Here is a 228,889-nt window from a genome sequence, read left to right as displayed (position 1 = left end):
AGCTTTGTACCTGGCTTTCCATAAATTAAACCTGCTAGGTGGAAAAACCAAGACCACATTCAATTCCTAATATGTGGTTCCCTCTTATTTTTAAATATTTTTCATAAGTGCCTTGCACAAATGCATACAGTTTTGACATTTCAGGTGTTTTTACTCAGCAGAGTTTAAAAACAGATCACATTTGCTTTAGAAACATTAGTTCCATTAAATGTTTCTGTAAAATTAAAATAATTTCAAATTTGAAATGCAACGCTCACTCAATCTTTGCCCATAGAAAGTGTAGGTGCCATGACTAAATAGCAATAAAAATGCTGAGATGCACAAATCTAAAAAAAGCAGCTTTGAAGAAATCACATCAATTACAGCCTTAACAATGAACATATTACATTCCTAAATTACTGCAGATATTTTGCATATAATGCCACAAAGTTATATTATTGAAATCTCAAGGTTGAGTCTGCATAGTTTTTCATTGTATTGTTTTCACTCTGAAAGTACTTGTATGTTGTTCCTGTCCTTCTATCCAGAGCTTTCTAACTTGTCCCTGGATGTACATTTAGCCACAAAGTTCATATTTTGACAGTTTCATAGTAAAAAAATAAAAACACTTGACTTAGAGGTTTTTAAGGTGGAATTCATAGAAGCCAAAAGCTTGTTAAAGCCCACCTTAAAGTATGTTGACATGTCTAAGCTATATGGTTCCAGGATTTATGCAGTTGTTATAAAGCTGTATATTAAGTATTCTGAATTAATCTTATTTAAATTACATTTATTATTCAAGAAGCCGACTCAGTCCATCCTTTCCCCCTCCTTATTCTCCCCTGAAATGACAATAGGCATCTAAGGAATCTGGATGTCAGTGAGTCTCTGTCCAGCTAGAGGATTAGGACAATTTCTTCATCTTCTTTATTTCTGTAGAAAGTCTTAAGAAATTATTAGCATGAAATACTTTGGCTGGGGGTGGGGGTGAGATGGGGGGAAGAATACAGGTCATCTGACTTCTTTGTTATGAAAATGAACGTGATTTTGGTGTCCAGTTTGATAAACAAGCATAGTTCGAGCTAATCTGGAACTCAGATGAGGTCTGTTTCTTGCCAAATAAATTTAAACCTTTTTCAACTTTCAGGGATTTAGAGACCAAACTTAATTGGTTTCAAAACCCTAGAGGAGCTCAGCAAGTAAACAGGATCAGTTGCAGATATGAGCCCACTAAAATGGGACACAAGTCAGGACTCCAGCCTCCAGCTGTGCTCTGTAGAGGCAGGCACTGACGGTCTCACGGTTTCTGTGTGTGTAGCTGTAAAAGACATTTTACTGCTGAGGAAATCATTGAAACAGTAATTTCTTGCATGTCCAAAGGATTTCATTTCATGCGCTCATAAAGAGTATCTGAATTGACATATCCTTTTAAGGTATCAGATGATACTGTTATGATTATGATGTATTGGCACAATTTGGTAACTTAAAAATACTTTCATAAAATATATGCAATCGTATTTCAAACTGTTGTCCTGCCAGGAGACTCCTATAGATAGCTGTCCTTCGAGAAGTTGCTATTCTGACACCAAGTATGTACCATATTGAATTGTATACTAATGTCAGTACTTGCCAGCTGGAAATAATTCTAACTTCACTCCCTCTGATTTTTTTAGGATCCCATCTCCTTGGATCTGTGAGAAATTGTAGTAAAATCAACACAATTACAGTCTGAAGCAGCCCAAGTAACTGCTCCCCCAAGAGAAAGCAGGTAGGTCTTTGTCAGTATATTTAATCCATCCAGCTGCATTAATTTATTTAAAAAAATAAAAAAAAGCTCAAGGTGTTGGGGGCTCATTACAATTCATAACAATATTATGTGATACTCGGATATAAATTGTTTGTAGAGTTTCTGAAAATAGCAAGTTAAATGTAAATATCTTTAATAAATAACTTTGTTTCCTGCAATGTAAAAAATAAATGATACCTCCCTTTGGCAGTAATAGCTGATTTATATTTAGCCAGGAACTTCTGCTCATAAAACTAATATCATTGTGCTACTGGAAAAAACATATTATTTTATTGTTTCGTAAGACTTTTGTAATCCATGGTTAGATGGTTGACTTCACTTATGTCCCAGATAAGCGCCAAGGGTGATGCAAGCTCCCACCAGAGCCAGACTTAGGATAGTCTTCAAAGAGATCCAGGAGAAATCAAACAAAGGCCTCATGTTGCTGCCGTACAATTCCACAAAGGCATCCTGGGTTGGGAGGAAGGGAAATAGGTATATGAGATTCCATAGCAATATGATATGCAGACAGGAACAAAAGACATTTGTTCATTAAAGCTACATTAATAATGATAAACACAAAGTATTCAGAGAAACTAAGAAAAGCACAAGAGTGAGCTCTTTCATACATGCAGGTAACTCGGAACCATTTTAGCATACAAACTACTACTAAAATTTTAAGTTCTTTAGGTCAGGAATTGTCTTTTTGTACAGCACCTAACACAATGGGCTCCTGGTGCTACTATAATGCAAATAATAATAATTAATAATAAAATAAGTCTGCGCACCTTTAGCTCCTATTGATGTCACTGGTATTTGTGGGTGCTCAGAACTTCTGAAAATGAGGCCACTTTTGTTTAGTTTCCTAAATATGGATTTAGGAACCTAACTTTAGGCAGACAGGTTTCTTTTTAATGAAAAGATGGCTTTTGATGGCTTTTATTTTGTGACCATGCTGTGACCATTTTACATTTTCTTATCAGAGGGGTAGCCGTGTTAGTCTGGATCTGTAAAAAGCAACAGAGAGTCCTGTGGCACCTTTAAGACTAACAGATGTATTGGAGCATAAGCTTTCGTGGGTGAATACCCACTTCGTTTTGGTGGCAGGGTTTCAATTTGTTGTAGAAAATAAACATTCCTTTTTTTCAGTTGCACTTCCTGTAAAATGTCTTCAGGCATTTATAATGTTACATTTTATACAAGGCGAATAGCCTCCTAAAATACACGAGTAATTCATGAATTACAGCAACAGAGGGGGAAAAAGCCACAGTGTAAATTACATGAAATAACAATAAACCTTTCAACCATGCTGTGTGTTTTCCATAAGATATGGACATATTATAGTACTTTACGCTGTCCTTTGTCATCTGATATCACTAGCTATTGTAGGTCAGAATGGAAAGTTTAGTTTTTGCCACAAGAGGGCGTGTACGTTTTTTACATTTTGCTATTCAAATCCTGTTCAGTAGAAGTTCGACTCTGAGGGAGATGTACTTAAATGGAGAAATTGTGTCTACTTCCACAATTTCTCTTTATAATAAGTGATACTGGACCAAATCCAGCACCCCTTACTGAGGCAAAACTCCTGTTGATTTCAGTGGGTGTATTGCCTGAGTTAAGAGCTATGGGGGTTGGCCCATAGAATGACTGTGTGCAGAAAATGCATCTCTCTTCATATTGTTTTTTGACATTTTGCTCCTTTAGGCCAATATTTTCAAACTTGTGTTTCTGAAGTTAGGTACTTAAATCCATATATAGGCACCTAAATAAAAGTCTGATTTTCAATTATGCTTCCATGGAAGCTCTGAGGGCTGAGAAAATGGCGCCACTTTTATTTGAGTACCTAACTTCAGAAACACAAGGTTAATAATGCCGTTCTTAATGTTTTGTTGTGTTATGTTGGGTTGTAAAACACATTTGCTGTGCTGTTTTTCAAAAAGCACCTTTTACTCCACGTCCTTACGGCTATGAGACAACACAGACTGCAAGCAAATATTACAGACTGGGCTGAATCTTGCAATCCCCATTGCAGACTCTCACTGATTTCAGTGGGAATTTTGTCAGTGTCAGCAGTTAAAGATCAAGCCTTATAAAAATAGGACAAGGACAAAGTTCAATATACAACAATAAAACTATAGGAAAGAATAGAGGAAATTTGAAGAAAAAAAAGTATTGAGAAAATGCAAGTCACATGAAAAGTTTTTAATGTTAAACTTCAGTGACGCTCTTTCTACGGTCTTGATCCTACTTCCATTACACCAATGGAAGCAGAAACATATCCTGTATCAACCCACCCCCATCCCCCAGGTTTAGAGGATGCTCAGCCCAATTTATTACAAAAGCTATTGTTAGGAACCCAATAGAGAGAGCTCTTGGTGCCTGGCATGAAAGTAGATGAGAGGGATGCATTAACACAACGCAAAAGCCCTGACTAATGGTTCAAGAAAAGGAATGTCAGCACAAAACGTTCTGCATGAAATAGTTTTTGTTATTGAGACTATTATAATAACAAGATGAACCCAACCTTATGGTTTCTGTACTATATATTACAAGTAGCTACTTTATGGGTGCCTTTTTATTGCGCTTTTGCCTTCTCAAACATCCTGATTAGGCTTATTTCCGAAGCCTGTTTGAACAGCCTGTCACTATTTGTTTAAGTTTCAAACCTGTTTTAAATAAACACATGCCCATTTTATGTATTAAAACAACAGAAGAGGGGGGCCTACCCCCCCTCCCTAGTGAAAACTGCTTTTAATGCCAAGAGAACTCTAAACTGTATACAGAACGTTCCATAAGTTAGGTCTCTTCCAATGTATATGTACATTAGTACTTGTAATTGGATTTTTGTAATCTAAATTGATCTGAATAAAATAAGTGTCAGTATAAAAAACCCACACACACGACTTGACACAAACTGCCTGAAGCGTTTGAAGCCCTCTCAGAAATATTCTCCCTAGGTAAAAATGCTTTGCACCCACACAGAGGCTCAGAGCCTGGATCCTGTGTACAGCTTGATAGGCCTCTGCAAAGCTGCCCTGCTTACTGAAAAGGCTTGTAGAATTTGAGAGAATGGTAACTCTTGTAGGTTTTTATTTTCCATAGAACTTCACAGAAAGTTATGCCCCGGTATAGAATTCTCTAGGACAGTTCAAAAACCTTAGAGAGAGAATTTCCTTCTCTATGAAACTCTATAGGTTTTTGAAAGTAATTTCTATAGAACCCTACTACACTCCTATTATAACAAAACCCACCCTTTTACTTTAATCAGTTTAAATTATGTTGGACTTTTCCATAAGGGAAGGGGGTGGTGAGGGAGGGATGGAATCCTCATGTACCTGCTGCATTCTCTTCTACAGTAGGAAAAGGACTGGCTGGTGGATCTATGGAGCTGTGTATACATCACTACCAAACTGCCCAAGCTGCATGGAAGTCTTGGCCATGATGTTCTACATGGCCAGCCTGTGAGGGCTCCCCATGACAGTTCTGCTCCACCATACACACCCACAGGAGTTGGAGAGAGGATCTGCCCCCCCAATAACCAGCCACCTCCACTTCGCCACCCAATCATTATTGAAGGGTAATATCGCTGCAAATTTATAAAGGCTCGGTATCATTGCTACATAATCTGCCTCTCTCGTACAGTTCAGGCTGGGCCCAGCTTTTTTAGGCTGTGTAGAACTAAATATTTCCCATATGCTGAGCCCAGTGATGCATTAACAATGTGAGTTTTCTTCATTGAAAATATAAAGGGAAAAACCAGCTTAAGTGCCACACTCTGCATTTATTAGTAAGGGGGTGGTGGGCAGAGCAAACATGAGGAAGTAAAGACTTCCTTTTTCTACCTGAATCAAACAGCTGGTGAGGAAGTGACTTTATTTCCCTTGTTATCATTGGTTGACAGGATATCCTCTTGAGCCACATTGTATTGAATGAAGTGCCTATGAGACTTCCATTTCACTGAACGGGAATTGCCTTGTAGCTATTTTATGCTGCCCTCTCTGTGACTCCAAAATAAACAAACAAACAAACAACATTAATTCTAGGCTTTTGAAGAAACTTTCATGACACATCTTTACAGAGAATGACATAACTGCTGATGCCGAGAGTGAGTGGATGAATGACTCTTCACTTCTCCCTTGCCTTGATATGAAAAGCCTAAATTTTCATAAATCTCTAGCTTTAGGAGAAGGATTGAGAATTGTCTAAATCAGCCACTGTCTTATAAAATAAAACCTCATTCTGCAAGTAACAAGAATGCTCCTGGAACATGAAAAAATAGACAAATGTCTTGCTGTTTTTCTGAAGAGTTAATTGTTATTTTATGTAAATACAGACTGAGTACGTATGCAAATAAGAGCAGCTCTGATCTGCAGTACGTTGTGCCTGGTTTTGGTGTTTCATGGTCCTGACATTTACAGAGGCCAATAGCTTTACACTTGGAACGCTGAAATGTTAGCAGCCCAGCAGGGTGTGCTTTTCAAATCTTCCTGCAAAGGAGCAGAATTGTATTGCAATAAAATCTGTGGTGAGTACCAGCAGGGAAGCATCAGGGGCTGGACTTGGTTCATTATGTTAATCATTGTGATGATAGGGTTTTTATGCCCTACATTTCACATCTGGGCAACCCACTGTGCAATACATCAAAGCACTGCATTATTTTCCAATCTCCTATTTTCCAGTAGTGGAACTGGACTGGATTTGACTCTCTCTCACCTTTCCCAAAAGGTTAACCTGAGGCCCACCAGTGGTGTACTGTTTCCTCCAACGAACTGTAAGACTAACACTTTTCAACCCATTTGGACAAAGTATCTCTCACAATGGTGGCCTTGCTAAACTGTTCCTTATTTGTACTAGCTGTTAGTGCAAATATCTGCCTTAACAACCCCACAATCTCAGGGGCAAATCATACGGTTCTTATTCAGGCAACCCTTCCATTTAAGTCAATGGAAATATTGCCAGACTAAAGACTGCAAAATATGGCCCTCAGATTGCAAGATCTATGAAACAGTTTTGATTTGTGCATGCCAGCCCCTGTAAATTGCTGAATACACTTAAAGAGCTATATTAATAATAATTATAGTAAGTATTGTAATAAGTATGAGTGTTGTTGTTTTCTCTTCTGGAGGCTGAGCCTATCAGAAAAGGGATATTTCACCCACTATTCTGAGAGACCAGTAAATAAACCTTGGTTAGAGAGAGTGATTAATTCAGTCTGGTTAACCACATGATTGGTAAGGTAGTGTTAAGTCAACTTGCACAGAAATCTACACAATGTTCAGTCTAGGCTGCATGCTTGTTAAACCAAGTCAGCATGTGAAGTGTTTTCAGCTCATTAAGTTACGCATGGTTCTGCAATTCCCCCCCAAAAAACCCAGACCCAGTGGAGGCTGCCTTGTTTTGCTTTCATTCCTGGAAAATGAGATACTTCTGGAACCGGGATACCAGCTGGAATATCATTGCAACAGCATTACCCAATCAGTGGTATCTGATGATATGACACCTCTCTCAAGGAGCAGTATTAAATGATGAAAAAGATTACAATAATCACTGGATTTAGGGAGTATCCTGAGTAGGTAAAACCATAGACCTACAAACAATAGTGGTGCTGCTTGTGTCTACCCCCTAACTGTGAGATCTACAGTGCAGCTCATTTGGGGGAGTAGATTTATTGGAAAATGAGCAGAGTGTGGGGGGAGGGGCTGAGGGAGCAAGATCTGTATGTCCAAGCATTTCAATTCCACAAAGATTAATTCAGCTTTAGGCCCAGCTTCCTGTTCTAGCCAAACTAGGTTATAAAATTAGTTTTGAGGAATTTAAATTGGGTGTAGCATGATAGTCTAGGCAAATACATGTGTCAACATCTTCTATTGTTCCAGCTGCGAGGAGGGAATAAGCTCCATGTAACTGCTAACTGAAATTTCACATTACATAAATTAAGTAAAATCTTATATGGGTACCAGTACACTTTTTATGGTTAGAAGCTGGGTAAAATCTTGTTACGGGATGAATCAAACTGATGTGTGACTGTGCCTTCACTTATGATAGTTATAAGAAACACTTAAAGGGGCCCAACTCAAAACAAGACCTAACAGAATGTGTCCAGAAACTAGCACCAGGTGGGTGGGGGGGTTCCAAAGGGTAATGTGGCCAGCTGTGGGTGAGGGTGAGAGGGCAGAACACATAGAAACTCAGAACAGATAAGAACTGAGAGAGAGGCAAAGGCAAAAATTAATAAAGCCAAGCAGTAGCCTGTGAGCAGAGTGTGACCCCGGGAAAGGCTATATAGAGAGCTTTTGGGTTTATTGGCTTAAAGATGCTTGGGGCTGTAAAATAAGAAACCTCTCCTGCTTGTTGTTGGTTACTCCTGCGTTCGGCAAAGCAGGACTTTGTGTATATTCCTTGAAAGTAAACAAGAGTGCATCAAAGAGAATACCAGACTCCATCGATTTCTACTTCCAACCGGAACATCCCTAGGACCTTTAAATGTCAGGTTGAAAAGTGCCATACCCTTCAAAGTGGAGAAGTTAGATGCCTCATTGGTCATTACATTCTCAACTCTTTACAAATCACTTTACAAATAGAAATAAAAGTGACAAAATGAGTTTGAAAAAGTCAGCCTGGACCCATATTTCAAACTTGAGTACGTAAGGGTCCAAGCCTGCAGACACTTTACTACTGTGAGTGGTCCCATCAGAGTTTACCAGGTTGAGGCCTAAACGAGGCAGTGGTGCTGGAATGAGGGGTGCTGCTGCACCCCCGGCTCGAAGTAGTAATTACAAACACCAAATACATGGTTTCCATCATCAGTACCCGCTCCCCCCACTAGAAAAAAATTGTTCCAGCACCCCTGAAATTAGGGTGCTTAATTCTGTACTTAAGCACTGAAATGCTGTTCTCATGTTAGATGCCTGTCAGTTTGGAACTAGATCACGTAATTCAGGAGCCCGTGTTTGAAAACTGGGCTCCCCTTGAGCGCTGTAGTAATACACAAAAATATTAGCACCTGCCCCTTACATTCCCTGTGTGTGTTCCAGCTGCGAGTGCCTATTAAAAACTGCTGCAAAAGAGTTAATTCATGTAAGTGTGAGAAATGGGAACTGAAAGTAGCTGCTTGTTACATGTTCAAAGTAGCTTGGCCTTAACTATTGTCATCAACACACTGCATCCAAGGTGGAGGGCCTGGTGTTTTATTACAGCTGTTCAGTTAGACTGGATCATGGGTTTGATCCTTGCTTGTTTTAATCAGCAGGTGCTGACTGAGGTAAAAAAAAAAAAATACACACAAGGAACATTAGTTTCCTAAAAGGAACTTGATCAGAGTGCTCTCAGCACTAGCCAAGGAAGCACATCAGCATGAAGAGGGCGAAATGGAACTAGTTTGAGCAGGCTGCATCATCAGCTGAACACCACGAGGGTCCAGTCATGCATTCTCTCTAGCTTTTGCTTTTTAACACTTTAGGAAAATATGTGATCCTTCTCGTTTAAACTAGACATTAAGTTTTGATCCAAATGCCTTTGGCTTGACTGACCTGCCCTCCCCCTTGAGCAATAGCTATCCAGGACTGGATTTGAACGTACACGGTTCTAGTCCAGCGCCTATTGTATTCTCTGTGTTGTTGCAGCACATGATGTTAAAAGTTCACACAGTGCCACTGGCACCTTCAGAAATGCCACAAATTCTTCACATGGCCTACAGCAGACTTTCTTAAAAAAAATAATCTTGTGATTGTCAAGTGACTTACAGAAAGAACTCACATTTGTAATAAAAAGGCTGCAACAAGCGTAAGAATGCTTGAGCCAAATAAACAGCCCAGAAGACTTTATTGGACAAGTACGCTGCCTCCACCACCACCTTGGAAAAATGATATGAACTTGTGCATGTGTGTTCTTTGGCAACCACATTTTTACTGCTAACCCAAGGCGTTTTAGTTTACTTGGAAAGACTTGATATAAGGAAAAGGAGCGGCAGCAGGGCTTTAGGGAAGCATGGTAGAGTAATGTAAGCTCTCTTGTCATGACTACCCAGCGTGCAATAATGGGAAGAATGAAGGCATCAGTTTGCAAAGTCTCTTCTTCATTACAGCAGATTCTATGCAGGCCACTACAGTGAATAGCATAGAATCTGCTGTAATGAAGAAGAGACTTTGCAAACTGATGCCTTCATTCTTCCCATTATTGCACGCTGGGTAGTCATGACAAGAGAGCTTAAATTACTCTACCATGCTTCCCCAACATAATGTCAGCACTTCTTCATTTTCTGTATCTCCTGCCTTAACGTATGCTATATGAAGAGATTGACTTGTGAGGGGGCAGGGGAAAGGAACTGCCAAAAACCAAAGCCCTACTGCCACTCCTTTTCCTTATCTCAAGTCTTTCCAAGCCATAAGGGGAAATGAGATGGGGAGGTTTCCTCATCTGCAGCTGGTTGGAAGGTAGATTTTCTTTGTCCTAGTGCCTCCCCTCTGCTCCCAGCTCCTGTTCTTTTCATAATATAAATGACTCCCACAACTGGAGGAGCCAGGAGATAAACAAAGGGAGACTCAGCTGGCTCATGCACCTGCACAGCAGTGTGAAGAAAAATCACGAGTCCTGTGAAATTAGGCACCTGGGAGGGGAGTAGTTAAAACAGATTTAATGGGACAAATGGAAACTTCTTCCTGCCACAGTGAACCAAATTCTGCTCGTATTCACTTCATCCTAAAGTGTCCCCCAGATTCCATGCAGTGTCACACACCCACTCCACCCTACTGACTTCACTGGGGTTGCAGGAGGGTTAATAAGATAGACTTTGGCAGATACAACTACATTCCTTTTGTTCACTCAGTTAAGCCCTTGTTAAATCTTAGCAGGTAGGAGCTAGCAGGGACAATATGAAAATCCAGAGCAAGGTCAGTGTGTAAGAATATGATTAATATACAGATTGAGAGACTGCATTTTGTTATTCAAATCAGCTCCTTCAAAGTTCATTTGCATAGATAGTTGTAATCCATTAACTACGACAGTTAGGCTTGTTCAAGTACCACAGCACCGAAACTAAAAATGAAGACTTAAAAAAAACAAAACAAGAGGCACCAAAGTGAAAAATAGCTGAGCCTCCCTCAAAATAGACAGTTCCTGCTGGGATGTTTGAGAGAGTAACACTTTTCTTATCATGCATGTATTTTTATTTTTCTGTACAAAAATAGTCTGCTTGCGAAAGAAGCAAAGGCAGAAGGGTCCATGTTTTAAAAGGTATTCCTATACTGCAATTAAAAACCTGCCGGTGGCCTATGCCAGCTGACTCAGGCTCCAGGAGCTTGGGCTAAGGGGCTGTTTAACTGCAGTGTTGCCATTCGGGCTGGAGCCCAGGCTCTAGGACACTGCGACGTGGGATGGTCCCAGGATCCCGAACATCTACACAGCAATTAAACAGCCCGTTAGCCTGAGCCCTGTGAGCCTGAGTGACCTGGCATGGGCCAGCTGCAGGTTTTTATCTGCAGTGTTGATATACCTGTAGTCACAAAACTGAACTGATGTTAAAGGTGAATAAGAAAAAAAAATTAGTATCTTTATTTTCAAAATCAAACCATTTAACTAAATGTTAAGCACTTTGTTAGTCTGAGTATTAATTTATATCACACTCTTCCTAGCAGGCTAAATAATTCTCACTGCAAATGAAATGCACCTTGAGAACCAATACGTTTCCTAACACACTGACTATACCATAAACGTAGGATATGATTTTCTGGGTAGCTGAGCACCTGGAGCTCCTGCTAACATTGTGAATGCTCAATCTCTCTTGCAAATCACACCCCAGTACGAGTCCTGTAAGTTCCGACATTTTTCATGCAGTTCTACCAGTTTACCAGACATAAACATTGCTAGGGTGTACACAGCTGATCACGTGGTGAAGTGCTGCCTATTGCAATTTATCAATGGCTCATGCAGAGTGCACAGAATCTTTCTAGACTGAGCCATTAGGTAGAGTGGAAGCTTAGAGTGCAAGCCCTTTGTGGCAGGGACCATGTCTTTGTTCCTTAATCATATAGTACCTAGCACTATGGGGGTCTCGACCAGGGCTCCTAGGCACAATCACAATACAAATAACACTGGTCTACAATTTTTGAGAAGTCGTCTGCTTCAGAGATAAAATGTGCTATTTATTATGTATTTTGATGTGCTGAATTCAAATATGACAATTAAAACAACTGATTGGCTACTGTTTCTAAGATATTTAAGTTTTTACATTTTATGTCTATGTATATTGTGTAGATAGTAGAGTTTTAATCATAAATTGTAAACCTAGGTCTTTTCATGTGTTTATGGTTGCTTTACATGATAATATTTCACCTGTCTTGTTTATGTAACACTTTAAAAATCAGCAAAAGGGTTATATAAATAAAATTTATTATGAAACAAAAGGCAAAAAACTATTCTGTACATAGTTTAGTCCTATTCAGTGTCTACTCGGCGCTTCTTGGCTTGTCTCTTGGATTCATTAAATGGAGCATCTCTTGTCACTGTCCAGCAATAGCCTACAAGCATTGATGGGCTCCATTTGCCCTGATAGCATTTCTCCATTGTTGCAATGTCCTGGTGAAATCGCTCGCCGTGCTCGTCGCTCACTGCTCCGCAATTCGGTGGAAAAAAATCTAGATGAGAGTGCAAAAAATGTATCTTTAGTGACATGTTGCAACCAAGGCTTTTGTATGCCTTGAGGAGGTTTTCCACCAACAACCTGTAGTTGTCTGCCTTGTTGTTTCCGAGAAAATTTATTGCCACTAACTGGAAGGCTTTCCATGCCGTCTTTTCCTTGCCACGCAGTGCATGGTCAAATGCATCATCTCGAAGAAGTTCACGAATCTGAGGACCAACAAAGACCCCTTCCTTTATCTTAGCTTCACTTAACCTTGGAAATTTTCCACGGAGGTACTTGAAAGCTGCTTGTGTTTTGTCAATGGCCTTGACAAAGTTCTTCATCAGACCCAGCTTGATGTGTAAGGGTGGTAACAAAATCTTCCTTGATTCAACAAGTGGTGGATGCTGAACACTTTTCCTCCCAGGCTCCAATGACTGTCGGAGTGGCCAATCTTTCTTGATGTAGTGGGAATCTCTTGCACGACTATCCCATTCGCAGAGAAAACAGCAGTACTTTGTGTATCCAGTCTGCAGACCAAGCAAGAGAGCAACAACCTTCAAATCGCCACAAAGCTGCCACTGATGTTGGTCATAGTTTATGCACCTCAAAAGTTGTTTCATGTTGTCATAGGTTTCCTTCATATGGACTGCATGACCAACTGGAATTGATGGCAAAACATTGCCATTATGCAGTAAAACAGCTTTAAGACTCGTCTTCGATGAATCAATGAACAGTCTCCACTCATCTGGATCGTGAACGATGTTGAGGGCCGCCATCACACCGTCGATGTTGTTGCAGGCTACAAGATCACCTTCCATGAAGAAGAATGGGACAAGATCCTTTTGACGGTCACGGAACATGGAAACCCTAACATCACCTGCCAGGAGATTCCACTGCTGTAGTCTGGAGCCCAACAGCTCTGCCTTACTCTTGGGTAGTTCCAAATCCCTGACAAGGTCATTCAGTTCACCTTGTGTTATGAGGTGTGGTTCAGAGGAGGAGGATGGGAGAAAATGTGGATCCTGTGACATTGATGGTTCAGGACCAGAAGTTTCATCCTCTTCCTCTTCTGACTCAAGTGAGAATGATTCTGGTGCATCAGGAACCGGCAGTCCTTCTTCGTGGGGTACTGGGCGTATAGCTGATGGAATGTTTGGATAATGCACAGTCCACTTTTTCTTCTTTGACACACCTTTCCCAACTGGAGGCACCATGCAGAAGTAACAATTGCTGGTATGATCTATTGGCTCTCTCCAAATCATTGGCACTGCAAAAGGCATAGATTTCCTTTTCCTGTTCAACCACTGGCGAAGATTTGTTGCACAAGTGTTGCAGCATATGTGTGGGGCCCACCTCTTGTCCTGATCTCCAATTTTACAGCCAAAATAAAGGTGATAGGCTTTCTTAACCATAGTGGTTATACTGTGCTTTTGTGATGCAAAAGTCACTTCACCACAAACATAGCAGAAGTTATCTGCACTGTTCACACAAGTACGAGGCATCTCTGCTCACTTTGGCTAAACAGAAATGTGTCCCTTTGCAAAATCAAACACTGACAAATAAGACAGCACGACACTGTATGATTTCTAGAGCTGATATAGGGCAATTTGTTCAGCAGAGTGATGTAAGCTTCGTTATGACTGCATCATCCATGACTTCTAGGAATAACATGATCAATTCATATCATGTATGACGCAAGACCAGCTTCAGATTGCATCCTTCATTGTTTTGCCTAAAAAGCAAGTACTGTCCAAACCCAGTCATAGATTTATTCATAGATCCAGTCAAAGATGTATTTTAGTCATTTCTGGTTTAAATTGAGATCCCTTCCCTTTATAACTCACGTATCCTCCGCCATTCCCAAGTCAAGGGTCGTATATACTGACCCAATAGCATATCTTGAAAACTAGAGCCAATCAACAATTTTAAGCATCATTTTCGTTCTCAGTGACCCAGAATTAGTAAAGTTTGACTACATTTATTTCAGAAGCATTTTGGCTGTAGAGCAGTGTAATAAATAGTAATAATAATGAGTCCCAGTAACAAAGTACCGCTGAATCCTGAGGTACCGCTGTTGGCAGTGTACCAACACTGTATTGTGACTAACGATAGGAATTCAGGTCTTTGGGAACAGCTGAAGTAAAGCACAGCCACGGCACACTGAATTCCTATCGTTAGTCACAATAGAAACTAAAAGGAACATTGTTTAGTTAACCATTTTTTTTGTAATTTTGGACGCTCAGGCCTTAATAGGCCTGAGCTTCAAAAGGGCTGAGCAGCCGTATTTCCATTTGTCTTCCGTTGGAGTTGTGGTTGTCCAGCACCTCTCACAAACCAGGCCCTAGGTGTATAATTTCTCAGAATAACAAGTCAGATTCAAGTTCACGGAGTGCTTAAACCCGTCACAGTGATCTTGAGTTCACAGCACTAGGAAGGAGAGGGCCATGATCCCGACAGGAAAACACTTAATTTATTTACTTGTCTGGCTTTTACTACAATGAATAGGAAATTCACACAAAATTTCAGATAATCAAAAGGAGAGCAGGACACAAAAACAGGACCACCATCCAAGACAGCAATAAAAATTAAATACAATTCAATATACATCAAAATTGTGCTGGAAGGCGTTACTCTATTTCTGAAGTTAATATTACTTCAAAATGTGATAACTGTCAACCAAAATTGGCAGGAGGTAAGTGTATTGTAGAGCAAGTAAAGTGTACTGTAGCACAAGTAAAATCTTCTGTCTACCTAGGAAGCTAGGTCAGTGCTAACGGTTCCATCCAGAGTGAGGTTAAAAGAGGATGTGCTTTAGCTACAAGTGCTGCACAGAAGTTGATGAAATCATGGACTGATAAAAACATTATATTTGGTACCAAAGTGAAAGTGTATCAAACCAGCATACTACCAGCATTACGCCATGGTTTGGAAGCAGCTGCATTAAACGAAACAGACATCAACAGTCTGGAGGCAGTAGAGATGAGAGTTCCTTGGAAAAGGGGCAAGACAAAATGAAGAAGTTAGAAGGAGAGCAGGATGTGAAATCAGGGTACACCATTGGCTGCAATCAAAAAGATTACGATGATGGGGGACTGCAGAAGACAAACAGATGATAAAATAATGCAACCACAACTGAGGTCACTCAGACCGAGAGGCCCAACACCAACTAGGCAGCGAAACGTTGTGTGCCGGGGAACAACCAGGCTGGGCTTAATGGAGGAACAAGCCAAGGACAGGAATGAATGGCAATGCAGTAACTGCTCCCTCTGTAGGTAAAGATGCTCTGGGGTGAGAAGAAGAGAAGTGTACTGTGTGCTTCCTTACATCTATTCATGTAATTCTTATTAATTTTCATAAGTAAGTGTCCAAAAGTGATCACTGCAAATATTACAGATTCTTCTATATGGAGAGAACCCAAAATATCCTCTTCTCTGTATACATCCCACACAGTGAACTCTGCACTAGCAACCACCACTGGAAAGCAAATCCCTGTCTTAAGTGGCCACTTCAAGTATCTACAAGAATGTATACAAATGCTCTCCACATAAAGGATAGCTAGGCACAGAGGAAAATGAATACAGGACCCTTGGGATCCACATCTGCTATAAAGAGAGGACCCAGATGCAGCAATGAGGCACAACAGCTGGCCCTGGCACTGCACACAGGGTGACTCCTGCTGGCAGCCACCCTCTAGGGCTGCCTCAGTTGAGAAGATGATCAAGGTCTCAGTTCTCCCCTGCACTCAAACTCTGCCACATCCCCACTTTGCCCCATGCCCCCAAACCTCCCATCCCTAGTGTGCCTCTCCCCCCACCATCAGAGGTGGGCGGGCGCAGGAGCTGTCTCTGTTCGCGTTATGCCCTGGGGTAGTTCACCTCTGCAAAGAACATTGTCTGCTGGCTATTCACAGCTGCAACCCAACGAAAAAGTGACATAACCACCAATGATATGTCTAGGTTCTTATACCGCACACATTGCTGTGGAATCTGAGCATCTAGTGATGGATGCAATTTAGTTAGACCTTTTGCAAGCTGACAGTGGAAGTTGCAACCCAATATCCTGTTGCTCCTACATGCAGCCAGCTGTTTGCCAGAAACCAGCTCCAGTGAAGCTGCCTCAAAAGTTCTCAAACTTAGCAGGCGTTCTGCTCGGTTATGTTCCCAGATAACGCAAGAACACAGAATGGGAAACTTGCCAAGCATCATGCGGAACCAAAACAGAAATTCAAAGTGCTGCAGGTATGAGAGCCAATGGAACATACCAGCCTGCCAAAATGCTACTGTAGCATTCCCAACAAGGTTTTACTTTGAACTTGATTTTCTTTGTATCTGTCTGCATGGGGAATATGTCTACACATCAAGTAGAGTGTAGCCACGGCAGCCTGGTGGCAAAATGGGCTAGCCACCCTGAGTGCATACCCACTGGAGACATTAGGCATGTACGTGGGGTGGCTAACTCCTTTCACCACTCGTGCCACGTGGATATGTCTTCTCACGTGGGACTCTCACCCCCAACTGCAAGTGTAGACATACTGTAAGAGGCTCATCCATCAGAGGCCAGGAGCATCACTGCTTCTTTAATTCATAGTAAATAAAAAAGTCACAAACAATTACAAATCGTTCCTTAGTTTCAAAAGTTGGAATCGGCCTTCAGATTTTGTGAATACTTAAGGCTTGATCCTGCTCTGATTGTCAGTAGGAACAGGATCATTCCCTGAAAGAACAGTTTTAAATGCCCCTTCTTCTGATTATCATATGAGTAAAGACAAGAAGATAGAGAAGGACTGGAGGTTGGGGGAGATTAAATTGTACTAAATATTATTCAAAAATACTCTTTCTATATTAAATTGGAGGACTGATTTGTTTAAGGGAAGAGGAGACAAGAGAAGAGAAAAATGGAGGGCTTGTCTACACTAAAAATTTTGCTGCTTTAAATATCCCAGTATAGTTAAAGTGGCAACCCCTAGTGTGGGCCTGATTATACTGGTATATGAAGCAAAATAATCTATAGTGATATAAGGCATCTTTATACCGGTATAAGTGTGTACACACTGGGGCTATGTCTGCACTACGGACCTTACAGCGGCACAGCTGTATTGCTACAGTTGCGCTGTTGTAAGGTCTCCTGTGTAGCCGCTCTATGCTGGTGGGAGAGAGCTCTCCTTCCGGCATAATTAAATCACCCCCACCGAACAGCCATAACTATGTCGGCAGGAGAGCGTCTCCTGCTCACATAGTGCTGTCCACACTGGCGCTTTTGTCGGTGAAACTTATGTCGGTCGGGGAATGTTTTTTTCACATCCCTAAGCAACAAAAGTCTTACCAACAAAAGTGTTAGTGTAGACAAAGCCTAGGGCTTATACTAGTATAAATAATCTGTAAAAAAAAAAAAAAAAAAAAAAAAAATCACACCCCTAAATGACGTAGTTATACCAATATAACTTTTCTGGTGCAGACCTGGACGTAGTAAGCCAAGAGGAGGGGGCGAGGGAGCAAGGGTGGAGGAATTATTTGCAGGCTACTGATTTATTATAATTTGTTCTTTAAAAGATCTTACATGAAAGCAGATAAAACAAAAACAAAGACCCTTTTCCTTTCCCCTACTACTTAATCCCACAACATTAAAGTTAGATTTGTTGATTTGTTTCTGGAAAGCAAACTGAACCAAGTCCGTGACTGCAACACTAAGTTAATTTGGTTATTTGAGAAACACTTTATTTTAAATGTTCCCCACAGAGTCTTTAGTATTTTTTTATATTTTGTTTCCCGAGTCTGTTTGACCTGAAAGGAGAGCATTTTTTACAAGCCACAGGATTGAAGGATCAGAGTAGTTAAGAGATGGAACAGACCTATTGGAGCATTAACTTCATTCCTCTGAGAGTCCCCCACATATTGGGGAGATAATAAAGATAGTATCTGACTGGAAAAAAAACCCCTCTGCTGCACTGTTTCCATCTTGCCTAGCTCTTTTCTCCATACATTTTGGGACCATAATTTTATAATAAAAATGTGGGAGACTTTATTGTTCCCCCCGTGTCTGCCCTGCCTCTTTCCTATATTTTCTCATTTCATTTTAGGCTTTATTCTCTCACTCAAATTCTCATTGCTTGCACCCTACTTTCTTTTTTGTATACTTTGTCTATATTTTGTGGGTTTTGTTCTTAATTTTGTTCATGTACATTTCTTTCAGATCTTTAACCTCCATTTCCCCCCGCTTTTACCTTCTCCCTCCCAGTGCTACCCTAGGAAATTTCTGCAAGGCACTAGTTATGCCTTTCCTCTACTAATAAATTGGCTACTCCCAACCACAAATTGCAGTGAATGTAGAAAAGGACAAGGACATGTTTAGCATCATGTTCGCTAATCATTGTCAAACCCTAGACGCAGTAGGTTTCAACCATGACCAGCTGACACAATGCTGGACATAATGTATCTGTGCCAAATGCAAAGTTGTGAGTCGCATTGTGTTAATGAGACTCTTCAAGGTCAAGTTTTAACATAATATTTGATCATGAAGTCAAGCCCCACATGTGGCTCTGTGAAGAAAGTATAAACTGGTTTGTAAAATGTGTAATGCACACTCAAAATACAAAGTCAAGGTTATTGGAGAAGCCAGAAGCATGGGGGGAAACTTGTGTTATATGTGCTTTCCTGATATAGTTTACACCCCCCCATTGAAACTGCAATTGGGTTAAAACATTGATTTCAATACAGTTATATGAAATGCTGTGAAGCCAACACAAAACCATGACAGCAGAAATGGAAGGTATGGTCACCCTATCCATGTGGCTCAAATTTTAGCTAAGAGCATTTGTCTTGTTGCCTGAAGAGAGGTTTTTCCTTCCATTCTGCAGTCTCCTCAATGGTCAAAGAGATATTAGCAGCTGGGCTGCATGAGAAGTTCTCTGAAGGCTCTGAGACTGACATGGAGGAGATGCTCTTGAGCATATATTTGGCATCTTTATCCTCACCTGTGCATCTGGCTACCAGAAAATAAACTGTTCAACATTTTAAGAAGAGTGCAGTTATCTTTCCACTCACCCTTTACACAAGAAAAAAATCCCTCTCAAAAAAGTTTTGTTAAGCCTTTCCCACCAAACAGAAGCAGAAAGAATTCCCTGTTTGTAAAAAAAAAAAAAAAAAAAAAAAAAAAAAAAAAAAAAAATTAATACAGGACTGATCCTCTCTATTGAATTTCTTAGATGTGTGTCTTATCAATCTCTTTGGATACAAGTAAAATAATGTCACCTCATGTAGATAAAGAATCTAATATTTTGAACACAGGAACTGCCATACTGGATCAGATCCATGGTCTATCTAGTCATTATTACTCGGTGGCTCAGCTACTATCACTTCTTGAATTAACTTCTGTTTGTTAGTTAAGACAAACTCAAGAATAGCTGCCCTGTCCTCTTGTGTGCTCTAGAACTAGCTGTACCAAGATGCAATCATTTAAAGTGTCAAGAAATTGTTTAAACTTTGTCCTGTTGTGCCATTTAACCAGTTGATATGTGGGTCCTACATTATCATTTTGTTCGAGTTTGCTGCCTCTTTGATTTCTCTCAATGTTGTGCACTCAATTTCCTTTTCTTGATCTCGAGGTTGGTAGTATAGCTCTACTAATATATTTAGATTCTTATAGCTTGGGATTTGTATCTTTGTATTTGGCGATTCAATGATGTGGCCCTCTCCACTCAGAATTTTTTCTCTCACTAGAGTCTATCTCAGGGGTCGGCAACGTTTGGCACGCGGCTCGCCAGGGTAAGCACCCTGGCGGGCTGGGCCAGTTTATTTACCTGCTGACACGGCAGGTTCGGCCGATCGCGGCCCCCACTGGCCGCGGTTCGCCGTCCCGGGCCAATGGGGGCGGCGGGAAGCCACGGCCAGCACATCCCTCGCCCGTGCCGCGTCTTGCCGCCCCCATTGGCCCGGGACGGCAAACCGCGGCCAGTGGGGGCCGCGATCGGCCGAACCTGCCGTGTCAGCAGGTAAATAAACTGGCCCGGCCCGCCAGGGTGCTTACCCTGGCGAGCCGCGTGCCAAACGTTGCCGACCCCTGGTCTATCTAATCCTTTAGTTACAGTGGTGGTACTCTACCTTTTTGGACTAGTCTGTCTTTCTTGTATAGGTGTAATTAGGCACTGCAGTATCCCATTGTTTTTTGTCATTCTACCACGCTTCCATAATGTTTATTATATCAAGGTCCTCATCCATTGCAAGGCATTCAAATTTATAATTTTTTTTATTTTTAAACTTCTCACATATATGTATAGATATTAATAGATGTTTATTATTCTTTAGATATTAATAGATGTTTATTATGGTTTATTGTTGTCTAGGTACCTTTTTTTATTTAACTCTAATCTGACATGCTGCTGGTTTTATAGCATTTACCTGTGTTTTTATTCCTGTCCCTGTTCTAGTTCAGTTGTAATTTGCATCCTATCCTTGGTTGGATACACAGATATTGTTGTATTACCAACGTCTTTAACAGATGTTTCTATCTGACTATGTGCTTCTCATTCCTGTTGGCTCCTGTCCCACTCTTAAACACTCCTCTAAAACCGTATTTGTTTTACATGGCAGCTGTTGGTTTCATTTTGATCCCCTCTGTATAGGGTCCCCCTTCCTCAAAATGTTTCCTGATGCCTAATAAACCGACACCCATCTTTTTTGCAGTTTTCTCTACGAAGCATTGAGACCCCGAAGGTCCCTCTGTTCGCTGGACCTGCATGAGAGACTGGAAGTATTTCAGAGAAAGCTACCTCTGAGGCCTTGGACCTGTAAGCCTTCTACCTAGTAGTCTAAATTTAGCTTCCAGGATCTCTCTTCTAGATCTCTGGTACCAAGATGTAACATGACCACAGAGTCCTCTCTAGCTCTTTCAAAAAAGGACTTCATTGGGAGCAGCTGGGAAAATCAGACCACTTATTTAGGTGCCTATTTTTGCCATTAGGAGTGTTTGAAAATCTTGGGTGAAGTAATACGTTACAAAATTACAGTATGGATGAGGACAGGGGAACCTAACTTTACACTCCCATTTTTGAAAATTTTGGCCATATCACTTGGGCTAAAATTTGCTTGGTTTTTGCTTAAATGTGACTTGTTTGTAAATTCTGAAGAAATCTATTCACTTAGAGTTGAATTTTCTACTACACTGAAGAATTTGAGGGGGTTCAGAGAAAAGCAACAAGAATGACTCGGAGCGTGGCAAAAACAGTCTCATATGAACAGAAATGGAAAAGTCTGGGGCTGTTTATCTTAGAATGGAGCTGAATAAGAGGGGACATGACAACAAGTTGATAAAATAATGAATGATATTTAGGTTAAATAGGGAGAATTGAAGCTACCTGTCTCATAACACAAGAAAATGAAATCAAAAGGTGGCAAATTCAAAACTGATAAAAGGAAATATTTTTTCACACAACATATAATTAGGCTGTAGGATTCATTGACACGGGCTATTGAGGTCAAGAATTTTGCAAGACTCAAAGAGTAGATTGGATGGTTATAGGGAAAACAAGAATATCCAGAGTTATAACAATTAATTGGAAAAAATATTGGAAGGTATATTAAACCTAATACTTCAGGGATTAAGCCAATGTCTAACTAGTTAGAATTAGGAGGTGACTGTGGGTCCAGATTACCCGATATCTGCCTACTGTGCCTGTCTTGCACCTTCCTCTGAAGCATCTGGTGCTGGCCATTGTCAGAGACAGACAATGTAGGTGTGTGTGCTCACCACATGCACTGGTGCTGGAAGTTTTTCCTCGGTGGTATCCGTAGGGGACTGGCTCTGGAGTGGGGCACATATGCGCTGGTACAAGGAGCGCTGCAGCACTTCTGTCCCTCAGTTCCTTCTTGACAGAACTCTGATAGAGGGGTAGAAGGGTGGATCATGGAACGGACATGAGCAATACATCTTGAAGAACAACAGTTACGAAAGGTGAGTAACCATTTTTTCTTCTTTGAGTGCTTGTTCGTGTCCATTCCATTGTAGGTGACTGCCAAGCAGTACCTCCAGAGGCAGTTAGGAGTTCATGGACTGCCAAATCCAGCGACATCCCTGGCTTGCTGGGTGATGAATCCATGAAGGTGTGTATCGACGACCACATCACGGCTCTGCAGATGTCCTGGGTGGGGACATGAGCCAACGACACCTGAGCTCTCGTGGAGTGAGCAGTTACTATTGGTAGAGGCGTCACCCATGCCAGTTCGTAGCAGGTACAGATGCAGGTGGTGATCCAGGATGAAAACTTCTGGGACAACACTGGAGGCCCTTCATTCTGTCAGCCACCGCAATGAAGAGTTGACTCGATCTACGGAAAGGCTTAGTATGCTCCTGATAGAAAGCCAGGGCGCGCCTGACGTCTAGGGTGTGCAGATGCCTGTCCTTGTTAGCGTATGGCTTTGGACAGAACACTGGGAGGAAGATGTCCTGGTTGACATGGAAGTGCGACACCACCTTTGGCAGGAAGGGAGGATGGGGATGCAGCTGAACTTTATCCTTGTAGAACACCATGTACAGGGGCTCTGAAGTAAGAGCTTTAATCTCGGAGACTCGCCTCGCCGACATAATAGCTACAAGGAATGCTACAACAGGTGGGAGAGAGAGCAAGAGGCTAGAGGGTCGAAAGGAGGACTAATAAGCCTGGAAAGGACTAGATTGAGATCCCATTGGGGAACCGGATTCCGGACCAGGGGAAATAGCCTCTCGAGGCCTTTGATCATCTTATTTGAGAGTACTGACCTACCCTGGACGCAGGGATGGAATGCTTATATGGCCCCCAAATGCACCTTGAGCGATGAAAAGGCAAGGCCCTGGCACTTTAAATGCAGGAGATAGTACGGGATGGAGTGTAAGGAGGCACTGATAGGGGAGATATTCCGCTCCGAAGCCCAGCAGGAGAAGCGCTTCCACTTCACGAGGTAGATAGCTCTAGTGGAGGGCTTTCCAGAAGAACCTGCTGGATCTCAGTGGAGCAGACCTACTCCTCGGGGCTCAGACATGCAGCATCCATGCCGTGAGGTGGAGAGAGGCAAGGTTCAGGTGCAGCAACCATCAGTGATCCTGAGAAAGCAGGTCCAGACGGCCAGGGAGAGTCCACGAGTCTGCCTCTGCCACGTCCATGAGAGTGCCGAACCAATGCTGGTGAGACCAGGCCGGGACAATCATGACGACTCATGCCTTGTCCTTCTTGATCTTGAAAAGAACCCTGCTGATCAGCGGAAAGTCATACATGAGACCCTCTGACCATGACAGAAGGAAGGCATCCAATAGTGAGCCGCTGTCGAGGCCTTGTAGCGAGCAGAATTGGTGGCATTTTCTGTTTTGTCTGGTGGCGAACAGGTCCTCTTGGGGAGCTCCCCACCTTTGGAAGAGTATCCGGGCAACCTCTGAGTGGAGGGACCACTCATGGTGAGAGAAGAAGGACTTGCTGAGGTGATCTGCCAGTGTGTTCCGAACACCAGGGAGAGGGAGGCTTCTAGGTGGATAGCATGCTGGATGCAGAAGCCCCACAGGCAAAGGGTTTCCTGACATAGTACTGACGACCGGGCTCCCCTTGTCTGTTGACGTAGAACATGGAGGCCGTGTTGTCTGTCAGTACCTGCACCACTTAACCAGATAGAGGAGGAAGGAACACCTCGCACGCCAGGCAGATGGCCCTGAGGTCTCTGACGTTATTGTGAAGTGACAGTTCCTCCCGCGACCATAGTCTTTGAGTTTTGAGGGCACTGAGGTGTGCTCCCCAGCCGAGGTCGGACACAGCCAACACCAGGGATACGGTGGGCTGTGGAGCCACAAACAGAATCCCTTCCATCACTGGATTTGGATTGCACCACCATTGGAGGGAAGTGAAGTAACCGGGGTGGGATCACGAGGAGCCTGTCCAAGGGGCGTCGGGCTGCGGAATAGACTGATGACAACTACATTTGAAGGGGCCTCAGTCGCAGCCTAGGTGTACGCAGTCATGTGCCCTAGAAATCTAAGACAGACCTGGGCTGTGGTGAGCAGGTATGCGGTGACTTGGGCAATCAGATCTGACATTGCCTTGAACCTGGCTTGTGGTAAGAATGCTCTGGCTTGGGTAGAGTCGAGGACTGCTCCGATGAACTCTATCCTCTGAACAGGGGCCAATGTCGATTTTTGTTCATTTATCAACAGGACATGACAAGTGGCTCACAACACCTCGATACTGTGCTCCACCTGCCCTTTTGAGCAGCCCTTGATGAGCCAGTCGTCCAGACAGGGATAGATCTGCACTTCCCAATGCCTGAGCTAAGCTGCAACTACTGCCATGCCCGTTGTAAACACTCTTGGTGCTGTCGCTAGGCCGAATGGGAGCACTGCGAACTGGTAATGTGTCTGACCAACCAAAAACTGTAGAAATCTTCTGTGGCCGGGAAATATTGAGATGTGAAAGTAAGCATCTTTCAGGTCGAGGGCAACATACCAGTCTCCAGGATCCACGAAGGGGATGATGGAGGCCAGGGAGACCATGCGGAACTTCAACTTCTTGAGATATTTGTTGAGGTCTTGCACGTCTAGGATCAGGTGTAGGCCCCCTTTGGCCTTCAGAATGAGAAAGTACCAGGAGTAAAATCCTTTCCCTCTTCATTGTGTGTGAGCTTCCTCCACGGCCTCCAGCCACAGGAGGGCTTGCACCTCTTGGGCAAACAATTGCTCGTGAGAAGGGTCCCTGAAGAGGAATGGGAAAGAGGGGCGGGAAGGAGGAATAGAAAGAAATTGGAGGGTATACCCCGCGGCCACCATATTGAGGACCCAGCGGTCCATAGTTATGGCCGTCCAAGCGGGGAGGAAAGGTAACAAATGGTGGGAAAACAAAGGGCAAGACAGATCCTGGTTGCAGGCTGGGAGGTTGCCCTCGAGCATCCCCTCAAAATGATTGTCTGTTCTTGGGAGGGGTGCGGCTCAAGCCTGAATGAGCCCCAGCTGTAGGTTCTTGTGATTGCCTTACCCTTATCTAGTACGGCATTGAACTCCCGCTTAGCATCCTGTGGGAGAGAGTGAGCAAACTTGGCCGTGGACTGCCATATGTTAAAATGACACCTTCCGAGCAGGGCCTGGTGGTTTGCGATGCAAAGCTGAAGGCTGGCTGTAGAATAAATTTTCCTGCTGTACAGATCAAGTTGCTTCGCGTCTTTATTGTTGTGATTCGAGCTGGGTTGCCCCTGCCCGTCACGCTCGTTGGCAGCCACGACCACCAGTGACCCAGGGGAGGGGTGTGTATATAAGTACTCAAACCCCTTTGCAGGAACGTGCTGCCCTTAGAAATAGGGGGCTGGGGTGACGGGGTCTGCCACAGGGCTTTTACCATTTTGACTACCCCATCGCACACGTGTAGAGCCACCTTTGCCGAGGCCGCTGCTGCCAAGACGTCGAATAGGGAGTCCGCGGGTTCGGACATGACCTCTGCCTCCGATCCCAGGTTGGCTGCCACCCATTTAAGCAGCTCCTGATAGGCTTTGACATCATCATGAGGAACAGTCTGCGACAGGCCTGCTACTGCCTCATCAGGCAATGAGGAGGAGGGAGGTGAGCCCAGGATGAAGTGCGGGTTCCACATCCCTTGCCTGGGGAACCACATCCACCAGAGGAAGTGGCTGTTGGGCCCCTTGGACTGATGCGACATCTGAGCCCGGGGGCGGTCGAGACACTGAGGCTGAAGTATCAGAGGGATAGCTGTGTTAGTCTGTATCCACAAAAACAATGAGGAGTCCGGTGGCACCTTAAAGATTAAGGCTGAAGGTCTTTCTGAAGTCCCTGAGACTGAGCCTGAAGTCCTCCAGCCTGGGGAATTGCCCATGGGTTATAGATTTGCCAGGGCCCAAGCCATGACCCTCGGCCACATGCTTGCAGGTTGGCTCTGGGAAGAACCTGCTGGCTGTGCAGGTGACTGTTGGTCCCTGGGGGCCATCAACTCCTCGGTTTCAGAGCCCGAGGAGAAATGGTCTTTCTCTGGTGACCACGGCAGCGCCACCATAGGGTAGGCTTCCCCACTATGCCTGGCGGTCTTATGCCTGCCAATCAGGGAGCGGTATCAGGACCCCGCTGAGCCATGCCGTGTATCTGGCGACCGGCGGCAGTGCTCACAGGCACAGTAATAATCCAGAGAATGATGCCACCTGCTTTGGGAACAGTGTGCAGGCTCCGGTGGCTGGGAGCACAGGGATCGTCTAAGACGCTCCGGTGACCAACATCTAGGTTCCAGTAACCGGCGATGGTCCAGTGACCATCGTCAGGGCTGCCGTAATCTACATCGGGGCTCCGAGACCATCGTTGAAGAATGGTGCCGGGACTCTGGAGAGTGCTGAGGAGGCTCTGGTAAGAGGCGCCTAGGAACTGGGGAACGGCGCCTTTTGGATGACCACTGCCAGAGTTCCAGGGACTGGAGGCATGCCTCTGTGGCCTGGTGGCATGCCTCTGTGGCCTGGTACCGCAGATCTGGTGACTGATGTGTGGATCCTGGAGATCGGTGCCTGGAGTTCAGCAATCGGTGCTGGGAACCCACCGAGTGGCTGCAGGTCTGTGATTCGAGATGCGGCTCTGGAGATCATTGGCACGGTCCTGGTGAGTGGGCTGGAGTACGGTGCCATGGGGTTGACTTCTGCAGGGGTACCATTGAGGGCTTTTCCCTAGAAACGGATGGGCCGGAGGGGTCCTGAGGCCTCTCTTCCCAAGGAGTAGGCGGCACCGGGAGGGAGATGTCTTTTTCTGCTTGAAAGGCTTCAGGGGTGGATGGTACCGCGTACCTATACCGCTCCTTGGGGTAGGAGGCAGGTCGCAGGGCAGACTAGGCCCAATAGATGAGGCTGCCTTGTGGCTGCACTCCGGTCATGGCGAGATGGTCCAACTTGGTCTAGGCTCCTCTTCTCCCTTATGCTTACCCTTACAAGACCCCGGGGAGCGCCTTTTCCCGGCATGCTTTTTGTGCCTTTTGGCCGGTACCGGTGACAAGGATTGGCGTTGAGAGGCAGTCAGTGCTGGGGGCACACCTTTTGTCAATGCCGAAGTACTCGGCATTGAGTCTGTATGTGCCGGCTCTGAGGCCGATGCAAGAGCAGACTCCATGAGGAGCGCGTGGAGCCTAATGTCTCTCTCCTTTCTGGTCGGGGGCTTGAATCCCTTGCAAATACGGCATTTTTTGCAAATGTGGGACTCACCCAGGCACTTCAAACAACTAAAATGTGGATTGCTGATTGCCACGGGCTTCTTACAGCAATCACATGGCGTGAAGCCCGGGGAGCAGGACATGCCCCATCCCTGGGCTAAGTCCCTCGCGGGACCATGAATAACTAAAGTATATTAACACTCTCCTTATAGTGTGTATGGTAACACCCATTGTTTCATGTTCTCTGTGTGTATATATATATCTTCCTACTGTATTTTCCACTACATGCATCCGATGAAGTGGGCTGTAGCCCACGAAAGCTTATGCTCAAATAAATTTGTTAGTCTCTAAGGTGCCACAAGTACTCCTGTTCTTTTTGCGGATGCAGACTAACACGGCTGCTACTCTGAAAACTATTAGGAACTGTTAACTATCTCTAACTGCAACTATTTACACAAGAAAAGTTCAAAGAACCACTGAAAGAGAACCACTTGCTAGAACAAGGGGAACATTCCAGCACGGACACTGGCAGTGAAGGAACTGAGGGAGGGAAGGGGCCAGCCGTGCCCCTTATAGCGGCGCATACGTGCGCCACTCCATAGGGCACCAGAGCTGGTCCCATATGGATACCACTGAGGAAAAACTTCCGGCACCAGTGCACGTGGCGAGCGCACACACCTACAACTGAATGGACATGAGCAAGCACTCGAAGAAGTTGTATTTTTCAAGCTTTAAGGAAAAAGCTAAGATCAGGTTGCAGCTCAGGCTCTCAAGCCTCGGGGGGCGGGGGCGGGGGGAGGGTGTCAGGTTGGCTTGAGAGCCTGAGCTGCAGCCCCAGCTACAACATCCACACTGCTATTTTTAGCACGCTAGCTCGAGCCCTGCTGTGCAAGTCTATCTACTTCCCAGCTGCAGGGTAGCCATACCCTGTATTTCACTTCTCACCCCTCTTTTTTAAATATGTGCACACAGGTTGAAAATGGCATTTATGGAAGAGAAGAACATCCTGCACACAGAGGTGCCAGCTATAAATCTGCCACTGTTAATATCTCTCAATCTCTCCTTCATGATCAGTTCTGCCTCCCAATCAACCCTCTCCATCCATTCTATACTTTCACTCACTTCTCTCAGACCACTAACCCACCAGTCATTCACCTCTCACACCTTACCCACTACTTTCACTCTCAGTCACTTGCCCGCCAGTGTCACTTTATCAGCCTTGCTCTCATCAAACCATTTCTTTCAGACACCCACCCCTCTTATCCACCTCTCACACCCGATCCGGATAGGGACTTTAGTCAATGCTCAGTCTGAGATTCTCGGGTCAGAAGATGCAAAGAGAGCGATGACGGCAATGGATTGGAAATCCTATTGTCAGGAGATGTGGCATGTGTTCCTGGTGTTACATGTTTCCGAGTTCCTGTGTGAGTTTGTGTCAAGTCCTTAGGCCCAGATCCTCAAAGGTATTTAGAGACTTAATATTGCAGAGGATCTGGGCCTTACTTACAATAACCCTGGGGCTAGTCAAGTGGGATTTGTTAACCCTTCCCCCGCCCCCCCCCCCCTCGTGACATTCTGTACCCCAATGCAATACCCTGGGACCTTCATATTTACCATGGTGATATGATTATGATATGTTTTATACAAAGTATGTCATGTAAGGTATCAATGGAAAAGTTATGTCTTGCTGAATATGATTACCCCATTTGTATGTATGTATAATTTTTGTATCTAAAGTTATGAATATTGACTAGGTACCAGTATTTCAAATGCGTCTGTTCCTAGGTAACACCCACAAAGTAGTTTACATCCAGTCTAGCCAGCACATTGTGAATGAACCATTCAAGATAATGTCCCATTAAGAAACACAATAGGTCTTAGAAGAAGCTTATCCCCACCCAATGGACTTCCCCAGAATATAGGTAATGGCCCCTGCTATTATTCATTGAAGTATGCAAGGGCATGTGATCAGATCATGTGATACTGGTCTCCATCTTGTGCCTGTACTTTTCCACTGACGGTGCTGGAGTCTTTGCTTGGAACAATGAAGTTCCCTCCGCATGGAAGAAACTTAAAAGGGGGAAGTGACATCATCAATTGGCCTCACTCTCCCCATAACTCAACACCTGGAAACATCTCAGGAACAAAGACTGGACTGGGGAGGTGGTCCCAGGCTGAAGGGATTTCTAGCCTGTTTATGGAAGATTGGTGGACTGTACCATCAGGGTGAGACACTGCTTGATTCAAATCCTGTCTAGTGTATAGACCTGATTGCAATTTTGTTTTATTTCTTAGGTAACTAACTTTGATCTGTACGCTATTACTTATAACACTGGTCTACAATTTTTGAGAAGTTGTCTGCTTCAGAGATAAAATGTGCTATTTATTATGTATTTTGATGTACTGAATTCAAATATGACAATTAAAACAACTGATTGGCTACTGTTTCTAAGATATTTAAGTTTTTACATTTTATGTCTATGTATATTGTGTAGATAGTAGAGTTTTAATCATAAATTGTAAACCTAGGTCTTTTCATGTGTTTATGGTTGCTTTACATGATACATAAACAGGACAGGTGAAATATTAACACTTTAAAAATCAGCAAAAGGGTTATATAAATAAAATTTATTATGAAACAAAAGGCAAAAAACTATTCTGTACATAGTTTAGTCCTATTCAGTGTCTACTCGGCGCTTCTTGGCTTGTCTCTTGGATTCATTAAATGGAGCATCTCTTGTCACTGTCCAGCAATAGTCTGCAAGCATTGATGGGCTCCATTTGCCCTGATAGCGTTTCTCCATTGTTGCAATGTCCTGGTGAAATCGCTCGCCGTGCTCGTCGCTCACTGCTCCGCAGTTCGGTGGAAAAAAATCTAGATGAGAGTGCAAAAAATGTATCTTTAGTGACATGTTGCAACCAAGACTTTTGTATGCCTTGAGGAGGTTTTCCACCAACAACCTGTAGTTGTCTGCCTTGTTGTTTCCGAGAAAATTTATTGCCACTAACTGGAAGGCTTTCCATGCCATCTTTTCCTTGCCACGCAGTGCATGGTCAAATGCATCATCTCGAAGAAGTTCACGAATCTGAGGACCAACAAAGACCCCTTCCTTTATCTTAGCTTCACTTAACCTTGGAAATTTTCCACGGAGGTACTTGAAAGCTGCTTGTGTTTTGTCAATGGCCTTGACAAAGTTCTTCATCAGACCCAGCTTGATGTGTAAGGGTGGTAACAAAATCTTCCTTGATTCAACAAGTGGTGGATGCTGAACACTTTTCCTCCCAGGCTCCAATGACTGTCGGAGTGGCCAATCTTTCTTGATGTAGTGGGAATCTCTTGCATGACTATCCCATTCACAGAGAAAACAGCAGTACTTTGTGTATCCAGTCTGCAGACCAAGCAAGAGAGCAACAACCTTCAAATCGCCACAAAGCTGCCACTGATGTTGGTCATAGTTTATGCACCTCAAAAGTTGTTTCATGTTGTCATAGGTTTCCTTCATATGGACTGCATGACCAACTGGAATTGATGGCAAAACATTGCCATTATGCAGTAAAACAGCTTTAAGACTCGTCTTCGATGAATCAATGAACAGTCTCCACTCATCTGGATCGTGAACGATGTTGAGGGCTGCCATCACACCATCGATGTTGTTGCAGGCTACAAGATCACCTTCCATGAAGAAGAATGGGACAAGATCCTTTTGACGGTCACGGAACATGGAAACCCTAACATCACCTGCCAGGAGATTCCACTGCTGTAGTCTGGAGCTCAACAGCTCTGCCTTACTCTTGGGTAGTTCCAAATCCCTGACAAGGTCATTCAGTTCACCTTGTGTTATGAGGTGTGGTTCAGAGGAGGAGGATGGGAGAAAATGTGGGTCCTGTGACATTGATGGTTCAGGACCAGAAGTTTCATTCTTTTCTTCTTCCTCGTCTGACTCAAGTGAGAATGATTCTGGTGCATCAGGAACCGGCGGTCCTTCCCCGTGGGGTACTGGGCGTATAGCTGATGGAATGTTTGGATAATGCACAGTCCACTTTTTCTTCTTTGACACACCTTTCCCAACTGGAGGCACCATGCAGAAGTAACAATTGCTGGTATGATCTGTTGGCTCTCTCCAAATCATTGGCACTGCAAAAGGCATAGATTTCCTTTTCCTGTTCAACCACTGGCGAAGATGTGTTGCAGCATATGTGTGGGGCCCACCTCTTGTCCTCATCTCCAATTTTGCAGCCAAAATAAAGGTGATAGGCTTTCTTAACCATAGTGGTTATACTGCGCTTTTGTGATGCAAAAGTCACTTCACCACAAACATAGCAGAAGTTATCTGCACTGTTCACACAAGTACGAGGCATCTCTGCTCACTTTGGCTAAACAGAAATGTGTCCCTTTGCAAAATCAAACAGTGACAAATAAGAGAGCACAACACTGTATGATTTCGAGAGCTGATATAGCGCAATTTGTTCAGCAGAGTGATGTAAGCTTCGTTATGATTGCATCATCCATGACTTCTAGGAATAACATGATGCAATTCATATCATGTATGACGCAATACCAGCTTCAGATTGCATTCTTCATTGTTTTGCCTAAAAAGCAAGTACTGTCCAAACCCAGTCATAGATTTATTCATAGATCCAGTCAAAGATGTATTTTAGTCATTTCTGGTTTAAATTGAGATCCCTTCCCCTTTATAACTCACTTATCCTCCGCCATTCCCAAGTCAAGGGTCGTATATACTGACCCAATAGCATATCTTGAAAACTAGAGCCAATCAACAATTTTAAGCATCATTTTCGTTCTCAGTGACCCAGAATTAGTAAAGTTTGACTACATTTATTTCAGAAGCATTTTGGCTGTAGAGCAGTGTAATCACTTAAAATCTAGCTTTCTGTAGTTAATAAATCTGTTTTATATTTTTTACCTAAAACAGTGTTGTTTGAAGTGCAAAGGACAATCTGCTCAGGAACGGGGGCTGATGCATTGTCCTCTCCACACTAAGGGAGGGGCAAACTGGGTAATAAACTTACAGTGGTCAGGCTTTTGACCAGGGAAAGACAGTACAGCTCTGGGGTCCTAGGCTGGGGATCTGGGGGGGAACTGGCTGAAACCTCTCTTTTGTTGGTTCCTGGATGGCTGGCAAAAGCATTCATGGACCTCAGCTGGGTGTGTCCCTGCCTGTAAATGTTTGTGTGAGTGCAGAACTGGGAGAGGTCTGCAGCTTGTCACGGCATCACAGTGCCCCAGGCTAGTGAGACAGAGGGCTCAGCAGTACCCCAATTCCAGAATGCACCCTGGGGAAGTTCATCACACCCCCACACAAGCGGGTTGAGATCCATCCATGTTCAGATCTGGGGCAAGGATTCTTCCTTCCATAGTCACTACAGAAAGAGGTTGCTCACAGCAAATCAATTTTAGTTCGTCTTTTACTTTATCTAGCTTTATATTCCTGCACTTGGTTACTATAGAAAATAAAAGTCTGAGCCACATTTGTGTATCATCTTACTTCAGACTCTAAGAATACACAAAATAATGAGAAAAAATTGTCATTTTTCTCAAATATTCTTCAATCTCTTAGGTATCTGGTGAATTCACTGGAATGTTACAGGACTGTTCTTGTGGCCTAGTCCTAAATGACTTATTTTATCCTTTCAATCCATGTATGCACCATTTATTGACAGAACAATAGATGCCTGTCAACACCTGCCACCTTACAGAATGACTAGGGAGTGTTATAGTCTGATTTAGAATATAAATCAGCTTTTGTACAGTACCCAAAACAGTTTTTCTGTAAACAAAACCTCAGAGGCAAAACTAAAAAACACTAAATATTAGTGTAGTAGGAGGCAGTCCAGACATCAAGAACATTACAAAGAAATAAAATTCAGTTCCTAGTGACATTTTTTGGCAGTTGGTGACTATCCACTAGAAATTATTTAACTAATCAGCAGAGTCCACTGCTCACTAGCTGGACTTGTGCTATATCCATCCTGTACATTTGAGTCGATGGCCAGGGCCTTCATCAAGGGCCTGATCTACAGTCCATTGATGCCAGTGGAAGATTCCTATTGTCTCAGTAGGCTTTGGGACGGGCCCTTAAGGAGTCATGGCTGAAGAGGCCAGGCAGAGCATCCTCTCCAGCACAGCTCTGAATGGGGCTTGATAGGCACATGGGGCTAGATTTACAAAAGAAGTTAGGTGCCTAATTGCCACTTTAGATATCTGAATCCCATAATCAGGCCCCAGTGGGATTCACAAAACCTCTGCTCAGCTGCTCCTGAGTCCTGCAAGCGCCTAAACACACTCACGCCTTAGCTTTTGCAGTGAAAGTTCCCTATGTTTCTGCCTCCCAGCATGTGCACTGTATCCCACACCAGGCATCTGGACACCTGGGCCCCAGTGAGATACACAAGCCAGGGGAAGAGCAGGTGTTCCTCCACCTAATGTGCATGTGGGGCCCAGTCTGGTACTCATAGTTCACCTCCAAGATAGGGCCCCTCTAGGGACATGGGTTCAAGTCCCTCCTCCACCTGAGCAGGAGAAAGGATTTGACAGGGCTCTACCACCTCTCAGGTGAGTGCTCTAATCACTGGGCTATAGGATATTCTGAGGTGGGGCTCTCTCAGTTTTCAGTCTTTGAAGCTGTTCCACTGGCTTATTCAAAAAAAATCATTGGCACAGGGGGACTGGATCCTGGGACTCTCATCTCCTGTGTGCTCTACCCACCATGTTACAGCATCCTTCTCCTACTTGCGTTCATTCATTCTCTCTCTTTCCCCCTTCCTCCCCCCAACATTTTTTCCCTTATGTAGCCACAGTGGAACAGCTTCAACAGGAGAGAATGAACGGGCATCTCCCATTGGCTAGATTAGGTGAGGAACTGTCTCATGTGCTGGCCTTTTTGAATCCCATTCTGAGGTGACTATCTCCCCCCCATTCATTTTATAGGGAGCCTAGGCACCTAACTTAGGCTTTGTGAATCACAGTGCGTTTCTAGATGCCATCACCATGCCTAATTTCTTTGCGAATCCAGCCCATGGGCAGTGGGTGTGCGATTCTGAGGACCAGTTGGCCAATAACACATGGATAGCAGGCTGCAATGCTGACTCTGGAGGGGGCTTTGCAGGCATTCTGTATAGTTCCTGGAGGATTCCTACCTTTTCAAAGCTTGTACTGTTCCCATGCATAAAACCAGTTTACTTGCATTTTACATTGGACCCTGACTTGGCCCTAAACCATTAAAGAGCTGAGCTCATGTCTGGTAGAAGTTGCCCTTGTTAGATTATGCAATTCTTGTCTTTAATAAATACTTCCTAAAATCTTCAGTTTTTAATCAAATCACCCTACTGTATGGCAAAGAATGATCGACAACATTTTGTGTGTCCACACATTCCCTAGCCTGATAAAATGCTCACTGTATATTAAGAATCAATGTGGAGTCAGTACCCTCACAACATATATTAACTATACAATTCAATTAATGAACACAATTCATATTTCATTAGAACAAAAGCTATTTATGACCTCAAATGGACAACAATTTGATGGGGGCACTGCAGAATTTTAATTAGGGAAATAACAAAGAAAAACTGAACAGAGGGAGGGTGGAAGATCTGCCAGGCAGAATTGTTCCAAAGAATTTAAAACAAAAGATGTATTTGTTTTACTAAGTCTTTCTCCTCCTTCCCCATTAGCAATGGCGCAGAGAACAAAACATTGTTGGCTTTCTTTGACTACGATTAACCATTTACAAGGAAGGCTATTTCACCATTTATACTGTGTGCACCTGTAGGTACAGAGAGACTGATAAAATAAAACTCTGTGGGTACCCCTGTTACTTTTTGCACACACTAGTACAAATTAAGAGCAACTCCACTGAAGGCAGTGGAGTTATGTCAGTTTAAAACCTGAGTAACTCAAAGGATAATCAGGCCCTATAATTATCAATAAAGTGGGATAACAAAAAGACACTTAATTGTAATATATTTGATCAAATACAGAATGCCACATATCTGTACACAATCACTGACAGGGTTAAAGTAGAGATGAGCTGAGAGTGAACTACCAAACTTTTGTATGTTTGAATTTCCATCTAAAAAACACATGTATTTTTACAGGTATGTTAAAAATTGGGTGGGAATGGAGTGCGGGAGCATGTTGTTAATTCACTACCCAAACTACTGCTTGTTTCAGTTGCCATAGCTACAACATTTCTTTACGTGCTGCTTTGGGAAAAGGAGCAGTGGTGTAGTTACAATGGTGCAAGTGATGCAGTCATGCCAGGGTCCATGAGGTTACAGAGGCCCAATGAGATGGAGTGGTGCTCCGGCATTTCACTTGGTGCATGGGATCAAAATGCCACTCATCCCTCCCAAATCTGAGTGGAATTGAAACTTGTCACACAGGGATCGCCACTCAGGATTGGCCCGGCCACCCCCACCCCATGACAGAGGAGCAGGTGGGCCAAACCTGAGTGGAACTGTGACCCCATGCACCAGGTTGTAATGCCACTCCTCACACTGTGTGAAAGTGGGGAAAAAGCAGAACCACTGGGCAGCTGGGTTCAGGAGGAGCCACCATAGGCAGGATGGGAGTAGAGCGCTGAGCTGGAAGTGCTCCAGTGAGTGACCAGGAAGGACCCAGTGTGGTGGCTGAAGGGCTGGGGGAAAGTTGTTTGTGGGCTATGGGGTGAGGGGTTGGGGCAGAATTGGGAAGGAGACCCCAGCCCTTACATATTCTTGCACCAGGGTTCTCTGGGGTTTTGTTACACCAATGAAAAGGAGGAGACATAAGTAGTTTACATACCTCAATCTATCTAACACCCTTTGGCTAAGTGCCTATTTGCTAATTGGCTTTTTAATATCCATCGTTTCAACTGACCCAAAGGGCATTTCAATGGTTTGACTCAACTCTCATCAAAATCCTACAAAACTCACTATTGCTGATTATATAAGAAAATAACATCCTCTTGTCAGAAATTTGATTTTTTTATTATTTACTTCTATAACGCCAAAAGTGTTCCAGGCAAATCCTAGACATGTAAGAAGAGAGATTCTGTTCCAAAGAAATTACAATATAAACAGACAACATAAGAATGGGAAGCTTATACAATATTTTTTTCTTTATCCTTTTTTTCCTATTTACCATTATTTGTTGTTTCAAGCTTATTTTCTTTTTTAAGCTTTTTTTGTTTTGTTTTTAACCCTTGCTTTTTTCTTTTAATATAGCCCTTTTAAGCTTTAATACAAAATTAGTAACTAAAATCATGAAAAGCTTCCCAGATTTTGCATTATAAACAATGTATCGTATAGGAAGGAACTGGGTATGTAGCAAGATGCATCTGTTTAATCTGGATATTTGTTGATCTGGGTCAGTAACTGGGTGGGTGTTTGTCAGGGGCCAGCGGGTGGTAATGGCAGCAAATGGCTTATAATAGACATGGATTATTTTTAATTTTGGTAAACATATCCAGATGGATGTGATTTAAATTCATATATGGCAAGGCAATATATTTATTAAACAGATTTTAAAACTAGTTTCATAACATTGTTTAAAATAAAACATCTCACTATTATTACATAGTACTTTTAAGTAATATTTGAAACCAGGTTACCATATCTTAAAGAAAAAATATTTTACCTTTTACCATGCAAACATATCTGACATTGCTTATATATTAGATATAAAATGTATTTTTTCATAAGAGTGGGTCAAAAATACCAGTACTGTTTAATACTGACTCTCTCAAACTTACTGTAAGTGAAGCAAGTTTTACCAGAATAGACCAAGTTATTTTATTGTCAAATAACTTTTTTTTAACACAAACAGAAAAAGTACAGTTACTAAATATGAGAGACCGTACAAGGGGAATTTCCAGAAGTCACTGATATTAGCAATTCACCTCTACATTCCCTTCCCCTCTAGTTTCGAGATGGGATGATTATAAAAAGGCTGATTTGTCAGAAAAATGAAACTGTGCAAATTTGCAAACTGACACCAACCAACCTGGGGAATTCCCACGCCTGCACGTCTGACATGCATCCAAAGAAGCAACAAACCCGAGACAGAATGATTTTATTTGTGAAGCATAACTCTTTCCCCCATTCCCTATTTCTAAACCTCAGTATTAATGATGATTAAAGTTTTACTTTAACTTTTGTTTGGTCCAAACTATAATAGTCCTGTTTAGAGCAAAAGACAGTAGGTTTTATTCAGCCTTGCCTTTCCCCTTATGTATCCATTTACACCTGTTCAAGGTGAGTGTAAACACTACCTGGTCAGAATGGTAGCTTTTTGTACACCCACTTTGCACAGGTGACCATTTCTATGCCAGAGTGCAAAGCAGGGGAGAATCTTGCCCTGGGTATTCATTTTTAATAGTTCAACTAATGAGAACTTTTTATGAAGCTACATTGCATAATTTCCTTTAACTTTTTTTCCGTTTGTTTTGGCTTAACTGATAGGGGATGAGGAGGAAATGTCTGCCTAGAACAATCACCTACCTCATTATCATTAGAGGGCTGTCTCTGGTGAATCTTACGGTCTTATGGACACATAATTTGAGCTATCCTACAAGTTATGCTAGTGTTATCTGTATGAGTGTTATCCTCATCATAGTAGAATATAAGTGTAAGTTAATATGGTCCAGTCTTCTGCATTGTCTTTTATGCAACCGGTTGTACAAATCTGACACCAGACTATGCTCTGTTACAGTACTGTAAATCCATTGAAGTCAATAGAATTACTGTGGATTTAAGCGTGTGTAACTGAGAGCAAACTAGCTTTTAGATGGGGGAAGTTGAGGTTTAAGAGTAATACATACTTATCTTCTTGTATTCCTTTTGGAGACTATTTTTGGCACTCAGGAAGGATTCACAAAAACTGATAATACCTATTTTGGTCAATTTCACATAATTCTTACTTTTCAGTATTCCAGAGGTGTGCAACAGGCTTTAAAGAAATGAGAGCACACTACTGTCTCACCCTATGCTTATGTAAATAGAAGTACAGCATTCCTTCTATCTGATTGGGAGCTGTATGTTATAATAGATGAGAACTGTGTCTTAAAACAATATTTGAGACTATTCACTGGGATTGGGTCCAAATATTGTATTCTAAAATGAACACAAAAGTCTTTCTGATGATCATAACAATGTGGTTTTTCAAGTATCACTTTAAAAGGTCAGCTATACCACCCTTCTAAGAGCACAAAGTATAGCGGATATATTGAGTCACACATATTGTTCATTGTTCATTTGCATTTGGTGAAATCCCTGAGTTGGACCCAATTTAGTAAGCAAGCACAGCCTTGGACTCCCTTGGCAATACTTACCTTGTAAATATAGCCACTGTGTTTCTCTAAAGCAAAATATTATTCCATCCTGCACTGCTAAATCACTCATGGTTCCTTTGATCTATCGTTGTTGTTGTTCAAAACATGTGGGTTATGTCACATTGATGGAGAGAGAGACTGAGGGATTATGGGTATTTTGAGATTCACATCTTGGACACATTTTCTGCTTATTCTAAACAAAGTCATCAACTATATCAATATGCAGATAACTACTAGTACATGACAAGATGTTAATCTGATCTAATATTGCATGGGTGAAGAACTATTATATCCATTGAGCTTGATCCTGCAATCACTTACCACTGAGCTTAGTGCTAACTATCATGGATAAGTTTTCTTGTCTTCAGTAGGCTATCTGTGCAGCAGCACGTGTAATAAGTGTTAGCAAGATTGGGCCCCATGTTTCTGTCCTTGTTTTTGCATATTTCCTCTGATGTGGACTGTTGTGCTTTCCAGTTGTCATGTGGGCAACATTTGCAACCTGTACATCACATAAGTTGCCCTCCCCCTTCCGGGAGCTGCACTTAAAGTGTAAGCAAATTATGTGGGTATTTTCTAAGACTTCTATGTTGTATGAGCAATGTTAAAAAAATGACTCATTCTCAGCTCTGCTAGTGTTGTAGTTGGTACGTACTGGTGCGGAGTGATCATAACTCTAGATTTGTAAATAAAAACAGTTCTCACCGCACCGATTTTCCTGCCGTAATATTGTTGGTTAAATTTGACTTCACAATGAGAGGAGGAGGATATAGATTAGTGTAATGTAGATGGCCAGTTCTGCAGAATGTGTGTTTGGGGAGGAGGGGAGAAATCATCCAAGAAAACCATCCAACAATAGAGAAATAGAGGAGGAGGAAAAGAACAGCTGATAAACTTTAATATTAGTAATACGGATGTAACACATTTGAAACCATTGAATGAAGACCACAGAAAAACAATGTAATGTTGGCCAGCTCCAAAACTCATTGAAGTCAATGGAAGACTCCCACTAATTTCAATGCACTCTGGATCAGGCCCTGATTGAGGATTAATAAGAAACAACAACCGACTAACTTACAACTAAATGTCCTTGCTGCATTGAGAAGCATTTGAACACAATAGCGTGAAAGCACTTAGATACTGAAAGAATGGCATAAGAAAGAAACCACTCCAAAGTGGGTCTTAACTGTGTCCTTATAAATAATTTCCTAGCACCTTTTATCTAGGAATACTAATACACTTGGTAAAGATGAATTATTTAGTCTTCACAACACCTCAGGCAGTTACTGACAGGGAGACAGCGGCCCAAAGAGGTTGGTTAAGTGACTTGCCCAAGGTCACCCGGTAATTCAGTGGCAAAATTTGAAATAGAACCCTGCAGCCCTGACTCTCAGTCTCCTGTTTTAGCCAGCAGACAACATTACCATTTGCGATCATTACCATTTCCCTAGTTTTGATGGCTTGTGTCTGCCCAAGCATCTAAAGGCTTGTCTATACTACCACTTACTTCGGTATAACTTATGTTGCTCAGGGGTGTGAACAATCCACACCTCTGAGTGATGTAAGTTACACTGACCTAAGCGCCAGGGTAGACAGCGCTATGTCAGTGGGAGAGCTTCTCCCACCTACATAATTACTCTACTTCCGTGAGAAGCAGTAGCTAAGTCGACAGGAAAGCTCTCTCCTGTCAGTTTAGAACATCCTCACCAGATGCGCTATCGTGGCTCAGCTGCATTGATGCAGCTGTGCCGCTGTAGCACTTCTAGTGTAGACTAGCCCTTAGTGTGGCCAATCCTCATGCCTTACTTTCTGGTTCTGAGTCTTGTCTGCCTGTCACCATCACACTTCCACTTCATCTGGGAGCACTAAAGGTATGTGAGGTTAATGCCCTCTTTTTAGAGACCCATCGTGTCCCTTCCCCTGTCACCTGGTTAGGGTTGCTAATCTGACATCTTTCATGAGCACTGAATTTAAAAAACAAACAAACAATGAAAATCAATTAAGCTAGAAACAAACGCCATTGAACCTCCTGCAAGGCTTACATGTCATATAAGCAAGTAACAAACAATATTTATATTCACAATTGTTTGCTACTTATATAGCACATTGTGTTAAAAAAGGGGAAACCCACCCAGCAGGAATGAGGATGGGACAAGATTATATTGGACCCACATGCATTTTAGCTACTTAAAATGCTATACTATGTTGAGGGGAGGAAGTATCATTGTTAACAATATTAGAGCCACTCAGCTGGACTCAATTAAAAAAAAAAGTCTGCCCAACATTTTAGATTGTGGAAGGCTGTGTAACTTGCTCCAGAAGTTTTAATTGAATCCAGCCCTTAAACACAAAAAAGAATTCTTTCGAACTAGTTCATGATATAAAGTAGGATAAAAACATCATACTGATTCTCCAAAATGAGGCTTTTGCTGTACACCACAAGCTTAACGTGCACTCAGGTCTTCTCTGATCAATGTTTAGTACAGAGTAGTGTTTACAAAGATTAAATATTTCCAGTCGGCACATGCTGCCTAATGCATAAGTAAGTCTGTCCTAATTTTGGCTTGATTCAAAACAATGCCCCTGATTCTGATTTCACAACAGTGTAAATCAGAAGTAATTCCACTAAAATCAATGGTCCTAATCCTAAAATGAGGCAGAGGAGTGCATTGGGGGGTGGGGTGACAAAGATGGAATTAAAAAGAACTTTGCGCTCACTAGATCATGGGACCACCGTATGCTGGTGATCTCAGTGACTTAGGGGAGCCCGGGCCATGCTTTTTCCCAGCCACATCCCATATACCCACGACAGGGAGCATGTGGAAGGAAAAGGGACCACTATGCCAGTCGTATGCCACACAGTAATACTGCATGGCTGGATATGCTGATTTCAAGGCTGCTTTGCATCAGTCAGGCAGTGTTAACAGCAGAAGATCAGGGACAATCAGTTCTACCAGTGTAAAAATGGTGAAAATGTAGTAATTCTCAAATGCATTGTGTTATGCACGGAAAATAATATTTTAACTATAGGTTTCAGCCCATTATAAGACTCTACCAAGAGACACTAATTAAGGGTATTTTATCTTTGAAAATTTCTATGTTTATTTGGAAAAATTAGGTGATGGGAGAATCAAATCTGAGTTTCAGAACTGAAAGCATCTTCTGACTGTTTTAAGATTTCCCTTTTGTATCATAAATTTTCCAGTCTGCATTTTACTTGTGTGTGCACACACACAATGATCACAGCATACATTTATTATATTTATAGATTATGCTGCCCTACTGCATATAGATTACTTTTTTCATGTTCTGTCCATCACACTGATTTAATGGATTAAAAAGGCTGCTGATGTCAAACACATAGCTTTTTAACCTCTTAAAAGAGGATTCAATCAAGGTGTCATAAGGTTTTAAATGGCCCATTGATACAATTCATATTGTAGTATCCATTCAGCTACTGTACACTCATAGTGTGAATGAAACTGACTCATTGCTGAGCAAACAGATAAGAGTTTGGAGGAACTGATCAATATGTTTAGATAAGGTGTAATGAGAATACCTAGCAACCTGTGCCTTTGTCTGTACTTGGAAAATTAAAGATTTAAGGCAGAAAAAATATCCTCTATATTAGAGACTTCGGGCCAAATTATTCTCTCAGTTACACTTGTGTACATCTGGAGTAACTAGGCTGAATCTTCTCTTCAGTAAATGAACCCTTTGAACTTCAGTTTGCCCACACACACTCTTACTCACAGTGTGTTTACAGAGAAGTAGTCTGAAGTTTTAAAAATAACCCAATAAAACTGTCAAATTGGGAATGGCCAAATGCAGATAAAAAGCATAAAACTACAGGTTTGTTAGATACAAGAAAACATTAAAATTTATGCAAATACTCATGTATTACTACTAATAGTAAACTAATGTGTTGCTCCTTTGCCTGCTTCCCCTCCCACTCCAACCCTTATTAGCTGGAATTCCATTAACTGTGAATGGGATCTTTGTAGTAATTAGTACAGGAAAAACTAGGACAACATTTAGTATGAAACAGCCTTTGATACAAGAGCTAGTTCCATTACCAAGGCTGTGTTCAATTGCCTTCTCTGTTTTCTTTCAGACAGCAGCTGAGTAATTTTAAATAATGGAAAAAGAGAATCTGTTTTTAGTACAAACTGGAAATTAGACTCTACCTGAATATTCCATACAAGTTTGCTTCATTTGTCTGTTTTTCTTAGCAAAGCTAAAAGTACTTTCCCTCATCTATATTATATAATAATTTGGTGGAATACTGTACAAAAAACAAGCCTGGAGAAGAGTATTTTGAGATCTGTTCCATTGGGGGGTGGGGGTTTACTCACTGTAAATGGACATGAAAGAACTAAACTTATCTGTGCCTACTGAAAAAACCTGGTACACTTCTTTATACATGTTTGCATGGACATGTTTACTATGGGGCAACCACCAGATGCAAACTCCAAAAGAGCTGGTGCCCACCAAGTTGTACATAACATAAATTTGCTTAGAAAGAAATGACACTAACTTATGTCTCATGTACCTCAATACTACATGGTCTCCTTATATCCATGATCATTTACTGTTTAGAGTATACGCTGTATTATCCAACATTAAATACCTCTCACATTGTGCCCAAACCTTTTGAGAAATGCAGAGTGACCCCAAATCTGCCCCTCCATTGCTTTCAAAAATAATTTCAATTCAGTTTGTTGGAGAAATTGAATTCAGTGGGAGTTCTTCAGAGGTGCTTAGCCTCTTCCAGGTTCATGTCTTTTATTAGCTCACTCTCCTTGGTGCTAGTGAAATGTATACAAAGTACACAGGACATAATGCTCAAATGCAACCACTGATTGCTATGAGGCTACGTCTACCTCTCTGATGACTCCCACAGCAAGAGGTTATGAATTTAAACAATCTAAGGCCCCAATCCCCAATGCTTTCTGATCCATACCTGTGGGCTGCTGCACCTGTGATGAGCCCCACTGAACTCAGTTGGACTTCATTCAGGCACAGCAGTACACCTCAAAGATTACAAGGCAAGATCAGGGACTAAATTTCCACACAATAGAAATGGAAAGTTGTTCTTGGTTTATACCCTATCAAAAGAAATGTAATAAATAATATTTTTGCCCTCCGTATCAAACTTTTTCTTGCTAATTTCACAGGTATCAAAATTTCGGGCAAAACTGCATTGGATACACTAAGAATTACCTTAGTTAAGCCTATAAGTCTGATGAAACATAAAGGATCAGCATAATTTGATGACAATTCCAGCTTGTGTGTATATTAACTGTACTGATTGTTATTGTGTTATGGGCACACCCTATCACAAGCATTGTCCCTATGCCCATGAGAAAAAAATAATTTTAAAAGAGCCAGGGAAATGTTTGCAAAATTATTTTTTTTAAACTAAATCATTTTGATTTAATATAAACATAATGGGCTTTATTCTCTTCTTACTACCCGTCTTGCACTAACGCATCTCTAGTAACAAAAGTAGAGTTACTGCTGATCTATTTTTGTGTAAGTGAGAAGAGAATCAGGCCCAATAATCAGGCTGCACATTTCAGCTAGGATTATAAACTGTTAACTTCAGCCTCAGCTCATGGAGCTCAAACTTTGCTTCAGGCTAAGACTGTCAATCATCCTGATTTTAATAAGTCGGACCTACACACTGCTAACTAAGGGGCTGAACTCGGTAAGTGCTGAGAACTTGAAATTCCCATTTATGTCCCAGGGGAGTTGAGGCACCTAAATACCTTTAAGGATCTGGACCACAGTGCTGGTCAAGATTAGGCCTCTTGATTGCAGGAAATAGTATTGAAAGTAATTCAAATATCAACATTTGGATTCCATAAAAGGAAGAAGCATATAGCTGAAATCCTGACAGCCTGAAAAATCCCTCAAAAGCATGAGTGTCAGTACAAACACCTGAACTGAGAGAAGAATGCCCATGATCATCTTTGACTATATTTAGAGGCTGAGGGCCAGCCAAACATTTATTTTCTAGTCAATGTATTAGAGACTAGGGTATGGCTTCTTCAAAATAACAGTTAATATAGTTACTTCTTAGAGTATCCATGGTGTGCGTGTAACTCTCAATGAGACTGCATAAGCAGTCCGTGTTATTGCTTACAAAGTAAAGAACACTATGCTTACGTGTATTTAACTGCACATCCAGCATGCTCGACATTTGTTCAGCATGGATGGGCTCGGTGGTTCAATTAATGTAAGCTTAGGCTAGTCTGAACCAGTTAAGTGTTCAATTAAGTACGATCCACTGCATCTCCCCTCTTTATTTTATACATATCCAGATACGACGTTTTTTTCCGTGACACAAGTACCTCTCTAATCCTTTTGGAAAAAGGCTTTTGGCTGACGTGCCTTGCATGTATAAGACCGAGGATAGGAAATGTTTTTTATCTCAACATTGTGAAGGGGAAAAAAAAATCATTGAATGGTGACAGATTGGCACTGACTAAATGGAAGTTATTTTCCTGAGATATCACATTCTGCCTCCAAAATGAGGGATATAACACATCAGACAAAAGCACCAGCAGCAGCACCAAAATTCCATTTTAATTTTCATTTATAGCAAAATAAATGCCCATAAAGAAAAGGTTTAAAAGATCTTTCTGAGCAACATGAATCTCCGTAAACAACTGCATGTCACAGTGCAAAGCAATGATTATTACACAGGGTGGAAATTATTAATCTGCACTGTGATAACTCTTGAATGTATTTAAAATTAAATAACAGGCCAAACCCTCTACTGGTGTAAATCAGCACCACGTCAGCAGGGGCGGCTCCAGGCACCAGCGCACCAAGCGTGGGAAGCTGCAGGGGGTGGCCTGCTGGTCGTCGTTAGGGCGGCAGTCAGGCTGCCTTCGGCGGCATGCCTGCGGGAGGTCCGCCACCATGGTTTCGGCGGCAATTCGGCGGCAGATACGCCGAAGGCGTGGGACCGGCGGACCTCCCACAGGCATGCCGCCGAATCCGCGTTACCAGCAGACCGCCCACAGGTGCGCTGCCGAAAGCCGCCTGACTGCCGTGCTGGGGCGGCAAAATACATAGAGCTGCCCCTGCACTTTAGTGACTTCACTAGGATCTATGCCAATTTACACCAACTGAGGATCTGGCCAATTACATTCTGTGAAAATGCTTCGTTTGCTGTGAGCTGCTGCACGGGATAATCAAAATCTTTCATTTAAGCATTGCCATAAAGGACTCCCCTCAAAATAATTTAGCTTTTTCCCCTGTAGATATAAAAATGAAACAGTTCTCTGCTCATCTGGCAATGGCTGGCTGATAGGCCAAAATTAAAGTTCTGCTCAAATTTGGGAAAGAAAGGACCTTCTCCAGGCAAAAATAAGCCAATGTGGCAGATTGCCTATAGTAACTCTGCAGTGGTCCTGTGCTCTACAATGACAGAGACTAATGGAGATTCTCAAAGCCAGAGTGAGGGGAAATCCTTTGAGGGATGTAGCTGGGAATTTGAACATGCAGTATGATTAGACAGTCTGTAAACTTGCTCTGAAGGGCTCCCCATCATTGGCTTGGGCAAAACTTTCCAGAGACTGTCCCAGGTGTAGTCATGCTGGTAGATTTCATCTCTGGGGCAAGGGAGATCCCTTTAAAGGTCAACTTGAAGAAAGACGAGCAATTAAAAAAAAAATCCTTGCACAAAATGTTTCTCAAATTACCCAGCCACTCTTACTTGCCAGGGCTCCTAGAAACAGCTGTTCTACCATGCATATACCTCACTCAGCCTCTCTTGTTAAGAGCTGTCACTAAAGTCATACATAGCCTGTGAAGGCTGCCCTTTATACAGTTATGCTAGACTCGTGATTCCCTAGCCTTTAAAAGAATATACACTGCTTTTTTAATGATAAAAATAAAAAGAATGACTCCCCAAGCTGTAAGGCAGTGTGGATGATCAGATCTGTGCAGTCTAGAGCTGCAGTAGTATATGTAGGGTGACCATACATTCTGTTTTGGCCAGGACAGTCCCCTTTTTAAGCTCTGACCCAGAGGTCATGACTTTTTTGGGAAAACTGGACATTTGTCCCATTTGCTCTTGCCCTAGGGGGGTGCAAAGGAACGCTGGGCAAGAGAAAATGGGACAAATGCCCAGTTTTGCCCCAAAAGTTGTGACGTCCATGATGTCGGCTCGGGGCGGCTCTGTGTGGCAGGGGTTGGGCGAGTGGTGACACCAGGCGGCTCAGGCAAGCGGCGACACCATTTCCCAGTGTCCTGTTTTCACTTTAGGGAAATATGGTCACCCTAAGTATATGTTCACTGTACAAAGAAACCTCGTATCTGCACAGCTGGCAAACTATGATTTAAGATGGGCTGGGTTTTTTGCGAGGGCTCGGGGGGCTTTTATGGCAGGTTGAACATTTTGCAGAACAAGTCAACTTGCTGCAGATCTTGTGCTTTTGGGAATAGCATGTTCTAGCAGCTTGGGAATATATTTGGGTAAATTGAGGCGAGTACAAAACAAAGAGTAAAATTTAAATGATCTTAGTTTAACCACCCTGGGTGGAATGCCTGATCCACAGCAATAAACTAAGCAGAATTGGAGCTCTAAGGAGATATTTGGGGGGGGGGGGGAACACTCTATTAAAATAAATTAAGTAGCTTAATATATACAAAAGATATATGAAGACTGAACAAAAAAGAAGAGGAGAACACTGTCTGTCAAATGTTCACCATTCAAGCTCTTCCTATCACAGATGCCCTTATGAAGAATGCAGTTGTTTAGATGGAAGGGAATCTCTTGGGTTTATTTCATTTAGAATTGCTAAAACCTTGCCCCATGTTGTAGATTTGGTTGGAGAGATGAGAAACAGCAACAAGATTTGGCAATGGCTTATAATAATTACAAGATTTGGAGAATACTATTATTAATATATTTACAACATTAAAAAAAGGTAAAAGTGTAAAGTCATCATATATTTCATTTGACCATGCACTTTCTGCTAGTTGTATATGGTGTAACAACTGCTGTTCCTAATGTGCTAGTCTGGCATGATTTTCTATTCCTTTCCCTAAAATTTCCTTTTATGGCTGCCGTGCAGCAGATCTGTTATTTTTAAACTACTGAGATTTTTTTTCCTAACACTCATCTGACTGTTCAAAGCCCCACCATGGAGTCTCAAAACATACAGCTGCATTTTTCCACAGTTTCACACTGAGTTCATTTCAGATTTGGATCAGCACAGGATTTCAGTCTACGATTTTTTTTTAGATTTTTGTTGTTTGTTTGTTTAAACTTTTGATTGTTACAGGTGAAAACTGTTGCAAAACAATCGTTTTACTTCTTTGGCAGCAAAGCTGTATTATTATTTTGGCTTCCAGGGCCCTATGCATTTCAAAACCATCAGCAGTGTTGAACTGCTGACTATCATGATTACAGGGTATTTTATAGGTCAGCCCATACCCTCTTCCCTCCAGCCTGTAGCATGCAGTTCTGCTCCAAAAGTGACTGTAAGGAGAGCAAAATTTTTTTAGACATCTGCTATTCAGACCAGATTCTCAGCTGGCGTAAATTGGTTTAGCTCCATTGATTACCATTGGAGCTATGCCAATTTACATCCGTTGAGGATCTGGACCCTTGCATTTTCCAAGTTAGAGCTATTGAATTTAGTAACTAAAATCAATATTAACAGCTTCTTAATCCTATCAGCACTGCAAAGCAAGCATAGCAACGCAGAAAATTCTATTCCATTTTCTGTCTCACAACCATAACTGTTAACCAAGTTCCAATTAGTTATACCTGTGCAAACCCACTGAAGTCAATGCAGGAGTTCCACAGGTTTTACTGAAGGCAGAATTTGATGGCAATGGAGTTGGACAGGTATCTGCAGGACTAATTTGAAGACAATGGGGTTTCACAGGTACTGCTGAGGACCTAATTTGAAGAGGGAGCTAGGAAATATGCGCACACACCTGAAAGTGTGAATGAAACAGATATTAACAATACAGCACATTCAAATAGAGCTTGCTTTGTTTTTACAAGGTTCTGTGTGAAGATAAGTGAGCCCTCAAACAGACTTACTCACACAGTATGCTGTAGGGAAAGGAGAGTTTAGCCACTGGAGGTGGGATTCACAAGGGGGACATGGGCATTTAAATCTAAATTACAGATTCTCAAAAAACTTTTTCTCAACTCCCTACGCATCTGGGTTTCCACAGGCAGAGTACCCATGGCACCTGAATTTTTGCCACTGGGTACACACAGCTGTCTCAGTCCTGACATCTCTGAGCAGTTCAGCACCTATCTCATGCCTAACCCCTAGCAGGATTCACAAAATAGGTGTTCCTCGCCTACGTCACCTGTGGGACCTGATTGGGAAGATGTGCTCAGAGGCTGCCTTAGAGCACGTTTACCAGATCAGACCCCACACAAAACACAGCTGGAGGAGGAGGAGGAAGATGATGAGGTGCCCTTTTACCTAATAGTCCAGTAGCTAGAGCACTTACTAGGAGAAGTGTTTGTGAGGGAAGCACTTGGGTGCTAGTTACTATCAGAGTTTCCATAATTGGGATTGGGGCTGCTGTCACCAAGGAAAATATGAGCTAGGGAGAGTTTTGGCAACTAGAGACAAGAGCGGGGTTTCTGTATGTAGGCAGTGTTTGGCAGACACTGTGGGAGGAAGAAGCTGGGTTAATTTTCAGGGGGCAGGGAAAGTCATACGTTTTGGCAGTTGAGAGCTAGGGAAGTGAAGGGGGTTTTGTAACCGAGGTGAAGGTTTGGCAGCTGTGAAGATTGCGTGGGCTCTTCTGGGCCTGCTACTGTTCATTAATAACCTCATGCTGGTACCGGGATGGATTCCTAGAGCATGGATGTCTTTTAAGTTGGCAACTTCCTTGCATCTAGCCTAAATCCCTTCTCTGTACTCTTAAGAACAGGGTCCCACAGCAGAGACTTCTAGGCTTATTGCAATGAGAAGTTCTGGCCCTTTGTGGCATCCGACCTCTCAATCTCAAAATTTATAAGTAAAGATAAATGTGATAAAAACCATAACCCATTAGAAATCCTTTGGTGGTATATATAGTATATACACATGCCCATGTTGTTTTACACAGAGAAAACTACAGAACTTCAGTGCATTCAAATGCTGGCCAGACATAAAACTAGCTCAACTGACATTAAAAGTGTAAAAATCACCCTATTTATGTGTTGTCAGTCACAGAGCTCTGTTCTCACTGTTGCTTTACTCCTTTTTGTTTTTCCTCCTTATGCAAATAAATCTTATCCGAAGAACCTGCTATAATTTAAATTGGAGTTGTTAATATAAAGATATGTGCAGAATAGGCCCAAATAATTAAAAACGTTTTGTCTTCATCTCATTTCCATACCGTGAAAGTAGTCAAAAAGCTATAAAGGCCTTAAAAAGTCAATTTATCATATGCTTTTACAAATATGAAATATCTTGCATGCCTAAAGCTTGGTATAGACAAAATACATGGTCTTGGTCCTTAAACATGTGTGATAAATGACAAACATGGCAGAACTAAAATAAAAAATAGAAATAAGCTGAAAACTTGATGCAGAATTAATCTTTTAAACATGTTTCTCAGAACTCGTTTTTTTTTTTTCTTATAATCACAAACATATGTTATGAACCAATGGGTATGAATAGTTTTTTTAAAACTATTTATTAACTTATATCCAGAGCATTTTAATTTTCACGCTCCATACGTATTATTGCTTCATTTGGTTTAAAACTGGAACGACATGAACTTTGACTTAAAGATTGATTAGCTTTCCTAGACCATTGTCCTAGATGTGCTTAATACAATAATCCAGGTTATCCAATATCTAATTAAACACAGGTGGAACCTGAATTTGTTATGGGACAAGAGGGGTAACTGCTTTGGGTAGCTTGAAAAGGAAAGAGGTGCTTAGCAGAGAAGCATAAATAGAAGAGGCTATCCTAGTCAAAGCGCAAAGGGGCTGGTTCCGTTCCATCTGGAGTTAATAGGAACAATACTAACAACTTTGAAAGTTTTTAATACATTTAACCATTGTTTTCTACCAGTATATGCTTTCCCCAATACTAAAACTTTGCCTAGGACTTTCAAACTTAAAGAGTTTCCCAATGATTCCTGGCCTATTTTGATAGTAAGGTTTTGCTGGTGTCTAATTGCAGTGAGAGTTTCCCTGTGACTGGTCTTGTCTATGACCTGGAAACTCCCCTCCAGCCTCTCATTAGAAAAAAACAAACAAACTATTGGATCCTCTCGCTGTAGCTTACCGCAGTGTCAGTTCCTCCTGTATTATTATTACTTATTGTATAAATTAACTGAATCTCCCACCTTCTGCTGACTGCAACTTTGACTTCAACGAAGCACATTCTTTTTGTAAATAACACAATATATAAAACATGTACCATTCTTTTAGTTTCGCTTAAACATGCAACTACTTCTGACTGAGCAGAGCCTTGCTGACGTGAAATAGGTCTGTCTCAAGAGAACAGAAATTGCAATTCTAGTTCCCAATGAGCCACAACCTGAATAACCGTGACTTTGCTCCATAAAATTACAATCCAAACAAGCTTACAGGTTTAAAAGTGTGAATCACTGGCACCTATATCAGAAACTTGGATTAATATAATTACATCTTTAAGCCTTGATCCTGTCCTTCAACACTAGACGTTATATCTTTTTTAAAGTTAGCTATTGTAAACGTACATGGAATCGCAACAGTGAATTTTCCAAGATCTACATTGATAAATGCTGTGCTTCACAGAGCCAGACACAGCCCACAGAGTTTAATATCATACCGTAGAGCTCCTTGTAGTTCCACAGAGTACACACCAGTAAGGCTAAATGGTGATCTGGCCTTGAGTGAGTGCATAGGAGTGCACCCAAGGAGCACCCTTGTCACCAGCCTCCCGCTTACATGGACAACTATTGGTTTGTCTACACTACAATTAGACACCCACGGCTGGACCATGCCAGCTGACTTGGGCTTGCCCGGCTCAGACTAAGGGGACCCTCCCACTTCACAGGGTTCTAGATCCCAGGCTCCAGCCTGAGCCCGAATGTCTACACTGCAGTTAAACAGCCCCTAAGCCCAAGGCCCATGAGCCTGAGACAGCTGGCATGGGCGTCTAACTGCAGTGTAGACATACCTAAAGAGTCAGAGCACACTAACTCACAGAGCAGTTGTGAGGTTAGACTCCCCCCTCTGAGGAGCAGGGCACAGGTGAGAGGCAGAAGTGGCAGACAGGGTGAACTGGGTTATAGAGTCTTTGACATAAAGATCATCTGTTCAAATCTGGCCATGGTCAGTACTGACCTCATGCTTTTAACCATCTGATGACTGTCCTCTGTGAAATGAGCTAGGCAAGTTCAATCCAGTTCCTAGCTGCCAAATGTCTACATCATAACTAGTACCCTGCTCTAGCAGTTTCAGAAGAGGCCATGTCAGCCAATTAGACATACTGGGTGAACAGTGTTGGGTGGCCTGTCTTGCCCCCACTAATGCTGTACCTGTTTTTAGGACAACAGGATGTCAGTGCCCAGGGCTGTCTATCTAGGTCCCTAGATTAGCATTATATTCACTAAGGGAAAATACATGCTATGGAAAATATTGGCAACAATATTCAATACTTATACAGATGGAGTTTATTTAATTCTGGATTAACAGTCCTGGATTAACAGTCCTGGAGGGGCTGGATTAACAGTCCTGGAGATTTAAGTCTTTTATTCACCGATCAGGTCAAGCACCGACAGTCCCAGCTTCCCCCCACTGCCCTGCCAATGAGTCTCAACCCTTACGTAGAGGGACTATTTATAAGGAATGACAGGGGCAGGTCAGTCTTCATGCCCATTTGGTCCTTAGCCTCTGTGTTAAGAGAGTCACGAAGTATGCTGTGTAGGTCTCTGTGATATGGAAAGCCAGCCATATGGAACTTGACTAAGGCCATCAATTCAGTTCACAAGGACTCACTCAGATTGTAATCAGTTTAGATCACTAAGAACTGGGCTTGACACAAACCAGTGACTTAGATTTGAGAGGTTCTGCATCTTATTACCTGAGCCATCCTAGCTTCTTAAGTAATATTTTCAAAACATTACAGCAGAGAACACATCCTCTTTGTTTCTCTACATACTTCCTTCCCTCTGCCTCTTCTCTCCGAGAGGGTGCTACACTAAAATGAAGTCCAGTTTAATTACAGACCGGTTAAAAGATACACACATATGTAAGAACAGATTCAGTAAGAAGTTGTGTGTGCATGAACTGCTCCTTTTAAAATGCACATAAACATATAATGCAGAGCATGCAGACAATGCAGCCAAGAAGTAGGGAAAGGGAACTATTTGTAGAAAATGAATTCATGTTGGGTGGGAGTAAAACTGCCAACTTTTCACATCATATCTCAAACCAGATTGTAAACTCTTTGGGGCAGGGACCATATCCTTCTATATGCACTGTAAATCACCTAGCACACTCTGGTTACTGTAAAAGTAACACTAAATATGGGTCTGAAATCTTATTTCTCTTGTCTGTGCTCTCCTCCCTGCTACCCCTTTTAGAGGTATGCTGAATGGCATGTATTATTTTCTATAATAGAGAGCTGATTCTATAAGTAGGACCCCATTTTGGTCAATTTCACAGTCATAGGACTTTAAAAATCATAAATTTCACAATTTCAGATATTTAAATCTGAAATTTCACAGTACTGTAACTGTAAGGGTTCCAACCCAAAAGAGGTTGTGGGCAGGGGGTCCGCAAGACTATTGTAGGGGTGTCGTGGTATTGCTGCTGGCCGGGAGCCCAGCTCTGAAAGCAACACCGCCAGCGGTAGCAGCACAGAAGTAAGGGTGGTATGGTATGGTATTGTCACCCTTACTTCTGCGCTACTGCTGGTGGGGCACTGCCTTCAGAGCTGGGTGCCCAGCTAGCAGCCATTACTCTCCAGCCACCCAGCTCTGAAGGCAGTGCAGCAGTAAGGGGGTACCATGACCCCCTTACAATAACCTTGTAATCCTCCCCCCAATCCTCTTTTGGTTCTGGACCTCCAGTTTGAGAAACGTTGGTCTCCCCCATGAAATCTGGTCTTTTGTGTACTTTTACCCTGTACTATACAGATTTCATGGGGGGAGACCAGATTTCACTGTCTGTGACACATTTTTCATGGCTGTGAATTTATTAGGGCCCTATCTATGAGCAATGACACAAGGATCCAAGCTCCCTACACTAACTGCTTGGCTGTGCTATCAAGTTACAGTTTAGAAATGATGTCGTTGGTGAAACACGTGCAATTATTTCTGTATCAGACATTTTCCTTTTGCTGCAGGAAGCCTCTTAGATGTGACAGGATGATTTAATTCTGTACAAACCTCACCTCCCTGAATTCTTAGAATGTAGATATATACCACTACCGGTATTCTTAGAGTTAGGGCTCTACAACCTCACTGAGCAAATATAGTACAATGGAACTCACAGTTTCACTGGAATCCCTAACTTTTAGCTATTACGTACTTTTCTTAGAGAGAGACGGGAAACCAAATAGATCAGAGAGATCTATAGATATCTCTGCATTTGTCAATATAATGTTTTCATAGGTTAGCAACACACCCTGGAACCTGCTTGCAGTGCATTCAGTAAAGGTGAAACTCTGCTTTTAGTGTGGTGGAGTGAAAGTCCCAAGGTGCTTCAGTGTATTCAATGGACTATAAATATTATCTTCACTCCAGTTTGGTTCCACTGTGCTAATCCCTTTGGGGATATCCAGCACCAAGGTGTTAAACATTGGGCACACTCCCAGGAGATTACCATATGGAAGCTGCCGCTACCTTGTGTGGTGAAGAGTAAGGAGGAATTCCTGGTCCCGGACTTTGCTACAGCTGCTTGCAGTGTGCAGGGAAGAGGAGCCAGACTTACTATACCAGTAGCTATTTCCCATCAAAAGTGAAAATGGCAATTCCCAGAAATCCTAATGTAGCTGCCAGTCCCCAATGCAACGGCAGAAGGTGAAGTGAAGACAGGTTCCCATGGTGAAGCAGACGGGCTATTTTTCACTCTTGTTACAGTGAAACTTTATTTATAATGGAAAGATTTTTTTCTGGGTGTGAAGTAACAAGCTCTGCTGCAATTAAGACCTCTGGGGGAAGGCTGCTGGTGCCTGACCCCCATCCCATTTGGATATGCAGATTACATGGAGAGTGAGGGGGAAGGGCAGCTTGTAACCCATTCCACTGTCACATTTGTAAAGCAGCAATCTCTCAGGGAGGAGCAGCCTCTTCTCTTACATGTATCAAAAATAGGCAGAGTTCCCCATGGCGCTGTTGTGGTTTCTGGGTTTTTTTATATATAATTTTTTTCCTGCCCATCAGGTGTCAGAACCACCTTTTGAACTGAAATCATGTATTTAACAGTGCGAAGAGCACCCCCAACATTGGTGAATCACTCCAACTGCCATCATGTACTCATCCTAGCATGCACATATGTTTTATTTGGGTTGCCTGTCTAATCTTCCTCTCAAATAATAAGAATACCTAGCTCTTATATTGTGCTTTTTATCTGTAGCTCTCAAAGTGCTTTACAAAGGAGGCCAGTATCATTATCCATGATTTATAGATGGGGAAACTGAGGGACAGAGAAGTGAAGTGACTTACCCCAGGACACCCAGCAGGCCAGTGGCAAAGCTGGGAATAGAACCCAGGTCTCTCTTAGGTGTTTCTATGGGGCTGGACACACTAGAACCGAAGTGCCTGTTTTCACTATGAAATTCACAATTTTATAAACAGATAGGAGTGAAAAGATGAGAAAGCAAAGGAATGTTATTATCCTAGCAGGAAAGCACTGAGTATGTTCACAGTAGGTCTGATCTTGCACCACTAGAGTCAATGGAAGCAGGATTGGGCCCACAGCTCTTTAAGTGAGCAGCTTGGATGCACAGGACTGCAGGACTGGGTCCTAATGTTGTAATTCATCCCAGCCCAAGAGGCCAACCCAGGTCTGTGCACCACTTAAATTCTTCGTAAGTCCTCACAATATGAATTATGTGGACCTTAAGTGGTACATAGGTTTTGTATTGGTCTCCACACAGGGTTGAATTTCACCCAATGTGAACCAAGGCCATCCAGCACTTCACAGCACTGCTTAAAGGTGGCGGAGATAACAAATGGAGAACTTTCTCAGCCTAAGGGGGCATGGTGGAGCAGAGCTTTAGCATGCCAGATACTCAACGGGCACTGGAACCCTGGCAAACCTTATGCCAGTGGCAGACGTTAAGGCTACCCTGTGCAGCTCTGAATCAGTGAAGCACAACCAGCTCGCTCCAACTCCCCCAATCCTGTCTGAGCTTTGATTGGACAGGGTGGAAATGCAAGCCTGGAAGTTTATTCCAGTTTTACATCAGTGTAACTCCACTGATTTCAAAACAAGCAAGCACTTCACTATAAAAACTGTAAACAACAAAATGTATAAAAAGAATCATATATTGACAATCCCTTGTATGGATGGATTTCAATGGAATTGCAGCAGCTTAAAACTAGATCAACTCAATTGTGAAGCAGGTTTTAGACCTTTACTAAATGCATACAATGGATTGTCAACATATGATTTTTTCCCCCTCAGCATTAAAGATACCAAATGATATTATTTAGGTTTGGCAGTCATATGTATTTCTGCATTGCTGATGCGGTCATAACAAACTATGCTATAAACTCTTCAGCTACTCTACTAACACTGAAACCAAAATATTCTGGCAACCCAAACTTGTTTCTCTTAAATCATACGACATCATAGTGTAAACACCCTTTATTTCCTTAGTCTAGTCTAGACTTACCAAAAATCTATTTAATTACAAGAGCCACTGGTTTGCAATTTAAAAGAAAATGTGTCACCGTGTCTCTTAAGAAAATTTTACATTTTGAACATGAGTAAAAGGAAATTTTTTGGGAGGGAAGTTTTTAAAAGTTTAATTTATTCTGTGGTTTTGATCAGTCAGTTTATCTTAGGGTATGTTTTATTACAAAAACAGCATGCAAATAGTGCTGGAATTAAAATCCTTGTGCTCTTTCACTGCTTGGAAGAATAGCTGCACTCCTGATATGCACAGAACTCCAAACAACCCACATATTTGAAGCAGGGCATGTGAATAGCAGGTATATAGATTTGTGCTTACTCTATGCAGGCAGGGGGATTTTTATTTTCTTTTACCATAAACAGACTGTGTTCATGTTCTCAAATGAAAAGTGCGTCTGAGAACCTTATTTACAGACCCAAAAGTACAGGCTAATCCCTTGTCCTTGCAGCCAGTTTCAGCCACCTTTAGGTTTTTCTTGGCAAATGTTCAACTGTAATGCTGGTGTCATATGCTTAATACTGCTTTAGTCAATATGATTTCTGTTGAAGTCACCTGTCGTGTGAATTGGGCAAATGTTTAGCCTTATTACTACCAAATAGTTATTTTGAACTGTATCCTACACAGAAAAGGCCTTGGCTTAGATATGCACCAGGAAGAGACCATTTTCTTAGAAAAGCGTAGTTCTCAGTAAACCACAGAAGTACTGAGTTCAGACTGTTGTACACATTAAACCACAAAAAACTGTGTTTGTATATTTTTAAGGGTCTTCAACTCCCCAAAACTAAGGATTCTCAGATTGAAGTCTGTAACTCAATCTTTTAACTCACCCCACTGTGCCTCAGTGTCCCAGCCCTGCTCCCGTGGGATGTGAGTTCTTTCTCCATGTGTCTATTTAATTGAAGGAATCTGCAATGTCTCCACCATTTATTATTATTGAATTTGGGGTTAGAGTATTGTCTAGAGGCCCTATTGTACAAACTCAGTAATAAGGTAAGAGTCCTTGCCCCAAAGAGCTATAGTCTAAATAGACAAGACAGACAAAGGGTGAAAAAAAGGAAGTGTTGTGATAATTGGGCCTACAGATGTATCCTAATTGTGAGTTCAACTGTAAAAAGTGAGTATGTTCATAAGATGTCAATGGGAAACGGTACAACAGGGAGACAGAAAGACTACATTAGTCCAAACAAAAAGGTCTACTGGCATAACTCGAGGACTGTGTTACGATCATGCTTGGTAAACAAGAAAAGTGTGGACCCAAAAATCAGTAAACCAAAATTGGTGTGTTGGATACTAGGCCTAATTGGTGAACAAAATAATCAGAGGATGGGCTATTCCGCCTACCACTCCTTTTGTGGGTCCTTAAAGAGATTTTGGGGAGAAAAACTGGCTACTGGACAGAGCTTCACCATCATGGCTGCCACCCCCGTCCTCTCCTGGGACCCAGTGCCTTCACTGTCCTGATCCTGAGAGATGTCTGGACCATAACAGGCCAGAGAGAGGGACCCAGACACAGGGCCGGCTCCAGGCACCAGCTAAGGAAGCAGGTGCTTGGGGTGGCCAATACAAAGGGGCGGCACTCCGTCCGCTATTGGGGCGTATAGCTAGGCGGTGGGCTACCCCACAGCCCCGCTGAGGGCCAAACCTCCCCTAATACCAACGTGGGCGGAGCCACCGGGTCCGGCGCCCGCCCCTCAGAGGTCACGGCCCCGACCCGGAAGTATAAAAGCCCGCCTGCAGAGCTCAGTGGAGCCCAGGCCAGCGGAGAGAGCAGACGTCGGTGGCTGAGCTCCCGCTTGGGAGGCAGCCGCAGGCTGCGCCCAGCCTGCTGATTTACCAGGCCTGTCGAGCCTACCTCTCGCCCGGTACCCTGAGGAGGACTGGCCAAGCCTGCCCCGTGCCAGCTACCCCGAGGAGGAGCCGAGCTTGCCCCGTGCCAGCTACCCTGAGGAGGACTGGCCAAGCCTGCCCCGTGCCAGCTACCCCGAGGAGGAACCAAGCCTGCCCCGTGCCAGCTACCCTGAGGAGGAACCAAGCCTGCCCCGTGCCAGCTACCCCGAGGAGGAGCCGAACCTGCCTCGTGCCTGCTACCCTGAGGAAGAGCCGAGCCTGCCCTTCGCTACCTACCCAGAGGAGCCGATGCTGGTGGAGAGCACCGACGACACTAGGACGGCCCAGGTACCATCCGAGGGGGAGTGTGGAAGTAGCCCGGGGGCAGCCGACCCCAGTCTGGCTGCTGCACTGCCAGAGCCGATGTCAGTGTGTTGCGGCCAGGATCCCCACTGACAGCAGCGAGTTTCCGCCGCTGCTAGGGCCCCGGGCTGGGACCCAGTGGAGTGGGAGGGCCTGCGTCCCCCCCTGCCACCCACTCCTTGGGTGGCAGACTCCCCCTTTGTTCCCTGGCCTAGAGAGGCTGGGTTTCTGACTGACTATTTGTTTGCTGCCCCGCCCTGACCTAGGGCCTGGGCTGCTACAAACCCTGACCCAGCCCCTGCTTAAAGGCCTGGGTATTTTTCCTGACTATTTGATTACTGCCCGCCCTGACCTAGGGCCTGGGCTGCTATAGACATTGCCTCGGTCCTTGCTTAAGGGCCTGGGTTTCCGAGCTACTGACTCAGCCCCTGCTTGAGGGCTGGAGCTCCAGACTGTGTGATTACTGCCCCGCCCTGATTGAGGGCTCGGGGCTCTTTTCTAACTGTAGCGAGGCGGTGGGCTACCCCACAGCCCCGCTGAGGGCCGAACCTCGGCCAAGACTGCTACAGGGCGGTACGTCCGGGTCTTCAGCGGCGGGTCCCTTGGTCCCTCTCTTTCTCTTTGAGCTGCCACCGAAGAGGAAGAGAGGGAGTGAAGGACCCGCCGCCGAACTGCTGCCAAAGAATGGAGCGGCGCGATTGAGCTGCCGCCGAAGTACCGCCGATCAGTTTTTTTGTTTGTTTGTTTTTTCGCCGCTTGGGGCGCAGAAAACCTGGAGCCGGCCCTGCCCAGACAACACTGCCACCTCTATTGGCTAAAATATCTTCATTAACGACTTAGATATTGGCATAGAAAGTACGCTTATTAAGTTTGCGGATGATACCAAACTGGGAGGGATTGCAACTGCTTTGGAGGACAGGGTCATAATTCAAAATGATCTGGACAAATTGGAGAAATGGTCTGAGTTAAACAGGATGAAGTTTAACAAAGACAAATGCAAAGTGCTCCACTTAGGAAGAAAAAATCAGTTTCACACATACAGAATGGGAAGAGACTGTCTAGGAAGGAGTACGGCAGAAAGGGATCTAGGGGTTATAGTGGACCACAAGCTAAATATGAGTCAACAGTGTGATGCTGTTGCAAAAAAAGCAAACATGATTCTGGGATGTATTAACAGGTGTGTTGTGAGCAAGACACGAGAAGTCATTCTTCCGCTCTACTCTGCTCTGGTTAGGCCTCAGCTGGAGTGTCCAGTTCTGGGCACCGCATTTCAAGAAAGATGTGGAGAAATTGGAAAGGGTCCAGAGAAGAGCAACAAGAATGATTAAAGGTCTTGAGAACATGACCTATGAAGGAAGGCTGAAAGAATTGGGTTTGTTTAGTTTGGAAAAGAGAAGACTGAGAGGGGACATGATAGCAGTTTTCAGGTATCTAAAAGGGTGTCATAAGGAGGAGGGAGAAAACTTGTTCACCTTAGCCTCTGAGGATAGAACAAGAAGCAATGGGCTTAAACTGCAGCAAGGGAGGTCTAGGTTGGACATTAGGAAAAAGTTCCTAACTGTCAGGGTGGTTAAACACTGGAATAAATTGCCTAGGGAGGTTGTGGAATCTCCATCTCTGGAGATATTTAAGAGTAGGTTAGATAAATGTCTATCAGGGATGGTCTAGACAGTATTTGGTCCTGCCATGCGGGAAGGGGACTGGACTCGATGACCTCTCGAGGTCCCTTCCAGTCCTAGAATCTATGAATCTATGAATCCAGCTAAATCCGTAACATCGCCTGGGATGAAATGGGATTGGACTTTAACAATGACATCTCCAGCCCAATTCAACTAACTTCTCCAAAAAGGACAGTTATTACCAACTTTAATACCGTCTAAGAGACGGTCAAACAATGGGTTTTTGCTTGTAAACTCTCTCTCCAGATAAGGGGAAAGGGAACAAGGGATGTTGCTAAAATGAAAACCCGACTTAATACTTTACATTTCAAATTCTTTAACTGTTTATTCCTTCTTTTCTTTATCTTTAATAAAAGGTTAAAAAGATTTTTCACGGTGTGTTTGCCATAATACTATGCAGGCTGAGGTCTCTGTATACCTAACTCTGATCCTTTTTAACACTATTTACTGGTTACTAGTGACTGGGTTATGTTAACATCTTCAGCCCATTTATTCCATTTAAATTAATACAACAGTGTTACAATGACCCCCAATTTATAAAAGAGGAAATCAGTCACAGAGCCTACAGTGCAGGAAAGCCTCCCTATTGAGAAAAGCAACTTAAGCTCTAAGCATGGGCTTATTTCCCACTGAAGTTGTATAGTCCCATTGAACTCTGTGATTGGGCCAAATCTTAATTAGGTAGGAGCAGTAGCTGCTTCATTCTGTTCTGCTATTACAGACTCTAATCTGGTGAGGCTATCTCAGAATCTGCTAACGCCTTTTTCAGTGGAGAAACATGGATGAAGTAGGGTCTGAAATTGGGCCCAATTAGTCTGTGTTGTTTAGACATTTCACTAGCTGGGATATTCCACTGATATTGAGCTAGGGGCTTCTATAGCAGAGAATCTTGAATTAGTAGCTTCTAAAGCAGGGAAAAGGCAGAAATTTAGAGATTTCTTCTTATCCTTAACTGAATGAATTAATCTGAACTTTTATCCTTGTTTTTCTGGGTTGGAGTTAGACTCTTAACAATGCAGTATTAATGAACTGGAGTTATCCAGCCATCTGATTATATCCAATCTTCTTTATTTTTGACATAAAGAGGACAACAACAGGCAATTTTTAAGCACTGTGCTCTGAACTGGCGTAACTCAAACTCAGTCTAATCTCTAGTGACACAGAATTCCACAGCTGAGGGTCCTCAGTTAAGAATGCCCTGATTCCATCCCCTAAGAGATTCACCTGGGGCTCCATCAGCAATAATTTCCCTGTTGATTACAGCATTTTAATAGGGCCTGGTCTACACTAGGAAGTTAGGTCAGTATAACTTTGTCAGTCAAGGGGTGAAAAATCTATACCTCTGAGCAACGCAGTTAAACCGACCTAAACCCTGGCATAGACAGTGCTATGTTGATGGGCGAATTCTCCTGTCAACCTAGGTACTCCCTCTTGGGGAGGTCGATTACCTACGCTGACGGGAGAAACCCTCCTATCAGCATAGGCAGTGTCATCACTGAAGCGCTACAGCGGCACCGCTACAGCATTTTAAGTGTACACAAGCCCTAGGAGTGCAGTGAAATTGTCATGGAGATTAAACATATCTTGTATTGTGTGGGGGGCCAGTGTACGATGCAGAGCAACATTATGTTTTGCCTTTGGTGACTCTCTTTCTAAGAAACTAGGTTGCTGCCTGTTGTAATGGAAGAAACTTCTGAGTGGCCTTCCCAGTCAATCCAAGGTTGCAGCTAGCTCAGAGGTGACAAAGCCACAGACTAGCATGACAAGTCCACATCTAAAACAAAGGAGTCTAGTTGAAGGTGGAAGAAAGGTATTTCTGGTCTCTGCTGCTATTTAGCGGTCAGGATTTAGCAATGAGCCCAGCAGAATTGCATAGACTGCTCCCTACCTTGACAATAAAAAGATGCCTTTTACACAACCGGGTGGTAATCAATTCAGCCAAAAATGATGTCGCTGAGTTTATACATTTGGGAAATGTTTGCTTTAAAGACCCATGATCAAACACAGGAGAATTTAAAGTACAGCTATGGACAGAAAAGTGACCGTGTCAAAATGGCACTTTCTAACTCATTATATCTGCTCATGTGTTTGAGTTACATGAGCTTACTATATTGACAAAAATAAAAGTAAGCACTACCTACTCCACAAAGCTATGGAGGGGCAAGTTGGATTATACTCTGTTTCATATATCATCTACAAGAGTGACAGCTAAATTTTAATTATTAAGCATAAAATCCTGGCCCCAAGGAAGTCAATGGCAAAACTCCCATTGACTTCCAGGGGACAAGGATTTCACCCCAAATCTTTATGGCTGATGGTAATCTGAGAGTGAGGCAGAAAGAAGACAGTTTTAGTATTCAGACTCCAGGGCTGGCAGAAAGAAAAATCATCCTTTGACTCTTAAACTGAGCAAACCTGATATTTATTCTCTTAGCGAGTTCCATATCAGTTTGCTCAGTTTACAAGCTAACAGAAGATTTTTCTTCATGTCATCACTGCTAATTCAGTCTGGTATTAGCTTGGTATTCAAAGCCAGGACAAATACATCTGGAGTGGAGAAAAAGGATGGAATGGGAGGTTGAGAATGCTGATCAAGATCAAATAAGACATGGTTCCAAATATCAGAATGGCAAATTGCTGAGAAAAGGAGAGATTGTAGATAAAAAGTTTGTGTTCAAAGTTTTTAAAGCAGTAGCAAATTAAACTACTGTGGAAATTAAGGGTATAATAATTCTAGCACCTAGTTACCACTTGGGGGGAGGACACCACTAATCAGTTGGTGGGTGAAAAGCAATGCCAACATCATATAATTAAGAGACACAGAGAAACTAAGGGACCGTCTCAAGAAAGTAATGCTGTTCTTGCAGTACAAATACTGCATAAACAGGGCCTGCTGCATTTAAAGAGCATTTGGTAAATGTTTTAAATAAGAAGGAAACGGTGAGTGAAACAGTCTTTATGTATCAATGTTATGTGCTTTAAAGCTTCCTACTCCAGTCATTTGGCCAAAGTTTACCCCCTGCATGTTGCATGTTCAGCTTCCACTGAAGTCCAAAGAGAATTTTGGCCATAGTGTTTAAATATAATTACTAGGTATATAAATACACATATTTAGTAATTTGGTCACTGAAAAATCTACTAAGTAATCACTACAAGGCCTAAATATAAAAAAGGGGAACTTGGAGAACAAAGAGTAGAATCTTCAGGTTTAGACTAGCAGAACTGTGCTTACAGAAATAATAGTTTGCATGGAGGAAAAACAAAAGCAAGTACATCTATCTGTTGTTTATCTTGTTGTTTTTACTGGGAAAGCAGATAAATGAGAGAGACCATAGCCTCAGCTGGTATAGTTTGGCATAATGCCACTTAAATAAATTGAGCTACACTGATTTACACCAGCGGAGGGGCTAGCCTGCAATGTTTTAAAGTACTACTAAAAGGGTGGATGGATTTATAACTTACCAAATTTTAAGCGAAGTGTTCTAGTAATCCTAAAAAGTACTTCTCTTTGTGCTGAGTGTTTGTTTCTCTGAGGGAATCCACTGGCTCAGTTCATTCAGAATAAACAATTAAGGAAAAATGGGGGTGGGTGGGAGAACAAAATCTTGAGCGTAGAACTGAAAATGTGTTGAATAGTGCATGTTGGGGGAGTAAGGGTGGGTTCTGAGGCTACGTCTACACTACTCGCCGGATCGGCGGGTAGCGATCGATCTATCGGGGATCGATTTATCACGTGTAGTGTAGACGCGAAAAATTGATCTCCGATCGCTCTCCCGTCAGCTGCTGAACTCCAGTTCGGCGAGAGGTGGAAGCAAAGTCGACGGGGGAGCCGCGGCAATCGACCCTGCACCGTGAGGATGTGAGGTAAGTTGAACTAAGATACGTCGACTTCAGCTACGCTACTCTCGTAGCTGAAGTTGCGTATCTTAGGTCGATTCCCCCCCCCTCCCCGCCCAGTGTAGACCAGGCCTGAGAGCAGTCTCAGTTCTGGATTAACCAGTTGGTGCTTACCATTTTGACTCTCTGGCACCTTAGAGGAAAAGTTTAATTACTGCATCCAATGAGGACTTTTTTTTTTTTTGGTTGCAATCTTCAGAACCAATAATGATATTTTAATGGCATTTTTATGGACTACAAACGCACCCAAATATAGGTTTACACATTTTTAATCAAGCCAAATACATGAGCTTGTCTAAGCAACAACTGGAGGTGACTTAAATCTGTAAATACTTTTAAGTATAAATGCCAGAGGGAGAGGAATTACTAACCATAATAAAAGGGGGTATTAAATAGGAAATGTGGGATGAAATTAAAAAAGGAAAATATCAATGGAATATCATGAAAATTTTCCTGGAAAGTTCTAATAGCCAAAGAAAGAAGTTGAATCCCTGTCATTTAGCAAATCTAAAATATTACTGAACTGGTGTAGAGGTGGACTTAAGATGATCTAAAACAGCAACTCCCAACATTTCTTGTTGAATCCTCCTTGTAATAATTTGGTAGATGTAACGGAGTGGAGAATCAGGTCCAAACACTTTATACCAATGGAAAGCTAGGACTTAGGAAAACAGAGGACCATAAAACTGTCACAGGTCAAGAGCCTGAGTACAAGACCCAGATCTTAACATTCTGCACCTTTGCAATGAACTATATCATCAGTTTGGTTCCTAAATACTTTATCTCTTTTTCGGGTATCAGAAGAGGGGAGTATTGTGCTGGGAATTTTAGTGGCAGCATCAAATTCTCAGATAGTTAAAGAGGAGATGGTTTGGGAATTGGAATAGTGGGCTGAATCTATGTTGCTGGATGTTCTGCGAAAATTACATCTTGAAACTATTGCAATTGAAAATCCCTTATTTGGATTTTTTTTTTAAAAACTCCACTTTGCACAGAGAATACATGGCTTCAAGTGTGTACTGTTCATGAAGGGTTTTTTTTCTTTTTTCTCCTCCCCTGGCTTGAACAGTGAATGGCAGAGCTCCGAGTCTGAATAAACAGTGTGGGTGGTGACTGTTCTGTGAGGCCCATGTAAAGGATGCAGACATTTTCTTTCTCTGTTGAGCATTAAATCATGTGAAACTAGTTCAGTTACAACAAACAACATTTACTCCATAACAGTGTAACATACTGAGTATTCTTTCCTAATTTTGTACAGAAAATAATAATTAATTCTCCTAGCTTCAAGCATTTAGCTGTGTATAAAGTTTATTGACCTCACTGGTTGCTGTCAGATGATCTTGCTAAGGCCTGTGAAAAACATCCCAGGAATGCAGTGATGTGGGCAGAAACAAAGTGAGTTCATGCCACAAAACGCTTTAAATGGAACAAAATCAGCAACCATCCAGAGAGAATGCACTGAAAACAGAACTTTAGAATAATCACTGGTTTAACATCACCTAAGCACAGCTAGTCCTTCAAAATAACCAAAAGTGATTATTATTAAATCATACTTTTAAAAAAAAATTCTTAGGCATCTGTCATGTGACTATTTGAAGTAACTGTTTAGTGGTAATCTCTGCAGTTGAGTGAGAAGGAACATAATGGAATGACTGGAGGGGCTGAGATGGCTAGGACATAAGACTGGGAATCAGGAGACCTGGTTTCTGTTCCCAGATTACATGTCCCATCAATGTGAGATAAAACATCCCTTTTGGTAGGTCCTTTAACTGCTACGTGACTCAGTTTCCCCTTCTGAAAAAAGTGAATAATGACACACCTACATTTTTCAGTGCTTTGAGATCTTAGTAATGATCACATATTTTGCATATATGTGAGTTTTATCTGCAGCACTAAAATCAATGCTGTCTGAAACGTCATTTCTGCATTACGTTAACTGAAATCTCTTTCTGACTAGTAGCAAAGGAATACTTCAAGCTACTCATTTCAGATGCCACTGTTAAATTAATAAATTCAGCATGAATCGGCTGTTACATTTATTGTAAACTCATATAAAGAGAGCAGCTGATCTTTTAATATAAACCTATGTGATTCAAAAGGGATGTCACAGCCTATTTTTATTAAGCAGCATTGCATAAACTACTGTATAAACAGGTTTCACTAAATCTTTAGAGTAGGTAAAAGCTGAAAGCATATGCACCAATCTACATTAGATTACAAGGTCTTTAGGACAAGAACTGCACCTTTGTATGAGTTTGTACAGGACCTAGCACAATGGGGCCCTGATCCTGATTGGCTATTAAATAATTAAAGGCCTGGAAATAGTGTAGTCCATACTTTGGTGAGGCTGAAGCCTTAGTCACCTGAAGGTGATCTGTGTAATCAGGAGCGGCGCCAGGGTTTTTGGTGCCCTAGGCGGGGTTCCTTCCGCGCTCCCGGTCGTCGGCAGCAATTCTGCGGCGGGGGGGTCCTTCCGCACTTCCGGTCTTCGGGGCACTTCAGCGGTGGTTCCCGGAGCGAGTGAAGGACCCGCCGCAGAATTGCTGCTGAAGACCTGGAGCGCGGAAGGACCGCCCCCCCCCGCCGCCGAATTGCCGCCAACGACGGCAAAATGCTGCCCCCCCAAATCCTGGTGCCCTAGGCGACCACCTAGGTCGCCTATATGGAAGCGCCGGCCCTGTGTGTAATAGGACATAAGGTTCTGCAGTCTCTCCAATGGACTAGCTACAAAGTTTGCCTTGTTTGTTTCTTTCTTTCGTTTTCTTTTTTTTTTGTCTATGTCCCCTGTGGAGTCCCACAATACAGTTGGCAAAGCATGATGTGTTACTACTTGCCATGCCTCTTTCAGTGTACTTTTTCATAGCCATTGCTCCATGCTGATATGTGAGAGTAAACGAGTATGGTTTATAGACAATAAGAAGGTGATGCAAAAGCTAGTTTGATATTTATGACATAGGAAAATGGCCTGCATCACATTGCAGTCTACTTCCTCACCGCTACTCCTCAGCTTATTCTCTGTGTACTCCAGTCATGATTATCCAAATCCCTTTTAATATACTTCTGATATTTTGAATGTCTTATGACAACAACATCAGCTGTGTTCCTGAATAAATAACTCTGGTTAAACTATTTTCTATTCAGTTATTTGGTACATTTTGGGCACTATAACAGGCTTGGATTATAACTTCCACCATCTGGAATGTAATCTTCTTCACAGACAGATAAAACCAGATCATCACCATATTAAATTTTGGATTATGATTATGATCGCTCTTCGTATTAAGTGATAAAGCCTTGCCACAAAAGAGTATAAAGCTTAAGACAATCTATACTATTAAATGTATTGGAAAAGATGTACTTCATTATTTGTATATTTTAGCCACACATTGTGGATCATAAGAGTGCCCTTAATCTTTTGTGGAACTAGTTCAGTTGAACTCTTTTTCTCAAAACGTGTGTTTCTTAAATTAATTTTTGCTTTTTATTTTCCGAGCTAAGAGTATCAGGGTACATGAATTAAGTGCAGCAAGAGCAATGCAACTGTATGTTTGTGAGAAATATAAGTTGAAGTATTCTGAGGGCAACCGACCTATAAAATCAATCAGTACCAAGGCCTATGTCAGACATGTCATGCTTTTCATAGATTTTGTTGTTTACAAAAACAAGGTCAAACAAATGCTTCTAGAATTGCAAATATATAAGCAAAATATGACTGAGCTGCCTTAAAGTTGTGAAACATCAAGAAAACTGACACCAAACTGTACTTCTTAAAGAAATATGTAGTACTCAGCTGAGACATTATTCTGATTTTATAGAACTGGAGCAAAATATGTGAGCAGATTTAAGACTGAATGGCTATCTGAGCAACATACACTTTCATAAAAGCTTCACCCAGTCTTGGGTTCATTACAATATCTATCAAAGTTAATGATAAATATTCTAAAACTGGGGACCATAAATCAATACAAACAATAGGTCTGAATAGGTGAACTTGATAAGAGTTTGACCACATGAGTTCAGAGGGTTCGTTGCTTACACACAACTGTGAAAAGATAAAACATTGGTAGAAAGATGCTTTTTTTACCTGAAAGCCCCATTCTATTTTGTTAACTCCTTAAAAATACAGTAGTAAAAATCTAAAAAGCCACTGAAAACCAAAGATGTCTAGAAAAAGGTAATGAATGAATTGAATTAATGGAGATATCCTATCTCCTAGAACTGGAAGGGACCTTGAAAGGTCATCGAGTATACACCAGTTCAGGGATTCACTATTTATTTTTGTTTAAACAATGTCTGAGAAATTTAACTAGTCCTGAAAGCCTTGGTATTGCCAAAAATAATGAGCATTAGTCGCATCCAATACTGAATAATATCTTGGATTGCCACCACCACCATTTAAAGTATGATTTTAGCAGCCAGTAGCTAAAGGTTCATTAGACTATGAGAGTATTCCTGTGTGTCACTCGAAAGCTAGGCATGCAAACTTTCAGATAGTATAAATAACTGGTTAATATATTTAACAGTTCTTGACACAGTGATCCTCATAATCATGTTGAATCTGAATTAACAATCATTATCAATATATACATTTTAAGGTTCAGTATCTTGTGATACAGCAGTACTAGAAACAAATGCCTTACCCTACTGGAACAGTAACACAACTGACTTTGATTGACTCAACTGACTCAGCATTCCAACAATATAATGCGTTTGTTTCTAGCCTTAGTGATTTATGAGATATTAGACCTTAAAACCGTCACTGTTTCTTTGCTCTAGCATTGCTTTGTTGACACGGGTCCCGATCTGAATATAGCAAGTCCAAGAGCTCAGACTACTAAAATCTTCAATCCCTGTCCATTTTGACTTAAGGACTGAAAAAGGCTCCATTCTATGAAGATACAAGTGGTTCTTTAGAGACATAGGGCCAGATCCTCAACTAACCTAAATGGGTGTAGCTCCATAATCATAGCCAGAATTAAGAAAGCTATGGATTCTCATTGAGGCATAGTATTTAACAAAGAATATGAAATCACAATAAAAAGAAGGGAGATACTACTGTCATTTCAAGGAGAGAGGATTAAAGGACTCCTAGCTCACTGGATAAGGCCTGGATTTTCTTGTCTAGTACTCTTGTTTTAATCCATTTTCCACTTCTATATGAAGTGAGTTATGAGGTCTGAATAGTGTTCAAGGGCATAAATCTATTCTACAATATAGTCATATTTAAAAATATACACAATTCAACACCCTTCATATCTGAAGAAAAAAAAATCGGAAGTAAATTTTGAAGGGGAAGAGGAGCAATTATCTATTTCAGCCAAAGATTAATCAAATAAATGGGCCAACAGGCCAACCAGCTGGAACTATTAAACTAAAAGCCCACTTCTGAATACTTGTATTACATCGTACATGGGCTGGAACTGGTTTAATCTTTCTTGACTGCTGCAGCGGAAAGTGAGATAAGACAGGCCTAGCCTACGGTGGAAAATTTTGCTGATATTTTTCTTCCCAAGATGCTAAATCATATGAAAAATATATAATTGTAATTATTTTCCCACCCTTTGCATCTTTCCCCTAAGGACATGAAAGTGCTTTACAAATCTTGATGAATTATGCCACACAATGATCTTGGAAGATGGTATATATTATTAGACCCATTTTACAGGTGAGTTTACACACAGGCTCATAGACTGACCCAAAGTCACAAGGCAGAGTTCTCATTCCCTGTTTCTTGCTCTAACTCAGGGGTCTCAAACACGCAGCCCATGGAATTATTTGCTGCAGCCCACCAAGCTCCCCCGCCCCCCAGGAGTTATTTCCTGTGGCCGCCAAGCTCCCCTCACCCCCCGTCCCCCACGGAATTATTTCCTGTGGCTGCCAAACTCCCCTCACTCCCCGCCTCCCCGCTCCTCTGCCTACCTCCAGACCGGGGGGGGGGGGAGGGAGGAACGGGGAGCCGCACACTCAGGGGTGGAGGCGGAGAAGAGGCAGGGCAAGGTGGGGCTTCATGGAAGAGGTGGAGTGGGGGTGGGGCTGGTGGCAGAGGGGGGGGCTTTTGTATCTTTGTATGAAAAGGTGTCAATGATGTGGCCCTCAGGCCAATGTACTTGTCCTCATGTGGCCCTCGTGGTGATCTGAGTTTGAGATCCCTGCTCTAACTACTAGGCCACAATGTCACTCAGAGAAGGAGTCTAAAGAATCACAGGACTACGTTAGTGTAGAAGTTGAATTACTCCAGCTACTAAAAACAGGAGGACCCTTATATCAGCTCTATCTTATTATATAGGGATTATATTGTAACGTTCTGTACTGTATTTGTTGACTGCAGATTGTAAACAATATTCAGTTTCTAATCCCTAATTTTTCTTAAATATTCTCCATAACAAAGAAACAAAAACAGTCACTAGATGTTAACAGAAAATTATTAGGAAAAAATTAAACTTTACTATATCATGTACAGTACACAGCAATTTAAATTTAATCACTAAAGCAATATGAAGGGGGAAGAAAAACAGAAAAAAACTTAATACAGCAGAAACAAGCCGCCTTCTGTAGTTCTAGTTGTCTGAAATCTGTACTTTTCCATTTTTATTTTTTGTGATGGATTGACCATGAGCTGCTAGATTTGATTCTGCCTACATCAACACTGGCAAATCCTTTATATGAGCAACCAAACTGAAGGTAGGACAAGAAGTTATGGGCTTAACATGCAGCAACAGAGATTTTAGGAAAAGAGTTTCTAACGGCAAAGGTAATTAAGCTCTGGAACAGGCTTCCCAGGGAGGCTGTGGAATGCTCTAGGTTTATTTGGTCCTGCCTCAGTGCAGGGGGCTGGACTTGATGACTTCCCAAGTTCCTTTCCAACCCTACATTTCTATGATTCTATGAAAGGCTGGTCATCTATAAAATACTTCAAGATTTTTATCTACATGAGACATTTAGACCCTCTTCCTGAAACTGGATCTGCTGGTGCAAATTCCTGGACTGGTGTGACTGTATTGACTGCAAAGAGGCTCCACCCAGACCCCGTAGTAAGACAGGGGCTTCAGAGTGTTGACACTCTGTCATTTGGAAAAAAGTTTCTGGAGGAGTTATCCTGTATTCCCTCTCACTGGAAACCGCCCTCCCAGAGCCCCACTGAACACCTGTGTGAGCCATTAAGGATCACGTTCTGAGTTTAAACCACATTAGCCAGAATCCCACACAATTAGATGTTCAGTGCAGTATTGCCAACCCCAGGCATTCAAAAATCATGTCAGGCCCCCAAAATCATGAGTTTGGCTTAAAAAGAATATTTTTTTCTTTGCCTTCTGGTTTTTGAGTCATTAGAGGTTGCACTTGGGTCACGTTTTCAAGCTTTTCCTTGCAACCATGAGGGCTAGAAACTTTCTTTTAAAAAAACAACCACCACCAAAGTTGGGATTCTCACAGAATCACATGACTCCAAGAGCTAAGGCTTTAAGAAAACTATCAGATACCACAAAACTTACAACAAACATCACAAGAGTTGGCAACACTTGTCAATAAGTCTCTCTGATTCCACAGTGACAGGCAAATATAGTGCCCTTTAAAAAAGGGAAGAAGGAGAAAACAGGGAACTACAGACCGGTCAGCCTCACCTCAGTCCCTGGAAAAGTCATGGAGCAGGTCCTCAAGGAAACCATTTTGAAGCACTTGGAGGAGAGGAAGGTGATCAGGAACAGTCAACGTGGATTCACCAAGGGCAAGTCATGCCTAACCAACCTGATTGCCTTCTATGATGAGATAACTGGCTCTGTGGATATGGGGAAAGTGGTGGATGTGATATATCTTGACTGTAGCAAAGCTTTTGATACGCTCTCCCACAGTATGCTTGCCAGCAAGTTAAAAAAGTATGGATTGGATGAATGGACTATAAGGTGGATGGAAAGCTGGCTAGATTGTCAGGCTCAACGGGTAGTGGTCAACGGCTCGATGTCTAGTTGGCAGTCGGTATCAAGCGGAGTGCCCCAGGGGTCGGTCCTGTTCAACATTTTTATTAATGATCTGGATGATGGGATGGATTGCACCCTCAGCAAGTTTGCAGATGACACTAAGCTGGGGGGAGAGGTAGATATGCTGGAGGGTAGGGATAGGGTCCAGAGTGACCTAGACAAATTGGAGGATTGGGCCAAAAGAAATCTGATGAGGTTCAACAAGGACAAGTGCAGAGTCCTGCACTTAGGACGGAAGAATCCCATGCACCGCTACAGGCTGGGGACCGACTGGCTAAGCAGCAATTCTGCAGAAAAAGATCTGGGGATTACAGTGGATGAGAAGCTGGATATAGTCAGCAGTGTGCCCTTGTTGCCAAGAGGGCTAACGACATATTGGGCTGCATTAGTAGGAGCATTGCCAGCAGATCGAGGGAAGTGATTATTCCCCTCTATTCAGCACTGGTGAAGCCATGTCTGGAGTACTGCATCCAGTTTTGGGCCCCCCGCTACAGAAAGGATGTGGACAAATTGGAGAGAGTCCAGCGGAGGGCAACGAAAATGATCAGGGGGCTGAGGCACATGACTTACGAGGAGAGGCTGAGGGAACTGGGATTGTTTAGTCTGCAGAAGAGAAGAGTGAGGGGGGATTTGATAGCAGCCTTCAACTACCTGAAGGGGGGTTCCAAAGAGGATGGAGCTAGGCTGTTCTCAGTGGTGGCAGATGACAGAACAAGGAGCAATGGTCTCAAGTTGCAGTGGGGGAACATCTAGGTTGGATATTAGGAAACACTATTTCACTAAGAGGGTGGTGAAGCACTGGAATGGGTTACCTAGGGAGGTGGTGGAATCTCCATCCTTAGAGGTTTTTAAGACCCGGTTTGACAAAGCCCTGGCTGGGATGATTTAGTTGATGTTGGTCCTGCTTTGAACAGGGAGTTGGACTAGATGACCTCCTGAGGTCTCTTCCAACCCTAATCTTCTATGATTCTATGACAGGTGCCTTAAACCAGAAAGTCAACAAAGAGACTATCAAAATCCAGACTCTTTCATATTTATTTTATCACTGATTTTACTCTTCTGGGTAATTCCCAATGTACAAGTCTCTCTGTGTTTAATAACAAATAGTTGACAATATTTGGTTGGGAGGTTCAGTATAGCTTGCAGATTCTTCTTTAAGTATTATAAAGTCAGATAAGCGTCCATGTGGGTAAAAAACAATTACTAAAACTGAAAGCAAAGGCATTCTATGCCTGTATGACATTGCTCTGCCTTAATTTCAAGTAGAACATTTTAGATTTTAGGATTAGCAGCTGGTAAATGAAAATGACCTTCATACTGCAAATGGCAAATTGTATCAATTTATGCTCCCTTACTTGTTAGTTCTTTGATTTCACAAGCAGAAGGAATTGAGGGTTTTTCCCAATCTGTATTAAAAAACAACAACTTTAGAACCTCACTGTAAAATATGTAATCAGAATTTGAATTGAGCAGGAATGCAGTGGTTTTCCACAGCAGCTCTTCTCTGCTGGTCTCAAAGATTAAGATTTCATTGTTTTAAAAATTAAGTTTCTAAACTTTAGGATTACAAAACAAATCTTTGGCTGCGGCTTGATGTGATACTGAAACTACAGCCATACAGATTAAGACAGCTCCTGTGTGAATCTGATGACAATTTAAATAACACTGTTAATTATTTCACTGCTGATCTTTTTAATTGTAATGTGGAGTTAGTGATTGTGTGTAGTGTATGACCACTTTTCCCCCACATCATCAGTAATTTTATCCTTATATGTAAGCAATGAAAATGTGGAGGCTCTTAAACCTTTATCTATTTAAACAAAGATTGACAGAAAACATTATGTTATATAGAGAGTAACTGTTTTCCTTTGTGATGTAATAATTATTTTATTATATGTATTCTGATGTCTGGTTTATGAAATATACTGCAATAATTATAAAAAGGATGTAAAATGCAAAAATGTGAATAATCATGAAAGCAAATAGTTTACATAGGACAGTAGGGCAGTGTGGATGATGAAAAGCTCTAAAATTATAAAAGTTATACATTCTATTAAAATATGAACAACAGTACAAAGTGAATAAAACACTGGTAAAACATGGCATTTTCACTGTTCTGAGTGATGAGATTATTCGGGATTAACTTCTGCATTGGAAAGATGATTCTTAGTACACTGTGGGCAAAAAGGAAATAATACACATATTTGTGGCTATGAACACTAACCAAAAAAAAATAAAAATTGTCGGGGCTTACTGTTGCTTAAAAACACGAAGCAATTGTACTAGTCATGTCTCCTATTTAGTTTCTTGGGACTAACTTCTGACTTTTCTTTCTTTTTCTTCTTTTTCTCTTTCTTTCTCCTGTCCTTTCCTGTACAGAAAGGTCAGAGTTTCTTTTTTTAAGACAAAGATGTGTATAAATACTTACACCTTCATTATCCTCTTTAATTAGTCACAGTGGCTATTAAAAATAATGTCATTCTTATTAAATAGCTTCTATGCAGGTTAGATTTCAATAGCCTAGTTTTCCTCTTTTGCCTAATAAAATTCTACTTTTCTTTTTCTCTGTCTCATATAGAGAACAAAATAACTTCTATAACTTGTTCTTGAACATCCTTGGTCTTTTCTACAAATGATTCACCAGCCAGGGTCAGACCAAGATGCAGCGCAGAGACAGCTCTAGTGGTATTAAAACATGACTTCCTCATGGCCACGTACACAGGTGAGATCTCTATGCTGGATCTCTCTGCAGCCTTTGACACAGTGGACCACAAGGTAATACTACATACCTACATGACATAGCAGGCAGAGGGGATAGCTCAGTGGTTTGAGCATTGGCCTGCTAAACCCAGGGTTGTACATTCAATCCTCGAGGGGGCCATTTAGGGATCTGGGGCAAAAAAAAAAAGTTGGGGATTGCTCCTCCTTTGAGCAGGGGGTTGGACTAGATGACCTCCTGAGGTCCCTTCCAACCCTGATATTCTATGACATTACAGTGGTTCCATTCGTTCCTCTGCATCAGAGAATGGTGATGGCTAACTGCTCCTTCTCTCCGAAGGCCCTCATTTGTGGGGGCCTGTAGGGATCTATACTATCCTCACTTCTCTTCAATATCTACATGAGACTACTGAGAGAGACAGACAGATGCACACACACCATGGCCACAGCTTCCAACAATAGACTGATTACACTCAACTATACATCTTGCTGTTTCTGAAACCAAACATGAAATCGATGCATAGCCTCCAGCTGGTACAGAATGTGGCTGCCCCACTTCTCCGTGGCTCAGGCCCCCCGTGAGCACACCAGGCCTGTGCTCATGTCACTCTGCCGGTGCCCAGTCAGCTTCTGATGCCAGTTTAAAGCATTGGTCCTAATTTTCAAAGAAATTAATAAATCAAGCCCCCGCTACATCAAAGACCAAATTTCAATCCCTCAACCCCCATGTCACTGTGCTCCCCTGGGGCAAGTCTAGAAGAAAGCATGTAAGAGCTTGAGACAAAGCATTTCTTGCTGAGGGGATCTGGCTAGGGAATAAGCTCCCAGCAGAGATCAGGAAAATCCAAAGTCTAACCAGCTTCAGGAAATGTTGCAGGGCCACTATAAATGATTTTCACAGTTTGAAAACCCCTTTTATTCCCGAACTCCTACCAACCCCACTGTTCTCTCACCCCCCCCCCTCCAAAATCCCCTACTCCAAGCAGAGTTCTGATCCTGAAAGGGGAGTGTGCCTGACTCCATGAAGTCCACTAGGGAGCTCACTATTGCTATTAATTTTATATAAAAAGCACTCGGATACTATGTGATGGTCAGCAGTATAAAAAATAGATAGACAGATAAACAGGATCTACGAGACAAAAAGTTTAGAGACTGATTCCCTATTTGATACATGGGGAAGCTATCTGCAGAACACCCTTCAGCATTAATAGGAATTACCTGTGTAACTCTCCCACAAACTGTACAGCAGTCAAGAGTTATACTTCCATCATGGCATGACTGAAGGGCAGGATGGTCCAGGAGAATTAGCTGAGGGCCGTAGCCTTGATAGATATTTAGTCCCAAATTTTCAAATGTGGCCTCTAATTTTGGGTGTCCAACTTGAGAGTCAACGGACCTGAATTTTTGAAAGGCTGAGGCCCCACACCTCAGGGGGAATGGCTGGTCTTAAGTTGGATTTTGCCTTAACCTCTCTGCTTGCATTTCACCATCTGTAAAATTTTATAGATACTAATGTCACCAACAATAAACCAAAAGCGACATATACACATACACTGGGCCTGCTTCTCCACTGTCTCATCTCTTGCGTAGTCATTTACACTTGCACAAAGTGAGTGTGAAATGACTTGGGCCCTAATTCAGCCAGATACTTAAGCATGTGCCCTAAGTTTTTTGAAGTTTAATGGGACTACTCACATGCTTAGAAGTTAGGCATGTGCTTAAGAGGCTTGCTGAATTGCAAGATAGGTGGGAAATAGCGTCCACTATCCATGCCATCATCAGTAGCTGGATACAGTCCTGCAATGGCTGCCTCCCAAAGCAGCTACATTTTTAGAAAACAAATTTACTAACATTTCACTGGTAACTTTAGGATGGATCTATTAAAATAAAAAAAAAAGTCAGAATTTCCTAAAGCATAGAAGGACAATATTATAGTTAAAGTACAAAGAAAAGGCATCTGAGTTCTAGCCCAGGCTAAACAAACAGGCCAAAATTGTCAACATGTCCACTAAATTTGAGTACCTCAGTTTTTGGCTGCCCAAAACGAGATACCTATGGTCTAGCTGAAAGAGGCACTGAGCACTTGCAACTCTAACTGAGACATATGAGAGTCAGGCCTCAGGTATCTCAAACTGAGCACCCAAAACTAGTGGACACTTTTGAAAATGTTGGTCTTATCTTCTCTGTCTCTTATTTTCCCCATCTGGAAAACAGGGAGTCTTACTCATCTCTCACAGGGGTATTGAGTGGTTGATAGCAATTTTGAGACCCTCATACACAAGATAATACAAATAACCATCCTTCCATCAGGCTCCTGCCTCCCACTAAAAACAGACAGTTATAGAAGAGGGACTTCATAACCTTAAAAATTATTATTTAACAAAACAATTTATTAACAAACAAACATTTATCAATTTATTAACAAACATAGATCTGAAAATGTACACAGTGCTTCACAGAACATAGGACAGACAGAACCACTGCCCTAAAGAACTTACCATTTCTCTAAGTCAGCCATGCAATTCAATAAACACGCTATTGTAAATGGCGGAGTTTTGAGTAATTAAACAGTCTAATGTCAGACACAGACTCATAAAAGAGCCTGATATGAGTTATGTAGTGTCTCATCAAATACACTCATCCTGCCTTATTAAAATGAGCATATTCTGAACAGATGCTGAATGAGGTTTCCTTGGCTTATAGCATGATTTGTAACTTATACAGCCTTAATAAGCCTGGTGCCCACTGAACACTTCAGGAATAATAACCACATTGATTAGAAACAGCCAGAATGTTCTGTGGTAAAATGCTGTTGTCCTCTACAGTGTGTCTGAGAAGGGACTTATTGATGAATGAGTAAGAACATAACGTGAAGGAACAAGCAAACACTACAGATGGCTCATTGGGACAATGTATCAGTGTTCCCAATATATCCTAGGAAAGAGAAACAAAGTTTGCATACAAACTGGGCTTGCATTTATTCATTGAAATTGTATTTGTACACACAGAGGATTAAGCTGCCCTAAAACAGACAAGAGGCAGTGTTTGGTATCACAGAGGTGTGGTCTACACCTAAAACTTAGGTCGACCTAACTACATTGCTCAAAGCTGTGAAAAATTCTACGCCCTGTGCGATGCAATTATCTGGACCTAACCCCCAATACAGACCCAGCTAAATTGACAGAATAATTCTTCCATCAACTTAGTTACTGCCTGTCAAGAGGGTGGATTTACTACAACAATGTAAAAACCCCTTCCGTCCCTATTAAGTATCTACTCCAGTACAAGTGGAGTAGATGTATCTGAAAAATAGCTAGAATAAAAGAAAATAGAGTGCAGCTTGCACTACAGAATGCATGTGACAAAAACAAAAGGTGTGATATTTTACTATGCAGCAGAAATTGCCAGGAGTAAATGAATTCAATGTACAGTAATCTCAACTACAGCAGTGGACAAGAGACAGATTAAATTTTCATTCTACTCTATCCTGTTTCCTAGAGCAATACACTTAAAGCACTGGAGTGATCATACTATTAAGATATCTGGTTCTCTGAAGTCTAGACTGAGCAAGTGTTTTTCCTATTCAAAAGTTGCAGATTTCCAAAGATCATTTGTCTTCCAGAACCCCAAGTCTGTTAAAAATCTTTCTCCCAGTACACTTTTGTATGGTGCTAATGTCAAGCCACATCAAAGTCCATAGGAATCCTACACATGTGAATCCAAGTTTAACCAAGAAAAAAAAAAAAGGGCTCAGATTTTTATTATGTGAATTTTATTGGAACATTCCCTTCATGTCCCTACGTACAAAAGAGCGTCTGGATTCACTTACGGCTACACTGACTCCCACACATCTGCTTTATTATTGTTATAGTTACCTTTTCTCACAGGATACCTTCTTTTTTCCCCCCTCCCCTACTTCACCTTTGGATACATGATGATGATGATGATGATCAAAAACTCAGGCTTCAGATGTTCCAACATAAAGACATTAGGTATCAGTTATGCTTTGAAGTTGCTTATATATTTTCCCTAATCTGACTTTGTTCTAAAATCCATAATGCCAATTTAAATTCTCTGATTTTAAAGTATCTACAGCAGAAACTATACACAGTTTTGCTCACAATTACACTTATGCAACAGTGCTAGAGTTATAGGATTGTGTGGGGTGTAACTGATGGCATGGTCTTATTTTAATGTGTGTGTGTGTGTATATGTTTACAACACACAATTTGTCCAAGAGCCATGTTTCACTTGAACAGACAATGTAAGGTACAATGTAGTTTCCTAGCAACATAACCAGAAACATTAAAATAAACTTTGGATCTGCAAGGTTCACGTTTATTACATAAACTGCTTAACAGGCCGCATGACTGAAAGCAGTACATGTCTGACCCTAAATGGTGCTCAGTGTTTGCAGCAAGTACTGAGCATCCTTAACTCCAGCTGAAGTCAATGGGATTAAAGGTTCTAATTTTGTCGAAATCTTAATTTTAATAAAGGAGGCTTTACCAGTTGCCCTACTATGGAGTGAGGTGTTTTTATACTGAACAGTCCATAAATTCAGACTTTCTGCAAAGCTTTCAAGAGTAGATCTTACCATGGTTTTTACTATAAAGGCCTAATCCTGCTCCCGTTGAAGGTAATGATAAAGTTTCCATTGACTTTAATGGAAATTAGATTAGGCATTATATACATATAGTGATGAACCACAAAGACTGATAAAGATGTACGGGCCCTCGTGTAGGACAAAACATTTTGGGTGACCAAGTTTCAGGTATTTCTAAAAGGAGTGTGGCACAAAAGGAAGGAAATAAAAGAAGATGTAGCTACAGAGCTGATATAGTGCCTACAACTGAGAGTGTTATTACTAAGGTGAACATACAAAACTGACCTATTTTTGATTCCTCCAAGCAGGTGACAAGGATTAATTAGTGCATATTTGTGTCAGGGTCTTAGGCACTTACATAGATTCAGCGATAGACATTGGCAGGATTTCCAGTGCAGGATCTCAAGCATTTTTTGAGTCTGACTAACAGCATGATATCAGGAAAGGCAGTAAAGAAAAGTATAGATGGGCATGAGTGAGCAGGGCCAAACTTCAACATGAAAAGCTTGTACATGGCGGGAATTAGGATTAATATAAGAGACGGCAAAAATAAACAGAAGTGATAGGAAATATTTCTAATGTACCCCATTATTTAATAAACAAACAATTGGGATTTAAAAATACGTGGGATGAATTCAATGCAGTAGAAATGAACATAGGAACATTAAGGCCCAGGGCAGAAGAACTGCATTCTCATTCAAGATACTTCCCTTACCAAAGTGCTGATCGACCAATAAAGGTACTACTAATTAGTTCAGGCTAGAATTTGCACATTACCATTCCAGTTTTCTTGATGGTACAGAAGCACCCCTATCTGAGAGCTGTAAGTGAAAGCTGAATAGGAAAAGCAGCGTATTCCTCTGCTTGTAAATTATTTAAATTTCTGGAGTGCACTTACAGAGTGAGGCTGAGGCTTGTGATGGCAGAGTGGACTTAGGGTACGTCTTCACTACCCGCCGTATCGGCGGGTAGCAATCGATTTATCCGGGATCGATATATCACGTCTCGTTAAGACGCGATATATCGATCCCCGAACACGCTCACCGTCGACTCCGGAACTCCACCAGAGCGAGCGGCGGTAGCGCAGTCGACGGGGGAGCCGCGGCCGTCGATCCCGCGCCGTCTGGACCCCAGGTAATTCGATCCAAGATACTTCGACTTCAGCTACGCTATTCGCGTAGCTGAAGTTGCGTATCTTGGATCGATCCCCACCCCCAGTGTAGACCAGCCCATAGATATGGCACATTATTCTCCTGAGAGATATACTAGCTGTTCCTACTTCTAGCTCCTCTGACGGGCCTAGGGAGGAATGCAGTGTTGTACATGGCCTGTGCCATTCCATTTGAAACTGGGTTTCCTAATGTACCTCATCATTTAATAATCAAACCATTGGGAGAAATGTAGGGCAGATGCTACTTTGCATAGCTGCAAAACATTGTAGTATACCACTGGGGTGAAGCACGGAAATACAAATGCTAGTCTGTTCCTGTCACAAAGCATTATTAAGACAATCATTTTCTACAGAGCACTGATTGATAAAAGAGAAGATTATAAAAGAAATTAAATTGCAGATGTCAATGGTAGTGCAACTGCATTGTTCTGTAAATAAGCTAATTTAAGCATCCAAATTAGACATAAGTACAGAAGAACTGATATTGACCTCTGGGGAAATTTTAAGACTAAGGCCTGGTCTACACTAGGAGTTTATGTCGAATTTAGCACCGTTACATCGAATTAACTCTGCACCCGTCCACACCACGAAGCTATTTAGTTCGACATAGAGCTCTCTTAAATTCGACTTCTGTACTCCTCCCCAACGAGGGGAGTAGCGCTAAATTCGACATGGCCATGTCGAATTAGGCTAGGTGTGGATGGAAATCGACGGTAATAGCTCCAGGAGCTATCCCACAGTGCACCACTCTGTTGACGCTCTGGACAGCAGCTCGGATGCTCTGACCAGCCACACAGGAAAAGCCCCAGGAAAATTTGAATTCCTTTTCCTGTCTGGGCAGTTTGAATCTCATTTCCTGTTTGGACATCGTGGCGAGCTCAGCAGCACTGGCAACGATGCAGAGCTCTCCAGCAGAGATGGCCATGCAATCTCAGAATAGAAAGAGGGCCCCAGCATGGATTGATCGGGAAGTCTTGGATCTGATCGCTGTGTGGGGCGATGAGTCCGCGCTTTCCGAGCTGCGATCGAAAAGACGGAATGCAAAGATCTACGAGAAGATCTCTAAAGCCATGGCAGAGAGAGGATACAGCCGGGATGCAACGCAGTGCCGCCTGAAAATCAAGGAGCTGAGACAAGGCTACCAGAAGACCAAAGAGGCAAACGGATGCTCCGGATCCCAGCCCCAGACATCCCATTTCTACGAGGCACTGCATTCCATCCTAGGTGCGGCTGCCACCACTACCCCACCACTGACCGTGGACTCTGAGGATGGGATATTGTCGACGGCCGCTTCCTCGGACATGTTAGCGGACAGGGAAGATGAGGAAGGAGATGAGGAGGACGAGGCAGTCGACAGCGCTTACAACGCTGATTTCCCCGACAGCCAGGATCTCTTCATCACCCTTACAGAGATCCCCTACCAACCGTCCCCAGGCGTTAACCCGGACACAGAATCAGGGGAAGGATCAGTCAGTAAGTGTTTTAAACATGTAAACATTTATTTTTAACAGAATAGGAATATTAACAATATTAACAATGGGTTTTTCATGATTAGTTTGCCCTAGACGCTTCACGTTTCAGTCCTTGGCAGTGCAACTACTGAAAAAAAATCTAGCAATGTCCGGTTTAGCATGATTGGTTTGCCCTAGGCGCTCTACTGTTTAGTCCCTGCCAGTGCAGCTACAGTAAAATCCGGTATATATGTTCAGGGATAGAGCAGAAATCCTCCTGGGACATCTCCACGAAGCTCTCCTGGAGGTAATTGGAAAGCCTTTGCATCAGGTTCCTGGGGAGAGCGGCCTTATTCGGTCCTCCGTGGTACGAAACGTTTCCGCGCCAGGAGACAAGCAAGTACTCCGGGATCATTGCCTTGCAGAGCATGGCGGCATACGGCCCTGGTCTTTGCATCCTTTCCCGAAGCATCCTTTCTTTCTCCGTCTCTGAAATCCTCATCAGAGTGATGTCGCTCATGGTGACCTGCTTTGAATTAGGTAGGGGAATGTTAGTATTGGGATTGCTTGCCTGTTCCTTTACAAAACGGTAACCGGCGGTTTACAGCCACGCGGTGGAGGCGGGAGAGGGGCAGCATACAGGGATCTTTCCCTGGGACAGCCGCGAGGGGGTGGGACAGGGGCAGAGTTCATGCTTGCCGGATTGCTGACAGCAGGGACTGGCATTGCTTTGAACGTGAAAGGAGGGCAGTGCTATTATTAAAGTTTTAAGCAGCCACAAGTCTACGACTTACCATGTCGGCCTGCTACACAAATTCCGCTGTCCTGCCCCGCTTCTCTGATCTGCACTGCAAGACCCCAGGCACTGAATGCGAAGGCCGAAAATTCGACCTTGTCCTGAGTGCGCATGTGAAAGGTGCTGTGCATGGTCTTGTTCACAGAGAAAGACTATGTTCTTTGTTCACAACTAAATTTATCTTTCTGAGGAATTCACTCCCTTTTTCCCATCCCACAGCTGCGACTGTCTCCCGACCTAGCCTGGCATCACACTCCCAGAGGCTAGTGCAGATTAGGCGTAGGAAGAAGAGGACACGGGAGGACATGTTCTCGGAACTTATGGGCTGCTCCCGAGCCCAGGCAGCCCAGCAGACCCAGTGGAGGGAGAACCTGTCCCAAATGCACCGATCACACATGGAATGGGAGGAGAGGTGGCGGCAGGAAGACCAGCAGGCGACTCAAACGCTGCTTGGACTAATGAGGGAGCAAACGGACACACTCCGGCGCCTTGTGGATGTTCTGCAGGACCGGAGGCAGGAGGACAGAGCCCCGCTGCAGTCTCTCTCTAACCGCCCTCCCCCGCCACAAAGTCCCATACCCCCCTCACCGAAAGTCCCAAGAAGGAGGGGCGGCAGAGTCCGTGAAAACTCTCACTCCACCCCTGCAGACTGCTCAAGTACCAGAAGGCTCTCATTCCCCAAAATTCGATAAGTCCTTTCCTTCCCGCCTCACCCAAGCCCCCGTCCCAGTTTCATCCCCCAGTTTCATGTGTAGTTGCTAATAAAAAATACGTTTCTGTTAATTACTGTTTCCATCATGTTATTTTAGAGGAGAGTCTGTCTGAAGGGGGGGAAGGGGGTTGGTAATTGGACAGGACAGTCACCTTTACCAGGGTACAGAGGCGGGGGCAGGTTCAGCAGAAGGGCACACACACATTGCAGTCACTAGTTACCCTGGTCAGTCTGGGAGGTGGTTTTCATGTTCTGTGTGTGGGGGGGGCTATGTGACTTTGTGGCGGGGGAGGGCGGTTAGAGATCTTATGCAGCGGTCCTTATCCTGGATCACAGAGCCACGCAGCAGGGGATCTGTAACCGTCCTCCCCCTGCCACAAAGTCACATAGCCCCCACACACAGAGTCCCGAACAGGAGGGGTGGCAGGCTCCGTTGAAACAACCAGTCCACCAGTGCGGAGCCTGTCATTCCTGGAGTTTAGAAGCGTCCTTTGCATCATTACACTACACCCGCTCCCCACCACAGTCTGCGTCCCAGGTTCAACACTTTACCGAGAAAACAGTAATAAAGAAAACGGTGTTCATTAACAAAATTCAAGTGATTTTATTTTTAAACGTGTGTTGGAAGGGGGGGAACGGGGTGAACGGGGTATGTAACTGGAGAGGATAGTGAACATTTACTGGGTAAAGAAACGGGGGCAGGTTCAGCTTCTCTGTAAACAAACTTAATAGTCACAGGTTACCCTGCTCACTCAGGAACCTAGCTTTCAAAGCCTCCCGGATGCACAGCGCGTCCCGCTGGGCTCTTCTAATCGTCCGGCTGTCTGGCTGGGCGTAATCAGATGCCAGGCTATTTGCCTCAACCTCCCACCCCGCCATAAAGGTCTCCCCCTTGCTCTCACACAGATTGTGGAGCACACAGCAAGCTGCAATAACAATGGGGATATTGGTTTCGCTGAGATCACAGCGAGTCAGTAAGGTTCTCCATCTCCCCTTGAGACGTCCAAAAGCACACTCCACCACCATTCTGCACTTGCTCAGCCGGTAGTTGAAGAGTTCTTTTTCAGTGTCCAGGGCACCTGTATAGGGCTTCATGAGCCAGGGCATTAGCGGGTAGGCTGGGTCCCCGAGGATGACTATAGGCATCTCCACATCCCCAAGAGTTATTTTGTGGTCCGGGAAGTAAATACCTTCCTGCAGCCGTCTAAACAGACCAGAGTTCCTGAAAACACGAGCGTCATGAACCTTGCCCGGCCATCCGACGTTGATGTTTGTAAAACGTCCCCTATGGTCCACCAGTGCTTGCAGCACCATTGAAAAGTAGCCCTTTCGGTTAATGTACTGGCTGGCCTGGTGGTCCGGTCCCAGGATAGGGATGTGAGTTCCATCTATAGCCCCACCGCAGTTTGGGAATCCCATCGCGGCGAAGCCATCTATGATGACCTGCACGTTTCCCAGGGTCACTATCTTTGAGAGCAGTAGCTCAACGATTGCGTTGGCTACTTGCATGACAACCACCCCCACGGTAGATTTGCCCATGCCAAAGTGGTTCGCGACTGACCGGTAGCTGTCCGGCGTTGCAAGCTTCCAGAGGGCTGTGGCCACTCACTTCTGGACAGTCAGGGCTGCTCGCATCCGGGTGTCATTGCGCTTCAGGGCAGGGGACAGCAACTCACAAAGTTCCATGAAAGTCCCCTTCCGCATGCGAAAGTTTCGCAGCCACTGTGATTCATCCCAGACCTGCAGCACTATGCGGTCCCACCAGTCCGTGCTTGTTTCCCGGGCCCAGAATCGCCGTTCCACAACATCAACATGACCCATTGCCACCATGATGTCCTCGGCGCGGGGTCCCGTGCTTTGTGACAGGTCTGTGCCACTCTCAGACTTCAGGTCCTCACCGCGCTGCCGTAGCCTCCTTGCCCGATTTCTCAGCATCTGCCTCTGGGAAAGGTGGATGATAAGGTGTGAGGTGTTGACAACGGCCATAACTGCAGCGATGGTCGCAGCGGGCTCCATGCTCGCAGTGCTGTGGCGTCCGCGCTGTCACTGACCAGAAAAGTGCGCGAACTGATTTCCCGCCGGCGCTTTCAGGCAGGGAGGGCGGGAGTGACGGTTGGATGACGACAGTTACCCAAAAGCACCCTCGACACATTTTTTTCCCCAGAAGGCATTGGGGGCTCGACCCAGAATTCCAATGGGCAGCGGGAACTGTGGGATAGCTGCCCACAGTGCACCGCTTCCAATGTCGACGCTTGCCCCGTTAGTGTGGACTCACAAAGTCGAATTACTGTCCTTAGTGTGGACACACACACGTTCGACTTTGTAATATCGATTCCACATATTCGATTTAAGTAAAATCGAACTACTCTCGTAGTGTAGACATACCCTAAGAGAGAAAAATGATATAAACCATGATGAAAGCCCTTTTTAAAAGTCACTACCCTCTGAAATCATAGATTATTTACTATGATGCACAAAAGAGTTTGTTAAAAATGAATGATTGCTTTTCTTAAATTTGAGCCTTTTCAAATAAACAACTTAACCTCCTCCCTGCCAAATACAGGGTACCTTTAACCTTCAACAATAAAAACTTTCTACATAGCCATAACGTTGAACTGGGGACAAAAAACCCCACAAGTGTTATGTTCCCCCTCCCCCAGTAGTTTTTCCTGTTTTCATCCAGAGGAGTGAGAAATAGGGGAGGTATTACTACGGCATTATCCACTTACACTCCATCCACCCTATTTGAGCAGGTGCATACAGAGAACGATGAAACACGATGATAACTGCACTGTCATCCTGGATTCTGGATGTGGAACAACTATTAAACATGGATCTAAGACCAATCCTCTCCTAAGTGAAAATCTGTGGACCAATGACTGGCAAATTCATATCTTCACTTTTAAAACTATTCAAAGTAAGCCCTCTGAATTCCCATTGGTATTAGAAATCAGTAGGGATGGGCCCAAACCCAGGACCCAAACACTCCTGAACTTTGGATATTTAGATCTTGATCCAAACATCATGACTGCCCCACATCTTTATAACAAAAGATATCCAGATCAAAATCCTGGATCTGAACACCCTGGAACTTTGAGATAGACTAGAGATGGGCTCCAGATCTGAACTTAGTTTCCGTAAAACAGCCCTTTTTAAAAGCTTACAATTGTTAGTAGGCATTTCTATCTGCTGCCTGGCATTTCTTTCTCACACAAACAGGGTGGTTAGCGCTTAATACTGAGGCATCAGAATCTCTTTCACAGCTAGAGCTCAGCTTGAATCAATGCATTTGATAGGCTAGTGCATGCAGATACAATATCCCAGAATAGCTCGCAGAATGTTGTGATTGACAAAATGGGAAATGCTAAAAGTAGCAAATTAAAAAATCATAAAACATTCCTTTTACACGATTAGAGAAACCAGTCATTAGAACTTTTCTTTTACCACTAGTTCTAGCTGCTCTCTGCCAACTTCATTCCACTGCGATTATTGCCAGCAAAGATAAATTTGGCATTCTTTTCATGTCTACTTTAAAACCTGTTCTGTAATCTGTCAACTAATCAGGCCTCAAATTATTAGAGGATAAGTGCATTTTCCCATGTAGTCAATCTATATTCACACTAAACTCCAATCACTGAATACTGCACTGTAGAAATGTGTTCATCCTATAATAAACTAATCACACAAATTCATTCAGCCTATATTAAACCATCTGTATCTGTCCAGAGCTGAAGTCTTGACTAAAAATATTGACTTGAGAAACTTGACTTAGGGGGATGAAAACATGGTGATGCCCTACTTAAATTCCACCAGTGATCCAAGAATAGCTGGATACTGTTGCTGATAAAATGATCAGCAGTGAAATAATAATGCAAACATTTTAAATTGTCCCTATAATGCTTCAGAGTTTTGCTTGCCCCATTTGCCACTTATAGGTAAGGACAGGAAGCATGGCCCAGTGGTCAGGGTGCTAGCCTCTGATTCTGGAGACCTCAGGAGTTCTGTTAAAACTTCCTGTGTGACCTTGGGCAAGTTCCTTAGGGAGTTTACCTTTCAAGATCTTTGAGGATTCCTTATCTGTAAAATGGGGTTAAAAACGTATTTCCTTACCTAACAGGGTTATTGTAAGGATAAATACATTAAAGATTGTGAGGTATGCAGATTCTATAGTAATGGGGGAATCTAAGTAGCTAAGATTGATAGATGGGTCTTGCTTCTTGAACTCTCTTTTTGTGTTGGGCTTCCCCTACACCAACTAACATAGCTACACAATGGTTCAGCATTGTTCTCCTTAAAAGCAATGATCCTATTCGGGACAGTGGTTGGAAAAGGGGAGGCGGAGTCTTGATATTCGCATGCAGTAGGCTAAGGGACAGGAAAGGGATCAAGACTGAGACACTAAAATAATAATCCATTCAAGACATTTGTATCCAGTTTTAAATATCCCTAACGCTGTGATATACATCACTTCCCTTGAGAGACAATTTCACAGCCTAAGAGATCTCAACCAAAGGGTGAAGATTTTCCTGTTTTCAGCCTAAATTTTACTATCTTAATTTCATCCCATCACTCCTACTTGAACTTCCTGCAACCACCTTAAATAATTCCTTTGCTTTATATATTTCTGATAGTGAAGTGCCAAGAAGTGAATGACATTTTCCAAGTGCAATTGCACTAGAACCTTTATAGGAAGAGATTATTGCCTTTCATGCCTCCACATAAGCAGCCCAAAACTATATTGGCCCTTTTTCCCCGTCAGATGATGACAAATTAATTTCTAAATTCTTGTTTAAATACTGTGAGTGGCAAAATATTCATTTACACTGCATGTGGATAAGATACTCCTTTAGTACTTCAAACCTGGGAGCGTGTATTACTCTATACCTCTTCACTTCTGGTGCTATATAAATACAATTAATATAATTGCTAATAAATGCCCCTCTTTCTCTTCTTCTCTGCACAAGTGTAGTGCAATGTTGTAAAAGACTCCATCTTTTCTTTTTTTTTAAATGGTATAGGGCTTTTTATTCACTGTGGTACACAAATTAAAAGAAACAAACATAAAGGGTAACTGGTTATATGAATGGGGAAAAAACCACAAAGTACACATTTCTGTAATTAGTAATTGATATGATGAGGAACCAGGATAGCTCAGGGAGTGTGGTGTGGGACTATTAACTTCCAGGGTCCCAATTCAAGTCTGGCCTGGGTCAGCACAGACCAAATGTTATTTGCTGCTGGCCTTTTGATGCAAATTGGTGGTCTCAGTTAATTTCTAAGGAGATAGGGGTCCTCATCACAAAACCATCACCACAGTTCATGAAGATGCCAAGGGCTAAACAGAGATACAAATTAAGCTGCCACTAAATCCTGGAAATGGTCCTTTTATGTCCAGGTTCAGGACCAGTATAAGGTAAGTATGGGGATGTCTGAATTATCACTGCCTGTGTTGTATACAGTTTGTGAATAAATAGAGCACTTCAATCTGAAAAGGTATGAATCCAGCAACTTTCACCAGTATAAAAGTCACTAAAGCAAATATGACAACTGATTTTTTTTTTAAACTGATAGCTTTCCCTAAAATACATATGTATTGGGCCTGATTTTCAATGAGACCTTAAACAGGCTTCCACAGGTACATGTGCAACTTTGCAAATGCACTTTTCATACAGTGTCACCTATGTGCACACAAGTAAGAGATGCCATCACCTGCACGCTCACAGGATCAAAAGTACACTTGCAAAACCCATCAGTAACATACATAAATGATACATCAGATCATTTGAGCCTGGCAAAATGCACAAAAAGTGCATGTGTAGCGGTCTTTCGCCACTCACATCTAAGCCACCTTTTTAACATTCAAGTGCGTTGTTTCCATTGGGTCAACAATTTCAGTCAAACACGAGGACATAGTAACTCCAACATTTTTAGGGATAAAACCATCAGAAATGTCAAGCTTACAGGAAAGGGGGGCGGGAGATCAATGGACAGTTAAAATTCCATTCACGAAAGTTTCTGTATGACATGGAGTTGACATTTACAGTTTTTGATACACCGATCTAGAAGAAATTAGCATAAATTTGGATCTTGTTTCAAAGAAATGTTAGCCTGTTATTTAAGATCACGAGACGCCTCATATTCAGCTCAAAAACTGCCATAGAGCTCTTTTCATACCAAAAATATGTTTAGAAAGGCCTTGTTATATTTTGGTTTCTGATTTATTTATTTTCTTATTGATGAGGGGGTTAGTTAGACAAAAGTTAAAAGGTTCAGTGACTAAAGTGAAATCCCTGCAAGTTGCGTGGGCCCTTTTTAAAGACACCATAATAGAGGCTCAACTTCAATGTATACCCCAAATTAAGAAAAACAGTAAAAGAACTAAAAAAGAGCCACCGTGGCTTAACAACCATGTAAAAGAAGCAGTGAGAGATAAAAAGACTTCCTTTAAAAAGTGGAAGTCAAATCCTAGTGAGGCAAATAGAAAGGAGCACAAACACTGCCAACTTAAGTGCAAGAGTGTAATAAGAAAAGCCAAAGAGGAGTTTGAAGAACGGCTAGCCAAAAACTCCAAAGGTAATAACAAAATGTTTTTTAAGTACATCAGAAGCAGGAAGCCTGCTAAACAACCAGTGGGGCCCCTTGACGATGAAAATACAAAAGGAGCGCTTAAAGATGATAAAGTCATTGCGGAGAAACTAAATGGATTCTTTGCTTCAGTCTTCACGGCTGAGGATGTTAGGGAGATTCCCAAACCTGAGCTGGCTTTTGTAGGTGACAAATCTGAGGAACTGTCACAGATTGAAGTATCACTAGAGGAGGTTTTGGAATTAATTGATAAACTCAACATTAACAAGTCACCGGGACCAGATGGCATTCACCCAAGAGTTCTGAAAGAACTCAAATGTGAAGTTGCGGAACTATTAACTAAGGTTTGTAACCTGTCCTTTAAATCGGCTTCGGTACCCAATGACTGGAAGTTAGCTAATGTAACGCCAATATTTTAAAAGGGCTCTAGGGGTGATCCCGGCAATTACAGACCGGTAAGTCTAACGTCGGTACCGGGCAAATTAGTTGAAACAATAGTAAAGAACAAAATTGTCAGACACATAGAAAAACATAAACTCTTGAGCAATAGTCAACATGGTTTCTGTAAAGGGAAATCGTGTCTTACTAATCTATTAGAGTTCTTTGAAGGGGTCAACAAACATGTGGACAAGGGGGATCCGGTGGACATAGTGTACTTAGATTTCCAGAAAGCCTTTGACAAGGTCCCTCACCAAAGGCTCTTAAGTAAATTAAGCTGTCATGGGATAAAAGGGAAGGTCCTTTCATGGATTGAGAACTGGTTAAAGGACAGGGAACAAAGGGTAGGAATTAATGGTAAATTCTCAGAATGGAGAGGGGTAACTAGTGGTGTTCCCCAAGGGTCAGTCCTAGGACCTATCCTATTCAATTTATTCATAAATGATCTGGAGAAAGGGGTAAACAGTGAGGTGGCAAAGTTTGCAGATGATACTAAACTACTCAAGATAGTTAAGACCAAAGCAGATTGTGAAGAACTTCAAAAAGATCTCACAAAACTAAGTGATTGGGCAACAAAATGGCAAATGAAATTTAATGTGGATAAATGTAAAGTAATGCACATTGGAAAAAATAACCCCAACTATACATACAACATGATGGGGGCTAATTTAGCTACAACGAGTCAGGAAAAAGATCTTGGCGTCATCGTGGATAGTTCTCTAAAGATGTCCACGCAGTGTGCAGAGGCGGTCAAAAAAGCAAACAGGATGTTAGGAATCATTAAAAAGGGGATAGAGAATAAGACTGAGAATATATTATTGCCCTTATATAAATCCATGGTTCGCCCACATCTCGAATACTGTGTACAGATGTGGTCTCCTCACCTCAAAAAAGATATTCTAGCACTAGAAAAGGTTCAGAAAAGAGCAACTAAAATGATTAAGGGTTTAGAGAGGGTCCCATATGAGGAAAGATTAAAGAGGCTAGGACTCTTCAGTTTGGAAAAGAGAAGACTAAGGGGGGACATGATAGAGGTATATAAAATCATGAGTGATGTTGAGAAAGTGGATAAGGAAAAGTTATTTACTTATTCCCATAATACAAGAACTAGGGGTCACCAAAAGAAATTAATAGGCAGCAGGTTTAAAACAAATAAAAGGAAGTTCTTCTTCACGCAGCGCACAGTCAACTTGTGGAACTCCTTACCGGAGGAGGTTGTGAAGGCTAGGACTATAACAATGTTTAAAAGGGGACTGGATAAATTCATGGTGGCTAAGTCCATAAATGGCTATTAGCCAGGATGGGTAAGAATGGTGTCCCTAGCCTCTGTTCGTCAGAGGATGGAGATGGATGGCAGGAGAGAGATCACTTGATCATTGCCTGTTAGGTTCACTCCCTCTGGGGCACCTGGCATTGGCCACTGTCGGTAGACAGATACTGGGCTAGATGGACCTTTGGTCTGACCCAGTACGGCCTTTCTTATGTTCTTATGTTCTTATCTCACTAGCACTTTTAGGCAATAAATAACACGGTAATTCATATCCAGAAATATAAATAGAAACAAAACGAAGAAGGTATAATGGGCTACATTTTTATGGCTCACACAATGAGTAAGCCATGCCAAATGTGAAGAACGGACAAAAAATAATCTGTTTTTACACCACAAACAGGTATTAAAATGTGCATATTACATAAAAGCTTGTGCCCATTTATTGGGGAGGCCTGGATACCGTATGCATTCAAGTACATTCCTATTTAGGCAGCTGGCTGTGAGGCATACAGAAGATACAAAATGCAGGGTACCCATGCACTGAGTCCAGCTTTAAAAAATAGGTCCAGTATTATATTTAGACATTTTCAAAATCACTTTTCATAAGACTATGTCAAAGATCTGGTTCTTTATTATTCTCTTACTCTTTTTGTTGAATGGGACTTGTGATAGATAACAGGTTTTTCCAATGTCTCATCCAAGTAAAAATGCTAAAGGGTTTCTTCTAATCGACTACATCTTGTAGAGGGCAGATCTATCCAAGAAAGATCACAGGGTTTTAACCCACCTCTATTATGCTAAACTGCCATTCTCATTCTCTTAATAACCCTTTCTCCTCCTCCAATAGCTATGTATGCTGAATATGGACCAATACAAAGTCTTCCCATTAGATGAATTACTTCCTAAGAACTATAATGGTTCCACAGCCAGTGGCTTATGGAAGCAGATTGGGTGGAAATGAAGATTCATGACTGATACTTTCTCCAAAGTATATTGTCTATGATGCTCTTAGCTTAGCTGGTCAGAGATAATGAAATGCTAAAAGAACTCCCAAATCCAGGTCTCCTAGACAATACCATTTTGCATAAGCACCAGCCAAGCCTTTAGACTGGTCACACAGAGTTTATCCTTGTTAACAAATTGTAGTGCATCTCCAATTACACAGCATTGCTTTGGTCCTTGCCTAAATGTTAGGTCGGGGAATAATTATTTCAGTGAATACTCCTACAAAGTGCTAAACGATTTCCACCCCCACAGGCCTCAGAATTAAAGGAACTGAATACAACATCAGAAATAATCATCATAATGCAGGATTGGACCTTATGTAAGAGACATTAATTACAAAACTTCCACTGACAATGATTGAGCACAAAATGCTTTTCTTGCTTCCATTCCTCTTTAACTCACAGGATTGGCATATTCTGTAAACATTTTCAATCCACTGTAATTCTTTTTGTGCAATTATAAATATTTTAATGTCTGACATCAGTACTGCATGTTTTCATTGTGCTTAGAGCTCTTCAGTTAGGATGGGGCCTGTGTTCTTCCTCATTGCCTTTGGTACTTCATACTTGGCAACCAACTTTGTTCTGTATCAACATATTCCTTTTTCTTCCAGTGGGAAGAAAGCAATATGCAATTCTTTTTATTTATTGTTCTTGATAATTGGCTTCATTTTCAGTCAGAACAGATCTGATTATCATGGAAAAAGAAATAAAACACAGAAAAAACCATTAAGGAATTTTTATCTCCAAGTTAGAAGGGCAGTGAAAATAACCAGAAGGATGAGATAAGTGGTAATGTTAATCTGAAGGCTAAAATCCTCACTTAAATGTCTCTTGAAAATGATACTGCTCACAATTGCAAGTATTTATATCCCTTTATTCCTGGACTTTTCACTTATTACAGAGGCTAATTTATAGTAAGTAAAAGCATAAAATTTACAATATTTCCACAGCTTAGAGGCTCAATCCTGCTTCCAATAAAGCCAGTGACAAAACACACACTCACTTCAATAGGAGCAGGATGTGGCTCCAAATTCAGATTCAATTAAGGCTGGACTGTGCCTTGAGCAATAGGTGGTGCATATACTGCACCCACTAGCAGTAGCACCAGAAAGCATTATGCTGGCTGAGACACAACTCCTTCCCTATTTCCCTTTGCTCCATTGAGGTGGAGTAATAAAGGGCAGTCATTTTGCTACTGGCCTATTCTAACAGCAAATTACAGCTCCCCGCCGCTATTTCAGATATACTGGCAAGCACGAGGAATGCAGAGTCTTTGCCCATTCCGTGCCCTGTCTGCTCCCCATATCCTTATTCTGGCGAGATGGGTAGCAGCCCCCACCTACTCCTGTGTGCCCAGAACCTAGTTCTCACTTCCCTGTGCAGGCATGTAGCTCGAGTCACCATTTAGTCCCTTATTACTGAGTTTCTCAATCAAGTAGGAGTTTAAGCACTTACATTGTTGTTTAGTAACCATGTGAAGTACTAGCAAAAGGTACTTTCCAAGCTTTCTGTACCAGTAATCACACATGCATATATAAATTACAAATATAACTGACTAGAAACTACGTCAAATGTATTAAGTAGCTGGGGGTAAAATGAGAGAACAGCAAACACTGTGTATTTCAGAGTTCGAAATTCATACTTGGGTATATCCAACTACAAGTATTAGTCCACAATTTTTGATTGCTCATTTGTGGTCAACAAATCCTGCAGTGCTAATCCATATTATTAGTCAAAGCAGACATTGAAATGACCAAACTGATGACATACAGAGATATGTTAACTAGAATGAGAGAGTACAGACTACCAAGGCTATGTGGAGTAAGAATGCAAGCCTCTTTATGAACCAATAAGTCAAGGGCAGCTTGTTTTGAAGCAAACTAATTAAAGGGGCATAAATCTGTCCTCAGTTCTCTCTCTAGGCAAGTGCTTTTTAAATAGAGATAAATGTGTTAATTAACACAGCAAGATGTTTTATGAGGAGTCCTAGCAATAGAATTATATAGATTGACAGTAAACTCAAAGAGAAAGATTGTACCATGACTAGGACCCTGTGTAACTCCATTGATTTTAATCAGTTATATGAGATGTAAACCAGGGCAGAATTTGTCACATAAGATACAAGGAATAAACACACAAAAATGGTTCAGGAGGTTTGGATTTTTGTTTTGTTTTGTTTTTTGGGGGTAAAGGCAGGATAATCTTGTGGTTAAGGCATTGGTCTAGATCTTAGAAGATGTGGGTTGAGTTCCCGGCTCTGCCACCTACTTTCTGTGTGATCTTGGGTAAGTCACTTTGTTACTCTAAGATTTCCACTAAAGTGAAGCATGATGTGGAAGGATTGGGGCCTTAATTTTTCTGTATCTCCATTTTCTGCACCACATCCTCAAATGCACCATGTTTACCCTTAGAGCAGCTAAGCAGAGTGGTCATTGGGATGCTACCCCGATCCTGGACTGACCAGGGGCCTAAATGGTCCCCAGAGTAATGTAGAGCAGTTTAAGGGACTACTGTAAACAACACTGTGTATGCTCTGTCCTATCCCCTCCAACCCGTAATGAAGGGGGCAGGGAAGTGAGTGGCACAGATTCAGTCTAACCCATCTGAGGACTGCCCTCTGCCATAGGGAATGCTCAGGTACACGTGTAGGGCTGCTTTACAGCTGCTTTGTGCAGCTGAGACAGCACAAAGTAGCCAAAGCTGGAGATGAGGATCTGGCCCTCCATCTGTAAAAAGGAGATAACAGCATTTCTGTTATCTTCCTTACCTCACAGAGGTGTTGTCAGGCTAATTCTTTGTATATGAGGTGCTCAGATACTACTGTAATGAGGCCTGTAAAAGTGCCTTGAGAGACAAAAGCTTGCACTGAATTCTCTTAACACAATCAATTATACCTCTTCAGAGGAAACAAAACTATATTTCAGTTTTCTTTGGGGTTAAAATGTTTTTATATTTAATACACAATGTTAAATCTACTAATACAGTATATCCTATTTGTGCATTAACATGAAAAGAGAATTATATTTATATAAAACCTAAGCTTGCCTACAACTATTATGTATCTATCAGCCTTTAAAAAAATATATACAAACACACAGAGAAAGGAAGAAAAACTATGCTCCCAAAGGGTATCAGTACTGCATAGAAACTTTAACAGAAACTAGTAAGATACTACAATCAAAGTCTCCAATGATATTGTAACTTACATAACAATACATAACAGTTCACATCTTTAAAGTATGGTACAAACACTGACCCTCATACAGCACCTCTGAGAAAGTATTGTCCCTGTTTTTACACAAAGTATTAAGGTGTTTTTTTAGACAGTTTAGGACAGTATTGACCTGCAATGCAGACTGAACTCAATGGAAGCTGCAGGTGAAAACCACCTCTGACAATCAGGCCACTTTAATTAGGTGATTGAATATGGATTTAGGAGCCTAAAAGGCATTGTGGGTAAAATACTGGCACCACTGAAGTCAGTAGGAAAATTGCTGTTGACCTCAATCAAGGCAGGATTTCACCCTCAGTTTTAACAGTGTTGGCCATGCTAAACATAAAATCCAAAATAAGAAGCTTTTAAAGTTCCAAAAAAACCATGCAAGAAAAAAAGGCAGATAGACTGCTAGGCGGATGAGCTCCATTGATAAAATTTAATCCTTTTATCCTGGAATTTAAAAGGATTCAATGGTTTATTCTGTCTGGTGCTTTGATCAACATTTATCATAAATAAGCCTAGAATAGTACATAAATGACAGTCTGTTTGGAAAAATATACAGAGCAGTCCCTTTATTATTACTATTATTACTTTCAATTAGGGTGCTCAGATTCTAACTCAATTCCTTTATCTGTCAGAGACAGATGAGCCTTCTGGTTTGGGATTTTTTAAAGTATAAAAACCAATTACTCTCCTTCACTGAAGGTAAATTCAATTTCTTTTTTGATGCTCTGCTGTGCATCTCAGAGTAGTGTCTTCAAATTATGACTAGTGCACAGTATTCTCACTCACTCAAACGAAAGAGAAAATATATTTGTAAACTGGTTACTACTGGAATAACAGCATGAGCACAGTTTTAATAATTCACTCATCCTGTGGTAAAGTGAAAAAAATTTCCCTGGTTAACCAGGAGGGCTAAATCTAAACTATGAATTTATGTAGTATTTAAGTTTCAATTGTTTTAAGTTTCCAGCTGTGACACTGCCTTGAAAATGTGAACCAATGAAGCGCTGTCTTCCTGAGTCTGCAAACAAATGGCACTAGTGCTGCTGCCATGGTTTATAACTTTTTGAAGCAGCAGCAGACTGAAATCACTAAGGCCTGGTCTACACTAGGAGCTTATATCGAATTTAGCGCCGTTACATCGAATTAACCCTGCACCCGTCCACACCAGGAAGCTACTTAGTTCGAAATAGAGCTCTTTTAAATTCGACTTCTGTAATCCTCGAAAACGAGAGGAGTAGCGCTAAATTCGAAATGGCAATATCGAATTAGGCTAGGTGTGGATGGAAATCGACGGTAATAGCTCCGGGAGCTATCCCACAGTGCACCACTCTGTTGACGCTCTTGACAGCACTTAGAGCTCGGATGCTCTGACCAGCCACACAGGAAAAGCCCCGGGAAAATTTGAATTCCTTTTCCTGTCTGGCCAGTTTGAATCTCATTTTCTGTTTGGACAGCGTGGAGAGCTCAGCAGCACTAGCAACGATGCAGAGCTCTCCAGCAGAGTTGGCCGTGCAATCTAATAGAAAGAGGGCCCCAGCATGGACTGATCGGGAGGTCTTGGATCTCATCGCTGTGTGGGGCGATGAGTCCGTGCTTTCAGAGCTGCGCTCCAAAAGAAGGAATGCAAAGATCTATGAGAAGATCTCTAAAGCCATGGCAGAGAGAGGATACAGCCGGGATGCAACGCAGTGCCGCGTGAAAATCAAGGAGCTGAGACAAGGCTACCAAAAAACCAAAGAGGCAAACCGACGCTCCGGATCCCAGCCGAGGCACTGCATTCCATCCTAGGTGCGGCCGCCACCACTACCCCACCAGTGACCGTGGACTCCGAGGATGGGATATTGTCCACGGCCGGTTCCTCCTCGGAAATGTTAGGTGACGGGGAAGATGAGGAAGGAGATGAGGAGGACGAGGCAGTCGACAGCGCTTGCACCGCTGATTTCAACGACAGCCAGGAGCTCTTCATCACCCTTACCGAGATCCCCTACCAACCGTCCACAGCCCTTACCCCGGACACCGAATCAGGGGAAGGATCAAGCAGTGAGTGCTTTAAACATCTAAACATTTCATTTTAACATAAGTGGAATATTTATATTGTTAAGAATGGGCTTTTCAGTCACTCAGTTAAACATAGAAACTTTTATTTATAACAAAACAGGAATAATAACTATATCAGTAATTTGTTGTTCATGATTTAGTTGGCTTAGTAAACTTTTTACTACTAACTATGTATAGAAAATCAAGTACTGTCCGGATATTCATGATTAGTCCACAACACGGCCCCTCCACTCTGTAGTCCGTTATGCTCAACTTAAAGGAAAAGGCGGTCAATGTGCCCGGGAATGGACAGACAGTCCTCCTGGGATAGCTCCGCATAGCTCTCCTGGAGGTACCGCTCCAGCATGCGCACGAGGTTCAACGGCAGGGCAATCTTGTTTGGTCCCCCGTGGTAGCACACGTTCCCACGCCATGAGTCCATGAGGTAGTCGGGGATCAGTGCGCGGCACAGCATGGCGGCATATGGCCCAGGCCTCTGCATGCATTCACGCAGCATCCTTCCCCTCTCGGTCTCCGAGATCCTCATGAGGGTTATGTCACACATGACGCCCTGCTTTAAATTAGGGAGGGGAATGTTAGTATTTGGACTGCTTTACAGCCACGCGGTGGAGGCGGCAGAGGGGCAGCATACAGGGATCTTTCCCGGGGACAGCCGCGAGGTGGTGGGACAGGGGCAGAGCTCATGCTTCCCTGATTGCTGCCAGCAGAGAGTGGCCTTGCATTCAGTGCGAAAGGAGCCCAGTGCTACTATTACATGTTTAAGCTGCCACAAGTCTACGGCTTACCATGTTTTCCCGCAGCAGAAGTAGAGGTGTCCTGCAACGCTTCTCTGATCGCAACTGCAGGACCCCAGACACATAAGGCGAGGGCCGAAAATTCGACCTTGTCCTGAGTGCGCATGTGAAAGGTGCAGTGCATGGTGTTGTTCACAGAGAAAGACTATGCTCTTTGTTAGCAACTTCATTTATCTGTCTCAGGAATTTACTCCCTTTTTCCCATTCCCACAGACACATCTGCGACTGTCTCCCAACCCAGCCTGGCATCACACTCCCAGAGGCTAGCGCAGATTAGAAGAAGGAAGAGAAAAACTCGTGAAGACATGTTTTATGAACTTATGGAGTGCTCACGAGAGCAGGCAGCCCAGACGACACAGTGGAGGGAGAACTTGTCACAAATGCACAGAGCAGTCATGGAACGGGAGGAGAGGTGGCGCCAGGAGGACCAGCAGGCTACTCAAACCCTGCTTGGACTAATGAGGGAGCAAACGGAGACGCTCCGGCGCCTAGTGGATGTTCTGCAAGACCGGAGGCAGGAGGACAGAGCACTGCTGCTGTCTATCTCTAACCGCCCTCCCCCGCCACCAAGTCCCACACCCCCCTCACCAAAAGTACAAAGAAGGAGGGGCGGCAAGGGCCGTTAAAACTGTCAGTCGGCCACTGCACACTGCTGCAGCAATGGAAGGCTCTCGTTCCAAACTTTGAAAAGTCCTTTCCTACCCATCTCACACTAGCCCATGTCCAAGTTTCCTTCCCCCCCCCCTTTTCATGTGCGGTTCGTAATAAAACATCTGTTTCTGTTAAGTACTGTTTCCGAGAGTGTCTTTTGGAGGGGATTCTGTCTGAAGGGGGGGGAAGGGGTTTGTTACTTGGACAGGACAGTCGCCTGTAGCAGGCTACAGAGGCGGGGGCAGGTCCAGCATCAGGACACATACACAGCACAGTCACCAGTTACCCTTGTCAGTCTGGGAGGCGGTTTTCTTGTTCTGGGGTGCGAGGGGGTTGATCTGTGACTTTGTGTCGGGGGAGGGCAGTTAGAGATCCTATGCCGCGGTCCTTATCCTGGATCACAGAGCCACGCAGCAGGGGATCTGTTACCCTCCGCCCCCTGCCAGAAAGTCACTTGGCCGACACATACATCCAGTCCCGCCCAGGACTGCTGGCAGGCTGCGTTGAAACAACCAATGCAGCACTGCGGAGCCTGTCATTCCCGGACTTTAGAAGCATCATTTGCATCAAAACAGTAAGCCCGCCCCCCGCCACAGTCTGCGTCCCCGGTTTAAAACATTCCCGCGAAAACAGTAAAAAAGAGAACCTTGTTCATTAACAGAACAGAACAGATTTTATTTGTTGGGAAGGTGGGGAAGGGGGTATGTAACTTGGAAGGATAGTCAACAGTAACTGGGTAAAGAAACGGGGGCAGGTTCAGCATCTGTGTCCACAAAGTAAAAAGTCACTGGAGACCCTGTTCAGTCAGGAACCTGGCTTTCAAAGCCTCCCTGATGCACAGTGCGTCCCGCTGTGATCTTCTAATCGCCCTGCTGTCTGGCTGGACGTAATCAGAAGCCAGGCTATTTGCCTCAACCTCCCACCCTGACATATAGGTCTCCCCCTTGCTCTCACACAAATTGTGGAGCACACAGCAAGCAGCTATCACAATGGGGATATTGGTCTCGCTGAGATCACAGCGAGTGAGTAGGCTTCTCCATCTGCCCTTGAGACGGCCAAAAGCACACTCCACCACCATTCTGCACTTGCTGAGCCGGTAGTTGAATAGTTCTTTCCCTGAGTCCAGTGCGCCAGTGTAGGGCTTCATGAGCCAGGGCATTAGCGGGTATGCAGGGTCCCCGAGGATGACTGTAGGCATCTCCACATCCCCAACAGTTACTTTGTGGTCCGGGAAGTAAAGACCTTCCTGCAGCCGTCTACACAGACCAGAGTTCCTGAACACCCTAGCGTCATGAACCTTGCCAGGCCATCCAACGTAGATATTGGTAAAACGTCCCCGATGGTCCACCAGTGCTTGCAGCACCATGGAAAAGTATCCCTTTCTGTTTATGTACTGGCTGGCCTGGTGGTCCGGTCCCAGGATAGGGATGTGAGTCCCATCTATAGCCCCACCGCAGTTTGGGAATCCCATCTCGGCAAAGCCATCTCTGATGAGCTCAACGTTTCCCAGGGTCACTACCTTAGATAGCAGTAGCTTGACGATTGCCCTGGCTACTTGCATAACAGCAACCCCCACGGTAGACTTGCCCACGCCAAACTGGTTAGCGACGGACCGGTAGCTGTCTGGCGTTGCGAGCTTCCAGAGGGCTATGGCCACTCGCTTCTGGACAGTCAGGGCTGCCCGCATCCGGGTGTCCTTTCGCTTCAGGGCAGGGGACAGCAACTCACACAGTTCGAGGAAAGTCCCCTTCCGCATGCGAAAGTTGCGCAGCCACTGGGATTCATCCCAGACCTGCAGCACTATGCGGTCCCACCATTCCGTGCTGGTTTCACGGGCCCAGAATCGCCGTTCAACAGTATCAACAAGACCCAGTGACAGCGAGATGTCCTGGGCGCTGGGTCTCATGTTCTCAGAGAGGTCGGAGCTAGTGTCCGACTTCATGCCGTCACGGTAGTGCCGTAGCCTCCTCTCATGATTGATCTGCAGCTGCCTCTGGTACAGGTGGAGGAGAAGCTGCGAGGCGTTGAGAACTGCCACAACTGCAGCGATGGTCGCAGCGGGATCCATGCTCGCACTGCTGTGGCGTCCGCGCTGTCAGTAATCAGAAAAGCGCGCGAAATTATTTCCCGCCGGCGCTTTCAGGGAGGGAGGGAGGGAGGGAGGGCTTGAGTGACGGACGGATGACGACAGGCGCCCAAAAGCACCCTCGACACATTTTTTTACCCAGAAGGCATTTGGGGCTCGACCCAGAATTCCAAAGGGCAGGGGGGACTGCGGGAACTGTGGGATAGCTGCCCACAGTGCACCGCTTCCAATGTCGACGCTTGCCCCGTTAGTGTGGACTCACAAAGTCTCACAAAGTCGAATTACTGTCCTTAGTGTGGACACACACGTTCGACTTAGTAATATCGATTCCACATAGTCGAATTAACTAAAATCGAAGTACTCTCGTAGTGTAGACAAGGCCTAAGACTGGTCATTTCCCCACTGCCATTAAAAATTCCGTGGGAATCAGTAAGACTGACAAGAATCAGATCAGTTTCACTCTACTTGGGAAAACTATGAGCCTTAGCAGAGATGAACACTAAAGCTATTAGTAAAGGAGGATGGTATACAACATGGAATTGGGATAATCTCTTTTGTAAAATGGTGCCAGTCTCACTGCATAAGTGGTCTCAGTCCAGGTCAAAGAGGACACGTCCACAGTTCAAACCAATTAGCACTTTGCTGGCAGTCTTAGCAGAGAATCTAAAGATCAGCATGAAATCTGAATTACCCTCAGTCCCATCTAGGGGTGAGGCCCGTTAATGGGACAGTGTGCAGAAGTTTGTAATGTCACTGCCCTGCTGTATACGTTCTGAGGATAATAAACAGAGGACTTCAATCTCCAAGGCTATCAATCTGTAACATTTAATAAGGACTAAAAATCACTTCTTTTTTAAAACCAAACCCCAAAAACATTGACATATAGTTTGTAATCTTTTTAAAAAATGAAGCCATTTTTTTGTTGAATAGTACAAGGGCAGCCTGGATTTTTCCCATTCTTTTCTCCTCAGGCTCAATCATGCTCACATCACACCCTCTAGTCTGGTATCTTCTAAAAATTATTGGCAGGACATGTGTGTTCAAGCTTAGTAGATAGATGAACAAGCTCAAACAGATGTCCATCTGTGTATCTAAGAGTAGAACTGAGATCTAATGTGAGGTAAATTTGTCTGCGCTATAATATACTGTTCCACTAAAACACAGCAAGCTGATTAGGTTAGATGCTGAATGGAAAAAATACACCACTGAGCTTAGCTATTAAATTTATTTCATTATTGTTAAAAAACAGAAAAGAAAAATATACTTAAGTTTCATATGTAAACAAACATCCCATTTTGGAGAGATTCATTGACCACGTACAATACAATACGTTTTCTTATTATTGTTTGTAGTTTCCAGTTTAGGATTTATCCAATTATATATCTATTGTGTGACAGGCCTGGCATGAGAGATTCCATTTACAGGAAATATTTCTGAGATCACAGGCCCTGCAGGCTAAATGCAAACACTGGAGCAGATGGTAACTGATCCAGTAAAGCTGTACCTTGGGGTGCTGGAAGGGGGAAAAGACTTGGAAAGTAAAGTCTGCTAACAAAATAACTTCATATTATTACAAAACACAACTTCATCAGTCCAGCAAGCAGCTAGGGACCTAATTACAAAACAACTCCTACCACTTCTGTTGACTCATTTTTCAGGGGAAAGCAGGGAATGCGCAGGAGAAGTTGGTTGTATTGTAAAACAATTCTTTACAAGTCTGCTAAATATAACGTTATGGAGAAAATTTAAATTATAATTATTGGATTGAGATAACACCTAGAGGCCTCAACCAATATCTGAATACTGACACACCTTTTCACATAATCATTCCCAGTCCCTCCTTTTGGTACCCATTGCAGGCTTTTGAGACTAGCACTCTTAAGTTCCCTCTCTATCTTAACAATAAACCTCTGTGCTGGGGCCTGGTACACCAATGCTACTCTTCAGCTGTATGCCCTCTAATCTGTAACGTATCTTGTGTTTTTAGCAGCCCAGGCTGAGGCCAGCTCTACACTAGAAAAAGTTTGCTAGCAGAGCTATACCAGCAAAGCTTCCTAGCGTAGATGCAGGTTATGTGCTTTTGCTGATATAGCTTATACTACCAGTTTCCCACGTGACATAAGCTATATCCGCAAAAGCATTTTTTCCCAGTATAACAGCATCTACACTAAGAGTTTTGCCAGTATAAAAAAAAAAAAGAAAATACCACCCCTGAGTGATACTACTATACCACCAAAAATTTCTAGCATAGACCTAACCTTAAGCTCTTCAGGACAGGGACTGTCTCTACCTGTATGTTTATTGGTACTTAACACAATAGGCTACCAATCTTGTCCGGGGCCTGTATGCACTAGAGCAGTGGTACACAAAAGCTTTTCCTATTACACGTCCCCTTACCAGTAATCCTGTGCCTCCATTACTGCCCAGTTGGCTCAGCAGAGGAGCTTGGGCTGACGGTGAAGCTGGGGGCAGAACTGGGGCTAGAGGCGGAGCTGGCCTGGGGGTGGAGAGGAAATGAGGGCAGCACTGGGCTGGGGGCGGAGGGGAGCTGCAGCTGGAGGCGGAACTGGGCTGGGGGCAGAGCGGGGCTTGGGTGACCAGATGTCCCAATTTTATAGGGATAGTCCCGATGTTTGGGTCTTTTTCTTATATAGGCTCCTATTACCCCCCACCCCCGTCCCGATTTTTCACATTTGCTGTCTGGTCACCCTAAGCAGGGCTGAGTGGCACTCCCTCCCCGCCCCCCGGGAGGGCTGGCCTGGGCCCCACCGTGTGCCTCCCCCGAACTTTCCTCTGCGGACCCATGGGGAGCATTCCCCACAGTTTGGGGACCACTGCACTAGAGCAGTGGTTTTCAAACTTTTTTTCTGGCAACCCAGTTGAAGAAAATTGTGGATGCCTGTGACCCAACGGAGCTGGGGATGAGGGGTTTGGGGTGTGGGAGGGGCTCAGAGCTGCGGGGTGGGGCAGGAACAAGGGGGTCAGGGTGTGGGAGAGGGCTCTGGGCTGGGGAAGGAGGTTGGGGTGAGGGAGGGGGTCAGGGCTCTAGGCTGGGGGTGCAGGCTCAGGGTGGGGCTGGGGATGAGGTGTTTGGGGTGCAGGAAGGGGCTCTGGATTTGGGGGGGGCTCAGGGCTGGGGCAGGGGGTTGGGGCGCAGGCTTACTTCCAGCAGCTCCTGGTCAGCGGTGCAGCCAGGGTGCAGAGGCAGGCTTCCCGCCAGTCCTGGCACCACGGACCGCTCTGTGCCCCGGAAGCGGCCAGCATCATGTCCAGCTCCTGGGCGGAGGTGCACAAGTGGCGGTGCTGACCAGAGCTGCTGTGACCCAGTCCCTTCCATTCCGCGACCCAGTTCTGGGTCACGACCCATGGTTTGAAAATCACTGCACCGTAAATAATAAGTAATAATAATGTGAGTTAGGGTATATACCAGGGGTCAGCAACCTTTCAGAAGTGGTGTGCCGAGTCTTCATTTATTCACTCTAATTTAAGGTTTCGTGTGCCAGCAATATATTTTAACGTTTTTAGAAGGCCTCTTTCTATAAGTCTATAATATATAACTAAACTATTGTTGTATGTAAAGTAAATAAGGTTTTTAAAATGTTTAAGAAGCTTCATTTAAAATTAAATTAAAATGTAGAGCCCCCCTGGACCCGGGCAGTGTGTGCGCCACTGAAAATCAGCTCGCGTGCCGCCTTCGGCACGCGTGCCATAGGTTGCCTACCCCTGGTATATACACAAATGAGGGGAACATAGGAAGGACTGGGTGAAAAGGTGAGGTTTTAAACTGGTAAACTTGTACAAGCTTGAGTACACTGGGTTTTATTAAACTCAATTCATGTTTTAAAATTTGGTAGTAGTTACATAATTTCATAAGTCAATCAGTGTGAAAAAACTATTCAGGCCACTTTACATTCTTTATTTATTGGAAACGTATGGGCCTAAAGGTCCACTCACTCACATTGTTTTTATTGTCTCATCTTTATGGAGCATCTACATAATTTTTAAAAGGCAAAAATCATACTGACTTTTTTGGCCATTTATATAGAAAAATAAACCTTGATGGGTACTAAAGGCCCAGCTGCACTGGGAGCCGTTAATGTGAACCCTTGTGCCCCCTGCAGAGTTCTGTTATAGTCAGGAGGCGCCTCCACATGGGTTGGGATTTAAATCAGCCACAATTGCTATGACTTAATAACATTTAGTGGCTCTGTTATTTTGCTGTAGACATCAAGTATTACTGCTGAAACTGTTAGCTAAATATTCTTGTAGAAATTAAGGTTTTTTGTTTCTGGGACTTCTAAATTCAGGCCTAGTGGACTCAACAGCATTCCTGTAAACTGCAAATTAAATGCTAATTTTAAATTCCATTTTGAGCTCAGTGAAGCTTTTAAAAATGCACCAAAATTTTATGGTCAGAATTTCTAAATTCACATATTATTTACAATCTTGGGATAACTTATAATAAACTACAGCTTCCTAATAAAACTTCAGACACAGCACTCTTATGCCTTTAACACATTTTAATGCTTTTCCCACAAACCACACAAACATGGCCTGAAAAACTCCAGGTGTCAAAATAAACGACACCTCAGAGTTCTAAAAATCACAAGCCAAAAAAAAAAAAAAAAAAAAGAGAGGTCCCTGAAAAGGTGCCCTGCTGTCTCCAGCTATTTTGTCACCATGATGTTAAACAGCATGTTGATCACCTTTGACTTCACTCTACATTTCAGGCAAAACACAAAGGCCAAATTCATGACCAGTAAAAGCAGCAATAACTCCACTTAAGTAAAAAATCCATTATTATTATTATTTGCATTACAGAAGTGCCTAGAAATCCTAGTAGTGATTGGTGTGCCATTGCACTAGATCAGGGGTTGGCAACCTTTCAGAAGTGGTGTACCGAATCTTCATTTATTCATTCTAATTTAAGGTTTCGCGTGCCAGTAATACATTTTAACATTTTTAGAAGGTCTCTTTCTATAAGTCTGTAATATATAACTAAACTATTGTTGTATGTAAAGTAAATAAGGTTTTTAAAATGTTTCAGAAGCTTCATTTAAAATTAAATTAAAATGCAGATCCCCCTGGACCGGTGGCCAGGACCCGGGCAGTGTGAGTGCCACTGAAAATCACCTCGCATGCCGCTTTTGGCACCCGTGCCATAGGTTGCCTACCCCTGCACTAGACACTCTCTATACACCTATAGTGAATCTGGTCCTAACAGTACACATTTTCTATTCTTCCAACATTCAAATAGACCTCTGTGTACATTCTGCATAATTAATTTGATCAAAATTCATTCATTTCAATTGAATTGGGTTTATTCCATACTGTTGAACCAAACTCCAGGAGAAATTACTTCTTACTAAATGCACTATATTTTCCAGCTTTTAAAATGTTTCAAAGTACATTTAATATAAGTGTTAATTGCAACAGATGGGATCCTTTTAGAGTCTACCACTGCCTTTTTGCAAGAATGCATTGCCTTGTTTTTGTTGTTTCTATCAATATATTTCACAACTAGTGTTTTGGCTGTATATTACTGGTGGATGAAATTTAAAGGGTTGGTAGTTTGGTCAAGTATCTAAAAGTCTGTACACACACTGATCATTTGTTTTGCCCCACTATAGATGTACATGAATGCCAAGTTCTTGGCTCAGGGTTATTTATCTATTTACAGAAATATATGAAAGATTGCAAATATAATATCATACTGAATTCACAAAGGCGGTAAGAAAGGAAAGAGCCAGGTCAAGTTTTGTGCCTCCACAATTTATTCAAATCTATGTCAATCACTCGCTTACAATGAATTTTAAGTCTGTGGAGAGTGTGAAGGATAACAAAGCAGCCATTTGTTATCAAGAAGGATCAGAAAACAGGTAATACACAAAGCAAATATTTTTCCTTAAAGGTCTAATTTTAAATTAATTTTAATTTGTATACTAAGTACCACCAGATTGAGCTGACAATCCCCATAATATGCAGTATTTATCCTCAGGTTACATGCTGGAAATTTGAGGGGAAAACACTCTGATTCATGCCAAACAAACATTGATTCTAAATTCTGACATGTCAACATCTGTTTTTGTCTTGAATTGGGACAAAAAGTTGAATTATTATTGCAGAACAAAACATTTTGAAAATTTTGAATTTGGAAATGGCAAAACATTTTGTTTTAGCATTTTAGACTGAAATGAAACATTCTGACTTGAAATTTTGAAGTGTTTTATTTTGGTTTGTCTGTTTGTCAGTTCCTCAGTTTTCTCTTCTGTACAGTAAGTTACCGCCCTCCTGCCTCACATGGATGCTACGATGATTAATTAGTGTTTGAAATACTGAACATGACAAGTATTATCATCCATGGATAAAATTTTCAAAAGCACCTGAGTGTCCCATTTTCAAAAGTGATTTAGGCTATCAGGAGCCTCATGCATTGAAAGTCAGTGAGACTTAGACACCTAAAATCACTTTTGAAAATGAGACTCTAAGGGGCTTTTGAAAATTTTACTCGGGGATAATAATCCTTCATACTTTTCATTTTTAATATTTCAAAGAGCTTTCCAAACACTAATTAATCAATCAATCATTGCAACATGCAGGTGAGGGAGGGAGGTAACTATTACTCCCATTGACCAGAAGAAACAACTGAGGGGGGAAAAGGTAAGTAACTTGCTTAAGGTCAAACAGTGAGTCAGCGTTGGGACAGGATTGCAGGGTTCCCATTCACGTGGTCAACTCAACTCATCAGTATAAGTCACCCGAGGTATCCGGTGTAAACTCCTAAATGAAAAAAGTCAAGTGATCGAGCCAACAATAAACAGACAAGTAACCTAATCTGAGTAGCTTACAAATCAAAGAGAAAAGAAGCAATAAGCCTACTGAGAAGGCCATTGCAATAATCACACTGTGAATTATCTAGAGCATTTGCTGTAGACAGATAAAAACTCTTTTGGAAATATAGGGCTAGATTCAGATACCTTTACTCATGCTGAGTAGTTATTCTTCAAATAGCCCAATCAACTCCAGTGATACTACTTACTCTGAAACACCCTGGCTAACAGGGCTCTGGCCAGGTGGAACCAGGCTCATTAGCCTGGGCAACTAGTCTACGAGAAGGTCACTCCAAAAATAAACCTGGAGCCAGCAAGTCTTTCAGTTGTCTCAGCTCACCTTGCTGCTGGAAATGGTCTCATTGGCCAAAAGCGCGTGCAAGTTGGTGCGCAACTGCTTGTCTACTTTTAGCTAATTCTCAGGCAACCTTCAACAAGCCCCACGGCATTGGGGGAAATGGTGAAAGTGACAGGTGATGAACACTGCTGGGAGTCATAGTTGTGAACCTGCGAGCGGGCAGGTCAAGACTCTGGATGCCCTGCATCTTGATCAACTAGGCTGCTGTATTCAGGAACAGTACAGCCGACCACAATCCAAGGAGGGGGCTATAAAAGGTGCCCTAAAAATTGCTCATCCCAAGAAGCCCTGACCAGCTTACGGTGGCCATCCCATCATGTGGTCAAAATTCAAACAAGCTGTCATAACTATAAAGGGAAGGGTGACAGCTCTCCTGTGTACAGTGCTGAGATCCCTCCTAGCCAGAGACTCCAAATCCTTTTACCTGTAAAGGGTTAAGAAGCTCGGGTAACCTGGCTGACACCTGACCCCAGGGACCAATAAGGGGACAGGATACTTTCAAATCTTGGGGGGGGAAAGGCTTTTGTGTGTGTCCTTTGTTTAAGGGGTTGTTCGCTCTTGGGACTGAGAGGGACCAGACATCAATCCAGGTTCTCCCCATCTTTCTAAACAAGTCTCTCTTATTTCAAAATTGTAAGTAAAAGCCAGGCAAGGCGTCTTAGATTTACTTTGTTTTCTCAACTTGTAAATGTACCTTTTACCAGAGTGCTTATCTTGTTTGCTATACTTTGAACCTAAGACAGAGGGGATTCCTCTGAGCTCTTTAAGTTTGATTACCCTGTAAAGTTATTTTCCATACTGATTTTGCAGAGATGATTTTTACCTTTTGCTTTAATTAAAAGCCTTCTTTTTAAGAACCTGATTGATTTCTCCTTGTTTTAAGATCCAAAGGGGGTTTGGATCTGTATTCACCAGGAGTTGGTGAAAGGAAGGAGGGGGGAAGGGTCAATCTCTCCTTGTTTAAGATCCAAGCAGTTTGGATCTGTATTCACCAGGAAATTGGTGAAAGGTTTCTCAAGGCTTCCCAGGGAGGGAATCCATCGAGAATGGTGGCAGCGGGACCAGAGCTAAGCTGGTAGATAAGCTTAGCAGTTTTCATGCAGGCCCCTACATTTGTACCCTAAAGTTCAAAGTAGGGATACAGCCTTGACATGGTGGCACAGCGGTGGGATCGTTTTAAACCCAAAAGCCAGTAAGAGATTTTTTTTTCCTTCTAGCTGCTTGGAGAGCAGAGCTGAAGGTAGATGCATATCTTATCTCTCCTTGCCTGAAGGCAGAGGTGTTAAGTTTTTTTAACAAGGTCCTTTGTTAAGAGAAGGGTTCAATTAATAAGCAAACAACTGGTAAAGATAATTTACAAGCTGAATTGTGTTTTTTTTCTTTTTACATCCTCGGGAGTAGCTTGTTAGAAAGTCTCTGTTAACTCAGCAGCACTCAGCAGGAGCCTGAGCTAAATACATCCCAGTTTCAGTCAACTGCAGAGGGGTGTGGCCCAGCACAGAAAACCAGGAAAATGACTACCAGTGAAGCAGCTAGCAAACTAGAACTGGCCAGACTAGAAGCAGAAGAAAATGAGAAAAAACATCGGAGACTACTTCAAATTAAAAAACTTGAACAGGAGGCCCATGACAGAGAAGAGAAAGCCAAACAGGAGGCCCATGAAAGAGAAGAGAAAGCCAAACAGGAGGCCCATGAAAGAGAAGAGAAAGCCAAACAGGAGGCCCATAAAAGAGAGATGGAACTGGAAGCAGCAAGGACTAGGCAGGGTGCATCAGACCATCCTAACAACTCCTCTCCAGGTACCACTTCCCATCCCAGGAAATTCCCCACCTACAAGGCAGGCGATGATACTGAGGCCTTCTTAGAAAATTTTGAAAGGGCCTGCCTTGGATACAACATCCCTCCAACCCAGTACATGGTAGAGCTGAGGCCGCAGCTCAGTGGACCCTTAGCAGAGGTGGCGGCTGAAATGCCTAAGGAACACATGAACAGTTATGAACTTTTTAAAAACAAGGCCAGAATCAGAATGGGGCTAACACCTGAGCATGCCCGTCGGCGGTTCAGAGCCCTAAGGTGGAAACCTGATGTGTCATTTACCCGACATGCCTACCACATTGGGAAAAATTGGGATGCCTGGATATCAGGAGGAAATGTTAAATCTACGGAAGAGTTGCCCTTCCTATTGCAAATGGAGCAGTTTTTAGAGGGTGTTCCTGAGGAAATAGAAAGGTACATCCTAGATGGGAAGCCCAAAACTGTAACCGAGGCGGGGGAGATTGGAGCCAAATGGGTGGAGGTGACAGAAAAGAAAAAAGCTAGTAGCAGTTGGAGCGAATATCAGAAGGGGCAAGCCGAAACAAAACCTTATCACCGGGGACAACCCAAGACCCCACCCACATCCCAAGGGAAACCCCAGACGCCTTCTCACCCCACCACACCAGTCTCCAGCAACCAACATCGCCCCGGTGATACCTTAGCAGGGCGATGTTTTAAATGTAATGAACTGGGGCACATAAAGGCTCACTGCCCCAAGAACCCCAACCGATTACAGTTCATTACACCCCAATCACACCAAAGAACCCCAGACCCAGATGCCTCTCTCATACCCTCGGAGCGAAGGGAAACCTTGAGAGTGGGCGGAAAGAAGGTTATCGCTTGGAGGGACACTGGGGCACAAGTGTCAACTATCCACCAATCCCTAGTGGACCCCAAACTCATCAACCCTGAGGCTACAGTGACAATTCAACCCTTCGTGTCACAGTCTGTAACCTTGCCTACAGCCCAGTTGCATGTCCAGTACAAGGGCTGGTCAGGAATGTGGACTTTTGCAGTCTATGACAATTATCCCATTCCCATGCTGCTGGGGGAAGACTTGGCCAACCATGTGAAGCTAGCCAAGAGGGTGGGAATAGTCACCCGCAGCCAGGCTAAGCAAGCTTTCACCCCCATCCCTGTTCCTGAGCCGTTCACCAGGGCCCCGTCTGTGTTACCGGAGACCCAAAACCAGGTGGTGGAACCGGATCCCCTGCCAACGACTGCAACAGCCGTAGTGGATCCAATCCCAGAGACCCAGCCAAAGCCAGTCCCAGAACCGGAACTGGCAACGCAACCAGCACCAGAACCATTGCCAGCACTGAGTCCAGCGCTTGCAACCCCGTCTACAACTCCAATGCCAGAGGACACCAGCGAGCCTAAACTGGCGGAAGCAGCAGATAACCCTACCCAAGAGGCTCAGCCAGAGCCTGAAATACCACATAGTGCACCAGCGGACAGCGGTTCACAGTCAATGGAAAAAGCCCCAGCACCTGCATCGCTTCCAGAGGGACCAAGCCCCAGTCCACAGTCCAAGGAGGAACTGATGTCTCCAGCATCAAGGGAACAGTTCCAGGCCGAGCAGGAAGCAGATGACAGCCTTCAAAAAGCTTGGGCAGCGGCACGGAGCACCCCACCGCCTCTCAGCTCTTCTAACCGATCCCGGTTTGTTGTAGAAAAAGGACTTTTATACAAGGAGACTCTTTCTGGTGGGCACCAAGAAGACTGGCATCCTCAAAGACAGCTGGTAGTTCCCACTAAGTATCGGGTAAAACTCTTGAGCTTAGCCCATGATCATCCCAGTGGCCATTCTGGGGTGAACAGAACCAAAGACCGGTTGGGGAAGTCCTTCCACTGGGAGGGAATGGGCAAGGACGTTGCTAATTATGTCCGGTCTTGTGAGGTGTGCCAACGAGTGGGAAAGCCCCAAGACCAGGTTAAAGCCCCTCTCCAGCCACTACCCATAATTGAGGTCCCATTTCAGCGAGTAGCTGTGGATATTCTGGGTCCTTTCCCAAAGAAGACACCCAGAGGAAAGCAGTACGTACTGACTTTCATGGATTTTGCTACCCGATGGCCGGAAGCTGTACCCTTAAGCAACACCAAGACTAAAAGTGTGTGCCAGGCATTAGCAGACATTTTTGCCAGGGTAGGGTGGCCCTCCGACATACTTACAGATTCGGGAACTAATTTCCTGGCAGGGAACATGAAAAACCTGTGGAAAGCTCATGGGGTGAATCACTTGGTTGCCACCCCTCATCACCATCAAACCAATGGTCTGGTGGAGAGGTTTAATGGAACTTTGGGGGCCATGATACGTAAATTCGTAAATGAACACTCCAATGATTGGGACCTAGTGTTGCAGCAGTTGCTTTTTGCCTACAGGGCTGTACCACATCCCAGTTTAGGGTTTTCACCATTTGAACTTGTGTATGGCCGCGAGGTTAAGGGGCCATTACAGTTGGTGAAGCAGCAATGGGAGGGGTTTACGCCTTCTCCAGGAACTAACATTCTAGACTTTGTAAGCAACCTACAAAACACCCTCCGACACTCTTTAGCCCTTGCTAAAGAAAACCTAAAGGATGCTCAGGAAGAGCAAAAGGCCTGGTATGATAAACATTCCAGAGAACGGTCCTTCAAAGTAGGAGACCAAGTCATGGTCTTAAAGGCGCTCCAGGCCCATAAAATGGAAGCGTCGTGGGAAGGACCATTTACGGTCCAGGAGCGCCTAGGAGCTGTTAACTATCTCATAGCCTCCCCCACCTCCAACATAAAGCCTAAGGTATACCATGTTAATTCTCTTAAGCCCTTTTATTCTAGAGAATTAAACGTTTGCCAGTTTACAGCCCAGGAAACTGATGACGCGGAGTGGCCTGCAGGTGTCTACTATGAAGGAAAAAGGAATGGTGGCGTGGAAGAGGTAAACCTCTCCACGACCCTGGGACGTCTGCAGCGACAGCAGATAAAGGAGCTGTGCACAAGCTTTGCACCGATTTTCTCAGCCACTCCAGGGCGGACCGAACGGGCATACCACTCCATTGACACAGGTAATGCTCACCCAATTAGAACCCCACCCTACCGGGAGTCACCTCATGCCCAAGCGGCTATACAAAGGAAGATACAGGACATGCTACAGATGGGTATAATCCGCCCCTCTACCAGTGCATGGGCATCTCCAGTGGTTCTAGTTCCCAAACCAGATGGGGAAATACGCTTTTGCGTGGACTACCGTAAGCTAAATGCTGTAACTCGTCCTGACAACTATCCAATGCCACGCACAGATGAGCTATTGGAAAAATTGGGACATGCCCAATTCATCTCTACTTTAGACTTAACCAAAGGGTACTGGCAAGTACCACTAGATGAACCCGCTAAGGAAAGGTCAGCCTTCGTCACCCAGGCAGGGGTGTATGAATTCAATGTACTCCCTTTCGGGTTGCGAAATGCACCCGCCACCTTCCAAAGACTTGTAGATGGTCTCCTAGCAGGATTGGGAGAATCTGCAGTTGCCTACCTCGATGATGTGGCCATTTTTTCTGATTCATGGACAGAACACCTGGAGCACCTGAAAAAAGTCTTCGAGCGCATCCGGCAGGCAGGACTAACTGTTAAGGCTAAAAAGTGTCAAATAGGCCAAAACAGATTGACGTACCTGGGGCACCAGGTGGGTCAAGGAACTATAAATCCCCTACAGGCCAAAGTGGATGCTATCCAAAAGTGGCCGGTTCCAAAGTCAAAGAAACAGGTCCAATCCTTCTTAGGCTTGGCCGGATATTATAGGCGATTTGTACCACACTACAGCCAAATCGCCGCCCCGCTGACAGACCTAACCAGAAAGAAACAGCCAAATGCAGTTCAGTGGACTGATAAGTGTCAAAAGGCCTTTAACCAGCTTAAGGCAACACTCATGTCTGACCCTGTGCTAAGGGCCCCAGACTTTGACGAACCGTTCCTAGTAACCACAGATGCGTCCGAGCGAGGAGTGGGAGCAGTTTTAATGCAGGAAGGACCGGATCAAAAACTCCATCCTGTCGTGTTTCTCAGCAAGAAACTGTCTGAGAGGGAAAGCCACTGGTCAATCAGCGAAAAGGAATGCTACGCCATTGTGTACGCGCTGGAAAAGCTACGCCCATATGTTTGGGGACGGCGGTTCCAACTACAAACAGACCATGCTGCGCTACAGTGGCTTCATACCGCCAAGGGAAATAACAAAAAACTTCTTCGGTGGAGTTTAGCTCTCCAAGATTTTAATTTTGAAATACAACACATTTCGGGAGCTTCTAACAAAGTGGCTGATGCACTCTCCCGGGAAAGTTTCCCAGAGTTAACTGGTTAACAATTGTTCTTGTAATGAAACATATTGTTAGTTTTTATATAATCAGTAGTATGTCTAAAGGTACATGTGTCTTATTAACTCTGTTTTCTCCTAGAGCTCCAGGAAAGAAATCACAGCCAGTGTGGAACCAAACATCCAACACTATCTGTGATTTGGGGGGCGTGTCATAACTATAAAGGGAAGGGTGACAGCTCTCCTGTGTACAGTGCTGAGATCCCTCCTAGCCAGAGACTCCAAATCCTTTTACCTGTAAAGGGTTAAGAAGCTCGGGTAACCTGGCTGACACCTGACCCCAGGGACCAATAAGGGGACAGGATACTTTCAAATCTTGGGGGGGGAAAGGCTTTTGTGTGTGTCCTTTGTTTAAGGGGTTGTTCGCTCTTGGGACTGAGAGGGACCAGACATCAATCCAGGTTCTCCCCATCTTTCTAAACAAGTCTCTCTTATTTCAAAATTGTAAGTAAAAGCCAGGCAAGGCGTCTTAGATTTACTTTGTTTTCTCAACTTGTAAATGTACCTTTTACCAGAGTGCTTATCTTGTTTGCTATACTTTGAACCTAAGACAGAGGGGATTCCTCTGAGCTCTTTAAGTTTGATTACCCTGTAAAGTTATTTTCCATACTGATTTTGCAGAGATGATTTTTACCTTTTGCTTTAATTAAAAGCCTTCTTTTTAAGAACCTGATTGATTTCTCCTTGTTTTAAGATCCAAAGGGGGTTTGGATCTGTATTCACCAGGAGTTGGTGAAAGGAAGGAGGGGGGAAGGGTCAATCTCTCCTTGTTTAAGATCCAAGCAGTTTGGATCTGTATTCACCAGGAAATTGGTGAAAGGTTTCTCAAGGCTTCCCAGGGAGGGAATCCATCGAGAATGGTGGCAGCGGGACCAGAGCTAAGCTGGTAGATAAGCTTAGCAGTTTTCATGCAGCCCCCTACATTTGTACCCTAAAGTTCAAAGTAGGGATACAGCCTTGACACAAGCCTTGAAAAGTTTCTTTTTATCTCTGTGTTGTAATGTGTAATGTTCTTACAATCCTTGATCATCCAAACCAAACTGATCATCCTGCCAGGTGGACTGCTCTGGTTGCTCAAGAGTTTGAAAGATATCATATTGACATTGTGGTGCTGGAGTGAGATGAAACTTGCTGAAGAGGACCAAACGATTGTGCCTTGATGGTGCGCTCTGATGCGGCGTTATAAGATCTCACAAACAGCTTTGCTACAGCGGCTCGTAACTTTAGCCGCACCATCAGCAAAATGAAAACAAGGTTATGTACCAGACAGCTCCTCAACAACCTCCAAGCCATCAAACAGTTTACTTATCTTGGCAGCATGTTGAACAATGAAACAATAATCAACTATGAAGTGGATGCATAAATTACAAAAGCCAGCACTGAATATGGTCTTCTCCATCACTGAATCTGGAAGCAACATGGACTCTATCTGCAGGCAAATATCAAAGTCTGTAATGTAGTCGTCCTCACAACATTGCTCTACGGGTACGAAACATGGTCCTGTTATCGACAGCACATTAAAAAGCTTGACAGTTTCTATTTGCGACAAATAGGACGATTGCTGGGCATCAAATGGCAGGAATGGGCTTCCAATACAGAAGTCTTGGCGAAAGCCGGTTCGGTCGGCATCGAGGCTCATTTGATCTGCACCTAATTGAGATAGCCTGGCTATGTAATTCATATGCCTGATATCTGTTTATCAAAACAAGTCTGATATTCCAGAGTAAGCTCCGGCAATCATAAACATGCGGGGCAGATGAAATGCTTCAAAGACACCCTGAAACAAAAATCTGCACAGAATGAACATTTCTGACTCGAATTTGAGCAACTGGCAATTGTTAGTAATGCATGGCACCATACCGTAAGGGTAGGTGCCCATGACTTGGAGAAGAATTGCGTTGAGCAACTAGAAACACAGAGCCAGGTATGGAAACAACACGCAGCTCAATCAGCACAACTAGGCACATGGTTCTGTGGCCAGTGCAGTAAATGTTGTTCTTCCTGAATTGGTGTATGGAGTCATGTGAAGACCCATCAGTCAACATCCTCCTCAAAATCGAGGTGACTATCAAGATCATCACTAGTTGTAGAATAAGGTACTATTCGGCATGAGTAAAGGTATCAGAATCTGGCCCATAAGAAGGAAATAATAAATCTTATTTAAAAAGTTTTTCACTGAGTTTCTTACTGCTGAAATAGAAATCATGCTGATAAACTGTCGGGGGAGGTGGGGGCAGGAGAGGAAGCACCTAAAACAAGAAAAGAAAGAATCAAATAAAAATATCAGTTTAGTCCATGTTTTAAGGTGGACTGAAAACCTTTTAAATTGCTAATACTTGAGTCAGGGAACTGAATTTCTCGTGCAAGTGCTGATGGGGTCTTTAACATCCAAACAGTGCCAGTAGCTGCCCAAGTCTTACACGGATTTAGGTGTTGGTGATTTTAGTAACTCTTACTAGGGGAAATACAGGCCTCTGCTGGGCCAAATTTAGTGGCAGTTGCCCTAAGCAAACTGGCAAGTGGCTGACCCTAACAAGTCACAGCTATAAATTAGCGACAATTTCATTCCCCTGAGAAATTTGAGTCTCTCTATTCATGTACTGGCAGACAAATAAAGCAGGAAACAACTTTAAAATATGTTGCTTAAAACCTGAATTATTATTTTAAAAATCAATATATATTGTTGATGATTGGTGCTATCAAAACACCTTTCTATATTTATTTAGTTTAAAAAATGTATTTCTAGTTCACTTTTCAGAAAAAATATTCTTAGAGTCCAGTCGTAGACAGTGGCTAAATATCATGAAATGTGTAGACAGTCTTCAGAAAAATGTAATCAAAGCACCAACTGGCAGTCAATGTAAATAAAACTGCACTTGGCCCAACTCCCAAGTCCTGCAGAACATCATTGTGCTAATTGGAAGAACAAAGAAACTCTTATCGCCAAAAACTTGAAACAATTGACTAGTGAGGTATGAGTCAGCCATGTGAGCGCAAACCCTTAGATACCAAATGTGGAGGACAGATGTTAAATAAATATCCTGTCAATTGTATCAAAAGCTACTAATAAATCAGAAGTAGAACATCTACTAGAAGTACCTTAAGGACCAAAGGATAAATTCTCTGCTGGCAGAATGCCACTGCTGGAGTTCTGCCAACACAGAATTTGGTCCCAAATTTTCAAAGGAATTTCAATCCAGCCTCCACCTGCACACAACAAAAAAATCACTTGCACATGTGATTTTTGTACACTGCCACTCTGCACACAAATAATAGCATTTTACATGCAAAAAATTCTATGTTTGTGTGTAAACAAAATGAACATGAGGGAAGAGGGACGTTGCATGTAAAATTCTGTTTGTGTCTACAAGTGATTATGTGCATGACTATGAACGGAGGCCATGTTCTGAAAATTTAATTCTAGAAGTAGATTGTATATAATATAACAAGAATATATGCCAAATATTCCAGTTTAGGAAGAACAGTTCCTATATTTTGCATAATAGTCACTGTTTTTCTACTTTGTCCCTTCAAAGACCTCTGCTAGTTCAATGGAGTTAATTATGTACCTGCTTTCCTCCCAAATATCCCTATTTATGCTAGCAGGTATGTAGTAAATACACAAATAGAAAGAACATAATCACCCTTTCCCTGTGGCCTAATTTGGACTAACCATTAAAATGCATACAACTAAATATGGATGGATACCTTACTGCTAAATGTGTATTTTACTAACACACTGGATCTATTTTAAAGAAACAATTTCAAGTTACACCATTTTCTATATGTGTAGAAGCTTTCCTTCCTCAAATGGCAATTAACTTTGTCAGTGACGTAATGAACACTTATGAAACCTCGTACACTTGAATTTGCAAGAGCACAGCAAGCGGGACACGGTGGCTTAGGACCTGACCCAAAATGCACTAAAGTCATTGGGAGTCATATGGAAGTTGGATCATGCCCATAACAACTGCAAAGTCACTAAAACAAAATAAGTACTTTACAGAAGAGCATGAGGAAGCTAGTCCCCATAGCAGGTAGCAGGTAACAGACACTGATATTTCTCTGACTATGAGTAGCAGTTGGGGCCTATGCTGGCAGCCATTACAATATTTCTACTTATTGTGTAAGTAATGAGAATTTCAGAGTAAGAGGTTTCAGTATATGCTTAGTACTAGGTATATTATGGTAACAACACTAATTACTTTAAAACAAACAGAAAATGTCAGAATTATAACGGTGACCACTGCAGTTGTGATATTCTTGTTGCTCCAAGACTGCATAACTTCAGGTCCCATGGCCTACTCAACTGACATTATGAGCTCCATGTTAAGAACTGCACAGAAGAAGCCATCTACAATGCCCAAACACATTTTATCAGTGCTACAAAACCCAAGAACTATGCTTCATATTCTTCAGCACCATCTACTGGTACCATATCTATCGGCTATCTATTTACATACATGCAGGCAACTGTCACCTGCCAAAGTGTCGGTATCCTGCTCCTTTTTTATAAAAAGAAGTGACTATCAAGTCAAAACTCCTGAAGCCCCTATTGGTAGGTTTTCTCTTGCATGTGGATTGGCCATCCAAATCAAGCTTTGGGGGCATATCACCGTACACTTCCCGATACACTTGAAGCTTAAATCTAGCCATAAATCTGAATCCAACTCGTATTACATAGGTGAATAGAATAACCTCAAACAATCAAATTAAATGCTTTCATAACCAAGGGCCTCCTGATACATTTGAGTGAATTTACTAATCTTTCCATTTAAAATATTCCTGGCTCCATTGAACACAGAAAATCAGCTGGTTCTCTTTCCTCTTCTTTATGTCTCCTCCACCCTTCTCTTCTTTCGTGCTTAAATGCTCTGTAGGTTGCATCCACACAATTGAATAAATTTGACAATAACATTCCATTCATTTGAGGATAGCATTTGGAGACAGACACAGAGATAGCGAAACACACACACAGCTCTGTCATCCTGTAAGTGTAATAGATATGCTAAATACACACAAATAAACTGCACTTCCCTACAAACCTAGAACATTAATTTGAGTCTCTCTAGAACAGTGGTCACCAACCAGTCGATCGCAATCTCTGGTGGTGTAGCGTGGCTGCCGCTAAGGCAGACTCCCTGTCCCAGCCCCACGCCGCTTCCGGAAGCGGTCAGCATGGCCCCGCGGTGCGGGGCAGGGGTCTCCCTCTGTGTACTGCTCCTGCCTGCAAGCACCGTCCCCGAAGCTCCCGTTGGCCAGGAATGCTGCGGGGGCGGTGCTTGCAGAGAGGGGCAACGCACTGAGCCACGTGCCCCCTCTCCCCCAGGGGCCGCAGGGGTGCGTTGGCCTCTTCCGGGAGTGGTGTGGGACCGGGGTAGGCAGGGAGCCTGCCTTAGCCCCGCTGCGCCCACCTCTGACTGGGAGCCGCCGGAAGTAAGAGCTGCCTGGCGGAAGGCCACACCCCAACCCTGAGCCCCCTCCCGGAGTCAGCACCCCATATCCCCTCCTGCACCCTGAACCCCCTCCTGAACCCTGAACCCCAACCTGGGCCCCCTCCCAGAGCCAACACTCCGAACTTCCTCCTGCACCCCAACCCCTAGCCCGGAACCAGCACCCCATATCCCTTCTGCACCCCAAACCCCAGCCCTGACCTCCCTCCCAGAGCCAGCACCCTGTACTCCCTCCTGCACCCCAACACTCTGCCCAGGCCTGGAGCCCCCTCCTGCACCCAATCTCCCCCCTAGAGCTTGCACGCCTCATTCCCTCCTACACCCCAACCCCTCCTGCACCCCAACCCCCTGCCCCAGGCTCAGCTCAGAGCCCCCTCCCACACTGCGAACCCCTCGGCCCAAGCCCCGAACCCCACCCACCTACCCCAGCCTGGTGAAAGTGAGTGAGGGTGGAGGAGAGCGAGTGATTGGGGGGGGGGGAAGGAGTGAGCGGGGCGGGGCTTTGGGGAAAGGGCACGGCCTTGGGGAAGGGGTGGGGTAGATCCTGGGTTGCCCTTAGATTCAAAAAGTGATCTTGGGCATAAAAAGGTTGGAGACCACTGCTCTAGAATATGAAGCACAACTTGTTTCTCACCACACAGGCTTTCAGTAGCACTTGCAAAGTGAGAAACAAGAGAAAACCGGAAGAAAATTAGAATCTTTCATTATGCAAAATCAATTCCAACTGATTTCAGTTCACAATTTGGATTATAATTTATTAACAGGAAGATGCTAGCCCAGGCCATTCATTTCCTTTCATGGTGGTGGTTATCTGACCGCACAAAAGAAAGGAAGGGAAGTAGGAAGTAAAAGCCCTGGCTGCTGTACATTTTTTTCAGGTTACAGGGTCCATCACAAGCTGTAAAAATCCATAACGACATTGTCGTTTTGGAATTGCTACTTATATTAACTATGTTCACTTGCTGACACACTAAGAAGATTCCTTTGTCGTTCTGTAAATGTCATACCACCATATTGGTTAGCACTCTTTCATTTTTGTAAAGTTACCATTACAAAGAATTTGATTAACACCTCAACTGTCTTAAGATGTAGACCAAACAACCTGTAAAATAGAGAATGATCTCTCATGTCTGTACAGTGCATCCCAACATTCAGCTGAAAACAGTGGAGGTCTCTCTCAGATGCTGCAATGGGGACTAAGTAAAGACTAGCAAGATGTGCACACTGGCAAGAAAACACTGGGCCAAGAGGAGGGGGGGAAATTAAAGAGTCCTTAAATTAATGAATTAATTAATATAGTACTTCTATCTTGTTTTTGGAGGTCACAAATAAATGAAGTTAAAATGCAAAAAAAAAAAAATCACATTTCTTATTTACATTGTTACATTTTTCTTAAATTCATCTGTTAACTTTAAAATTCAAAGGAAAAACATTTTAACTAACATTCCTGAGGAGAGAAAAATTGGCATTCCTAGGTGTCTGCATAGTAAAAGAGCACTTGAGAAATTCACTGCTGTACAGAGGGCCAGCATGAGGCCTATGTAGGGCTTCAGGTTTATGTAAGCCATATTTTGAGAGCCTAAATTGGAATTAAGATGTACATAGACTTCTAAGTTGGACATTCTCTACAGGAAAACAAGTCATTTTGAAATTAAAATACACCTGTTGTGATTTTACAATCAAATTCTCTCATTTTTATACAGAGTACTATCAGATACACAAAATAAGCAAAATGGGGCAAAAAGAGAAAAATATTTTTCTTATCTTTTTCCATTATAATAGTTTTAGGTGTTACTTATGGCACCCATAATTGAAACATTTTAGACCAGTGGTTCTCAACCTTTCCAGATTACTGTATCCCCTTCAAGAATGTGATTGGTCTTGCGTACCCCGTTTCACCTCACTTAAAAACTTACATAATCAGACATAGAAATACAAAAAAGTGCCACAACATACTATTACTGAAAAATTGCTGGCTCTCTCATTTTTACCATATAATTATAAAATAAATCAACTGGACTATAAATAGTATACTTACATTTCAGTGAGATACTTGAGCCTGTTTTTCACTCATGAGCCTTGTCTGAAGCCAAAGCCCTGCCGCCCGGGGCTGAAGCACGTAACTTAGCTTTGCAGGGCCCCAGGCAATTGCCCTGCTTGCCACCCCCTAATGCCGGCCCTGCACTTGCAACCTCCACCCCCTAAGCCTATCCCCAGGTTGATAAATATTCATCTAGATGAGTTGAGTACCCCCTGGAAGATCTGAGTACCCCCAAGGGTACACATACCCCTGGTTGAGGATCACTGGTTCAGATTACTTGTGATAATTTTAAATTGATAGTGTCTCTTTAAAAAGATACTCACACACATCTAAAGTAAAAACTAAACTGCTTTCCTGCTAGTTTTGCATTTCATTTCCAAAAAACAACCTTCAAATGATATCTAACTAGTATTTCTTCTGACTGAAAATAGGATCTGGATTATAGCCATAATAAAATACAAGATACTTTTCTTTTCTGAAAAGTCATGTGACAGAAAAATAAAAACACCTGAGTTTTGCAATTTCAAATATTTATGCAGGACTAACAACCTTTTCCTGTTGAAGTGAATTACTAATGTACAGTGCCTTTAAATGTTCAATTACAGTTGGCATAGAAAAAAAAGAAAATATGTCTGCTTTTTCTCAGCATAGCACTGCTTATATCGACAAAAGTACAAAACCTATGGCAATAGATTTTCACTGAATCTAACTTATAACAGGAAAACCTGTTTAAATTGCAATGATCGTTGGTCATATATATGTACACACATACAGTATGGTCTTTAACCAACTGCTTGCATATCGTATGGGGAATAGATCTCGCAATTTTTTACACCAAAAAAGCCACTCATCTCTACCACTTGAACTTTAGGGCATAATTACCATTAGCTCTCACCAGGAGAAGGGCTTTTCTCTCTTTTTTTAGGCCAGTTAATGGATGAGAGATCCAGGTACATAACCTCAGTTTTTACTGCTGCCACTTACAAAGTGACTAAAATGTACAAAGTGGGAAAAAGCGACTTGAGTGTGGCTGGCTCTACATGCTTATGAGGTGAAGAAGACAGAGTACAAGAAGTCTTCATCCCTCATACCCCTGAGTAAAGCCTGGGCCCCAAACACAGTCCTTATGCTCAGGAAACACAAGGACCATGCAAGTCTAGTGCTGTTGTCTATGAGAGCCTCTAAAGAGAAGCCAAAACTAACAAGCCCCTTTGCACAAGCCAGCACAACTTGTCATACCCCAACATCACTCCTTAACAAAAGCTGTGGACTAAATTGTGCTTTTCAGGCAAAGTATGGCTCACACTTTGGATAGAGTTAACTCAGTTCTATGTCCCTTCTACAACACAATTTTTGGTCATATTCTTCCTATGAATTTCTATTAGGGGATATATATATCTGATAACCCACACACAGGTCTGTGTTAGACAATATTCATTTCTCATATAACTCTCTTGTTAAAAAATAGGAGACTAGCGAAGAACTAACACTAACATAGGAGCTGCTTTAGTTGCAGGAAATGGCAGACCCATTTAAGAACATGGGGTCAAGACGATTTAAAACAAAAATAAAATCAATATAATATGGCTATCAAGAATGCCTGCTTTAATGTTAACGGCACAAGCAACTACAGATTTAACTCTTACTTTGTTGAACTAATATTTTCTACTACTGTCATTTTAAGTGACTATCCAGATTATCATCAGATTGGGGGTGTAAAGCTCACACACACACACACACACACACACACACACACACGGAAAGGGCCAGCACCAGGCTTAAATATCACTTATATCCCACTTATTCATTTTGAGAATTTAAATGATGCCTTGATCTTGTGCTTGACCTCTGCACAGGGGGGAATCTAACCCTAGTAAATAGTTATTGGAATTTTTTTCATCATTAAAAGAGATCATGAACCAAACTATAAACGTGATCATGCACATTATTCACTGGTGGCACATCATATACAGTATACATCCTATAAAGTGCAAGTTCTGCAGTCTCTAGTGACTTTGACTCCCATTGATTGATTGCATGGATGTAGACTGCAGGACTGGGTCCTAGCATGCTACATCAAATATTAACATGCACAACTAGAGGTCTGTGCTTGTCATCCTGATTTAATTCCCATTACATCATTTACTAAGGTACTAATGTTATCATAATCACTGAAATGAATAGGGGAAGGAAGATCAAATGCATTTTTTTATTCCTAGGCTTTAGGAGTTGAATGTACCTGAATTCCACTCTGCCCTGAAACGAAGTGGAACTACTAATTATGTAGGTACTTTTGTTTGTTTTCTAAATTCTGCTAAAAAGATTGTTGTTCATAAAGATCAAGTTAATTCATAATTTGAAAATCATTATAGGCCTGATCCAAACCTCATAAAAGTCAATGGAAAGTCAGGCCCTAAATCACAAACTATTTAGATATAACTAATAAACATTTCATACTCTAAATTAGCTGCCACTTAGGGCAAGACCCATTTCTACTATGTTAGAACCCTCCTGTCCAAAGCATTCAGCTGCTTTTCCATTCAATTTGTGAGCAAGTATGGTAATCTAACACACCACAGAATAAATGCAGGTATTACAGGAGCAGAACTAGTAAGAATGGTTAGTCCCCTAACTGCTGTCCCACAAGCTACTGCACATAATGTGCATGTTACCCAGTACTTCGGTACCATCCTATTGTAAAATGTAAAAGGTTAAAGTTACACTCCATGAAAATCTCTTGTTTGTCTGGTTGTCATAAACATGTAGAGGGAAAAGGAAACACTTCACACATCATGTTTTCCGCTCCTAATACATTTTCAGTTTTCTATGGCAGTCTTTGTTTGGCCATGTATCACTGATAAAGGGTTACTATAGTCCCACCATGCTGCATAATACTTTCCCTTCCTTTTTCTGTAAGCTTCCTCATGACAGAGTACACATGTCTTTGGCCTTAAGGAGAGAATCTAAATGTACTGTCTCTAGGAAAAAAAGTCTTTAAAATGTTAAGAACTGTATTTTTTTCATAATCATCATGACCCCATGCATGTACGTATGCATGCACACAAACTCACACACAAATTAAATATAACTATTTATAGAGCTGTATGATTTTTATTGGCACAAGTTTTGACAAAAAAAACTCTCCTGATAGATTAAATTTGCATGGTTTCATATCCCTTAGTTTTGCTTTGAGTTCCATGGTTGTGTAATACCCTATTATTCTTACCCCACCTCTCAAAAAAATCCAGCTCAGCATATCACTAATTAAACTGGCTGGTTACATTATTGAATTCATCAAAAAATCCTGTGAGTTTTGCAAAGAGATTGATGAATTTTGCCAGTTTTGTAACAATCCCCTAGCAATACAAATCAGACTGGTTTGGGTGAAATCTTTCACTAAATGCCCTCTTTTTGCTGTCTATGAGGTTCGACATGCTTTGAAAAGGAGAGGTGAAAGCTCCTCATGAAGTGCAGCAAGTTATACTGTTGGGGCCACAGTTAGGCAAATACAAATTTCAATAAAAATTTGTACATAGCACTAGTCACCTAACCTTCCTAGTTAAATACGCGTCAGTCTACGGACCCGATGCTGAGTCCCTTCTGTGAGGTGCTGATTGTACTCAGATCCCAGGAAATGAAAGCGCTCAAGGACCTCACAAGGTGAGACATTCATTACCTCACAGATCTTGGACCATGTATTTGTTCTGTTTATACAGCATCTAACGCAAGAGGGTCCTGGTCCATGACTAGGGCTCTTAGGCACCATAATAATTCAAATAATAAATAATAATAGTAATAATAAGACCCTATGGGCCAGATCCCTATGCATCACTTCCAAGTGGACTACCCCTAGGGCAGGGGTCGGCAACCTTTCAGATGTGGTGTGCCGAGTCTTCATTTATTCACTCTAGTTTAAGGTTTCGTGTGCCAGTAATACATTTTAACGTTTTTAGAAGGTCTCTTTCTCTAAGTCTATAATATATAACTAAACTATTGTTGTATGTTAAGTAAATAAGGTTTTTAAAATGTTTAAGACGCTTCATTTAAAATTAAATTAAAATGCAGAGCCTCCCGGACCGATGGCCAGGACCCGGGCAGTGTGAGTGCCACTGAAAATCTGCTCACGTGCCGCCTTCGGCACGCGTGCCATAGGTTGCCTACCCCTGCCCTAGGGAATCCCTAGCTAGTTTAGAGCTGGTATATCCAACTCTGCTCCACCCCTTTTCATCCCCCATCTGGCTTAGTGAGATTGCCAGGGTGGGAGGAGACATGGCAGGAATGCACTGAGCTCCAGCAATCCCTTGCTGGTGTAACAGCCTTTATAGAGCTAGTACAAACTGGTATCATTTTAAGCAACCCAGAGGCTGCTCTAATTTAAGCTGGGCCCAAACCAATCTCCAGCTACATTAAGTAACAGAGGAACATAAAAGTGGCATACAGCCACCTTTACTCCCTCTCCTCTCTTGAGTCCTGTAGTGAGCTCAGTTGAGTTGGACCAGAGGATCAGAATGCAGAAAGGGTATTACTTATATCAAGTAAAAGACTAGTAAACTGAAAACCCACAAGGCATATAACAGCTTACTGCCAGACTTTTCAAAATTTAAGTGTTGATTGTTCAAAATTTATGTCTAGATTTTCCTTAAGAATGCAATTTCCTGGCACATGGTAAAACTCACTTTTAGACCCACATGTCAACAAAGCAGGCATCCGGTTTCAAATGTTATTATGGAAATACTACAGTGTTCTGTGCCAAATTTGTCCAAATTAAACCAAGGGGAATGGAAATACTCTCCCTGGATAGGTGGTGGTTGCACTAGGTGGGCTTGTTTATATGGAGAGTAAAAGTTACAGCTAAATATAAAAACAGATACATCATAATATTGTAGAAGAAGTTGAATAACATGTCATTCAGCCTGTGTACTGTGGAAAGAACACTAAGGTCATGTCTAAAATAAGACTAGTGACTGTTTGATAATAGAAACAAGTAGGAGGTAAAACTGGAGAATTTTCCATCTTTTTTTTTTTTTTTAAGTGACACTGTCAGATTAAAACAAGTTTTTGTTTTGGGGGTGGTTTTTTTTGTTTGTTTGTTTTTTGGTCAAAGCAAATGTCCTTGCCTGTGTTACTATGGGTCTGATGCAAAGCCCATTGAGTCTGTGGGAGTCCTTCCATTGATTTCAAAGGGCTTTGCATCAGGCCTTAATGCCAATACAATATGAATACCTATACTAGCCAATATTATTGGTTGTTTATGTTTTGCCTCATGCTCAGTTTGGAAAATGAAAAAAACAATACTCTGCTGAATTTTTGTTTCTAGACAGTTTCACTTTCTGGTTCAACTGCCTGATCCTGTTCTCACAGAAGTCATTGACTTCAAAGGGTCTAGTTGTGTGCATAAAGGTAAGTATGTGTGTTTGCAGGATTGGGGCCTAACAAAATTCAGGGGTTGAATTTAAAGTACTGTCAATACATTTTGAAACACAAAGTTTGAAAAATATTTCCGGTTCGTTTATCCACCAGGTATTATGTTTCCTCTGCAAGGACTTGACATCACTAACACTGAAAGCATAGGGAATGCAGCTTCCTGCTCTGCTGTAAGGGTAATCTGGTGTCAGCAATTCTCCTAGGAGAAACACAGAACGCTGAACTCAGGCCATGACAGGTTGAGTTTTCTTATTTATTTGTTGTGTTTATTTGTTTAAGAAAACAATTCTTACATTTTTAAAGTAAGATGAATCTGTTTGTAATTTTAAGGCTACACGTGTTTGAATAACTAAAAGTCTTAATTTTTTTTCCTTTCAAAAATTGTTACTTTAAAAGCATTTCCTATAAGTGTTAAAGGTTTGAAACCTTTGCCAGTGGGAATAAAATAATTAGGATTCATATACCGTAACCTATATACACCGCAGGGCCGGCTCCAGCATTTCTGCCGCTCCAAGCAAAAAAAATAAATAAATAAAGCCGCAATCGCGATCGGCAGCGGCAATTGGGAAAAAAAAGCCGCGATTGGCGGCGGCAGTTCAGCGGCAGGTCCTTCGCTCCTAGAGGGAGTGAGGGACCTGCCGCCCCCGAATTGCCGCAGGTGCCGCCCCTCTCCCTTGGCCGCCCCAAGCACCTGCTTGTTAAGCTGCTGCCTGGAGCCGGCCCTGATACACCGTACTCTCGCTAGAACGCGCGTCTATATAGCGCGAATTCGCATAGAACGGATCCCAAATTTAATTACTTTAATTGCAATTCATTTTAACGCAGTCGCCGCGTTAATGCCGTACCGCGCATGGATCACAAATCCCATGTTCTAGCGAGGGTCCTGTGTGTGTGTGTGTGTGTGTGTGTGTGTGTGTGTGACACACACACACACACACACACACACACACACACACAAAAGTATTTCAAATGTTACAGGATATGTAAATTCATGCATTTTTTATTATATTTTATTCACCCTTTTAATAAAGTTACAGTAAGATATCTATAACAAAAAGGGTTAAACTCAAATAGGCAAGAGTTATAAAATTCTCATAATGACAAAAAGCTCAACTTGAATCCCTAACAACATAGTTGACAAGAACACCATAATGACAAAAAGAAGAAAAGAAATCTTAGCAATTCAAAGACAAAGTCAAAAGGTAGTCACAATTCATTTGGGCATACAGATACATAGATAATCAATTTGGATCATGGATTTCAATGTTAAAAAAAAATTAAATGCTAAAACCTCATACTATCAAGTCCATGTGCTAGAGACTCTCAGGTGCACCCAAGGAGGGGGAAACCACAAAGGGGCTTGTTGCAGCTCCCTGGTCCTGAGGCTGGTTCTATGCCAGCCCCAGCATACTTTAGAACAGGGGTGGGCAAACTTTTTGGCCCGAGGGCCACATCTGGGTAAGGAAATTGTATGGCAGGCCATGAATGCTCACGGTTCCCGGCTAATGGGAGCTGTGGGGGTGGCGCTTGGGGCAGGGCCAGCATGTGGAGCCCCCTGGCTGCCCCTACACATAGGAGCCAGAGGGGGGACATGCCGCTGCTTCTGGGAGCCGCACAGAGCCATGGCACGTGCAGAGCAGGGCAAGCCCTGGACCCCGCTTCCTGTCGGGAGCTCGGGGGCCAGATTAAAACGTCTGAAGGGCCGGATGCGGCCCCCAGGCCGTAGTTTGCCCACCCCTGCTTTAGAACCTTGTGGACTGCTCTAAAGTATTTTGAATGGTAACAGTTCGCAAGAGGCATCCGCCAGCTATGGACTACAAGAGCTTTATATAACCTGGCCATGCCACTGACACACCCCTTATACCAGACACTGCTTCAGGGAAAGAGACATAGGAGCCAGCTATGCCAACTTTCCAGCCCTTTTGTGCCACCAGAATAGTGCAAGGACTTGGACTGTAGCATGTGTTTTACTTCTTTTTTTGATAAAGAGAATTAAATAAATTCTTAACTTCTGCTTCACAATGGCCACCTGTTATTTTCACACCTAGGGCTTGCATGTAATAGCATATAATGTTACTAGCCCTCAAGAATAGCATAGTATTATTTTGGGACAACACTAAAGATAACTTGAGTCTTGACTAATGGCCAAAAAAAAAAAAAAAAAAAAGTGGGGGAAGCCTACTGCCATTTCTTTCTGAGTGGGAAGCTGTAAAAGCAAGAAAATTGATCTTAAGGGTATGGAAGCAAAAGTAAGCATTATGGCATTATTTAATATCTGATTAACAAACAGTGGTTCATCTCCAAGACAGGTCATTGAATGCAAGGCATGTTGTTAAAAAACAAACATTGAACTGGTTGTTAAATGTGATCACAGGGGAGTTACTCAGAAAGGAACCTCAGGTCTATTCTCGATACTGATAGCTACTGTTTATTTATTGCATTCTAGCTATTAGAGGCTGCAAACCAAAGAGCCTGCTCCCCATTGTCAGTTTTATCTCTAGGACACTTATTAAAATTAATAGACTGGTTTGAGCACAGGATAAATATATAGTCTGTATGAGGAAATATAGATAAAATAAAATAAAGAACCAATTTTCTCCAGCTAAACCATGAACCCATCCCATGTATACAGCATAGCAGTAACCCAACGTTGCAGTCTTTACTCGTCCAAATAAGCTGGTTGCAGAGGTCAAAATTGTGTCGAATTTGTTATCCTGTACTTTCAACCAGTGTTCTGAGGTTTTTTTGTTGGAAAACAAAGAAATGAATTGTGATTAAAATGGCTCCTAAAAAAGATACATTTCTCTCAGTGGAAGCAATCATCCTGGGAAGATTAGAAAAAGGTAAAAGGGGAGGACTTGACAGGTTCTCCCATTGTTTGCAAGAGGCATAATGAAAAGCCGAGTGAAGAGCAGTCATAAGCTTCTGACTCACTACAATAAAGCACCAAAGAATTTCATCAGCTGATTATTAACTGAGGATGAAACATGGCTTTAATGGTGGAATCCTTAAACTAAATAAGAGACACAGTGGAACCACAAAAATTCTAAAACAACAAAAACCTCCCAACTTTCATGCAAATGGTCACTGTTTAATGCATCTGTCTGATAGCTGATGTAAGTGACTCACTGAACATGCAGGCTTAGGCCAAAATTTTAGAACCTCCAATGTTGTCTGCCACTTCTGCATAACAATGCTATGTTCCACAGCTAAACAATTCAGGACGCTTTTAGGCCTCCCTATTTAACCATAGCTACCAGTAGTCTTAGAATCCTAGGGTGAAATCCTGGACCCATTGAAATCAATAGGAGTTTTGCCACTAACTTCAATGGGTCCAGGATTTGATACCCTAGTCTAAAATAGAATGGTAGAATCCTCTACTGAAGCTGCTCTGAAGCCAATGATGAATTATTATAGCATTCTGGTGGAATTCCAGGGTGGGTCATTTATTTACATTCTGCCTGCCACCTGAAGTTTCAAATGAACACAATAATTTTCATGTCCTGTCCTAAACTGCTGTTTAGTGATGCTGTGTACGGCTAAAGGATTACCACCTTCCATTCTAGAAGCAAATGAATTTAAGAGGTGAGCAAATTAGTTCTCTCTTATAAAATGTAAAATAGTATTACTATTTGTTACTACAGAGAAGTATATTTGGGACAATAAAGAAATGGGACAGGTCAAACGATAGTTTGAAAATAATGGACACACTAGTGCTGATTCTCAGTTACACTAAGGACCCTTTACACCATTCGGGGAAGAGATCAGATCCTTAGCTAGTATAAAATATTATAGCTCCTGACAATATATACCAGTTGAAGATCTGCCCCTGGTAGTGTAAATGACATTTATACTTTACTGGCTTCCTATTCATTTCCAAGTGCAATTCAGGCTTTTGATTTTGATCTATGAAGTGTTATATGGCTTGAGTCCTGGTTACATGACAGACTGCCTATAGCCTATGAATGTACCACTGCAGCAGAGATCAGCTGAGGCAACTGAGCCAATAGTCCAGTTGTGGGCAACCTGTGGCCCATCAGGGTAATCTGATTGCGGGCTGCGAGACATTTTGCTGAGGTTGACCTTCCATAGGCACGGCCCCCTGCAGCTTCCAATGGCCACGGTTCACCGTTCCCGGTCAATGGGAGCTGCGGGAAGCGGCAGGCCGTAGGGATGTGCTGGCCGCCGCTTCCCGCAACTCCCATTGGCTGGAAACAGAGAACCGGGGCCACTGGAAGATGCAGGGGGCAGTGTCTGCAGAAGGTCAATGTCAGCAAAATGTCTCACGGCCTGCAATCAAATTACCCTAATGGGCCGCCTGCGGCCTGTGGGCTGCAGGTTGCCCACCACTGCAATAGTCCCTAAACTGAATGTCAGAGGTGAGCAGTTCCCAGATGATCTCTGTGGATAGTTCTTGACTGTGTCTGACCTAACTTACATTTGCAGATTCTTGAGGACAGTCCACAGCTTATTTTTATTCAGAATTTGGCAGTACAGCACCTTGGGGTGTTTTTAATTTTGTTTTTAAATGTCATTCATTGAATTTAACTCTTTAGATCCACCCTGAGATGTTTTTTCTAACTGGGTACATTTTATTTAAGAAAAAATAAATAAATCAAGACTAAAATGACTTGTAGAAGTTGTTTTTTAAGGAAATAATCCTTTAGGTTTTTTTAAAAGAAGAAATAACGCACTCTCCTACATTCTGTATTGCAGTCTCTAAGTATTCTCATAGACTTTAAGGACAGAAGGGACCATCATGGTCATCTAGTCTGACCTCCTGAAAATAGCAGGCCACAGAACCTCACCCACCCGCTCCTGTAATAGACCCCTATCCGCTGGCTGAGTTACTGAAGTGCATAAATCATGGTTTAAAAAGACTTCAAATTACAGAGAATCCACCATTTACACTAGTTTAAACCTGCAGGTGATCCATGTCCCATGCTGCAGAGGAAGGTGAAAACCCCCCAGGGTTTCTGCCAATCTGACCTGGGGGGAAATTCCTTCCCAACCCCAAATATGAGCGATCAGTTAGACCCTGAGCATGTGGGCAGGACCCATCAGCCAGACCCTGGGAAAGATTTCTCTATAGTAACTCACAGCACTCCCCATTTAGCATCCCATCACTGGCCATCGGAGAGATCTGCTGCTAGCAATTGCAGATCAGCTACATGGCAGTGTGGGCAGTCTCATCATACCTTCCCCTTCATAAACTTACCAAGCTCAGTCTTGAAGCCTGTTAGGTTTTTTGCCCCCACTACTCCCCTTGGAAGGCTGTTCCCAGAACTTCACTCCTCTGATGGTTAGAAACCTTCGCCTAATTTCAAGCCTAAAACTTGTTGATGGCCAGTTTATATCCTTTTGTTTTTGTGTCCACATTGGTGCTTAACTTTAATAACTCCTCTCCCTCGCTGGTATTTATCCCTCTGACGTATTTATAGGAGGGCAATCATATCTCCCCTCAGCCTTCTTTTGGTTAGGCTAAACAAGCCACGCTCTTTTTGAGTCTCCTGTGAATATGGTAGGTTTTCCATTCATCAGATCATCGTCTGCTTTCTCTGCACCTATTCCAGTTTGAATTCATCATCTGTCTTAAACATGGGAGATCAGAACTGCACACGGTATTCCAGATGAGGTCTCACCAGTGCCTTGTATAATGGTACTAATACTTCCCTATCTCTACTGGAAATACCTCGCCTGATGCATCCTAGGACTGCATTAGCCTTTTTCATGGACACATCGTACTGGCGCTTAGTCATTCTGTGATCAACCAATACACGCAGGTCTCTCTCCTCCTCTGTCACTTCCAACTGACACATACCCAGCTTATAGCGAAAATTCTTGTGGTTAGTCCCTAAATGCATGACCTTGCACTTTGCACTATTAAATTTCATCCCATTTCTATTACTCCAGTTTACATGGTCATCCAGATTGTCTTGTATGATATTTCAGTCCTCCTCTGTATAGGCAATATCTCCCAATTTTGTGTAATCTGCAAATTTTATTAGCACACTCCCACTTTGTCAGTAATAAAAATGTTAAATAAGATTGGTCCCAAGACTGATCCCTGAGGAACTCTACTAGTAACCTCCCTCCAAACTGACAGTTCGCCTTTTAGTATGACCCGTTGTAGTCTCCCCTTTAACCAGTTCCTTATACACCTTTCAATTCTCAAATTGGAGAAGATGGGGATTAATATAACTAATAATTTCCCATGTGGGAACTGTATCAAATGCCTTACTGAAATCCAAGTAGATTAGATCTACTGCATTTCCTTTGTCTAAAAAAATCAGTTATCTTCTCAAAGAAGGAGATCAGGTTGGTCTGGCACAACCTACCTTTTGTAAAACCATGATGTGTTTTATCCCAATTACCATTAACTTCTCTGTCCTTAACTACTTTCTCTTTCAAAATTTGTTCCAAGACCTTGGATACAATTGAGGTCAAACTAACAAGCCTGTAGTTTCCCAGATCACGTTGTTCCCTTTCTGAAAAATAGGAACTATAGTAGCAATTCTCCAGTCACAGTATACAATCCCCGAGTTTACAGATTTATTAAAAATCCTTGCTAATGGGCTTGCAATTTCATGTGCTGGTTCCTTTAATATTCTTGGATGGAGATTATCCAGCCCCCTCAATTTAGTCCCATTAAGCAGTTTGAGTTTGTCTTCTACCTTGGATGGGGTAATTTCTACCTCCATATCCTCATTCGCCATCCTGCCACTACAGGTCTGTCGCATCTTACGCTGGGGTTACGTTCCGCAGTCAGCGCGTAAAGCGAAAATCGCACATAGTCAAAACGACCCTTGAAAAATCCCTTAAATCACCCAAAAAGTACAGTTTTGGGTATACAACCCTGTACAGTACTATGTATTGTATACAGCAATGTACAGTACAGTATATAATAAAGACTACATATGCAAAATATAATTTTACAGTATTTTTAACAACATAACAGAGACAGAAGAATGAAAGAATAAAAAATGAAAACAGTACAGTACTGTAAACCTGAACAGTCACCAGTCACCCTGGATATTCTTGCTAGTCTTGTACTGTACACACTCCAAGGATTAGTCTTCCTCTTCCCCTGACAACACTATCATTGAGTCGTCAGGGCTTGATGTCGATCCAGGAGACGATAGGCCAGGCTTCGGTGACCGAGAGCGAGTCGTAGAAGTGGTTGGCTCTGGTTCACCTCGAGAAGTTGAATGTGTAGGCTCTGCTGCTGCTGGTTGTTTTTCTTTAAAAACATGGTGATTGGCAACTGTTGCTGTTGTCTCTTGAGCTCCTCAAACATTTCTTGGTACGGTCTCAAATCATCCGTAATACTACGTGTGGTTTTGAGGCTTCGTTCCTTAGAAGGATCATATTCAGAAATTAAATCATTCAAGTGTTTCGCTGCTTGGAACACTTCAGAAAATTTATGAAGATTCCAAGTTGCTGGCTCTTCCTGTTCGTCATCATCTTCTGTAGACGATTTTATCAGTTCCTCTAACTCTTCGTTAGTCAATGTTTCTCTATGGCTCTCAATTAATTCCTCAATTTCTTCCTCGAGGATGTCGATGAAGCCATCACCAACCACTTGCCTGGCCACCTGAACAATGAGTTTCACTTCTTTGTCAATGGTCGGGAAACCCTTAAAATCATTCACACAGTCTTCCCATAGGTTTCGCCAACATGCATTGACTGTTTCAGGCTTGATTGCATCCATTGCCTGTTTAATATAAGTGATGCAATCAGCAACGTTGAAGGACTTCCAACACTCCATCACATTAACATTGGGATCAGCATCCATAGCGGTAAGGATCCGTGAGAATGTAAGCCTCGTATAAGTGGCCTTGAAACAGCTAATGACGCCTTGGTCGAGAGGTTGGAGGATGGAGGTGGTATTGGGGGGGAGAAAGACGACTTCAACGTCGTTGTGTGCAAACCGGAGTGCCGCAGGGTGGCCAGGAGCATGGTCTACGATCAGCAACACTTTAAAGTCAAGTCCTTTCTCTTCAAGGTACTGCTTGACCTCCGGAATGAAACACTTGTGGAACCAATCCAGAAATAATGCTGCCGTCACCCAAGCCTTTTTATTTGATTGCCAGAACACAGGCAGGAGATTTTTGTTCTTGCCTTTTAGGGCACGGGGATTTGCAGCCCTGTTGAGCAAGCCCGGCTTTATTAAATGCCTAGCCACATTGCCACAAAGCAACACAGTCACACGGTCTTTAGCTGCTTTGAAGCCAGGGGCTTGTCTTTCTGATTTCGAAATCTAAGTGCGGGTGGGCATTTTTTTCCAGAAGAGCCCAGGCTCGTCAGCATTAAAAACTTGTTCTGGAAGATAGCCCCTTTCCTCTATGATTTTCTTTAATTGTTCGGGGTAGGCTTTTGCTGCCTCCTCATTGGCAGATGCAGCTTCACCAGTAGTCTGCACGTTTTTGAGGTTGAAGCGGTTCCTAAAACTGTTAAGCCAACCTTGGCTGGCTTTGAATTCCTTCTTATCAGAAGGCTGTCCCTCTTCGACAGGAGGTTTGAACAGTGCATAGATGCTAAGAGCCTTTTCTCGCAACATGTTGCCATTGATAGGCACACGTTTACGGTTCATGTCTTCCAGCCATAAGTTTAATGCCTTTTCAGTCTTCACTAAAGTCTTAGCACGCACTTGGCTCGTCACCTTAGCAGTTACTGGAGCACTTGATGCCACGGCTTGATGAATTTCTCTCTCTCGAATCTTGATGGCATGGATGCTAGATTCGTTGCGGCCGCGTTGGCGATGGACATACCATCTCTCAATAAGTCCAACACAGCCAGTTTTTCCTCCAGCGTTGGAACAGATCGCTGTTTCTTCAGTTGAGCACCAGATGAAGTAGGTGGCTTGCATTTAGGGGCCATGTTATATGAAAAATACGTACTGTATCTTTAAACAGTACAGGCACAGTAGAATCTCACTCAGCCCAGTGAGATACGCACAGTATGAGAGGCACAGGGGGACTGAGTACTGTAGTGGGAACAGCAGTACTGTAGTGGGAACAGCAGATTCGCTTCTCCCATCTCACACTCACTCTGGGGCATACGCACTATTTAAACTGTTCGTTTTTTTTTTTTTTTTTCCGCCAACCCTCCAGGGTTATTATAGGGGAGAACCTTCTCACAGGCCTAAAGACATGCTGTTGCTGTCAAGTCCCCCCAAAAAATATTTTAGTGGGAACAGCAGATTCGCGTCTCATGCTGGAGGAATCGCCGGCACTCCCCCCCCCCCCACGCCGATCGCGTAAAGCTGAAATCGCGCATGTTAAATGCGCGTAAGATGCGACAGACCTGTACCCCTAAATTCTTTATTAGCCTCATTAAAATCTGAGGCAAAGTATTTGTTTAGATGCTGGGCCGGGCCTAGATTATCTTTAATTTCCACCCCATCCTCAGTGCTTAGCAGTTCCACTTCTTCTTTCCATCTTATTTATACGGCTATAGAACTTGTTACTATTGGTTTTAATCCCCTTTGCAAGGTCTAACTCTGCTTGGCTTTTGGTAGTTCTCACTTTATCTCTACACTTTCTGACCTCCAAGAGGTAGCTTTCCTTGCTGATCCCTCCTATCTTCTATTCCTTGTAGGCGGTCTGCTTTCTCTTAATCACCTGTTTGGGATGCTTGCTCATCCAGCTTAGTCTGCAAATTTCCCTACAAATTTTTCCCCCTTGCTTGGGATGCAGGCTTCAGATAGCTTCTGCAACTTTCAAAGTAATTCCAAGCCTCCTCCACATTCAGATCCTTGAGTTCTTCAGTCCTGTCCACGTCCTTAATTCCCTTAATTTTTTAAAGTTTGCCCTTTTGTAATCAAAGACAGTAGTTGCTTGAGCCATCTGTTGATCGTCATAATCTTGTCTTGCCTTCGTTCTCCTCCTCTAGAGGCAGGCAGAATCCCACTGGAGATACCTGAGCCTCCATTTCATTAAGCATCTTCCCCAGCTTGGCATAATTTCCCTTGATATGTTCCAGTGAGAATCTAGCTGTATCATTTGTTCCCACATAAAGGGCAATCAGTGGATTATTTCCAGCTCCTATTAGGATCCTCTTCAGCCTCTTCTACAGGTCCACATCCTGTATCTTAGCTCCCAGAGACAGCACACTCTTCTGTTCTCCAAATCAGCTCCGATGACAGGCCTGTCTGTTCTTCTTAGTAGGGAGCCCCCAGTCACATAAACCTGCCTTTTCCTGGTGATGGTGTGATTTTCCGGCCTTCCGCTTGTTCTTTCTTGCTGCAAGTCATCCTGTATCCTCCTGGGGTTCTGAACTCTGGGTATCTCCACTGGCTCTTCCCCTCTTCTTACAGGAATAGCCGCTCATCTTTTCTTCCTTGCCCGCCCACCTTTAGTTACTGTCTGCTGTGCCCCTTCTTTATTTTCCAACTCAGCAAACCTGTTCCTGAGCTCTGTTTCTCCTTTACTTACTTGGAATCTGTTTCACAGGTTCTCCTAAGGAAAATGACGACTTAATAAATACTCTTTCCTCTAGTACGAAATTGATAAAAAACGTTATTTAACCACAGTAACACAATACAAGCTTTGCAATGTACAATATATTGCTGTAAAAAGGCATTTCACTGGACTATAGCCATAGGACCCAATCCTAATGTCATCACACAGGCAAAAGTCCCACGGGGTTAAATAGGAGTTTTGTCTGTACCAAGGACAGACAGGCCCCAATTCAGCAACGTACTGAAGCATGTGCCTAATTTTAAGCTCATGAATAGCTCCACTGATTTGGTAATTAGGCATATCTTATTTGAGTGAATATGTCTTCATATTTTGTCTAATTGTACCTGAGATTTACTTATTTAGGAAGCAGATTTGCACTAGTGGAGGAGCAGGTGTGTGCGTGCATGCAGATCTATTGTGAGTGTACCGCTAAAATAATGTAATTAGTTTTATATATGTGTATAAGGCGAACTGAAAGGAAGGAGAGTTTGCTTTGTTAAATGTTTACCAGGAAAGGCCTACTCATGCACAAGGGAAAGGCCTAAAGCTGCAAACTATAGCACTAAAAATTTTCCATGGATTTTCCAAATAAAAATCTACAAAACAGCAAACCAACCTCCAAATTGACCAAAATAACTTGTTTTTCCATTCGTTGGTAATTTCCTCTACCTGCTTTGCTACACATTACATTATTAAGGCTGGAAGGATTTAAATATAATTTATATTGAAACAGTTAACCTTTTATTTTTCTGCAGTTCGCTGAGTTAAACTTGGCCAATGGTCATTTTCTAATCTGTCTAATTACTTTCTGGTTGTACCTACTAGCCAACTGCGGCAATGATGAATGTAACCACTACAGAATATTGTTTAACTCCAAACCCAAAACTGCCATGAAAACCATTCTGTTAATATTAGGTCTTGTAAAATCTTTTCTTTTTAAATAAAAAAAGTAGACCTAAACTGCCTGGTAGCCTGTGCTTCTCAACATTGCTACGAGGCAGGCATATCAAGTATCCATTTCACGGTTGGGTAAACTGAGACAGAGAGAGAGATTAAATGACTGGCTCAAGTTCACACACCCAATCAGTAGTAGAACCAAGAAATAAACTAAGGAATTCTGGCTCCCAGTCCCCTTCTGTAATAACTAGACCACAGTGCTTTAATATCTCTTTGGGGGAAAAGGGGATCGTTTTCCTGGATTACATATGATTTCTGTACATAAAATCATACATATTAATAGGGTGAAATCCACTCATACATAGTGGTGATGAGTTATCTTTTCTTATTAACAAAACATGGTAACCGACTCTTCACTCATTTTATTTCTAACATGGAATGATAGCATTCTTTTAATGTATCACTATTCCTATTAATTTTATTAATTAAAATTTAAATCATAAATACATGTGTGAGTACAACAGCAAATTCAATAGTGTAGATGCTCTTACAAAAGAAAATGCCTTTAACATTACAATTTTAATAAAATGCTTTTAACGCCAGTAAAAATCTCATCAAGATGTAATTCAATAGCCCACAAATACAACACTCCTGAAAAGAAGCCGCAGACTCATCCCCACTTCTTAACATAGTTTCAATAGAAGAGTTGCTATAGCAAGGCCTCATATTTAGAGATTTCAATACTTTTACAAAATTCTATATTTGAGTAAACTATGAAGTAATCATAGTCATTCCCACACCATACCAGTGGTCTATCTAGTCCAGCATCTTCTCTCTGACAGCGACTAGTACCAGTTACTTCAGAGGAATGTACAAGAAACTACATAATGAATAATGATGGATTAGCCTACCAATAGAAGTTTTTCCCAAACTTCATTAGTTATTGTGTGATTTATCCCGATTCATATGGGTTCATATCGCTTATAAGCAATTTTTATCCTGTCTAATGTAAGTGTGGATGTTCTCATTATTCATATAAATCTTTATTGAATCCAACTAAGCTCTTAAACACACGGATATCTTGTGTAATAGATTCACACATTTTAAGGCCAGAAGGGACGATTGTGATCTTCTAGTCTGACCTCCTGCATGAACACAAGTCATAAGACTTTCTGGAATTAATTCCTGCTTCAAGTCCAATAGCCGTGGGTGAAGTAGAGCATATCTTTTAGAAAAGCATCCAATCTTGATTTAGAAATGTCAAGTGACGGAAATTTCCCTGGTTAGTTGTTGCAATGATTAATTACCTATACTGTTAAAAATGCATGCCTTATTTCTAGTAAATTTGTTTAGCTTCAACTTCCAGCTATTGGGTCTTGTTATACATCTGTCTGCTAGATTGAAGAGCCCTCTATTATCAAATTTCTGTTCCCCATGTAGGTACTTAATGACTGTGATCAAGTCACCCCTTAACCGTCTCTTGGTTAAGGTAAATAAATTGAGCTCCTCGGGTATCTCTTTATAAGGCATGCTTTCTAATCCAAGCACCAGAGGTTAATTATGCGTTGTATAAAAAGTATTTGGTTAAAGTAAATGGTTAAATTTTACTGTATCGGAAACAGTTAAAATTTAACAATTGCTTAAATAAGGTCTACTCGTGCTCTCACTGAAGTCAATGGAAAACTCTCAGTGACTTCATTTGGAGCAGGATTGGGCCCTAAATGAACAGGTGCATTATGCAATGTATTTTTTCTTCTTCTTCAAATCATGTTTGTTTGATACTTGCTAATTTGTAAAATACAGTCAATTTACAGGGAGCTTCCCAGTCAGTGTGAATTAGCAAGATTCTTCTGCATATAATTCAAGTTGCAAAACAACAACATTGGTAAAAACCAGCTACAACTTGGACATAGCACATCTTCCAACAGGAAAAGGAGGAGGAATGCTAGATTCCTGGGTGCACTTGGAAAAGTTATCAAGCTTCATGTTCTTTTACAAGCCAAATAAAAATCTGATCATTTATGAAACCAAATGGCAGAGCAGAATAAAAATTCTCCAAACTGGTTATCAGTGTCTGTGTGCACCAAGAAGGTCTAGATGTTATCCTGCTGTGGAACAGATTTATAGCACCACACTCCTTCATTTATCCTATTATCGTGCATGGAATGAGAAACACCATCCCAGTACTGCCCTCAAAAATAATTGTATTTTGTTGTCACTGAGTAACAACTGCCTTCTCAGTTTCAATATTTATTAATATTTGATAAGGGACCAGCACCCACTACCTTCAGAGAGAAAATGAAGAATTAAGTTTATATTCCAACCAGTGATGGAAAATAAGAGAGAAAAGATTAAGAGCCTGATCCAGGGCCCACTGATGTCAACTGGAGTCTTTCCATTTAACTCAATGGGCACTGAGTCAGGCCACAAGTGCCAAGTGAATTAGTAAATGCTAATTTTCTGGCTGTCTTTGTATGTTGTTGCATGATGAATAAACCACAAGCCAGCTTGGTGTAAAACTGATGTGTGACAACATAATGTAACAAATGCAGTTACTCTTAATTTATACCATTGTGAATAGAAAATAGGACCCATGAGTTTAGCACTCCATGGACCTGGTCCAATGACCACTAAAATCAGTGGAAATGTTCCCATCAACTTCCGAGAACGTTAGACACGTTCCATGAGAATGCCGTACAATTAGATACTCTAGCTAAACCTTTGAATTTCAAAATACACTACATATCTGAAAAAGTCTTCCAAAACATTTAATATTAAGACAGTTCTGTTTTCTATCTGCAGTGTGCTTTTGCTGTTTCTTTGTTTAGAGTTGCTAAACTACTGCTACAAAATGATTCACATATTTAAGAATGCTTCTGTGCATGTACTGAGAGGTAAAAACCTCTAAACATGCGCCACCCATACACACTGTTTCCCAGGGGGGTCATCATTCAGCTGTCAAGCTGTATGAACTTAGATGGGAAAGACTAAAGGGGGAGGGGAGGGGGGGGAAAAAAAGGTTATGGCTGTGGCTTTTCTAGGGCTCCTGCTACTTTGTGACTGTTGACATTTAAGAGACTGGAACTGCGTCTGTTTAAGAAACGATTACTAGAAAGCGTGACTATAAATCACTACAGAAAGTTGGAGACTCTGACGAGCAGTCAGTTAGAGCTAAAGAGGAGAAAATACAATTTACTAAAAGCAGAACAAAATCATAATCAAAATACAAAGCTATCACTAATAGAAAATTGCTCCAACACTTGACAAAATGGATACTTTTATCAATATGCAGCTTTACATTACGGAATTAGTAAAAGGGATGAAAATATAAGATAAAAAAAATCCACTTTGCTAAAGAAGATGTGTTATTTAATCAGATTTCTCACACTGTTTTTGATGATTGTTTTATTGCTACAGCTGTTGACTAAGTTTAGGCAGCTATGGCTTATCTGCACAAAGCACAGGCCAAAGATTAATGTACTAGTAGTACATTAATTAGTAGGAGTAGTAGTAGTAACAGTTCATTACTGTAACATCTAGAGATGTAACGACCGGGGCCCCACAAAACTAGGCATTTTACAAACACAATGGTGAAAGATAGTCCTGAAGATCTTATAGTCTAAGCCAGTGTGATGACTCACCGCTGCGACACCTCCTGCTGGTTGTCCAGGGAATTAGCTTTTCCAGCTCCGGAGTGCCCTCTGCAGGCCAGTGTCTCGCTGCCACTGGCCCCCGTGTCCCTCCCGGACCCCAGTGCCCCTTTACCCAGGGTTCTTCCCACTGCAGCAACCCCCCAATCTGGGTCTCCCCACTCAGGGGAACTCCCAACCCCTTATCCCCACCTCGTCTCGGTGGCTACTGCCAGTCACCATCTAGCCCCCGTTCACTGGGGCAGACTGCAGTGTACACGCCATTCATCACTGGCAAAGGAGAGTTTGGACCTGCTGCCTTTGCCTACCCCAGGTTACCCCTCTGTAGCCCCAGTACCTGTCCTGGCCTTTATCAAGGCCTGCAGCCTGGGTGTTCTCCAGGCTGGAGCTCCCCAGCTCCTCTAGCCTTTCCCCAGCCCTGCTCCACTCTAGGTACCTTTCTCAGCTTCTAGGCAGCCAGTCCCTTCTCCCTCAAAAGCTAGAGGGAGAGTTCTCTCAGCTCCTGGCTTCCCTGGCCTTTATAAGGCCACCTACACTCTGATTGGGGCATAGCCCCAGCTGTGGCTGTTTCCCCAATCAGCCGAGGCTTGCTGCTCTCCCTTACAGCAGCCCTCATGCAGCCTCAGCCCAGGGCTGATTTCAAGCCCTTCAGTGCAGGAGCGGGTGACCACCCTGCTACAGCCAGCATTTCTCAAATATAGTCACTATCAGCGCTGGCTCTACCTTTTTTGCCACCCCAAGCAAAAAAAAATAAAAAATAAAAATAAAAAAGCCAGCCGACGAACTGCCGAAGCAAAAAAAAAAAAACGAACTGCCAAACTGCTGCCCCCCGAATAGCCGGAATGCCACCCCTTAGAATGTGCCGCCCCAGGCACCTGCTTTCTCGGCTGGTGCCTGGAGCCGGCCCTGGTCACTATGGGGCTTTTCTTGTGACCACAGCCTCCTGGGCAGTGATTCGGGTATGTGGGGGAACGCACAAAGCAGAGCCTCTTCCCCAGGGCCACCAGAAGGGATTGGGCCCGCCCTCCCTCTGGAGCCACAAACGCCAGAGGAGCAGGCAGCCAGTGAGTTCTGCACCTTCCTGGGGATGGTGAGGCTCCGGCTTCAGCCCTCGGGTGGCAAGCTCCAGTCATGGGACTTTGGGCTTCGGCCCTGGATCCCAGCCACACAGCGGCGGGTGCCGGCTCTGGGCTCCCCCTCCCCGTCACCATTGTCCTTGATCTCCTGCAGCCTCCTCTGGCCCCGGGCTCTGACCGTGCGGTGGCAGGCTCCAGCCCTGGACCCTGGGCTCACCTGCCCCCTGGTCTCCCTACCCACCTCCCCATCCAGTGCTTAATTTGTCCCCTAGCTTGCCAGGGCTGAGTAAGTCTGCTGTGAAAATTGATATTTGTACGGTAGTTAATATCACTTTTCACAGCCTCCCAGCTAGCTAGTAAATCTGCTATGAAAAGTGATATTAACAAACATACAAATATTATTTTTTGCAGCAGCAGACTTACTAGCTAGCATGCTTTTTTTTAAAAAGGCAACTCACAACAACAACAAAAGATCAGAATGTGCAAAGCACCTTATTTATGTTTCTATTCTGTTTAGGTCAAGTAAAGAGTAGAGAACTGTACATTATTTTTATTATTGAGTCTGAAAAAAAACAAAACCCTACATAAATAAATTAGAATGATTTGGACATGTATATGTGCATATTTATTTGTTTTTCCTAAAGTTAATAGAAGTTTAAGAAAAATTGTCATAGCGGCCACCAGCAAGAGTTGGTGGCCGCACTCTGAGGCCACCAAAAAATGTATTGTGAGAACCCCTGGTCTAAACTGACAAGTCAAACTAAAGGTGGGAGAGAAAACAGAGGCAATGGAGAGGAACTGATTTGACCAAGGTCACACAGCAGATTAGTGAATAGAAACCAGGTCTCCTAACTTCCAGCCCAGTGCCACATTCACTAGGCAATGCTGCCACACACACACCTTTGCACTTTCCTCATCCTGGCCATTCCCTCTGTTGCATCATAGGATTCCAAGATTTGCTATAATTTATACCAGTATCAAGCAACCACAAGAGACCAAAACCAACACAGAAGGTTAAAGCAGTATTCCAGGCATGGCTCCCCCTTTTCTCTGACCGTATCCCCTTTTCCCAGTTATCCCAGCCCTGCACCACCAAAATGATCCACTTTATGTTGAGGTAGTTCTCCTTGGGGAGTTTAAAACCCCCTTTAGGGTCAGATTCCACCACTGATGCAGTGCAAACAGGCTGTGCCACACTGGAAAATCTGGGCCCTGACATTTGGCTGCTGGGAAAATGTTCCTGCTCGACACAATTTCACACATCACTGATTGGGTCCTGTGACTCTTCTGCTGAATCAGTGCATTTACATTGCAGTATGTTGGCAAAGCAATTTGATTGGATTTACCATGCATTTGTGGATTAGCAAATTGTAGTCTCAGTCTACATACTAAAAAACCACCAATCTTAAACTAGATATTTTTAGTTTACCACTGAAAACACAGCATCTCCAAGGACACATGTATTAATGCAAACACAGAAAAAATAGTTCTCAATATTGTAACTAAGAATAAACCCATCCTATAAACCAGCTGTTTGAACATCACATTACTTTGCCATATGAAGGCAATTAACTACAATTGGCAATATAGCCATTTCCTAGAACAGTAGTACTCAACCTTTAAAAAGACATGATCAAGTTAAAAATCAACCATTTCTTTCAGAAAATATTTTACCTAACATTGTTATAAGTATAGCTATAATTACTATACATGAAAGAGATGAGAGAAAATTCTGTTTTTTCACATTGTTTACTTTTTGCATTTGACAACAGCTTGTATACAGTCCGTTTCACTGTTTCGCTTACAGAATTAGTTTCTTCTGTTTCACAGGCCTTAACAGGATTAGTTTCTTCTTCAGCAAGAGCATTGAGAAAAATATTGTGATAAATAAGAAAATTTTATTGTAAAACCACAAAACCTGGCAAAGGACTCAGAAGGTTTTGTACCTGAAACTACTATTAATTCTTTTTTTTTTTTTTTTTTTTTGGTGGACCACATTTCAAACTGACAGTGTCCCTTTAACAGTCAAATAGTGATTTAGTCATTAAATGGAGTCAAAGTGAGGCTCAGAAGAACTCATCATATATTAACATTTCAAAAAAAGGATATCATAAATTGAGCAACAACTAATGCACTCATCAAAACAGCAAAGGGACAGATTTTGATAACCCTACCGCATAAGACCTTATGTTGCAAATTGTCTCACTGAAACCAACGGGACTTCTAAAGGACAACTCAACAAAGTAAGAATATCAAAATCTGGCCCTAAATAAATTACCTTCCAGTACAGCATATTTTTTTTTTAAAGTAAATCATCAAAGTAACATTTCCCCCACCTACCTGAACTAACCATTAGCGCAAATAAGGATTAATCTCTCTCCCCCTCCCACCCCTCTATAATATGTGTGTGAGAGTGCCTATCTCATTCCATGACCCTCTGTTCTTTGTTTTTAATTCCTTCTTTCCCAAAAAAAACTCTCAACCCCAAGAAGAGAGTCACCTGCTGGGCTATAAAAAAGGTTGAGCACCACTGATCTGTAATTTAGTCTTTGGGCTCCATACTAGCCTATTAGAAATACATTATTCCAAAACAAATATGGTTATTTCCCAAAGGTACATCTCATTTAATATTCTCTAAATCAGACTCATAAGTAACAAGCTGTGCTTATCAGTATTCCACAGCAAGAATAGCAGAGATTAAAAAATAAAATAAAGCCATAAACTGGGCAATCGGAAAAATATATATTATACTTAATACCATGAAATTCTAGAGATGACCTGGTTCTCTTATTTCTTTTGTAATATTATTAAGATGTTTTTATCAAGTCACAGTACAATATTGTAGCATCCTGACCTGTGTTCAAATCTTTTAGTCATATTTATGTGCCACCAGAATAGCAAGGTAAAACTACAGCCTAATGTAGGCAGTTTGGTTGACTTATTTTTTTAAGTCTTGAGTATCAAAGCCATTAAACAACCTAAGCATTAAAACAATCATTAAAAATTTGTAGTCCACAAGTTATATCCATTCCTGACTCCTATGTTTGTTTGGGTTTCTCTCTTTCTTTGTTTTCCTTATGAAATAATACATGTAGGTCCTTTTGAAGATACTTGCTGGTGTTTAATAGCTGTTTTTTGTTTTTTAAAGACATTTGCAGCCAAAAGTTTTCAGACCTGGCTACCAGAGGTACACTTACAAAATGGAGTTAAGTGCAAGCTGAGCAACTTGTTTGCTGCATAAGACAGGTTTGTGACTGATCATTTGACCCTTACAGTTTGTGACAGTCTTCATAAACGATACATTGTAGTATCACATCTACCACAAACGATCATAATACTACATATTGGACCACGACACTGTAAAGCAGCAGGCTGTAAAAATATGCATTTCATATAGCTGTACCATGTACCCATGTGGTATAGAGATGTGATACACAGTTATGCTTAGACCACATGAAGTGTTCATATGTCTGCATGTGAGTAATTATTTATAAAGAGGCATTCATTATACTGTAATAAGGACATATGTTGGGTACATTGTGAATAACTGCCAGGTTGAATAGAGTGCTTCCAGCACCTGGCAAGTGTCATCACACTATAAATTATGCCATGAAGCATGTTTTTCCTTTTACACATTTTGAAAAACAAATTCTATGAGAAGTGCCATTTGGGATCCTCATTTCAGATGGAGGAAATCCAACAGCTGCATTTGAGCCTAGAAATTTCTAATGATGTTGTTAATAAACACAGGACCCAACTGGTGCAACCTATTTTACAGAGATACAAATGAAAGTCTATGGTGTGGTGATAATTTGCATATCTTTTTACATATGTACATTACCAATATATACACACACAATAAATGGTGCCACATTCATCAGAGAAAAAAAAATCAGCAGTCACTACATGAAACTTTGATGAGAAGCATCTTTCCTTTTAAAGGCTACCATTAGAGTACTAGGTTATTGTATTTCTATGTCAAGAAATCACATTAGTATGTTTGCATCATCTGGCCAAGATTTTTCATTCAAGTTTTCATTTGTATTCATTATTTATATTTTTTAAATAGACAATAATATGCACACACTATAGCATTAGGGCTTGATCCAAAGCCCATTGAAGTCAATGGAAGTCATTCCCTTAATGTTTGGCCTAATTTTTAAGATCTAAAAAATTCTAAACGTTCTGCTTTCCTATGCACAGCATAAACAGCTGTCCCAAGGAATGCTAAAGACTTGTTTAGAGAAATGTCATCTTCAAAGGCTATCTTTCAGGTCCCTATTGCAACTTTTTATACCATATTTATAACATCCAAAGCAAGCTGCTTTTCTTCACGTTTCAGTTAAGTCATTGTCTTAATCACTTGCCCTGAGAGAGTTTAACTTCAGAAGTAGAACACAAATGTGGTAGAATGCCCCAAATTCCTACTTTACCCACCACGCGTGTTCCCTAATCCCTTGGATGTAAAGCCCCTTGAGCTGAGAACCAGGTGTGTGCATGGGAGAGAAGGGAAGCTCTCAATAGTTAAACGGAAACAATCACTGCAGGTAGCATGCTTCAGAATATAACACTAAGTAATGAAAATGATGGCTGCTGAAAATTAAGTACAGTAACAGTTTATACATGTTTTTAAAAATGAGTTTAATAAACAAAATGCATTAAAAATTGTTATATAACAGATTTCTCTCATAAATATTCCTCATAGCAGAAAGAACTAGGACCTATAGCTCCCCAGAACTATTATACTTTCTCCCTTAAAATGATTTATGGCAGCCCCTTGACTCATATGTTAAGTTTTCTGTTGCAATGTGTCTTTTGCTCAATTACACTCCTCCGATTCAGAAATATATTACAGGCATATCATATAAGATTGGGTTTATGCACATTGCAGGAATGAATTGCGATCAGGTGTTTGGGAACACAATTTTAATACAGAAAATAAGGAGAAAACAACTTTCAATTGATAAAACTATTATTTGAGACAGAAAGAGATGAGGTTTGATTGTAAGGATGAAAATGATAGATTTTCCTTGCCTATAGTTGAATTTATCCCCATCTAAAACCACCTCAGCCAGAGATTTTTTATCCCTGGGGCTCATAAAATACTTCTTGCCTTTGGAATACACCAGGCTACAACAAATATCATGTACTCTCCAGAAAATTGTCACAGAAAGTTCCTCCCCAGGTCTCCTAGGAGGGCTTTATTCCTTCTAGCCTGCAAATGATTCAATACAAGCACTAGAAAGAGAATTTTAAAATTATTACTTTTAGTGTATGCCGTAAAATCTCATTCCAAATCTTTGCTGTTATAAACATGAGATGATACTCAGTTTTGAGCACTGCTCCATTTGATTATCTGTAATATCTGCTTATAGCATTCTGGACCAGAATGTTGTTCCTAACATGAGCATACACACAAAACACACATGCTTTCCTTTCCCCTACTACCTGCAACCTCATTCAAGCATTAGGCAGCACATGTCATGCATGTCTATAGCATCGTTCCTGGATATAACATCATTACTTTCCTTTCCCACACTGCTCTGTGACCCCATTCTACCGTAAAGAGACATGTATGTATGATTTCAACGGTTAAAATACATTGAGACAGGAGGGAGAACTCTCACTGCACCAGCCAACAAAAAAGTGTGCGGGGGGGGGGGGGCTTCACCATCCTCTGCTAAAAGCTTGAGTAACTGTGACCACTCCCGCACCCACACTTTAACTCCTGCATGACATGACATTTCAGAAGGCCCATACCAACAGACATACTGATAAAACACTACAGTAACACAAACCAAACTACTGCCTTACTTTCATTGGGATGAAGTATACTATGATTTTCATATTCTGTTCTATATAGGTGTCTATACCGCTTGCATCACTATAGTATGTGACCCTATTGATGCAGATTTTACTGTAATTTAAAGAGAAAGAAATACTGGACACATACCCAGCCTCCGTTGTCTTGGATCCAGTTGTGTAGGTGTCTGTTCAGGTACTCGGTCATCCACACAGCAATGCTGTCCACAAGAGGCGACATCTCCCGATTAACGCTCTCCACGCACATCACACCACCGAATTCAAAGAAGGCCACGATCCTTCCCCAGTTAACCCCATCTCGGAACAGCTCCTCCACCACCGCCACAAAGCGCCCCCTGGCCGTGAATGGGGTCAAGTGCAGCTGGCCAGACATCTGGGCAAAATCTCTGTGGTAGCGGCGGGAAAATTCATCTCCAGCTTGGCACAGAGTCAAGAGAACAGCCTGCGGTGCTGGGCGCAGCCCATCACCAAGGGGTACGTTACTAGCAGCAGCAGCCGAGCCAGGGGGCAGAGACACCAGCCCAGCATGGTCAGATGAGGTCCCAGCAACAGTAGGGGGAGAGAGATTTGGAGAAATTGGTCCTCTGTTTTCATTGGCAGCCCAATCATATCCCCTCTGTGACAGTTTGTAATGGATGTACTTCAGCACTATCTCCCGGTTATCATAGCCTCTTCTCCCAGGATGAGCCATAATTTCCAACAGGGAGCAGCAAAGAGGAGGGAGAGAGGAAGAAGAGGAGCAGGATGAACCCAAAAAAGTAAAGCAGCCAATAATAATAATAATACCACCAAAAAATTATAATCCAGTTATTGTATTGGATGCGGTTTCATTCATGATGGTATGAGGAGCTCTCAGGTCTCAGAGGTACTTTCGTCTTCTCGGTTTGAGATGCACAGTATAAATAGATTTAAAATGCTGTAAGTATTTTATTTCCAGAAGCACATTATTTATTATATATTTATTTTAGAAACATTTTCTTCTTGATGCTGATATATATCTATATCTATATCTATATATATATAAATATATATATATGTGTATTTAAAATCTCATACTTATTCAAAGCCAAGTGCATATTTCCCCTAGGTGCTGAACTAACACATGTGAATGAAGGAGCTGAAGAACATATACTGTAAAAACTGCAATTCAAAATGATTTGCTCAACAGCCTTAGATGAACGTTAATCCAATGGACTTTAAACTAAAAATCTCAAAATTCTTTCTTTTTTGTTTTTTAATTACACAATGTAAATTTCCTGTGTAAAGTACTTACTTGGACTATAAATATGTTCCTCTGTCAAGTTTCCTTTTAAAAAAAAACAATCACACGTCTTCAGACACGTTAAGTTCTGGTTGCTTTCATTCTTCAAAAAATCAAATCACCAAGGGGACAGGAAAAGGACCAAAAAAAAAAAAAAAAAAAACCACTATGGATTTTAAAATTTATTTCCCCGACTTCTGTTAAACAGACATCTCCAAAGACATGTCAAAGATCCGAATATCCCGCCTCAGAGCCCAGGAAGGAGAACAACCCAAAACAAAAGCAAAATTATGAAGAGCAGATGAAACACACCTTTGACTCCAAGCTCTTGCAGAAGTGCTGTGCTTTTCCCTCCAGTGCAACGTACAGACACATGCAATTAAATACATGTAGTTTCATTCAGACACTGATCTCTAGGCAGAGCCCAACGCTCCCCCCTCCCCCGACACACACCCACACACACGAAAAGGGAGCATCAAAATTTTGACTTTTGCCTAAACTCCAGGGAACAAATGCATTTCCACAGCAGCTTTGTTTGTATAAAAAGCAAGAACCCCCCCCCCCCAGAGTGCAGAGGAGGGAAGAGGATGGGGGCGTGTGTGGAATATTATTCATACAAATTAGGACCGCTGCTAGGAAGTTGTTCCCCCACTACCCTCCCGCCCCAGCACCCCCAGCGCAGACAGCCGTGCAAGCCCCCCAGGCAGAGCAGCCCCCTCGTCTTTCTGCAGTGGTGCTGCTGAAGCGCCAGTCCGTTCCGTGTAGCTGTGGCGGCCGGGGAAGCAGAGTCACAGCGCGGGTGCAAGAGAAGGAGGGAGGAGGAGGAGCAGAGCCAGTGGCGGGGAGGAGAGCGGCCGGGAGAGGCCCGCACACGAGGGGCGGGTTCCCTAGAGCTCCACCTCGTTGTTCATTCAAGAAACCGAGGAGAGGAAGGAGAACCCGCTGCCGGCTCGCCACCGTAGCCATCGATGTAGCCCTGGCGGGGCGGGCCACATGCCCCATGCGTGGCCGGGGGCTGCCTGCTGGGCTTGGGCATGCTCAGCTCGCCCTGCTGCCAGGCAGACGCTGGAGAGGACGCGCCTTGGCTAGGAAGGGGCTGGGGGGAGAAACGCACCGGGTGGCTCCTTGCTGCGGGGCTCCCCTGGCCCTGGGGCAGATTCATGCCTGGGGTAACTTCGCGGCAGGCCAATGCTTCGCTGGGCTCCGTGATGCGGCGCCCTCCCTGGGCCTGCTCCCCCTCACACCAGTGCCCCTGCAGCCGGGCGGCTCCCCTGCTGTGAGCGCAAAGCCCGGCCCGCTCGCGCCTTCCCAGCTTCTCCTCCCCTGAAGCCGGCCGAGGCGGGGACAGACGGAAGACGCAGGCCGGCTCCTTGCGCGCCGGCAGCTGCGGCTTTTCCCGCGCCTGCAGGCGGGGGACGGGATGGGAGGAAGCAGCCGCTGCTGCAGATGGAGCCAGACGGGACAGCGGGGCCCTAGGAGGCTGTGGTAGGGGCTGCTTCCTACGCAGCCCGGGACGCCGCGCTGAGCCCCGCTGTGAAGACAAAGGCGACTGACTTGCTTTGAGATAGGTTTAAATAAAATAGGTACAAAAATAATAATAGTCCGAACCAGTTCCAAAGTTGTGGTGCCGGTAGAGCTGAAAAGAGGCTAGTTTGTTATTGAACACCCCTTCCCCAAATCCCAGGCTACCCATGTGATTAGTTCAGGTGTAGACGCTTCTAGTGCTTCATTTGTAATGAAAGAGAGAGGTGCTGGGGCTCAAGCAATTTTTTTATTTTCATAACTGACACTGTGAGCCCAGAGGTACCAGGGCTATGAACTGCCAAGCCTAGAGGTGCCCGGGCTCAGCCCAGGCACAAATTAAGCACTGGACATTTCTTTCCTCACTAATTTTTGCACTTTCCACTTGCACTAGGATTGAAGGGGAATTGCATTTCTGAAGCCCTCGTTCAGAGGGAAAAGCCCTGCCGGGTAGTGTAGAAAATCCTGTGATCATTTTTGCTCATGGTGCCCACTCATCAGGATTAAGGGCAGCAGAGTGGGTGGTAGAGACTCAAGATGCCACTAACAAACTGGGAGAGATAGCAACATGGGAAACATTGTATTGCAAAACACTCTGTCCCCACATAAAGAAAACCTTTCAAATTATTGAAATGTTCATTGTATTGTATGGTACTTATGACCTTTTTGACCTCCCTTTTCACTGGCCTGTATGGTTTTCCTTTATTGCTCCTTTGGAAATATTTTGGGGGCTATCACATCTAATTTTAGGCTCCTGATGTGCAAATCCTTAGTCCTGGATGTTGTGCTTACTACTCTAATAGTCTGGTTTAATGTACTTACCATCACAGTTAGCATTATGCCCTATAGTAAAATGTTGTTAGCTAAAGCCCGTAGGCCCTGATCCTGCAGAGATTTACACACATGCTTAATTTTGTGCACGTGAATAGCTCCACTGAGGTCTGTGGGACTACTCACATATAAAAAGTTTAATACATGCATAAACCTTTGCAGGATTGGGGCCTTAGTTTGTACACAACCTAGATTCTTAGATTGGGGGGCAAGGGAAATAAAAAATTTTTGAGAATAAATTAATTTAGAGGCTGATCCAACACACACTAAAGGCTACAGGAATCCTGCTGGAAAATGGGGTAAGATGCACCAGTGAAAAATCAACACTACTATTTTTTTTGTCTACACCAGTGCAGCTACACTGATGGCTGGACACGGATGGTTGAAATTAGGATAAATTCCCAGTGTAGACAAGGCCCAAGTTAAATCAGGATTGAAGGTACTCAGCATCTCTCAGTATCAGGCCATTAGCATCAAAGGACAGAAACTGATTGCTAGAATTTATAAAATGTCATTTTAAAGGATTTTCATGTATCTGAATGCAAAATCTTTTTAAATCCTGAAGAATTAAATGCAAGGTGTTAACTGGAACATTACCCACTGTGAATCTAGAGGGGGAAAATATTTGAAACTTAAGATGAGAATTTGAGAGTATTCTTCCCAGGGATAGGGAGTAGAAAGTACATTAATGCTTTAGTCACTATGAGGGACTGAAATGCAAGGCTGCTCATAAATGTTTACCTAAATTCCAGGGGGAAAACAAAGCCATAGTACACATAATTATTTTAAAATTAGGGGAGGATTTTTATCATTTTTTCCCTTCTATCAGATTCTGAAGCAATGCACTATGATTCTTTAAAACTCACCTGTAAATTCCATTGTTTTGCTTTCCATTCAAAGCATGCTTGTCTTACATACTCACAATTCCACTGAGACTACACACACAAGTAAGAAGAGAAATATTTCACTCCCATAAGTGTAGGAACTGCCAGTGTCATAGTAGATCATTTCTTTCATTGTGCACACCTGTGTGTTAGTAATGTGCATTGATTTAGCTTATTTTTGCAAAAGATTGTGCATGGATAATATGTTATAACGCACTGAGGAGCTTCTGTAGAAAGTTACAAAACAGCATCATGCAGCTGGATTCAGTTCTGTCAGTTGCTATAGTGAAAGAAACTAGATAATCTTTTAGAGAGACAAAGTGGATGAGGTAATATCTTTTATTGGACCAACTTCTGTTGATGAGACAGACAAGCTTTTGAGCTTGCACAGAGCTCGTCTTCAGGACTGGGAAACGTACTTAGAGTGTCACAGCTAAATACAAGGTGGAACAGATTGTTTAGCATAGGTAATTAACACATATTTCAAGGGACCATTCAAAGTGAAATGGCTGGTTAATACTGATCCAGTCGTGGGAATGAAAGGGAGGGGGGAAGACAGCTGGAGGGGAAGGTTGTTAATGGGTTATAGATTGTTGTAATAAGCCATAAATCCAGTGTCTCTGTTCATTTTTAATTATTTTTAATATCTAGCAAAGTTATGAATTTAAGCTCCCACGCTCATCTTTTGAAAGTGTGCAGTTTTCCTTTGAGGATGAGGACTGATGGGTCAAATATAGAGTGATCACTTTGAGAAAAATGTTCATTCACATTGTTCTACTGATCCACTTTAAATTCACTTATGAAAAAAAGTTTTCTTACCACTTGTTGCCACCTAGTGGCTGCTGCTCACTTAAGACATTTTGAAGTCACTGTGGCTCTTGGGGTTTATTTTAAAGGGGCACTATCAAATTAAAATCTGGTTTCAGGTACTAGCCATGACTCTGAACACCTCTGCTAAGTTTTGGGCCTCTACAATAACATTTTTCTTTATTCTCTCTGGAACTGACTATATAAGAGGGTCAGTGACGCTGTCTATGCACAAAGTGTGGTCAAATATACAAAGTAAACAAACGGGGGGAAAATATAGAAATTTTATTTTCTTTAAACTCATTTTTAGAATATTTATTACATTTAAAATAGGTTAAACAAGTCAGACTGCTGGTGGTTTTTAAGCTGTTGCATCCCTCTAATATTAGTATTTTTCAGAATAAAAATCTAGGAAGAAATAATATTATTTAGGAGAGACAATCAGTTGTGTTTTTATAATTCTTAATTAGCAACAAAACTTGAGAGCCCTACATCCTAAAATGGTAGCTAAAGTGTTATAGCAGTCTAGTATAATTAAGCATTCCACCGATATGGATTCAAATCCTGTTCAAGAGAGAAGTTGGATGACTGCTAGAAAGTCACAGGATGAGTAAATCTGTTAATTTCTTTTAGGATGATAAGTTTGTTGTGTTTATTATTTGAAGGAATTTTAAAAGGAAGCAGAGCATGTAGTAGGTCAAGTGAACTGAAGCCAAATGGACAATGACAATGCAGAAAAGAGTGACTGCTGTTGGATTATAAAATGAAACCCTGCTCCTTCATGATCTTGTGTATGCTGTCAAAAAGGGACTGATAATTTGCTAACAGTGCAGCTCCATTTATGGTATGAACCACTCCCAGCAGGGTTAGATGCCAGAGAGGTAAACACATCTGATCCCCATCGAAATGAAAACCACCAACTGTGGAGCTGCATTAGTGATGAATCACAGGTCCCATTTCTGACAGTGTAGTTGCAGTCTAAAGGTCTCAGTTCTGTAAACTTTGACACGTACATAACTTCACTCACATAAGTAGTCCTATTGAAGTCAAGGGAACTAGTCAAGGGAGTAAAGTTATGGACATTACATAGATGTTATCAGGAATGGGGACTACAAATGTACTACGTCCTCTCCAATATCCCAGGATATTTTCCTTTATTACTATGATAATATAAGAAAAAAAATTAAATTGATTAAATGATAGGAAAAAAAGTAGAAGAACTTCCTTGTCCTGACAGAGAGAAAAATAGTGATGATTTGGAAACACAAAATACCCTCACATTTTCTTGCAAACAAACTGATTTTTTTAAGGAACAGGAGATACAGAAAGTGAGAACAGCATTAACCAACGGCATCAGCTACTAAAAGCAGTTGCTTCTGCAACAGCAAAATATAGAAGTGGGCCAACTACAAGCAATCACAGAGGTTAAGTGATATAAAACAGATGAGAGAATATCTCAGAGGCTGGAGAAAACATGGGTAAAGAGCATAAAGATATAGCTGAGATTCATTGTAGGATGAGATTTATAGTCCAACAGGAGGTAAGTTAGTAGTGAGATGCTGATCCAGAAAATAGAGATTGGAGAAAATGTAAAATTGATGGAATGCTGAGAGGGAAGAAAATCAAAGATGGAAATTTAATTTAATTTGTTCAGAGTATTTCAGTATATTTTGTATGAGGAGATAAAAAGACCTATCTAAATGAACAGAATATACTGAGGGAATATAAACAAGTTAACAGAATAAAGTCAGCTATAGAGTTCATAACTAACTTCAAATAGGAACAGATACTACAAAGCTGTATGAGAATTGTTCTCTTCAGAGTGGAATGGGTTAACAGTGATAATGATATTTTAAGTACAGGATCTAGACTCAGAGTCCCACCACAGAAAAATATAGAACCCACGTGGGGCATTCCTTTAAAAATGTTTTTGAATTTTAAAAGGAAAATGTTGTTTAATTAGAGGTTGAAAAGAAGGCATCTTAATGCTGGAAGCAACTGAGATAGAATTTAAATTGAGAGCAATATAAAAAACAAGATTAATTAAGATCTGGAAAATCCAGATAAATGTTTGCTTAAAGCAATATAAGGAGTAAGTCACAAGTTGTGACTTGAAGAACAACAAATTGGACTCTCTGTTTAAAAACCAAAAACCCCCTCCAAACCTAAACTGGGTGTGTTTAAGGGTTTTTTTCTCAACTTGACATGGTAGGTTACTTTGTGTCGAAGGCACTTTTAACATTGCCGGGTGAGGGAGTGGCATTTTAATACGATTATAAAGTTATGCGAGTGGGCGACTACTGTGAAGTCAGCTGAAGTTTCACAAGTTTGTACTCTATATTGTTTTTGAATCATGTTTCTTGGTTGCTGTTTGCGAGGTAGGGATTTGGGGAGAGAGGGAAAGAAGAGGTTGCAACAATAGCCATGAGGTTGGATAAAACAGGAGTAAAAAAGTTTCCAGGACAAGAACAGTATGGTTTTGAGGAATGCAAGATAATACAGTGGCAGATAGACATCTAGGAGTTTAGGATTTATCATGGAATGTAGGAGTAATTAATAAACCCTAATAAGAAATGTATCGCTGTAGCTCTTCTAGATAGTATTGTGATGTCTGTCTTCTACAAGATACAAAATCTGATCCTGCAACACTTCTACGGATATTTAATTTTATGCGTGTGAATTGTCCCATTGGAATTAATTGAGCTAATCATGTGAGCAAAGTTACTAGTAGGTAGGAATGGGATTTAATTAAGAAACAACAAGAGAAATTGAAACATGCAAGTGGAAGGTTAAAACATTATGTACAGGGCCATTCTAGAAGAGACACTAGTTAGCAAGCAGACAGTTATGGAGCAGAAAATAGTGTGAGTCTGATTTGGCAGCCAGGAAAAGAAACAGAAGTAACTTAATGCAATCAGTTGACAATTGTACCAATCCACATGTTACTGGGTTTATATTAAATTTCAATATCTTCTAATTTTAGGGTGAGACTTCAAATAGGTATGAAAGATTGATTTATATAAAATGATTCCTGCGACCAGGGGACAAAAGCAGAACTTTAAAGAAAAAATGTGCAAGTTGACTTGAAATTCACATGTGGCATAGACCGAATTGGTGAAAAGCTTGTTTTTTTTTTTCAAAATGTTTAAGAATGGCCACTGACTGTAGGTGGCTTTCTTTTGGGTGCCCAGTTTGAGCCTCATTTCCAGAAGTGCTGAACACCATGGTTCCCGTTGACTTCAATGGAAGTTGTGAGTTCTCAGCACTTCTGAAAGTCACTGGCTACTTTTGAAAATGTGGGTATTAGTAAGCTATTCAGCAGTTCAAAAGGTGTAGTTGTGTATAAAGGTTGAAAAGATTTCTGACAAATTGTTCCCACAATTAATATCTACAAGAGTCCTCCTGCTGTTGTCAGATCACTTTCCTCTGCCAATTAACTAGATGCTGTCATGCTGTCTGGAGTGGCTCACTCCACACCCAGTCAGGGCAGACTGTCAGAAAACAGGGCAGACAGCTCAAACTGGTGGTATGTTCTATACTGAGATTTCACCAAGCCAGTAACAAATGTGAACTCCTGGATCACTATACCAGTCTTACCATGGAGTCACAGACAGTCCCCTTAGACTCCCCAGTCTATCTTGCCATCCAGAAAAACTGAATTTAGTGATAATGGTCACATACACCAAAAATCACACCACATCAGGTTGCTCCCAGTCCCAAAGGGCCAGCCACTTACTCTCAGGTCAATTGGTACTCTGGATCTCACACCAAAGACAACGCTGGCAGCCAATTCTTTAGTAAATTAACTAAAGGTTTATTAGCTAAGAAAAAGAAATGAGAGTTAACGAGAGGTAAAAGCAGGTAAAATACATTAACAGGTGAGTCAAACTCTATAAATCCAAAATGGTAGCGGAGATATGGTAATCTGTTTCACAAAAGTTTTTCACGGCTACCTAGAATAACTCTGGGGATCTCCATCTTCTTGTTTAGTCATTCCACCCTGTTAGAATCAAAACAGTCGAGAGATACAGGATCTCTCTTTGAATCAGTACTTATAACTTCTTTTCACACAGAAAGCAAGCTGACAGTCTCTCTACCCACATGGGCATTTTCCTTTGATGGGAGTGAGCAATGCATTTTGTGTATCTGAGTCAGGTCCTCACCACAATGGCCACTGGTTATGGAATTAGCATCTTTTCTGATAAAGTCCTTCATTAGCATCTCACAAGATTGCTTTGATGGGTAATTTAGTTGCAAGGGTATTTACCATGTAAATGTTGTCAGTTACATTATGACAGGAACAGATGAGCAAAAACTTTATATAGAAGGGAAATGATCAGGTACTGTAAACATGAAATGATCTTATGTTGAAAAATTGGACTCTGGCATTTATAAATTAGGGTAAAGAGATACAGAGCACCTAAAAGTATATATATAAATTACATCCTTTCAGTGAAGTCTCTTGTTCCTGAGACTTGGGCTTTGACACTAAGTGAACACCAAGGTAACAAAAATGTCAAACACAGTGAGGCATATAGACCAAAAGGCAGGTCTGTTAAATTTATTTTGAGGAGTTTTAATTATGGTTGATGGGCCAGGGTATAAATTTAAGACATGCCAACTTTGACCCACAGTGGTTCTGCACGAGGACTGAGGGTAAAGGCCTTTATGTAGTAAAATTAACTTTTAATTAACATTTGTTCAGCAGCTTATTGCCCCCGCCCCAGCATCACCAGGTGTGAACACAGACTCCCCTTTCCAACCACTGATAATACTGCTCTTTTGTATCAGCTTTTTCCATCCTTCTTTCTGTTTCTTTCCCCCATCCCTGTCTCTCGTCCTTGCAATTTTCAGTTTCCACCCACCAGTGTTTTTTTACATCCCCTATTCCATTTCATATGCTAAATCAGCAATGAGACAGTTAATGCTAACATCTAAAGTCTGTCTTTATTATGTTTTAGAATTATTACCCTTACCCCAATGAGATGAATGAAACACGAAGTATGGGAGTTCATACTTCTTGTAGGCATGTTTCATCTGCAGACTCAGGGAAATGTCACTGCATTAATTCACACGTCACATTTAGAAGCTTTTCTTTGCAATGATGAGGGCCAAATTTTATTTTAATCACACTGTGGGTTTTGGAAAATGTGAATATAGCAAGCAGACTACATAAATACATCAGAGTAAATACAGGTACATGCATGAGCCAGGTGTTTGACACAGCTACCGTAAAGAATGAAAAAGATTCAGTGCAATATACAGTAGAGGTCAATACTCTTGGGGAAAGAGCAGGATTTATGGTAAATGCTGACAAATGAGAGGTAGTGCAAGTATTCAGTGGTAGGCACAGATTGCTTAAGTGGAAAGACTTGGAACTTGATTACTTTGGGGTTACACTACACCCTTAAATTGGACTAAAACATACTTTAAATATGGCACTATTAGATTTGATTTAAAAAAACACACTAATTTCTGCTTTATAGGACAGACTTACTGAAAGTTTGTTCTGACAAGAATCCTGTTTAAAGTTCATTCCATGATATCTCTTTAAGTGGTGGAATGTAATAAATGATTCTGTCCATTGGTTAGCGAATTCAGCTAGCCCAAGGTGGTTAGTCAGAGTGTATGGGGCTTCTAGACTTTTTAATATTCCACTGGTCTACAATTTTTGAGAAGTCGTCTGCTTCAGAGATAAAATGTGCTATTTATTATGTATTTTGATGTGCTGAATTCAAATATGACAATTAAAACAACTGATTGGCTACTGTTTCTAAGATATTTAAGTTTTTACATTTTATGTCTATGTATATTGTGTAGATAGTAGAGTTTTAATCATAAATTGTAAACCTAGGTCTTTTCATGTGTTTATGGTTGCTTTACATGATAATATTTCACCTGTCCTGTTTATGTAACACTTTAAAAATCAGCAAAAGGGTTATATAACTAAAATTTATTATGAAACAAAAGGCAAAAAACTATTCTGTACATAGTTTAGTCCTATTCAGTGTCTACTCGGCGCTTCTTGGCTTGTCTCTTGGATTCATTAAATGGAGCATCTCTTGTCACTGTCCAGCAATAGTCTGCAAGCATTGATGGGCTCCATTTGCCCTGATAGCGTTTCTCCATTGTTGCAATGTCCTGGTGAAATCGCTCGCCATGCTCGTCGCTCACTGCTCCGCAGTTTGGTGGGAAAAAAATCTAGATGAGAGTCCAAAAAATGTATCTTTAGTGACATGTTGCAACCAAGGCTTTTGTATGCCTTGAGGAGGTTTTCCACCAACAACCTGTAGTTGTCTACCTTGTTGTTTCCGAGAAAATTTATTGCCACTAACTGGAAGGCTTTCCATGCCATCTTTTCCTTGCCACGCAGTGCATGGTCAAATGCATCATCTCGAAGAAGTTCACGAATCTGAGGACCAACCAGGGCTGGCTCTAGGTTTTTTGCCGCCCCAAGCAAAAGAAAATTTGGCTGCCCCCTGTCCCAGCCCTGGGCTCCTCGCTGGACCCCCCTGCTGCCCCAGCCCTGGGCTCTTCCCCCCCACCCACACCCCCTGCCGCCCCAGCTCTGGGCTCCCTCATTCCCCCCCAGCATTGCCTCACACACACACCTCCTGCCGCCCCAGCCCTGGGCTCTCTCTCCCCCCCCCCCCACCTGCACCCTCCTTCCGCCTCAGCCCTGGGTCACTGGTAACTCGCTCCCACGGCAGGTCATTCAGCAGGAATTTTAGATGTGCACAGAACATAGACAGTATTGGTTCCCATATGGTTACAGAACTGCAGTAAAGTGGAACAATTTTCAGCTTGTGTGACTGGAGGATATCTGGATGCATATTATAAGACTGTCCTACATAAATGAAGAAAAGTTGAGGTGTCTTTATTATTCTTTTGTTCCTCTCTTTCTTTCTATAGGGAATTTGCCAATGCAATATCACTGTCTTCCTTTTAAACAAACAAACAAACAAACAAACAAGGCAATGGCTGTTGAAAATAGCAATTCCAGTCCTAATAACCACTGGGAAGCATTTCTTGCTCAATTTTATCCTACTTTTTCTACAGCAAGTTACAGTGGATCAGTATATTTGATTTGGGAGAAATGAAGTAACAGCTGCCCAAACTGAGCTTGAGCACTCCTGAATTTTGAGGTGTTCAAATCTGGAAGGCAGGTGCTGGGGGGGAGGGAGCTGTGGCTCTGCGGGGGAGCACGGCAGCACATATGCAGCAGTGTGTCTGGCGCTGCGTGGAGCCAGACATGCTGGTCTGAGTGGCACGGTAAGGGGGCTGGGGGGTTGGATGGGGCGGAGGTTCGGGGGGGGGGCAGTCAGGGGACAGGCAGCGGTTGGATAGGCATGGGAGTCCCGGGGGTTTGTCAGGGGACAGGTAGGGGGTGGGATCCTAGGGGGGAAGTTGGGGGGGTCTCAGGAGGGGGCAGTTGGGGACAAGGAGAAGGGAGGCTTAGATAGGGGGTGGGGTCCGGGGGGGCAGTTGGGGCAGGGGTCCCAGGAGGGGGTGATCAGGGGACAGGGAGCAGGAGGGGTTGGATGGGTTGGGGTTTCTGTGGGGGGCAGTCGGAGGGAGTGGATGGTGGCAGGGTGGGGCTACCCTCCCTCCCCGTGGAGTGTCCTATTTTTTGAATGTTAAAATATGGTATCCCTACCTTCACAGTGCAGCTCTCCATTCACTGCAGCATGAGGTCTCAGCTACCTCACTCCCTCCCCCCATCTTTCCTGTTGGTAGTGGCCAAGGGAATGCTGGGAAATGTAGTTCTTTCCCTGCTCCAGGGCTGGCTCTATAGGCAGGGAGCTAACCAAGGAACTACAGCTCCCAGGGCCCCCTGTTGGTTCTCAGCTCCCATGCTGGATCCCTGCCACCCCTGCAAATGGGCTGCCCCAAGCAAATGCTTGCTTTGCTGGTGCCTAGAGCCGCCCCTGGGACCAATAAAGACACCTTCCTTTATCTTAGCTTCACTTAACCTTGGAAATTTTCCACGGAGGTACTTGAAAGCTGCTTGTGTTTTGCCAATGGCCTTGACAAAGTTCTTCATCAGACCCAGCTTGATGTGTAAGGGTGGTAACAAAATCTTCCTTGATTCAACAAGTGGTGGATGCTGAACACTTTTCCTCCCAGGCTCCAATGACTGTCGGAGTGGCCAATCTTTCTTGACGTAGTGGGAATCTCTTGCACGACTATCCCATTCGCAGAGAAAACAGCAGTACTTTGTGTATCCAGTCTGCAGACCAAGCAAGAGAGCAACAACCTTCAAATCACCACAAAGCTGCCACTGATGTTGGTCATAGTTTATGCACCTCAAAAGTTGTTTCATGTTGTCATAGGTTTCCTTCATATGGACTGCATGACCAACTGGAATTGATGGCAAAACATTGCCATTATGCAGTAAAACAGCTTTAAGACTCGTCTTCGATGAATCAATGAACAGTCTCCACTCATCTGGATCGTGAACGATGTTGAGGGCTGCCATCACACCATCGATGTTGTTGCAGGCTACAAGATCACCTTCCATGAAGAAGAATGGGACAAGATCCTTTTGACGGTCACGGAACATGGAAACCCTAACATCACCTGCCAGGAGATTCCACTGCTGTAGTCTGGAGCCCAACAGCTCTGCCTTACTCTTGGGTAGTTCCAAATCCCTGATAAGGTCATTCAGTTCACCTTGTGTTATGAGGTGTGGTTCAGAGGAAGAGAATGGGAGAAAATGTGGGTCCTGTGACATTGATGGTTCAGGACCAGAAGTTTCATCCTCTTCCTCTTCCTCGTCTGACTCAAGTGAGAATGATTCTGGTGCATCAGGAACTGGCAGTCCTTCTCCGTGGGGTACTGGGCGTATAGCTGATGGAATGTTTGGATAATGCACAGTCCACTTTTTCTTCTTTGACACACCTTTCCCAACTGGAGGCACCATGCAGAAGTAACAATTGCTGGTATGATCTGTTGGCTCTCTCCAAATCATTGGCACTGCAAAAGGCATAGATTTCCTTTTCCTGTTTAACCACTGGCGAAGATTTGTTGCACAAGTGTTGCAGCATATGTGTGGGGCCCACCTCTTGTCCTGATCTCCAATTTTGCAGCCAAAATAAAGGTGATAGGCTTTCTTAACCATAGTGGTTATACTGCGCTTTTGTGATGCAAAAGTCACTTCACCACAAACATAGCAGAAGTTATCTGCACTCTTCACACAAGTACGAGGCATCTCTGCTCACTTTGGCTAAACAGAAATGTGTCCCTTTGCAAAATCAAACACTGACAAATAAGAGAGCACGGCACTGTATGATTTCTAGAGCTGATATAGGGCAATTTGTTCAGCAGAGTGATGTAAGCTTCGTTATGATTGCATCATCCATGACTTCTAGGAATAACATTTTTCAATTCATATCATGTATGACGCAAGACCAGCTTCAGATTGCATCATTCATTGTTTTGCCTAAAAAGCAAGTACTGTCCAAACCCAGTCATAGATTTATTCATAGATCCAGTCAAAGATGTATTTTAGTCATTTCTGGTTTAAATTGAGATCCCTTCCCTTTATAACTCACTTATCCTCCGCCATTCCCAAGTCAAGGGTCGTATATACTGACCCAATAGCATATCTTGAAAACTAGAGCCAATCAACAATGTTAAGCATCATTTTCGTTCTCAGTGACCCAGAATTAGTAAAGTTTGACTACATTTATTTCAGAAGCATTTTGGCTGTAGAGCAGTGTTCTAGCTCTAGGAGTTAATGAGAATACTGGTTGCTAACTGGAACTGAAGTGTGTGGGAGCCAACAGTAATCAGCATTATCTGCTAAAACACAAACATCACCTAGCTAATATCACTATTTGTGAAAGTCAGCTATGTAAAATATTAAATTGTATGATAAGAGTTGAAAATATTTGTACTGGACTAAAAGCATTTCTGGCTTTGGCAGATCATGCAATATTGGCCCTTCTTGGGGGGAAATAATTTCCCTAATATTAACACTTCTCTGTCTTCTATGATATCTATATCTCTAAACAGTCCTTGGTTTGCAGCTTTGTGGTAGCAGACTCTGTGACATGAGGATAGAAAGATTGTTTTCCCCACCACCACAAACCAAATTCAGATTTGCTACTTGCAGATTTTAGTAAGCTATTTTTATAAACCATCCTAGGAAGGTCTAAAAACAGTAATTTGGGATATTGCATTTAGTAATTAGGCTTATTTGTTCTCTGATTTTGGACCAGGAAATACTGCTAGAAGGGCACATCCACCATTTGTGGATCAAAGTTCCAATTTCTCCAAATTCTCTCCAGCAGCAATTTTTTCTTGCTTTGAAAATATTCTTTAATTTAACTAGAGTTGGATATAGGCTTTCTAAGCAGCTTCGCCTACTGGTATTGCAAATTGCAGAACTTGTCTCTGTTCCATATTTGCAGGCACTTTTTGTGGCATTTCCCCCACATTAGTATCTTTATTCCATCTACTGATGAAATGTGGGTATTCCTTCATGTCAATTTCAAGTACTATTCCCTATGGTTAGACATTAATCCTTATTTCACTGTCTATTAATCTTAGTGATTCCATCACAGAGCATTGTAATTGCAGATATAGATGAAATGTAAGGGAAGGGAAATAATATTTAGTTTTGACCTCATCATAAGACATAATAGTTTCACCTCCAAGCAATTGGTTCATTGACCTGATTCTGGCCACATCTCAGTCTTTAAAGTCCCACAGAATTCTGGATTACCCACAATTGAGGACAATGGGGATGGACGTGAAACCTTGAAACCTTATGTGGGATCTCTAGAGTCACTCTTTTAAATGAATAACTGTAGATATTAGAGGGTCTCTACTACTTTGGTATCCATGCGACTACATTCAGTCCCATTTTTATCAGTGCATTCTGGTTGCTGCCTTTGGGCCAACACTCATCTTAACTTCAATGCATCCAATTTACTAGTCATCTCAGCTGACATGCCTGAAAGTATAATAAAGCTGGGAGAGAGGGTTGTCTCTTCTTTTCTTATTCATAGATTCATAGATTCTAGGACTGGAAGGGACCTCGAGAAGTCATCGAGTCCAGTCCCTTGCCCTCATGGCAGGACCAAATACTGTCTAGACCATCCCTGATAGACATTTATCTAACCTACTCTTAAATATCTCCAGAGATGGAGATTCCACAACCTCCTTTCAGTGTTTAACCACCCTGACAGTTAGGAACTTTTTCCTAATGTCCAACCTAAATCTCCCTTGCTGCAGTTTAAGCTCATTGCTTCTTGTTCTATCCTTAGAGACTAAGGTGAACAAGTTTTCTCCCTCCTCCTTATGACACCCTTTTAGATACCTGAAAACTGCTATCATGTCCCCTCTCAGTCTTCTCTTTTCCAAACTAAACAAACCCAATTCTTTCAGCCTTCCTTCATAGGTTATGTTCTCAAGACCTTTAATCATTCTTGTTGCTCTTCTCTGGACCCTCTCCAATTTCTCCACATCTTTCTTGAAATGCGGTGCCCAGAACTGGACACAATACTCCAGTTGAGGCCTAACCAGCGCAGAGTAGAGTGGAAGAATGACTTCTCGTGTCTTGCTCACAACACACCTGTTAATACATCCCAGAATCACGTTTGCTTTTTTTGCAACAGCATCACACTGTTGACTCATATTTAGCTTGTGGTCCACTATAACCCCTAGATCCCTTTCTGCCGTACTCCTTCCTAGACAGTCTCTTCCCATTCTGTATGTGTGAAACTGATTTTTCCTTCCTAAGTGGAGCACTTTGCATTTGTCTTTGTTAAACTTCATCCTGTTTACCTCAGACCATTTCTCCAATTCGTTGCATAGATTGAGATAGCTGTTGCCAACCTTGCAATTGTTTCTCTGAAACCATAATTGGTATTGAATTACTCCTATACCTTACTGGATTCTAAATTAACTATCAACTCAGGAAAGAGATCTGGGCCTTGTTGTGCACACTGAAGACTTCTGCTCAGTGTGCTGCAATGTCAAGAAAGCAAATGAATTTTAGGGTACATATATAGGAATGGGGATGGAGAACATATACTATTATATAAATCAGCAATCTCATGTAGAATATCATATTCAGTTCTGGTGAATCTTTCTTATATATATATAGTGGGGGTTCAGCAACAGGCAAGGAGAATGACAAATTCTTATGTGAAGAGTGAAAAAATTAAGAAAGTTTATCAGCATAATGCCAACAACAAAACTATTTTGGCAGAGCGTATTCATACTTGACTGCCTGTGCTGATGCATTGTGTCCACATGCCATCGAAATGCATTAGTGAAAAGCATTTTCCACTGTTGGTAGGCATTACAGTGTCCTCCACATCACCTTCAGATGCACTGCCTTGTTAGAAATTGTCATTGTATATTGTGGGCCTCTCAGGGAATTGTGGGTGCATGGGGTGAAGAGCCCACATTTCCTTCTGTTCTCTCAGCTGCTGTTGCACACCATTTATGAACTGTCTGCTGCAACCATAGATGTGGCACAGAGGAACATAAGTCTGTTCTCTATTGTAATAGAGGCAATAGCAAGCCTCATAGCACAAAAACAACAAGATGAAAGTTTTCCTTGCAGTGTTGAAGCATGGCAATTGCATATGGAAGCATAAAACCTAGACCATTATTGAATGGTAGGAAATCAATTTATTGTTGGAAAAATCAAGCTGGGTCAGTCATCAGCAAGGTATGCAAAGCAGTAGTGTGTCCTGCTGCTCAGATTAATCAGGCTAGGCAATGTGCAAGAAATAATTGTAAGGGAACGTTAATCTGTATTACACCGTTCAGCAATGATGTGGCACTGTGTGTAAAATATCTTATTTAAATGAACCTCAGCCATAGCTGGCAGAGCATCAGAGGATCTTATGAACACACCTGGTGTATATAAGCAAGTGCTGGGACTGGTCCATATCTAGTACAGAAGAACATGACAATAATCAACGGATTCAGTGAGCTGGACTTCCCAAACTGCTGGGGCAATAGCACAATGGGATCCTGATCTATTGGGTTTCTATGCACTATGGTAATAAAGAATGTCCCCATTCTGTGTACTCCTCCATCCCCAGGCTCGGGGGTACTTCCTGATGGTTATGTTGGCCTTTTTATATATCCCCGTGGTTGCATACCTGACAAATACTGTCTGCTCTGGAAAAGTCCACACTACATGCATTTTTAGAAATGCTGCATTTCTTCCCAAGCTGAAAGCACTCTCCCCCTCCTTTTAGTTGACATGCTTAGAAACCCCATCTTGGTTCTTGGTGACACTGCCTAGCCTTTATTTCCCTGGCTCACACACTGGTACACCTTTCCATGCTTCTGGGCTGCTTAAGTACTGCCTGGAGCAATTGCAGAATGACCATGGAGTGTTCCTTTGGGAGACTGGAGGGCAGGTGGAATATTCTGTGAGATCACAACCTCAGTGAGGAAAACCTTCCTTGCTATATAGTATCTGTGAGACCAAGAGCAAGCCCCTATTTTTAGGATGGATGTGTGAGGTGGACAGGCTCTCTGCTCAATTCAAACATCCGGAAAATGATGGCCCTAGAGGTCCCTTCAGATGGTCATGGGAACATCTTATCATGGTGGGCTGGCCTAAGCATCTTTGACTCCGTGTCCATGCAAAGCTTAAATATTACTTGCTGAAATAATTGTGAAAGGGTGCCCACGCACTGGAAAATTGTGCTTAAAAATTAACAGGCTGTTCTGCCAGTATCCCATGGCCCCATAAATGGATTTTGGTGATTGTGCCTAGTGGTGTTTGTTTGGCACTTTGTTGTCCCCAGCCATGCTGCACCATGCTTTTTAACATTCAATGTGTCTCCCTTCTGTGCCAGCTGTAACCCGTGCACATGCTGTGTGCATGCACAGCACATGCTGCCTTTTCAAAGTGAATACAATGCCTCCAGCTCAGTGATTGCAATACTACAGCAACTGTAGAAGGAAATGTATATTGTGTGATCTTGAATTTGTAAACTGAAGTGCAGCATGTTTCTATTAATGATTTATGGTGTCTTGCCAAGCTGCCTGTAATGCCTTAAAAGCGCTGCTATTAAACATCATGTAAGCACGTATGTGTGTTCCCCTATGATGTCAACTACACTAAACCATGTATTAGTGTTGCCTCAGTTGAGGTGCTATGCACTTGCTCAGTGCTAATATTGATGCAGTTAGGGCCTCTGCAATTAAAAAAAAAAAGCTGTTTACAATTTTTTTTCTGCACAGACAACAGGATGGGGGAAAGGAGAGGTTTTATAAGGTGGGTATGAGATCTGGGTTCATGCTTGCCTCCTAATGTCAACAGAGGAAAGGGGCAGCTTGGTGTGGATGTGAGAACATGCACCACAAAGTATTTTCAGACCTATTGGGGAGAAAGAGGATAGTGTTAGATGCCACCTCTCCCACAGCAAAAGCCAACATACAAGAGTATATTTGCCAAGACTTTGGGCAGATCAGCCTACAGCAGGGTTTATTTAAGGACCATTAATGATCACTTCCACCTACCAAAGTCTCTCTCCTCCAGGGATAACATGTGCTAACATGAGACATTCACAATGAGAGGCAGGGGTCCAGCTGCATCCCATGCCAAACACTTCTTCCTCATGCACCTCTCTGGGGAGAAGAGTGCCTTCCTCCCCTTCAGATGTGAAGTGTACACGGTAATTACAGAGATGGTGGTAGGGTCCCTGCTGCATTTAACATTGAACTTGGTATAAAAGATGCAGGAACCCTTGAACTCCTCATTCTCCTTCACCTTTTGGTGCCCTTGCCTCAGTTCCGTTCACGCCATCTTGGGCCTCCTCGCTCGAGTATCAGCGTTCTGCCATCTCCTTCAAGTTGCTATATTCTTATATCTCTCGGAGTACCCTAGTTGGGCCTGGACACACTTATCTGCCCCCCCGTACAAGGAAAACAAGCACTGCTCCAAACTAGGCAGCAGCACAAGAGTAAGGAGCCATGTTTGCAGCAAAAAGGTAGCAGGTACCAGGAACTGATGTGGTTGTGAAGACCAGGCTGGCCATGAAAAGAGGTGGACTACCAGTCCCTGCGAGACCTGTGCAACAGCGTTCAAAAGTACTACCCAACCAGTCACTCCTGAAGGGAATGTTGCACCATGAAGGATTGCTTAGACCAGTACACATATGCCCTTAGTGCCACTGTGCCAACAATAACGGGAAACAACTATGGTGGAAGTGGAGAGTTTTCTTGATATGAGACAAAATTAAGTGGCATCAATTTTATTTATGTTCTAAAATATATTTTTATACCTACCAAGTTATTTTGGTAATTGCTATAACTTTTGTGTTGTTTTTTTTGGTGGGCAATCTAGAAGCCAAACTTATTAATACTCCCCTTACTTTAAATATTGATCTATTTCCTTTTCAATATTCACCCCCACTTAGGGTTCTTGCATCAAGAAATTAATGCTGCAGTTCATTTAATGGGCCCACACAAACCAACGATTTCAAACCTGGCTGTCTAAAGTTAGGCTCTTAAATATACATGGGCTGATTTTCAAAAGTGATGAGTAGCAGCATTGACTATGACTACAGAGGAATTCATGGATGTTCAGGGCTTCAAATCAGACCATAGATTTAAATTCTTAACTCCATATCTAGGTATCTAATTTCAAACAGGCAAGGTTGAAAGTTTTGGCCACAATCTTGCATGGGGGCAGAGTGAGTGTAATACTGCCTATAGATGAATAGTGTATTGCTGATAACTGAACACAATTTAATCTATTCTAATATATAATTGATGTAATTGTAGTCTCCCTGTATTGAGTCAACTGTAAATTAAATTAAATAGCTTTTACTAGCACCATTATCTTAACTTTCCTATCAGATAATGTAGGGTAGGGTTTAACAAATCTCAAAAAGTTGCATACAAATATATATTTTGCCCTAGATTTTGGCATACAATGAGCTCAGTATAATCTCACTTCTACTCCTACCCCACATGTTCTTTTAAGTAAAAAGAATATTTTATCTTTCAGTTCTCTCTAAAACAAAGGGGATGGGTAGCTATTAGACACTCCCGTTCATTTAGAGGGCCATGAAGAACAATATGCCTTGTTTAACTAGTTCTCCCTGATTTCTTGTAACATCAGGATACATCTCTGTTACAGACAAGTTATCAAGAGCAGATCTCTTAAATTCATTCAGGTCTTACTCTCACTTATGCTATTAAGTCTTTTCCATTTGATATAATCCTCACTGATTTATTTGGGAATTAGCATATTTCAATATTAACCCTAACACCAGTATTATAAGCCTATATTATCCTCAGCTCTACCCCTTTGTTTTTATTTACATAGAAATTCCAAAATTATATATTGACTTTATTCATTGTTTTAATCAGTACCCATTATGGTTTTTACATCACAACATAGATGGAGCTTCACAATTAGAACTTTAAAGGTTTAAAAATAACAAGGGAATTTCCCTACCAACAAAACATAAAGATGTGGTCTCAGTTCATTCTACCCAATTCTTCAGTATCTTGGCATTGTGGAGCTTTTTGCCCTTATTTGTTAGGATTACAAGAAGCAACAATGAAGCACTGGCAGCTGGTGAAACCTATGTCCAGAGACTTCTGGAATGTTTCTTTGTTGCTACAGCTTGGTATCCATTTCAGGATTTTTCTCCCTAAATATAAATATAGTATCTGAAAGGCTAGAATGAAATTCCCAGCAGTAAAGGATCATGGATCCTTTCAAGACCCTTTTTATTTAAACTACCTCAAAGTACCTAGAGTGTAGGCAGATAGATCTTAAAGGCTTTTTTTCTAGGAAACAATATAAGCTTATAAGGTCAGTCATCCAGCTTTTCTCATGATGGCCTCTTTCTGATGATAGCAGTACAGCCTTACTATGAAGTTTCTTGCCATTGCTAACCTCGGAAGAGGATAGAACAATGTCACTTACAATCTCATCTGCTCTCTGCCAGTCAAACTCAATGGGATTACCAAAGAAGAACCTTTAATTTGCATTGCTCTTTTTTTAAATCCAATTTTGCTTTGGCCTACTACTTTGATGATCAGTTCCAACTGCAGTGTTTTCCTGCTCCTGTCTCCATGACAGACTTGGAAGGTAGAGTTTCCAACTTATTAATTCCCAAAATATTATATCAGTCCTCATGGCTTTTAAACTCTGCCAAGCAATTTATCTTTTGTTAGCATGTTCTTTTCCCAATCCAGGCTTGCTTTGGGTGTCCTGGTAGCCACGTGGTTGTCTCCACTTGCAGGTGAGAAGCTCTGAGTTCACAAGAGCAGGTTTTTTTGGAAAGCAACTTCTCAAATTTTGAATTTATTTCAGGAGTAGGTAAAAGAAGGCTTACTTTTTGTAGAGAAAGAAGGGGATTTTTCTCTTCAAGAGCAGCTGAGGCAATCCTAGCCCATGGATATCACATGGAAGGCTTTCTTGCACTTAGAATGTTCACTGCTACAATGCAAATTTTACTTTTAAAAAAAGTTTTCCTTCAAAATTTGCTCCTAGAATAACACCTCTTCTGTTACTGTAAGTTTAGTTACAATAAAAGTTTTACAAACCCACTGAAAAGATGACAATTGATTTCCAAAGTTTGAGTGCAACACTAACAACTTAAAGGACAAAAGCTTGTAAACCATAGGCTCGGGTGGTATTTTTAATATGAAGAGACTTAAATTTAGAACTTCAGAATAAGCATTTTTGTTCCTCCATTTATTTTGAGAAATACAAAACATGAAAATTAGTTTACAGTTCTGGCACAAAAGCTTTTAAAGCAATAAACTGGAGATGGGATAGGTTTTAAAAAACAGCCATATACATTGTTACCATTTAAAAGTGCCTAGAGTGTTTCACAGCAAACTAACATGTAATTTACATATTTCCTTCTTAGTAAATATTAAACCTACTTAAATTGCACATAAAATTTTAGTTAGAAAGTATACCGTATAATAAATCTAACATTAAAGCAGTAACTAGAACCTAAATGAAATGTAAGAGAAACATTTTGGCTCAACTATCAAAACTTAAATTGAATGTTTAAAAGAATTAAAAAAAAGGCATAACATTTGAGTCTGGTTAAAGCATCGATTACATATTGTTAATTTGACAAAACAGTGGTAAAGAGTGTTTTGTTTTAAATTCTTCAGAGATCTGTGGCTCTACTGAAAAAAATTAGATGCGAGTATCTTGATTAAATTTAGCTGACGACAATCTGTAGGCTGTCAGTCATCTTTTCCACAAGATTACAAAGTATTCTTGTTTTTAGCTCTCTCCTGATGTTTACAGCTTTATGGTAAGGCCTTATTAGAATCCCTTAGCTCTGATTATTTCCAGATTAGGCTCTTTTGACAAAAGTAATGAACAACCGCAGAATCCTAATGTATATGAAAGTGTCAATTAGTTAATTGAATGCACTAGCTTGCACCAACAAAACTATGACATTTAAAGATCAAATTCTTTACTTACCTGGTTCACACTACTAAAATAGATATAGGGTTCAATCTGCAAAGCCTTACTTAGCTATGGTTGTAACCCTGCAATGTAGATGCAGACTACGGTGACAGAAGGGTTTCTTTCATTACTGTAGGAACTCCACCTCCCCAAGCAATGACAGCTAGATAGATGGAAGCATTCTTAGATTTATCTACATTTAGGGGTTAGGTTGGCATAACTACAAACACTCAGGGATGTGGCTTTTTCACACACCTGTTTGTCCACCTAAGTTTTAAGTGTAGACTAGGCCATAGTCAATGGGACTACTTACAACGTGCAAAGTTAAGCAAATGCACATCTCTCTGCAGGATTTGGGCCACGGTATGTTAAATTAATTCAGTAGTCTTATCTAAGTACAAACTTTAAACTTTAAGAGCAAGCACCAGTCTTAATTTGGAGTCTTCAACCAGCATTTTCAAAACTGGCTAGTGACTGGCTACCCAACTTATGATATTTTAAACAGGGCCCAATTTTCAGTTTGGGTACTCAGCAGTTTCTGAAAAAACAGTCCTTAAGACTTAAAAGTTCACCCAGAAATTGAGGCACCCAGAGTCCCTAGTTGCTTTTGAAATCTTGGCCTTCAGGCTTTTGATATAAGTCAGAAACTTGATGTTATTTTTAGCATTTTGTCAGAAATACTAACTCATTGACTTGGTATCTGGTTTGAACACTTTTATTTAATCTTATTCTTTATTTATATCAAGGCTTGGTATAATATACACACTAGTAAGATATATCAGGTCCTGAGAGAATGGGCTGTGATGACTTTCAATAAACAAAGCAAACAATGACAGGTTTCAGAGTAGCAGCCGTGTTAGTCTGTATCCTGAAACCTGTCATTATGCAAGGCACTGCATTTAGCCGTATGGAGTGAAAGCAAACAATGACTCTGGATGTTATTGTAAATGCTCCATAATACACAATCCATAACAAACAGCACAGAGCAACTAATGTATATGCAAAATAGCTTCTTCTGCTGTGAAACTCAGCTGTTTAGAATTGTAAGGATGCCTACTATGCTCAAATCTATGCATTCCTCTGATAATTAGAGGCATGCAAATTTTACATATTTAAAGAGGCACTCTGGTAGGTTGGCCCCCAAACTTAGGCTTTGGGAAGAGCATTATAAAGCCTAGTATAAACACTCAGTCTCTTAATGAGAAACTGTTTAGACTGTCAGTTTGAATACTCCCCTATAGGGTTTACATAGCAAACATTGCAGCACTGTGCTAGTGCAAAAAAAACCCAGTAAGTTAAACTAATTGCACGGGGGGTGGGGGGGAAAAAGGGGGAATAGTATCAATGAGGAGTTACGTTTTTGAAGTTATTCCAGTTAATAATGCAAGATAAGAAAAAATATTTTAGCATATTTCCCATTAAACCATTCCTTAGATGAGGGATATAGAAGACTAAGAAACAGTATCAATTTCACCCAATATTTGATTAAAATTTATTCCTGTGGAGGAAGTGAGCACGACAAATTTTACCAGTTAAGGTTTAAACTTTAAAATATGGATTGAGACTAGAAAAACCTGACATCTAAAAATGTAGGAGTGCTAACAAATACGAAAGATGCAGCTTTTGCAAAAGAAGCCTCATAGGCACTTACTGTTGTAGTCCAACTGAACACTAGATCACAATCTCTTTATGCTATCATTGTTATGAACTAAGCATTTTCAGTGTTAGAAACTTAAAATTGTTAGAAAATATTGGGTTCAGTGTAGTCTGGCACAGATGTGAAACAGTCTTGATCATATGTGCATCTAATAAAAAGCAAAAAAGAGTGGAGTGTATTTTTAAACCAGACCGTGTCATCCTAACAAGTATACTCACATCCAGGGATAAATTAACCTGGAATGCCATTTTCACCCTCCTGAAAGCTACATTCCTGCTACTGGAAGAGCTTAGCATTTTAAATTAACATTTTAATTACAACCGATTCTATCAACTATTTGTTTGGCTCATCATTTGCAGTTTTTAAAAATGTGCATAATGGCAACATTAAGCTACCTTTCTCTCCTCAGCTCAACTGACAGATAAAAGGGAATAAATTAGAAGATTATACATCAATTTAAAATTAGATTGTGGCTTTCAGCAATTTTAACTACTTGTTGTTCTAATGGTTTGATTTGTTTAGAAGATATTTCAGAAGGCCAAAAAAATATTTCCCAGCATTTCTCAGTGGAGAATGGGTTCTTCATCTCCCTTTAGAAGAGTATGCAGCTACTAAAGCATACCTCAACTACTCCCACACTGAGAAGCTTTGGATCATATAGGTATGGTTCTCCCACGTAACGATCCCACAGCCATAGTAGTGCATGATGAAAGCCACGAATAAGTCTGTTTCCCCATTGTCAGTAAATCGGTAAAGTAATCAGAACATTCAGAGTTAAAATATGGTTGTGGAAATCTATTAGGAGCCTAAACTCTCTTCAAGGAGAGTTCAAACTTCTTAGGTTCAGTGTGTGATGGTACTTACCCTTATCTCTGAACACACCATCAAAGAAAGAAAACGTAAGTATTTGTCCAGAATTACCAGCAAATAACCCACTTTGAAATTTTACTCTTCACACTTACAGTCTCTAGATTCACAAATGTTTCTCAAACTCAAACCATTGAAAAAACTAGTCTTCATTCATACTTTTGCATAGTTTTGGTATTTCCTGGGGTTGTACTTTTGTTCTCTCTTTCATTTCCATTTCAAAGGAACTCATCTGTCACATATCCAAGCATTTAAATGAAAGTCTTCAGGTGAGAAACTAAGTCCCATTTAGCAGCAAGCTGTCCAAAAGTAACATTCTTCTGATTCAGTGAGTAAAGATTATTTAGCTTTATCTGTTCTTTCAGATTTTTCCCTTTGTATCATGCAGCGACGAACTATGCTGTCAAAACTTCCTAGGTAAAACAAACCAATGATGCGAAAAATGCCCATGCAAACAACCTGCAAGCAGAGAGAAAGAACTTCAGCTATTTCAACATTTTTTTTATTATAGTCTATACAACATGACTGTTTTTACTTAATAAGTGAACACAGCCTCATGCAGGTAAGCAATATAAATTCAGTGAATGAATAAAAGTTTACTGGAGACTTTTCTTGGACAAATTAGTTAACTTAGTTAGTTAACTGTGCCACAAATTCCATATCTGTACAATATTCTCTCACCTCATGGAGGTGAAGGATCAAGGTTTGTAAAGTACTTGAAAATGTAAAGTATGACTAAATCTTTGTGAATAAATATGGTTAAAAATTACAGCCTCTCCAGATCTTACCTGCTGAAGACCTTCAGTAATAGCAGTGACAGGTGACATTCCACTGGTCAGTATTGATAACATGTAACCATCTGAGCCCATAAAACTGTTAAAGTTTCCTTGCTGGGAAAAAGGGGAAATTAAAAAACACAAACAAGAAGGTTACCAAATTGCAAAATTCTCTTTTAATTGTTTGAAAGTAATATTATGAAACAGATTGGTTAGTTTAAGGCTCATGCTGTCCTTCCATTCCCCTTAATTCAATGGGGACAAGTACTGTGAAGTAACAAAGTGATACCAAAAGAAATGTAAGAATTAAAAAAAAAAAAAAAGAAATCATTATTTAAAAAAAGTGTTAGAGATATTGCTCAACTACCAACAGCATGCAGGTTTCTGCCTACAAAGCACAGAAAGATGATAAAGGAACATTGATTATTTAAGATGTTTTCCCCACTTATAAACAGTCTTCAAGGACATACTAGATTCTTCTACAATCAGAAGACTGGGGGTATGTCTACACTACGAAATTAGGTCGAATTAATAGAAGCCGGTTTTATAGAAATCGGTTGTATACAGCCGATTGTGTGTGTCCCCACATAAAATGCTCTAAGTGCTCTATTCGGCGGACCGCGTCCACAGTACCGAGGCTAGCGTCGACTTCCGGAGCATTGCACTATGGGTAGCTATCCCACAGTTCCCGCAGTCTCCGCCGCCCATTGGAATTCTGGGTTGAGATCCCAATGCCCGAATGATGCAAAACAGTGTCGCGGGGGGTTCTGGGTATATGTCGTCAGGCCCCTCCCCCTCCGTCAGAGCAACGGCAGACAATAGATTCGCGCCTTTTTACCTGGGTTACCTGTGCAGACAACATACCACGGCAAGCATGGAGCCCGCTCAGCTCAGCTCAGCGTCACCATATGTCATCTGGGTGCCGGCAGACGTGGGACTGCATTGCTACACAGCAGCAGCAGCTAACTGCCTTTTGGCAGTAGACGGTGCAGCATGACTGGTAGCCTTCATCAGCGATCTGGGTGCTGGCAGCCGTGGGGCTGGCAGCCGTGGGGCTGCATTGCACCAGCCCTTGCCTTTTGCCTTTTGGCAGTAGATGGTTTATTACGACTGGTAACCGTCGTCATCGTACTGCAGTGGCTGTCAATCATGGGCACCTGGGCAGACATGCTCAGTCCTATCGAACTGTCTTGACAATGATGGCTATCAGTCGTAGTATGCTATTTTCTGCCAAGCGCCCAGTATTTTCTGCTAAGCACCCAGAAGAGGCTGAGGGCGATCTGGGTGCTGGCAGACGTGGGGCTGGCAGACGTGGGGCTGCATTGCTACACAGCAGCAGCCCCTTGCCTTTTGGCAGTAGATAGTATATTATGACTGGTATCCATCATCATCATACTGCAGTGGCTATCAGTCTTAGTACACTAACTGCCAAGCGCCCAGTATTTGCTGCCAAGCACCCAGAAGATGCCAAGGGTTATCAGTCATGCTGCACCGTCGTCTTAAGATGTAAAAAATAGATTTGTTCTGTATTCATTTGCTTCCCCTTCCCTCCGTCAAATCAACGGCCTGCTAAACCCAGGCTTTTGAGTTCAATCTTTGGGGGGGGCCATTCTGTGTGACAATTGTTTGTGTTTCTCCCTGATGCACAGCCACCTTTCTTGATTTTAATTCCCTGTACCTGTACGCCATGTCGTCACTCGCCCCTCCCTCCCTCCCTCCCTCCTTCCCCTGGTCCGTCAGATACTAGTTTCGCGCCTTTTTTCAGACCAGACGCCATAGCTAGCACTGGGATCATGGAGCCCGCTCAGATCACCGCGGCAATTATGAGCACTATGAACACCATGCGCATTGTCCTGGAGTATATGCAGAGCCAGAACATGCCAAAGCTAAACCAGGACCAGCCGAGGAGGCGATTGCAGCGCGGCGATGAGAGTGATGAGGAAATTGACATGGACATAGACCTCTCACAAGGCACAGGCCCCAGCAATGTGGAAATCATGGTGTTACTGGGGCAGGTTCATGCTGTGGAACGCCGATTCTGGGCCCGGGAAACAAGCACAGACTGGTGGGACCGCATCGTGCTGCAGGTGTGGGACGATTCCCAGTGGCTGCGAAACTTTCGCATGGGTAACGGCACTTTCATGGAACTTTGTGACTTGCTTTCCCCTGCCCTGAAGCGCCAGAATACCAGGATGAGAGCAGCCCTCACAGTTGAGAAGCGAGTAGCAATAGCCCTGTGGAAGCTTGCAACGCCAGACAGCTACCGGTCAGTCGGGAATCAATTTGGAGTGGGCAAATCTACTGTGGGGGCTGCTGTGATCCAAGTTGCCAGGGCAATGAGAGACCTGGTAATATCAAGGGTAGTGACTCTGGGAAACGTGCAGGCCATAGTGGATGGCTTTGCTGCAATGGGATTCCCAAACTGTGGTGGTTCCATAGACGGAACCCATATCCCTATCTTGGCACCGGAGCACCAAGCCACCGAGTACATAAACCGCAAGGGGTACTTTTCAATGCTGCTGCAAGCCCTGGTGGATCACAAGGGACGTTTCACCAACATCAACGTGGGATGGCCGGGAAAGGTACATGATGCTCGCGTCTTCAGGCACTCTGCTCTGTTTCGAAAGCTGGAGGAAGGGACTTTCTTCCCGGACCAGAAAATAACCATTGGGGATGTTGAAATGCCTATCGTGATCCTTGGGGACCCAGCCTACCCCTTAATGCCATGGCTCATGAAGCCGTACACAGGCAGCCTGGACAGGAGTCAGGACCTGTTCAACTACAGGCTGAGCAAGTGCCGAATGGTGGTGGAATGTGCATTTGGACGTTTAAAAGCGTGCTGGCGCAGCTTACTGACTCGCTCAGACCTTAGCGAAAAGAATATCCCCATTGTTATTGCTGCTTGCTGTGCGCTCCACAATATCTGTGAGAGTAAGGGGGAGACATTTATGGCGGGGTGGGAGGTTGAGGCAAATCGCCTGGCCGCTGATTACGCGCAGCCAGACACAAGGGCGGTTAGAGGAGCACAGCAGGGCGCGGTGCGCATCAGAGAAGCTTTGAAAACGACTGGCCAGGCTATGGTGTGAAACTTCTGTTTGTTTCTCCTTGATGAACCCTCCGCCCATAGTGAGGAGGCTATGGAACTTGGGGAGAAGGGCTGTTGGTTACACAAGGGCTGTAGCGGCGGTCTCTGCTCCTGCTGCCTTTCCTGCAGCTCAACCATACGCTGGAGCATATCAGTTTGATGCTCCAGCAGTCGGAGCATATCAGTTTGATGCTCCAGCAGTCGGAGCATCGACTCTTGCCTTCTGTCTGCAAGCTGACGCCACCTATCATCTTCAGCCCGCAACTTGCTCTGTTCATCCCGCGATTCAGCATGCCACCTCTCCTCTCGTTCATATTGTGCTTTTCTGTAATCAGTCATTGACTGCCTCCACGCATTCTGCTGTGCTCTGTCAGCGTGGGAGGACATCTGGAGCTCTGTGAACATGTCATCCCGCGTCCTAAGTTTTCTCTTTCTAATCTTCACTAGCCTCTGTGAAGGAGAAACATTTGCAGCTGGTGGAGGAGAAGGGAGAGGTGGTTAAAAAAGACACATTTTAGAGAACAATGGGTACACTCTTTCACGTTAAATTTTGCTGTTCACATTACACAGCACATGTGCTTTCGTTACAAGGTCGCATTTTTCCTCTTATATTGAGGGCCTGCCGGTTTGGTGAGAGAGATCACTCACGCAGTGCCAGGCCACAGATTTCAGCTTGCAGGCAGCCATGGTAAGACACAGTCTTTTGGCTTTTTTAACCTTCTTAACATGTGGGAATGGTTTCAAACAGTAGTGCTCTCATTTCCCATACCAAGCACCCGTTGGGTTGGCCATTTAAGATGGGTTTGCAATGTAAAAGGAGGGGCTGCGGTTTCAGGGTTAACATGCAGCACAAACCCAACTAACTCCCCTCCCCCACACACCCAATTCTCTGGGATGATCACTTCACCCCTCCCCCCCACCGCGTGGCTAACAGCGGGGAATATTTCTGTTCAGCAGAGCAGGAACAGGGCACCTCTGAATGTCCCCTTAATAAAATTGCCCCATTTCAACCAGGTGACCGTGAATGATATCACTCTCCTGAGGATAACAAAGAGCGATAAGGAATGGATGTTGTCTGCATGCCAGCAAACACCGGGACCATACGCTGCCATGCTTTGTTATGCAATGATTCCAGACTACGTGCTACTGGCCTGGCGTGGTAAAGTGTCCTACCATGGCGGACGGGATAAGGCAGCCCTCCCCAGAAACCTTTTGCAAAGGCTTTGGGAGTACATCCAGGGGAGTTTTCTGGAGATGTCCCTGGAGGACTTCTGCTCCATCCCCATACACGTTAACAGACTTTTCCAGTAGCTGTACTGGCCGCGATTGCCAGGGCAAATTAATCATTAATCATTAAACACGCTTGCTTTTAAACCATGTGTAATATTTACAAAGGTACACTCACCAGAGATCCCCTGTGTGCCCTCAGGGTCTGGGAGCACGCCTTCGGTGAGTTCTGGGGTTACTGGTTCCAGGTCCAGGGTGATAAACATATCCTGGCTGTTTGGGAAACCGGTTTCTCCGCTTCCTTGCGGCTGTGAGCTATCTACATTATCTCCATCCTCATCTTCCTCGTACCCCGAACCCGCTTCCCTGTGTGTTTCTCCAGTGAGGGAGTCATAGCACACGGTTGGGGTAGTGGTGGCTGCACCCCCTAGAATGGCATGCAGCTCCGCGTAGAAGCGGCATGTTTGCGGCTCTGCCCCGGACCTTCTGTTTGCTTCTCTGGCTTTGTGGTAGGCTTGCCTTAGCTCCTTAATTTTCACGCGGCACTGCTGTGCGTCCCTGTTATGGCCTCTGTCCTTCATGGCCTTGGAGACCTTTTCTAATATTTTGCCATTTCGTTTACTGCTTCGGAGTTCAGCTAGCAGTGGTTCGTCTCCCCATATTGCGAGCAGATCCCGTACCTCCCGTTCTGTCCATGCTGGAGCTCTTTTGCGATCCTGGGACTCCATCACGGTTACCTGTGCTGATGAGCTCTGCGTGGTCACCTGTGCTCTCCACGCTGAGCAAACAGGAAATGAAATTCAAACGTTCGCGGGGCTTTTCCTGTCTACCTGGCCAGTGCATCTGAGTTGAGAGTGCTGTCCAGAGCGGTCACAATGAAGCACCGTGGGATAGCTCCCGGAGGCCAATAACGTCGAATTCCGTCCACACTACCCCAATTCCGACCCCCTAAGGCCGATTTTATCACTAATCCCCTCGGAGGTGGAGTAAAGAAACCGGTTTAAAGGGCCCTTTAAGTCGAAAGAAAGGGCTTCGTCGTGTGAACGTGTCCAGGCTTGATTCGACTTAACGCTGCTAAAGTCGACCTAAACACGTAGTGTAGACCAGGCCTCAGTGCTAGATATACAGTAGAACCTCAGTTACAAATACCCGGAGACTGGTGTTCATAACTCTGAAATGTTCATAACTCTGAACAAAACCTTGTGCTTGTTCTTTCAAAAGTTTACAACTGAACATTGGCTTAATACAGCTTTGAAACTTTACTATGCAGAAGAAAAATGCTGCTTTCCCTTTCTTTTTTTTAGTAGTTTACGTTTAACACAGTACTGTATTTGCATTTTTTTTTTGGTCTCTGCTGCTGCCTGATTGTGTACTTCCAGTTCCAAAGAAGGCGTATGGTTGACTGGTCAGTTTGTAAATCTGGTGTTCGTAACTCTGAGGTTCTACTGTACAAACGTGAAATTAAGCATGCGGAAAGAGATTTAACATTAGCTAGATGATATAGCCTTCTAAAGTAAGTGTGAGTAGACCTGTCCATCTAGCAGTCTTTAATTGGTATGATTTGTTTTTACATATGGCACATTATGAAAAATGGTATTTGGCTTCCATGAACAAGAATTTCTCATTCAACAAAATAGTGAAATTGTCCCCAAGAGCATTGCTGCACAGATAACTATTGCAAATTTTCTTAATTTTCAGGCAGCCCCCTGGTGAAAATACTGGGAAAATGGAAAATAAGTATTTCCTTCTTATTTATTATTGTTACTCTGGATAACCCTTGTGCACGTAACAGAAAGATGGCTACCTGTCATGATAATTTGATCCCCTCCCTTTTATTTATTTATTTTTTTGGACACGTTTGGACATTCTGAAACAGTGTTCTGTACTGCATTCTCTTGGCCCTAGGGTTTACTTTTTTATGTTATCTGGAAATCGCTAAGAACAACTATACAGCATGTGGGTGAAGACTCAAAAAAACCCAAACACACACTTGGTGAAGGTTTAGGTCAAGTTTTTAAAGTAAGAAAGGGATAGCCTCGCCCTGTCTAGGGCTATAAATTATACTATTGGGTTGCAGTTGTCAGTCAGACCATATAAATAAATTAAGAACTGAAACAAAATTTGACAGTGTGTGGCTGCAAACAAACATGATGACACTTTATTTTCATGACGTGCTTTAAGGCACTCCCCTTAATGTCATTTCTCTTTGTGCTTTAAGAATGAAGATTCTATAGCACAAGATCTCTGAGAATAAAAAGGTGCTGGAAAGGCTGATGTCTCCATTGCTACAACTAGTGGGATTTTCTGCACTATGATTATTCACAAATCAGATACTCACACACACTAGAATACTATGAATTTTTGTATAGTTATTTCAGTGTCAACTGATGTCTACCAGAGAAATTAAGGCTTTCTTGGATCTTTTAGAGGCACTAGGCAAGTAACCTTTTACTAACCATTTGATGCCTGGAGAACATCTTTAATGTTTTAAAACATTCATAATTTTTGTTTGTGACTATTCTGACATGACATTGCTGCATTTTGTTTTGTCTTAAGAGTAGAAGCTCCAAAGACATGTTAGCTCCAAGAGATTAAATGAAAGATGTTTGGGGGCAGGGTGACGAAAGGGAAATAAAGAAATGCTAAAGAATAACATTCCTGTACAAAAAATACAAGTAACATTCCATGTAGAAGAAATGTTTTTATATTTAACAATTCTTATTTACATCTTTAAACAAGTACTTCATGCAATCATTTCCCATCCCATGCCTCCCCTCAAAGACCTTATTTTAAAAATTACTTACTATGGCATCTTTAACAATAACTCTGGCAACCTGTTCTGCTTGGCAAACGGATGAGGCTTCTGAAATTAGTTTAGTCTCTAAAGGCTTTAAAAGAAGATACAGAAGTATTATTATAAATTTGATTATATTGACAACACAGAGAAGACAAAAAATACTCGGTTACCATTATTTCTTGTGTCATGTAATTTACTTGTCTTTGGCTTTAAGTCAGTAGTCTCCAATCTTTTTACACACAAGATCACTTTTTGAATTTAAGTGCAACTCAGGATCTACCCCGCCCCTTTACTGAGGCCCCGCCCTTTCCCCGAGGCCCCACCCACTCCATCCCTCCTCCCTTCATCGCTCGCTCTCCCCCCACCCTCACTCACTTTCACCTCGAGGCACATATAACTTGGCATCTATCATTTAGATCTCTTCTAATCTAACAGGTCTGTTAAAAGAACAAAAACAAACAAGAGTCTGGCATGCCTAGCTCTCAGGCAGATGGGCAATTTTATATCTCAAGCATACTGCTCTGAGAATTGCCGCTGAAGTTTAAGCAGCCAAGACTGAAAACTCCAATACAGAAACTACTTTAGTGTAACATTGAGGTTGCACAGTCAAAACTTCAAGAGCATGGAATATCTTGTTAAGATCATATACACAAACTCCATTGTGCATTTCCATTATAAGAGAATCTTTAGTTGCATCACAACAGCCTATTCCAGATTAATAAACAACTTTAACACAAGAACTCCAGGCCTGTAGTGCTCAAGTGCTCTGTAAGAAGTTAACTATACATTTAATTAGCTGGCACGTGCACATAAAATGCATTTAACTACATGCACAGCTATAGAGATTAGCAAAGATTCAGGGTGGATTCAGGCTAGGCACTTAACTGCCATTAATTTCAATTTGCAGTGTTGCTGTAGCTGTGTTGGTCCCCCAGTATAGAGAGGCAAGGTGGGAGAGGTGATGTCTTTTAGTGACCAACTGCTTGTGGAAAGGATCTCAGGTCTCAGGAAGAGCTCTGTGAAGCTTGAAAGCTTGTCCCTTCCATCAACTGCAGGTGATCCAATAAAAGACATTACACCTCACCCGCCTTGTGTGTCTCAATCTCACTGGGAGGTAGGTATTCAATCAGTTTGGGCACTTCTGAATATCTGGCCCATTGTGATCAGAAAAATCTGTTAATTCACTAATTACAGTTAATATTTCCTTTGTTTAACAAAGCAGTTGTAAATGCAAAAGACTTTTGAAACACAAGCTGTAAGTATCCAGCACATTTAAGGTAGTTTTATTTAAAAAACCTTTTAAAACGCTGGTTTTGTACATTTAATTAAATTCCCACTCCATCCAAATGCAGTTTGACACCAATCCTTAGTTTTAAAAAACAATAACAACAACAAAAAAAACCACACCCCCCCCCCCGGCCAAAAACATAAAAATGTAAAAATTAAGAATCTAAATAAATGTATGTTAAGCTACATACCGGTAATTACTTATCTAAGTTTGCATAAATATATTGTACCCTCTGGTTACCAGATTTGCCTGTTATTTTGGGGTATGCTCATTTATTAGGGTTATTCTTTTGGGGTGGGGGGGTTATTCTGTAATTCTATCAATGTACTGCTTGTGTCACTTGTGTTCTCATACGGAGCTCTACTTCTCTCTGCTGCAAGTTCCCTCCCAATGGAGCTATTCTGCAGGACCTAGATTCCCCAGGGTTGGATTCTTTATATATTTATTTAAATAAAAGCCCTTTGTTGGCAAACACACGGGTGGAAAGAGATACGGTAGAATTGCATTTAGGTGTCTAATACCAAGAGAAAAACAAATACTTTCCATCGTACTTTAATATTACATTATGGTTAAGATTTTGTAATGGGAATTTTTCATCGAAGTCACGCACAGGCTGTGGGCAATAAACAAAAATTCATGGAAGCCAGTGACCTGTCTGGGTGTGTGTATATGGGGGAGGGTCAGGGGGTTGACGCTGAAGTAGTCATGGAGTTCCATTAAAGTCACGTGACTTTGGTGACAAAATCGAATCCTTAATTATGGCCAAATCCTCCCTTAGTTACACCCCTGAAAACAGCTTAGTTCATAGGTTCATGAGTGTAACGGACAGAAAAATTTGGCCCATCTTAATCAAATAACTTTAAAACTTTAAATATTAAGCAGTTAAGTAAGACTTTTGTTTCTATTAAACCAGTATTGAAGCAAGGTAGACTGGTTTACAATTGTTAACACTGGTCCCATTTTTATGACATTTTCAGCAAGACTTCGTAAAGAAAATTTACATAGATTTTTACGTAAATTTCTTTGTAAACAAAACACTGATCTGAATAAAATGTTTTCTTACAAGGTAATTGATTTTGAATGTTCCTGTTGATAAACATTTGACAGTTAAAGTTCAGTAGCATTATCTAATGACATTTAGAGGATATTTTGTTTTTTTTAAAACATATAATGCATGATGTTAATGAACACAGTGGACAATGCATTTTAATTTCAGAAGTGATAATTCATAAAGAATTTTGCACACAAGTCCAGGATTTAAGTTACCTTTGTTTTGATTTCTTCTGCAAAGCCAGGTGTGTCAGTATCTGGAGGATAGGCAACTGTTACATAGATGTTATAAGGCTTTACCTGTTTTTTGGAAAAACAATTGCATCTCTTAATATGAGGGACATATTGTTAAGTTTCATATATTTATACTGACATTCTATTGCGTTGAGGAGATGTTTCAAACAGGCTAAAATTCTGCAAACATGTATACAGTCTTACAACCAGTTCCCGCAGGATCAGGCCTAGATGATCATGATGGTCCCTTCTGACCTTAAAGTCTGTGAGTCTATTTAAGTACTGCTCTGCTCTTAGAACCAACTGAGAAAAAAGATGCATTTTTATATATCAGATTGTGTGTGTGTGTGTGTGTGTGTGTGTGTGTGTGTGTGTGTGTGTGTGTGTGTGTGTGTGTGTGTGTGTTATAGCATCCTAATTCAGTTTAAAATGGTTTTCACTGTTTTTTTCCTTCTATTGTAACTGAAGGAGCCTACATAACTAAGAATGAGCTGATTCTATGCCTTCTCATGCATCAGAATTCTTTACTGAGCTTCATTCAGTTATACCTGTGCAACTTTATAAACAGTAATGGGGTTTCACAGCTGTCACTGAGGGCTTAATGTGGCATTTAACTATTTGTCATTGGCAATGATGCACAAGATGGAAAGAACACAACTTGACTGTGAGAACAGTAGGCCTAGCAGTTAGAAAAACTTTTACTTGTAAACTAAATATATTTGATACAGAAATTGACAAACATGGCTACTCAATGGTTTTTAACTGGTCACTTTCAGATCAGAACTGCACTTTTAAAAAAGACTGCTCATAATCTGTTAGAACCATTTTAAGGGTCAGTTTCATTTAAATAAATCATAAAGGCTGCGATCTTGTTCTTAATTGGGCTTGTTGTGCAGAGGCATTTTAGTAGTATGGTATGTCAAACCATACATAAGGATGCAAGAGATGCAACATTTTTAATATCTACCAATTATGCTACAAGTAGCTGAGAAATAGATAATCATACCTCCATTTGCAGAGCTTCAGCCAATCCTCGAAGAGCAAACTTGGTTGGAGAATAAGCTGTGTAACCAAATAGTCCCACCTGTCCAGCCTGAGATGATACAAACACAATCCTTCCCATTCTTCGTTCCTTCATGGTAGCAATTACGGCATGGGTTGCGTAAACACTACCCAAGTAGTTGACTGCCATTAACCTCTGTGCAAATATTATGATCATATTTGAATTGTACAGATACAAAATTCTTAGCGTTCAACATCAAGAATCCATATTTATATCGGTCATAGCACAGCAATCATAAGAGGCTTATACTAACTAACAGAACTAATTATAGGAAGGATAGTTATATCCCGAGTTTAGAATAATATACATGCTTGAGGTGAGAATCTTGACCACAAACACTTTATTTTTTTATATATCCTAATGCCATTTAGTGCATTTAATAATGCACTCAGACAAGATGCTGGTCTTCAAAATAAAGTATGCTTAGCAACTTTCAACTATTGGAATCTGATCTGAAGATAGATAAGGCGTTTGGCACCTGTCAAGGAAACAATTCATTTAAATAATCAATCATATGAAAGAATACTGTAAAGAATAAAAGTTACTAAAAACTTTAGATAGTGCCATTGTTTTAAAGATAGGTAGCAGGAAGGTAGTTTGTTGTAAATAAGCAACAGATTTTGGAGATTGTCCAATGACTGGCAGAGTAGCAAAGGGAGAGAAAAGCATGTTGATTTGTGCCTCCAACAGAGTGGTATTGCAATTAACTGATAGGAGACTGTGGAAGATACTGAATTAATATTTTAAATATCGTTTTACAACTGATGCCTAAATATCTTTGTAGTGCTTCACTTTAGAGTACAGAACAAATATAGACTATATAGGGAGGAACAAAACCATAAAGACAGGGGTTAACTTGACTTCAGTTAAACAAAAAAAACTAGCCAACCTTTTCTAAGTCACAAGTATGAAAAGATTTCTCACAAGATCACATCATTTGTGACCCAGATCATAATCAGTCACAGACTAAACTGTAGGATAATTCAATATTCTGACCTGCTTGAGGGCCAATATTCAAAGTAAAGACCAAATCCTGACCCTTACGCAAAGTTCAAGTAAGCAAGCTTTGCATGGAGGACCTCCACAGGGATCAAGAATGAAATCCTCTCATATAGCCACTGAGCTCCAGAGCTGCTACAGCAGTTTAAGGGCTGCTATCATAGCTGTAGTCCCCATTTTGGCCTGTGTTTGCTTAGAGTGAATCCACAGGCCATGCTCTTGCCATTCTTGCATGTCATCCCCCAATAATGGTAACTCAGAGATGCCAGAGAGCCACACTTCACAACACACAAGGGGACCAGGGTCAACACTTGAACAGCCTTTCCATGACAAAAAAAATTCTCCATCCACTTAGTACAGCAGAAACACACAAGTGACAATGCCTGAGGCCATCTACAGAGTGCAGAATTTGTCCCCATACATGTACACCCAAAGTTAAGTAATGCACTTAAGTAAACACACCCAAGTTAAAGTCTAATGCCCTGCAAAAAATAAAAAAGAAGCTCCTAAATAAACTGAAACCTTCCCCTGCAGAAACAAGAGAAAGACATTAATAGTAAATTTAATACAACCACTATCTGTGGTGGCTATTGTACTACATGATTTCAAGTATTTGTCTTAACTAAACTGAAACAGCAAATTAATGTACTTGAATGATACTCAAAATTGCTGATCTGCTTCCTGCATGGCACCATGAAAAGTTGTGTCTGATTTTGCAGCGTGGTTTCAACTACTTTGATTAATGAGCTAGATTTCTTCCTGGGTAACTGGTAGTAACAGAGTAAAGTTTAGTTATAAGACATACTTTTGCAAATTTTAATTTAAGCTGCATGAGTCAATTTGGGTATTTACAGCATAACACAAGGCCCACTGAAGTTAAGGGAAAGACTCACCCTGAATTCAGTGGGCTCTTGTTCAAGTCCTTAATGTGGCAAAACAGCCTAATGAAATACATTCTTAGTATGTATTCAGAACATATGCTCTCCTTTGGGTGTTTTTCATCTGTAGACCAGTAATCTCAACTGGAAAGTAATGAATGCTTTGTGATGAATCATATGTACGCAGTAGTCTTTTACACCAAAAAAAGAATTATTTTAAGTCTCAGAGAAATGCTGACTGTGGGTGAGGATGATCAGTCATTTTCTTGGCTCAGGGCTTGTCTTCACTACAAAAAGTTAACTCAAGTTAGAACTTGTGTGCCATCGGCAGCCCAGCCCCATTCGTTCCCCTGCAGGACCCGAGCGGGACGAGGGGGCTGGGGCCTGCTGCCCCCACTCCGGGGCCGCCGCGGGATTGCACCAGCTGGGCAGCAGCCCAGACGCGACTGGCCAGGGGCTGGCGCAGCGTGCGCGCTGCTAGGTCCCCGCAGCAGGCCCAGGCTCGGGGGGTTCGGGCCCAGGCGCCAGAGCCGCAGCCGCCGAGCTTGGCCATTGGCCGCTTCCTCCCCCCGCGGCAGTGGGAGCTGCAGCAGCGGCTGCTCCAGCAGCGGCTGCTCCCGAGTCCTGCTGCCCATGGGGGGAGAACAGCCGCCGCCTGGCCCCGCGGGCCGTCCCCCTACTCTCCTACCGCCCGACTGAGTCCTGCCTGCTCAGGGCCAGGCCGGACTCTCACTCACCCCGGCCCCGCGCTTCCCCTGCGTCTCCCGGGCCTCCCTCCAGCGCTTGTGGAGGGAGAAGGAATGGTGAGTCTGGGGAAGAGGCGGGGATTCGGGGAGGGAGCCAATGGGGGGGAGGAGGGGCGGAGTCGGGGTGGGGGGGCGCAAGCACTTCCGGGCTCCGGAGCATTTCCTTGTTTGTCCAGGTTCCCGACCGCACATCGGTCGGGATGCGGGACAAACAAGGAAATATCGGGACAGTCCCGATAAAATCGGGACGTCTGGTCACCCTAAGTCCCATCCACATATACAAACCCCTGAGAATGGATGTGCTTTTAACTGAAGTTGGGTGGCCCACAAAGGGGTATGTGCTATTTGTGACATTGTGCAGTCTATATGGTTTTATAAAAACATTAAAAAGAAGTGAATATAATGTAACTGGAATCGTTTTATAAAAATATGATAAGTGAATATAATGTAACTGGAATATGCTTCATGCAAAAGGTCTCTTGGAAGGTATCATTACAAAGCTTATAATCTACTAAGTGTGATCATCCTATTTGTATAAAATGTACCACTCTTGTATCTAAAATTAGAAATATGAAATCTAACTCTGAGGGCCTATTGTAATTATGCAAAGTGTGGGCCATTAATGGTGGTTTGGAATCTTGATGACTCCCATTAACCAGGACCATTGTCTGCAGATGACTGTGTTTACCTGTTAGTCTTCCTGTATATGTGTGTGCTGGCAAGTGGGTAATGAAGTCTTGCAGTGACATGTGATCATGTCACCTGACCTGGAATCCATCTTTAACCTGGTGCTTTTCCAGTGAGGGGTGTGTGGAAACCCAGAGGGACAAAGGGTTCCCGCCTTATGCAAAAGATATATAAAGGGGTGGAAGAGAACGCGAGGGGGGGGGGGGAGGGGGGGGGGGGAGAGGAGCCATCATGAAGAATCCCCTAGCTATCACCTGAGCTGCAACAAGAGCTGTACCATGGGAAAGAATTGTGCCCAGGCCTGGAAGGTGTCCAGTCTGAGAAAAAGCTTACTGAAGCATCTCTGAGGGTGTGATTATCTGTATTCAGTTTGATTAGACAGATTTGCACATTTTATTTTATTTTGTTTGGTGACTTACTTTGCTCTGTCTGTTACTACTTGGAACTACTTAAATCCTACTTTCTGTATTTAATAAAATCACTTTCTACTTAGTAATTAACTCAGAGTATGTATTAATACCTGGGGGAGCAAACAACTGTGCATCTCTCTCTATCAGTGTTATAGAGGGCGAACAATTTATGAGTTTACCCTGTATAAGCTTTATACAGGGTAAAGCTGATTTATTTGGGTTTAGACTCCATTGGGAGTTGGGCATCTGAATGCTAAGGACATGTACACTTCTGTGAGCTGTTTTCAGGTAAACTTGCAGCTTTGGGGCAAGTTATTCAGACCCTGGGTCTGTGTTAGAGCAGACGGGAGTGTCTGGCTCAGCAAGACAGGGTGCTGGAGTCCTGAGCTGGCAGGGAAAACAGGAATAGAAGTAGTCTTGGTACATTGGGTGGCAGCTCCCAAGGGGGTTTCTGTGATCCAACCTGTCACACTATTGCTTGAGCTAGCATGACTTGTCAGCTGCTCACACAATCACTCTGGCCTCCTCCACACAAAATGTTGCCAACATAGCCAATATCAACGGGGGTGGGGGGGAGGGGAGAAAGAGAGAGGGATTGAGAGGAGATCATCCTCCTCAGCTGACATAGCCATGCTGGCAACTATGAAGAAGACTGGTTCTGTCTGCATAGCTAATGTCATTCAGGGAGGTGGTGTAGCTATGACGGCAGAAGGAGTTCTGCCAGCTTCCAATGTGGGGATCTGCCATCATAGCAATACTAGCCAAAGTCTTATAGGGTAGACAAGACCCTGTATGCTGCTTGAGGAGCATTTTGTGGCTGTTCTCACCTGTGATAGTCTAACTCTAAAGGAGTTAATGCAAGTGTAGACAACTCAAGTTAACTCAGCAGTGAAGAGACATAGCTTAAGACTCTTCAAGGGTACAAAGTCTAAGGCCTTGGCTACACTCAGGCCTTCCCAGCGCTGCCGCGGCAGTGCTGTGAAGCGCGAGTGTAGTCGCGCCGCCAGTGCTGCGAGAGAGCTGTAAGTACTCCACCTCTCCGAGGGGAATAGCTTGCAGTACTGCGAGCAAGTGTGCAGCGCTGCAGGCTCTGATTACACTGGCGCTTTACAGCGCTGTACTCGGGGGGGGGGGGGGGGGGCGTTTTCACACCCCCGAGCGCAGCAAGTTGCAGTGCTGTACAGTGCCAGTGTAGCCAAGGCCTAAAATATGATATTCTGCAAGACTGCTAACAGATGAAGGCTTGAATTATGAGCAACATAGAGGCGGCTTATCACTTTTGTATCAATTCTGAATAAAACCTAAACATAGAGCTTGTCTACACAATGCATTAGTTTGCACTAAAAGTACCCTAATGTGCACCAGCCAGATCCACATGGGCCAGTTAGTGCACAACACGTTAGTGAGCACTAGCATTTACACCTCTCTAGTGCAGAGTAATGCACCATGCAGACAAGCCCACAACTGTCAAGCTGAACAGAATAGTTAATAGTGTCCTCTTGATAACCACTAAGTGATACTATATACCCAAACACTTAATGAGTGATATACTGATAAACTGCCTTTATAAATCTGTCCTAAATTTCTCAAATCCCTTAAATTTCTTTTATCAAGTGAAGAATTTGCTTGTAATTATTTCATTCACAAAACATAGCGGTTTCTTGTTTAGAGCTAATGATCTTCAATTTTCAAACTCTTTATGGAGTTCATTGGGATTGTCCTAGTTTAAAAAAACAACAACAAAAAACAAAAACACATTTTCATTTTTTTGGGGAGGAAGATGCTTAAAAAAACACCACACACTAAGTGTCCACCCGTCTCCTCTATATCTATATATAAAAAAGAAAACTGTCACAGCATTAAAAGTTTCAAATTGTGACTTCAGTACATATATTTTATTTCAGCTTCCAGGACCTCAGAATAGACAGTTTACTTGATATAAATGTTAGATTAGCTATTCTTTAGAAATTATGCCCAATTATCTGTTAAAGGGGGAAGGGGGAAAAAGCGTACTCACTTCAAAACAGCTCACTTCAAGATCCTCAAATTTTCCTGTAACTGATGTTCCAGCACAGTTTATAAGCATGTCAACTGGACCCAACTTCTCTTGAGCCTATACAAAAGTTAGTATGCATATTGGTAACAGTGAAAATATTTTTTGTACATTGCAGCAACTTTAATGTTCAAAATCATGAAAAGAAAATACATTTACTATAAATATGTAGCATACAAGGAGAAAATTCCTGAAAAATAGACAAATGAATTACTTTCTTACTTGTTTAAGGACGTTCTCCACATGTCCATAGTCTTTAGACACATCAACAGACATACAAAGCACAACCTAATGAAGGAAAAGGGAATGAAAGGTTCAATGATGAAACAAAGAGAATAGAGTCCTATTGCTTTAAAATGCTATAAAAGTCAAATGTTTTTCTGCAAATCAAAATATGGCTTTGGAGAAGTCAATAAGAAGCTACTGAAGTGCAGGGTATTAACATTTCAATTTTACTTACAAATACTACTATAGGTCTAATCATTTAGGCTGAGAAAATTCACTTATAAGTTAACCAGCTAAGAGATAGCAATCAAGTTTAATGGTTTCAAAACCTGTAATTCAATTTCAGCATTTGTCGATATTGACGGTCAGATAATCAATATGGCTCACGGATGTTAAAACTTGCAGGCAAACTTAACAAGTAGTTTTTGCAAGTCACAAAAGTCCCTGGCTTGTTCTGTGGAGCTCTTTGGAAATTCAGGATTAACACCTATTTTAAAAATGCAATATAAAACAAAAGAGTAAAACAGCATTGTTTTACTTAATTCCATGCTAATGATGCAGTCTCAGTATGCTAGAAACTATGCTTTTCTTTTCCACAGGTTGTTTATCAACAGGATGTTAAGCTTGTAGAACAAGTTTTTTTTTTTTTTTTAAACTGTATGGTGGCATGCTTCTTAATTGGGACAGCTGCCAGGAACAGATTCCATGGAAAGCATTTCAATGAGTAATTCGTTAATCATACACAGTTGTGGCAAATATTTATGATAGGACAGTGTCTCATGTGGCCTCCTTGAGGGCACTCCTCTCAGGACTCTAGCTATCGCCTTTCTTGGGAAGGGAATCTGTGTTTCTCTCCCTCCAGATTAGGGATTTAGGCGCAATTTCCTCTTGCAGCTCACTTTGATCACCTTTGCAAGCCTGAGTTTACTTCAGCACCTGTCATCCTGTTTTCTGTAGGGGCAATGACAGGTTTAACCAGTAACCAACCAGCCTTCATAAAGCAAAGTATTTATTTAGAAGGAAAGCATTACAGAGAAAACATATCTTGAAAGACAACAAACAGCTTATATGCATGCCTGTCTACCAGGCATCACCATCTTACATATGGAGACCCTGGTGATTTCAAAGCCCTTCAAAACCCTTTCTGGAGGGTCTGTCCCTCTTGGTCAGTGTCATTTCAGTGTCTGTGACCCTTCTTCTATAGCTATGTATAAACTACAAGCTAGAAGTGTGATTTTCCTCCTCATGCACACACATGCACACCAACTTGATAATAAATAGCAGCGTGGTCATGATAGCACGGATAGTGGCTGAGTACAAACCAGCCTTGAACCAGGCTCAGCCATGCCTCTGCTGCTGCTACCTGTGCTACACTTTTATTTCTACTCATATTAGCTCAATGAGAGCTAGTGCAAATACATATACACAACCAGGGAAATCACATCACTAGCTTGTAGTGTAAATGTAGCCTACATCAAGTTGGTCATTTTACAGAAGTTCTTAGTTCTTTGTTTACTGGACCTCTTGAACCTGGTCAAAACTAGTATATACACAACTTCCACCAGGGGGTGATCCTTCTGAAGACTTGTTTACTTGGGTAGCAATTCACCACCCCTCACCCGCAATATTTGTAAGTTCTGGATTGTTTATTCACACTTTTGGTGACTCTACTCCTCACTACCCCTAGCAAATGCATTAGTTGTCCTGTTCCAGGAAATAAGTTTACCCCTTCCCAGTTTAGCAGGTAACAATACAAGGTCAGAGGAGAAACAACATCAAACCCATTTTTCATAAAAAACAACATAAATTTCTCAGTTCTCCACAGAAAGAGAACACCCTCCCATAAGAGGTGTGAAACAGCATTTGATAATGTAATTTTATATTTGTATAACCCTTGATAGCACTTTTCTTTGGGGTCCATGAAGTCCACAACTCCTAATCTGGGAGACAGAGAAATGTAAATAAGAATCGTGGGTCAGGATTTTTTTTGCAAAGAGCAGTAAATACATAAAACTGATAGAAACCAATTGCTATGGTTGAAAGTTAGTCAACCAGTAACTCTCAGGAAAATCGGTATTTCATGGACCCCACATTCCACCTTGTAGGCACTGGTTGTTGAAGGTCTTCAATTTTGGGAGCAACTCTTGGTTGAAGGGCAGCAGTGCTGTTTAGGCTCCCAACTGTCACACTAGAGCCACCAGAAATTCAATCTTAGCCTGCTTCTTACAGCAACGCTAGCTCCTTTGCTGAACCGCCAGTGACACACTAGTTCAACAACTTGAGACCATTCTGCCTCTCACATTTTAAGGATGGGATTGCAAGTAGGGACTTCTGCATTCTAGTTCTGATGTTGGCCCCCCTCTGTGGCTTTCATTGTCACCCAATGGTCTTTCTCAAACTCTCCCCAGGAGTTTTTAAACGGTTTTCAACAAGTTAACATCATGGCTGGCTCTAGTTATGATGTATGCAGACACACAAAGTTAACATACCATAATTGTGGAAGCTAACCATGTGTCCAGTTGGCCAGCAGTCTAGATTGCATATGCTTGTCTTCCTGTGGCCAGACTGCAACGTTTAATTTTTCTGTGTAAACAGAACCTGCTAATCATTCCTGTGTGTAAGGTTGGATTGTCTTTCCTCCCAGCATTCTGTGCAGCGGGACATCTGAGACACACTGCACCACAAGTTGCTGTTGGCACTATACACTTCCCGTCTGTGCATTCTATTTCCTAGTGAGACAGTACACAATACATGCCCAGATATCCCCAGAAAGCATTGCTACAGAGTTAGGTGGGATGATAGGTGCGCACACAAAAACAAGAGAATGACAAACAGGTGCTTTGTGGGAAAAAAGGCACTGTCTTGACAAGTACTGTGTTTCTTACAAATGAGTCAGATGAATGGATTGCGTGGTTACAGAACACTTACAATTGTACTTTGTACCTTAGTTTCCGTATCCGTAAAATGGGGATAATACTTAACTATCTCACAAAGACTTGGGTGATGAGCCAGTTTGTTTGTAAAACTCCAAATATGTGCTAAAATCGACCAGTTGGCATACAAAATGTGCCATACCCCGTAAGAAGCCCTCGCGCTTATTTGGACAAGTGTCTCCTGAAAGATTTTTTTTGAAATGTTATCAATTATTACATTTTAATTTCTAATTAAATTATTAATTTTAGCAATTATCCCCACACAAACAAGTCTCCACTTCTGCTGCAAGAGGCTCTTAGGAGGACATAAAGGTACATACACAAGTACACTTTTTATATGAAGTGAGTTAACTATGTTTGAAATGCATCCCAAAAAGTTGTATTGCTAAATCCAGCCTTGTGGTGTGTTCACGGTGGACAAAAACTGGTTATAATATCAGGGAGGATAAAAAGAAGGTTGAATGTTTATTTGCAGGCCCACCCAAAAATTAGTAAGAAAGGCTTTTGACTATTGTGCTCTACACCATCCTGCTTTCTTAAAGCTGCTAATTCAATTTTACCAACATTTTCGTAATGCTTTTTTTATACAATTTAAGAAAAAAGCAATTTTAAAAAGACAATGTTGACTTGAAACAGCTGAATGCAACTGCAGGACCAGTCAAACTGTACAACCTTAATTCAGCCCTCTTGCACATACGCATTATGATCAAGGCCAGATTTAGGGGCAGGCAACCCAGGCGACTGGCTGGAGTGCCGAGCTTGGGGTGCTGTTTTTGCTGTTTGAGACAAAAGAAAAAATAGAATGTTTGAAGTAAAACGTTTCAGGTATTCCATATGTGGATTCATTTTTCCACTAACCTCCTAGAATGTTCGGGACCTTTGTAGAATCTCATGGAATTGAAAACTACATTTTCCTCGAATCTCCAAGAATGCTGTCAGCCATGCCCTTGTGGGTATATATGGGGCAGCGGGTCGCAAGTCAGTCAGTGAGATATAAGAACGAACTGAAGTGAAGTGAGAGCCCAGCTGCAATATTGTGAACCTTGTTTTGTTGTGTAATTGTGAAAGTCTACTTGTATTTTAAGACTTGAAGAATGTAAGTAGTGACCAATAAAGGATATATTTAATCAGATGCCAGAGATATCTATCGAACCCCTATCTACACAACAATATAAAAGAAATACTGTTACTTCTTTTGCCATACTTAACACGTCATGTTTGATGACTTTCTAAGACTGAGGAACATAGACTTTTGCTCTCCCTAATACTGTCTGTTTTCCCCCATAGAAAATAAAAGATGCCCCTGAAGAAGCCTTCAGAAGCTCTTTATAGGAAGCAAAAAGCTCAATTACAATCTAGTTTGCAGCAAGGGACAAATTTGATGGGAAAATATCTGAAAAGGAACAACATAGATGGGGTTTTAGGCAGTAGCGATTGTCCCAGTGCAGAAGAAATTGAGGCGTGAAGAGTAAATGATGAAGTCCCATTATTAAGGAATTAGCAGATTTACCTGAAGATAAGGAATGAAAATATAAGGAAACTGATGGAGAATCATCCAGTTTTCCTGGTAGCGTAAAGGAGAGTGATGATAAAGAAGAAGAATGTGGCTGACATGAAAAGGTGAGTAATGACAAAGAAAAATCTGGTTTACATGAAAAGGAGAGAAATGATAAAGAAGAATCAGACTTACATGATGACAGAAACAGCAGTGAGAAAAATTGCACACCACAAATGGATACATCAGATCCTGCTTTATGACCAGCGATTCTAAACTCTGCCGATATTGATCGTACAATTTGGAACGGGCCGGGCAAAATATGATGTTAGTTTGATGTTAGCAATATCAACAGCAGTAGAGAAATCAGAACCTTGTATTTGCATCTAGACAGGTAAAATGCCTTTCAAGTTAAAATGTATCATATATTAATTTGTAAACTTCAGTATTTCAGGACACAAGCACTTCTTTTTTAAAAGCGAGACTAGTGAAACCACGTAGTGGGGTTGGGAGGGGGAGTTTCCCCTCCTCCCCTTTTCTTTTTTACTGTTATGTAGCACAACCGCTTGGTATTCAGTACACAGTGGAGGCAATGATCTTACCTGTTTATCATTAACGGAGTATTTTTCAATTTCTTTCTTTGTCTGCAACAGCTTGCTCTAAAATGAATATAAAGCACAATTAAGGCACTGCAATCATGAGAATTTACTACTTTCTGGTATTTCACTGAAGCTAAAAACATTTCAGCCCACTAACGACTACTATTTTAATTTTGTAAAAACAGCCCTGCAATTGGTAAATGTATGAGATCTTGACTAAGGCTCAAAATTGCTATTTTCATTAATCTTTAAAAAAAAAAAAAATAAGCTGCAGTTTTGAAACACTTTCCTTTCCCCTATCCCTGAGGTTAACATCAGAAAAAAACCTCTACAATGATAATGTTAAGACTGAGACTGAACACTTCAGTTATTACATTTAATTTAGGGCTGTCAATTAATCGCAGTTAACTCAGGCGATTAACACAAAAAAAATAATCGTGATTAATTGCAGTTTTAATCGCACTGTTAAACAATAGAATACCAACTGAAATTTATTAAATATTTTTGAATGTTTTTCTATAATTTTCCAATATATTGATTTCAACTACAACACAGAATACAAAGTGTACATTGCTCACTTTATATTATTTTTTATTACAAATATTTGCACTGTAAAATGATTAACCAAAGGAATAATATTTTTCAATTCACCTCATACAAGTACTTTAATACAATCTCTTTATCATGAAAGTGCAACTTACAAATGTGTTTTTTTGTTACATAACTGCACTCAAAAACAAAACAATATAAAACTTTACAACCTCCAAGTCTACTTAGCCCTACTTCTTCAGCCAATCGCTAAGACAAAACAAGTTTGTTTACATTTACGAGAGATAATGTTGCCCACTTCTTATTTACAATGTCACCAGAAAGTGAGAACAGGCATTCGTATGGCACTTTTGTGCCGGCATTGCAAGGTATTTATGTGCCAGATATGCTGAACATTCGTATGAACATTCATGATTTGGCCACCATTCCAGAGGACATGCTTCTATGCTGACGACGCCCGTTAAAAGAATAATGCGTCAATTAAATTTTTGACTGAAGTCCTTGGGGGAGAATTGTATGTCTCCAGTTCTGTTTTACCCACATTCTGCCATATATTTCATGTTATAGTAGTCTCGGATGATGACTCAGCACATGTTCGTTTTAAGACCACTTTCGCTGAAGATCTGACAAAACGCAAAGAAGGTACCAATGTGAGATTTCTAAAGATAGCTACAGCACTCGACCCAAGGTTTAAGAATCTGAAGTGCCTTCCAAAATCTGAGAGGGATGAGGTGTGGAGTATGCTTTCGGAAGTCTTAAAAGAGCAGCATTCCAATGCAGAAACTACAGAACTCAAACCACTAAAAATGAAAATCAACCTTCTGCTGGTGGCATCCGACTCAGATGATGAAAATCAACATGCGTCGTCCTACACTGCTTTGGATTGTTATCGAGCAGAACCCATCGTCAACATGGACGCATGTCCTCTGGAATGGTGGTTGAAGCATGAAGGGACATATGAATCTTTAGCACATCTGGCATGTAAATATTTTGCAACACCAGCTACAACAATGCCATGTAAATGCCTGTTCTCACTTTCAGGTGACATTGTGAACAAGAAGCGGGCAACATTATCTCCCATAAATGTAAACAAGCTTATTTGTCTTAGCGACTGGCTGAACAAGATGTAGGGCTAAGTAGACTTATAGGCTGTAAAGTTTTATATTGTTTTATTTTTGAATTCGGTTATTTTTTTGTACATAATTCTACATTTGCAAGTTCAACTTTCATGACAAAGATTGCACTACAGTTCTTGTATTAGGTGAATTGAAAATACTATTTCTTTTGTTTTTTACAGTGCAAATATTTGTAATAAAAAATATAAAGTGAGCACTGTACACTTTGTATTGTGTTGCAATTGAAATCAATATATTTGAAAATATATAAAACAACCAAAAATATTTAAATAAATAGTATTCTATTATTGTTTAATCGTGCTATTAATCTGTTTAATCGCCTGACAGCCCTCATTTAATTACATGAAGAGATTAGGAATTTGTACGTTATTGCTTTACAGGTTACTGTTTATTTATATGATTGTTTAAATCATACTGAAGAACACGTGGAATAACCGCATAACAAACCAACCAATCATTTATTCCAGAACTCGGAACAGGTAAGGAAAGTTTGAAATTTCACTTTTTTGGGGGGGGGGGGCAGTGTGAAGGTAATTTTAAATTTATCAGACTGGTCAAGATTATGCAAAAGACTTTTTCAGCTATGTAAGTTACCAAACATAACAACTATAGGTAACTGAAAAAATCCCAATTATTTTTATGTTTAATTTCAAAGTTTGCTATATGTTTCCTGATTTCTTTCCCCGGCCCCTATTTATTGACAAAAATCTGAAACCTGGAAAGTTTTCAGTTCAGTTTTTCCATTGAAAAAGCTAGATGTTTTCTGAAAAATTAAATGAGCTCAAATAGCAAGAGATAAATCAATTTAAGGGAAAGATTTAATTAAGTCAGGCTTAAATTGGTTTTTTTAATCTTAAAATTATTAGAGGCCTGACAGAAAGTGTTCTCTGAATTCTAAGTATTCATTTGTCAAATCCACCACTTGTTGACAAGAATTTAAAAGGCAACAGCATAGGACAGACAAATCTGCATTGTATGATATAGCAGTGAATCATACTACTATACTATATTGTATGATACGCTGAAGGTCCTATCTTTTAGACTAATACAAACCGAGTCAGTAGACTATTAGAGTAAATACAATAAATGCTATTCCCCAGGCTGTGCCCATACCATCACTGATGAGTTGGGTCCTACCAAATTCACAGTCCATTTTTGTAAATTTCACAGCCACAGCATTTTAAAAATCTTGAATTTCACGGTTTCAGATATTTAAATCTTAAAATTCACGGTGTTGTAACAAAACATGAATATGCATTTGAAAACGGCAAAATATAAACATGTAAAGCCCTTAAGACTCAGCGTTTCTCACACTGGGGGTCCCGACCCAAAAGGGAACAACAAGGCTATTGTAGGGGGTCACAGTATTGCTACTCTTACTTCTGCGCTGCCTTTAGAGCTGAGCAGCTGGAGAGCAGTGGCTGCTGGACAAGTGCCCAGCTCTGAAATCAGCACTGCCACCAGCAACAGCACAGAAGTAAGGGTAGCAATACCATGATCCCCTACAATAGCCTTGCGACCCCCTTTTGGATCAGGACCCCTGCTTTGAGAAACGCCGTCAACTTTTGTATACTTTTACCCTATAGCATAGGGTACTTTTAAAATATAGTGTAAATAGGGTGACGAGAAAGCAAATGTGAAAAATCGGGACAGAGGATGGGGGGGGGGGGGCAATAGGAGCCTATACAAGAAAAAAGAGCCAAAAATCAGGACTGTCCCTATAAAAATCAGGACATCTGGTCACCCTATGTGTAAAATTACGTAACAGACCATATTTCACGGTCCGTGACACACTTTTCATGGCCATGAATTTGGTAGGGCCCTACTGATGAGAACAACCTACGATAACAGAAATGTTGGACTGTGTTCCATAAGAAACAGACACAGAAGAAACCAATCTTTTCCAAATGAAAGAAGAACTACCAGGGAGGAAAGAAGTTACATGTTCTTGAAAGCAACAGTTACAGAAAACAAACAGCCTATGTAAATATAAAATTTTCCAGTCAATAACATTTCTAAGACACATTCAGAATCTGTTATAGTTACAAGCCAGTGACTCACTCACATTGCTTGGACAGAGAAAAACTCATCGGATTTTAGTTACTTCAATTAAAATATTCATCAGCAACACAGTATGAACAATTACTGCCAAACTATATTATTTTATAACACATCCCTATTTTAAACGAAACCTCTATTCTAAACACATTATTTAGTTACTAAACATACATATAAAAAGTTACCTCATTTCTTGCAATCAGAGTTATAAACGCACCCTGCTTATAGCATTCAATAGCAACACATTTTCCAATTCCACTGGAACCTCCAGTTACCTAAAAAAAAAAAAATGATACATCATTTAGGTAATTTAATTATTACTTTGAACAGCAGCTTTACCAACAATCCATTATTTTCATCTCCCCAGCCCTACAAATCATATCTGCATTCTCAGAGTTCTTAATCATTCTCTGAAATATATCAAAGGTGACAATTAGCCTATCAAAGATACATTGTAGAAAAGTGAGTATACAAAAAACACACAAAGAAAAAACCAAAACAAAAAACAGAGCTATCTTACATCAAGGAGTTTTTCAAATTTTCTTTTTTAGTTCAGTATTAGCTGTATATACAATTTGATACTAATATGCAATGTCCTACTTCAACCTTTAATCTAGAATCTGAACAGATCTTTAGTCCCTACCCTAGACCTCACTTCCATCTGGCCTGATTTTTTGCTGGTCTCTTATCTATTGCACAAACATTTTATTTGTCAAACTCAGTTGTAACAGACTGAACTCTGTAAAACAACTGATACAAAGGTTTCTCTAAGGAGACAAGACAGTTCATAGCAAACTTTAAATCAGAATGAATGCTGGCTGGCCAGCCCTTTAATCTTTTACTATTAACTAACTATTGGATCAAATCCAACGCTGTATATATGAAGTAGCAATAGAAATCCGTTGTACAACAAAGAACATAGTTCAACTTCGCTCAGTGAAGATGTAATCTTGACAAAAAGCCAAAGTTCAAATTTATAGCCTATGATTCAAAATACCTTCTTCTCTGTTAAACAATTAGGCAATTCAACTAAATTATAAAATTGAGTATAGCTATTGAGTATTTTTCTTTTGTGTTTATTTTTTCTAAAATTCAGTCTATTTCATAGAAATTGTAAGATATGTATGGTTGTTCTTATTGGTCAGATATATTGAAAATTAATGTCAGGATCACTTGGGTATTTTATGGATTTTTTTAAATTAGTGTTTTGCCCAAATTTTCCTCCCACTGTAAAACAAGAAAACCGATAAGCTGTAAAACTGAGTAAAATTCAGCTCTTCCCATGTCTATATTATTAACTTTTCAATCCCGCAACTAGGCAATATAATTAACAAAAACTTGACATTTTGAAATAGCTAGGATCAGTTCCTTTAAAACAAAACAAAAGAACCACGAAAAGTGACTATGGAAAATGTCTTTGGGATTGTTTTAACAATTAAAGCAGAAACCATTTCCCCATCACACTCCTCTTCAAAAAGACTTAAAATTAAGTATTATTAAAACTGGCTCTTATATCATTCTTTTCATCCAGAGATCTCAAAACACTTCAAAGAGAAAGAGGTGGTATTCTCCATATTATAGATGGGGAGATCACATCCCTACTTTAAACTACACCTCTGTTTTAAACAATTTAAGACATAATTTAGTTAGTAAACATACATATAAAAAGTTACCTCATTTCTTGCATTCAGTAGCAACACATTTTCCAAAACTGAGGCAGAGCTGAGTCAGCAAAAGAAGCAGAACTACTAGGACTCCTGATCCCCAATCCAGTGCTCTCTCCACTAAACCATGCTGCCTCCGCACCTGTCTCTACCACTATGTATAATCCCATGATTTCATAAAAAGGCTATCCTTGACTTGTGTTCCATCCCCAGAAGCAGGAGGGAATTAAGAGTAAGAATTCCTGGGTTCTGTTCCCAGCTCTGCCTCTTTTAGAATACTTAAATTTCTGTGCCTCGGCTTTTGCACACAAAGATGGCCATGGCCAAAGAAGTGTTAATTATCAGATGTAAGTCATACAACTAAAGGTACTAGACATGATATTTGACAAGACTGGGGTTGTGGTGGCTTTATTTTGGGGAGGGAGTGGAGTAGGAAGGGGTGTGAAGCAATCTCTCTATTACTTGGCTTGAAAAAAACTAAAGAAAGAACCACTAGGCTAAATATTATTCAAAGTTTCATTAAGTCCTACAAGGTTCTTCCTGCAAGATAATACTTGAGATATTGTGTGTGTGCCACCAGGAAAAAGAGAGCCTCTGAATATGCTCCAGAATTAAACAGTTTTATCTACTGAGAGATATTCTAAACAATAATTGTATTTCTTGTCAAATGGTGATAATTTATTAAAAAAAGACATCTGAAAATGTCTAATTTGCAACAGTATTCCTTACTTCTGTGTGAAATATGAAAACAGGAAACTCTGGTATGGATCTATTAATGCACAGTTTACATGACTTAAATTAAATTGCATTTAAGCGCTACAGGATTACCAGCATTCCCAAACAACTTTATAAATTTGAAAGCTATGCTCAGTTCAGAACAGCCAAAGGTTTCTATATGAAAACATTAAACTAAAAATTTTCCTGAACACAGGTAGGTCTACAAATGTATCTGTTAAAATAATACCTTATGCGATGAAACACTGTTTTAAAAAAATATTTCATGAACAGTTTTTAGAACCCACAAAACCACACTAGAGCAAATGTTCTCCTTCAATAATGAATTTTTAATTATGCAATTACATCTTATGAACTCTTTTTGTCATGTAATTCCTGTAATAACAGAGTACTTAAATTCTAATGCTCCCTGAGTGGGGAATGGTAATATAAACAGGATCCCCAGAACCTCCTCCTTATGGCACAATCACCTAAGGTTTTTTACCTAATGTACCACATAGCAGGTAAACACTGAAATCTAAACTTGTGAAATTTAAATGGCCATTATCAAAGTTAAAATGCCAAAAACTGAGCTACCTTAGAAAGGTTTGCTGTAAGTTTCAGTTAGTCATCCCAATCAGTAATGTTTTGTGAATGAGTGTGACTAAATTCATGTTAAAGAAAACTGTAAAATGGGAAAGCTTAAAGTTTGTGGGGCTTTTTCTTTTTAAAAAGGCCTTGATTTTTCCCATTTAAGAATTCTGAGTCATCAGAGTAGTTTTTAGAAAAGGTAAATACGTTGACAGCAACAGATAGACCTAAGGATGTAGGTGCTGTATGTATGAGAAATGGGATTACAAAATGATAAGTGGCTTTATAAAATTCACGACACAAAGAGCACCCTGATTGTCTGTTCAGTTATACCCAGGTCAAACAACACAAGTACAGTAATAGGGCAAGATCCTCACTCTTGTTCTAGCCCCTTTATGCTATGTGAGAGGGCCAGAGATGCATAAAGGGGCCCTAAAAACCCTGATTGTACCTGGTGGAGAATTTCCCCTAGTACTAGCACTGTGGAAATAGCTGCTAAGTTTGCCTTCGGATGACCTTATTGTAAGCCCTAGCACGCAGGGGCTTTGCCAAGACAGGAGGGGTCTGGGCCACAGTGCTGCAAAGATTCCAGGTAACACCGTAGCCCACTGTATTAGGGATGCTGCTGTAACTTAGGCACATCTCCAGAGCTGTCTAGGTTATGCTGTCAAGTATCAGAGGGGTAGCCGTGTTAGTCTGAATCTGTAAAAAGCAACAGAGGGTCCCTGTGGCACCTTTAAGGCTAACAGAAGTATTGGAGCATAAGCTTTCGTGGGTGAATGCCCACTTCATCAGACGCAAGTAATGGAAATTTCCAGAGGCAGGTATAAATCAGTATGGAGATAACGAGGTTAGTTCAATCAGGGAGGGTGAGGTGCTCTGCTAGCAGTTGAGGTGTGAACACCAAGGGAGGAGAAACTGCTTCTGTAGTTGGATAGCCATTCACAGTCTTTGTTTAATCCTGATCTGATGGTGTCAAATTTGCAAATGAACTGGAGCTCAGCAGTTTCTCTTTGGAGTCTGGTCCTGAAGTTTTGGTTATGCTGGTGGCCACTGAAGTTTGCAAAATTGCCCAGTTTGGGAGGGTGCAAAGGTAGCTCCTAGGCCTGTGAGTTCTAGACTGTGCCTCTTACAGGTGCAACACAAATTAACCCCCAGTGCCGGTGGTCCACTTGTATTTAGAGGTCTGACCTCAAGAAATGCAGAGCACCCACAACTCCCATAGAAATCTATGGCGTCATGGATGCTCTGGCAAATGTAATTAAACTATAAGCTCCCTATATGCATTTAAAGCAATGTGTGGCTTTTTGTCCCTGCCGTCAAGGCCCATCTGTTTTCCCTATTCCCTATTTATCTGCACATACACTTTCACTATGCCTGCCTCACACCTTCTAAAAACTCACTATCTACCATGATACCAACAGGCAACGAATAAGCTTCTTATGGAGAGAAGGAGTATTTTTAAATTTGAAAAAAGGACATGCCACCTGACCACTTTATTCGTATGTTGTCCCCATTTTCCTCCACGCTCTGATTTATCTTGAAGAGAATAAGCCTTGGACTATCAATTCTTTTGTGTTTATAAAACCTGTACCACACTGCAGATGCTACTGGAAACAATAAATATGAAGTATCCAGTAAATCTAGGGTTATAAGTGTCATTAAAGACTAATAAGTTCAATTTAACAATATAAAATACTGAAGGTAGTGTTCATTCCCAGTAATTCAGATGCATGTCTTTTGCCAGCTGAGATATGCAATGGTTCCCTGGAGAGACACACACAGAGCATATCTCTCATTGCTTAGACATCCCCAGTGCACACAATACTATCTTAAACACGTAGGGCACTGACAGTGGCTCAGCAGTTAAGAACTACCTCTAGATAGGTGCTCAGCTACTACAGTGAGGACAAAAATATAAATCCCCTGGGTTTAGAAATGTGAGGTCCCTTCCTTGCCACTTAAATTACATTATGTCTGAACAGGGCAATCAGTTATCATCATCACCACCACCTTGTTGTACCATAGAAGTGCTTTTTAAACTGATCCTCCAATCCCACTTAGTCCTGACACAAACTTCTTTTGCTAGGTCTTCTTGTTGGGGAGGGGGGTCAAGTAGGGGTCAAGGAAGCTCGCTGCTTTTAGAGCAAACAATACATGTGTGTGTGTATATATATATATATATATATATATATATATATATATATATATACATATACATATACACACACATACCTCACAGTATATGTGCATATGTGTGTGTACATTATACATCCAACCCACAGTATATGTGCATTTATATATGCATGTGGTGTATACACACACATGCACACAATGTATCTATACACACACCTATATACACCCCACCACCCCCACACTATATGCATTTGGATATACACAACGTATTTATACACACCCCATGCACTCCATCCATATACTATGTGTATATACACAAACATGCACCCTAAGTATTTATAGACACACACCGCTACACCCTCACTCTGTGTATAGATGTGTGTCTACACACAGACACAGGCGCACTACATCCCCACCTCACGTACAAATGCGTCCACACACACACACTCCTCTGTACACAGCGGGCGGGGTGTACAGGTGTGCATACAGACATACACACAGCGATGTCCTCGCAGGGTCCCCATCTCGAGTCACCCGCTGCCCCCCAACCGGGAAACCAGGTCAAGGCGGCATCTTCGCCCCGACACCAGCCTGGGCCCAGGGCCGCCCACCCGGCAGGGCGATGGGGCCGGAGGGGAGGGCGAAAAAGCCCGGGGCGGAGAGAGGCGGCAGCGCCCCCACACTCACCACGACGTGGGCGCCGGGCAGCTTGAGGGGCTTGGGGCTGATGAGCGGCGACACCATGTAGAGCAGCAGCACGAAGGCCACGACACAGGCGGCCGCCAGCAACAGCAGCATGGCTCGGGGCGGGCGGGGCCGCGCGGGCTGCTCCGGGGGGCCGCGGCCGACAGCGCCAGGGGCCAGCTCGCTCCGCAGCGGCGGCCGCTCTGCGCCGCCCCAGTCCTGGCCCTAGGGTGCCGCTCTGGCAGAGGAGGCGGGAGGAGGAGGGAAAGGGCGGACAGCGGCTCCGTGATTGGCCCGCGGGGCGGGTGAGATGCGAGGGGATTGGCTAGCCGGGCGGGTCGGAGGTCTGTGGGGCGTGATCCTGCCCGGGGATTGGCCAGCGTGGCGTAAGGTGCGAGGGGATAGGTGCCCCGTGAGTGCGTCCAGGGCCGCAGGGCGTTAGAAGCAAGGGGGGAGGAGACTTGCGCGAGCGCCCCCTGGGTGCGAGCGGGGAGTTTGCTCCTGGCCGGGCCTTGCCGCTGCCCCGGACCGGGCCCTGGCCCTAGGGAACGCGCGCGCGGTGAACAGGCCGCCGCTGCCGGGCGCAGGAGGGTCAGGCCGGGCTCGCGCCCGCGGATTGCACAGGACAGGAGCGCAGAGCTCCCAGCCTGCTCCTCCTGCTGGGAGTTTTGCCCTCTCTGGCAGGAAATTTGGGGACCGCCGGCCGGGCTCTGGTTTGCAAAGGTGCTGCTGAGCACCCGTAGCTGTCACTGGATCTCGGCTGGTGCTGCTGCTCAGCGTGGCTGACACTCAGGAAGGCCCACGCTTTTGAGCAGCTGTTGAGTAGCTAAGAAAGAGCATGTGGGGGGCTCAGAGAGCTAGTAGTCCTGGCTACAGAGCGCGAGCAAATTGTTTGCAGGACAGCAATTAAAAACACAAAACTGCCTGGGCAATCGGAATTAAACAACTCCTCCGCTTTAACCAAAGAATTTATTTGCTATAAGCATATAGGTCTCTGAGTTTTCTCAGCCGAGGATATAATTATTATCTCCTGAATGAGAAACACCCACAGATTATATTATTAATAATAGTTGTTCTACAGCATCTTAAAATTGCACACAGCTATTTACGAAGTAAAAAAACAAACAAGGTCCTAGCCCCAAAGAGACTAACCAAGACAGAAAAAAAGAAGGGTGTGAAAATAATACTAGTAGGAGATTAGAGGTATAGAGTGGGAGGAAACTGGAGCTGAGCTGTAGGCAGAGATCATGCTCAGTTTTGAAGGTGAGGGCAAGGAGCCTGAATTTGATGCAGTAAAAGGTGGGAAGCCAGTGATGAGATTTGTAGAGCCCTGTAAATCCACAGATGCAGAGATCCACGGATCATTTTTGCGGATCGGATGAGGATACAAATTTTGTATCTGCGCAGGCCTCTAGAGATTTGGGAAGGAGTTGGCATGGAGCGAGAAAAGAAGAGAGATGATTTCAGCTTAAATGTTTTGAACAGAATGGAGCAGGGAGAGAAATATGAGGAAGCAAGAAAGGAAGAATTATATTAGTTGAGAAACTACCAACATGATGGCAAGTGTTTTATCAGTAGGAATGGAAAGAAACTAATGATTGGTAATAATAAATATAGAAGACATTACAAGACTCAGGGAGAATATGGGAGAAATAGACACCAGCCAAAAGCTGTGTCTGAGCTTGTCTAACCAAAGATGACATAGGGGCCCCTTTGTGATCTGTATTCAGGACAGGAAATAGTCTGGAAACCACATGGATGGAATTGATGATCTCCTACTGGAGCACAGAAATCCATTCTCTTATCCTTGGACAGTATCTAACACGGTCAACCTAAAGATACTGCTGTTCTGTCTGAGGGAGGTACAGTAGAATCTCAGAGTTACAAACACCAGAGTTACGAACTGACTAGTCAACCGCACACCTCATTTGGAACTGGAAGTATGCAGTCAGGCAGCAGCAGAGACAGGAAAAAAAAAAAAAAAAAAAAGAAGAGCAAATACAGTACTGTGTTAAACACAGGGCCGGCTCCAGGCACCAGCGGAGCAAGCTGGTGCTTGGGGCGGCAGATTCCAAGGGGTGGCATTCCGGACGCCCTTTTTTTCCCCTCTTTTTGGTGTGCCGCTCCGGCCGCCCTGTAGGGGGCGGTGGCCCGGAGGAGGGGAGCGCCCTGCAGCAAACTCGGCAGGGCAGCCCGCGTCCTTCCCTCCCAGCCGCTCGGAGCGGCACGGAGCCCTCCTCCCAGCCCAGCTCCCTGCATCCTGCCAGAGGGGAGGCGTTGAAGTGCCCAGACGGAGCCACCAGCCGGCTCCAGGAGACGCGGGAGCCCAGCACCGTGGCGGGACGATGCGCTGAGCCGCCCCCAGAGGAGGGGGCGCTGCTTCCGCTTGGCCAGGTTAGTTCGCGCAGGTACGCCCCCAGCGCGGCCCCGGGGAGGGGTCACCAGCGGGCAGCCCCCTGGCAGGCGCAGAGCTGGCCCCAGCGTCCCGGCGCACCAGTCGCTGGGGGGCGCGGGTTGCTCTGCCACACCCTGACTTCGGGAAAGTCCCGCTCGCGGGTGGTGCAGGGAAACTTTCCTGGGACTTCGGGGCAGCGCGGATGGGGTGGCTCCGGCTGCGCCCGGCGGAGTCTGCGGGGGACAGGACGCCCAAAGATGTGGCCCCCGCACCTGGCGCTGGCCTGGGCCTCGAGGGACTCGCTGCAGGCGGGGTGGGGGCAATTGGGAAATCAACAAACTTGGGACCCGCTCCCGGCAGCAGTTTTAAGCGCCCCCCCCCCTTGGTGGGGAGAGCTGCTTTGAAAAGCAGGGGATGGGCTGGCACCTGCTCCTCAAACTACCAGGCTGGGGTGGGGGTGTCTAGGTGCTCAGGACCCCAGCCTGAAGTTACTGAGAGTTTTGATTGAGAAACTACTAGACTTTGGCCCCAAATTTCCCCCTTCTCTGACCACCCCACTCCAGTAGAAATGGTTCATTGATTAGTCCATCAGGTGACCCAGTGGTTTGGCGCTGTTTGATTTCTGTTCTCACTGTGGTTGCATTTTAGCAATGCAACTTCTTGCATATGTGCATCTTTCCCCCTCCCCCCCCCCCAGGGAGAACAGTGTAAGGATTTTTAGCAGGCAAATGTAGTTCACATTGTTATGGTCTTTCATGTCAATGAGGATTTAGGGATTCTCAAGCTGGGAGATTTGTGGGCTTGAGAATTCCTAAATCCTCATTGACATGAAAGACCATAACAACTCTGAATGAGCTGCTACAGTCTAGCTGGTCAAAACAAAACAAAAAAACATTGCAAAGTGAAAATGTGTAAAAGCCCCCCCCCTCCCCCCTTTTGGGCCAAAATTTTTTTTGCTTGGGGTGGCAAAAAACCTAGAGCCGGCCCTGGTTAAACATAAACTACTACAAAAATAAAGGGAAAGCAGCATTTTGCTTTTGCATAGTAAGGTTTCAAAGCTGTATTAAGTCAATGTTCAGCTGTAAACTTTTGAAAGAACCACCATAACGTTTTGTTCAGAGTTACGAATAACCTCTACTACATTCCTGAGGTTTTCGTAACTCTGAGGTTCTACTGTAGTGGGAGTCCAACCAAAATCTAGCAATAACAAGTTATGTTACAGGTTGAAGAACATGGAAATAGGTAAGTTATTTGTAATGACCAAAGGCAGCTGGCAATTTTAGTATCAAAGTAATGGGACGGGGTAGCATATAGGTGATGCCACACTCAAAATGCCTGCCACCAAAAGTGTCCTTTTTACCTCTTTCTTGGTAAGAAAATATTCCCAAAGTACAACCAGTACCTGTGAGAAGATCTGCCCGATTTCAGATGCTTCCAGGTGAAGGAAAAGATCACTAAGAGTGCAGCCAGGCAGGTTGCAGACTCTAGAAACAGTGCTAGTGCCTCTGTCTCTGCCTACCTCCCACTCCTCAATATGGTGCTGACCAGCAAATTAGAATAAACAGGGACCAGATAACTGGAGCAATAGCTCCGCTTCCCCTCCGGTGGGCACCATTGTGGTGAAAGTCCTTGGTGTGGCCTGGATCTAGCTAAGTCCCACTGTGCGCAAGAAAACAAGAAATGGCATCAGCTACTGTTGTCTCTTGGCCGGTTTTTGTACTGCCTTGCTGCTGGTTAAAAGATGTGCACATATTGTGGGTTGGTTTTTGTAAAATGGTTCTCTAAAACAGTCTAGCAATTAGCTATAGTCTGCACTAGGACCTTTTCTATTGGTGGTACAGGGATGGACAGACTGACAGTGGCCGTTTTTTCTGGGTCTCAGAGGTGACCAGCAGCTGCTACAGAGCAATTTCTTGTTCTATTTTTCCAAAAGATTAAGGCCCAGATCCTCAAAGGTATTGAGGCACCTAATCCCACTGATTTCAATAGGAGTTAGATGCCTCAATACCTTTGAGGATTTGGGCCTAAGAACTTCCTTCCCCCTTCCAAACATCCTCTCTGTTGTAATGTAATGGCTAGGATGTGACACACAGGAGAGCTGGTCTGAGACTGATGTTTGTTTCCTGGCTCCTGTCACTTGAAATGTGTCAAGGCTACATGACATGGGTCCCAGGCCCACTCTGGGATTTTGGCTTCCGCTGGAACCAACCAGTCTTGTAATGATGGGAAAAGCTCCAGCCTTCAGATAACTTCCAGCCTGCCCAGCCAGTCTGAGTCCCTGCCTTTTCTGTTCCTTCACCTCCTAGGGAAGAACAGTCAGTCAGGGCTGCTGCAGGAGGTAAGCAGATATTGTATCAACCAGAAACAACCAGCACAGATTAATGCTGCCAATTAATAAAATACATAGCTAGACACATCTGGGATAGAGGTCAGGGCAGAACTGTCCATCCTAATGGTCCAAAAATCATATGTCAGGCATCAAAAAAGCATAAAATCGGCTTAAAAATCACAAGATTAAAAAAAGAAAATAATAAATGTTGGGTTCTTTTTATTTTCCTTCTTGTCTATGATCCTTTACATCTAGAAGCTTTTCTTCTCAACCATGAAGGCTAGAAACTTCTTCCCCGGGTTTTATTTAGGCATCTCTTGTCTCTCCCACTTGACTGACAATCAGGGATGGCTATGACATGACTTTGGTATTATCGTGGCAGGATGCTAACAGTTTGTTTTCCAAAAGCGAACATCGTGTTCCACTTGTGATGGGATGAATGCTGGGGGGGGAGCATAAGTTAACAGTGAGAAGATACTGGTCAGCATGATAGACAGTGGTTGCATCACATGCCAAGTTTCCTGGCATATAGCTACTTTTGAAACTACTTTAGGGCTAATTGTATTTGATTTAAGAAACCTAATTGATGTTGAAACCAAGGTTTTTGTTCTTTGGGCCATACATCTCTGAACTGGAGGTCCTAGTAAATCTTTGTGAGATTTGTTGCGATATTCCAGCAATGTTAAATGTGCATCCTTGAATCCTCCAGGGCTTACCTTATTTACTACATCTAGTTCTTTGCTGTTAGCACCAGCTCTTCTACCAACTCTCATAACTGATCATAGGAAGGGCTTGGCATATTTTGAACAAATTTGCCAAAAGGAATTCCCAAAATGAAAATGAGTCACTTATGAATGGTGGAACATTATTATCTGTTATTAACTCATCTGGAATCCCATAGTGAGCAAACTGTGATGTAAGAGCTCAATAATAATGAAAACAATAGCAGTCTACAAATAAGAGTTAATCTTACCCCTCTAACTCAGATAGACATAAACCAAAGTTGGATCAAGGTGATCTGGAATCCCAGTTGGTTTGTGGGTTTCTTTTGCATTCAGTTTCCTGTATTTATTGCAGATTTTACACTTGGTTGCCTTGTCTTCAATAGCAACACTAAAGCCTGGCCATAATAGGACAACTTGGATTCTCCTCTTACACTTCTCAATATCCACAGGGGCACGGGGGATTATGCTTAGCATTTCCAACCTCATGCTATATAGCAAAATGACAGAAAAATCCTTGGTACAGAATCCCATCCAATGGAGAAATTTAATCTCTATAGTTCCGATATGTTTTTATGCTTCAAGTTGAAGGTGCCTGTGCTTTTGCTGGCCATCCATCTAGAATTACTTTCTCAAGCTATTGTGAGGTTGGGTCATTATGGGCATCTCATTTGAGCTGGTCACATTTTGTTTTGTTATTGAATTATATTTATTTCAGCCTGTTCCTCCATCTCCTTTCTTTGCTTTTTTTACAGGTGGTCTTGAAAGTATATTTACTATAAGAATCTCTGTGTCTGTATTTCACATTTAACAAGTACTTTTACAATTTCATATTGTTTTCTTAAATCTAGTGGGAAATTTTACACAATACTTTCTGTAATTTGACTTCCAGTGGTTTATGGTCTTTTTTTCCCCCTACCATGATCTATTTCTGTCCATAAGCGTATTCATTAAACTGCATGTACGCAAAGCCAATTGCCAGCATTTCTTTTTCAATCTCAGCACAATTCTGTTGTATTGTAATCAGGACTTAGGACACGTATGGCTCAGGAAGATCATCTTGAAGAATGACAACTGCCAACCCCTTGTGAGTTTGCTTCAGCGAAGATTGAGTTATCAGTTATTATATGTATACCAGTTATATGTATATCCTGCTCACACTCCCACTGGAATGTATTATACATCTCTAGTGCCTCTAGGCCTGCCCCAAATAGCCCTATGGAGGATTTCACTCTCTACAATTTCTCCATTGTCTTTGCAGTTACTTGCAGGAATTTTGGAAGCACTGACTAAAACCACCTCCTCCAGTTCTCTGCCAGGTTCTTTTCCAGACTAAAAGATTCAGCTGACTTCATTTGATCAATTTTTGGCAAAGGTTACATTTTCTTCTGCCATCATGTAATAAGGGTGTGAAACACAGGAGTGCTGGCAAGATAATTATGTTTATTTCCTTGCTCTAATTACATGACATAGGTCAGAGATACCAAAGGTTATATGTCAGGATTCAGAATCTATTAATGAGCAGCAGCTGTTACCCAATGATAGTAGGAATTGCTTAAGAGGCTTTCCTGTACCTAGCTCAGTCATCCTCCTCCAAGCCAGGCCATAGGCAAAAAGCAACAAGTAGGAAGTAGGGCTGTCAAGTGATTAAAAATTTAATTGTGATTGATCACATGACTAATTGCACTGTTAAACAATAATAGAATGCTATTTATCTAAATATTTTGAATATTTTCTACATTTTCAAATATATTGATTTCAATTACAGTGCTCACTTTATATTTATTTTTGATTACAAATATTTGCACTGTAAAAAAAAAAGAAATAGTATTTTTCAATTCACCCAATACAAGTACTGTAGTGCAATCTCTTTATCATGAAACTTGAACTTACAAATGTAGATTTATGTACAAAAATAACTGCATTCAAAAATAAAACAAATGTAAAACTTTAGAGCCTATAAGTCCACTCAGTCCTACTTCTTGTTCAGCCAATTGCTCAGACAAACAAGTTTGTTTACATTTGCAGGAGATAATGCTGCCCACTTCTTGTTTACACCTGAAAGCGAGAACAGGCATTTGCATGGCATTGTTGTAGCCAGCATTGCAAGATATTTACATGCCAGATGCACTAATGATTCATATGTCCCTTCGTCTTCAACCCCCATTCCAGAGGGCATGCGTCCATGCCGATGACGGATTCTGCTCGATAATGATCCAAAGTAATGCGGACAGACGCATGTTCATTTTTATAACCGAGTGTAGAGGAGCAGACTCACCCCTGCGGCGCCTCCTGCTGGTGACTTCCGGGAATTAGCTCGTTCCAGCTCCGGAGCGCCCTCTGCAGGCCGGTGATCCACCTGTCCTCTGGCCCCGTGTCCCTCCCAGGACCCCGGTGCCTAGTTGTCTGGGGTGCTGCCCCCTGGCAGTACACCCCTCAGTTCTGGGTCTCCCCCTCCCAGCTATCCCCACTTCGCCTCAGTCTTGGCTACTGCCCAGTCTCTATCTAGCCCCCGTTCACTGGGGCAGACTGCAGTATCAGCCACTCATCACAGGCAAAGGGGTTTGGACTGGCTGCCTTCACCCACCCTCAGGCTGCCCCTCTGCAACACCAATACCTAGGTGGGCCTAGAACTAGGCCCTGCAGCCTGGGGAGTTGCTGGCCTAGGGCTTCCCAGCTCCTAAGGCCTTTCCCCAGCCCTGCCTCACTCCAGGTCCCCCTGGGTGAGTTCCCCAGCAGCCAGGCCTGTCTCCCTCTCCCGTCAGAGAGAGACTCCTTCTGGCTTCCCTGGCCTTCTGATAAGGCCCAGTTGCTTGGTTTGGGGTGTGGCCCCAGCTGCAGCCACTTCCCCCAATCAGCCAGGATTTTGCTCCCTTTGGCAGCCCCAGCCCTCTGCAGGGCTTTTCCAACCCCTTCAGGGCTGGAGTGGGTGTTCACCCCGCTACACCGAGTCAGATGCCACCAGCAGAAGGTTGATTTTCTTTTTTGGTGGTTTGGGTTCTGTAGTTTCTGCATCAGAGTGTTGCTCTTTTAAGACTTCTGAAAGCATGTTCCACACCTTGTCCTTCTCAGATTTTGGAAGGTACTTCAGATTCTTAAACCTTGGGTCGAGTGCTGTATCTATCTTTAGAAATCTGATATTGGAACCTTCTTAGTGTTTTGTCAGATCTGCAGTGAAAGTGTTCTTAAATCAAACAACATATGCTGGGTCGTCATCCGAGACTACTATAACACAAAATATATGGCAGAATGCGGGTAAAACCATGGAGCAGGAGACATACAATTCTCCTCCAAGAAGTTCAGTCACAAATTTAATTAACGTATTTTTTTAAACAAGCATCATCAGCATGGAAGCATGTCCTCTGGAATGGTGGTCGAAGCATGAAGAGACATATCAATGTTTAGCATATCTGGCACATAAATACCTTGCAATGCCGGCTACAAAAGTGCCATGCGAATGCCTTTTCTGACTTTCAGGTGACATTGTAAATAAGAAGCGGACAGCATTATCTCCCATAAATGTAAACAAACTTGTTTGTCTTAGCGATTGGCTGAACAAGAAATAGGACTGAGTGGACTTGTAGGCTCTAAAGTTTTACACTGTTTGGTGTGCAGTTATGTAATAAAAAAAAATCTACATTTGTAAGTTGCACTTTCACGATAAAGAGATTGCACTACAGTACTTGTGTGAGATGAATTGAAAAATACGATTTCTTTTGTCATTTTTACAGTGGAAATATTTGTAACCAAAAGTAATACGAAGTGAGCACTGTACACTTTGTATTCTGTGTTGTAATTGAAATCAGTATATTTGAAAATGTAGAAAAACATCCAAAAATACTTAATAAATGTCAATTGGTATTCTGTTGTTTAATAGTTTTAAAAGTTTAATAGTTTTAAAACTGCGCTTAATCACGATTAATTTTTTTAATTGTGATTAATTTTTTTGTATTAATCGCGTGAGTTAACTGCGATTAATCGACAGCTCTAGTAGGAAGCAAGGGAATCTTCACTACAATTCCCTCCCACTCCAGCACTATCTGGTATCCTGCAAAGCAGCAGGAACTGCTCACAATTATTTTTACCCTTCTGCCGCTACCCTGCAACAGCAGGCGCTACTAGCAGCCTAATCGCACAGGAGGAAGTAGAAATAATCATCATCTATTTACTGCTGTAAACAAGAGAAGGGGAGCAGATTTTAGATTCGTGTTTGCCCTGTAGCTCTGAAGGAAAAAAGGAGTTAAAGAGACAGACCCCCTATTGTTTTCTTCCTTCCACTCTCCTCCTGTATACAACTTCCTTCAACAGAAAAGATGGAAGAATGGAAGAAAAAATAGCTAAAGGAAAAAGAAGATAACTGCTGCTTTGAAATAAGAATAAAGCAACACAAAGATAATCTCTTGTCTTTTTTCCTCTTTAAAAGAGAAAGAAAGGTAAGGAGACAGAAAAAACAAGGAAAAGAGAAAGAAAAGGGGACAGAAAAAGAGAAAATAAATGGAAGGAAGAGAGAAAAGTGAGAAGAAGAAGAAAGAATGGGGGGAAAGGAAAATAGCGTAATTGAAGGATTGTGAAAGAGGTAGTCAGAGGTTGCTGCTTAAATGTCAGCAAAGGGAAAATCTACTATCCATACCTTTTTTCCCCAAAAGGCAAGAGATCTGTCGCCAATATTTATTTTGGCACAGAATGAGCATGCCTTAAACAAAAGAATGTAGAAACAGATAAGCATACACCTTCTACAAATACTGACATTAAAGACATTTTTATTGAGCTCATATCTATGACAGCTGAAATTCAAGCATCAATCAGAGACCTACCAAATAAGGTGAAAGAGTTAGAAGTCTAAATAGTCATACTGATGCTATTTCAGATTTGGAAGATCTGAAGTGCACACCTGATGATTTTGAAAATTGCAACATTCCTTACCTTGTGCACTGCTGTATAAAAGTATTCTCTACTAGTTCCAATCCCCATAGCAATCTGATTGATGGAGAGAAGGGGACTAAGCTGTTCATCAAAATACCATCTAAGTCCCAACACTGTAGTAGCTAGCCCCCTGCTAGAAGTGGAAAAAGTACAGAGAAGGACAACAAAACCAATAAGGGTATATGGAACAGCTTCCATATGAGGGGAGATTAAAAAGACTGGGACTGCTCAGCTTAGTAAAGAGACAACTAAGGGGAGATATGATAGAGGTCTGTAAATGACTGGAGTGGAGAAAGTGAAGAGGGAAATGTTACTTACTCCTTCACAGAACACAAGAACCAGGGGTCACCCAATGAAGTTAATAGGCAGCATAAAACAAACAAAAGGAAGTACTTCTTTATACTATGGACAGTCAACCTGTGGGACTCATTGCCAGTGGATGCTCTGAAGGCCAAAAGTATAATTGGGTTCAAAAAAGAATTAGATAAGTTAATGGAGGATAGGCCCATCAAAGACTACTAGCCAAGATGGTCAGGGAAACAATCCCATGCTCTGGGTATCCCTAAACCTCTGACCAGGGCCGGCTCTGGCTTTTTGGCCGCCCCAAGCAAAAAAAAAAAAAAAAAAAAAAAGGGGGCAGCCAGAACGGCAAAGCAAAAAACAAAACAAAAAAACCTGCTGCGCGGCCGGAGCGCGGGTGCAGGGGGACCGGCTTGGGGGGGGGAGGGAGCGGGCGGGAGAGAGAGAGAAGGGGGCGGCCAGGGCTACAGCGGGGGCGCTGCCACGCGGCCCCTCCTGCTGCGCCGTCTCCTGCTGCCTGCCGCGAGGGCTCCGCTCCGGTCTGCGGGGAGGGAAGGAAGAGGATTGCCCTGCAGGGTGCTCCGGCCCCCTACAGGGCGGCCGGAGCGGAACAAAAAAAAAAAAAAAAAAAGCGGCCGTGCCGCCCTAGGATTGGGCAGAATGCCGCCTTGAACAATCTGCCGCCCCAAGCACCAGCTTGCTCAGCTGGTGCCTGGAGCCGGCCCTGCCTCTGACTGCTAGATGCCAGGACTGGATGAGAGGGGATGAATCACTTGCTAGTTGCCCTATTCTGTTCATTCCTTCTGAAGCATCTTAGCTCTGGCCACTGTTGGAAGACAGGATACAGTGCTATATGGACCATTGGTCTGACCCAATATGGCCAGTCTTATATTCTTATGAAATTAATATTGGGTACCAATTTTCACCAGTTTAATTTTTGTAATAAACACCAATAAATTATTGGGAGATATAAACAAAATAAACCCCCAAAACAATGGGCCTTGATGACAATCTATTAAGAGATGCTCCACTCTTCCACTTGAGTAATTTGAAGCTCTTACTCCTCTTTTCCCTTTCCTGAGCTCCCTCCCTCTCTTTTCTAACCAATTACTGTTATGGTGCACACTGGAACATGGTGAGAACAAAATAAATGGGGTGGAAACAGTTGCGAGACAAGAGCAGGAGCTATTCAGCCCTAGATTTTGGTAATTATCACTTGTCGTCTGACCGTCATACTGTTGCAGGCAGATATGACAAAAACAAATGAGTCAGAAGGAATTATTGTTTATGGAGGCAGATATGACAAAAACATATGAGTCAGAAGGAATTATTGTTTATGGTTTAGAGATCACGTGGCTTTATAAACATGTGTGAAAGTAAGGTCCCTGCCTTGAATAACACACCATTTAAAGAGGCTGAGGCATCAGAAGGAGGTGGAGCAGACAGAAACAAATCTTGCTAATCTGTGACCTGGTGCCCTAATCCACTTGGATAGGTAGGGGAGAACAGAAGAAAATAAAATCATAGCCTCGCCCTCAAAACACAGGTACATACTCATGACCCACAGTGACATGTAGGTCAGGATAGCCTAGAGGATGGAAGTTCTTGTACTGGAGTTGAGCAGTATACTGATTCAACCCCTCAAAGCGTAATAAGATTTCTGGGATTTTACCCCATTTTATACCTATGATACAACAGCTTAGAGGTTCATAGAAGTTAGCCCAATTTAGATGTAGCAAAAATGTTTCTGAAAAGGAATGCTATACCTTTGGAATGTAGACTTGTAACAGGGTGGATTACCCATAGGCTGGAGACCCTGGGGCTAAACCAGCCCTGATTACAGGAGGAGACACACCTGGATTGTATCAAGTGATCCCAGGGTAAAAGACAGCAGGAAGCTGCTGGGTGAGGGCACCTGGAGTGAGGGAACTGTAGAGCAGGTCTCCTGCAATGGTCCTCAAGGAAGGGATGCTTCCTTGGGGAGGAGGAGGGCTGTGGTGGGTTTTTTTTTTTTAACGTTGTTAATTTAATAAATAAAACCCAGACCCCCAAGTGTATTTGAAAGAGACTTTGTGGAGTTAGTTTAAAGAGCCCTGAAGAAGGGAAAATAGGGGCAGAGCACTGCCTCAGTATCCCCTGCCATATGTGCTGGAACTAAGGGTGCGGGGGATGCTGCCACACCCCTGGCTTGAAGTGATTTCCATTGTATACAGGGTTTACAGTTTGATTCTTTGGCTCTCAGCACCCCCACTACACAAATTGTTCCAGCTCCCCTGGCCACGGGGGGTTCTTGGGTGGCGGCCAGACCTCTGAGATGCACATTGTACAAAATGGCATTTATTCGAGCAATTCCCAAGTGAATACCCCATTCTTCTATAACTTTTAAATGTTGAGGTTGTATTGTGCCCAATCATAAATTCATTTTACATGGTACCCCTAAAAATAAAGGAACTGAGACTGGATGAAGGAAGAGACTCTGAGATTACAAATTACCATTATATATAGTCCCCCTTAATCTAACAGGCAACCCTGTGTAGTCCCCCTTAACCATCACTCTTAAAAGAAACAGAGTACTTTGTAACTACATACTATAACAGCTTTAAGGGCAGCAGGAGAGCAATTCTGTGCAGCCCAAACTATATCTAAGGACTAGCCTACACTACTGTGCTGCTGTAGTGCATCTGATGAAGATGTGCTGTGCTGATGGGAGAGCACTCTCCTGGTGGCATAATTACTCCACCTCAATAAGAGGAGGAAGCTATGTTGGCAGGAGAGCATCTCCTGCTGACATAGCGCAGTGTGGACAGGGGTGGCTTTTTCACACCTGTGAGCGACCTAACTTACATCGACTTAAGTGGTAGTGTAGACAAGCCCTAAGATTCCGCCATACTTTTTCAGGAGGGAAAAATCTGTAAGGAAAGCTTTGGTATACGTACATCCTGAAATTCTTTTACAATACAGTGGGAGAGGTGGGAGAACTCTGCTAGCCAAAGCTTGGCTTGAATTTTTTTCAGTATGTGGTAGATGATAATTCAGTTTTTGATCCCCAAGATGATCATCTGTAAATTGCCACCCACAAATGACCAAGTGCAACGGTATTTTAAACCAATGCCTAATTTGTGCCCCATCAATAAAAGGGTGTGTGGGGATGGATGGACAGTATAGCTGATGGTTCATTGTCAGAAGTAGAGGCAGCTGTCAATGTTTCTTGGCTGTATAAACAGAGAAGGACATGATAGGCCAACATAGTATAGCAAGGTCAAGGCCTAGCCTCCCTTAGGGCTCAATCAGGGTTATGATATTTTCCTTAACCACATATGAAAGAAATAAACAAGGTACAGCACAGTCCCCTTTAAAGGTGAGCTGCAGAAGAAAAATACTGGCATTGTGCCAGTAAGATATAGGAATGATCTAAAAGGTTTTTGTTTTGTTTTGTTTTTAATAGAAATTCCAGTCTCGTCCATCATGTTCTTTCCCTGGAACATAAGAACATAAGAATGGCCAGACTGGGTCAGACCAAAGGTCCATCCAGCCTAGTATCCTGTCTACCGACAGTGGCCAATTCCAGGTGCCCCAGAGGGAGTGAACCTAACAGGTAATGATCAAGTGATCTCTCTCCTGCTGTCCATCACCACCCTCTGACAAACAGAGGCTAGGGACACCATTCCTTACCCATCCTGGCTAATAGCCATTAATGGACTTAACTGGATAAATGCATGGAGGTTATCTTTTAAACCCTGTTATAGTCCTAGCCTTCACAACCTCCTCAGGCAAGGAGCTCCACAAGTTGATTGTGTGCTGTGTGAATAAGAACTTCCTTTTATTTGTTTTAAACCTGCTGCCCATTAATTTCATTTGGTGGCCCCTAGTTCTTATATTATGGGAACAAATAAATAACTTTTCCTTATTCACTTTCTACACATCATTCATGATTTTATATACCTCTATCATATCCCCCCTTAGTCTCCTCTTTTCCAAGCTGAAAAGTCCTATCCTCTTTAATCTCTCCTCGTATGAGACCCGTTCCAAACTCCTAATCATTTTAGTTGCCCTTCTCTGAACCTTTTCTAATGCCAGTATATCTTTTTTGAGACGAGGAGACCACATCTGTACACAGTATTCAAGATGTGGGCATACCATAGATTTATATAAGGGCAATAAGATATTCTCCGTCTTATTCTCTATCCCCTTTTTAATGACTCCTAACATCCTGTTTGCTTTTTTGACTGCTGCTGCACCCGCGTGAACGTCTTCAGAGAACTATCCACGATGTCTCCAAGATCTTTTTCCTGATTAGTTGTAGCTAAATTAGCCCCCATCATATTGTATGTATAGTTGGTTATTTTTTCCAATGTGAATTACTTTACATTTATCCACACTAAATTTTATTTGCCATTTTGTTGCCTAATCACTTAGTTTTGTGAGATCTTTTTGAAGTTCTTCACAGTCTGCTTTGGTCTTAACTATCTTGAGCAGTTTAGTATCATCTGCAAACTTTGCCACCTCACTTCTTACCCCTTTCTCCAGATCATTTATGAATAAGTTGAATAGTATTGGTCCTAGGACTGACCCTTGGGGAACACCACTAGTTACCCCTCTCCATTCTGAAAATTTACCATTTATTCCTACCCTTTGTTCCCTGTCTTTTAACCAGTTCTCAATCCATGAAAGGATCTTCCCTCTTATCCCATGACAACTTAATTTACGTAAGAGCCTTTGGTGACGGACCTTGAAAAAGGCTTTCTGGAAATCTAAGTACACTATGTCCATTGGATCGCCCTTGACCACATGTTTGTTGACCCCTTCAAAGTACTCTAATAGATTAGTAAGACATGATTTCCCTTTACAGAAACCATGTTGACTTTTGCCCAACAATTTATGCTCTTCTATGTGTCTGACAATTTTATTCTTTACGATTGTTTCAACTAATTTGCCCAGCACTGATGATAGACTTACCGGTCTGTAATTTACCGGGATCACCTCTAGAGCCCTTTTAAAATATTGGCGTTACATTAGCTATCTTCCAGTCATTGGGTACAGAAGCCTATTTAAAGGACAAGTTACAAACCATAGTTAGTAGTTCCGCAATTTCACATTTGAGTTCTTTCAAAACTCTTGGGTGAATGCCGTCTGGTCCCGGTGATTTGTAACTGTTAAATTTATCAGTTAATTCCAAAACCTCCGTTTGTGACACCTCAATCTCTGATAATTCCTCAGATTTGTCACCTACAAAAGCCAGCTCAGGTTTGGGAATCTCCCTAACATCCTCAGCCATGAAGACTGAAGCAAAGAATCCATTTAGTTTCTCTGCAATGACTTTATCATCTTTAAGCGCTCCTTTTGTATCTCGATCGTCCAGGGGCCCCACTGGTTGTTTAGCAGGCTTCCTGATTCTGATGTACTTAAAAAACATTTTGTTATTACCTTTTGAGTTTTTGGCTAGCTGTTCTTCAATCTCCTTTTTGGCTTTTCTTATTACATTTTTACACTTAATTTGGCAGTGTTTATGCTCCTTTCTATTTACCTCACTAGGATTTGACTTTCACTTTTTAAAAGATGCCTTTTTATCTCTCACTGCTTCTTTTACATGGTTGTTAAGCCACGTTGGCTCTTTTTTAGTTCTTTTACTGCGTTTTTTAATTTGGGGTATACATTTAAGTTGGGCCTCTATTATAGTGTCTTTGAAAAGTGTCCATGCAGCTTGCAGGGATTTCACTCTAGTCACTGTACCTTTTAATTTCTGTTTAACTAACCCCCTCATTTTTGCATAGTTTCCCTTTCTGAAGTTAAATGCCACATTCCACCACAGGAATGTTAAAAGTTATTATATTATGGTCACTATTTCCAAGCGGTCCTGTTATACTTACCTCTTGGACCAGATCCTGCATGCCACTCAGGACTAAAGTGAGAATTTCCTCTCCCCTTGTGGGTTCCTGTACCAGCTGCTCCAAGAAGCAGTCATTTAAAGTATCGAGAAATTTTATCTCTGCATTTCGTCCTGAGGTGACATGTTCCCAGTTAATGTGGGGATAATTGAAATCCCCCACTATTATTTACTTCTTTATTTTGATAGCCTCTCTAATCTCCCTTAGCATTTCATCATCACTATCACTGTCCTGGTCAGGTGGTCAATAATAGATCCCTAATGTTATATTTTTATTAGAGCATGAAATTACTATCCATAGTGTGACAAAGTTCCTCCTCTATCTTGGTGGGTCCTGCGCTTATTGGCGGGTTTTCTTGCCTCAGAGATTCACCATGTGGGTTGGGGAACAGCCCAGAGACCTTCCCCTCTGGGAGAACCCACAGTCCAGGTCAATTGGGAGGTTTGGGGGGAACCCGGGCCCGCCCTCTACTCCGGGTTCCAGCCCAGGGCCCTGTGGACTGCAGCTGTCTGTAGTGCCTCCTGTAACAGCTGCATGACAGCTACAACTCCCTGGGCTACTTCCCCATGGCCTCCTCCAAACACCTTCCTTATTCTCACCACAGGACCCTCCTCCTGGTGTCTGATAACGCTTGTGCTCCTCAGTCCTCCAGCAGCACACCCTCTCACTCTCAGCTCCTTGCGCCTCTTGCTCCCAGCTCCTCACACTCCCACCAGAAACTGAAGTGAGCTCCTTTTTAAAACCCAGGTGCCCTGATTAGCCTGCCTTAATTGATTCTAGAAGCTTCTTGATTACTCTAGTACAGCCCCTGCTCTGGTCACTCAGGGAACAGAAAACTACTCATCCAGTGACCAGTATATTTGCCCTCTACCAGACTTCTGTACCCCACTGGTCTGGGTCTGTCACAATAGAGATTCTATGGAACATGTGGATTCACTTAAGATTTTTACTTCATTTGATTCTACATTTTCTTTCACATATAGTCCCCTCCCACCCCCACCCCGCACGGCTAGTTCTGTCCTTCCAATATATTTTGTACCCCGGAATGATTGTGTCCCATTGATTGTCCTCACTCCACCAGGTTTCTGTGATGCCTATTATATCAATATTCTCCTTTAACATGAGGCACTCTAGTTCAGCCATCTTATTATTTAGACTTCCAGCATTTGTGTACAAGCACTTAAAAAAATTGTCACTGTTTATTTGTCTGCCTCACTGTTTATTTGTCTGTTCCCTGGAGAACTAGAGAGTTGGATGACATCTTCGGTATCATGAAAATGAAACCTGATTAAGAAGAAACAGAATTCTTATTTAGACTTGAAAAAAGTATGTTGATTTTTAACAATACTGATTTCAACCAAAGCATCCTATAAGCAGCTGGAAGAAAATTTCTTGATGATTCAAACAAGCCCAACCTGCAGTGAAGGGCTGAAAAAGCTTTCAAGTCACTTCAGAAGTCTTCCAGTGAGTCCTCCAGGAGATGAAACAGGCATGAGGGAGCTTGAAGTTCCCGATGTTTATATGGCAAAACAAATTTCATTTAAGTATGTTTAAGGACTTCTTAGACCTTAGACAAAGGGAGAAAAGTGTTTGTGCCCCCTTTCTCCTATGTAGATCACTTTTAGCTGTGGCATTAGAAGTTTTTCTTGTGTATATGGCACCTCACACAAATATTTAAAATGACTTTGTAATAAGGTTGTAATTATGAATGACACCACACTTGATTCTACTCCACAGACAACATAATTAGCATGCTTGGTAAAAGATGTGGGTGTACCATTTTTGGAGGTTGCTCGTGAGTAGGACAATTGTAAAGCAACTTGTAGAATGTAACATGGTTCTGCTGTGGAGGAAACGACCTGAATCATACTTGTGCAGTTAGGTTGGCTGGTCTTTTGCATTCCTGTTCTCTGCAGATTCCTTAAAGTGCATTTCTACACATGGAAAAGATACCCACAAATCCTTAGCTATGACTACTAAAAGTTAAAGTAGTATAAGAAAATTGCACAGATTTTCCCATAATGCCCTGAATGAAGGATAGGTGTGCAACACAGAAAAGACACTGTTGTGCCAGGAAAAAAAGGTTGCTATCAATATATATTCAGAGCTTGGTGACACTGAACATGATTCTATGTATAGATGAAAGCCTTCCAAGCTGTGTTACTAGGTTCAGACTGTGAAACAGATCTTCTGGAATTTAAACCAGGCGCTGCAAGTTTAGAATTGTTCTATAAACACATTTGATTGTTTCCAAGACACTAACTTGTAAATTTAATGAAGCACAGACATGTGCCTCAGAATTTAGGAGCCCTGCATCAGGCTTTCCTCATTAGAAGTTAGGATTCAATGACAAATTGATGCAAAAGATGAGTTGTTAGAAAATAAAATCAGAGCTATAAATATTTGCCTTGCGAGGGTTCCTCAAAAATGTGAAAGCTGGAACCATCTTTCTACAAACATCTTAAGAAGACCTAATCCAGCCAAGGTTGCTGTACTGAGACATTTGAGCCAGCTAGACTAATGACAGGTGAATTTGTTAGGACTCCCACAAACCTTCTCTGATTTTTACAACTTTTTGTTTTAGTTTTTATAACAATACAGTAAATAGGTAGTCCACTGTATTTGATACTCTAAGATGATGTATGTAAAAATCTGGAACGTAACAGTAAAGTCGAGCACTCAGGAGTTAGGAAATGCTTGCCTGTGCAACTTTAATTCAGACCCCTGATGCATATGCATAATGAGACAGTCTTTAAGTTACATGACCACATACTATTTTTCCAAATATCAGGGGGTAGCCGTGTTAGTCTGTATCTACAAAAACAACAAGGAGTCCTCGCTTACAGACAACCCCCCAACCTGAAGCAAATACTCACCAGCAACTACACACCACACCACAGAAACACCAACCCAGGAACCAATCCCTGTAGCAAACCTCGTTGCCTACTCTGTCCCCATATCTACTCTGGCGACACCATCAGAGGACCCAACCACATCAGCCACACCATCAAGGGCTCATTCACCTGCACGTCTACTAATGTTATATATGCCATCATGTGCCAGCAATGCCCCTCTGCCATGTACATTGGCCAAACCGGACAGTCCCTCCGCAAAAGAATAAATGGACACAAATTGGACATCAGGAATGGTAACATACAAAAGCCAGTAAGTGAACACTTCAATCTCCCTGGTCATTCTATTACAGATTTAAAAGTCACTATTATTGAACAAAAAAATTCAGAAACAGACTTCAAAGAGAAACAGCAGAACTAAAATTCATTTGCAAATTTAACACCATTAATCTGGGCTTGAATAGGGACTGGGAGTGGCTGGCTCATTAAAGAAGCAGCTTTTCCTCTCCTGGAATTGACACCTCCTCATCTATTATTGGGAGTGGACCACATCCACCCTGATTGAATTGGCCCTGTCAACACTGGTTCTCCACTTGCGAAGTAACTCCCTTCTCTCCATATGTCAGTATATAATGCCTGCATCTGTAACTTTCACTCTATGCATCTGAAGAAGTGAGGTTTTTACCCACGAAAGCTTATGCCCAAATAAATCTGTTAGTCTTTAAGGTGCCACCAGACTCCTTGTTATTTTTCCAAAGGATCCCTGCCTGACTCAATGCAGGAATCCAAGACCCTGTGAAATGGTCACTCCCATTTAGTATAACTTTGTTTTGGATGCACATGTGCTTAATATGGATTACATGAGAACGAAATAACCTTATTTCACTGAGTGCACCTTCCCATTTGAGGGAAAGACATTCAGAGTAAATTTATTATTGTATTCCATTTAGATTTGCCAATGTAGTATAGA

General features: G+C 42.3%; 2 protein-coding genes across 2 annotated transcripts; both read right to left on the bottom strand.

The window, feature by feature from the left end:
* Positions 1 to 2,101: 2,101 nt before the first annotated feature.
* BCL2 (BCL2 apoptosis regulator) lies at positions 2,102 to 150,863 on the bottom strand. The gene is made up of 2 exons (XM_065399631.1): positions 150,303 to 150,863; positions 2,102 to 2,236 (listed from the first exon to the last, which is right to left on the bottom strand). The coding sequence occupies exons 1-2, from the start codon at positions 150,861 to 150,863 to the stop codon at positions 2,102 to 2,104; spliced, it is 696 nt and encodes a 231-aa protein (XP_065255703.1).
* A 25,789-nt stretch (positions 150,864 to 176,652) lies between these two features.
* KDSR (3-ketodihydrosphingosine reductase) lies at positions 176,653 to 208,627 on the bottom strand. Its single transcript, XM_065399423.1, has 10 exons — positions 208,517 to 208,627; positions 202,910 to 202,999; positions 198,985 to 199,041; positions 193,952 to 194,017; positions 193,694 to 193,789; positions 187,900 to 188,091; positions 186,876 to 186,959; positions 184,329 to 184,412; positions 177,225 to 177,326; positions 176,653 to 176,895 (listed from the first exon to the last, which is right to left on the bottom strand). The coding sequence occupies exons 1-10, from the start codon at positions 208,625 to 208,627 to the stop codon at positions 176,776 to 176,778; spliced, it is 1,002 nt and encodes a 333-aa protein (XP_065255495.1). The 3' UTR covers positions 176,653 to 176,775.
* Between the last annotated feature and the right edge of the window lie 20,262 nt (positions 208,628 to 228,889).

The sequence above is a fragment of the Emys orbicularis genome, chromosome 2, assembly GCF_028017835.1.
Source record: "Emys orbicularis isolate rEmyOrb1 chromosome 2, rEmyOrb1.hap1, whole genome shotgun sequence".
Lineage (NCBI taxonomy): Eukaryota > Metazoa > Chordata > Testudines > Emydidae > Emys > Emys orbicularis.
Note: the sequence above shows the minus strand (reverse complement) of the source record. Positions and strands in the feature narration are given on the sequence as shown.

What these genes read in the sequence shown, in the direction of transcription:
- BCL2 (XM_065399631.1), bottom strand. Translation starts at nt 150,863, where the DNA reads ATGGCTCATCCTGGGAGAAGAGGCTATGATAACCGGGAGATAGTGCTG. An exon ending in TCCAAGACAACGGAGGCTGG is followed by an intron (nt 2,237 to 150,302) that starts GTATGTGTCCAG and finishes CTCCCAACCCAG; the next exon opens with GATGCCTTTGTGGAATTGTA.
- KDSR (XM_065399423.1), bottom strand. Translation starts at nt 208,627, where the DNA reads ATGCTGCTGTTGCTGGCGGCCGCCTGTGTCGTGGCCTTCGTGCTGCTG. An exon ending in TGCCCGGCGCCCACGTCGTG is followed by an intron (nt 203,000 to 208,516) that starts GTGAGTGTGGGG and finishes TTTTTTTTTTAG; the next exon opens with GTAACTGGAGGTTCCAGTGG. An exon ending in ACTCCGTTAATGATAAACAG is followed by an intron (nt 194,018 to 198,984) that starts GTAAGATCATTG and finishes TTCCTTCATTAG; the next exon opens with GTTGTGCTTTGTATGTCTGT.